At 43.8% G+C, this 208,269-nt stretch overlaps 5 protein-coding genes across 17 annotated transcripts; 4 read left to right on the forward strand and 1 right to left on the reverse strand.

Annotated features, from left to right (window-relative positions):
• The first annotated feature begins 13,886 nt into the window (after nucleotides 1-13,886).
• On the forward strand, nucleotides 13,887-43,599 carry FYTTD1 (forty-two-three domain containing 1). 2 transcript variants are annotated; one of them, XM_078389733.1, is made up of 10 exons: nucleotides 13,887-14,102; nucleotides 28,172-28,306; nucleotides 28,410-28,555; nucleotides 31,034-31,069; nucleotides 33,761-33,873; nucleotides 36,506-36,602; nucleotides 37,533-37,594; nucleotides 38,993-39,067; nucleotides 39,340-39,466; nucleotides 41,760-43,599. In XM_078389733.1, the coding sequence occupies exons 1-10, from the start codon at nucleotides 14,024-14,026 to the stop codon at nucleotides 41,853-41,855; spliced, it is 966 nt and encodes a 321-aa protein (XP_078245859.1). In that variant the 5' UTR covers nucleotides 13,887-14,023; the 3' UTR covers nucleotides 41,856-43,599. The 2 variants fall into 2 exon arrangements, with proteins under 2 accessions (XP_078245859.1, XP_020666904.3); XM_020811245.3 differs by lacking the exon at nucleotides 31,034-31,069 and having other exon boundaries at nucleotides 13,895-14,102.
• A 6,236-nt stretch (nucleotides 43,600-49,835) lies between these two features.
• Nucleotides 49,836-161,894, forward strand: LRCH3 (leucine rich repeats and calponin homology domain containing 3). Of its 11 annotated transcripts, none has more exons than XM_072996342.2 (22): nucleotides 49,836-50,156; nucleotides 90,435-90,579; nucleotides 93,510-93,636; nucleotides 97,010-97,115; nucleotides 97,258-97,394; nucleotides 101,813-101,922; nucleotides 108,885-108,978; nucleotides 109,694-109,814; nucleotides 111,952-112,100; nucleotides 117,673-117,749; nucleotides 120,448-120,555; nucleotides 122,245-122,296; nucleotides 122,401-122,550; nucleotides 124,828-124,875; nucleotides 125,870-125,923; nucleotides 132,051-132,131; nucleotides 137,076-137,124; nucleotides 138,090-138,218; nucleotides 140,270-140,388; nucleotides 142,366-142,503; nucleotides 146,469-146,546; nucleotides 161,524-161,894. In XM_072996342.2, exons 1-22 carry the CDS (start codon nucleotides 49,868-49,870, stop codon nucleotides 161,677-161,679), a joined length of 2,517 nt encoding a protein of 838 aa, XP_072852443.2. In that variant the 5' UTR covers nucleotides 49,836-49,867; the 3' UTR covers nucleotides 161,680-161,894. The 11 variants fall into 11 exon arrangements, with proteins under 11 accessions (XP_072852443.2, XP_072852441.2, XP_072852442.2 ...); XM_072996340.2 differs by lacking the exon at nucleotides 161,524-161,894 and adding an exon at nucleotides 151,340-155,046; XM_072996341.2 differs by lacking the exon at nucleotides 161,524-161,894 and adding an exon at nucleotides 151,340-155,046 and having other exon boundaries at nucleotides 120,460-120,555.
• Nucleotides 161,895-167,209: 5,315 nt separating this feature from the next.
• On the reverse strand, nucleotides 167,210-184,501 carry DRC9 (dynein regulatory complex subunit 9). Its single transcript, XM_020811247.3, has 11 exons — nucleotides 184,332-184,501; nucleotides 178,168-178,315; nucleotides 177,612-177,859; nucleotides 176,602-176,730; nucleotides 174,648-174,729; nucleotides 173,680-173,841; nucleotides 172,423-172,497; nucleotides 170,558-170,689; nucleotides 170,306-170,407; nucleotides 168,592-168,748; nucleotides 167,210-167,510 (listed from the first exon to the last, which is right to left on the reverse strand). Exons 1-10 carry the CDS (start codon nucleotides 184,364-184,366, stop codon nucleotides 168,602-168,604), a joined length of 1,260 nt encoding a protein of 419 aa, XP_020666906.3. The 5' UTR covers nucleotides 184,367-184,501; the 3' UTR covers nucleotides 167,210-167,510; nucleotides 168,592-168,601.
• Nucleotides 184,502-184,583: 82 nt separating this feature from the next.
• On the forward strand, nucleotides 184,584-190,567 carry RPL35A (ribosomal protein L35a). The gene is made up of 5 exons (XM_020811246.3): nucleotides 184,584-184,701; nucleotides 187,063-187,105; nucleotides 187,376-187,528; nucleotides 189,083-189,227; nucleotides 190,508-190,567. The coding sequence occupies exons 2-5, from the start codon at nucleotides 187,095-187,097 to the stop codon at nucleotides 190,529-190,531; spliced, it is 333 nt and encodes a 110-aa protein (XP_020666905.1). The 5' UTR covers nucleotides 184,584-184,701; nucleotides 187,063-187,094; the 3' UTR covers nucleotides 190,532-190,567.
• Nucleotides 190,568-198,132: 7,565 nt separating this feature from the next.
• Nucleotides 198,133-207,736, forward strand: C3H2orf72 (chromosome 3 C2orf72 homolog). 2 transcript variants are annotated; one of them, XM_072996337.2, is made up of 3 exons: nucleotides 198,133-198,868; nucleotides 202,352-202,468; nucleotides 203,936-207,736. In XM_072996337.2, exons 1-3 carry the CDS (start codon nucleotides 198,217-198,219, stop codon nucleotides 204,025-204,027), a joined length of 861 nt encoding a protein of 286 aa, XP_072852438.2. In that variant the 5' UTR covers nucleotides 198,133-198,216; the 3' UTR covers nucleotides 204,028-207,736. The 2 variants fall into 2 exon arrangements, with proteins under 2 accessions (XP_072852438.2, XP_072852440.2); XM_072996339.2 differs by having other exon boundaries at nucleotides 203,830-203,972.
• Nucleotides 207,737-208,269: the final 533 nt, after the last annotated feature.

The following is a 208,269-nucleotide window of genomic DNA, read 5'->3' on the forward strand; positions in this document are numbered from 1 at the left end:
GATTGATAACCATCCTTCAATGAATAGAACAGAAACTTGTCCAGAAACTAGCTGTGCAATTTCTGCTGTCATGCAAGAATCTGCCGTAGCAGTTCCTGTTGAATCTGAACTGCCCCCATCTCAAGGCATTCGCAAAATGCAACTCAGTCTTAAAGACACAGAGACAGAGGCTCTCCCAGACTTCTCATCCGTCCAATGGCTTGTCTCTAACGACTGCAAGGCCTTGATAAAAGATTTTTTTCCACCAGCAGAAGGACTCATTTGCCCTAAGCAAGTGGAAATTAATGCTGGTGCATCCCCTGATGGTCCTCTAATGTTTATGAGAGGAGCTGCATTTGCTACTGCTGTTCAGCAAAGCTTCATGACAACAGCTTTAACTCAAGCAGCAGAAGTATCTATAAACGCATTCCAATCAGCAAATCAAACTGCATGCCTGACTCCCTTCCTTGCTGGTCTGAAAGAATCAGCAGCTACCTCAGTATCTCCGCCGGTTCAGCCAAAGTTGCATTATGTCCCAGCAAATTGGGACCCAGGCCCAGATTTCTTTGATATCATAGACTGGGGGTACAAAAGCAGCTTTACAAGCATTAGATGCATCATATAAGGAAGGGGAGGAAGAAGAGAATCTAAGGGGGGTAACTGTTACACACCAACATGAAGCTTGTTTTGAACTGCTTTTTCCATGTGCTAATCCTGTTTGAATGAAAAGTCCTACTCAGCCGGACATGGCAATTATATAGATCACCAAAGAATGCCTCCCACCTGGACAGTAGAGAGACTAATGCTGCATATTGGGGTGGGAGGAGGCGAACCAGAAAGTTTTCCCCCATCACCTTCCAATTTGAAGAAAGCATTGTTTACACTCAAGCCACTTGTAAGGATCCAAATGATGTCCTGCACACTCTAGGTTCCATGTTCTTAGAACTACAAATCCTATCACATCTTGCTTTGCTGGGTTTCCTGGGTAACTGAGCATATGGGACTTCATACAAGCCTGCATTCCTGTCTCTGCCTTCCAGGAGTAACAGTGTCACATCCCTGAGACAATGTTTGTTCCAAATGCTGTAAATTGTCAAAAATGTTTGTTTTTCTTTCTGCAGGATAAGAGTGCATGACATGTGTTTCCTCTGTTAGCCAGATCTTAAAGTATTGAATTTTAGAGAAGCAATTCTTAGTTTTATACTCAGAATTAACTGCAGTTTTAGCCTTTGAGCTTTTCTCTAATGCTGAATTTAATTTTGTTGTAGACACTGTATGTTTATTCTTTTACATGTCACAGTTTTCCTTGAAAATTATTTTCTAATGTAATATGAAAACTTTGTCTGTTTATCCCTGAGACAGAGAAACATATTATTCCCTACAAGTAGGCCCCACAGTAGGCAATTTTGTACACTGTGATGCTAATCCATCTAACATGCTTGTAGAAACATATTTTTAGTCCAGGGGAAATTTAAGGGCACTAGCAGGCAACTTTTTTAATTCAGTCAGTTGTACAGTTTAAGAACTTTGCCCCAGAGCAAGGCAGATGCATACCAGCATCATTCTTTACTACTCATCCCTCAAAATAAGTTGCTGTTCTTTTGCCAAGCTCTATATGTATCTCTCCAGTCAAGTGTCATACAAGAAATCCATGGTGTGTGTGTCTTCAGTGGGGAAGTTGTCTGTGTCACATATTTCTATGCAAAAGTTCTGTATACCTTAAAGTTTTTTGCTTTTGCCTCTTAGCAATATGTTGTGTTTATATATCTGAATAATATGTTTTCAATATGTTTTCTTTTCCTGAAAATTAAGTACTCTTATTATGCAAACATTATTGTAATTGTAATTTTAGTTATCCAATATTGTGTTTTCTTTAATCTACACTGTAATGTTGATGTCATCAGAATATGCCATCTAATTCTCTTGCCAAGATTCCAGGTTTATTCCATCTGAACAATGTTTTAAAGTTGTAAAGAATGAATTTTGCCTCTCAGTGCAACAAGGAAGCAGGTTTGGCTATTTGAATGCTTATTGCAGTGGCCTGGAACATTCCACCTCTTGATACTATTTCGCCCTCTGCTGAAGATGAGCCTGACTTCATACCATCATACCTGGATTCAGAATTTTCAAGAGTTTACAACAGCCATTGTCTTCAACAAAATAAATAAAAAACGGTTGGGATGTGGGGAAAATTTATGCTGTTATGCTGTTACAATGTATATGTCTGTGGCAGTAGGAAATGTATATCTATGACAATGGCAGGCCTCATGCTAAAACTGCAAGTCACTAGTTTCCAGTAAGGATGATCATTAACCTGCTGTCTATTGTCTCTGGGTAATGTAGTTAAAGTGTCTACCTGAGGAATGTTTACATTGGCTGTGTATTTGAAGTTAGCTGTGTCTGTTTACTATTAACTGTCTGTTTACCAGCCTGTCTGTTTACCAACCACTCTGTTTACTGATGCCTGTGTATTCAAGGAAATTAGCTGTCTCTAACTCTGGTTATTCTGTTGTGTATTCAAGAAATTAGTTACCTCTGTATTGATTAACTTGTTCAAAGGTAGGGGATACAATAAACTGAGGGGAGGCCGGATCAGGAGAGGAGAACTCCCACTGAACAGGTGCCTCACGGCAGGCTGTTCTGTATTCATCCGGATCCCATCCTGAAACATACCCCTGAGCGCTCGTCTCCTTTCTCCTTGCTGGTCAAGAGGGGAGGGAGGTTTCATCTGCAGATCCCGAGACTGGCTTCATCTGCAAGACCCCTACTTCCCCTCATCTTGCAGATCCCGACACTTATGCCCTATTACCCAATAATGGGAACAAAAGTAAAGAGATAGGTATATCTCTCTTTTTACACTGGCCAAATGTCATACTATTGACTAATTACTAAGCACCCAACATCTTACTTGCTTGTCGTTAGTTTTGGGCACGTTCTTAACCAAGTTTTGCCGATTCCGATGTAATACTTGGTTAATTGTTAAATATAATAGTGGTTGCTTATCAAATATTGTAGGTGTGGAGGCTATAAAGACAATACTAAAGAAATGTAATCTGTTTTATTATATATATAATAATAAATATATATTTATTATATATACAGTTTATATTTCTTTAGTATTGTCTTAATAGTCTCCGCACCTACATTTGATAAACAACTACTGCTATGTTATATTATATATAAAACAGTCACTGCTCCTGTGAAGCACTGAAATGAATTGTATAAACACACTGTAAGGAATGACTGATTCTTTTAAGAATGATTAGATAAAAATTCTGTAAAGAAGAAATGTTTGAGGTTGATGTTTAATATAAACCTAACCTAACCTGAATTCTCAAAGAAATATGCAGAAGAGAAGGCAATATGCATTCAAGTGTTCTTATTTTTCTGAATGCATTTGTCTGACAAAAGTTGAGCATCGGAATGCACGCCTTAAGGAAAAATTTCACACAAAGATGTATACCATGAAGAAACAGGCAAAAAGCACACACCATTAGCAGAAATTCATTGGGGAAAAAAAAACACATGGGATCTGAAGTGTTGACCAATTTTCATAGACTGAAGCCCCTTGAACAACTTGCTCATTGGTTAGTTAACACCCAAGGAAATCCCACTGCATCAGTTGTTGTTGTTGTTGTTGTTGTTGTTGTTGTTGTTGTTGTTGTTTAGTCATTAAGTCGTGTCCAACTCTTGGTGACCCCATGGACCAGAGCACGCCAGGCCCTCCTGTCTTCCACTGCCTCTTGGAGTTTGGTCAAATTCATGTTGGTCGCTTTGATGACACTGTCCAACCATCTCGTCCTCTGTCGTCCCCTTCTCCTCTTGCCCTCACATTTTCCCAACATCAAGGTCTTTTCCAAGGAGTCTTCTCTTCTCATGAGATGGCCAAAGTCTTGGAGCCTCAGCTTCAGGATCTGTCCTTCCAGGGAGCGCTCAGGCTTGATTTCCCTGAGTTCTGCATCAGTGGGTCAACTCTTGTTGAAATGAGTTATCATATTTGATCATTTTGGCCCAACTCTCAGGAATCACGAAATATTGGGAGAATCTCTGATTAAGCTCCCCAAAGTGAAGGAAAGCTGTAAGAGCATAAAGCAGGAGAGACCTTCCCGGGGCATCCATTTTGCTCTTTTCAACCTGGTGCACCAAGCATCTGGAACATGGGTGGCACTTTGGAGAGAGGACTGGAGAAGTAGTTTTATCCTGACCCCCCCCCCAAGCTTGTTTTAGGGTTGGGAGGAATTCCATTGAGAGATACACAAACACAAATACAGTTTCCCAAACCCAGGGGGCCCACCTTCTCTTCCTGAAGGGGAGTATTTCACAACCAGGGAGCAGCCACCGAAAAGGCTCTGCCTCATGTCTCTGTTAAACATGTCGGGGATGGCCTTGGGACCGGGAGCAGGGCGTCCTCGGAAAGTCTTACAAGCCACGAAGACTCCTATAGGGCCTCTGGCCACCCCTCAACCAACCTGCACAAAAACATACCGTACTAATGACACATCTTCCTTTTTTTGGGTTTATTTGGACAGTCATCTTCTCAGCTGCCCAGTTAAATCCAGCCGTGGGGGGAAACGCGGTGTTCACCTGCAACGTATCCAACATGCGTACTTCAAAATACTCCATTTTCTGGTACAAGATGGGTGAGGACAACCAGCCGAAGAAACTGGACAGCAGCAATGGGAAGAAATATCTCCAAACTGAAGTCGACCCAAAGACGTTCAAGATGAACATTCTAGATTTAAAGAAGAATGATAGTGGGGTTTATTACTGTGGATTGATATCCTTCTCGTCCAATCAGACCCTGATAGAAAGCAAGAAGATTAACCTCACAGTGTCAGGTTTGGTGTAAATCTCTCCTGATTTGTGTTTCTCTCCAAAGGATTTTGTATGTGGCTGCTAAGTCTGTCCCTGGTCGCTTTCTTGCTAGGCATGTTCGCTTTGGAAAGAATGCGTCTGATTTAACACATTAACATCAAAACCATTATTTTTGAGTGAAACAGGAGGAATGCATGCAATTAAAAAAAAATGGGTCAAACGTAGTATAAAAATGTTTTAAAACTTTTGAGATCTTTCTAAGCTGCCTCTGTTGCAGCAACAATTGAACGAAATATGTCTCAAGGAAGTGGCCTTGATCCATGAAACCTCACTTTAAAGTAGAATAGTCTTTAAGGTTCCAGATTAATTTTTTGTAATTTATTTTTGTCCAGGTTTGTTTCAAACATTTTGCCTGATATTGTGAAATCTAACTTGTTCTTTCCAAGCCCTACCAGTTCCCCCAGTTTTAAAAATCTCATTTTCTGCCCTTTTATGTATGACTCAGGCTTGGAAAAGCTGTTGTACTTCTGCAGAAAGGAAATGCTCCTTCTCTTTTGGACTGCAGCGCCCAGAATCCACCAGCTGGGGGGGTCACTGGCCCCCTTGTTTTGGTAGATGCTGGAGGTTGTGGTCCAAAAGAGGATCATTTCAAACCTCTGAGCTCCATCTTCTGGCTTCTGCTGATGCTCATGTGCTTGGCGGGAAGGTTAAAGAGACGGAAAAAGAAGGAGGAGACTCAAATCTCACCGGCAGGACAGTGATCTATGAGTTGAATGATGGGGCCTCCAGATGAGTTTATGGGCTTCGACTGGTACCCAAGAGGGCCAAACCTTGGCACCAGTTCTGACGGTCAGAGGTAGAAGTGGCTTCCTGCTTGTGAGACGGAGTCTCGTTAGACTCCCAGGGTTGAAACACAGAACGCAAGTGGAAAGAAAGGAAAAATAAGTGTTACCCAACCCAACCTTTTTTTCCTCTTCCTGCTGGGAACAGATCGAACCCATTCTCAATGATTCAGACTTTCTTGTTTTTGAGAAAGCAAAACAGGAAAGGAAAGAAATATCAGGTCTTGAGGGAAAATACCTGCCTGACATACGTAACTGAGTTAGATCATTTCTAGACTGCCCTGGCAGTTACGCCGGGTATTTCTTGATGTTTAGTGGTTTGAAAATGTTATTCGTGTAGACAGCATGAGAAAATTGGCAGAGCTGAATAGTCGAGAGATGAAAAATCTGTCCGATTAACAGGAAAAACAAGAATGTATGTATGCATTGTTATTTTTTTAACTGATGCGGACTCATCCCTGTTGTGTCATATTTATGAAGGCAGGTGACATATTTGACGAGTAACTATCCAGAGACAGAATGACAAGTTTCAGTAGCTTTGCTGTGGTCCAGAGCTTAGACTTTTCCCCTCTTTTGGACTACAATACCCATCATTCCCCAGCCAGCAACCTGGGAAATTGTTTAATGTTTCTGAACTCTGTTCTGACCCAGCTTGAGATCTCTCAGTATGACAAAGCTCAGCCTCCGTGTCACATCTGCCAAGAACAAGACGGACCCACTAGTTCCTTTTTATTTAATTAACTTATTTTCATGACACTTTTCTCCTTAAAGAAGGACCCAGGGCAGCTTACATCATTAAAAAGGCAATATTTTTAAAAATAAAACAGGAGGTATACGAATATTTAAAAAGGATTAAACAAATATTATATTAAAGATGGTAAATGAAATCAATACTAAAAAAAACACATTTCACAGCAGTAAGGCACAACTATTTAAGCACGCTTCTGAGATAGCCAGTCTCTGAGAGAAAGCCTTGCTTGAAGGTTTTTCGTCTGCTTGCAGAAGGATGTCAAAGATGTGGCCAGCCTGACCTTCGGTGGGAGGGAGTTCCAGAATTCTGTTGATCTGTTTATTGATGTCGGCCGCACTTCTCTTAACAGTTGTAGAGCAGGCAGAAATCAATGAGCAAAATCCAGTTCTGTAACTTTTTACCTGGAGCAACTTGGATCAGTCAATAGAAACATTAATGTTTCCTACCCCCCCGCCCCCGTTTTAAGTTCCGAAGCTCCCCCAGGTTGCATTTTGTCCCGAAGAAGCCTTTGCGAGTCTCGGGATGACCGGAGGGGAAGCCTTTAGAAGTCAAAAATAGTTGCCAGATCAGTGATGGTGATCTTGACGTGTCTAGCAGTGGCAATTTGACTTGTGTTGAGTGCAAGGTTATGCAATAGAATTTGTACAATATGGGAAATATATGCCAGCATTAGCTTTTATATGGATTTCTGCCTGTCACATAGATTTTTAAAGCCTTGTTCCCATTGAGGCGGCCACCCTGTCTCTCAACAGGCCATTTCTGACTGTTGCTGTGAGTGTTTCAAATACTTCTCTGGAAAGTAGCTCTGTTCAGATTTCATGATAGCCTTGTTCTACTGACCCTGGTCAGTAGAGCAAAAATAAAAACAAGGGCACCATAGGAAGAAAGGGCAACATGTAAGCAAAAGTATAAAGTGGGCCCATTTCTGTCATGGTAAGCCATTGCTGTTTTTTTTTTTGCATGTTCTCGATATAGAGAAAATTAGCATAATAAGGAAAAGGCTAGGCTAGCACTCTTCTTCTTGATGTCTAGTGTTTAGTGTGATGTACCGGTAGGTTCGTATTCTAGAAGGCTTTCACGGCTGGGATTTGATGGTTGTGGGTTTTTCAGAATCTTTGGTCGTGTTCTGAAGGTTGTTCTTCCTGATGGTTCGCCAGTCTCTGTGGCCGGCCTCTTCAGATGACTGGAGTAGGAACTCTGTCCATGCTCTGTAGCTCCATACTCCAGTCCTCTGACGATGCCGGCCACAGAGACTGGCGAAACGTCAGGAAGAACAACCTTCAGAACGCGGCCAAAGAGCCCGAAAAACCCACAATAACCATGAGGTAGGTTTGTTTCCCTGTTTGGTGCAGCTTCTTGTTGTTTGAAAACAGTTAAGGTATAACACCTGGATATGAATAAATAGAAATGGGTCAGTCCCTACTAGTCACATGTTATTGTGAACTTCAGGGCGCAAGCAAAGAACATCCTTGCTTCATAAGCGTTTTGATATCTTTATCTACTTCAAACATTAGTTGGCACAGCTGTGTACTTGCAAGCCTTGTTTCCCTCTTTTCAGTGTTTGCTTCCCGTAAGAATTCTCCTTTGTTAAAGTGGCAGACATGCATATTGCAACACAGCTATCTAAGAGACTATAACTATTACTTTCTTTCTCCTTGTGCGAGTTCTGCCTTCTTTGTGCATGTGTGCTGGACTAACATCAAGTGCCAAGTTGCCTACTCCTTTTCTGTACAGCCGAACCTAGAATTTTTGTTTCAGCTCCTGTTGCACCATATGCCTTGTGAACGGTATCATTGAACTTGTTCTGTATGGCTCGTTTTAAGAAGCTTCGTGGTGGCTGACAAAATAAAGCCTTCTTTTCATGACAAATGATCTAGGACAGGTGTCTACAAAACCATTTGTTTGGTAACCTGCAGATTGGTAATGCCGATTGCTTCTTGGCAACCAGGGAAGCTTGACAGGAGCTTGACAGATGTCCCCACGACTCATGTTAGTACTCGCAGGGAGACAAATTGATAAGGGTAGGGGCTAGTAACACCTTTTGGCTTGCTGCGTATGTAATACCTTGTCTATGAGCAAGGTCGTAGCAGGAGGTGGGAATCCCCAGTTACTTGGAAGCAACATAAACCATTATTGACCTTCGTTTATAGAGAAGTTGGGGAAAGCCATGACTGGATTGAACCAAGGGTCTATTTAAGTCTCGTATTCTCTTCCCATAGTGGCCTACCAGACAGCTATGGAAAACCAATAACAGATTCCACATACCCCTTCATTTTTAATGAATACTAATTCCTACTGACAGAAGTGTGTTTGTGTATATTTTTTCAATTATATGCATTTTAGTCATTTCTATTTTTAAAACATACACAGTCTTATTCCCTAAAGCACACCACTCTTATAAATAGCAAGGTGTCCTTTGTCCTACAGTGAATCTGAAGAAGTGTGAAATTTATGCTTTCATGAAGAGCTTTGAATCAAATGAAATGCTTCTCCGTCCCTTTTTGTTACATGTCATCAATTCACTTCTTACAGTAATAGGGGTTTCAAGGTATGTGACATGTTCAAGGACCGCTTTACCATTGCTACCTCTCCCTGCTGTGATTTTTCATGCCTGAGTGGGGCTTTGAACTCAGGTTGCCTATGTTCTAGTCTGAAGCTATCCACTGTGCTCTATTGGCTCTCTTTCCACCACTCTTTAGGCCTTAATAATTATGCTATGGTGTTGCAGTTCCTCTAAATCCTTAATTTCACAGCTTCTGTACACTTAACTCAGTCCTATGCCAATATGCCTTGGTTTCATTAGCAGTTGTCAGTGTATTTTCATAGTAGAATGCCGGCTATGCCCATTCCCCAAGATGTCTGATCTGGCCAAGGTCACAAATGCCTTTATTACATCTTGCTGGATTAATGTAAAACAGTCTATAATGGTGGTTGTTCTGGGTTTTCCAGGCTCTGTGGCCGGCATCTTCAGAGGACAGCAAACTGATACCGGCCACAGAGACTGGCGAAACGTCAGGAAGAACAACCTTCAGAACACGGCCAAAGAGCCTGGAAAACCCACAACAACCATTAGATCCCAGTCGTGAAAGCTTTCGCGAATATAGTCTATAATGGTGCTGCCTTTGGCAGAATATGTTATATGAAAAGCCGGACTAGAATCAGATGAAGTTCATTTCTTTCTCCACTTAATTTTGACCCCAATTGCTGACTCGTTCCGTGGAGTCAGAGAGACAGCCCTCATACTGACTCCTAAGGCCATCTCTGCAAACAAAGGATGGTGAAATCACCCACCCCAAAATGTGTCACACATGTTTGTAGAGAAAGTGATAGCAAAATATAATCAATGGCACTGGAAACCTGGGTGGCTATATGTGTCTATTCCCCTTGCATCTGGGAAACCAACATAGTATATGTTGTGAGCCACCCAGAGTAGACTTATGTCTAGATGGGCGGCATATAAATGCAATAAATGAAATAAATAAATAAATTCTGCTAAACCGTTTAGCCAAATTAAATTGAATTGGATGCACAGGTTTGCTAAGGACACTCCCACTGTATTACAGACATGCTCCTTGGGCTGTCTCCTGAAGGTGCCAAATGTGGGAAGGGTAGTATTCCAGTCCACATCTAATGGGTTTCAGAAATATCCAATCATCTTTAGGGAGGTGGCAGTCTGATCAAGCTGACCCCCATAAAGCAAACTGAGATAGATTGTACATGGCCCTGGGCCACAATTTTTCTATTCCTGCTTTAGGTCCTGGTCACTCATTGCCACTCATTCCAAACTGGCATCAGTGTTCAGTGTGAAGTCATTTCCATGTGTGCAGGGACACAGGAGGGATCCTGGTAGAGAGTTGTGGATCCAGGCACTTGGATCCATTGTGCCATTTGGTGCAAATTAAGGAATTGGGCACCATTGTTGTGACTCATTGTTGCATGAGCTGCAACAAGCAGTGGTACAGTCTTGGGCAGTAAAACAAACACGATCTTGGGGAGGTTGAACCTTCCAAATACCCTAGCAGTAGCACGGAGCTCAAGAAAACTCTCCATATTTCAAAGCCTAGCAAAAATGTTGGAAACGTCTGCAGCTGTTGAGCAAATTCTCCCATTCTTCTGATTACAAACCAACATAGTTTTTACACGCACACCATTTTGATCATCATACCACTTAGTTACTCATATTTTATCTGAATATTAGATTTTACTTACCAGATCATTGTCATACTAATTTTCCATAAGCATCTGCCTTGCTCCCAACTCTTGTTTGCCACAGCTATGTGACATCACAAACATCTACCTCTGGATCACCAGTTCTGACCCTAAGGGAGTGAGATGGTTTGACCTAGTATTGCTAGCTCAGAGCCAGCTAGTGATTCACAGTATCATTCTACCATTGTGACAATCTGTTTCACATAAGAAACATAAGGCGGGTAAAGCTTGTCTTTGAGGAAGCATGATTATGATAGAAGACTCTGTCTCTAATGTACAGATCTTTCAAGGTTTGTTTTATGCACAGAGACAACCTGAAAGCACAGTCATGCCTGTTAGATCTGATTCCTTGTCAGTTCATTCCAACCTGGTCCTATGCCATTTAATTCGAATTAATTTTCACATGTATTTTCTAATGTACATGTTAATGTATGCATTAGGGTGTGTATTGTCCCTAAGATTCACATTTTTACAAGGATTTTCCTGTCATTCAATCCATGCCATAGAATCACAGAATAATGTAAGAATCCAAGTCAAAGTATTGAGGGTTGCCTACCTTTCTTTTGAATGCCGCCAGTGAGGTAATTAGTCCCACTGTCATATAGCTATCCAGTTAGGAAGTCTTTTTCCTGATATTCAACCAAAAATTTGCTTCCAATAACTTAAATCCATTATTCTGTGTCCTGCATACTGGCATGACTGAGAACAGATACTGTCCTTCCTTTGTATGACAACCTTTCAAATATTTGAAGAGTGCTATTATATCTCTCCTCAGTCATCTTTTCCTAAGGCTAATCATGCCCAATTATTTCAGTCTTTCCTCACAGGGCTTGGTTTACAATCCCCTGATTATCCTTGCTGCCCTTCTCTGAACTTGTTCCAGTTTGTCTGCATCTTTCTTAAAGTGTGGTGTCTAAAACTGGGCAGGGTATGCCTAACCAGTCTGAATAGAGGGAGGCTAGTACCTCATGGAATTTGGAGAGTGTACTTCTTTTAATGCAGCCTAAAATCACATTTGTGTTTTTTTTGTAGCAGCATCATATTATAGGTTCATATTCATCTTGCGATGTACAATTCCAATTTACTTCTTGGATCTAGTATTGAGGCAAGTGTCTCTCATTTTGTAACTGTGCATTTCGTTTATTTTTCCTAGGTGTAGAACTTTGCACTTATCCCAGTTACCATATATTTCATTTTGTGGTCTTTAGCTCAGTGCTTGAGGCTATCAAAATCTTGGTCTTTCAGGATATTTGCTATTCCTCCCAGTTTTGTGTCATCTGCAAATTTGATGTGCATTCCCTTCGCCTCTTCATCCAAGTCATCCAAAGCAATGTTCAAGAGCACAGGGCTAAGCCTTGTGGTTCTTCACTTATAACTTCCTCTCAATTTCAGATGGAGCCCTTCATAAGCAGACTTTGAATACAGATCTATAACCAACAATGTATCTGCCTGATAGTTGTTCTATCCAACTCATACTTAGCTTGCTAATGAGTATAGCATGCACACTTTGTCAAAGGATTTGCTGGAGTCAAGATATATTACATCTACAGCATACCCACCCTCTGCCTGAGATATTACCCAATCAGAAAATAAGATAGGATTACTCAGGCAAGATATGTTCTTCACATATCTGTGTTGGCTTCTAGTTGTTACTGTATTATTTTCAAGTTGCTTATGAAGTAACACTTTATAATCTGTTACGTTTTTGGCTGGCGCAGAGTAATTGAAGACACTTTACCAGTTCTTCTGTGTTGCAAGACGGTTATATTTACATATATGTACATTTATATACAGGCAGGTCTCTTTACAGCACGTCTAGAAGTCTTTGTACAGTTCGACAGCATGACTGGCAGAAAATCACAACAGAGGAAGAGAGAGAAGACACAAACACAGTCCACATTTATACATATTCCTGGCTCTGTCCAGTCCAATCAGGTTCCAGGTGACTTCATCTCTGCACCTGGTCTTCTGATTTCATGTCATTGCATCAGCTTAGGATGATTCATCTTTCTCTCATCTGCACATAATGGCAGCTCGTTAACGAAACATATATGGGTTCAGGCCTATAAAATTCTATACCCTGACACCCCTCCTAATTTTTTCATGCCTGAACACAACATAATCCCAACACATTTACACATTTCTCATGCTTCTGTGCATGACTCTTTCTGTTTTAGCCATGCACTGTCATCTTGCATTACCTTTTATTACATCACTTGTTTCATTCAAAAACCATATATTCTTAGCTTTCATTTAACACACATTTGTTACCTGTGACCTCTGTGTTCTGTATGCAGCTTTGCTTCTGTGAACACCTTATGCTCCTCCATGGATTTCATTTCCTTTAACCATTTTTTCTTTTCAAACCCAGGAAGTTCTAAAACCTCTTTATAATTTCTGGGTTCTACATAAACATGACATACTCTCACACCACCCACTCCAAATCTTTTGGGTGGCACACCCTTGTTTGTCCTTTGGGACCTCCTAGGACCTTGTGTTTCTGTCTGTGTCTCTGACTCACTAATCTCGCTAATGTGTTTTTCTTCGTGTTCTTCGTGTCCTTCATCATCTTCATCATCTTCATCAGCAGAGGACTTTGTGTCTTGCTCACGTGTTTCTCTCTGTCTAAACTGACTCCTTCTTCTTTCACTCAGTGGGATGTATATTTGTGAATTTGCGTGTACCTTGTCCCAGTTCTCTCCCTCATTGAAACTGGCAGACCTGGAAATTACAACGTCTCTGTCACCATCTAGAAATCTGTACGCTTTTAAGTTAGGCTCATAACCCAGGAACCTCGTTTTCTTTGTTTTCGCTTTACCTTTTCTTCTGAGCTGCTTTGGCACATGTACCCAAGCGGTACATCCAAACACTCTTAAAATACTTTAAAGAAGGTTCCTTCCCAAACAAAAATAATATGGGGTTTGATCTATGGTGGATGACCAAATTCTGTTAATTAAAAAATTGACAGGGCCAGGGATTGTGCTGGGTGCCCAGGAAGATCTTTTTGGCAGAATGTACTGTATTTTACCCTTAGTTTTCATTCCTTCCCACTCTGGAAGAGCCCTCCCCTTCCTTCCTTCCCTCCCCTCCATTTCGAGCGAAGTCGAGCGGCTCCTCCTCGCCGACAGAGGGCGCGATAGGTTCAGCCTCCACGAGGGAGCACGCGCAGTAGCCCAACCGATCTTTGCCGTTTCCCCCCCCATCTCCATCCACGCACGCGCCGAAGGAGGGTGGGAAGGGGCAGCGGGGATTGTTTTATTTTTTCCCCGCCCCCTTCCTCCGGCACGAGGGGAGGAGCGCAGGCGCCGTGCGCCCTCCGCGCAGGCGCAGAAGCCAAAAGGCGAGACGAGCTGCCCGCCGAGCGGGGCTGGTTCTCTCTTGTCTTCGTGAGGGGAGGCGGCGGCGGCCGGAAAGGGATTCGGCGGCCATGAACGGCTTCGGCGCCGCGGCCCGGAGCACCAGCACCGCCGGCAGCGACACCCTGGAGAAAATCGACATGTCGTTGGGTGAGGCTGCGCGAGGAGGGCTTGGGACTTGGGCCGAACCACGGCGGGGTTCGTATGTGGGTGTGCGTTGCGGGCTGGACCCCAGGAAGCCGCCGGGGTGGGGTGTGTGTGTGTATGTTGTGAGGGGGGGGTCAGAAAAGAAGAAGGGCTAGCTTGGGGAGGGCCCCCAGCAGGAGAGCCGGGGTCAGGGTGATGGGCTGACGGGGTAGAACCTCCCGCTGCAGGCGCAGTCACTCTGGGTAGAAATCACCTGGTATCCCTGGTCCGAGCTCTCACTGGAAGGTTACGAATAATTGTATCATGTGACTCAGTAGAGCCTCCCGCCTCAGGTGCAGTCTCTCTGGGTTGGGTAGAGTGTCCTGAACTTAAAAAACAAAAAACACCTGGGACCCGTAGCCCGAGCCCAATTCCATACTAAGGATCATTTTAAAAGAGGATGGAAAATAAAACAGCCAACATTATCATGCCATTGTACAAGACGATGGTCAGGCCACACTTGGAGTATTGCGTACCTTTTGGGGGGCAGCACCTCAGAGAAAACATGGTGAAACTGGAAAAGGTGCAGAAGAGAGCGACTCAAAGGAAGAATGGGGCTGGGGCACCTCCCTGCTGAGGAAAGGCAACAGCGTTTGGGGCTCTTGAGTCTAGAGAAAAGGCGCCTGGGGGGGGAACATATGACTGAGACGCATAAAATGATACAGGGGAAGGATAGAAAGTGGAGAGAGGAAAGCTCTTTTCTTTCTCATGCAAGACCAAAACCAGGGGTTATCCACTCCAATGGAGGGTTGGGAAACTGAGAACAGAAAAAAAGAAAATATTTATTCACCCAGAGTATTGTTAGTCTGTGGAACTCCTTGCCCCATGATGTGGGGATGGCCTCTGGCATCTAGATGCCTTGAAAAGGGGAAAGGACAGATTCCGGGAGGAAAAGTCCATTGCAGGTGACAAGCCATGATGGGGATGTACTATATAATCTCCAGGCTTAGAAGGGAGGGACCTCCAAAGGCCACATGCCGGGGAGGGGGATCAGGAGACAAAGGATCTCGTGGGGTATCAAGAGACATCTGGTGGTGCCACTGTGAGATATAGAAAGCTGATCAGGCAGGGCTCTTCTTAGGTTCTTATATTTGCTCAGTAGAACCTCCAGCTGCATATGCAGTGGCTCTGGGTTTTGTCCAAAACTAAACAAGCAGGGTAGCCATTCTCAACTTTTTTTATTTTGGTTTAGGGCCATAAAGACAGTATGAAAGAATTAGAGGACAAATCAAGATTGTATGGGTTGCCTAACAAACCTTATAAGGCGATATGTGAAGAATGGTTTCCAGTCTGTGGGCCCCCCTTCACATGGTCCGAGGGGGCTGTAAGCGGTCATATGGCCCAGTTGAGAATAGCTGATCTAGACTGCCCCTCGTCCAAGCTCTCACTGAAAGATTACAATAATTAAAGCAGACACTCTTATACCTTGGGCATATCATAAAAAGACAAGATTGTCTGGAAAGGCCAATAATGATAGAAGTGGAAGGCAATGGAAAAAGAAAGAGGATCTAAGGTGAGCTGGATTGACTAAGAAAGGAAGCCACAATCTGTAATGTTTAATTCCAAACGGGGCTTTTAACAGCAGGTTATTTTGGAAATAATTAATGCACCCTAAGTAAAAAATGATGTTGCGCGCACACACACACACCAGTAGGTAGGACTATGTGAGAAGGAGGAGTGTACAGAACAGTTGCTCTGGAGCTTTACTGAGATGTGCCCCATCTACAGCAGCTGTAGGGGTGGGATAGAACTGAGGCGCTGTAAAAGCACATATAAATAAAAATCAGATAAACTCTCTGATACGTAGAGGACTTAGAGGCATTAATTTATATTCTTTGGGACCATTATATCCCTGATCTTGGACTGATTGCTTTCTGGAACCACAGCTCCCAGGATGCATGGCTGGGAGCTATCGTCCCAAAAAAGGGTGGTGGCCTGGCTGCAGCTGCTGCTGCTTTTATTATTCTTGTTCCGTGTGCATGGCCATTTAAAAAGTGTGAGGAGACAGGCCTTTACTGTCAGAAGCTTTCAGCGTATAAATAGTTGCTAAGGAAAATCTAGGAGTTAAAAAAAAAAGAAGTAGCTTTTGTACCTTTGGGTGCATTTGGTGGGCAGGGGGGAGGCAGCCGTGCTGCTTTTAGGCTTTCCTAGAAGCATTTTCTTGGTGGTTGTCAGAAACAGTGTACTGGACTAAATTTAATTTATTATTATTATTATTTTTTTGCTCTCCCGATCTGTGGAGACAAAAGATGGCTTATAGCAGTGGTCCCCAACCTTGGGCCTCCAGATGTTTTTGGACTACAACTCCCAGAAGCTTTCACCACCATTTCATGCTGGCCAGGATTTCTGGGATTTGAAGTCCAAGAACATCTGGAGGCCCAAGGTTGGGGACCACTGGCTTATAGGATTGAAAAAAATGGATGCCTAAGTAGCAAACAATTGTCATTAAAAATAAGAGAAAAGAAAGCCAACCTGAGAAACCTGGCGTAGATGGACTCACTAAGTAGTTAAGGGAGTGGCCTGCTCTTCATGCTTGTTTCTGATCTTAAGGAGGATACTTTTGGGGGAAGACAAGAAATGGCAGAAGGTGTCGTCTCCTGCTCCATAAAACAGGCTTGATATCTTTTCAGCAGGAATGCTTTAGCATGAGTGAAGTTTGCAATATTTTCTTCATATCAAAGACCGCATTCCTTTATTCATTCATTATATATCCCAGCAATGACCTTGTATGTGACTCTTCCATTTTACTCTCACAGCACCCTTGTGAAATGGGTCAGAATGGGGGACAGTTACTGGCCTAAGGCAGTCCAGAAGCCATCATGGCTGAGTGGATATAAGTATGATGGTCTCCCAAGCCTGAAATGTCCTCAGTCTGCTGTGCTGCATTTTTCCTCTCAAAAGATGATCAACTTTATGTCGACAAGATCTCACCTTTGTAGTTCATATTAGTTAATATACAGTTACAAACATATTCCGGCTTCTACTTCCCATATGCAGTGTATTTTTAATTTGTTCTTAATTTTTCAGGTGGCTAGTCTACTGTAATTTACATGGTGACAAATCTTGGATGTCTTCTTGTTCATTTGTTCTATAAATCATTTGTCACCCTGCTAGAGCTACTCATGTTCTCTCCTGTCTGATAGCTTTCTCTACTGCTCCATTTGACAATCTTCAAAGTCAAGTCACCTCTGAATTTTTTTGTGAGATCTGTAGTAACTTGGCTTGTGGGACTTAGGCTGAATTTTGCATTCAGTTGAGCATACTGTAGATGAATATAATTATTACAGAATCATAGAATAATGGAGTTGGAAAGGGCCTATCAGGCCATCAAGTCCAACTGGTGGCACAATCCAGACATCCAAATCAAAGTACAGTGGTGCCCCGCATAGCGACGATAATCTGTTCCAAAAAAATCATTGCTATACGGATTTGTCGCTATGCGGGGCAAAAAAGCCCATAGGAATGCATTAAAACACGTTTAATGCATTCCTATGGGCAAAAAACTCACCATTATGCGAAGATCCTCCATGCGGCCGCCATTTTCGCTGCCCGGTAAGCAAGGAAAGGGCGCAAAAACACAGCGGGTGGCCATTTTTTTTAACCCAGCGGCCATTTTGGAACCACCGATCAGCTGTTAGAAAAAACATCGCAATGCAAAAATCGGTAAGCGAAACACTTGCGATCGCACAAAACACATTGCTATGCGGATTCGTCGTTAAACGAATCGCTCGTTATGCGGGGCACCACTGTATATCTGACAGATGATTGACTTTTTTGGTTAACTCCAGCACTGGAGCGCTCACCACTTGCTGAGGTAATTGGTTCTTGTTTTGTACTGCTTAAACAGTTAAGTTCCTGATATTCAAACAAAATCTGGCTTCTTGTAACTTGAGCTGATTATGATGTGTCCTGTACTCTAGGAGTACCGAGAACAGATCTTGCCCTTCCTCTGTAGGACAACTTTTTATGTACAGTGGTGCCCCGCATGATGGCGATAATTCGTTCCAGGAAAATCGCTGTTAAGCGCAATTGTCGTCATGCGAAAAACAATTCCCCATTGGAATGCATTGAAACCCATTTAATGTGTTCCAATGTGGAAATTACCTCATCGTCCAGCGAAGCTCGCCCATAGGGGAAGCCATTTACCGAGCGTCGATCAGCTGTTAAAATGGCTGCCCTGTGAAGCATGGCTCCGGAAAACACAGGGCAGCAATTTTGCGGAGCCGGAAAAATCGTAGTTTTGCGAACAAACAGTTTGTGAAGCAAGGACCTAATCCTTGTCAAACGAAAATCCCCCATAGGAAACATCATTTTGCGATCGCTATAACAATCGCAAAAAAGTCATCGTCATGCAATTTTGTTGTTTTGCGGGGTCGTCATGTGGGGCACCACTGTATTTGAAAAGTGTGATCACATTTCTCCTCAGTCTTCTTTTCTCAAGGCTAAACAAGCCCAGTTCTTTCCGTATTTTCTCTAAGGGCTTGGTTTCCAGTCCTCTGATTCTCTTTGTTGCCTTCCTTTGAACTTGTTCCAGTTTGCCCTTCTTAAAGCATCCTTTTTAAAGTGTACTCAAGATGAGGCTTAACCAGTGCCAAACACGGGGGAAATAGTACTGCATGGGATTTGGAGAATATTTCTATTAATGTGTCTTAAAATAGCATTTGCCTCTTTTGCAGTCACATTGCACTGTTGGCTTATATTCAAGTTGCAGCCTACAATTCCAAGATCCTTCTTGCTCATAGTATAACTGAGTCAAATATAGTGGTGCCTCACTTAACGATTACCTCGTTAAACGGCGAATCCGCTTGACAATGAGGTTTTTGCTATCGCAAAACAATGTTTTCATGGGTAAAATTCGCTTAACGATGATCGATTTCCTGCTTCGGGAACCGATTTTTCGTTTAATGATGGTCTGAGAACAGCTGATCGATGGCTCTCAAAATGGCTGCCTGCTGTGCAAAATGGCTCCCCGCTGTTTTCAGAACGGATTTTTCACAAGAGAGGCACTGGAAAATGGCCACTTTACAATGAAGTATTTTGCCCATTAGAACGCATTAACCGGTTTCTAATGCATTTTAATGGGCTTTTTACTTTTGCTTGACGACGATTTCGCTCTACAGCGATTTCGCTGGAACGGATTAACGTCGTCAAGCGAGGCACCACTGTATTAAGTGGTTGTCATGAGTCCCAGCATTCAGTAATAACATTCCTTAATTTACCGTATTTTTCGCTCCATAAGACGCACCTTTCCATAAGACGCACCAATTTTTTAGGAGAAGAAAACAGGAAAATATAATCTGTTTTCTTCGCTCCATAAGACGCACAGACTTTCCACCCCTCTGTTTTGTGGGGGGAAAGTGCGTCTTATGGTGCGAAAAATACGGTATATGCCAGCAAGAAGGTACTGCTGCATTTACAGATGGAAGTTGTGGTTTGCTAAAGGTCACCCAATAAGTTTCTTCCAGAATATTTGCAAATACTACGGCATCTCAAAAACTTTGACTAAAATAATGTTGACCCTATTCCGATGTGGAATTGTGCATTAGCCCACGAAACCTACAAAACGGCTTTGGTTTGGTAGTATCTGATAAAGAAATACAGTAATGCTTCGTCTATGTAAAGACCGGTTTGAATACTGCCGGTAGAACACATACTAAACTGTATTATTGCCTTACATTGAGGAGGCCTCTAGGTTGCCTCATTTCTCACATCCGTGGTTTCCCGTCCCTTACTTCTCTTTGTTGCCTTCCTTTGAAGGTGGAAAATTGATTCAGATCTACTGATCGGTGTCGATGTTTTTTGATAAATCTGAAAAGTTTTTGAAATTGCAATGGCTAAACAATAATGGTTTAAAAAAGTGTTTTTCTCAACCAAACTAGGCAGTTGAAGCCTGGGGAAGTGGATTGCGTTGAATCATAGAACTATAGAACTTGAGGGAGCCCCAAGGATCATTGAGTCCAATCTCCTGACAAAGGAGGAAATCCCAAGGTAACACATCCCTAACAGGTCGCCCTCTAACTTCTTTTAAAAACCTACTATTGAGGAGAGACCACGATCTTTGAAGGCAATCTGTTTCACTGTCAAAACGTTCTCCTAATGTTTAGGAACCTTTTTGTAGTTTCAATCATTACTTTGGGTTCTACCCTTTGGGAGCTATGGAAACCAAACATCCGTTTGAAAGCCCTTCAGGTTTTTGCAGATTGTCTACATGTCAGTCTTCTGTTCTCCAGACTAAACATACGTAGCTTTCTCAGTCATTCTTCATAGGGCTTGGCTTCCAGATTTTTCACCATCCTGGTCATTGTCCTCTGCAAATGTTCCTGATGGAAGAAGACCAGTTTAATACCTTTATACTGTGGTGCCCAAAACTGGGGACAGTATTCCAGGAGAGATGTCTGACGCAAGCAGAATAGAGTGGTACTGTTACTTCCCTTGATCTGGACACTAGACGTCTGTTGATACCACCGAGTGTCACCTTTGCTTCTTTCGTTGCCTCGTCACACTGTTTACTCATGTTAAGCTTGAGATCCACTAAGACTCGTAGGTCCTTGTACTACTGCTGAGCCAACTATCACTTAAGGTTTTTCTTTCTGCCTCTGATTTCCCCTGCCTAAATAGTGCAGTGGTCCCTGCCCCCCGTTTTGGCCCAGTTCTCCAATCTGCTTGCTTCATCTTGAATTGTGACACTTTCTTCTGGAATATAAATCCCTCTTCCTAGATTTGCATTATCTGCAGATGTGATCTGCATTGTCTCCACATCTTCATCCAAGTCATTTATGAAGGCATTGGACAGCACTGTACCTAGAACAACAACAAAAAAAAAAAACCTGTGGAGCGATCCCCCCTTGTCCTTTCTGCCCTGGATGTTGAGGAATTGTTTGGTACATCTGTTCAGCTAGCTACAAATTCTCGTAACAACTGCATTATCTAACCCTGTCTCGTCCACTTCTATATCAGCTTGGTCACTAGAGTATCGTGTATGTCCCGAAATTTGTGTTCAAGCTGGAGCTGTGGGGTTAGGCCTCCGTTCCATAACAGCTTGTGCTCAAAGGCATCTGGTTCTGCAGTTTTCTGTCTGCCTCTCCTGAGTTTCTGTTTTGGTCCATGAAGGAGAGACCTCAAGGTTTGACAAAGACAAACAGTTGTGCCTAAGAAAGTCTGTCCTCTGGCCTAGTAGCGATCCTGGATTTTAAGGCAGTTCACCTTCAACTCAAAGTGCAGGATCTCTTTAATAACTGCAGTGATCCTAAAAGGCTTCCTGTTGTCCAGGAAGTTCCTGGTGTGTGTTTCAGTTCCACCACCATGTGGTCTCCTTTTGTACAGTAACAAACCCCTTTGTTTGTATATATAAAAAAAGGTTTGTTACTGCACAAAAGGAGACCACATTGTGGTAGAACAGAAACATACAATATATTTCATATACTGTATATATAAATAAATACAAAAATAGCGACAACCTCCAATATGCAGATGATACCACTCTGATGGCAGAAAGTGAGGAGGAATTAAAGAACCTCTTAATGAGGGTGAAAGGGGAGAGCGCCAAAAATGGTCTGAAGCTCAACATCAAAAAAATTAAGATCATGGCCACTGGTCCCATCACATCCTGGCAAATAGAAGGGGAAGAGATGGAGGCAGTGACAGATTTTACTTACTTGGGATCCATGATCACTGCACATGGTGACAGTAGCCACGAAATTAAAAGATGCCTGCTTCTTGGGAGGAAAGTGATGACAAACCTCGACAGCATCTTCAAAAGCAGAGACATCACCTTGCCAACAAAAGTCCGAATAGTCAAAGCTATGGTTTTTCCAATAGCGATGTATGGAAGTGAGAGCTGGACCATAAAGAAGGCTGACCGCTGAAGAATGGATGCTTTTGAACTGTGGTGCTGGAGGAGACTCTTGGGAGTCCCCTGGACTGCAAGGAGAACAAACCCGTCCATTCTGAAGGAAATCAACCCTGAGTGCTCACTGGAAGGACAGATCCTGAAGCTGAGACCCCTGCTCTAGATTGTTGCTATGTGAAAATAAATCTGAGTGAGCCTTACTTTTATGTCATGGGTGGGAGAAAAGCAGCCCAGGAATCGCAGGCATGCTCAGGGGCATTTTTTACTTCTACTAAATATATAAACATATGCATTTCTATATGAAAGAGTAAGATATCTGCTTCCCCCCAGATTTTTTTTTGTATTTTCAGGCACAGTGGAGGTTGTGATGGGGCAGACCTTGCTCATTTATGCTCTCCATCCACACAATGAGAGTCCATCTGTGAGCATCTGTGATTCTGAATAGGTCTTTGATTGTGCGGAAATTGTGACTGTGTGTATCTTTTTCGGTTAATTGAAACTGGTGTTATCTTGCGGTCTTCGAAGCAAGGCAACTTACGGTAGCTTTCGTTCAGAATAATAGTGCATGGCAACTTTGTAGCCATGGAGTATCCTTCTAATGAGCCAAGCTGTATAGCAGTTGAATCAATGCTGATCTGCTGAATAGAAGCCATGAAGAAAATATACAAGAGTGGCCTCAAAAATGGCAGTTCTTTAGTGCATCCTCCCATGTTCTTCCACCTCATTAGTCATGAAACTTATGCCGTTAGCTCAGCCTATGTCTTCCTTCTTTCTTCTGTGCTTCCCAACAATTGTTTAGAAGGAGCAGTGATTTCATCATCACATGATGAAATCAGCTGTTCCTGTTACTACCTCTTATAGGGAGACAGTGACAAGGTTGATGTGAATTACCCTTTCTTTTGCCTCATGTTTTGAAATCATGTCTGGTTCTCACAAAACAGAAATTGTGGGACACTGGCTTTGCTTGTTTGTTTGTTTGCTTATCCATTTTTAGCTTTTGTAGTAACCTGAGTGCTCCAAGCAGCGCATAATACATTAGAAACAGGAAGTACAGACAATGAAGCACTGAGAAAAACAGCTCCTAAAGAAACTAAGATAAAATGAGCAACCGTTAGTAAAAGCACTGCAGCACACACTCAAAAAAAAAAAAACCACCTACAGATGGTTGTTGTGGGTTTTTTGGGCTCTTTGGCCGTGTTCTGTTGTTCTTCCGGACGTTTCGCCAGTCTCTGTGGCCGGCATCTTCAGAGGACTGGAGTAGAAACTCAGTCCATGCTCTTCCAAAGAGCCCGAAAAACCCACAACAACCATCAGATCCCGGCCGTGAAAGCCTTCGAGAAAACATAAAACTACAGATGTTTGATCCTTCTTTCAAACTCTGTTTTGCTATCACCTAACAGCTCTGTGTCACAGAGTTCCACAGTTTACTTAAATGTTCTGTGAAGCAATGCGCTAACAGTTCAAGCATGCAGTACTTTCCCAAGTTCTCTTTTATCTGGGCTCCTTTTCATAGATTTCAGTGCTCTCTGAAATATTCAGTATTCTGTCTAAAATGAAGAACACTTGCTAAATACCTTGTGCTCATCAATTTAAGTTATTTGAACTCAACAAGATATCAACATATGGATTTAAAAAAAACCCTAAGATTCCTCTCCATCGGAAAGCAAGGTGGTTTTTTGACCCGTGGTTTGTGTGTGTGTGTGTGTGTGTGTGTGTGTGTGTGTGTGTGTGTGTGTGTGTGTGTGTGTGTGTGTGTGTGTGTGTGTGTGTGTGTGTGTGTGTGTGTGTGTGTGTTAAGGACTCCATTGAATGTGTAAAACATACACAAAACAATTATTTTCTTCTTAAGAAGCAAAATGCACAGAAAGCAAGCACAGAAGGATTTATTAAGAAAAGCAAGCAACCTATCCATGGCTTTTGAGCAGTCTTTCCATTTTGTGTGAAGGTTGCACTAATTTTACTCTCAAAATCTTCCTTGCAAATGAGGGGAGCGGTGGGGGAAAAAATCACCTAGTCCTCACAGGCAAGAGGAGAATACGGTGATTGCCTGACCACTCTTACAAGGATTTATGTTCCTGCTTCTTAACTGTGGACCAAACAACCTTACCTTACATTGTGTTGGCTAAATATGTCCTTCCTGTTTGGTTGTGAACCTCGAGGTGTGGTGGTGCTGGAAGTGAGCCAACGAGGAAGGAACATCTTCAACTAAAGAGCCATTGAAGGTGACATTGGGTGGAGGAGGTAAGATCTGCTCTGACCCATACGTTCCATTGACTGATCAAAGTGCCCCCCTCTGTTATAGCCAAACAAGCCAAAGCGTATGTTTAGGATATGCTCATATGCTTGGTGTGATCCTGAATCTCTGGGATTGCAATGAATAAGCCTGTATAGCATTGCCCTCCCTTTGTGATTTTGGCATGGCATTCGATGAAGACAGAGACTTTTCATTAGCTGATCACCAGACAGGCAGCCTCTTCACTCATTGCTATAAATAGCTATCTTGCTGCAGTATTTATGATTCCCCATAGTCAGAAGCATTGTTCTTATGTCTCCTGTCAAGAATTTTCCCTGCTTTCTAAGACAAGCGTACAATGGCCCGGATGGTAGATAGAGGTTTCCCCTTGAATTGAGATGTGGCTGGTCAGATTAAGGTTTAGAAGACGAGAGAGTATCTGAGGCATCTGCCTGAATATATTTGGGGTAGCCCTGCACAGGGCTGCGGGTTTTAGCAGGTTTTGTGGAGAATCGATTCCCATTTTGATGAGAACTTACTGAATTTACCCTTTGTATATCAGTGAGTGAAAAAATAAATTAGCCTTTGGTGTTCACACTTCCTCAAATTTTAGATGGAGTTTTCTAAACAAATGCGCTTTTAGGAAAATATGTATAAAGTACAGTACGTGTATGAGTAGGAGGGGCTGACGAAATAGGATGGAACAGAGCTGAAGACATTGGCAAATGGGAGACTGATAGAAACCCAAGTTGACAGAATCATCCGTCTATAGTTGAGTACAAATTTTGTTTCACCCTAAGTGTCTGGAAGGAGACAGACATTTGACTGGCATGGAAATTTGCTAAGGGCTTCCCCCCTTAGGCAGGTTCACGGCCTCATTTTCAAAGGCCAATAAAATTGTTGCCAACGTGCTCTTCTTAGCAGGGTTGTTGTGAGGATGATCGTAATATGGCTTAGAAAGCAGTGTACGAGAGTGGAGTTCTATACAACAGAGTTTCAAGATGCCTCCCGTAAAATGTCTGCTGGCATCGGCTTCTTATTTTATGGCCATTGTGGGCCAATCTAAAGATGTTGGTAGCGATGCAAGAAGAGTGCTATGCAAACCACAGTGTGTTTTGTCAGAGAAAATTGGGGCACTCAAAATTACTGGCAGTCCCTACATCCTTGTAGATGCTTTTCACAATTTCCGAGATGTGGAGGTAGCTCTAGTTCTCTTTATTTAAATGTTAGTTTCCTTCCTTGTGCCAGGAATGTTATTTATTCATTTGATTTCTGCCCTGTAGTGTTCAGTGCTGTCAGGATAGCAGAGGATTCAGGGGCTGTGGAATGGAAGAAAGAAAGAAAACAGTTTTGTCAGATTGCTTACGTAGGCCTTTGTGATCCTTTGTGCAAGCCCAGTGTGCACAAATGATGATAGGAGACAGATTTCTAAATGGAGCTTCATCTTTCTTCTGTATTGTTTGTAAGTAAGGACGAGAGCTGCTTTAGATGGAAAAGACTTTCCAGATTCTTACCAGGCTGTGTGAGGTGCTGTGCTGCCAAAACTAGCACTAGAGTTTCGTAACCCTGTTCTGTTTTTTATATTATTATTATTATTGTTGTTGTTTTGTTGTTGTTGTTGTTGTTGTTGTTACTACTACTACTACTACTACTACTACTACTACTACTGCTACTACTACTACTACTTGGAGAAGAGGGTGGACTAGGAAGGATACAAAGCTGCTGTTATATGGTCAGGCTCTTGTTAGTCCCTCCCAAAGTTCCTGTCAACAGCTCTTTGATGACTCCAGGTTAGGTCTACTCCCACCTCTGTTCTGAGAGATGCTAAAATTTAACTCAGAGGGGCGCAGATGCATTGCCGCACAACCGAAGACCGAAATATTTTTGAAGAAAAAATGTGTCCATAAGGCCATCACACAAACTGTTTCCCCTCTTGCTCATGGTCTGTTGTGTGACCAAGTTCGTGTTTGTTTTTTTCTGGACAAATCGATGCAGACTCACCCAGTGGACTGCTAGCTGTGGGTAGGATTGTTTGCCCCATTGCAGTGCAGAGGCCCCTTAGGATTCTGGCCAAAGAATCTTCCAGCATTTTAATTGCTGTAATGATAAACATATGCCATCAAGTAAATTTTGACTTATAGCAACCCTTTTCAGGGTTTTTTATGCAGAAAAAAAATCAGAAGTGGTTTACCATTCCTTCTTCGGGGGTTCCCTAGAACCGTGCAGCTTGCTGAAGGCCACAGAAGCTGGCTCTTCTTGAACTCGCAACCTCTGACTCCAGATACTTAATTTACTGAGCTATCTGGAGAGCATTTTAAGAACTGTTTTTATTTGGTTCAAGCTTTTGTGGACTGTAGCCAGCTTTTTCAGATGCAGGTAAAAATGTAAGTGGCAATTGAAACTAGACTTTTTCCATGCAGCCTATGTACATCTTTGCTATATTGTGTTGTTGTTGTTTAGTTGTTTAGTCTTGTCCGACTCTTCATGACCCCATGGACCAGCGCACACGAGGCCCTCCTGTCCTCCACTGCCTCCCGGAGTTGGGTCAAATTCATGTTGGTCGCTTCAATGACACTGTCCAGCCATCTCCTCCTCTGTCGTCCCCTTCTTCTCTCGCTTTCATACTTTCCCAAAATCAGGGTCTTTTCCAGGGAGTCTTCTCTTCTCATGAGGTGGCCAAAGTCTTGGAGCCTCAGCTTCAAGATCTGTCCTTCCAGGGAGCACTCATGGTTGATTTCCATCAAAATTGATAGGTTTGCAGTCCAGGGGACTCTCAAGAGTCTTCTCCAGCACCACAGTTCAAAAGCATCAATTCTTCAGCGGTTAGCCTTCTATATGGTCCAGCTTTCACTTTCATACAGTGGACCCTCTACTTACGGAATTAATCCGTATTGGAACGGTGGCTGCAAGTCAAAGTCTGTAGGTCGAATCTCCATTGACCCACAATGCATTGAAAACCGATTAATCCCATAACTGGCACTTTTTATTCTATTTATGTTCCATTTTGGTTTTTTTCTGGTCTGTAAATCGATTCTCCGTCTGCAAGTCGAATCTAAATTTTGCGGCCAGAGAAGTCTGTAACTCGAAAAGTCTGTAAGTCGAGCCATCTGTAAGTCAAGGGTCCACTGTATATCACTACAGGAAAAACTATTGCTTTGATTATTCGGACTCTTGTTGGCAAGGTGACGTCTCTGCTTTTTAAGATGCTGTCAAAGTTTGTCATTGTTTTCCTCCCAATAAGCAGTTATCTTTTAATTCCGTGGCTGCTGTCACCCTCTGCAGTGATTATTGAGCCCAAGAGCCTATCCTCTTCCCCCTTCCCTTTAAAGTGGCCACCAGATTAGCTGCAGTCCAGTAGCCTGAGAATAAAATCTTAGTGTGCAATGGGGTCGGCAGTGCTGTATTTCCCACCTTGCATAGATGGGGCTCATGGTGGGGAGGGGGAGAGTACCCCTCCCCTCCCCTATCACTCACCCACACATTCATAGACCACTACCGTGTACCACCCCAGCGACCTCTTTTCTCTCCCATTTTTACATCAAGACCTCACTATAGAAACTATAGAGTATGGGAGCTAGAGAGGCAAAAGATCTGTGTGCAGTCTCTCCCTGCAGCTCAGGAAGAAATCAGAGATGGGCGTGTACGTGCGTATTTAAGAAGATTGAGGGGAACACAGGACAAGGTTTGCTCACTGCTGGCTTATCGTCTGGAAAGGCTGAGAAGAGTTGACAAGTTTCATACATACAGATTTTGAGAACTAATTGAAATTATCAGTGCCGATTTTACTGATCGCTAGTGATCACTGGCAGATGGCTTTCAGAAAAGGCGATTGATTCAGTAGATTTGCTTCAGCGAAAACAAGAGAGGTTTTAAATGTCCATCGTGCAAGGGATGGGGGTTGTTCCCCTTGAGTGGAATATTTGAGGCTGAAGTAGCCTCTTTATTTTTCAGATGATATAATTAAATTGAACAAGAAAGAAGAGCGGAAACAGTATTCCTCCAGACCGAAGAGAGGAGGAGTTAAGCAGAATGGTGCTTGGCAGTTCAGGATGAGGAGAACCAAGTGGGGAGTTCAGGACTACACAGGTAAACTCTTTGGTTTTGGAGCACTGGATGGCTGTTCTCATCCCTGAGCGATCACGTCCTTGCCTTGGTGCTGCTTGTTGCAACTTCGTTTTCTCTCTTTCAGGTTTTGGCAAGAACCGCTTGGGGCGGAGGAAGCGGATGGCGGGGAAGAGGCGTCCCTATGCCGTTAAAACTGGGTTGGCCGCAAGGAAAGCATTAGGAGCTCACAAAGGCATCAGCCCCCTCAACCGATCGCCTCTCAGTGAAAAGGTGGACATGCGGCATTTATAACATCCCTTTGTCGGGGGTGGGGGGTGGGGTTGGCCAGTGTTTAGGTCAAGTGGGGAAGAATTGCCCTCTCTTTTTTTCATGACTTGTGTGTCAGGAATTGCTGTGATCTAGTTACCTTTGATGGGATCCACTCACAAAAAGGACCCCTTCTGGAAGCGGAGGTTGTCCTCCATGTCTGGAATCTTGTTGCTTAGCATGAGAAAATGTGTAACTTTCAGTCTGTTTCTAACCAGTGGATAAGAGGTCCCTGCCATGATTCTCAAGATGAACGCACACTCCCATACACAGCCAGTGTGAGCCCATGCCCCCTCCTCCAGTTGTTGTGCAGACCCTGTGTTTTGCCAGTTAGGAATGGACTGAAGGCCGTGAATTTTCTCATGCTAAACAACAGAATTTCAGCCTGTAAGTGTAATTGGCTATGTTGTATTGATATTTGAGTCTGTTGTCCAGTGCTCAGAAAACACTACAGTCTACCTATCCATCTTCTGCGACAGTTACTGTTTCCAGCGGGAGCAGACGGAAGGATGGTGCAAATCCACATGGCCGAGTAGGGGCCGGGGGAGGTTGTGAATGAGCTAGAATTTGAACGCCATACTGTGAGGTCTCAGATAGTTTGACTATCTGTATACATTTATGTGCACACCACTTATCATGCTGGAAGTGAGAATAGCTGTTATATGTTCAGTTCATAACTGACAGGTATTAAGGGGATGCTTCCCGGATTTATAAAAATAGGTGCACACAAAATCTCATTTAAACCCACTGATTTCATTCTTATATCTCAAACACTCAGATAAAATTGCTTTCATTTTCTCCTGTCTCCCCCTTCCTAAGATCAGCCTGTGAATCTGTTTTCATCTCCTCCTTAGCTTTGCCACTCTAACCAGTTCTTTGCAATTTTTTCTTGGGAGTAAATGGCTTTTCTGCTTCTCCTGCCTTACACTGATCCAATACCAATACATTTATTGTCATTGTAAGTCTATACTTAGTATACACATACAACGAAATTCACACAGACACCCAGAGACCCACATGCACACACATAAAAAATCCCCAAACACTTCACCCCACTAAAAAATAGAAACATCTACACCGCAGGCTAAGTAACACTGTCAAACTGTTCACTACTGGTGGTCTTTAAGTTCATTATTAAGTGCAATTATAGCTCTGGGATAAAAACTATTCAGAAAAATGTGTGGTCCAAGTCTTAATTGTTCTCTATCTTCTGCCAGACGGCAACAGTTCAAAGAAGTTATAAGCAGGATGGGAAAAGTCTCTAAGGATGTTCTGTGACGTCCTCAGACAGAGGGATGTGAATATGTCATCCAGGGTTGGTAGCTGGAGCCCGATGATACTCTGGGCAATTTTAATGGTTCTCTGTCCGCTACAGAGCTACTTCCAAACCATACCAGAATGCCATAGGTTAGGACACTTTCAATGGTGCTACGATAGTAGGACAGAAGTAAATGCTGAGATAAATTTAAGTTCCCGAACATTCTCAGGAAATACAGCCTCTTCTGTGCCTTCTTCACTAGCATGTTAGCGTTTATAGTCCATGAGAGATCCTCTGAGATGTAAGTGCCCAGAAATTTAAAGCTACCAACCCTCTCCACTTCCTCGCCATTTATGGACAGTGGTAAATGTACATTTCTCTTCCTCCTAAAATCAATTATGAGTTCTTTAGTTTTTTTGATATTAAGTGCAAGATTATTTTCTTTACATCAGAGTATCAACCCTTAAACTTCCTGTCTGTAAGCAGACTCATTGTTCTTATTTATGAGCCCCACCACTGTCTAGTGTAAACACTGAGGCTGGGCTGAAGAGGGAAAGTGCATTTAGGACACAACTGTTCTCTGAGGGAGTGGAAGTCTGGTCCGAGAGATGGGAAGTAGCTGTCTTCTGCCAGAACCCTCTCTCAAAACAAGGGTGTGAAACTACTGGCATGACACGGCGGCTTTAATCACTCATCCAAGGCACACACTAGCCTCCTGTGACTAAAGGCCTCTCAGCAGTGTATGGGGAGAGCGAGAGGAGTCGGGTTTAGAAAGTCATCTTCAAAGACAGAAAAGGGAGAGGACAGGAAGGAATGGTCTCCAGACCTGTTTTTTTTTCTTTTCCCCCCAGTCCTGGAATGCAGTATCTCGAGTAACGGCAGGTGTGAGAGCCAGAGCTTAGAAAAGTGGCTTCGGCCTCAGCTCCCCAGGGTCAATGCTGGCTGGAGCTTTCTGTGAGTTTGTTTTTCTGAACCAAAAATCATGCTTCCATGCTCTGATAAGAACCAGCTCCCTTTCCTTTTTTTTGAGGCCACGGGAAGTGGTTTAGGAGGACAAGGGGGAAAAAAGTCCTCAGAAGGCCACTGATCTCGGGGGCATTGACTCCCAAGTAAATGTGTATAGGATTGCAGGCTCAATTTCTTTTTTGTTTCCTAAGACCTTTCTCGTATGCTTTTGGTTCTAGGTGGAGCCCCTGCAAGAGGCCTTAGAACCAGTCCATGTAAGAGAGTGTCAAAATCAGTCAGATAAAAATCTAGTCAAGAAGACATGTGAGCCAAAAAAAAAACCCCAAACAAAGAGGAAGAATCAAATTAAAAGCAGGAGCAGAATTAGAGTTAAAAAAAACTGGGCATAACCAGAAAGGCTTTGACGCACTGCCCCCAACAACAACAACAACAACAACAAACTTTTGAGTCTTGTACTAAACTAGGAGGTCATTGTCCAAGTGGGTAGATTTGTGAAAACTGGCATCCAGGAAACATCATAGAATTTTGTCCTCTTTTCAGTTTTATGCAAGTATGATTGATTTAGGTGTGCATGAGCAGATGGACTTTCAAAATGGGGTGGGGGTGACTAATGCTTGTATGAACTGGTTTGCAAAGATGTCTTTCATGATTTCCAGTGTACAGCTTTTGACCAAGGATATTGAAGAGTCCATTCAATTTTATGTGGTTTTGTAGCATTAAATGATTGTTTAGTTTCAGATTTTGGCACACCACATTGTATTGCTCAGAGAAGCTGATCAAGCATGTAAAGGTAAAGTTCCCCTTGACATTGAGTCAAGTCGTGTCCGACTTGAGGGCGCGGTGCTCATCCCCGTTTCCAAGCCATAGAGCCAGCATTTGTCCGTAGACAGTTTCCCTAGTGACGTGGCCAGCGCAGCTAGACACAGAACGCCGTGACCTTCCCACCGAGGCGGTCCCTATTTATCAACTCGCATTTTTACATGCTTTCAAACAGCTAGGTTGGCAGGAGCTTGGACAAGCAACGGGAGCTCACTCCGTCGCGTGGATTCGATCTTGCGATGGCTTGTCTTCTGACCTTGCAGCACAGAGGCTTCTGTGGTTTAGCCCGCAGTGCCACCACATCCCTGTTGATCAAGCATACAGAAAAATAAATGTGATACAGAAAAAGCATACAGAAAAATAAATCTGGCTTAAACCTCCCAATGAAAGGAGCATACAGAGCAGGAGATTAACAGGAGATGATCAGCTTGAAAGTTTAAAGCAGCTCTACTTGCCAGAAGCTGATTTTATGAAAAGACAGGCTAAACAGCTTAATTTCCATACTGTGCATACCGTATAAGCATGGAAAAACATAGCATTGCAGGACTAAACCAAAAGGCACCAGGATTCAGAGAAGGTATTCAAAGCATAAGAGACTTCCTGTGAAATCCTTGGTCCAAAGATTTCTTCCTTGCTTGTGCAAAGGTAGCCAAGTAAAGCAGGTCTTCAGTGGCCTAAAGTCAAACAGCTGGGGCATGTGTTACTCAGTGTAATTGGAGCAATTCATTCTAACAGACCTTGTACAATGTATATACACATACTGTATATGGCCAAAGAAATCTATTGCCACAAACATGGAGCGCGACTCAGGTTGCTACTCCTGTGCATATAGGTTTGTGTACTGTCAAGTGGTATAATACTTATGGTAACCCTTTGGGGTATTTCAAGGTACTCTGTTTCCCCAAAAATAAGACCTAACTTGAAAAAAAGCCGTAGTATGATTTTTCTGCCATAGCATGATTTTCTCATAATGTAAGCCCTACCCCAAAAATAAGCCCTAGTTAAGTGAAACCCCGCCCTCCACCCTTGTGCAGCAACCAGAAGAAGATGACAGGACTGTCTTTGAATAAATGTAGATAGATGTACATGAAAAATAAAACATGTCCTGAAAATAAGCCCTAATGCATTTTTGGAACAAAAATTAATATAAGACTTCTATTAATAAGTCTTATATTAAGACTGTTTTATTTTTGGGGAAACATGGTAGGTGAGATACCAAAGGGGTGATTTTATCCTTGCCACACACATCCCTGTGAATTTTCATGGCAGAGCAAGGGATTTGAGCCCAGGTCTTATGAGTTCTGTCCGCTACATCACACACCCTAAGAGTGGATAGAGGGAGTTGTTCCCCCCCGTTTTCACTTTATCTCCCCTTTATTACTTGAGAAGGAGAGGTCTGCTTTAGAGGCAGAACCAAGCAGTCCAAAGGTACCTATTTCACAGCTGGGGGTCACCATTATATAATCAGATATAATGTTGATACTATACTCCAAACGTATTAAACAGCAGAAGAAATTCTCCTGAAGTTACCGTTGGGATTTGCTTGGGGGGGGGGAGGTGGAGAAGCGAGCCACCTAAAGGCAGTTCTGCTAAAAGTCCCCAACAAAGGAAAAATCAAGTGCTGAGACCATGGAAGTCTACGTAGACCTGTCCTTATGGGGATTTTGCTGTGGTGGTATAAGATTTTGGTTTAGAAATACCTTTAGTTTTTAAGGCCTGACTTTTACCAACCGATCTCCATTACTCGGCATGTGTGGATTGTGGGTTTTTACATTTCACATTGTGTTTCTTTGCCTAATGCGCTGTTTGTCAAACGCACACACACATACACACACACACACTGTCAAGCGCGTGCGCACACACGCACACAAAACATGCTGTGGCATCTTGAATCAAATCCATCCTGCTTGAAAGCTAACTGCATTATGGTAGCAGATGCTTTTGTTAATTTCAGCAGATTAAATGGCCTCTAGTCCACAAAACTATTACAATAAATCTGTTAGTCTTTAATGTGCCACAGCTTTCAAGGATGGAGGATGGGTTTTTGGGGAAATGAGCCAGCCCAGTAGTTCTCTAGAAGTATATTAGGCCTCACCTGCTATCTGTTTTTTTCTATTTCCTTTAAGAACGTACAGAGAAAATACTCAGTTTTAAAAAGAAAGGCAACTCTTCAGAGGCCATCCGAATTACAGAGCAAGCAGGGACCCATCCTCAGAAGACCCACCTTGTTAAACAGAAGGTAAGCCCTACGTGCCCTTTGTGAGTGTCTCGAGCTACTTAAAGAGGTCAAGTTTATTATATCTAAATGCAATAAATAAATAAATAAATAAATTTATTTATTTATTTATTTATTTATTTATTTATTTATTTATTTATTTATTCTGTATCATATTCTGCTTTGACAGCTGGGGTGGTGTTATGCCAGGCCTCTGGAAATCAATAATTTGGTCAAGGTAATGTCATCTTGACCAAACTCTGGGAGACAATGGAAAACAGGACGGCCTGGCGTGCCCTGGTCCATGGGGTCACAAAGAGTCAGACACGACTTAACGACTAAACAACAACAACGATGTCATCTTAGAAATTTTTAAAAATGCAAACGATTCTCACATATTGAATTGTACGGCCTTCCTCTTCTGTGCTGTTTGAATAAATATGTGCTGAACTTTATATAAAAGTAGTAAAGAAGTAGATTTTGAAAGTCGTTAATATGTGGCCAGCGGTCACTACGGGTCTCTGATGCCGAAGAGCTACTGTCTTCCAAGGCCTCACTAGTTGTCTGTTTTTATGTGTATCTATTAGCAATCGCTTTTAGTTATGATGGAGTCATTGGGCACAAGGCATAACTAAAAAGGGGCTGAATCTGTTAGCTTCTGCAGTACACAAGCACTGCAGTTGCTGCTAAAGTTATCTGGCCAGGTCACTTTGTCTTGATGAATGGCCATCTTTGTACCTAGAATGGGTTGCGCATTTCCAAGAGTTAGAGAAGACAACAGAACACATTGGGGAGATGCATCCTGAGTAGGGTCCAGTAACCTTTCAGAAAGAGGGTTTTAGGCTGTGATCCCACAGTTATTTACCTGGTTGGCTAATGTTCCCGTACTTCAGAGTTAGCCATGCACAGAATTGTACTGCTGGTCATTCTCCTCTCTTGATGCCTACTGGTTCTGATCTGTTGCATGGTTTAGTGTGAGTAAAACACTATCTACATTGTATGTTAACATGGTGGATCCCAGTCTCCTTTCACTGTCATCCGTCCAGCACATGGGGCCTTTGTTTTGAACCGGGTTTCTCAGCCAGATGCTCAACATCACATCCCTCCTCCAATATCACATCCCTCCTCCCCTTCCCCACATCTTAGCTAGCCTGTCTGTCATCTCAGGTTTTTCTCAGAGAAGAGCAGAACATGCACCACAAATTCCTCTTTTTCACTTGGAGGAAGAAAATCATCATGTGGAACATTTTCAGCTAAGTTGATGTGCTGATCCTTTATATGGGGACGTTTAGGGACAGCCGTCATGTAGCTGCACCCAAGTGGTTTCTGAGAGGTTCATCTCCCAGAATCCTTCATCCAGTAACCTTTCGACATATTTTGCTATAGGTCTGTATTGATTTTATATTTGGCCCTTGCAAGTAGAAACTGAGACTTGGGGGATGGAAGTGAATACTTCATAGAATAATGAAGTTGGAAGGGGCCATTGAAGCCAATCCCCTGCTCAAGGCTGGAATACAAATCCATGAAGACCTGACAGATGGCTGTCTAGTTTCCTCTTGAATGCCTCCAGCATTGGAGCAATCACCACCTCCTGAGGTCATTTGTTCCATTGTCGTACTGCTCTAACAGTTAAGATGTTTTTTTCCTGATATTCATTGGATATCTGGCTTCATGTAACTTGAGCCCATTGTTGTGTGTCCTGCACTCAGGGATGACCAAGAACGGATCCTCCCCCTCCTCTGTAGGACTACCTTTCATGTCTTGGAAAAGTGCCATCATTCCCCCCCCCCCCCAGGTCTTATTTTCTCTGAGCTAAACATTCTCAGTTCTTTCAGTCTTTCCTCCTAGGGCTTGGTTTCCAGTCCCCTGGTCATCCTTGTTGCTTTCCTCTGAATTTGTTCCCATTTGTCAGCATCTTTCTTGAACTCCTGTGTCCAGAATTGGACACAATACTCAAGGTGAGGCCTAACCAGTGCCGAATAGAGGGGGGCTAGTACCTCATGGGATTTGGAGACTCTACTTCTGTTAATGCAGCTTAAAATAGTATTTGCCTTTTATTTGCAACCACATCACACGGTTGGCTCCTGTTCAGCTTGTGATCAATGACAATTCCACGATCTTTGCAGAAGGTGTGACTGGATCCTTATTAGGCCAATATCGATGCAGATTTCAGCTGTAGTGGTGGATGGGATCATAACATTGAATTTGGCAGCAGTTACATTTTGCATTGTATTGTTCGTGAGCCAGAACTGGGGCTACCTTGCTCTAGCATGCGCCATCTCCAACCGGACATAGGTTCTACATGAAAAAGGGCCTTTACACAGAAAACATGGAGCCTGCCTTCTTAACTCCAGATCAGTGACTTGTCCTCTTAGACGTCTTTTTAGGATTGTTACTGCATTTGCTTGATCCTCTTGTTATCTTGTGTACGTTGTTACCAGTGCCGTTAACGAGAAGCCACGGTGTGTTCTGCCACTAAGTGTTCTTACTAATATTCCTTTTGTCGCCACTACCTTTTGCCTTTATTTCTTTTACTGGCAAAAATTCTGTCTGTCATTTCCTTGGGAGCAAGAGAACTTGTCTGTTCATTGTGCTGCACTGTAAGAGTGACTGAGGCTTTATAGAAATGACGATCATTCTTTATAAATTTTTACAGAAATAATATACAGTCCCCTTCTGCCAGAATTGGAAGTAAGTTATACCAGCAGAAAGACACACGCCAAGCAACATTCCTCTTCCGGAGAGGCCTGAAGGTACTGTAGAAGACATAGAAATTATGCTATCAATTATTCTTCCATTCTTCCCTTTGGTCTAAATAGTTAGTAATCTAGATAACGTTGGTTAACATCACCTTTTGCTGTGTTTTGCTTCAGACACCGGCATATCTTAAGGTTTTCTCAATGTTGCTGAAAGAGTTAGGTCAGTGTGCAGTTTTTAATAAGCTATCAACAGCTGTTATTAGGTATGTTGTATGTTTAAGATACAACACAAGGATGTGGGAAAGCTGTATTAAAAATTGCAAGTTTTCTGTGGATACAGAGTTGATAGACGGGATTTGCATAGACTTGGTTCATGGGTTTACAAGACTTTGAGACAAAAATGTAAGAGCTGGAGGACTGGCTTACAGTGAGTGAGCCATGCACGCTCTTCTGAATGGTACAGAAGTTGCTACAGCTCTGATTTTACTTAGCTGATGTGAACATGAGAGGTTCGAACTGTCCCTGCTTGAAACAAAGGCACAGACAGTTCTAAAACGAGGCAGGGAGCCCTGTGCAGAAAAACAAGGGTGGGTGGGAGCAACAGCTTTCTCAGTCTCTTTACTCCTTGAGATTATTGTGATATTTTTTGACTCTGCTTTTGTATTACTTATGTTCACAGCAGTGAGGATTCAGAAGAAAGGGACTGTCAGAAAATGTGTATCTCCCCCATATATCTTAAGACTAATTGGTTGCCTGGACTCTAGTCTGTCAGGCAGGGAGTTCTGTGCATACTTGTAGAAACTTATTGGAAGGTCTTGGCTGTTTTGGCGATCTCGACGACCGCCGTAGTGGACTGCTGAGTGGTGGCAATCCCCTCCTCTGCTCTCTCTCTCTCTCTCTCTGTGTCTTAACATTCCCACCAACATAATTCTGGTTGCTTGTTTTTGATGTCAGTATGGCTGAATTTGTCTTTTTCACCTCTAGGTGCAAGCGCAAGTCCTTCCAGAAGATGACGTGAATGACCAGAGCGCTAAAAGAACCCGCCCGTAGGTGTTCAGTTGAATTGACCCGAACAATCGCTAAGACCTTACAAACGCATGTTCTCACTGCTGCTTTAGTTTACTCTGCTTTGTCCAGATGGTGGACGTGTGACTCATTCTGGCAACTGGAAACCTCTGGTCCTCTTTGGGTGGTGGCCTTTTTTTAAATCATGTTAGAAAGCAGGAGGCAGGGGTGCTGCAGCAGGAGCGAGAGTGTCCGAAAACAGTCCTGTCCTGGTGTTAATTCAGAGTGCCTTGTGATCTCCTAATCTTCAGATGTGGTTGCTAAATGTCTTGCTACTTCCGGAGCTGAATCCGTCATTTGCTTGCAGCTTGCTTGCTGCAAGTAGTTAAAGAATTTGGCTCGTAGGAGAGCCTGTAGTCCTGGGCATGTTTCTTTGAGAGCGAGTCCCATTGAATTTCATGGATATGCCTTCTGAAACATGCAGAGGTGTAAGTCACCGTTTCTTGCTTGGTGGAAGGCTGTGGAGAACCTTACTTGGGAGTGGGTGGCTCTGAGCTTCTGGCCGTGAGCTACCGTGTGACAAGTTTGAGCTATTAGGAAGAATGGGAGGGGTCTCAGTGCTCCTGACATTTTTCTGCCCTTCCTCTTTCCTAAGCTAAAAGGCAGGAATGGCTTGCTCACTACAGGATTTAACTGTTACTTTGACTGGGAATGTGCACAGTAAAAATGTTTTCTTTGTGGGTGGCGGGCACCTCTTTCATTTTCATGTCTTTCGTGTTCTGGTCCTTTCATTAAACCACTCATCCACAAGCCCTAAAGACTGCTTTAAAACCTCTCCAGAAAAGCTGGACAAAGTCAGACGATCCACAGTAAATCAACCAAATAATATTTTTTTAAAAAAAATCAGTCTAACAGGGAAAGCACCTCCCCACCACCGCATAGTCATGAGGAAAAAGCAAAATAAAATGCAGTTTTCCTGTGGGTGAGAACAGGAAAACGGTGGCCCTCCATGTGTTGTCAAACTACAACTCTCATCTGGCTAACACAACATAGTAGGGATTTCGAACTAGTTGTTTGCACAGCTCTATTGTTTGGGCCAGTTGTTTGGTGCTTTGGAGCTTTTTGGCTAGAATCCCATTTGTTTTTATCCAAGGTTTCCATAACTTGCCGTAACTGCTTTCAGCTAGGTGACAAGATGCCGGGGTGCATCCTGGTAGTGAAATCTGGTACATGACCGGGCGCCCAACCCAGGCATTTCCCGACATGTCTTATTATTTGCAGTGAGCCACAGCAGATTGTGCAAACTTAATGCAAACGCCAACAAGATTCTGATCGCTTTAATCTAAAAGTCTCAGCAAAGGAGAAATCTGTGTTATGGAATGTCAGAGGGGTTCATGTCCAGATAGTGTTAATAAAGGGTTCTTCTGCTCCCCAACCAGGTGGCGGACATCCACAACAAATGGAGGAATCCTGACAGTATCGATTGACAATCCTGGTGCAGTCCCACAACCCATGTGAGTAAAATGGCTTCATTATATATTACAAAAAACCTCTTCCCAAACTTTGTTGGTGAGAATCGTTGGGGGATCAGAAGGAGATACTGTTCATACGGCATAGAAGTGGAGCCTCCCAATTGTGCCCTAATAATTTGGACCCCCACCCCACCCACCCCTCTTCGTTATTGCTGTGGCTTGCATCTTTGGTCTCTTATGTTTTAATTTCTGGGGAAATGCGCATTTCTGCTGAAAGCCATTCAAAGTGCCATTACGTTTTTTCTGCCCAACAGTTCTTTGAAGCCAAGGCTAACCAGTACTCCTATCCCTCCGTTTCTCATGAAGAGGGACCAGTCGGAAGAGAAAAAGATTCCTAAAGGAGTTCCATTGCAGTTTGACATCAACAGTGTCGGGAAACAGGTGGGCTATTCTGAGCCAGTCCACATACACGACAAAACAGTTCTGGTGTTGACAGTTAACACGGGCCTCCAACCTGAAGCCTAGGCTTCTTTATTGCCCTTCACAACTTGCTATCAAACTGCTAGGTGGTGGGTTTTCTTTCTGAAATGGCTCTCAACTATGTGCACATTCCAAATGGATGTTCGGTCCCCGAGACAGCGTTCATTTCAAAGTGTTGCTGTTTCTCTATCCTCATTCACTTGCTATATTCCCTAAACCTAGCGTATTCCTCTCTTTTAAACAAAGGAAACCTTCCTGTATTGCTCCTTTTTCTCTCCTGTACATTTTTTTTTTGCAACACCCTTCCCTTTGTTTCACCTCTCTTCTGATTTTTTCCAATGTTTGCTTAACTTGTCTAGTGTGGTGAAAACCCTCTTGCCAAGTTTCTTCTTCGAATTACAGTGGTGCCCCGGATAGCAACGATAATCCATTCCAGATTAATCGTCGCTATCTGGAAACATCGCTAAACGGAATTAAAAAATCCATAGGAACGCATTAAACTTCGTTTAATGCGTTCCTATGGGGCCCAAACTCACCGCTATGCGGAGATCCTCCATTGTGCCGCCATTTTCGCCACCTCAGTAAGCGAGGAATCTGCGCAAAAAAACTTGCGGTGGCCATTTTGGAACCGCCGATCAGCTGTTTTAGAAACATCGAAACGCTTACCGATCATCACAATGCGATGTTTTGCCTATTAAAACATCGCAATGCGATCGCATTAGCGATCTAAAAAAATAGATCGCTATGTGAATTTGTCAAACGGTGCGCTCGTTAAGCGAGGCACCACTGTACTTTCCAGGTTTTCTCAGTTAGCCACCCTTTTTTTGCTCAACCCTTTTGAACTGGGTCCTCCTTTCTATTCCTCCCCAATCACGTTCCACAGAAGCAATTATCTTCCCTTTGTTCCTGCTTGGCCGCCAGAAAACGGTGGCACATAGTTGCATACCCTTTGAGCCTTACTGATGTGGTCTTGAGATCCCTATCAGGCCATTACAGTTTGTCCCAGCTCCTGTTTCAATCATATGAACCCTCCAACTGATACTTCAACAGATACAGCAGGATCCCCTTATCGGCAGGATCAGTATCCGCTGATTCACTTATCCATGGTCTAAAAATATTAGAACAAAAGGCCAGGAAATACATCTTTCTAAAGATGAAGTTACCAGAATTGGTAACTAGAGAGAGTCGGAAACCCTGTTACATATAGTGTTGGCTATGAAAATGATGTCCACTATTATCTGCATTTTTCAACCTCCGTGGGGGGCTTGGAACTGATCCCACATGAATAAGGGTGCCCTACTATATGATTTCTGCACTATTTTGGCTGGAGTTTTAGAAGAGGTAGCCATGTTAGTCTACGCTAGCATGTCAGGCAAAATCAAATGATTTTTTAAAAAAAAAAAGGAAGAGAAAAATGTTGTGGCACCTTAAAGACTAACTGCTGTATTTTAAAGTGAACGTTCATGGACAAGTCCCTCTGCCTATCTGAAGAAGCAGAGTTGTCCATGAAAGCTCACAGTAAAATACAGTGGTGCCTCACTTAACGGCAATAATCTGTTCCAGGAAAATCACCGTTAAGCGGAAACATCGTAAAGCGAAAATAAAAAGCCCATTGAAACGCATTGAAAACCTTTCAATGCGTTCCAATGGGCTTAAAACTCACCGTCCAGCGAAGATCCTCCATACAGCGGCCATTTTCGCTGCCTGTATAGCGAGGAATCCGTCCCTAAACACAGCAGGGAGCCATTTTATTTATCCAGCGGCCATTTTGAAACCGCAGATCAGCTGTTTAAAAAACATCGTTTTGTGAAGAATCGGTTCCCGAAGCAGGGAACCGATCATTGCAAAGCGAAAGTCCCCCATTTAAACCATCGTTTTGCGATTGCAAAAAGATTGTCATAAAGCGGTTTCGTCATAATGCAGGGCAATCGTAAAGCGAGGCACCACTGTTGGTCTTTAAGATGCCACAGCATTTTTCTATTCTTTAATTTTTTTAAATGTTGTTTTATTTTGGCTGGGTTATTTGTTATTAATACAATGTGGGGTTTTATCTATTGTTTATTTCTGTGGATTTTGAAACTGTGCTGCAGGGATTGGCTACTGGATAGTAGACAAATACTGTATTTTAAATAAATAGAAATAAAGGCAAGGAGGGTAGATGAAATACTAGCAAAATATCATTTTTGCTCTTTGTGGTTTTCTAATCTCTTTCTAATGAGGAAATGTAGTAATCTATAGCCTTTTCTGCTTACAGACAAACATGACCCTCAATGAGCGTTTTGGGATCCTGAAGGAACAAAGGACGGCCCTCTCTCAGAACAAAGGCAGCCGTTTTGTAACTGTGGGCTAGGGTTTGTTCAAGAGACCCCATCTTTCTAAGGAACTGAATTCTCAGTGAACCGAAAAGTATGGGATATGTTGGACCTTGTGTCAAGATGTTGATGAAGCTGAATATTTTTTTTAAAACTCGTTTTACTTTAAATAGTTAAAAAGAAACACAACCCTCCCATGACAGTGGAACGTAAAAAAGAGAAAATGCAGTATAGGTAATAAGTAGTGTCATGTTACCTGGATGGAAACTAAACTCCATGCAGTCCCAGGAAGAAGAGAAAAAACCAATAGAATCACCTTGGTTTCTTAAGGCCCAGTGGATGTTGGAATTAATGTGGCAGCTGTTCATTGCGCCACCCACCACTGCAAAGCAGCCACTTGTGCGTTATTTGATTGCCGGTTGCTGCCCATGACTTCATTACTATAAATCTGGTGAGGAGCACAGCCCTTCTTCCAGTTGCACTTCTGCTACTTAAGCTGCAAGGTCCTTGATACTCTGAAACGCTGCAGTTCACCTGACACTGGAGTGCAAAATGTTCGGAAACTGGGGCAGTAAAAGAACAGTGCAGAGTCACATAGCTGTAACAGGCTGTTGTCACGTACTTTCAAGTGACAGCATGCAGGCTTGAGGCCTCTCGTAGGACCATAGCGTGAATCTGGTCCCTGCACGTAAGAAATGAACACATTGGTCTCTGTGGGGTAAAAATTTAAGCCAATGCAAGTTAGGTTACCTGCTGCTTCCTTTGTTCCTTTGTTTTTAAGCTGCCAGTTTGCTTCCTGTCTTCATTAGAGGAAACTATGCTTTAGTGACCATTTAATGTTGCCAGATAAATTATTTTGGATGTTACTCTGTTGTGTTGTAAAGATGTGCACTTTGTGACCCCTATACTTAGCGGTAGTTTCAACAGGTGAGCATCACAAGGATTCAAGGGACTTTCCTGTTGTTTCAAGGGATCAGAAGTGGTGGAGTTGACATATCAGCACACCCCCTACATTTAACGTGCACTGGATTTTTTAAATTCAAAACTTGTGTCAAGGTTTTCAGGATGGCCGCAAGGGTCAGGCAGCCCCAAGCTTCCCCTTCGGACTTCACTGAGATTAGCTATGTTCAGAGCGCGAGCAAAAGCAGTGGGATTGCCTGTCGCCTACTTTGTGGACTAAATCGGTCTATAGCGTTGATGCTCAGATAGATAAATGGATACTAGACGATTTGCTGCATCTCAGAAACCTAGTGCGTTTAACACAGTATCTTTTTTTCCTATTAAAAAAAAAATCCCAAGCAATTAGTTTATTGTAGCATTCAAGATAAAGATCTCTTTGACAGTAGTGGGCCTTCCTCAGAGCAGTTTAAAACAGTCATGTATCCATGACAATTTATTGTTCAGGTTCTTGTTTTTAATTCTTCAGTAACTTTGCAATAGAATAACATTTGGAATATAAAGTTTTTTTTTACTATGTTAGTTGATGTTCTGTTGAAGAAATCCATTAGAATTGAAGTAGGCAGAATGCTGATCGTCATCCTGTATTAGATTTCCACCAGGATGCAACTAAAAATAAATAAAAAATAAAAAAAGAATAAAATCCTTTTGCATCAACATGGATGCAAAACATTGATGCAATGCATCTCAAGAGAGCTAGTTTGTATTTAAGGAGAATATGCTTTAAAACTGTACCTTTTGGTATTTTCTTTTTGAGAAGTTAATACAGTTTGATCTATTCTAAAGCTGTCAAAACTTTTTTAAAAATAAAAATGTTACAAGTTTGCGGCTGTGTGTATCTGGAACTGAATTTTATAACTCTTTGTATTCCACATAGAATGAATTAGTAATTCTTTTTCATCCATGTCAGAAGCAATCTGGAATAGAAGGATCAGTTGTCAGGACGCTATTGTTCCCCAAGGCGTGCTTTTTGAAAATATGCTGAACTCACATTCAGAGAACATTATTGGAAAATTCACTGGCTTAAAAATGACTCCTTAATAGATGTGCCGTATGCATAGATGGGTGAGCGAGTGTGGTGTAGTGGAACAGAGTGACAAACTAGGACTCGGGAGACCTGGGTTCAAATCCTGCTCAGCCATGTAAGCTGACTGTGGGTTTGGCAGTGGTAAAACCACTAAAAATACCTCCCCTATGCTGAAAACCCTATTGAGTTCACCCAAATTTGGGTGCAACTTCACAGCACATAATAAAAAGCACAGATGATCATTTTAATAAAATAGAGCTTTTTAAATGAAAGAAAGCAGTCACTGCTTCTGAAGAAGATACTTTTCTTCAGTTCTTTTTTTTTTTTAATGTCTTGTTGTTTAGTCATTAAGTCGTGTCTGACTCTTTGTGGCCCCATGGACCAGAGCACGCCAGGCCCTCCTGTCTTCCACTGCCTCCCGGAGTTTGGTCAAATTCATGTGGGTCGCTTCAATGACACTGTCCAACCATCTCATCCTGTCGTCCCCTTCTCCTCTTGCCCTCACACTTTCCCAACCTCAGGGTCTTTTCCAGGGAGTCTTCTCTTCTCATGAGATGGCCAAAGGATTGGAGCCTCAGCTTCAAGATCTGCCCTTCCAGGGAACACTCAGGGTTGGTTTCCTTCAGAACGGATAGGTTTCTTCTCCTTGCAGTCCAGGGGACTCTCAAGAGCCTCCTCCAGCACCACAGTTCAAAAGCATCAATTCTTCGGCGGTCAGCTTTCTTTATGGTCCAGCTCTCACTTCCATACATCACTACTGGAAAAACCATAGCTTTGACTTTGCGGACAGTAAAATCTGTCACTGCCTCCATATCTTCTCCTTCTATTTGCCAGGAAGTGATGGGACCAGTGGCCAGGATCTTAGTTTTTTTGATGTTGTGCCTAATTATTGATTAAATAGGAGAGGTCCTAGAAATCTCACTGAAGATACTTCCAAGCTTCTTTATTGTCAGCTTGCTGTGTTGTCTGAGATCTGATCACGACTAATCTATATCCCACTTAAAGCAGCTCAAAGACTAACGGGAAATGTCATTCTTTTATCTCCGAGGCTTTACGAGCCCAGTTCTTCCACTCATAGCTTTGCCTGGGATAGATTAGATACAGAGCTACTCGCCCATGTATTTTGGACCTTTCTAGGTCCACTGTCATCCACTCCAGAAGTGAAAGACAAATTCTATGACGATCTGGCAGCTGCTATCAAAAAAGTCCCTGAAAGAGAGGCACTGTTCATTCTTGGAGACTTTAACGCTAGAGTTGGTGCTGATCATAATTCTTGGCCCACTTGTCTAGGTCGCTTTGGCATTGGAAAGATGAATGAAAATGGCCAGCGCTTGCTGGAGCTTTGCTGCCATTATGGTCTTTGCGTCAGCAACACATTCTTTAACACGAAGCTGCAACACAGAGTTTCCTGGAGACATCCAAGATCCAAGCATTGGCATCAGCTCGATCTAATCCTCACTAGACGTTCCAGCCTTCCTAGTATTACGATCACACGCAGTTACCAGAGTGCTGATTGTGATACTGATCACTCCCTGGTGTGTAGTAGAGTAAAACTGCGAACAAAGAGAGTATATCACACGAAAAAGGAAGGAAGACCACGTATTGACATCAGCAAGACTCGCGATCAAAGAAAAGTGAAAGAATTTGCCCAAGCACTTGAGGAAGCCCTTCCAGGTCCGGCTACTGCAAATGCACCTGAACGATGGGAACACTTCAAGAACACTGTCTATAACACCGCCTTGTCCACCTTTGGCAAGAAGACCCAAAAGGTGGCTGACTGGTTCGAAGCCCATTCAGAGGAGTTAATGCCAGCCATCGAGGTTAAGAGAAGAGCACTAGCAGCATACAAAGCCTGTCCTAGCGAGTACAACTTGCAAGCTCTTCGAGCTGCCCGCAGCCAAGTCCAACAGGCTGCCAGGAGATGCTCCAACGACTATTGGCTCCAGCTCAGCTCTCATATACAGTTAGCAGCGGACACAGGTAACATCAAAGGAATGTATGACGGTATCAAGCAGGCCTTAGGTCCAATACAGAAGAAATCTGCTCCCTTGAAGTCTGCTACAGGTGTGCTCATCCAGGACCGAGCACAGCAGATGGAACGCTGGGTACAGCACTACTCTGAGCTATATTCCAGAGAGAATGTAGTAACCGAAGAAGCATTAAATAACATTGAGTGCCTACCTGTCTTGGAAGAGCTGGACAGCGAACCAACCCTAGCAGAAATAAAAGCGGCCTTGGACTCCCTCGCCTCCGGCAAGGCACCTGGAAAGGATAACATCCCTGCTGAAGTGCTGAAATGCTGTAAGGAGATCATCACCACTGAACTGTACGAAATCTTTTGTCTCTGCTGGAGGGAAGGTGGAGTACCACAGGACATGAAGGATGCAAACATTGTCACATTGTACAAGAACAAAGGAGACAGGGGTGACTGCAATAACTACCGTGGCATCTCTCTTCTTAGCGTTGTAGGGAAGCTGCTTGCCCGTGTTGTTCTGAAGAGGCTCCAGGTGCTTGCAGACAGAGTCTATCCAGAATCACAGTGCGGATTTCGAGCTAATAGATCCACCACTGACATGGTATTCTCCCTCCGACAGCTGCAGGAGAAATGCAGGGAACAACAACAGCCGCTCTTAGTGGCCTTCATAGACCTTACAAAAGCATTTGATCTGGTTAGCAGGGATGGCCTTTTTAAAATACTTCCCAAGATTGGATGTCCACCTCGTCTCCTTAACATCATCAGATCTTTCCATGAGGGAATGAAAGGCACTGTAGTTTTTGACAGCTCAACATCAGACCCCTTCGACATCCGAAGCGGAGTGAAACAGGGCTGTGTCCTCGCACCAACACTTTTTGGGATCTTTTTTGCTGTCATGCTGAAGCATGCCTTTGGAACTGCAACCGAGGGTGTCTATCTCCGGACTAGATCAGACGGAAAGCTCTTTAATCTCTCCAGATTGAGAGCGAAGACCAAAGTCCAACTGAAATGCATGCGGGACTTCCTCTTCGCAGATGATGCAGCCATCGTTGCCCACTCTGCTGAAGACCTCCAACAACTCATGAATCGTTTCAGCAAGGCCTGCCAAGACTTTGGACTAACAATCAGCCTGAAGAAAACACAAGTCATGGGCCAGGGCGTGGACTCACCTCCTTCCATTACCATCTCTACACAAGAATTGGAGGTTGTTCATGACTTTGTGTACCTTGGCTCAACCATCTCTGACACCCTCTCTCTGGATGTCGAGCTGGATAAACGCATTGGCAAAGCAGCCACCATGTTCTCTAGACTCACAAAGAGAGTATGGCTCAATAAGAAGCTGACGACACATACAAAGATCCAAGTCTATAGAGCCTGTGTCCTAAGCACACTCCTGTACTGCAGCGAGTCCTGGACCCTTTGTGCACGGCAGGAGAGGAAGCTGAACACGTTCCATATGCGTTGCCTCCGACGGATTTTTGGCATCACCTGGCAGGACAAAGTCCCAAACAGAGTAGTCCTAGAACGAGCTGGAATTTTCAGCATGAATACATTGCTGAAGCAGCGACGTCTACGTTGGCTTGGGCACGTCGTGAGAATGGCTGATGGTCGGATTCCAAAGGACCTCCTGTATGGAGAATTAGTGCAGGGAAATCGCCCCAGAGGGAGACCACAGCTGCGATACAAGGACGTCTGCAAGCGAGATCTGAAGGCCTTAGGAATAGACCTCAACAGATGGGAAACCCTGACATCTGAGCGTTCAGCCTGGAGGCAGGCACTGCATCGTGGCCTCTCCCAATTTGAAGCGACCCTTGCCCAGCAGGCCGAGGCAAACAGGAAATCACAAAAGCAGCAAAACCAGGGAGCTGGACAGGGGACAGATTGGATCTGTCTTCAGTGTGGAAGGGATTGTCACTCTCGAATTGGCCTCCTCAGCCACACTAGACGCTGTTCCAAGTCCTCCACACAGAGCACGCTACCATAGTCTTTCGAGACTGAAGGATGCCTAACCAAGGTGTAAATTATGAGGGTTAGATGGTAGTGGTCACAAAAGCAGATTAACTGTTATCTGAATTTACTTTTCCTGTATCTTTGCCCGGCCTACATCTGGTACCCCTCTCCTTAAAAGTTGCCACAAACAAACAAACAGAGACTGTCCCTTGTATTTTCCTGCATCTGGAAAACGTGTAAAGCAGATAAGAATGGTATGCCTGTGTTGTATAAGACTGCTTTTTGGTATGCGGCTGGCAGAGAAAAAGAAAGCTGCGCCCTCTTTGATTCCAGCACATGGCAGGAAAATAAGTAAGTTTGTAAAGGAGATGGTGGTGGATGGAGGCTTTGTGTTATAAACAAAATAAATGGGAGATTTCCATAGCATGAAGCCAATATGCGGTGACATTTTAAAAAAAAAGTTATGTCTGTTATTCTTCAAGCCTGTTTCCACACTTTGATCTTGAAAAGGGCTGTTATCAGAATTCGTAGCAGTCCATACCTGGCAGATCAAAGCGGGCCCAGACAATGCAGTATGTTGCAGACATCACGCAAGTCAGATGAACGCAGGCGGAGTGAGGAAAGTGGTAGATGGAATCCACAAAGACCCGTGTTCTAGAAGGCTTTGTTGGTGATTTAATAACACAGAACGCTAATTTTGTCCAAGGCTGTAACAAAAATGTGACATATAGGAACTTTTGCAGTGAATATTTTGCTTACACAGGCTGAAAAAGGGGCCCTGTGTCTCTGCCATATCCTGTTCACAGTTTTGGTGACTCCTCACAATCACAAACGGATGGGTGAACAAGTAGTCAATCAGGCAGTGTCATTCATTCTGCACGTGGCATAGGGCAAGCAAAGTACTGTATGTACAGCCTAGGCTTTTCTTTGTGTGCAGCTTCCAACTCTGTGTCAGGCCCCTCTATTTTTCCCAACCCAAAAAGTGAATGAATGATCCTGGAAGCCTCCAGGGATTTCAATTCATCCTTGAAACAGATCACAGCCCCCCCCCCCCCATGATTCAATACCAAAAAAAGTTTCTGAAACCTAAAAGTGGACTTCTAGACACTTCTGATTTGTTTTGTTAATGTCTGTGTGGCCTTTGAAGGACCCCGGGGGGGGGGGGGGTAAGAATCAAGCTCTGGATCTGGATCTGTTGCATACCTTGATAGGAGATATTCACAGGTGTTAATTCTGGAACAATGGTTCCCAACCTTCAGTTCCCAGATATTCTTGGACTAAAACTCCCCAAAGCCTTCACCACCAGCTGTGCTGTCCGGCGGTTTCTGGGAGTGGTAGCCCGAGAACATCCCGGGTGACCCTTGGCTGGGAACCCCTGCTTTGGCACAACCTCCTTGCTCCTGTAGGTGAAAAGGAGGGGGAACTGCTTTCGTCACTACCCCATCATCTGCCTCGTTTGGAAAGTTTCTTAAACTCCCAAATTGGACAGCAAAGGAAATGCATGCTGACCTTCCAGCATTCTTGACTATTTTTTTGAACAGAATCCTAGCTATTAGAAGTCTGCCCCACCTACGTTTGGCAGCTTGCCATCACAACTCCCCAGCTTGCTACTCTGACAGCTCAATGCAGAGGCTGGAAAAGACATGTTGATATTCTGACTGGTGTCTGAGGAATCCCTGAGAGTACATAGGACTCACCCCCTCCTCTGGTGGAATGTCACCGAGCTACCTAGGCAACCATTAATTTGCTGGCTTCCAGTTGTAAATTAGGTTAATCTAACGTTGGTCTGGATTCCCAGTGTGGGGGGTGTAGTGGACAGAATAGGACTCGGGAGGAGGTCTGGGTTCGAATCCCCGCTCAGCCACGGACACTCAATTGGGGGGGGGCTGGCACTTGGTAAAGCTGCAAGAGACTATTTTTGAAAAAATCCCTTAATTTCTCCCGCTCTAGCTCCCGCCCCCTTGCGTGTCCTCCTGCTCCTTCTGCGCGCAAGCGCATTCCTCCCCCGAATCGCCCTAGGACGGGGCACTTCCGCCCTTATCCTCCAGCGCAGGCGCTCTCCCGCTCCGCCGCTCTTGGGCCGGCGGCGCCTGCGCAGTGGCGGCGAGGCCGCTGAGGGAGGCGAGGGGGGCGGCGGGGAAATGGCGGCGGTGGCGCTGGCGGCCGCGGCGTCTGAGGGCGGCGGCGGCGGTTGCTCCGTCGGGGGCTCGTCGTCGGCGCTGATGTCCGGCGGCGTTGGCGGCCCTGGCCCCGGCCCTAGCTTGGCGGCCGGCGGCGCGGCGGCGGGCCCGTCGTCGTGGACGCGCTCGTTGGAGCGGGCGCTGGAAGAGGCGGCGGCCAGCGGCAGCCTCAACCTGAGCGGCAGGAAGCTGAGGGACTACCCGCGGGGCAGCGCCGCCGGCCACGACCTCAGCGACACCACGCAGGCCGGTGAGAAAGAGCCCCCCTCAGGCAGGCAGGACGGTGGGTCGGTGGGTGAGGAGAGCGGAGGTCTCCCTGAGAGGAGGGCAAAGCAAGCTCTCCCCCAGCGCTCCTTGAGGGGAGAGGGCTGGCGAGCCCCGAGGACCTCCTTTTACTCGCGAGGAAGCAGGGAGAGAGAGAGAGCGCGCGCACAGGGAGGGCGGCATCCCGCTTCCTCCCCGTGGGAGGTTTTGGCTGCCGGCCGCCCTGAGGAGCCGGGCCCGCGGTGGGGGGGGGCCCAGGCGGGGGCGGCGGCGACGATCATAATAATAAATAACAATATTTAAAATAACAGCCCCCCCCACCTTTGAACGGCGGCAGGTGAACTGCCAGGGTGTGCCCGGCCCTCTTCTGCTTGGGAGGAAAAGGTTTCGGGGAGGCTCGGAGGAAGCCCCACCACCGGCTTCCTTGCCAGGAGGATTTCCTGACCTTTTTGTAAAAAAAAAAAGCCTGCCCTCTTGGATTCAGGAGCCACAGGTTTAAGAAATATTTCAATATTCAACAGGTCGATCGTAGTCGGCGTTTTGTACGCGTTCCCTGTTTGTTCGAGTGCAAATAAAAGAGTAAAATAAGAAAAATGGCTTTGCAAAACTAGAAGGCGAGGGGGACTAAATCTGGGTGTGCCCAAGGTTTGCACAAGCAGGGCATCAGGCTTCCTCCCTTGGAGGTTTTGCTGTGGGCCACCCTGGGGTGCAGTGTAGCCAGGTGTTGGGCTACACACCCAGCCCAGGAATGGTCCAGGGTATCAGGATCGAGGCTTGAAACGGTCCTGAAGAAGAGGTTGACAGGGGAGGAAGTCCTTCTGGAGTCATTTTTGAAAAAGCCTGCCCTCAAATCTTTGGTGGGTTGGAAGGCAGGGGCCACAAGGAAACAGTTTTGTGTGAGAAGTAAGAGGATTCAACAGGTTGCCCATCATGTGTTTAGAAGGCATTCCTTGTTTGTGCAAGTAAAGAATGAAATAAGAAAAAGATTTGCAGAAGTTGAAGGAGAGGGGCCAAATCTTGTCTACGCAAGGTTTAGGTAGGCTTGTTAAATGAAAACAATTCCAACATGACTTTCTGCTCGAAGATACTCCCAGTGTGACAGACCATAGTCGTTCCTGACTACATATATTGAGAGAGAAAAGTGAAAGGTTCCTATGCCAGGAATCTTACTGTTTGTTTGACTAAAGCAAGAAAGAAGGAAAGGTGGAAGTTAAAAAGGTAATAATTAGCAAAATGCACTTTGTTGCTTTGTGTTGTGAAGTCACTTCCATGGTGATGCAATACACGTGCTAAAGTTTTATTTTCTTTTTGTTACAACTGTAATACTTAGTCTGCTTTTCTTGAATGCCAAACTTGGTGTACAGTTGGCTGCCTGCAAATTAAAATGATGTAAAATAGCTGGATTCGATGATCCATAGGGTCACTTTCCAGCTCTGCAATTTTTAAAAGGTGATGATGTTCAAAACACAAAGGGCTGTGTGGTGTGTGGACTTGCTTTGGCAGAATAAGATTCTTCTTCATTGGATGATGGGAGTTCCCAAGTTCTTGTTTTTAGTCACCCCTGTAAGAGTGGTACCACTTTCTGGCAAGCCTAAAGAGTAAAGAGGATTCACTTCCCCCAAATGATTTAATAGGAATTTCACAGACACACAGGGGCTGGGAAAAATCCATAGAGAGAAAAAGAGGCAACAGTTGAGGACTGGCCATGTGTACGTACAAAATCAGATTTAGAGCTGGAGATATGAGGAGAATGATTGAAGAAGCCACTTTAATCAAAAAGTGGAGATGACTTGGAGGCTGGATAGGAACCCTGTTGTCCTGAATGCAAGAAAATAAAGAAGAAAAGGACCCCCAAACTCCTGCTGTCAATGTGAAATTATAGATGTTTCTTGCATAGCTGAGCATTCTACCTAATTGTGGCCTTAGGAGACTGGTAACTGTGAGCTTCATAGTGTGCATACACAGGCAAGTAGAGTCTGAGCATGGCAGTCAGTATTTAAAATAATGCAAAATAGATTTAAGCATTTAGAGGTCATTCTCAGTGAGAACAGCTTGTCAAACTGGACTACGTGGAATGAATAGAATGCAGATGGGTGAAGTTGAATAATCAAAAAGGAAGGAATATAATTTGTGACCGGAAGTACATTGTTTATTTCATAGGATTTGACATGTAATTATGACTCGAAGTGCTGATTATGAACAAGGTGGATAAAAATCAATGATATTTTTGATTTAAGTTGTCAACAATCCAATTTTTAAAATTTCAATCATGTTTTAAATCAGATCCCCCTGATTTGTGAATGTTATGAATTCTTTTCAGAATCTCCATTGTCAGATTCAGATGGTACCATACATATATTCAAACTTTTGAAACTGACAATATTATTGAAAAAAAATGTAAAAATAATGTTTTTAAAACGGCACCCTGCTGCAAGAAGATCCATCTTGAAAATATCTAGGTTACAAATCTGAGGGACCTGGGTTCATAACCAGTTCAGTTGTGTGTAATCTTCCTGAATCACTTTCAGCAGGACAATTTGGTAATAATAGTGGATAAAGATTGTTCAACATGGATACTGGAACACATTTTTCACGTTCAGATGACTGGTGTAAACATTGTGATTGTTGAATAATGAATCATAAGCTTGTTCTGGTATAATTACAGTCGATTACTATTGGAGCCTCCTGCAAGAAAACTGAGAAATCTAGTAAAATACCCAAAGCCACATGCCTTTGAATAAAGCTAGCATTAGCATTTTTCTTCCAGTCAGTACTCAAGGCATTGAAGATTTATTCTTGGTAATCTAAGCACCGCCCTGACAGGCAGGGAGGGGCTGGACCTGATGGGGAGGGGCTTGCCTGAGATCCCTAGTGAGTGGAGCTGCCTGAGCTGAGATTTGATCTGGGGAGGTTTCTGGTTCATAGCTCACACCCTTAATGACTGCAGCCATTCTGAACTGTTACTTAAATATCTAATATAAATCATAAAAAATGGGTGAAATGTGTCTCCATTGTAATTTTGAATGCACTTAGCATTCCTGTTAAATATATTTAAGGTTGGCACTACAGATAATCAGGCTTCACTGCTTGGCTCATAAATTAGATCACTTCTGGCTAGATTTGCAGCATAATGTAGTATGGTTAAAAAAATCTGTTCTTGTCTGCTGTAACCCTTTAAAATCAACCAGTGCTTATGTGTTTGTTTGTTTGTTTTTTTTTTCATTTACTATGCTGTTTGGAATAAAATATAATGTATTTAACCCATTATGACCTCATCCCCAATTTTAAAATGTCAGATATTATCAGTGCACAAAAGGAAATTTGAGGTGAATGGGCATTGCTCTTACATAACACCTTTGTGGAAAAGGGTGGTGACAGGCTCTGTTCCTCCTGCTGTGTTGTTGTAAGCCAGAATTGTGGACAAATTCCATACGAATTGAAATACAAAGTTTCAGGCAAAATGTTTTGTAAATTTAAGTAGTGTATGCTCCTGTGGAGCTGAATTATAAAATGCAGTCTTTTTTCTACAGGAAGAGATTATTGGACGCAGAGATATTAGTTGACCGGCTACACAATTTTGTACCAGCCGTTTCCTTTTTGTGGGTTTTCCGATGTCGGGCACTTGGAAATAAGAATACTAGCAATAGGAAGAATACTTAGATAATACATTTTATGGAATCTTTCCTGAGCAGAAATATAAAAACAAAACAGCTTAATGAAGCACTACTGTACAAGGCAGTGAACAATAGTTAGCTGTGATTCCTCTAGTCCTATATGGAGATGCTGATGAGGGAAATTCAGTGAGGTCTGAGTAAATAAATGGAAGATAGCAGTATAAGCAGCACTTGCGTAAAACTGCTTAATGCTTTCTGATGCATAACATGTCAATTAAATGTGAACTGACAAGGAAGAGAATTAAGCTTCTTACTCTAACCCCATTTTTACTATTGCTTTATCAAGCTTTGGCCTCAATCTTTATTGCTGTCCTCCTGCCCTTTCAAAAAACTAGATAATCACGTTTTCTCAAAGGCTTTCACAGCCGATATCCAATGGTTCTTGTAGGTTTTTTGGGCTGTTCAGCCGTTTTCTGGAGGTTTTTCTTGCTAATGTTTCGCCAGTCTCTGTGGTCGGCATCTTCAGAGGACAGGAGTTAGAACATGGAGTGGTGATAATGTAGAACTCTTTTCTTAACTCCTGTCCTCTGAAGATGCCGGCCACATAGACTGTCGAAACGTTAGGAAGAAAAACCTCCAGGACACAGCCAAACAGCCCGAAAAACCTACAACAGCCAATCACGTGTTTGCTTCGTTACATAGACCTTGCAGTAACATGGAGTGGTGATAATAATAATAATAATAATAATAATAATAATAATAATAATAATAATAATAATAATAATAATAATAATAATAATAATAATAATAATAATAATATAATTTATTGTCATTGTAAGTATAAACACAGTATACCATACAACGAAATTCACAATAATGTAGAATACTAGTAGCACATAGTGGTGAATGAAATAGTTGTAGCTGGCACTAGGTGAAGACATGGTCCATGCAGAATACCTTCATTAGAGACCTGCGTAACCATTAGTACAATTCAGAAGAGTTGTACTGGGCAGTCAGACTTGCTGATACTTGCTTATGTGGTTATCTGTAATAACTAAGAACTGCGTTTCAGTGACAAGGTAGAGAAGGATGTACCCCACCCACCCACCCACCTTGCCTCTTCTTTAAATTAGCTACATGTGGTCTAATTAAAAAATGTAGGCTAGTAACTCTTGGGAACTTACTACAGTAACAAGGTTACTGTTAGTCTACAGATCAGGCTTAGTAGAACTATTTAAAGTAGTACAACGTTTCTTTGGGACTTGGAGAACAAAGTCTTTTGGATACAAAAGATTTCATGCAGGGGGGGGAATTGATTTAAATCAGGTCAGTTTAAATTCCGATTTAAATTGCTCGTCAGTAAGACTCGATTTAAATCATGATTTTTAAATGTAAAGAGTCATTCTTGCTGGTAATTTTAATGTTTAATCTTTGGAGTCGGACAGGGTCTCTTTTACGGCCTGCTGCCATTTGCTCCTCAAAGGAGGGAATAAAGAACTTCAAGCTATGTACACAAAGATCCCAAGATTTGTAAGCTGTTCAGAAGGTTTCACTTTCATTTTTACTGCTTGCCCCTCCCTCCTCACACTTATAGCCTGGTACAGATGTAGTTCACTCCAAACAATCTTCAAACCCAGCATTTAAGGTAATGTGTTCATTGTTTATACATGGATTTGCAGAACAACAATGGGATTAAAGTCTTTTTCTTTAACTTTCGTTTATTCCATTTTTGCTGTGAAAAAGTGGATGTTATCTCAGCTTGGATAACACGGATTAACTGAATTAGTTTACCAAAAATGTAAAAATTGCATGAATATACAGCTTCATGCTGCATAACTTAAGTTCCATTTCATGCTGAAAGCCCTTTGAATTATCATGTATTTTAAGTGGAAAACTATCTTTAGATAAATTTTTCCTCCAACAGCATTTCATTAAAATAAAGATTTGATTTTAAATTTAAAAATCCAATTTTTAGTTTTTTTTTAAAATATACCATTTTAATCCTCCCAGATTTCATGGAAGCTATATTTGTGGTAGAGGCTTTCTGATCCCATTTTAAATTATAATAAAGGTGAAACTGTGAAAAGGCTTTTCTTTGTTTCTGTCTCTAATGTACTATTGAGGTCTCTGTCTGGTTGACCATCTTTTCTTTCCCTGACTACTAAAAAGAGCTTGTGTGCACTGCTTCCTTTAGTAACTTTTTAATAACTGCTTTTTCTTCAACTAAAAAATACACACAAAGAAAGCTGGATGGTCCTTACACAATACAAATGCAGGATAAGGTGGTAACTGTAATTAGACCACAAAAAATATGAAATGATCAGCAAGCTTTCATGGGTCAAGTCCATTTCTTCAGACCATGCACCAGTATCTTGAGGATAGTGCCGCAGAATTATAAATGACAGTCCGGAAAATTCTGACTCACCTCTTAGAATCAAGTCTGGCACAGCCACCACCATTTTTCTGCAGTATCTACAAGATATTAATGCATGACCTGAGGAAGGTCTGCACACTGGTAATCTCAAAAATTGACTGCTGCACTGCACTCTATGTGGGGCTTCCCTTGAAACTGCTATGGAAGCTTCAGGGGATCAAGAATACAGCAGCCAGACTGATTGTTGGGGTGAGGATATTTAAGCATATCATGCCAACTTTGGTTTGCCTGCGCTGGCTGCCGGTCCATTTCCATGCCATGCCAGGTTCAAGGTCATAGTACTGACCTATAAAGCCCTAAACAGTTTGGGACCTTGCTGCTTGTCTGAATGTCTCCTTCCAAGTTCTGCTCCCTGTATTACCTGGTCCTCACATATCTCACTCATGTGGATGTTGATGCCTAGAGAAACCTGTAAGTGAGCCTTCTCAGCCGAGGCACCTTGTGTGTAAAATGTCCTCACACAGGAAATACATGGGGTGCCCTCACTCCGTCCTTTAAAAGCTCCTGAAAACGGAGCTTTTTAGGGTAGCCTTTGAGGGATCCTCGTAATTTAATAGGACAGTGGAGAAAAGAAGAATGCGAAATAAGGGAAACTGTTACTTCTTTTTCTCTGCTTATTCTTCTGTGTGTTATTATAGCTAGTTTAGTCTTTTTCGATATTTGATTTTATATGTCCCTTGTATTTTGTTGTAGTCCACCTAGAGTACCGAATTTGCTAGATAGGCGGTAGAAAAAAAATCTAATATTATATAAATATCAGTGGGTATAGTCTGATATTTGGCTCAAAAGCTGATTTATGTATCAGACAAAAAGCCTTTAGGCTGCAGTAGTTCTCATTGTGCAAGGATGGAAAGCTTGTATGTGAGTAGCATTTGTACAAAATTGTCATTAGAAAGAATGATTAGTTGGGTAGAAACATAAACAATACTCCATTTGTTCTCTTTTCCATCTGTATTGTCACTCATTTATTCTACTTCTTGAGTGGTTTGTGGGAAAACTCAGTTGTCAGTTGGGCTTCCATCTGCTATAATTAATATTTTCATTGTAATTGTTCAAGAATCGTTAAGTGCTCATAAACAGCACCATTTGTTCCATGTATTACCATAATAATGAAAGAAGGGATAAATTTATAAGTTGAGAACATGGAAGATTAATTTATTTAAAATATTTATACAGTATTCTATTTTCCTGCCAGAGGCTACATCCTCAAGGCAATGTACAAGGAAATTAACACACCGTAAAGGTAACATTTTTTTAAAAAAAGAAAGTGCAGTGGTAATTAAAAAAAGCATGCTCCCAAAGCTGATTTTTCAAGATGATGCTGCGAAATGGGAGAAAATCATCCCTTCCTCATGATTTCTAACACAGAACTCCAGGCAACCTCTTTGAAAGGTGAATATCCTGAAGCTTCTGGCTCTTCCTGGCGGTAGGTCGGCTGCATTGGAAGGACCATGGTGTTGATCACCAGCTCCCTAGTCTTTAGAATATACATAAAGTTAGTTTTTGTTTGCTCCTCTAAATAGATGAAGAGATGGCTCTCTTCCCCTTTCTCTGGGGAAACAACTAAGGGGGTGTCTACAGGAACTGGGGGGGGGGCTGTATTGAGGAGGATGCAAATTTTGGTAATTAAAAAGATTTCCATCCTACAGCTCCAAGGGGTTCTTGATGATGGAGGAGATTCCCTGGGACCTATGGAGGCCTTGGAATGGGAAGAAAACATGTTTAGTTTTTAAAAAAGAGCTCTGACTAATAATGTAGTTAACTTTACATCATGGAACTTACATAGACAGGATTTCAGGCAGTGTCTCTTGTATATGTTTACAAAATGAATGTGGGGATTCCAGGGGACATGTGTAGTCTCTAATTACAAAGAATCATAATGGCACAAGACCAGCAGTTGTATTTAGCAAGAGGCCTTGTGGATTTTGGCCTATTTAATTAGAAGCTGCATCAGAATAGGCTCGATGTAGTCCACAAAAACTTAGAATTAATAAAACTGTTAGTTTTTCTGGTTGAACTATTCTTTTTTTCAGTGTTTTTGAAACTGGACTCCTGGACTGCAAGGGGAATAAACCTATCCATTTTGAAGGAAATCAACCCTTAGTGCTCACTGGAAGGACAGATCCTGAAGCTGAGGCTCCAATCCTTTGGCCATCTCATGAGAAGAGAAGCCTCCCTGGAAAAGACCCTGATGTTGGGAAAGTGTGAAGGCAAGAGTTCTTGCCTTCACACAGAGGACAACAGAGGATGAGATGGTTGGATAGTGTCATTGAAGCTACCAACACAAATTTGACAAAACTCTGGGAGGCAGTGAGTCGGACATGACTTAACGACTAACAACAACAACAAATATAAAAGTTATACAATGAATTCACTGTGGTCTTATCTACAGAATTCCTTCATTTAATTCAAGTGAAATGTAATCTCAAGATTTGTAAATTACTGAAGGAAACTTTAAACAGGGCCAGCTGTACTCCAGTCACACTGCAGCCTTTTCTTCAGAACAGTAGTTAGAAACATGGATCATCCTTCAGGGATTCCCGAAAGATAAAGCTGGGCTGGCTATATGCTGTAACTCTTCAAGGTGAACTGCCCCACTGATTTCTTGGGAGTATTCATTCTTCACTAAATCAAGGCAGAATACGGAGTTCAGGTCTAGATTAGAGGTGCAAAACCACAGGGCAGCAAAATAAGAGACTCTTATTGATTCCAGATATGATTGTCAGGTGGACCCTAAGGACAAGTAAAAGTCCAATTTTGGAAAGAGTTTTTATGCTGCTATAGCAACTCTTTCTGTTCCTGTTTTCCTTTATTAAATTTATAATCTATGCCTCAGGGAAGCATTCATAACCCAGAGGTTGTGTTAAGGTGTGAAGTGGATCTTAACAGCTGAGTGATCATTTGTACTTGGGTCCTGCTTTTTTTATGACAGTACTGATGTTGTAGCACAGTAGTTCTCAACCTTGGGTCTTCAGAGGTTCTTGGACTGAAACTCCCAGAAGCCTTCACTACTAGCTGTGCTGGCCAAGATTTCTGGAAGCTGTAGTCCTACAACATCTGGGGACCCAAGGTTGGGAACCATTCCTGTAGGGGAAGGGAACACAAAAGATTTTGGATTAGAGCTTTTCTTGTTCCTAATGGAATGAGACAGAAGCGCACAGCTCTATAAATTCCCTTGTCTGGTCAGTAATGGTCCTTCATCATAAATTGTAGAAGATTGAGAAGGAATTTGTCTTCCACTGCAAAAGTTTTTTTTCTGTTTTCTGCAGAATCCCTCTATTGGCATATGGGTTTGGTAAGAGAGCCAGGTTTCATTTCCAACTTGCATGGGGCTTAAGTAAAAGAAAGACTAAGGTTTTGAATAATGTCTTTATGGAGACACTGATGCTTTTATGTATTCAACCATTATAGCATTGCTTGAAGATCCATTTAGCCTCTAGCCCTCACCATATTGGCTCAGCTAACTTGTGTTCTTGACTTGGGCAGAATCTGCACAGATGGTTAAAGAGTAACAAGGAAGGGTGCCAGTAGATAAAGCTGTAATCATTTAATGATAGAAGGTTGGTAAAGGGGATTTCACAAGGAGATTTGTAAAAGGAAAGATTTTGGCATATGGTAGGCTCCCTTTTAAGCATAGTAATCAACATTGTTTCATGCCAAAGTAGGACACATTGTTTATAGTTTTGTGACCACGGTTAAAAAGTGTCTGTGTCACCCATCTGAAGTGCCGCATTGCACTAGACAGGAAGGTCAGCTAACCATTGACTGTAAACATTAGGTCTGACACAGTCCAAAACTGATCGCTTAAAAATAGTTTTCAAATACTGCAGGAGAGCTTTTGAGTGAAACATCCCTCTCTTCTTCAAGGTTCTTATTTTTGAGAACATGTAATGCAAGTCAACAATGAACTTGCACGATTTCTTGTAACTGTAGTGTAGCCTTAACGCTTGTGGAAACTTACAAGATGGGAAGCGATTTCCATGTTATCAGAATCTTTGGAATAAAGTTAGCTGCAAATATTTCAAGACAGATTGAAGATACTACCAGTGATATGAAGTGGAAATTTTTCATTCTTGCTGTATTTTCAGAAAACTTTCCAGAGTTACAAACCTGTTATTCACAAAAATTAACAGTACTGTAGTGAATGAATACAGTACAGGTCACATCAAGCCACTATATTAGGAATAATATTAACCTAATATAAAATTAAGGCTGCTATTAATGTTTTCATATGACTGTCCCTAGGTTAAAATTTGTACATTAACATTTTTGCTACCATAAAGTTTTGTTTCTTAAAATCTAAATAAATCTTAAGACTGCTGATCGGCAGTTTCAAAATGGCCGCTGGGTGAAAAACATGGCCGCCCGCTGTTTTCTAGCACGGATTCCTCGCTGCACAGGCAGCGAAAATGGCCGCACTATGGAGAATCTTTGCTGGACGGTGAGTTTTAAGCCCATAGGAACGCATTGATTGGGTTTTGATGCGTTTCTATGGGCTTTTTAAAATCGCATGACGACATTTTTGTTCGACAGCGATTTTTGCTGAACGAATTAACGTCATGCGAGGCACCACTGTATTGTGATTTCTGATATCTGATTTATGTTACAGGATAATGCACATATAAATGGATTAAATATCAGTCAAGGTTTATTTAGTCATCACAAAATCTAATAATTATGCTGCTATCTACTGTTACCAGACCCATATTTTTAAATTAAAACAAAAATCAAATGCACCCTGCATTAAATTGATTTAAATGCATTTACAGAAATAGAGGGATTCATGAATGTGTTTGTTTCTAAGGAGGACTTCACCTCTTTCAAGTTGTTTGAAAGTTCATTATTCAGAAAATAACCATGTTTAGAGAATTCTAATGGCTAGAATAATAGCTACAATAGATTGAGCTCAATATTATTTCAATCATTGAGTCTTAGTATAGATTTTCTGTATTTTACTTTTCATAGAATTAATTTACAACAAGTTTATTTGAAGAATTTTTTGAACACCAGCAATGTTAACTCAGTATCTGTCTTAATATCATGTGGCTCCTGTTTGTTGTTGTCTTGAGCTCTCAGGTTACTTTGGGATTATGGTGACCCTATGAATTAATGACCTTGAAAAGACTGTATCATTAACTCCCCTGTTCATGTTTGGTTTTCCTCTCTTCATGTTTTGTCTTGTTCTTTTCCTGCTACCCTCAACATCTCCGTGGATTTTTGCCTTTTCCAGAAAATCTTGTCTTCTCACTCTATATTTGAAATAAGGTAGCCATCACCTTGCCTTCAAAGGTCTGCATAGTCAAAGCTAGGGGTTTTCCAGTAGCGATGTATGGAAGCGAGAGCTGGACCATAAAGAAAGCTGACCGCCGAAGAATTGATGCTTTTGAATTGTGGTGCTGGAGGAGACTCTTGAGAAGTCCCTTGGACTGCAAAGAGAACAAACCTCTCCATTTTGAAGGAAATCAACCCTGAGTGCTCACTGGAAGGACAGATCCTGAAACTGAGGCTCCAATCCTTTGGCCATCTCATGAGAAGAGAGGACTCCCTGGAAAGGACCCTGATGTTGGGAAAGTGTTAATTCAAGAGGAGAAGGAGACGACAGAGGATGAGATGGTTGGACAGTGTCACTAAAGCTACCAACATGAATTTGACCAAACTCTGCTCGGCAGTGGAAGACAGGAGGACCTGGTGTGCTCTGGTCCAACAACTAAACAACAAGCCTTAGGTTAGTTATTCTAGTTGCTAGTAAATGGATGGGCTTGAATTGATCTAAAACCCATTTATTTATATTTCTGGTGCTCTGTATTACCATATAGTCCTCTTCCAAGATAATTTTTCAAACAAGTTGATTTTTTCTCCTTTCAGCTTTCTTTACTGTCTAGTCTAGCCTTTACTTTCATAGATAGTGATTGTAAATACAGATTATCTTTTTCGTGGTCTTCAACAACACATCCTTAGATTTTAGATCTTTTTAGTTCCTTCGTAACTGCTCTTCCAAGTTTCAGTTTTCTTCTGATTTCTTGGCTGTAGTGTCCAACCACTGTATAGAAAATCCTGTGATGTAATTGCAAATAATAAAGTTTTGCAGTCCTTCTATAGTCATCATTTTTCTTTTCATAATTTGCAGTTTTTTCACTTTCTCCATTAACTGTTCCAAATTATTGCAGTTTGTGCTAGTAATAGGTGCCTTGTATATCTTAAATAATCTATATTACTTCCACCAGTTTTCACATGAATCTAAGCCAGCTTTTCATACGATGGCTGTAAATCAGTTGGAGTAACTGCATGCTTCTCAATAAGCATATTATTACCCAGTGACAGAAATCATTTATTTAAAACGTCTTGTTCCCAGCTTCAGGTTCTGAGGCCCCTCTTGTCCTGGAAAAGTGTTTGGGAGTCTTGGGATTAGGGATGGATCACTGCCAGTAGTCCTGCTCAAGAGGTGATATGCATTGAATATGTTCTGGGTAAAGGCTGATCAAATAGGAAGGTAAAATACACCTTTGCCTGGAGCGGGGGGAGGAGGCGGTAACTGTTTTCTTAATTTTCATTCTATACTAACAGTTGCCTCTTGTCCAAAGTATAGGTTATGTGCATCAGGGCAATAAATGTTGCAGCACACCCACTTCTTTGACAGTTAGCATTTCATAATCGACCCTCATCAAAAACAAAGTGTTTTTTGCATAGATATAAAAAAGGTTGATTATGTAGCATGTGGTTTTGACATACTTCCCCTAGAACACAATAAATAAAACTCCTTGAGAGTTACAATAACTCCTTGACATCATTAATAAAACTCCCTAGAGCATAATAAATAAAAGTCCATAATAAATAAAAGCTGAAAAAGATAGCGCATAATTTCAAGCACAGTACCATAGTCTTTCGAGACTGAAGGATGCCTAACTAAAAAAATTTCAAATGGCTATCTTTAAAAACTTACCAGTTTTTTAAAACGTAAAAAAAAGAGAACTCTGTCACCTGTGTTATCTTAGATATTCTGGCTGAAATCTTGTTGTTTAGCCTTGTTGTTGTTGTTTAGTTGTTAAGTCGTGTCCGACCCTTTGTGACCCCATGGACCAGAGCACACCAGGCCCTCCTGTCTTCCACTGCCTCCCAGAGTTTGGTCAAAGTCATGTTGGTCGCTTCGATGACCCTGTCCAACCATATTGTTCTATGTCAACCCCTTCTTCTCTTGCCTTCACACTTTCCCAACATCAGGGTGTTTTCCAGGGAGTCTTCTCTTCTCATGAGATGGCCAAAGTCTTGGAGCCTCAGCTTCAGGATCTGTCCTTCCAGTGAGCACTCAGGGATGTTGTTTAGCCTGTTGCAACTAGAAAAGGCCCATTGAATCACTGGGCTTTAGTGACTCTGTAAATTCCATTGATTCGATGGACCTACTTTAGTTGTGACTATGCTAAACAGCAAGATTTCAGCCACTGTACTTGAAGTAAGTTGCTCATTTCTTTATATTTTTCCTTGTACTCACAGAACTGACTTTTAAACATTTTAATGCCTTCTCTTAATGCCCCCCCCCTTAAAAGAGAGAGAGAGTGTGTGTGTGTGTTGCTTTTCCTGTTTCTTGCTATATTCTTCCTTTTCGGTGTTGATAGGTACATCCTGCTTCCTGCCTGCTGATGCTTCACAATTGGCCCACGTATTAAATTTTCAGAAGAAGCAGCGTCTGTGTGTAAGGGGGTGCTTTTTTGTTTTTGAAACTGAAATTCGTACTTTAGATTCATAATTTTTGCAGTAAGAGGAAGGTGATTTTAATTAGCAGTTTTTGTTTAAGAGAGTGTCAGATTATTTCGGGCCCATACATTCTGCAAAGAAGCCCAAGCCAAGTTATTTACAGATTGTCTTTTCACCCATAAAGCAGTTGATATTCTGTTTATTGGAGGTCCTTTTTCTACTTTGTCCCTTATTTGACCAGAGATGGAATATCTTTTGACACAAACCTTGTCTTTGAAATGTCTGCCAAATCAGGTCTGCCATCTATTTTGTTGCTATATTTAGGCGCTTGACAAGATTTATTTATAGTTTATTTAATCAACTTTGTCTAGCCTAGTCTGCCGTGGTTTTCTTGTTGTTAATGGCATATTCTTTTATATGTATAGATCGAAAGCATTTTAGCCATTTTCCAGGCAAAAACATGACCTTAGTGACTTAATTATGACCAAAAACAGCAAAAAGATCCCTGTCAACAGGTTTACAATGTAAATTGTATGCATCGTTGTAATGGTTATTTACAAGCTCTTTAGCACATTTATGAATGGGATAAAGTACAGTGGTGCCTCGCTTAACGAGCGCCCCGTTGAATGATGAATCCGCAGAGCGATTTGTTTTTTGCGATCACAAAAGCGATCACATTGCGATGTTTTTAATGGCTAAAAATTGCTTTGCAATGATCAGTAAGCTGTATTTTCGCGCTCTTTCCTCATTTACCGGGCAGCAAAAATGGCGGCCGGATGGAGGATTTTCGCATAACAGTGAGTTTTAAGTCCATAGGAACGCATTTAACGCGGTTTGATGCGTTCCTGTGGGCTTTTTCGTTCCGTATAGCGACAATTCCACGTAGCGACTATTTTTCCGGGACGGATTATCACCGCTATGCAGAGCACCATTGTATTTTGATTCATAATCCTGCTTTCCCCAAGAATGGGGACTCACAACTTATGGTCAAGTATGACTCAAGTTGCACCAGCGACTTGACTCAAAATTGAGGTTTTTTTTTAAGACTTAGACTCATTAAGTCCAAGTCACATTGTTTAAGCCCCTGTGATTCTAACGGATACATGCAGGTCTCCGTTAAAATAATAGGGACTCAAGTCTGAGTCCTTTAAAAGGAGGGGCAGGGAAGCCTCCACTTACCTTGGAGAAGGCAACCATTTTCTGGGTGAGCCAAAGGGGCCAGTGGAGTCTTTATGTAAGTCTCCACTCCTCTACTGTTGACTCTCCCTTACAGGATGTCCTCACCCTCTTGTGAGAGTGCTATGAAAGGGTGAAGGGCCCACCCCTTCCACCTCCTCTTCCTTGGGCCTCTCAGGGTAAGGAGGAGGAGAAGACAGCTCTGGTATAGGTAAGAAAAGGTGTATTGTGAGGAGGTGATGGTGGTGGTATCTGGCCACGGCAGTGGGGGTGCACCTGCAAGGCCAGTGTGCATGATGTGCACCCTGTCACCTTATCCTTGGCAGTGGTGGCCATCTTCAGAGGTAGCAAGCCTGACTTCCTTTCCTTGCCCAGGCCCCTGCCGCCCTGTTGATAGGCGAGCATGCACAGGGACGGGTCAGTTTGGGGAAAGAAAGACCGCCCGCTGTCTCTGTGCGTGTGCCCACCTATCAGATGGGTGGCCTGCAGTCCAAGTCTTTGGGTCCACTCCCCAGTCCCCAGCCTCAAGGGGTGGGGCAGACAACTCGTGACTCAGGTTTGAGGCTTGGGATTCAGGACTTGGACCTGGGGCTCAAGCCAGACGATTTGCCGGCATCCCTGGCTTTCTCCAACTAGATCTTTTATTTCTGGTGGAAAGCTTGTGATCATCATGAGTTAAGATTGCATGTGTGGCCTTTTTTGGGAATATTTGACCGAGGAAACAGAAGAAAAATCTAATGCTTCTTTTTGTCTTTGGTGAACAGGCTGTGTTTTCCTCTTTTCCTTGTGTTTACTTATCCTTATTGCCTAGAGGGGCTCACTGAATAATCTTTGCTATCTGGCGTCCATGAGTGGACACCGTTTTAAATTGCTTTCTATATAATTTCCTTGCACAGATATTGAAATCTGGCCTTACTACATTCCACCTCAGATTATTGCTTTCTCCCGTTGGGCACCATGAGCCTCAAACTCAGTAAGATTTGGTGTTTCTCACTTCCTGTTCGGTGGATTTTAAATAATGCTTTTGTGCTCTGTCTGCTTTTTAAAAAGTTGTTTTCACTCTGCATGTGGCTGCAGTAAAGACAAAAAGAGTGGAGTTATTTCTCCAGAGTTTGGAAGTTTACCAAATGGTTACTCATGTCAGAATTGTCCAGCAGATGGTTACGCCCGTGTTTGGTTTACGCTTTGATAAAAAAAGCTTTGTCTTAGTAGTACTTAAGCCTATCTCTTGTAAACAACATATGTGGCAGCAACACTATTTCTGGGCTATATCATTTCAGCTTGCAGGTGTGCGTTTACACAAGTCACAGGCTGTCCACAGAGAAAAAAGAATCTCAGTGTGTATAACATTATTATGTTGATGGAAGACCCTGAAGCTAACCTACTCCATCATATGGTCTTTTTTAATGTGCATATCATGTTTTTGCTCTAGTAAATGTTGACATACATAAAGTCACCAAACACGGGCGTAACCATCTGCTGGCATGTAACAGCCAACATTATCAACTCTGGCTTTCAATGTGCAGTGAGATCCAGACATGATTTGCCTTCTTATTGGCTGTTGGTGAGATCTAGGTTTATGGGATTCAGAAAGTGGAAATTTAAATACTGTAGTTTTCTTTGGTTTATGTTTGTTTTGCTGCTTTGCGATAATACGTTTGTCTAGTTAGCTATAGAAACTAAAAGATGGCTGCTATGTTTTGATTAAGCGCAGCAATTTTGATTGAGCTAAGGGATAAGTTAAGGACAGCGAACATTCTTTTAAATTGGAATGGGCAATGTGTGGTCTTCCAGATATTATTTGACTGTAATTCTTTGCATTCTTTATTATTGGCTGAGTTTGGTAATGCCAGTGGTGTGGGATGGAAATTTTCCCAATTGCTTAATTGTTGGCCAAAACATTTCATTCTCTAAAAGAAAAGCGGAAAAAAACCCAGAAACCAGTGTTCCGTAAATTCACTAGCAATAGAGAAGGGAGGCTAACTCATTCTTAAGTAAGATTGGCAGTTTCAAAGTTTTTTGAGTCAACAAAGTCATTCTTGTATCCTTCATCAAGGCACAAATGAGAATCCAGAGAGCTTGTGCTGTAGTTGTTAAACCTAGTTAACACCTGTAGTTTTTCAGGCGGTTACCCTTTATCTTTTGGTTGTACAGTTCAAACCGAAACTAAATCTGTAATTAATTTTTATTGTGCTTTCAACAAATACACAAAGCAATAACTAATTTTTTTCCTCTGGATAATTCTTGCAACAACTTTGAGAGTTTCTAACCACTGCACCACATCAAGCCTCCACTTTAATTATGCATTGTAGCATAAATTGACATGGTAAGGCTGCAGATAATGCTGAGGGTCCCTGGGGTGGAAACGTTGGGTGGGGATCATTCAGAATATGAGGCCCCACATCTGAAAGGTCACCACTTGCCTAGCCTGGATTGTAGCTGTTTCTGAAGAATGGTCTGTGATCGAAATTGTAATATATAGGCAGGGCATGTTTGGGAAAAGACCAAGTGCTTTCAGATGGGTTTTGGAGGATGGACTCTGATCAGAGTTCTAATATTTAGGTAGGCTTGTGTAGTAAAAAGCAATGCCTTCAGACCACTAGATTTCAAGCTGTTAAATGGCTTCATAAGTGACTGCCAGCACTCTTAATTATGCCCAGAAGAGGATCAATAATTACAGCATTATAATTGCTTTAGAGCAGGGTGGCCTTCCAGAAGTTGTTGGACTGCAACATAGCTTGAGCCATTGCTGCCTTTGGTAGGGAGAGTTGAAATCCATCAACTTTTGGAAGTCTATAGCTTTCCCAATTTGGGAACTGGTGAAATCCTGTTTTCATAGCACAGTAGCTCAGAATTGTGCCTTGACCTCTGACTTGGGACAGATTAAGCCTGGTATAGAGGCGACTGGGATGAACAATTCATGGCATTGGAGTCTCAATTCCCATGCATGGTTGCTTTCAAAATCTTGGCATGGCTTACTGCTGTGGAAAGGGCTCCAAGAATTGAATGGACCAAAAGAATACATAGATAAGCTTCCGAAAATGCTTGATGGTAGTTTGCAGAATTGGCACAACTTACCATGCAGACTGCTGTTGGCAGATACTGTACGCTTATTCTGCACAAGGTCTGCTTAATGTACTAGGGTAAGCAAAGCTAGACAAGAAAAAGCTAGGCAAAGGTTCCATACCCAGTACATTATATTTAATAACAATATTTAGTAACCATAACAAAGCCCCTGAACGCTTGTTTTTAGCTAAGTTTTTTTAAAATTCAAATATTATAATCATTCAGTGTACTTTAATTATTATTATTATTATAGTTTAATTGCTTTTTAATGTATACATTTTATGTTTTTTTTAAAAAAAATACTGTGGGATGCTTTGAGTCCTCTCACTGGGGGGAAATGCAGCCCGTGAGACAAATGAATAAATAAATACTGTATGGAATATCTGCGGAGAGGAATATTTTCTGTTTCCAAAATGCCGTAGGACCTTATTAGTAAACAAATAAGAACAAATGGGCAAGTAGGAGCCTTGATTACAAAATTACAGTGAGTGCCTGAATCTTAAAAAGTGGTGTGTAAAGTAGTCTTAAATTTAAAAAGTAGGATGTGTGCACAGGTGTGCAAATAGCATTCTGTTGTCTGAACAGTTGTATTATATGGGAATATTCTTTCTAGTTTGTTTGAGGATAAGTTCTTCCTGCGGTTGAGAGCTGAATATACTTACTGCATGCCTATTGTGACTCCAACAATATTGTAGAAATAAAATTTTGCTGTAATCTGATATTTTTATACAGAAGAGAGGAAGTAAGCTCTTGTGTTTGTAAGGAACATTTGTTTGTTTCTCTCAACGTTGTTGATTGCACCATTTTTTCTTTAATTTTTTGCTAGTTCTTCCTGGGTTTTGTTCAATATTCGCTATGAGCAAAAACTACTTAAATATATGTATAAAGTTGTTTAAATAAATATTTTATTACCGAAAAGCAGGTGGATGTGATATAAATAATGGTTTAAATTAAAAAAATAGGATTTTTTGATCATTTAAATAAAAAATGTCATTTAAATCAATTTAATTTAATTTTTAAAAATCATAGATTTTATCCACCCTTGTGAAAAGTGTTGGGAGTAAAGAATGAAAAGAACAAAAAGGGGAAAGGCAAAAGTACATAGTGTATCTGAGTATGAGAGAATCTGGTGCTGCAAACCTAATTGTATTATTCAGAGATTCAGCAGCCACAGACTGCTAGATAGTTTGTGGGCATCTGGCTGCAGAGCCAGAGGTTGAGAGTTTGATTCCCTGCTGGGGCCCCCATAGGGTCCCTTCCAGCTCTGCAGTTCTGAGATTATTATTAAGATTTCCTGTGTGAACTGCAACGCTCCTGGTCTCATATCCTTTCTGAAACCTATACCAAGCATGTTTGCTAGTTATGTTCTGCAGACTCTTTAAGTTCCAGTCCACAACATAGAAGTTTGTACTGACCTTGGCATGTTGTAACACACCACAAAATAACATTGTCAAATCCCTTCAAGACCTGTGTAGTACATTCTAGTTATGTGTCATCAAGTTCTGCAACTCCCAGCTGTAGATTGAACTCCATAGGCAAGAAGAATCAACCCCTGCAGGCTGTCCTGCCTACAAGCTGTGCATGTTTTGTTTTGTTTTTCCATTACAGTGGGGTCTTGACTTAAGAATGGCTTGAGTTAAGAACATTTTGACTTAAGAACCACTCTCATAGGAAAATATTGACTTGACTTACATACTTAGATTTGAGTTAAGAACTGAAAAAAAAACCACGTGGGAGGCAGGGAAAGTGCAAAATGTGAACTTTCAGTTAACTGTTGGCCAGTGAAAAGGGTGCCTGTCTGCTTCCTCACTCCTCCCAGCGTTCAGAGAGTGGATTGGGAGACAGTCTTCAGACTGCCTGGTCCTGGACTGCCTGGACTGTATTTTCCCTGCCTTCCCTGAACCTTTCTTGACCTAAGAAAAAAAGAAACAAAATATCCCCCTCTAGTGGTCGAAGACGGAATAGCAGCTTCCCATTAGTTTCTATGGACGGAAAAGAGCAGATACGGATCAAATGGTTTTCAATGCATTCCTATGGGAAATGCAGATTTGACCTGAGAACTTTTTGACTTGAGAACCGCCTTCCAATACGGATTAAGTTCTCAAGTCAAGACCCCACTGTATCTGTATCCTCACCTGGTCCTATAAATATAACGGTCGTACTGTATAGTCTTACTCTTATGTCTGAGGAAGTGGATGTGATCCAAGAAAGCTCACATTAAGATACAGTATAGCCATTAGTCTTTAAGATGCCACAACTTTTTTGTCTCTTGTTTTTTTGTTTTGTCTCTTGTTTGTTTTGTTTTGTCTGACATGAAACTTTGCCAGCTAACCAAAGGATTGCTGGCTTAGCACTTAAAGATTTACTTTGAGAGAGTGAGTGTCAGTCTACTTAATTCACATTTTCATACGCATCATTTTTTGTCACTGAAAATCTCTGATTTCAGTCATGGCATTTTCAAAGCAAGCCCAGTTTTGAAATTGATGCAGAATCATGTTTAATTATGTAATGGTCCATAGTCCTTAGTTGTGCTTCAGCATAGTTGTATTCTTCATTACTGAAGTGACCTTTCTGACATAATTGTCTAAATTTAAACTTCAATTTGAAATGCATCTTTCACTTTATTCTGTGGGTTGTCTGTTGGGCATGATTTTCTGAATGCTTGTTCTGTCTTGTCAATTCAGACTCGATGTTGATTAATCCTTGTACAGTACCAGTAAATTGGCATCATTCCAATTTTTTTTTTCTGGAAGCCTAATTGTTCTATAGAAGTGGTGTTTGTGAGCGAGGTGATGGTGGGGAAGGATGGGGCAGGGTGGAGAGAGGGAACTACTATATAATGAACTCTGTTTGATTAAGGGTGATGTAAGCGATATGGATGGAGTCCTTAAAAGAACACTAGACTTCAGACCAGTAATGTTTCTCTTCAGTGGCTACTGTTCAGCTGAAGACATTACGTAGGGTCTACAGTGGAGCAGGACAATTAGGTGACCTTGCTGTGTCACCACATAGTTCTATATGGGACCATTGTGTAATGTTGGGGAATGAAATTCCAGTGTTACGTGCTGTCAGCCTGTTTATTTGACATTGTCACACAGTGTTGCTCCTTAAGTAAGGAGAGAGGAGTGTGAAAAATTAGAGCCATGCTTCACTTAAAGCAGCAGCAACACACACACAGAGAGAAATGTGTTCAATCATCCGTCAGCATAGTGGTCATATGACATAACTGAAACACAGAATAAGTCTGCTGATGTTGTCTCCTGTTGTCCACAGTGCTTTGTTTGCCTAAGGATTGTGCTTACTGTACTGTACTACATCAGAGAATCTAGGGTGCACCCCATACTTCTTCTCTTGGAGTTATGTCGTCTCCCATATGTTAATGGATGAGGTAGAGATGATGAGTGGTGGAATTAATTTTTGTATTCCAGATAAAGTAGTGGGTGCATTTTGGTAGTACCTTGATTTTTCAAGGTTTCATTCGGTTTTTCTTAAAGCATAAAGTTGTTCACCTAGACACAGTTATCACTGCTGTAAAGTGGTGGCCCTTTGTATGTTTTGTATAAATAGTAGTTAAAGTTAACCACATCTTAATGTTTCAATGTGACATGAAAATACAGTTAATCAAAAAAACAGAAAAGATTTTAATATTGTTCTCTCAGCTGCATTTGCAGGAGGAAAAGGGAAAGCACACAGTAGAGTTTATTGTCACACCCAGATTTTCCCAATGTGTTGGTAGTGCCTGTTGGATTGCTGTCCACAGTATGTATAGAATACTGTAGTTCACAGGTTTTAATGAAAAACATCACAAAAGTCCACAAGAACTTGGTGCACAGCCAGAAGAAGATGAATTATCATTGAAAGATAGCTGTTTCTTGTTTATTTGATTTTTTAAAATAGCGGTCTAATAAAGGTCACCTCTTCCTGCATTTGTAGTTTCAGTTAATAAATGTTTTACATAATGTTGTAATGAATTGCAAATCAGTGATGTATTGATGAAACCTGGTAAATAGCTGTTTCCCAATAATAACCTGAAAGTCTTTTTCAAAGTCTGTGGGTTTATTATATCATAGGCATCCTTCAGTCTCAAGAGACTATGGTAACATGCTCTGAATCGAGGCGTGTCCTCTCCAGAGCATGAAGCCCGGGTAAGATAATATGGAGGATAGGCTGTTACCCAAGCAGCAGATCCCCCCTCTCCACGTTGCTGAAATGGTCCAATGGAAAGGCAAGAGCCAATACGACTGGTTCCAGCAACGTCGCAGGAGTTGGCAGAACGACACGAGCTGCCTTCGGGACTCCAGCTCCGGATTTTGCCTCGAGGTTAACTCCTGAAGCCTTTTTCATTGGTGGATATAGCCACAAGGCAGTGGAGGTTTGAAATCGGAGTTTTCCTTCTCCTAGATGGGCTGCCTTCCATGGCTGACGAGCCCCACCTACCCGGCCTGCTCTTTAATACTGCAAAAGTATGATCTGATCCTTAAAACTTTCCTAACTCCCTGGCTTATGCAAATCTAATTGGCTTTTCTATTTACCATATTAAGGCCAGGTACAAAATTCCTGGGACATGCTCTTTTACAGCAGAAAGTCCCACCCCTAGGCCCCACCCCCAGGCTATGTGGTCAGGAGACAAAAGGAAAGCCCAGGAAAAAAGAAACTCAGCATGGCATCCATGCAAACAGACCTGGCCTTCGCCCTCAGCCCAGCTTCCTAGGGAAAAGAGTCCAGGGTCCTGGGACATGCTCTTTTACAGCAGGAAGTCCCACCCCTAGGCCCCACCCCCAGGCCATGTGGTCAGGAGACAAAAGGAAAGCCCAGGAAAAAAAAACTCAGCATGGCATCCATGCAAACAGACCTGGCCTTCGCCCTCAGCCCAGCTTCCTAGGGAAAAGAGTCCAGGGTCCTGGGACATGCTCTTTTACAGCAGGAAGTCCCACCCCTAGGCCCCACCCCCAGGCCATGTGGTCAGGAGACAAAAGGAAAGCCCAGGAAAGAAAAAACTCAGCATGGCATCCATGCAAACAGACCTGGCCTTCGCCCTCAGCCCAGCTTCCTAGGGAAAAGAGTCCAGGGTCCTGGGACATACTCTTTTACAGCAGGAAGTCCCACCCCTAGGCCCCACCCCCAGGCCATGTGGTCAGGAGACAAAAGGAAAGCCCAGGAAAGAAAAAACTCAGCATGGCATCCATGCAAACAGACCTGGCCTTCGCCCTCAGCCCAGCTTCCTAGGGAAAAGAGTCCAGGGTCCTGGGACATGCTCTTTTACAGCAGGAAGTCCCACCCCTAGGCCCCACCCCCAGGCCATGTGGTCAGGAGACAAAAGGAAAGCCCAGGAAAAAAAAACTCAGCATGGCATCCATGCAAACAGACCTGGCCTTCGCCCTCAGCCCAGCTTCCTAGGGAAAAGAGTCCAGGGTCCTGGGACATGCTCTTTTACAGCAGGAAGTCCCACCCCTAGGCCCCACCCCCAGGCCATGTGGTCAGGAGACAAAAGGAAAGCCCAGGAAAGAAAAAACTCAGCATGGCATCCATGCAAACAGACCTGGCCTTCGCCCTCAGCCCAGCTTCCTAGGGAAAAGAGTCCAGGGTCCTGGGACATGCTCTTTTACAGCAGGAAGTCCCACCCCTAGGCCCCACCCCCAGGCCATGTGGTCAGGAGACAAAAGGAAAGCCCAGGAAAGAAAAAACTCAGCATGGCATCCATGCAAACAGACCTGGCCTTCGCCCTCAGCCCAGCTTCCTAGGGAAAAGAGTCCAGGGTCCTGGGACATGCTCTTTTACAGCAGGAAGTCCCACCCCTAGGCCCCACCCCAGGCCATGTGGTCAGGAGACAAAAGGAAAGCCCAGGAAAAAAAAACTCAGCATGACATCCATGCAAACAGACCTGGCCTTCGCCCTCAGCCCAGCTTCCTAGGGAAAAGAGTCCAGGGTCCTGGGACATGCTCTTTTACAGCAGGAAGTCCCACTCCTAGGCCCCACCCCAGGCCATGTGGTCAGGAGACAAAAGGAAAGCCCAGGAAAAAAAAACTCAGCATGGCATCCATGCAAACAGACCTGGCCTTCGCCCTCAGCCCAGCTTCCTAGGGAAAAGAGTCCAGGGTCCTGGGACATGCTCTTTTACAGCAGGAAGTCCCACCCCTAGGCCCCACCCCAGGCCATGTGGTCAGGAGACAAAAGGAAAGCCCAGGAAAAAAAAACTCAGCATGGCATCCATGCAAACAGACCTGGCCTTCGCCCTCAGCCCAGCTTCCTAGGGAAAAAGGGGGTTTATTATACTTACTAAAGATCTTATGACTTCCATTTTCACTCCTCCTGTCTTGGAAAATCCAGCTGTCTTGGATAAATCTGTATGCACATTCTTGCATGTTTGGTAAATGGCTGCCAGATGGAGCAGCTTCGAGGTATTACCATATTAATTTCATATGATGGGAGTTGCGGATACATTCATGTACAGGAAACGTGGTGTGTACTGGGCTTGTGGCAGATACTAGTACTGTAGTAGCAGGAATATGATCAATCTGAATGGAGTTTGATGATTGGAGATGACCTGCCCAGCAATTGGATTAGTAACATAGTCCTATGTATGAAGTGTGCATAGCCCAAGAAAGTGGGTTTCATCAATGAAAGTGTGCCTGCTTATTTACTTTTTAAGTTGGCCAGTAAAAGGCATCATCCACTCCTGCAGTTGTCCTATGAGTTTGTATAGATGTACCCTGAATGCAATGCTTTTGCCCCATTTTCTTGATATGGTGATTTGATTTAGTTTTTGGTGCAGTGCTGCACAGTAGCAGAGACTGACGTTTCTTAAACCTTGAGCCGATTCACTTACATCGGGTCTTGTAAGCCATCTGAGACATCCAGTTCACTCAGCGTAAAGATCTTACAGCATTTATTTATTTAGTTCAGCTTATTTTAGCCAGCCTGGCTCAGTGTTTTCTCTTTGCCTGAAAAATAAGCTTACTTAAGATGTTGGCTGGGAGCCTGAACTGAAGGGTGGAAAGGAAGGCTGACTCAGTTGCTACTTAGGGAGATAATTTTGCTGGAGTTTGTCAAGGGTGAGTAAATCTGTGGGGAAAGTGCACGGCATTGTGATTTAGAAAGCAAGAACAAGGTCATACTGTACTTTTTACCTCTGACACATGTTTGTTATGGAAATGTTCATGGAAGGTCTGGGAAATTGTTCCTTAGGTGTTCTCTTATGTCTTTTCAATTAATTCATTGTATTTTAGCTCTTACAGATTCTTAGGATTATTTTGCCCCAGCCCTACTTGAAAGTAATTTATATACTGTATTGTAGTACAGTCTATTGCTGCCACATTTCAAATATATAATCTACTTCTCTCTTTAAGTTAAGAGGTGATGACAACATAGATATTGAAGTGCCATTATTCCTATTCGTGTTCCCCATCTTCTAGTGGGGGAGTAACTTACTGTATTGACCTTGCTTAAGAAACAGGGGAACCATGGACCAGATGGGAAGGAGCTGAAGTTCAAAATAAATTGGGCAACATCCAATTGAGAAAAACCGTGCATATGACAGCAATCACACAGCAGTTTCTCTTCTCTGATGAGCTATTGCAACCTGTTTGCCACCTGATTTCTGAATCTAATATCTCAACGAGACTTGGACAAGAAAGTGCTGGAAGGTGGGGGATGCTTATGCAGCTGACCTTATGCAGTAGGTTTGTAGCCGTTTTATGTTTTAAATAGCCAAAAGCACAAATGTGCAATGTACACTTCTGTAGTGAGTGAATAGGAGAGTTCGAACTTGAATCCAAAATTGTTTTTTTATTAGAAAAATAAAGATGACCAGGAGCACCTTAGCACAGTTAAAGTTAGTGCACCAGCTGTACCCATTCCAGTAGGGGTCTGATTTGGCTACATTGGCACACACCTTTGTTACATCTCAGCTGGATTACTATAACACTCTCTGTGTGGGGCTGCCTTTGGAAAGTATCTGGAAACTTCAGTGGGTCCAAAATGCAGCTGCCAGATTACGGATTGCGGCTGGTTAAGAATCACATAACCCCAGTGTTAAAGCAGCTCCACAGGCTACCAATCGATTTCTAGGCTAAATTCAAGCTATTGGTTCTGACCTATAAAGCCCTAAATGCAACATTACCTCTAATCTGCATGTGCACAGAGCTCCATTAGGGCTGTGCACCGGCAGCCGTGTTTAGTTCCAGTTTTAGATAAAGCTCCATGAGTGCACATGGGGCAAGGCTCCCATGCAGCTTGGCCAAAAATTAGAGGGAATGTTGTCTAAATGGCTTGGGTCCAGTCTGTCCGCATCTCCCTTTGAGAGCCTGCTCAAGTGTCAATATGAAAGGCTTTTCTTTCGGTCTCGCTACCTTCACAAGTGTGCTTGATGGGGACACAGACTTTGGAACTGCTTCCTGTAGGAGGCCAGGCTGGCCCCATCTTTGATGTCGTTCAGCAAGCAGACATAGACCTTTCTCTTCAGGCAAGCTTTCCCTTGATGACTAGCTGCCCAAGTGGGTTTTTTTTAAATGTGCTTTGAATGTGTTTTTGGTGTTGCTTATGTTTTGGTTTTTGGTATGGTATTTGTTTGATCCTTTTTAGTATTTGTATATTCACTGTTGTTAGCTTTTATGTTGTATTTTCATGATGTAAACCTTGGGTCCTTGTAAAGAGGAAAAGTGGGCTTAGGTAGATAGGTAGGATGGATGGACAGGCACTGTCCCTTTACCTAATCCCCATGTTTTGGCATTCATGTGGAAATTAATATTATTACAGCAACAAGATTTAAGAAGGTGTGCCAAATCTCTTACTTAGCAAGATCATAGAATCATAGAATAATGAAGTTGGAAGGGGCCTATAAAGCCATGAAGTCCAACCCCCTACTTCAGTGGAGGACTACAAATCAAAGGATATCTGTTGGGTAGTTGTCTAATATTTTTTAATGCCTCCGGTATTGGAAAACTCAGCACCTCTTGGGGTAATCGGTTCTGTTGCCATACTGCTCTAACAGTTAGGACATTTTTTCTGATATTCAACTGAAGTCTGGATTGCTGTACCCTGAGCCCATTGTTGCATGTCCTGCACTGTGGGATGATCAAGAACAAATCCTGCCCCTCCTCTGTATGACTACCTTTCAAGTATTTAAAAAGATATGTCATATCTCCCCTCATGCCCAGTTCTTTCAGTCTTTCCTCATAGGGCTTGGTTTCCAGTCCCCTAATCATCCTTGTTGCCCTTGTCTGAACTTGTTCTAATTTGTCAGCATCCTTCTTGAAGTGTAGCATCCAAAACTGGACAAGATGAGGCTTAACCATTGCAAAATAGAGGGGACCGAGTACCTCGTAGGATTTGGGGACTATACTTGTATAGTCTCCAAGGATATTGGAGATGGGCCAGAGGAAACAAGACAATCAGTGAAACTCAAGTTGGGAGTCAAATAGAACAAAATAGAATCTCAGGTTTGGAAGTATGGCCATCTGACCCACCACACTATTATTGGTAATTATTTGCTGTCATATATAACTAATTGAGTTTTTGAAGTTTATGAGACGTTCATGGAGTAACTTATTGCTTCCACACATACCCATGGCCAAGCAGTGATATGAATCTGAGTTACCTGTCTCCTAGTCAGTGGGACACTATCTACTACACCACTCTAGCTGTCATATCACACTATTGTACATCTGCTATCTGTAGACCCACACATTCCACATTTTTATTCTTTTTTTCTCTAATCTCCAAAATCATTACAAATTAGGAACAGGTGGATCTTTGCAGGGTTGAAGTGTACATATTTTTCACATTGCATAGTCAGTTCTTTACATTAAAGCATGCTTGGATTTAGAGGATTAAAATTGTAGGATTAAACATGCAGTGTTAATTGTGTCGCTGTCTGGGAAGAAGCTTGCAAATGAAGAACTGCCAAGGATTTGTAAAATCTGACTTGCTTTCTACTGGAGCAGAGGAAACTGGAAGCCTGTTAGAAAGTCTTTTCCTTATAAGGACCACTGTTCATGCATCCCTGCCCATATGACAGCCGTCAGAGCGATCACACAGCTTTGTAGGGTCACTGATATTGTGTATTTTAAACAAGGGCCCTGTTTTTTCTGTTAAAAGGAATAGTATTTCCAGTATTCATTTGGGAGTCCTTCCCTTTCTAATTGTGGTATTCATACAGGATGTATGGCATGCTATGCTTACACCGTATTAGAGTTTTAAAAGATTTTTGTTTTGTTTTGTTTTGCATTGCATGCAGTGTGTGTTCTAAAAATATTTCATGACCACTTACAGTGGGTAGTCAGTCTTTCAGTGTACAATTCTTGCAGATTGCATTAGTAAATGAGAATATGAGCCTGTAGACATTCTGTCAAGATAACTAAACAAAGGTGTTGTAGTACAGTATTGTCCCTGTATTGTCCCTGTGTTGCTGGCACTTCAAAATTAGGTCACTTCTAATTGCCTTGTAATGACTGCATTATCAAAGTTACGATCCTAGATATCCTTGCTAGGGCGTAAATCTCATTTAACTTTGCATCAGTGTGAAAATCACGTCACAGTTCATTGTTGTTTTTGCACAGAGCTGTAAAATGGAGCACAGAGAGAGAAGTATGACGTCTGATAGGTTACCGGCATGCCTAAAGAGCAGTGTAAAGAAAGACATTATAGATTGAAAGTCTCTCTATAGAAATTGGAGGTCTCAAATAAGGCAAACTTCAAAGAACACAAACTTGCAAAGAGGTGGAAGCACACTATTAAGGATGCAGAAAGGGGACATGTTCAACAGTCTACATTTATTCAGACACGGTCATGTCATCTTCTGGTTGCTGCACAGTGGTAGACGCTGTCTAGGTTTCTCATCACTTTCTTCCCAAGAATCAGGTACCTTTTAATTTTGTGGCTGCTATCACCCTCTGCAGTGATCATGGAGCCCAGGAAAATAAAATTTGTCACTGCCCCCATTTCTTCCCCTTCTATTTGTGGTGATGGGACCAGTGGCCATCATCTTAGGTGGGTTTTTTTTTTTTTTGATGTTGAGCTTCAGACCATTTTTATTTATTATTTATTATTTATTTATTTTATTTATATCCCGCCTATCTGGTCGGTTAAGACCACTCTAGGCGGCTAACAGCATAAAATAGTACAGTATAAAAAAATTTAAATAGAAGAAACCTTAGGAGGGAGGAAACAATAGGAGAGGGGGAGGAGAGGGCATCAGGAATTGTCTGGAGGGAAGGCCTGCCGAAACATTCATGTTTTTAGTTGATTTTTAAAGATACCCATACTCAGGAGGTAGGTTGTTCCAAAGGCGAGGAGCCACCGCCGAGAAGGCCCGATTTCTTGTCTTTACCTTCTGGGCCTCCCTCGGCGTTAGGCTCCTCAGCCTCACCTCCTGGCTCGCACGAGTGACACGAGTAGATCTTGGTGGAGTAGGCGTTCCGCCAAGTATTTTGGTTCTCTCCTCTTTCACCCTCATTAAGAGGTTCTTTAATTCCTCCCCACTTTTTACCATCAGAGTGGTATCATCTGCATATATTTTTTAATATTACGACTTAGGAAAATAAGACCTTTCCCTGAAAATAAGACCTAACCTGATAATAAGCCCTAGTATGATTTTTCAGGATGCTTTTGTGTGTGTGTGTGTGTGTGTGTGTGTGTGTGTGTGTATAGTAAAAAAAAACATATAAAGGTTGTATTTAAGGGGGAAATTACATGATTATAAATATATGTATCTCTGTCACCCAATTTGGTTCCACCTCAGTAAACGTTTAATTCTTTGACATTTCCAGTGTCTGAAAAGGGCTTGACTTTGGTTACCCAGAATTGCAGAGGAAGAAGACTGGTTGAGTTGTGAAGGGATTGAGGGTGAAATTTATGTTCAAGTTACCTCCACTGGTCAAAGTGAACCTTGAAATGGCCTTTTTTGGGAAAACAGAGTGAGTATTCAGGATTGATTTTGAAAGATTAGAGGCCCGTAGGAAACCTTATCAGGGAAATGTGCTGCTCGCACAACCCTCTAGGAGCAGAAATATCCCACTCTTTCTTTTAAAAAGAGCCCATCTGCGCTCTAAAGGAATATACATGATAGCAAATAGTCCTGGAAATTTTAATATGTTTTCCCAGAATTTCCAAGACTGAATGACATCCTACTGTACACCTGGTGTACATCTCCATGTGCGCAGAAGGAATGACATCAAAAGCAATGGCAAATTGCTACTGACTAAAGGCTTAATTTGGCAAATTCAGGGGCCACGTGACTTGTGCACATTCAGTTGCACAATGCAATGAATTCATGTACATTCCGAAATTGCCAAAGAAGCTTTTAGTTAGTAATGATTTGCTGCTGCTGTCACTTCCAGTGTGCCTGCTCAGCGGTGCAACAGGATTTCAGCCATTGTAATATACTTAGTGGGGAATAAGAACCAGGAATCACTTCAGTCAGGATTGGCAAATAGGAGCAGTTGTGTTTGCTATTCTCTATATATTGCACTCCTTTGAACACTAGTGCCACTAATCCAGTTTGAAAACAATGTATTTTTCCGATGGTATCTACTAGCCGATACCCAGTGTGGTGTTGTGGATAGACTCCGTCTGAATCTGTGCTTGGCCATAGGAACTCACAGGGTGGCATTGGTATAACCACTCCTTAAATAACTCCTTTACCTTGAAAGCCCTATGAGGGCTGCTATATGTAGGTTCAGACTCGACAGCGCAGAACTCATGCATGTATGCTAAATGGAATGTTAGGAGGGAAAGAGAGATTCAGCTAAATGATCTATACAGATGCTTATAGAACCTAATGAAACTGAGGCTCCAGTCAAAGAACTGCTGAGTATGCCTCTGGGTATCATTTGCTGAGCAATGTAAGATGGGGAATATGGTGTGAACAGGATTTGCACCAGATGGGGATTTGCTCTTATCCAACATGGTTCTTCTTATAAGAAGAAGACTTCTTACATGTTTGTTTCTCAAAATATTTGTGTACTGTATATTGTAGGTTCATGGACATGTTGGTTTAAATTAAACTTACACAGCCAAAGTCCAGTTTGATGTTTTCAAACCTGTTGTTTTCAAAATCATCAACACATATATTCTCTTACTTTAAAAAAATGGTGGGATCTTCATTTATTACAAATTTTGACAGTGAAAGAAACGTTTGTCTAAACATAAATTTGTAATTGTAAGGTTATAACAATACTGAATCCTAACTTGCATTATTTTTTCATTATGGAGTTGACTTTTAGCTTTTGCCATTTTTTGCAATTAAAATCTAGTTCCTTTTTCCATGAGGTAATTAGATTTATTTGCAACGATTTTAAATGTTCAGGACTAGTCTTGTTCATCCTTGCAGAAAGTGTGTGTAAAGGGTTATTTCCTCATTTTGTTCATGAGAAACTAATAAGAAGTGGAGAGGAGTTAATGAAAGCAGTCAGTAAGTCTGAGACTTGTTCTGTAAGTCGTGGTGGCCTAAAGCACATTCAGCATCTCAGCATCTAAATAGAGCAAGATTGAATTTTCATCTTACAGGCATCTTCAGTTACCATTTTCTTTCATTTCAAGAGTAAGGTTGTTTAATTCAGCCCAGGCTGGATAAAAATCAAACTGACCTATATCATGATTTAAATTTTTTACTGTAATTGTTTTTATTTAAATCATCAAAAATCCATTAAAATTGTAATCATGATTTCAATCAAATTGAATTAAATCAAATCCACTCTTGTTTGCCAGACACTGGTCTGAGGCAAGAAATAAATTTTATTGTATTTTGATTGAGATCAGGAGAGAGACCACCCACAGTAAAAAGTTCTACATAGTCCCTAATGTATGTGCACTAGTATTACCAGGGGATAACATAACAAGTGTAATAGCCTCGTTATGTCAGTGGTAATAATTTTCTTTCTCATTTAAGTAAAGTGTAAAGTTTTTAAAAAATCACCACATTGGCAGATTAGCATCTACAGTTATTTCGTTGTCTGTCTCTCCACAGACTCATCATAGTGGCCACCCTTGGGGTTGGTGAAACTGAACTTTTTGCCCCTTTGACATATTTGCACCCAAGAAAACAGGCTGGTTCTATCTTACACGTGAGGTGTGGCTTTTATTTCCAGTTCAGTCATGGTACTTCATGGCCTTTTCTTGAGCTTACAGTCTTACCATGGTGAATCCCAAGATCATGGTGGGAACATTTTTGACCTCCAGAGGTTTTGCCACCATCCAGCCACGCCCAATAAGTGGTAAAGAATTGTGTTATAAAAATAGGAAGCTCTGACGGTTCTCTAGCTGTTCTGATGGTTGACGGACTTCTGTTAGCACTTGGAGTAATATCTACAGCAGGATAAATGGACACTGAGAAAGAAAAGTTCCTGTTTAAGAAAGATTTATGGACAGGAGAATTTGCATTGTTTTGCAGGAGTTAAATCTTGTGGTTTTAAAATAAACTTAGGTCAAAGAATATTTCTGCCATATCAGCAAGGAGGAAGGCATGAGATCATGATATCCTCCTGTTTCAGGATATCCTCCAAGCATGGAATCAAGTCGTGTTTATTGCAAGGGACCTTGTTTCAGTGTTTGTGACAACAAACAGGACAAGCCAGTTAAAAACTTGGTTATTCAAGAAGGCCTTCCCTCCAGTCAATTAAGTCTTTCTCTCTTTTTTTTTCTTTGCTATTCCATCTTGGTAATCCTCTCTTTAAATTAATTGTTTTAAATTGAAATTTGTAATTTTATGATTTTATATATTTTTATACTGTTTTGTTTTATTTTGTAAGCCGCCCCGAGTAGACATGGTCTAGAGGGGCGGGGTAAAAAAATCAAATAAATAAACAAACAAACAAACAAACAAACAAACAGGCAGACACTTGCTAAAATCCCAGACACTTGCTAAAATCATAGTGGGAATGTAGATTTTTCTTCCTATTTTTATTGACCCAGAATATTATGTGCCTGTGCTCCATAATCAGAGTTCCTTCAGGAGTTTAAAAAGTTTAAAAATTTACGGACAGGATCCTAATAAGTGCTGCTGCATAGCTTAGTTTTAAGGTGGTCTTGAAAGGCTTCCAGAGTTCTGGAGGCTGCCCATGTCCATCTCCAGATTTTGGAGTCTTGCCATTGCTGTCCTGACCCTACTGCCTGCAGATTCTGTCTCGACCAAGAAAAATGTTTTCAACTGGAAGAACCCTCTTGTACTCTCTAGTGCAGTGGTCCCCAACCTTGGGCCTCCAGATGTTCTTGGACTGCAGCTCCCAGAAGCCCTCACCACCACCTCTGCTGGCCAGGATTTCTAGGAGTTGAAGTCCAAGAACATTTGGAGGCCCAGTGTTGGGGACCACTGCTCTAGTGGACAAAAAAGTTTACAAAAAATTAAATATGTGAGGGGAACCTCAGGGTGCTTGGGGACCCCCAAAACATGGCAAAATCCCCCCATCTCCTGGAAAGCAGAAGATAACATTTTGAGCAAAAAAAATCTGTTTTTGTTTTTTGTTTTTGTTTGTGTGTTTGTATGCTCGAAGGCTTTCACGGCCGGGATCCAATTATTGTTGTAGGTTTTTCAGGCTGTCTGGCCGTGTTCTTGAGGTTGTTCTTCCTTACGTTTTGCCAGTCCCTGTGGCTAGCATCTTCAGAGGACAGGAGTCAGAACTCTGTCTGTGCTCTGGTACATTTTGTGGGATAGTTGAGTATTTATAGCTGTGGGATCAGCTTTTTGTTCTTTTCAGAAGACTGGGTGATTGTGGTGATCAGTGTTTTTTTTTTGTTGTGGGTGTATTCTTGTGATAAGGGGGATAGATGATCTGTCACTGTAATTGATGGGTGTAGTTAGCTGGTCTTTTGTGTGTGTTTTTTTTTTAAAGAGTGGGATCTCAGGTTCCCCATCAGAGTCCAAGGGCTCATACTCTCTGAACAAGCTTATTACTGTTTTTCTTTTGAGCATAGGATCCCTTTTATATACTGTACTTCAGACACCTTTGTCAGCTTCTATGATTTTTGGAAAGGATTTCCCATGTAGCACAGCTTTTTAAGGAAATGAAAAAAGAAGAATTGACAAAATTCCAGTATTTTGGGTCCTTTATGGCAGTGTTCCCCAACCTTTTTAATACTAGGGACTAGTTTTCTTGAAGACCATTCTTCCAAGGACCGGTAGGGGGGGTGGGGGGTGGGCTGCCGCCACCAGCGTCTGTGAATGGGGGCGTCCGTGCGTGGGGGTACTTGTTATGCAGTACTGTAGTATGTTATGCATTAAGCACCATTTCCCATTGAAATGCATGGGAACAGGATTAATCCGTTCCAGCATTTAAAAAAAAAAATTACACAAAATAAATAAAATAAAAATAAACAGAGCAAGTCCCATGCTGGGACTGAGAAAAAAAACACCACAAATCCAAAAACAAAAAAGCACAGAAAAATAACCCCCAGTCCAAACCCCACCCAGAAGAGTTTTTAAAAAGGAAAAAGGCAGCATTTTACCAGTCCAAAGCCTCCTCAACCTCGTGGACTTCCATAGCTGCTGCTGGGAGGCCTCCGGCAGGCCTCCGGCACTTCCACCACCGCCTGGAAAGTGAGCAGCGTTGACGGGCCCAGCGGCGGAACGTAAGAGCCCGGGAAATTCAAATGGCCTCCCCACTTGGCTCTGTCTCCAACTGCTGGGTCCGTCCGCGGGGGTGGTGGAAATAGTAACCTTCCCCTGGTATGACTGCACTGCAAACATGCAGTTCCTGATAGACGCACATTTAGACTGGCTTTTCGGGGGTGTTGGTGGAGGTGGGGGGCGGAGGCTGTAATATCCTTCCTTCCCGCCTCTCCCTGGAGAAAAGGAGCTTTCCGGGAGGGGATGGTGAACAGGAAAAGGGTTCGGGAGGGAAGAGCTCAGCCAGCACCCCCCCTGTCTGCCTTCCTCGCCTCGAAAATACACAGCCACCCCCTGAAGGCTTCCTATGTATGCATTTAGGCTTCACCGGTTTTTGCCAATGCCCAAGGAAAGTCCGCGCAGCTGCGCCTCCGATCCTGGACAAGGCGCGTTTCCAAGGCAGTAACTTTTGTGAAGACCAAACTAGCCCAGCTAGCCACCCCAGTCCTCAAACGGCAAGCTTCCCCGCCTGGCGAAAAAATCAGATCTGTTTCCGAGACAGGGGCTCTCCTTCCTTGCCACGAGAAAGGGACCCGGACCCCCCCAACCAGGACTTCGGTTTTGGAAATGTGGAAAGAAAGGCTAGGCATTCCAGGCTTGCGCCCCACGCAAGTTTGAGGTGCTTTCTCCAAACTCCCACTAATCGTAGGAGAGACCCTTTCCTTCTCGTCCCCCCACCCACAAACACGGCCAAAGAGAGAGAGAGAGATTGAGCCCTGACAGGGCAGACGAGGACAAAGCGGCCGCCCCGAGGGGAAAAGGTGGCACGAGCTCTCTCCCTCTGGGTGGTGGTTTTGGCGGGACAATGTGCAGCCGACGGGGACTGAGGAACTGAGACCAGGAGACAGGGAGGAGGGCGGGGGGGTGCACCGGCAAGACGCAGGAAAGGCTGAGAAAGCGGGACAAGGAGGCTGTCCGGGCGGTCCTGCTGCACTGGAGGAAATGGCTTCCCAGCCACCTCCATGCCCTCTCATGCAGCGCGATGAGTCCTTGCTGAACGGCAAGTGCAGCCAGGCAGGTGGGCAGCCCTGGGCGAGGATTGACCGCCATCCCCCCATCTCCAGGCAAAGGCAACCCTCAGCTGGGGCCAGCCTTGCCCAGGGCTGCCCACCCTCCCTTGCTCTCTATCCCTCTTCTTCACTTATCCGGGAAAGAGAAGAGCAGCAAGGATGGCAGCGGCGGCACCCCGCTGTCCTCTCCAGCTGGCTCCTCTGCTCTTCTCTTTCCCGGCTAAGTGAAGAAGAGGGACAGAGAGCAAGGGAGGGTGGGCAGCCGATGGAAGGTGCTCAGCAGGGAGGGAGGGGGCCGCCCAGGCTGCATCTTGGAGCTAAGGCCAGCGCGTCCCCCTCCCTCCCTGCTGAGCACTTTCAATCGGCGAGTCAAGCCGGGCTCCGGTGGCAGGGGATGTTTCCCCTGCCGGAGAAGGAGGAGGCGAGGGCTCCCGGGCAGGGCAGCCAGGAGCAATGGAGCCGCTGCTGCAAGGGCAGGAGCGAGGCTCCGATGGAGGCTCCAGAAGGCCAGCCCCACTCGGGGGCAGCAGCGGAGGGGAAGCCGCCCTCCTGGATCCTCTTCCACAGAGGAGGAGCAGCGCCCCTTGCAGCCCAGCCCAGCCCACCTTTCCCGCCCAGGAAGAGGCGACCGCAGCTGGGCAGGAAGCAGCAGGATTGGCCGCTCGCCCTGGGTGGGATGGCGCCGAGCACAGTGACCAGCCATTGGCGCTTCCTGGGTGGGCTGCCCACAACAGCTTCCCTGCAGCAAAGGAGTGCTGGGGGACCCATTAGGATGGAAACACACCCCTCAGCCAGTTCGACACACCCCGTGGGGGAGGCGGGGGGGCAGAGACTTGTCTCCGTGGCCCAGTTCCGGTAAGCCCGGGGACCGGCACTGGGCCATGGTCCGGGGGTTGATGACCCCTGCTTTATGGAGAAAGATGGGGTAACATATTTTAAATAGATCAGTATATTTCCTTTTCTCAGTATCAGACTTTATTCTTATTCCATCAGTATACTTAATAAAGTTTCATAATCAGAAGTAGGTGTCTGTATAGATAGAGTCTAAGGTGTGGAATATGGAATAGACGGTGGGGGAGATAGCAGAAAAAGAAGCATTCAGAGAGTTTGAGGAGGCAGGGGTCAGAGGAAGAATTGAGTATCCTCAGTCTAATACTTTACTTGTTTTAGGATGCTTTTGTAGAAGTTTCGTCAGAGAGTAAGGTGTTCCCAAAGAAATGCAAACTGAACAAGTGCATCTTATCCCAGCCATTAAACAAGGTAGTATTTATTAATGTCTACTACCTGAAAAACGCTTTCCTTCTATTTTAAAAAATGGGATTTTAGATTTAAAAACCAATTTGCTTTAAATCAGAGGATGTTAAATTCTCCTTTAATAATTGCTTTACAGTGGTATCTGAACAATGTAAATATTGAACCTTGTGCCTTCAACACCTTTTGTAAGACACATTCAGAGCAAGTTTTATTTTCCGTGTTTAGGGACAAATGGAGACAAAAATACAGTATGTGGCTTTAGAGGTCAGTCATTTTACAGTCTGTAGCTTGTTATTATGCAAGTTTTGAATATTTGGAGTCTTGTCAACTGAAGGGCATGAACATTTACATTCCATGTGGTGGAAAAATATTCATCTTGGTAATTACCAAGCTTTTCCTTCTGGAAAGTTGTGGACATTTAGTCTTCCAGGAAGAGATCTTTTTAATCTTATTACATAAGTGTAGAATCAACCAAACATAAATTCTTCATTTTGAATTACTTTCCTATACTGTTATATATTCCTTTTTAGAAAAGTCATGAGAGCATCTTGACTAGAGATACATGCGTCTCTTTTAATTGTAATATGATGTGTCTGTGTGTATAAATGAATACATTTTAAAAATTGGCGTATCATCTTTTTAGAACTTAGATCCTCCCTTATTATTTAAATCAGTGGTTGAAATATCCTTAAATTAAATCATTTCACCCATGGCATGTTGGTTGCTTGGCTGTTCCCAAGCCTATAATTGCCTCCAGAACAGATGTGTTGTGTGTTTTTCCTTCAAGGAAAGGAGAGGGAACTGGGTTCATTCTGCCCACCAGCTCCCACGCGCCACAGTTACTTCTTTCTTAAATGTTGGCTGATTTCTCCATTTTGGGAAAGTATATGTTATACATTATGTTAAAAGAATATGCTTGCACCTTAGTAATTTGCTGATATGGTTGCTAGACTGAAAACCAAAAATCTGGTCCCTGTTGTATGCGACTATGGGTTATTATTGCCTAGTAGCAAAGCCTGGAGTTTTGCTGTAAATGTGTCTAGTAGTTGTATGTGCTTTTGTGATCCTTGTTACCAGGCAGTACATCTGTATATGATATTCAGCCAATGCTGATCAGCTAAGTTGCATTGAGCCTCCCGCTGTGCCACAAGCACGAGGCAAGAATTACAATCAGATGAGCCAAGTTGCTCTTTGCCCATAAAGCAACCTCATAAGAAAGAGACTGAATTCCTCTGTGTCTTCACGTAATGTAAAGTTACGCCATCTTGAGTGTGCCAGGCCTCAGGCTCAGGCAACAAGGATTGCACAGTGCAACCACACAATTAACTGCACAGTTCCTGCTGTGACCTTTGGCTAGAACACATGCTTTGGGAATAGCACTTCTGCTGTGCTGCAAACTTCAGATTTGATTCTGTAGCTTTGTATTGTGAATGCAGAGTTGGCTGCATAACAAGATTTGGCCAGTGGCATATTACTGCATATTCTTAAGGAACTAAACATTAAAATATTTCCCATTTTCTCGCATCAAAACTTAGGAATCTGTGGTTCAAAGGACACTGTTGCATAGGACTCAAAGCCCACGTATTTCTGGGTTATGAAACCTATGTGTTTCTACAAATTATAATTAAGATCAGCCTTAGTTAAGGGTTCATATGTAATGTTAGAATTGCGGACTTCTTGTTTTTCTCCTTTTGGCTGTGCCACAGAGGATGTAGATTCTGTGAATGTCTTGCTGTAGATCCCTCCCCATGATATCTGAAGTGCTCATTCTCATTAATACATCGGTTTGCTGTCTTGCACACATATATATGCAGAGAGACATATCCAGCCATCTGCCACATCTCTGGGATGTGCAACAGTGGAACCGTCAGCTGGTGCACATGCAAATGTACTGCTTGCCTCCCTTGTCTCTTGGGGGTTGTAGAGCAGTGGGATCATTACCTATATTGGTTGTTGTATGTTTTTAAGGCTGTTTGGCCATGTTCTAGAGGTTTTTCTTCCTAACCTTTTGCCAGTCTCTGTGGCTGGCATCTTCAGAGGACAGGAGCTAAAACTCTGTGTTCTGGTGTAGTGTGTGGGATCGTTGAGTATTTGTAGCTGTGGGATCAGCTTTTTGTCCTTTTCAGGAGAATGGGTGAATATTGTGATCAGGGTGTTTTTTGTTATGGGTGTATTGTTGTGATAAGGGGGAGATGATCTGTCACAGTGATTGATTGGTGTAGTTAGCTAGTCCATCAGCTACATTGCCTGATGCAAGGAGTCTTGGTAGGGAGCAGGCTTAGGATAATGGGCTGAACTGCCACACTAGTATAGCTTTGATAGCTGCTGTCATGGCCTCCACAGTGTTACCAAACGCTAGGGTTTCTTCAGACAAGTTGATTGGGTTCTGGTGCTATGGCTAGGCAACTGCCACCACTTCTGCTCTTCTAAGGTAGCCGTTTTGGCTTTAGATGACTACACCTGTTGAGCCTTACTGCTGCTACGTCCTCGCTCCAGTCTGTCTGATGTCTTGCTCATGCAGTTTACACAGTCTTTCTGGCTACTAATACATGCATGCAGAACATCATGAGAATTGAGAGGAAATTCTTCATAAAACTGGAAGGCCAGAAGCTGTTAACATCAGTCAGTAACCTTTGGAGTCACTTTTTATTATAAAGCTAAGCCTCTGTGTTTTGGGATCCAGATTCCATTCCAAATCGTAATCCTTGCATTTCAGCACCTATGTCACTTCTTATTAGAGAGTGGCTATCCTCTCACCTTTTTACAGATGAATGGATGAGGTATAGAGCGCCAACAAATTATTTATATTGTATTTATACTGTATTTTAATAAGTAGCCGAGGCACGCCAGAAAACCTGTACAGATGAAACGTATAAGAAAACATAATCCCAGCTTCCTTTTACAAGGCATTTTGTTTTGTTAATTGGCAAATCCCTTTTTAAATTCATGTCCTTGTTTTTACTGCCATGCTGGTCACTGTGATTGAAAGCCTCTTCATCACAGTCAGTTCTCATCACTGTGTTCAGTGTACGGAAGAATGTACTTCCCATCTTCTCACTGTTCTCCTTTAGCTAGGAAGACTGACAGACAGATATGGGCAGCTACAGAGGTTGTGTGCAATGATGCATGTATAAAGGTAGTGCATGCAAGAGCTGCCTCATTCCTTTTTGTTCTTGTACATAGTTCTCTAAAATTCCTCTTCCTCCAGTCTTCCGCACAAGGCAGAATTTACCTGTTGACAATCTGCAACAGGTGAATTACTGCTACACGCACTGTAAACTAAGGGATTTATGAATTACGGAATTTACAGGTGATTGAGTTATGAGCCACCCAGATCCTGTTTGTGCCCTGTTATATAGTGTATTGGTGCATTGTGCTCTACCCGTTTCCACTGATTTACATTGTTTATTTGTTTTTCTTTCAGATTTATCGCGGAACAGACTCTCGGAGTTGCCTGCAGAAGTTTGTCTCTTCGTGTCTCTTGAGAGCCTTAATTTGTACCAGAACTGCATTCGCTATATTCCAGAAGCCACTGTGAATTTACAGTCATTAACATTTCTGAATATCAGGTAAATATGACATAGTAGTAATAACCTCTTAGTATTAGTACTCAATAACTGCATTGATGCTGTAAAGGAATCCGCAGTCTTTCTTTCGCAACACATGAGCAATAATGATCTTTAAAAGGTCATTATTAGAGATGGGAGTATTCGTATATGAATATCCTCGCAGAGGTAGAAATAACGAGGGTTATTTTATAATAACCTCATAAAATAATGACTAGAGATGGAGGTATTTGTATTTGTACATTCCTGCACAGGTGGAAATAATGAGGGTTATTTCGCCGCTGCCACCGGCTCTGTGGAAGCTCCCTATCGTGCTGTTCTCCGCAATCAATTACCCAGTCCTGTCAGGAGGCGGGATGAATTTCACCACTGCCGCCAGCTCCCAGATTCCGCTGTTCTCCACAATTAGCCACTTTCCAACCTAGCAGAGAGGCTTGTCATCCCGCCTCCTGCCAGGACTGGGTAATCAATTGCAGACAGCAGCATGATAGGAAGCTTTCGCAGAGCTGGCAGCACCGGCGAAATAACCCTCATTATTTCCACCTGTGCAGGGATATACAAATACGAATACCTCCATCTCCGGTCACTATTTTATAAAGTTATCATAAATTGGAAATGATAGTTGGCCCATTTCAGCAAAATTCTGTCCTATGGAATTTTTGACTCATCAGCTTGAGAGGTTTGTCCAGGCAAGAATGAAAGTAATGTGTTGTCTGAGAAAGGCACAGGGTACTTCACATTTCCAACCTTCAGTGCTGCTTTGAAGGGGCTGTGTCCCCATGAAAATACTGGCTGTAATTGAAGGACTTCCGCAAGTGTAACAGGGCTCTCTGGGTTTCCTTTCCTAACAGCACTTTTTGTACTCTACTGGAAATCCTGTCCAGGGGATCCGTTGATTTTTCAGGTCATCGTATGTGATTGTGAAGGACTGCAGCTGGGCGGATATGATGGGATGGCAGTGGAGCTAGAAAATTTCCTTTTAGGTTCCCTTCAGTACTAGTTTTGTTCCAAAGGTTTCTTAGCATGTCCTCTTGTGAAAACCTAAATCTGTACTGACTTGCTTGCCATGTGTTATATCTTCTTATATCTGTGCTCTATAGTGCATGACAGTTTTTCCAGAAGTTCTTTTAAGCAGTTTCTGTAGCACACCTAATGAAAACAATGTAAAAATAGGCCGTCGTTTGCTTTGGCACTGTCTTCCAGGCCAATTCAGTTGTGCTTGGCTTCCTTTGTGTTTTTTTACGTTGAGTTTTTAAAAAGAAAAGGATGTGAGTCAGAGGACAACTTCCTCTGGTTGTGCGTTTCAAAATATTTATTATATGCTGCTATTTGACTCTGGGCAATGCTTGATGAGAGGAGTTTGCAACGCAAAGATTGAATTTCTTTCTTTTAAAGAAGAACATTATTAGACAGAATTGAGAATTTGTATGCAGCCCCAATGATTTCAGACTTCAGATTCTGAATTCCTTGATTCCTGTCAGTAGCTGGTTTTCACTGACCTAAATTCAGCTGCAGATTATGTCGGTCTGAGTTCATGTGAACACGTGGTGGTTTCTCAGCTCCAGGAGTTTCTGGATGAAGCGGATTAATTAGATCCATTTCAATCTGGCTTCAGGCCTGGTGATGGGAGGGTGACCGCCTTGGTCACCCTGGTGGATGATTGAACGGGGAACCTGGAGAAGAGAAGGCTGTCCCTGTTGGTTGTGTCAAACCTTTTGGATGCTTTTTTTATTACCAGTTTCATTTCTTTTACCAGTTTCATTCTATTGCCTTACTAGGATGGGACTTTAAGGCATCTTCCATTTAGATTACTGTCACACACTCTCAATGGGGCTGCCCTTAGAAACTTCAGTAGGTCCAAAATGCTATAGACAGATTGTCAATGGACTTGTTTACCTGGATCCCGTAATCCCATCATTGCAACGTCTCAGCTGACTGCCAGTTCATTTCCAGACTCAACTCAAAGTGCTTAGTTTTGGCCTATGAAGCCCTAAACAACTTTGGGTCCAAGCTGTCTGAAGGACTGCATCTCTCCCTATAGCAGCCTGCCTGGATTTTAAGTTCATCAAGGGAGACTTTTCCCCTCAATCCTTTGTCCATTTGGTGAGGATGCAATAGAGACTCTTGTCTGTTGCTGTTCTCAAGGTGTGTCCCTCCCACGGGAGCTCAGGCTGGTCCCCTCTTTACTGCCCTTCCATTGGCAGGCAAAAACATCTCTCTTTGGGTTGGTCTTTCTGCCAAAGCGCTTTGGGTTTTCTTGAGGGGGGCTCTTGTGTTTGCATTATTTTTAATGTTTTTTTAGAACTATTCGAAGCCTTTTTTTACCCACTGGTTTTAATATGATAATTTTAAATTGGTTTTAAACATTGTAATAGTTTTTTTTAACCTTTTAATCATACTGTATGTTTGAACATTGTAAACCCCTTTTGGACCTTCTTGTGGAGAAAGGCAGGTTATAAATATTTCAAATATATAATAAATACACTAAAATTAGTAGGTTAAGGTTTTCCAAGTTCATGTATTTAGCGAGTATTCTTATTGAGGATGGCATCTGTCTTCTTACACTCTAGCAAGAAAACATTAAGAAAACTTCCCGTGAGTTTTGAGAATGGCTAGAATTAATTATTTAAAGAATAACCTCTCTGACTTTCTGCATCACAGCTGATGTAGAGAATATGTCTTCTTAAAGTATTATATGAATCAAGAAGGAAACTCCTTAGAATTGCCAGTAATTAATCGGTTTTATTTTCTTATTTGGATAAAGCCTGGCTCATTTTGCCCCTGTATTCTTCTCAGGGCCTCCTTTAGGGGATTTCCAATGAAATAGAATTGTTTTGTTGTAGTTTGGTGTTCTGATGCTATGCATGAACTGGCAGTGTTTCAAGTTCTGTTCTGACTGTTGGTTTTTTTCTTTCCCCCTTCTTTCTAAAAAGCCGGAATCAGCTCTCCACTTTGCCAGTTCACTTGTGCAGCCTGCCCCTGAGAGTCTTGATAGCAAGCAATAATAAGCTGGTCTCCCTACCTGAAGAAATCGGACAGCTCAGGCACCTCATGGAGCTTGTAAGTGTATCAGTGTATTATTAGTTCAGCATCTGACTCCTTAATTCTGTCAATCCTTATCTATAGCATAGATGATACATACACTTTTTGCCCAGTTTGATTAATTCTGTCCTTTACGATTCAGTGATGCACCAGCATTGCAGCTGGGGATGGCTGCCATATGTTCAGTCATCACAGTAAGAATTCCACCCTACACATCTTAATATGACAGAAGGTTATCTGCATTCTCCTGTCAGAACCCATTTTTTCACACAGTAGTGGTGACTGCCAAGGGATTAGGCTGAACACCCTTCGTGTGGCCTAGTTTTAGGGCCTGACATGCAGCCTTTTCCAGCCCTCTTAGAAATCAGTGGGAGGGCTGCCAAATTCTTGTCATCTCTGTTTAGCTTTATGATCAGATGCTACAGTGACTGTTGAATTTATTTAAACAATGAGATGTTTGACAGGCTGAAGAGAGAGAGAAATGAATTACGGCCCTAATTGCATACCTCATTTTTTAAAATAGCATCATTAGAATTTCACTTGATTGGCAATTTCTTGTTCAGCACACAAAGGGGGAAGCAAAAATCAGCCTAACTATCAGTGTTGAACAAGTCAGGTAAGGGGTGGGAGTTTCCTGGAGCAGAATGTTACCTTATTGAATTCCGCTTGAATTCAGTTATTTGAAGATACTTGGTTTTGTCTTGAAAAACAGACCTGAATGGTTGCTGTCTTTCTCCCATCTATCCATCCATCCATCCATCCATCCATCCATCCATCCATCCATCCATCCATCCATCCATCCATCCATCCATCACCTGCTCCTTCCTTCCTTCCTTCCTTCCCTCCCTCCCTCCCTCCCTCCCTCTCTGTCCATCTATCTAATTAATGTTCTAGCTGCCTAGAGTGGTTGTATTCTAAAATATTTTAACCCATCTATCTAAAATATTTTAACCCATCTTAAAAAGGACTCAATGTAGCTTACAACAATTAAAAGATAGTATTTAAGATTAGTAGCAATGAGTATACAATACTAAATGGATCAAAAAACATATGCAACACCAGAACACATTCAATGAATTTTAAAAAATTCCACTTGACAACCATTCACTCAGGGAAATTTTGCCTGAAGGGAAAGATCTTTGCCTGCTTGCAGAAAGGCATCAAATATGGGCCTAGCCTGGCCTCTTGTGGGAGAGAGTTCCAAAGTCTGGGAGCAGCCACACAGAAGGCCCTCTTTTGTATCCCCACCAAATGCACTGGTGAACGTCGTGGGACTGAGAGAAAGACTTCTCCTGATTATCTTAACACCCGGGCAGGCCTTCATAAAGGGAGACACAGTCCTTGAGATAGCTTGGACCAAGCCATTTAGGACTTTAGAAGTTAGAACCATCATTTTGGATGCTACCTGGAAATGGATTGATAGCCACCAGAGCTGCAAGGAACCGTTCTCTGGTATCTGTTGAAGCTTCCATAGCTTCCATAGCTTTTGGGTTAATTCTGCTTTTAAAAAAAGATGCACTTTACGTATTGTTTTAGATCAGTTTCTAATCTTAATGTTACCAGTAATCCATAAATTCGGTGTGCGCTTGTGAGTAAGTGAGCATTTTCCAATCATGTACTTTTGCTGACTGTATAGAGCTTCTGCATCTTTGGCTGCAGAGAATATAATATATAATCAATCTGATTTCGGTACTGCCCATCTGTTGATTTCCATGTGTAGAGTCGTCCCTTGTGTTGTTGGAAAAGAGTGTTTGTGATGACCAAACACTCTATTACCCTTTGCCCTGCTTCGTTTTGAACTCCAAGGCCAAACTTTCCTGTTGTTGCTTTTATTTCTTGACTCCCTACTTTAGCATTCCAGTCCCCTAGAATGAGAAGAACATCTTTCTTTGGTGTCAGTTCTAGAAGGTGTTGTAAATCTTCATAAAATTGGTCACTTTCAGCCTCTTCAGCATTGGTGGTTGGTGCATAAACATGGATAATTGTGATGTTGAAAGGTCTGTCTTGTATTTGTATTGAAATCATTCTATCATTTTTGAGATTGTATCCCAGTACAGCTTTTCCCACTCTTTCTTCTACAGGATTCTTGCCCAAAGTACTAGATATGGTAATCGTCTGAATTGAATTTGCCCATTCCCATCCATTTTAGTTCACTGATGCCCAGGATATCAGTGTTTATTCTTGCCATTTCTTGTTTGACCACATCTAGCTTCCCAAGGTTCATAGATCTTACATTCCAGGTTCCAATGCAGCATCGGACTTTCCTTTCACTTCCAGGCGGATCTGCAGCTGAGTGTCCTTTCAGCTGTGGCCAACCACTTCATTAGCTCTGGAGCTATTTGTCCTTGTCCTCCACTCTTCCTCAGTAGCATGTTGGGCGCCTTCTGACCTGAGGGTCCCATCTTCCAGCATCATATCTTTTAGCCTTTTGTTTCTGTTCATGGGGTTTTCTTGGCGAAGATCCTTGAGTGGCTTGCCAGTTCCTCCTTCAGGTGGATCGCGTTTAGTCAGAACTCTCCACTATGACCTGTCCATCTTTGGTGTCCCTGCACGGCATAGCCCATAGTTTCTCTGAATTACTCAAGCCCCTTCGCCACGACAAGGTAGCAATCCATGAAGGGGGTATATATATCCCCAATTTGGCTAAGCTGAACTTTTTCCTTTCAGTCTCCCCATAGCAAGATTCTCTAGTCTTTTGAGTAGTGGGGACTGCTGTGCAGAGCAGAGTACAGAGAAGTCTGTGTTTATCATATCTGTTGCTCTCAAGTAGACCTGGATCCTTCCTAGAAAATACAAACTTTAAAAAGATAGTAGAAATGAAAAGGGAAAAAAGCAGCTCACTAAGACAATACAACTCCAAAGAGCTGTAGGAGTGTTTTAGTAACTGCTGGGATGAATAGAACCCATTCCCAGAACTATGGCCACTTTCCTTACTAAAAAAAGTCTCCTTGAAGTCAACTTTATGGTAATCTGGTCGTTCTAAGTCATCTTGGTGTTGAATTGTGAACTTGTTGACAGCCAGATCAGTGAACCAAGTATTTTTGTCACACACTAGTCAGACCAATATACATCTTGTTCTGAGTGCACCCCTAAGTCTTCCTAGTTTAGCAGTGTGTTGCCCCCACAGGCACCAGTTACAAGACTCTCAGGCCTTGTTCCGTTACCTGGCAAGCTTTAACTGGAGTTGGAATATGATAGGTTATTGGGCTGTTAACTGGAAGAGGGATGAGCTGAACTATTAAGAATGGGCTTAAGACTCGTTACTTTCCATTTACAAAACAAGGCTCTGGCTGAGCTTACTGACACGCTGTTCTCACACCAAGTCACACCATAAGAAACAAAGTGAAATACATGAAGATGACTATTTGCTGGTCTTTTTCTGTCTCCCAAGGATGTAAGCTGTAATGAAATACAGACAGTTCCATCGCAAATTGGCAATTTGGAATCTCTGCGGGATCTGAATCTCCGAAGAAATCACTTGGTACATTTACCTGAAGGTAAGACATGGAGATAAGTAGTTTTATGTAACTGCTGATATTTTTAGATCCGTGTCAAAATCCACTGGCTGATATATGTGGGTGCCTATTTCTTCTGCTGCTTCTTAACTCCAGCATTTTTTATGTATGTTTACTCCTTCAGAGCTTGCAGAGCTGCCTTTGATTCGTTTAGATTTTTCTTGCAATAAAATCACAACAATTCCAGTTTGCTACCGGAACCTCAGGCATTTACAGACAATCACTTTAGATAACAACCCCCTGCAGTCGCCCCCTGCACAGGTAATGTATAATCAAAGGTTAAAACAATAATCTCAGTTTGAATATGTTTTCTACTAATGTAATAAATGCATTCTGAAGAGTAAGAATTGAAGAAATATCTGCTTTTTAGCATAATGCAAAAGTGTTGATGTTTCTGGAATATTTGACTGTTATAAGGAGGCAGTCTTTAATGCATTCTTTGTGGACAGGTGACTAACAAGAGAATACACTCTGGGGAATGGAAGATCTGTGAAAAATACTTATGTGTTACACTTTTAAAAACTTGGAACTGGGAAGGTTAAAATTGGGATGTGTTATGTCTATGTGGATGTTGATAAGAGTCACTCAGCTGATCATGTTTTTCACAAAGGCAATCAGATCTTTATTTCAACTTTTAGGATTTGGCTTTGGGAATCAGGCTGCAATTGAGTTAAGGGCCAGACTGTCATGTGCATGCAAAATTGTCTATTGGCAAATGGGTTGGTTGGCAAATGAAAATTTAAAAACCCCAAAGGGTAGGGAGTCATGTGATCATTGTACATGATACAAAGGCAAGAGTAGCTTATAACTTCTGTTAGACCAGTATAAAATCACAAATGTTAGTTTTCAGCTCGTATCGGCCTTCATCTGGTGGGGCATCACTCATCTATGGACGATGCAGAAAAAAAAATACAAGAGATCCGAAAATTATGGCTAGATGTCTAGGCCAGTTTAAAAACGAGGGCTGCAAAGTTAAACCAGGATTGTTGGATTTAATTTGCGTCTCTGGCAATGTTGATTGAATGGTCCCAAACTTACCAAAAGATGCCAGAAAAAACCAGAGTAACTCACATCTGGGTAATGTATTTGGTGAACAATGTTTGCAAACCATTACTGACAACGGACAGCTATTCGTGTGCACATGTGCTTTACACTTGCCATCTGTGAGGTGCTGAACAGAAAGAATGTGCCTGGGAAGAAAGTTGGGAAGCTGAGAAAGTTATCACAGAGCCAGCTGCAAAGGAGAGGCAGATGGCAGCGGTTGGGCAGAGGGTACGGTCATAAGGAGCAAAGAACTGGGGATATGCTTGGAGACCGGAATAGAAGAACCTATTACAATCTAGGAGGGGCTCTGCAGAAAAATCAGGTTCATGGACTTGGACAAGCTATTTAAAGAATAGAGTGTAGCACTTTGTGAGGCGGAGGGATTGACATGCCAGCAAATTTAGAATGCCTTCCACCAGTGTGGCTGTCACTAGTCACATCGTACTAGTAGTAGTAATAGTAGTAGTCGTAGTAGTAGACTCATTGGCACACAGCTGGATTAAGACCTTCCTAAAAATATTAGGATTAGTAAAAATATTCAGAAGTTCCTCAAGAAAAACATGGAAGAATGGAAAACTGACTTAACAGTCTATGGTGAAGAAATTGGTGAACCTAGCATCAAAAGACGTATATTTCAAGTGGACTCTTTGCCACCTCTGCTGTTCAACATCTAATTAATCCCCATGTCAATAATTTTAAATAAAACTGGATTGGGCTACTATTTTTCAGAACAAGCAGGAAAGTCAATCATCTGTTATACATGGATGACCTAAAACTATATGCAAAAAATTCCACGGAGATAGAATCTCTGCTAAATACAGTGCAAATATTTAGTGAAGCTAACCAAATGAAATTTGGAATTTACAAATGTGCAGCTCTGTCTGTACGTTGTGGCAAGATCTAAAATCTTCTGTTATACATGGATGACCTAAAACAATATGCAGAAACATCCATTGAGAAGTGAGACTATTTAGTGACGATATTCAGATGCGATTTGGAATTGACAAATGTGGATCTATATAATGCAGTGGAGGCAAACCTTTTTCGGCCCGAGTGCCCAAAATGAGGGTGTGGGGAAGAAACCAGTGGCTGCCATGCTGCCCGGAAGACCAGAATCGGAACAGGAAGTGGCAGTTTCAGGGGGAATCATGGGGACGGACAGGAAGTTAAAGGGGGAATCATGGGGACAGACAGGAAGTTAAAGGGGGAATCATGGGGACATACAGGAAGTTAAAGGACCCAGAACAGGAAGAGAAAGGGGGAATCCCAGCTGCAGCCACTTCAAAAGATTTGTTGCGTGCCAGAAGGGCTTCGCGTGCCAGCTGTGGCACGTGTGCCATAGGTTCGCCATCACTGAATGTGTCGAGATCCCAAAACTACAATGGTGCCCCACATGGCGATGATAATCAGTCCCATTGAAATCGCTGTTTAGTGAAATCGTCATCATGCGAAAACCCTTTCCCCATTGGAATGCATTGGAACCTGGTTTAATGCATTACAATGGGGAAAATGCCTCGTCATCCAGCGAAGATCGCCCATAGGGAAGCCATTTTGCGAGCGCCGATCAGCTGTAAAAATGTCTACCTGCGAAGCATGGGTTCGGAAAACACAGGGCAGCCATTTTGCGAAGCCGATGATCACCGGAAAATATCGTCGTCTTGCGAATAAACGGTTTGCGAAGCACGGACCTAATCGACGTCCAGCGAAAATCGCCCATAGGATCGCAAAAAGTCATCTTTATGCAGATTTTTCGTTTAGCGGGGTCATCATCTTGCGAGGTACCACTGTACATGGAATCTAGTTTTTAAGATGGCAATATTATGAAATCACTCTCAAATAATGAAAATTATAAATACAGTGGTGCCTCGCTTTATGATTACCTCGCAAAATGGTTTATTCACAAGATGATGGGTTTTTGCGATCACTATAGCGCTTTGCAAAATGGTTTTCCCTATGGGCGATTTTTGCTAGATGATGTTTCGGTCCGTGCTTCACAAGACGGGGGTTTTTTTAGGACCGTTTTTCACAAGACGACAATTTTGACAGCTGAGTCCGCGCTTCGCAAAACGGGTTTTTTACGGACGGTTTTTCGCAAGACAACGATTTTGACAGCTTCGCAAAACAGTTTCTCTATGACCGATTTTCGCAAGACGACGATTTTTCCCCCCATTGGAACACATTAAATAGATTTCAATGCATTCCAATGGGGAACCGCATTTTGCAAGACAATGTTTTCACAAGACAGCGATTTTGGCGGAACGAATTAACATTGTCTTGCGAGGCACCACTGTACCTTAGAATACTAGAAGCAGATAACATCTGCTAAAAAAAGTTAAAGAACTGACAGAAAGGGAATACATCAAAATGTATTGGTAGAAAATGAAATGAAATGGTAGAAATACAAACACACAAACACATGGGCAGTTCCAATAATTAGATACCCAGCTGGAATAATAGATTTGACTCAAAATGAATTAGAAGAATTGGATCCAAAAACACAGAAATTAATAAACGTGCACCATACACTGCATCCAAAAAGTGATGTGGATGGATTTTATCTACCATGAAAAATTGGAGGCCATGGATTACAGCAAATACAGCAGGTAGTACAGGAGAAAAAAAGAAGACTAAATATCAGTACAAGTAGAGAAAAATTACTTAAGGTGGTAAAAATGGATAATATTTTGAAAACAACAGAAACAAAGGCTCAATATAAGAAACAACAATTTGAAAATAAATTAAACAGCTGGAAAAATAAACCACTATATGGACAACACCTGAGAAATATTGATGGAAAGCATGATCATAATTCAACATGGGCATTCGTAAAACTGAGGACCATTAAGAAAGAAACTGAAGGTTTGATTTTTGTTGCACAAGAACAAGCGCTCCAAACCAATGTGATGAAAGCTAAGATCTAAGAAATCAGTGCTAACAGCAAGTGTTGACTCTGCCAAGAAAATGACGAAATTGTGTCACACCTCATCTGTGAACTTACGTGTACAATGTTCCCTTTAAAGAATTTACTTTAACTGTGATCCCCAGACAAAAGTAGTAATAGTAATTATAGTGATAATTAGAGATAGAGGTATTTTTATTCGTATATGAATATCCCCGCACAGGTGGCGATAACGAGGGTCCAGCCCCATGGTGCCGGACGGTCCACTCACCGATCCGCCGCTTTCATGGATCCCACAATTCTTCTAGTGGCTATGCAGATAATGATCTGCGAGCCACTCTTCAACCTTTCAGTGAGGCTTGTCCTCCCACCTCCTGCCAGGAATGGCTTGCAGATCACAATCCGTGAAGCCATCGGAAAAATCATGGCGTCCGCGGCAGTGGCAGATTGCTGAGTAGACTGTCTGGCCCCATGGGGCTGGACCCTCATTATCACCACCTGTGCGGTGATACTCATATACGAATACTCCCATCTCTAGTGACAATAGTAACGGTAATATAATGATGCTGGTGTAATTTAACAAAAATTAAAAATATTTGGTAGTACTGTATTACTTTTGTCGGTCGGTTGGTTGGTTGGCTGGTTGGCTGGTTGGCTGGTTGGCAGGCAGGCATGAAAACTGGGAATTGTTCCTTTACCTTCAGTCGTTTTCCATAGATTTCCTCTTTTATTTCAGATATGCATAAAAGGAAAAGTCCACATATTTAAGTATCTGAATATGGAAGCATGCAAGGTTGTGCCAGATCTTCCAGATTACGGTAGACAACCAATGGGGTTTGGTTCTTGGTAAGTGTGGTGGATTTCACATTCACTGGTTTGAAGAAGTGCCCGGAGAGATCCCAACTCCATTTTGCGTGTTAACACATCAGTTGTCTTGTTCTTTTTCTTTTTTTGGTGTTGTGAGAAGAAATAAGGTGTTAACATGTCACGGTGCACTTTTTAAAAAATTTATTGTGCTTTTAACCTTTTGTACAGTGTCATATAACTTCCCTTGTCCAGCCGCAGGTGTAAATGCTGATCTTATTTCTCATTATCAAGCTGTGTTGTTCTTGGCAGGCTCTCATTTTGGCTTAGTCTGGTAACAGACATCTCTGAGCAGTCAGCCACGTTATCATGACTTGCTAAATTAAAATGATGGAGTGTGACTTTTATTTTTATTATACTGTGCCAAGTGATGTAAGGTCTGAACAAAAAGAGGAACTTAACTGACAGGCTCGAGAGTTCCTCGTCTAGTCCGCTTGCCCCAGGGTAGGACGCATTACAGGAAGCTTCTCATGGAGTGATTTTTTTTTCTGAATCCTGAGTGAGTGAGTGTGTGTGTGTGTGTGTGTGTGTGTGTGTGTGTGTGTGTGTGTGTGTGTGTGTGTTAGAGAGAGAGAAAGAAGGAGAGAGGATAGATGGGTGGGGAGTATTTGTGCAGTGGTGTTGCCATTACAGCTTTATGGACTAGGTGTCCACCCTTGCTCTGACTTATTTTTCTTCCCTCCCATGTCATCGCTTAATGGTTAATGCAACATGGGGAGCGGCTCCGTCAACCATTGCTAACAGGTGTGGTGCAGGAGAGTTTTCGATCTTAGCCTGCATGAATGTTGAAAGACTGAACGTTCTAAACTGGGATAACGGATAAAAATGGGATAGCGTTTTGGGAAACAATCTGTGTTGTCTAGTTCTGATCTTTCCCTTCCCTGGTGGATACTGTGTACAGTCGTGCCTCGCTTTACTATTGCCCCGCATTATGACGAAACCGCATTACGGCGATCTTTTTGTGATTGCAATTGCGATCGCAAAACGGTGGTCTAAATGTTTTTTTTTTTTTCGCTTTGCGATGATCGGTTCCCTGCTTCAGGAACATATCCTTCTTCACAAAATGATGGTTTCAAAATGGTGGCCGGGTAAACTCTCCCCGCTGTTTTTTGGGACGGATTCCTCACAAGACAGGCAGCGAAAACGGCTGCCCTATGGAGGATCTTCTCTGGACGGTGAGTTTTGACCCCATTGGAATGCATTGAACGGGTTTCAATGCGTTTCAATGGGTTTTTTCCGCTTTATGGTGTTTTCGCTTAACAGCGATTTTCCTGGAACGGATTATCGCCGTTAAGCGAGACACCACTGTATCTAGCAGGGAAAGGGGAATATAGTTGCACCATTTTTTGTGGCTTTGCTTGGTTTGTAACTTTTTCTTTCTCCATCTGCAAAGATGCTTCTCCTACACAGTCTGTTTTGTTTTCCTTTCCCACCCCTATCCTGGAACAAACATCAGCCAAAGAACCTTTGAAATCCCAAACTGTCTTGTCCCCAAATATGTTTGTTCAGTATTGTTTGGCTGGCAAATTCATCTGCAAGAAGGCACTCTGAGTCACCAGAGTCACCACTTTGAATTGAACCTAAAAATTAAATTGTAAGCTTATGCAATTGTTTTAGTAATGGATATACTCACAATATATTCGCAAAGGTTTTCACGGCCAGGATCTAATGGTTGTTGTGGCTTTTTCGGGCTCTTTGGCCTTGTTCTGAAGGTTGTTCTTCCTGACGTTTCGTCAGTCTCTCAGACTGGCAAAACGTTAGGAAGAACAACCTTCAGAACATGGCGAAAGAGCCCGAAAAACCCACAACAATCGATATACTCATAGTTTGTCATCTCCTAATAACATTGCAGTCACCATATTCTAGTCTGTCGTTTCTGAACACATTTTGTAGACAGTCCCACACAGAACCCCTGGGGGTAGTTCAAAATGATGTAACAAAGGCAGATGTTCTCATGACCAGATCAGTAACCTCTTACATTGGATGTAAGTAAGCATAGTGGCCTAAACTGATCAAAGGACACAACTGGCTATAGCTGACACTTGATTGGGTTTGGAAAAATCCCAGTCTCTAAATCAGCCTTTTAAAATTAGGTTGCTCTCCCAGGTTTACATAGTAAAATCAAACTTCCCACGATATATCTCTCAGTATATTGTGAAGACAGCACACTTCAAGAAGGATGCTTACAAATTGGACCAAGTTCAGAGGAGGGTGACGAGGATCAGGGAACTGGAAACCACGCCTTATGAGGAAAGGCTGAAAGAACTGGGCATGTTTAGTCTTGAGAAGCAGTGACAGATTTTACTTTCTTGGGCTCCATGATCACTGTAGATGGTGACAGCAGCCACGAAATTAAAAGACGCCTGCTTCTTGGGAGGAAAGCGATGACAAATCTCGACAGCATTTTAAAAAGCAGAGACATCACCTTGCCAACAAAAGTCCACATAGTCAAAGCTATGGTTTTTCCTGTAGCGATGTATGGAAGTGAGAGCTGGACCATAAAGAAAGCTGACCGCCAAAGAATTGATGCTTTTGAACTGTGGTGCTGGAGGAGACTCTTGAGAATCCCCTGGACTGCAAGGAGAACAAACCTATCCATTCTGAAGGAAATCAACCCTGAGTGCTCACTGGAAGGACAGATCCTGAAGCTGAGGCTCCAGTACTTTGGCCATCTCATGAGAAGAGAAGACTCCCTGGAATAGACCCTAATGTTAGGAAAGTGTGACGGCAGGAAGAGAAGGGGATGACAGAGGACGAGATGGTTGGACAGGGTCATCGAAGCGACCAACATGAATTTGACCATACTTCGGGAGGCAGTGGAAGACAGGCGTGCTCTGATCCATGGGGTCTCGAAGAGTCGGACATGACTAAACGACTAAACAACAACAACAACAACAACAAGTCTTGAGAAAAGAAGACTGAGGGGTGATAGGATAGCACTTTTCAAATATTTGAAAGGCTGTGCTATAGAAGAGGGACAAGATCTGTTCTCGATCACCCGAATTGCAGGGCTCAAGTCAACAGGAAGCCGGATTTCAGTTGAATATCTGGAAAAACTTTCTAACTGTTAGAGCAGTATGACAGTGGAACCAGTGACCTCAGGAGTTGGTGAGTGCTGCAGCACTGGAGGCATCCAAGAAAAACGTAGACAATCACCTGGCAGCTATGCTTCGATTGTGTTCCTGCATTGAGCAGGGGGTTGGACTAGATGGCCTTGTAGGCCACTTTGAACTTAATTTTTCTGTGATTCTATGACAGACAGCATGTAGGATATCTATGCTAGGAAAACGATGGTTATTTAATTCCATGAAATACTATAAATCAAAACCCCAAAGTCACTGAGCACTATATTTGTTGTGTATTGTCTATGGCTTTCATTATTATTTATTTATGATGGGCCTGAAGATAGATGCTTAGGTAAAGGTAAAGGTTCCCCTTGACAATTTTTGTCCAGTCGTGTTCAACTCTACGGGCGGTGCTCATCCCCATTTAGATGCTTAACCAAGATTAAATGGAAGGTACACCCTGCCGGAAATCTTACACCCACAGTCTAATAAGTACAAAATAAGTGAGCTAAGCAGAACTTGTAAGCAAGAACCTTTCTCAACCATAACACATAAGGCTAATAATACACAGTTCCAGTTTTTGCTCTTAGGTTCTGAGACTGCTTCAGTGGTGGAAGATGAAGTCAGGGTATCTAACACAGGAAAGAACCACATGTAGGGATGAGTGCCTGCGAATTGCACATAGGAGAGAATAGGAAGCTCATCTACTAAAAGCTGAGCCGAGTCTAAGAAATGACAATCTTCTTACATCTTGATAAACCAGTCCAGAAACAAAATATTTTTCATGAATGCTGCGCTACTCTCCAGTCACTGTTGCTGCTGCAAACCGAAGCAGCTAAATAAACTTTTAGTCCTTCCAGTCAGGCTTTGTTTAGTACGAGCTCTGCACCTGAGGGCAGGTGGATGCTTTGGCCCATGCAGAGCAATGAGAGGATCTGCATAGCTGGCCGCAGGAGCAACCACTGGTTGCATGCATCAGATGGCTAACTGGTTCCCAGTGAACCAGGTTTCCTTAGCATGTTGTCACATGTGAATGAAGGATAAGCAAAACAATGGAAATGCATCCTATGCCTCTTTCTCCTCCAGTTCCTTCCCATGGCAGTTTCGTGCAGGTTTCCGCTTGTTTATTGCCCCTTGTGCAGATGTCCACAGCATGATATCCGATTAAATGCTAAAATTGATAAAAAGCCTAAAACAATTAAGATATTCGTCAACATAATTAAGCAAAACAGGACTACTTTTCTTGAAATTTCTAAAATGCTCTTTGCTCTTCCTCTGTATGCATGAAGGACTGCCTGCCTCATGTATTGAAAAAGTTAATAATAATAATGCAGATTTATGAAATCTGCTTATATGAGCAGTACCTACCTTATATGTACCTACCTGATTCATTCTTCAGCTGGTCATGGGAAAGGGTGAGGAGGTGTGCAGCAAAACCTTCCCATTACTTGCTAGAGAAATCATGTTCCAGGATATCATCCACCCACCATAGAGATCAGGAATTTTGGCCTCCAAGTCTTCCCTTGGTTTTGCAGACTTCCTTTCAAACCCAGCCTTGCAGCTATTTTGAAACCGCCCATAAAAGAAAAAAAAGTGGAGTCTCTCTAGATAATGAACCCTGTGCCCTTTAGCATTTGTGTGGAGAAATACTCGTATTTATGCAGTCAGTCACATACCATACTGTTGGTCTAGTAACAGTTGCCCTCACTGAGCACTTCTATCCTCAGCAGCATTACAAACACGAGTACATGTATGCAGAGGAGGGCTAAGGTGTGCCAGAAGAGAAATTGATTGAAACCTTGCTCATTTCATGCCACTTACCCCATGCCCACAGCAGCATGTCTGCTACCTGCCTACTTTCTGTAATGTGTTCTTTGTGGAGAATTGCTCCCTTTTTACTGCAGCTCTCTTTGAGAGCACAGGCTTGCATCTTGGGGCAGCTCCTTATAAATAATAATAGATACAGACTGTTTCTGAAGCAGGCGATTTTTAAAGCAAGGGGCCACTTGCCATGGAATGACCTTCACTTAGCAGCGCCTGCCTGTAGGGCCCATCGGTCTGCTGTATTTTCTACTTGCCCGTATTTGCTGTCTTGCTGCAGATTTCCCCAGGGCATCAGATGCCATCTGGACAGTTGATTCTTTGTTCAGTGACCATCCCCAGTAGGCCAGATGAGACCCATTCTTACAATGTTTCTATCTGTGGCCATTTTCAAATGCGCAGTGTCTAGGATAGGCACAGTATTGAGCTGTCTAGTCTGTACACCTAGCATAGCAGAGGGGTTTTTGCCTGCATATACTCTCTGTTCCGTATTCTTTTCCTGGGGGGTACCTCTGTGATGATGTTGAAGTTGTCAGTTTCAATGGATAGGAGCTGTGCTCAGTCTCCTGGGGGGCATATATTAGGAACAATGTTTGAAGTCTTGTATTGATTATTAATACATTACTGAACCAGTGTCAGGCATCTGTTTTCCATACTGAATGAAAGCATGCTCTTGTTTGTTTGCATGAGTGTGTGTTTGTGTGTGAGTGTATTTTATAAACCACCCTTTTAAGTCGAAAGGCAATGTGGACATTATATGAGGAAATAAATAATCTCACTGCCCAAAGCAGGACTTATTCATTAGTTGCTGCTGTAGATGGTGGCTACTCTCCTGAAAATGATGGTACCAGAAAACTCTAGCTACCTTCAACACAAATGGTGTATTATTATACTCTGGCTCTAGATTAAAATGCCAGGGATATGAAATGCAGAAGTTCCTCTTCTGAAAGTAGAGCGAAAGGAGCTCTTCTATCCTAGGGAGAGGAGACAAAGCATTTAGAGATTCTCTTCATACATTTTCATTTAAAATATAGCACCTGTGTTTTGCTAAAGTAAGTCGCAGTTAGAATCGGCCAATTTGGCTTAATGGAATTTATGAAGGAGTTGACTCACCAAATCTCCATTGATTCAGTGGGCTTACTCTAGTGTGATGTAATACACTTAAGCGGCAGGATTTGGGCCAATGTTAAAATCTTAGAATAGGAGTAAGTTATATTAAAAACAAATTAAAACAAGCTGTGCATGAGTGTTTTCAGAGGGAGTGTAACTCCCATCTAGCACAGGCTGGATTTCTCACAAGGGGCTACTCTTGAAATCATTTCTGGAATAGCCACTTGAAGAGACTTCGTGTGTTTCTTCATGATTCCCCCTCCAACTTTGAAGAAACCGTAATTACTTGGCTTTCAAATAGCATTTCCGTCATGCCAAATACAGTGCAAATTAATACAAATACTGGACATTTTCACACGCTCCAGAAATTGAGAGCTCTTACCTTTTAATATAAAGAGATGTTTCTGGGAGAAGGACAGCAAGTTTAGGATAAAAGTGCTTGGGTTTCCAAAACATTTTATTTCACACATAGTTTTTTTTCTTCTTCTGTCTTTTCCAAGAAGTCCACAATAGCTGATAAAGGGCTGCTTTTTTAAAAAAAAATCCCAAATCTTTGCAAATAACAGACATAACAAAGCATATTTTCATCTGTCCTTTTTGGATAGCCACGGATGATGTAAAGTATGGTAGGATCAAGTAGAGCTAAAGATTGTGGCAGTGACTGGAAGGACTTGTTTTCTGAAGAGGTGGATTCACTGAGATGGAACTGTTGTACTGTTGTGCAGTGTTTCCGTGCCTTCCTCTGACCAAACACTTTGCAGGCCTCCTGGGCAAATGGCCGGAGGCACAAACATTTGGCCAACAGAAAGGAACATCTCTAAAGGGAAACTGCGTGTGACTTACAAATTGAAGGTGTGCCTGGGTGTTGTTGTCTGGCATCTAGTGGTTCCTAAAGAATTTCTTGGTTAATCCGACAGTACAATAACCAGCGTTTTATGTGCTTAACAGCCACGAGGAACTGTATTCCAGCCGGCCATATGGTGCACTGGATTCTGGCTTCAATAGTGTGGATAGCGGAGACAAAAGGTGGTCAGGAAATGAAGTAAGTACACATGGTTTGCTTTTTGTTTGGGGGATAATTGTAGCATATACGGGAAGGAGAAAAAAACAAGTCAGAGCAACAGTAGAAGGCTTAGTTGCCAAAGCCCAGAGGGCTATAATCTTGAAACCACTTATTTTGCAGTGGCTGAAGGATTGAGGCCAACCTGTCATTTCCTCATCTCAGATAGCAGATAGAAAATGATCTGATCAAATAGAGGCAGAAGGAACTTGCAAGCAATGTTGTTTGTACCATTTCTTATTTTACGGCACTTTAAGCTTAAAAAAGAGGTGGGGGTGGGAACCAGCAGAGAAGATGTTTTGCTTGAAACTGAACAGTGGACATTCATAGAAAGGAGTGACATGCTATGTTAACATAAGTATTTTTCAACCACCTGTGTCCAACCTGTTTCACAACTGGTCATTTGAAAGTCGAATGTGCAAGCCAGTGGTTTAATGGTGCTGTAAAGATTTTCTTTCTGAGTGCCTTATCCTAAGCTATGGCCAAATAAAACGGATTTTAAACCTTCAGTTTTGTAGGAAGGAAACATTATAAATTCAGCCAGCCCTCATGTATGCTTTAAGCCTCTTTAATGACCTGAGGAGGGAGCTCTTTATTGGAATGTTTTAGAGTCCTGAATATCCTATTTTAAGAAGCTTGATAAATACCGTCTGGGTCAGGGTGTGTTTGTTGATTGTCTCCTTGACTTTTAATGAAGCCTACAGATGAGTTTTCTGATCTTCCTCTGCGAGTGGCAGAGATCACAAAAGAACAGCGACTAAGAAGAGAAAGTCAGTACCAGGACCACAGAGGGAGCGCAGTGGTCACCAATGGTGGAGGTAAATGGTCCTACCTTATTTGGGCAGGGTTATTCTCATTACATATTTAGTTACTCCCTTGGGGCTTAATGATTGGGAAAGACTCTGATGCACATTATGGATTGCTTACTATAATGAAACCGTTACACTTATCTCATTGCATATGTTAATCAGCTCATCTATGCAGGTTGGTCCATGTCACTGTAGTTACTGCATGCTGTCAAGTTGCTTCTAACTTATGGCAATCCTATAAGCTGAAACGCTGTTGCTTACTGTATTTTTCCGTGTATAAGACTGTACTTTTGTCTAAAATCTTTAGACTAAAAATTGAGGGTCATCTTATAAATGGAAGTAAGCTGAGGAGAGAACCAAAACAAGTGAAGGGGAAAGCAGGGATCAAAGCGATCCTGCAGCGCTTTGATCCCTTTCCCCCTACACTTGCTAAACTTCACTTAGATTTCTTAATTCTGGATTAGAAAAATGGGGGCGTCTTATACACGAAAAATATGGTAATTACACACGCGAAAGGCAAATGGTGTAACATCTAGACACTTCTAGTTGGCAGTTAAAAAGACCGCAGTAGGATTCTCAAGCATGTGCTAAGCCAGTGTGCGGGTGCAGCCCTGAGATTTCTAGCAGCGACTCATTAATTGCCAGCTAGAATTGAACTGAGTCATTTGCCTTCAAATATTAGTAATTGAAGGACAGGACTTAGGTATACAAAATAGCACCCTCTGCCGAGTAGGTCCTTATCAGTAGGAGACCTCAGCTCTTGTGAATTCAAGGCCCCAGCTTCCGTTGAGTCCGTCTGTCTTATATTTGACTTTCTCAGCATTACTGTCTTTTTCAGTTTTCTTCTCATAATGTGCCCAAAGTATGAGAACTACAGTTTCGTTATTTTTGCTCCTTGAGAGATTATAGGCTTGATTTCAGTGTGGTTTAATTGTTTTCCTGGTAGTCCATGGTATCTGTAAAGTTTTCCTCCAACACATTTCAAATGAATCAAAAAATAATTTTTTGATGACTGCTTTCTTTGCTGTCCATTTCACTGGCTTGTTGTTCCTAGCATAGATTATCTTTCTAAGGGACGTATGAGGCAAAACAGGCCTCATTTAAAACCTCAGCATTGAACACTCTGCTCAGTGCGTCTGAAAAAGTGGTCTGTGTCCATGAAAGTTTATGACAAATAAAACTTCTTAGTCTTAAAAATGCAACAAAACTTGATTTTGTCTCTTTATGAAACTACCACAGAAGATTCTGAATTCACAGATAAATTTAGAATTTACAGAATTGTGACTCAATTTACACTTTTGTACATACACAAAAAGGTCTGATTAATTTGTCAATACAAAATATAATGTTGGAAGAGATCTCAGGGGGCCAGTTCAAAGCAGGCAATCCAAACTGTAGGCAGAATGCTGAATTTCAGAATTATGTATTTGTTTAATGTATTGGTTGATTTCATTTATATACTTGCCCATTTAAACAGAGGCCATTCTGGGCGGTTTACGGCATAAGGCAATAAACAAGAAGCAAAACTTCAAGCCTACAAAATAAACCAAACCATCAGTATTAATGTAAAAAACAAATCCTAGCATAATAGAACATAATAATGTGCATAAAACAACATTTAGAATGGCTGCATTGTGAATAATGGGCTCTATTTAAGGGAACTGTTGTAAACCGCTTCTGTTTACATGAGTGGCTAGCAAAAAACCCTATCACCATACAGTTGGATTATTCTTTCTCTGTATTGTATATCCAAAGTATGAAATTGTTCCCTTTTAAAAGATGAAACCAGAGCTTGGAAAGGTTCCTGCTTCTATTTATAACTCCCAGAATTCCCCAGCCAGCATGGCCAGTGGCTACGTTGACTGGTATTCCCCAGAGCTGTCCAAAAATGGAACTTTTCTAGGCCCTGGCTTTAATAGTTGGAAGCTTTCTCAGGCCAGCACCTCTTATAAAGAGCCTGGTGCACCTTTTACTCACTGATAGTACACGAGCCTGCAGGCAAAAGGATTTCTCAATCAGCTGTGGAAACAACATTATTAAACCTGGTGTAGCTCCTGCGAGAGAAATCGTGCTTGCTCAGTCGTCATGACAGTTTGCCTTCTGTTATTTCCCTCTAACTGTAAGCCTTTTCTTTGCGTATGTCAAGTGGAACATGATCTGGATCAGATCGACTTTATTGACAGCTGTGTCACAGAAGAGGAGGAAGAAGAGGTGAGGCAAGCCAAGTGCATGGAATCAGACAGCCTCAGCTCACAGTTCATGGCATATATTGAACAACGGCGAATATCGCATGAGGTGCTGCTTCTTTTTACATCGGTTTGCATGTGTGTGTATTATGCTTCTGTAAAAGTCCTTTTGTTTGTATCGCTTCCTAGCCCGTGGGCCTCACTTTAACCACTGTTAAGACTCCCACCTGACTTCAGTACCCTTCCTCTTCTGTGGGCACCCCTTCTTTCTTTGGCCTTCACCTCTCTCAATCTTGCTCTGCCTTTGCGCTGGCACCCACCCATTCAGCTTGTATGGGGAGTGTAACTCCCAGGATCCCTCAGCTGGCATGGCTCACAATGAATGAAGATTTGGACCCCTCTCCTCATAAAAAATTACAGCATAAGTCAGAATATGTCAGTTTCTGAACACTCAACCAGGATCCTTACAATGATGTGCCACATGACTCTGTAAGCACAAAAAATAATTGAGGATGTGCCCCAAGACACCAGCCCCCAAAAGAGAATTTATTTACACCACATAGTTCTTACTGTTCACTGCAGACAGCTCCAAACGTATCTTCCAAATTTGAAGAAAAATCTGCTGAGCTCTTTTGACATAATGAGGTGACCAACAGACAAGGGGACTGAAACTTACTTTTATGTATAGAGATTCTTATATCTTCAACTTCACCCAGCCGAGTAGTTCTTTTGAGTAGACCCAGTGCTATACTTGGAGGAACAGACACCAGGCATTCTTTCCTGTGCCCTGACCTCTTGTGGTCTTGCAAGCCTCATTGTTTTTGACTGCAGTGGAGCCTCGAGTGATAACTGGCTCTGAGAGACCACATTCTTCTGTATTTTCCTAATGCTGCGTCCAATAGTCTCCAGTTAATAAGCAAAGTGGGAAGAGAATCCAGGAATGGAAAGGCTTCAGGAGCAGAGCAACGTTTGATTACTGCCATTATTATTATTTTTTAATGCTTTCTTTTTCTTGGAAAAATCTTAAAAATTGGAGATAGTATGACAGATACTAAAAAAAATTGTGCTCTTTGCTTTTGTGTTTTCCTTGATTATTGTTTTGAGTTGCCCTTTAGTGTTGCTGTACCTGGGATTGCTTCAGATGTAGCATCCCCAATTTTTTCTCAGAGCCGAAAGGATTGCAGACTGCAATGAGTCTTTCATGCGACATTCCTTTGGCCCATCTGTCACCAGAATAAGGATTATGCATGCACCATTGTTCACCAGAGTAGGTTGCTAAATGGGAGTTTCAGTGGTTTTAGTTCCATTGGAGTTTCCCACATGGCACAGCCTCCATTCCAAATTTGTTTGCCAGAGATGTGGAAAGGAAGTGGGCAAGATGTCTTTTTCGGAAGAGCTTAAGTAATGGAGTCACCTACCATTCGTTTGGAGGGATGTGGTGGCACTGCGGGTTAAACCGCAGAAGCCTCTGTGCTGCAAGGTCGGAAGACCAGCCGTTGTAAGTTTGAATCCACGCGATGGAGTGTGCACCCCTCGCTTATCGCAGCTCCTGCCAACCTAGCAGTTCGAAAGCATGTAAAAATGTGAGTAAATAGGTACCACCTCGATGAGAAGGTCACGGCGTTCCGTGTGTAGTCGTGCTGGCCACGTGACCATGGAAGCTGTCTATGGACAAACGCTGACTCTATGGCTTGGAGATGGGGATGAGCACCGCCCCCTAGAGTCGGAAACGACTGGACATTTGTCAAGGGGAACCTTTACCTTTTACCATTTGTTTAATATGGTGTTTCAGCATCATATATCGATTTTGCCATATTATTGTGTGTCAGACTACTCCATTCCAGTTTATGGTTACCGTTTCTATCAATCTGGTCTGCCACCCCATTTGAGTGGTTGTACCTTCATCGGTTAATGGCCGAAGTCCTGTTGCTTAGTGTAGTGAGTTGAACTAGAGTATATCCAGTGGGGTTTGGGTGAGTCAGTTCTTCCATAAGTTCCATTGATTCAAATGGGGCTAATCTATTTCAAACCTACTTTAGCACAGTAGGTCACAATTAGAGTAGGCCCATTTGAATAAGAGGAAGATACGCTGATTCAGTGGGCCTAGTCAAGTTGCAACTTACTGTGCTAAGCAACAGGATTTCAGCCAGTGTGTCATAAGCAGCTGGACACACTGGCTGAAATCCTGTCGCTTAGCAGGATAAAGTCAAATCCACCCGCAAAGCCTCAGTGGGGGAGCAATTTCTTATCCTTTAGCATATGTCTGCCCCACCCAGTATACATCCATGGCAATTTCTGATGCCCAAGGGAAGGCAAAAGTAAAGGTCACGCATCTGTAAAACATGGCTTTTCTTTCTTTCAAAGAAATACAGACATTGAAGCCAGTTTTGGGATTTTTTCTTGGAACACAAGCTTGAACAATATACTGCTTGTGTTCTTTAGAACTGTACTGTTTAAAATCTGCCCTGTGGTATTCGAATGGAAAGCTTACAATTTATAGACATCCAAGCAAATTTGAATGTAACAGCTTTTCCCTTCTAAATTCTCCTATTACTTTGTGGCTCAGACGGAATAAAGCATTCCTTTCCAGGAATGAGAAGAGGAAGAAGTATTTGTCCGACTTTCATATACTGTAATTTGTTCTGTGATATTACAGGGACAGGATACATACTCACTTTGATCTCTTGATAGTGTCTAAAAACCTTGTGGTATTTTAAACTCAGACTCGGAGTGAAGAACCTGTGTCTAGCCAGATGTTATCGGACTCCAGCTTTTGTCAGCTTCAGCCAGAGTGGCCCTTGATTAAGTCTAATGGTGTTGAGAGTCCAGCAATATTAGGGAAAGCACCTTCTTCCCATTGCATTAATTCAGTACTTTGTTCATTCACTGCGACCATACTATGTTCTTCAGCCAAAAAGGCTTCCACAGCAGCTTACGAAAATAGGTAGTGTATCTTAAGTTTATGTTGTAGCTTTAAAGCATGACCCATAAGGAATAGGACGGCAAATTTAAAAACAAGTTTAGATTGCAGTTCTTAGGATGCCCAGCTAAAATGGAAACCATTCAGGTAGCCTGCTGCCAGACGACAAGGTAGACCAAGATAACTTTTATGACTGAAATCCTCTTGGTGCTTGTGGAGGAATGATGGCGTGACTTGCTGCTGCTAGTTGTCAGGTCACCAGGGTGTTGTACAGGTATACTATGAGACACAGGACCACACATGCAGCAACAAGCCTAGCATCTGGTCAGTCAGCTGGAGGGAGGCACATGATCTCTCTCTGAATGCCAGTAGGGTTGTTGCGTATGACACAAAAGGGAGCACGTTTTGGCCTTCTTGTGTGAGCTTAACCATTTTGGAAAGGCCAGATTCTTTAAATATCCAGTGGCCTTGGGGTCTCCTCGTGAACGAGGGCATGTCAACCCGCTGTAACATGCATATTGGGTAGTAAACTCCCATCTTTGAGAGATACTTGAGGACTCATTCTATCATTTTCCACATCAATACAAAAAAACAGAATCAGTGAGTGGCCAATACAAGTGAATAGCCCTTACGGGCCACCCCCGTCTGTATTCAAGTAACTATGGAGAGGCTGCTTGAATTTTTTTCTGGAGGAGCTAACTAAAGTCAGTGTAAATGTTGGCTGGCAGCCCAGGGCCTTGTGTTTGTAACAGAGTGTGCACCTCACTGTAGCTTCCAAGACACAAAAAGGATGTTTCTTGACTGTGCCTTGTACATGGAAACAGGAATAGCACATAAAAAGCCATTTGGCCAATCCTGAAAATCCACTGAGCGAGACACGTGCTTTAAAAAACTTCCATTGGATGGTTCTTGCTTTCTAAAGGAGGCAGCTAAGCTGGTACAGGAAAAGTTTAGGTGTTTGATACATTTTTGTGTGTGTGTGCAAACTCATGCCAACATACAATTCACTACTTGTTTCTAACCTTGTGGTTACTCGTCCTAATCTGTTAAGAACAGTAGGGGATGGAGAGACAGAGAGAGCTATCAACATACTGGATTGGGTGTGCAATGTTTACAGCCCCTGTGCTTAATGACACGTTGACTGATTTGGTGCGAATTTCCAAACTTTGGGAAAGGACTTAATGACATTGTACAATGTCAGTGTAATATTGATTCTTTTCTTCTTTTTAATGCACTCCAAACATTTCCTCTGCATCTAATTGGGACATGTGTTTGTGATGGGGTAGGGAGACTTAACCTTGGTGTCAACCTCTTAAATGTAGCAGACATACTGGGGGCGGGGGAACGAGCCCCTGCTGTGACCGTCTGGACAATAGGAAATGGAAGAGCTCTTAATAAGCTTGAAATCCAATTCAGGGAAACATTAAAGTAATATGTGCCCTCCTCTGTGGACTCTCATCTAAACTCTTCTGCATAAAGGTAATGACAGGGTTGAAACAGTGGGTCACATCCCTTGTGTTGGAGGAACTCTGCATGGAATAATCTTCTGCTTTGCTTAAAAAGCGGCATGTCCTACAATCTGTGCCTGAATATAGATAGATTATAATGTGAAGCGGGGCTAAAGCTAATTTTGATTGGCTCGTTGTTTCCTTCTGGTGGGCCTTTCAGGGTCTCCGCGGTCTCTTCCACTTTCTGTCCCGCAGATACCCCCAAGATCCAACATAGGCACCATTATTCTTTTAAAGCTACACACAAGGGACCTAGCTGCTCCTTAATTACCCAGATGATCTTCCGGTTGAGTGCATTATTCAGGTTCCCCCTGGGGCTATAATGGGACTTTTGTGCACTGTGGGATAGTATCACCATGTCTTTGGGCCAGCTTAATTACAGCTTGTTCAGTGGTGGACTAAAAAGGTCTTTTATATTTCCCCTAATTTCCATTCTTGAAATTGCGATGGATCACATTTCATCTGACTGTATATTAGTTTTGCAAACCCAGTAATGAGTCCAGAGGATGGCATTGCCATTCAGCGCATACTTCAAGAGCAGACCTATAGGCAGCTGGGAAGTAGAATTCCTTGTTAGAATTCAGATTTAGTTAGAAAGGGGCCATTTTCTTAATGCCATATGTCAGTGTCTGTGAAATTAAACAATTTTAAACTGCAGCTCTACTTTTAAATGTGGTAGTTCAGAACATACCAGTAAGTTACAACATTTGGTTAGGAGTTCTAAAAGAGATTTGATTCACAATGGGTTATATCTCAGTGACAATGGCACTGGAATTATAGAATTCAGCAGGGTGTGAAGGTCAGCAATAGTTAGGATGTGTAGTTTTTGACCTGAAATCTGGCAAAGCAAAAGCATACAGTAAAACCATACGCCTTCCTTGCTCCATGCAGCTAACACTAGATAATGTCGATGCAGAAAGCATTATTATGCACTCCTATGCTTAACATATATTTGTATGTCCAGATACTCTACATAATTCACATAGCTGCATCTATAAATTTACTTCTTAAGAATTGTAGGCAGTACAAGAGAGCTGGCTGTCTAGTTGTTCTTTTTCAGTTCTTTTTCATAAATATTTCAGTTTTTTGCTGACCAATCTTGCAAATCTGTGTTCTTAGTCAGACATTTGTTTAAACGTTATAATTTGTTGCATCATAGTGGGTGGCTTTATTTGGAGAAGAGTGTTGATCTTAACAACATTCACAGCACACTAGAAATACTGACCTTGGCACTCGTTGTTTCTTTTTCTAAGGGCTCACCAGTTAAACTAATACCAACACGAGAACTTCATAGGTCAGAAGATGCAAGAAGGTGCTTTCATCATAATAGGTAAGTACTGTCATTTCATATATTCAGAGTTCTAGGATAAACCATGCTTCAGAGTATAGAAGACATTCTTAGTAATCTGGCCTCCTATTCCTATTTTGCTCATAAAGAATTTCATTTTTAATCCAGATTCCTCAAGTTTTTGTCCAGAATATATTGTATTACTTTCACAGCTGGATTCAGTACTTGCATAGTCCATAGTCCAGTTGCTAGTTCCAAGCAGGGTGCATTCATTAGAGCAGGGGGATTGATTTTAACTGTGAGGATTGGGGGTTTTGAAGACGGTATGTAGCCCCCTTGATACAGTTTACTACTGAAGTAACAGTTATACCAAGAGGACACACAAACCAGCACAAAAAACACGCTACTTTATACCTATTTCAGAATCCCCAGTCCAGCTCCCGATTCATTTCAACAGTGTCCCACACCCCTTAATTTACCTTTTGTTAGCTGATTCAGTTAATCTAGTCTAGTTGGGATTAGCAGATAGATTTAGGCCATAATGTTCCTGAAATTGTAACCACGGTTAGATCAAGAGAAGTACAGTGGGATTCCCACCCCCCATGTTTCCTGCACAGGAATGTCCTTTTGGCATGAAGATTTTGGATCCCCCCCCCCCCCGCTACCTCCAGCAAGCATAGTTCAGTGGGAATTGCTACAGCTAGAATTCTGGTAATTTTAGCAAACAAACAAACAAACCCAAGTTGTCAGAGGACTTTTCAAGTGCGGACATGGATGGAACTTTCTAAGCTCCATGGGAACCTCAAAGCTTTAGGGGACAGTAGTCTCTCTGTTCCTTAGGTAGCAAGTACCTCTCCCAAAAATATTCCTTTCCTAATGCATTACTTTTCCATAACTTCTGCGCCACCCACCGCAGGTCTGTAGAATTCAGCCTAATGATGGAAAGCCAGCTTCTGTTTCTCAGATTTTAATGGCCGAATTCAGGGTTATCACTCACCCTTGTCTTCTGATTTTATACAAAGGACCATGTTGTTGTTTTTCTTTTGCATGGCTAGGAAGGAATTTGAAAAGTGTGATTTGGTTAGTATTGATATTCAGGACGTCCACAACACTGGATCATTGCTAACTTTGAAAATGTGGCTTGCTAAGCAGGGTCAATGAGTTGCACTCAAGAGGGGTAGAGGTAAAAAAAACCTTCCTATGTCATGGAGATATTTTCGCCATGGTCATGAGATGGAAAACATTCTGTTTTCATCAGCATATGGTGTGTTACTGGCACAAAATAAAAAAACATATCAAATCCTTTGATGCAAAATAATTTTGTCTCTTATAATAAATTATCTGTACCTGTAGTGCATTTTCTTTGTTCACTCTATATAGTAAATTTCTGTAGGTTTCCCAGCTCCCAGTTTTTTTTGACTGGGAACAAGCAGCATTACCTTGTACATGGGATTTTGTAACAGATACCGAAAAAAAAATTTTACAGCAGAAAATGATTTCTCATAGAACATTCCTTGAAATTTGAGTCTTAAGGGAGTATTTGTCCCAGTGTAATACCTGGTGGAAATGGATAAGACATTATTAAATTAAATGCACTTCTAAAGAGGCTTTGCAATGGTTTTAGCATTTTAATTACCTAGCCAGAAATGGGCATCATGGTGATGATGATGATTCTGACCCAAGATCTTAGAAGCTTAAATTAGAACAAGGCATGAGAGCAGGATGCGGCCTGCGATTGGCTTGTGCTAATGAAATCTGTGTTGGCCATAATTTTAAAAAAAGAGAGAGAAAGAGAGATCCTCTTGAATTCATGCCAACTTTAGAAGCTGTTTCTTGAACATTGTAGGGCACAATATGATTCAAACCAGGTGAACGTTTCATTGGATCCACATTAGCATGGAGTTGGAAAGAGAAAGACTTCCGGAATTAGTAGCAAGATTGATCCTGCATGCTTTTTGCTTTCTGGAAAGCCAGTCCAACTGTCTGTCACTGTCTCTTTGGATGCTTCTCTCTTGTATGGTCACTAGCCCCTGCCCAGCCCGTTCACTTTTAACTAAGAAAATATTTCTAAAACTGCAATTTCTCCAGCAGAGTCTCCTCTTGTGAAGACTAAACAGGTGGAAATCTGCCCCTGAAACTGCTTAGTGAAGCGGAGAGCACAGAATAATATGCTTCACTTGCTCATAATGCTCCTTGTTGCGATATTGTTAAAGAACTGTCAACCATTAATATATATGAGCTTCTTCATTTTGCCTTGGATGTGACGCTTGTTCTGCAGGCCTAACAGAAGAGTTCATTTACTTCAGAACAGGAAAAACATTTTTAAAAGAGCATATAAAAAGAGGTCAGCATTTGGAATTTTAAATGTAAGATTTTTTTAATGCTTTGCCTCTTCCATTTCATGTTTAATTAATTTTTTTAAACAAGAGCTTGATCCTATCATTTTTCTTTCTCACCCTCCACCAGCCCCCAGTCACGCAATTGCAGTAAAGAATGATTAGTTATTAGTTTTACTTGGGGTGAAGGTCGTTACTTCAGTGGAAATCACATCCTTGTTCATATCAGCTGATTCTGCATTCCTGTTTTGAATTTAGATATTGGCTGAGCCCCAAAACATACCTGCTTTAGAATCAGTTTTCATTATGTTACTATTCTCTAAGGGGATTTTATCTAGTAGTAAGCTATAGCATTTCATCAGTATTCTTTCAGTCATTTTTTCTTGAACACACTGACTAAATAGCTTTGTTTACAGAGATGCGGATGAATTAAAACGACCTGAAAGCCTGAGCTTATCACATGATAGAGACCGACAACAACTGATAAGATGCTACTTAGATCGTGCAGAGAGGTAAGGAAGTGATGGGGAGCATGCCTCCTGGCACAGTGGTTATACTGCAGCACTGCAGCCAAAACTCTGCTCACGACCCAGGTTCAATCCCAAGTAGCCAGCTTGAGGTTCATTCAGCCTTCCATCTTTCCAAGGTCGATAAACTGAGTACCCAGCTTGCTGGGGTGGGGGAGCAAGGTCTCGCCTGCACAGTTAAATTGTAAACCATCCAGAGAGTGTTTTAGGTGCTGTGGGATGGTATATAAGCATCATGGTTTGCTTTGCTTTACAAAAATAACCTGTGAGTCTGGGCTTCCATACTTGTACTGCATAAAATACTTTCTTTAGCGGCTGTCTGCATCCATACAGTTTCTATGACATTCTTTATTGTGAGACAGGTTGTATATTGGTCATGTGCATGAGTACATGCATGGATGCATGCAGCTGTTTGACATATACGTCAAGGTTCTTGGGCCTAGAATTATGTTACACTGCTAGTGGATTACCCTCCAAAGCAGAGCTCCCCAGTCCGTGGCCTGAGCTGGACCGGGCCGCAAAGACAGACCTCCCCACCCCTGCATGCACTCCCCCCTACACTGCTCCTTTGTGCCTGTGCCCCCCTTCGCACATGCCCCCGAGTGCCATGCTGCTATTTGCGCATGTGCACGAGCCCCCACACAGGCGCCCTCCCACTCCTTTGCACATATGCAGGAGTGTGCGAGTGAGAGCATGCATGCTCCTTCGCACGTGCACACAAGCACAGGGGTGCCCCGCTTTCCCCAACTGGTCCACAGGGTTAAAAAGGTTGGGGACCACCACTCTAAGGCAAGAAGTGGCGTTCTTGCGGATGCCAGTAAATCTATGAGAGCTTGCTGGGTTGTGATAAACGGCCTGGGGGATCTCGTTGCCACAGGGCAGGTTTGCAAAGTGGGTGGAAGGGGGCAGGATCTAGCTAGATGCTTGAGCTGGCAAAAAGGTCTCCACCAGCAAGTCTTGAGAAGACCATGGCCTCCCTCCAAACCCCTCAATCGGACACAGCTCCCCCTCCGATCCCAGCTCGCGAGCACTGGGAAACATTTCCGAACAGCCGGTGAGCAGGGAATGCCTGACAAGAGATGGGGCACAGAAGCTGACAAATGGGTGTGGGGTTAGCATAGGTATATTCTCTGCAGTTGTCACCACTCATGAATTCTTCACTATGTCATTTCATTTGCTACACATTATACTGGCCAAAATTACATGTTCTGCTAGAAAAATGTAAGTTATACCCAATGTTAGCCTTTATTTTAATGGTTTGATGCGTGTAGGTAGGGAAAACGTAGCCTATTTCATTGTGCATGGGACTCTGTGAAGTATCAGGGCCTTAGTCAAGTGTCAGAGGGAAGAAAAGCTGACTATGTGCTTTCAAGATCATGGAACGATGCTGAGCATTGCATTGCTATTTGAGAACACCTCCTGGTTTCTTTGTCTTTGACAAAAACTGTCCCAAGCTTGCAAGACTACAGATTTTTCTCTGGAATTCTCCAGGCGTAAAAACTATTTTGTTGGAATTATAACTGAAAGGGTTGAAGCTTGGTGCAACTCTCCCGGTATAGACAACCTAGGGGGGAAAAGCTTTATTTTGCAATCTGCATGAACAGTGTTTTATATATTGAAAAGTTGAGCAGAAATGCACGGATTGTTTTCTATAAAGATCTCTTTTCCCCTCAGAGGCTCTGGCGACTCGTCGTGCATTCTGTCCTTGTCCAACAGCCATCATCAGGTAATAGACCCTCTGCATTGATATGGCACGTTTAGAAATGCTCTGCCTTCCATTTAGCATGTAAATGACCTTTTGAGGCTCACCTTGAAACAATTTGGTTCCAGGTCTCCCACTCAGAGGCAGAACCGCACAAGAGACGTGAACATTTGGTTGAGAAAACCCGGAGAGAAGCACAGCTTGCTGCGTTACAGTATGAGGAGGAGAAGATGAGGACCAAGCAGATCCAGAGGGAGGCGGTCCTTGATTTTGTCAAGGTGAGGCCCTTCCAAGAGGAGGTCCTTCTTTGCCTTTTATAACAGGGGGTTTGCATTCCCCCTCTTGGGTCTCCCTATTAAATCATTTTCCATTCCAGAACCACGAGAGCTTTTATGACAGCATTATAGTAAAACATCAGTTGTCTTAATGGACACAACTAAAAACCAAAGTCAGCACTCTAAAACAGGAGGGGAAAAAAAACAGTTTGGATTCATCAACACTGAATTGTAGGAACCAGGAAGCACCTGAGAGAGTGATGGAAACCTCTCCCAAACTCCAGGCGGTGGCCCAGTGAGGAAAAGACCTCCCACTGGAGGCTGCACGTGATTCAAGCAGGGCCTTGCTCACACGCGGGTGTTCACAGACGAAGACTTTAGCAGCTTTGCATAGAAGGTAGCCTGCATGCAGAGGTCTTCAAGGGCACAAGGTGCTTTTTCTAAGAGGTCTCTGCCCTTGTATTGAGGAGCTATACATCATGGTAGTGGTAAAGAAGTGTCTTTGGTATCGTGGCCTGCTGCCCCATCTCTTTATCCACTCATAAACCACCCCTTCTAGGGTTTAGCTCATACCTCAGTCTTTTTTAAATCCAGGAGCGTTTGTCATTGTAGGTTCTTCGTTTGCTTTGTGTCTGTTATTTGGTAATGACTTCCTGCCACTTTCAGTGTCTTTGTTATTTGTGGCTTTTCACCATCCTGTGAGCTTTGCCAGGGGTGGCTCTGCAGCGCATAGCATGGACCTATCAAATTACCTCTTGCCCTACATAGAAGAAGAAATAAAACAGGAGTTAGTCAAGTTCAGGAATTATATATGAAATAGTTTTTCTGTAATTGAAAAGCTCTGCCAACTTCATTGTTTGGGATATTATACTAGGATAGAAAAGCCCCAGCTGCCTTCACAAGAGAAGAGGAAAAACATTGATATGCTTTGTTCCGAAACCAATAAAAGCTATTTCAGAATTTGAATCACAGCTCCATTCCTTAATATTTCATGGTATTTTAATACATTATTTTGATAATGCATTTTGCAAGTGGAACAAAACTGGAAATGCTAATTTTACAAAGTTTTCCAAACCACCCTCAACCCCACAGAAAAGGGTTCATTACATTTATATTTTTTAAAGAATTTCCATGTTGTTATCGCTCTGGTTGCCGTGTATATACAGTGGTGCCTCGCTTAACAATGTTAATTCGTTAAAAAAAACCATTGCTATGGGAAAGCATCGCTAAGCGAAACACCATTTCCCATAGGAATGCATTGAAAACTGGATAATCTGTTCCAATGGGAACGGATTAACGTTCTTAAGCGAAAAACACCATAGGAAACATCGCTAAGCGAAACAATGTATCCCCCATTGGAATGCATTGAAGCCTATTCAGTGCATTCCAATGGTTTTGCGATGTCCGTTTTTGCAATTTTAAGTGTGTCTTAAAAGGTTCAAAAACTGTTTTAAATGCTTGGGATCATTAGTGCACCTTCTAAAACGTGTGCAAACTTAATTTGGCGTTGTACTGACTCTTCATTAATTTTTGCTGAATTTTTCCCCTCATTGAAATGCATTGAACCCGATTTTGACAGCTGTCAAACCTGCAGTTCAGTGCTTTCCAATGGGGGGGGAATTCACCAAAAATTAACAAAGACTCAGAACAAAGCCAAATTAAGTTTGCACGTGTTTTACAAGGTGCTCTAACAATCCCAAGCATTTAAAACCGTTTTTGAACCTTTTAAGACACTTTAAAAATAGCAAAAACGGAACATCACTAAGCGAAACAGGGGACCTAAAACTGTCATTGCTAAGCGAGGCAAGGTCCCGAACATCGCTATGCGAATTTTCCCCATAGGGAACATCGCTAAACGGAGCGCAAAATCGCTCCAGAAACCTCATCGCTAAACGAATACATCGTTAAACGAGGCAACCGCTAAGCGAGGCACCACTGTATGTACTTTGAACAAGCTTCTTTTACATAACACCAACTCTAGTTTCTTTCTCTCAGGCAGCTAGCTTACTTTTACAGGGAACTAAAGTGATTTAGCTCAGGAATTGAATATGTTTGTGAAACAGCATTTATTATAGTGTTTTCATTCAGAAAGAAAGGTGGCTTCTTTAGATCAGAGTAGCCACTAAAATTTCTTCACAGTGGCACCAACTCTGGAACTTAAAGCAATTATTCTAATGTCTCTTTTTCATCATCAGGAATACTAGTTACTTTCCATATAATACAAGACTGTATACGTACCTTTTTCCCCCTTCTAAATTATTCTTTTCCCCCTTTCTAAAGCAAAAGGCATCCCAGACTCCTCAGAAGCAACATCTTCTGGATAGCGAGGTAAGAATTGAAAGAATAATTTCCTACACATTTTGTGGGTGATACTGGTGGTTCACAAGCACATCAGTGAAGAGTAAACTGTTTCGAGTCCCTGGAACTGACTTAGAAATAAAAATATTGAAAGTTAAAGAGTGAGCGCAGGGTTCGAACTATCTTTGTTTATATTTGGCTCAGAAACCTTTTTATTCATACCAGTTTCCACTAAAGACTACTTGAAAGCTGTTTACAGATATGTTTCTTGATGCCACTTGAACAGCCAGGCTCTGCCTTTTTGTGTTTTCACATCCATGACAAAAACACTTGCTTCAGAGTATAACTATTTGGCTTTGGAGCAAGCTGTGATTCTTGACTTCTGCAACCCCATGAGCCTTTACTACCTGCAAATAGTCAAGTCTGGTATTGATCTGTTGAAACAGACAGTTGGTTGATTCTCTTTCCTGCCCCTGCTCCTTCATGTTTATTGTTTCCAGCAAAACTGTTTGTACACCACTATGCCAGACTTTCTTGTTTTGCTAGTGGAAAACTATTTTTACAACTCAGAAAAGATGGCATAATATGCCATGGGTAAATTGGAAGGTGTTTTCCCATAGTCTGCTCTCTTAGTCTCTGGAGTGGTCTTAGATAGTTCTGTTCTTTGTATTTGATCTTTGGTTTCGTTCATGCCATACTATGTCTGAGTGTGTGTGTGTTCCTTGCTGAATACCGCCTTGCTCTCTACAGAACATATTTGGATACTCTATTTTGTGCTCTATTTTTGAGAAGTTAGAGAGCAAAATAGTTCATAAATCAGTTGCAGATGTGTTTAACGCTGAAATTACTAAGAAACTAACAGGGTTCTTTCCTTTCTTCTGTGCTGTTTCAGTTCTAGTGTACTGATTAGTGCCATGTGCCTTCAAAGTAAAGAACCTTGCCAAAATGGGATGTCTGTGTTTGTCTGAATATTATGTCGTGATGTTTTCTCTTTCTGACATTACTATCTCTCCCACGTTCCCAGTGTCCCTTTCCATCCAGAAGGTCTCAGCACACTGATGATAGTGCCTTGCTGGTGGTAAGAATTCTGCACGCAGTGGCCTCTTTATGTGCCCTTTTCCTAGATCGTAGTCAGCATGTCTTTCTGATGTGTGCAGGTTAGGCCATTTTGCACAACTCTAAATAGCATAAAACATGGCTTGTCTTTGTTGGGCTAAAGCAGTTTTGCTCAAGCCGTGGAATGGCAGTGAGTGTTCACCACAATATTTGCCTGAACTTCCAGTTTTGGTGCAATGCATAAAACTCTCAAGATCTTTGGTTGAAATAATACTGTGAACCCATAGTCATGAAGGCATGATGAATAAATAAGCTCTAAGAGGGAGGATCTTAGGTTCCTCTTTGCCTTCTTCATGGATTTTCTGAGGGTTAAGATATGTAGATGGCCATTCCTAGTAACAACTTCCAGAACCATCAAAAGATGACCCTCGTTTGAGCCATTGGCATTTCCTTGTCACAGTACAGAATCATGATGTGGCAAGAACTGGGAAGATATTACGAGCCCTAATGTGTTCACCTGAACCTATGTAGGGCTCGATGGGTAGTGGGGATGTGGATGCATGCCTAACCCCTTAGCCATGCATCCTGTGGCACCATAGGCATGTGAAAATCTGTGGAGGGCTCTGTAGCTGCATTTCAGCATGGCTACAGGCCACCAATTCTATGATCAGGAAGTCTGAAAAGGTAGTAATGAGAACTCTGTAGCCACAGTGAGCAGAAAGAGATTATAAAGTCTTCTGCAGATCTTCATTCTCAATGTGTGATGGTCTAATGCAGTGGTTCTTAACCTTTTTGAAAGAAACGCCCCCTTGAGCTATTGAGGAAGTTATCATCGCCCCCCTCCCTTAGGTGATGATATCCTACCTACCTACCTACCTACCTACCTACCTACCTACCTACCTACCTACCTACCTACCTACCTACCTACCTACCTACCTACCTAGTCTCCCTCCCCACCCGGGTGCAAGGCAGCGCTTCATGGGGTGAGGATGAGGACCCAAGAGACCCTTTCCTTCCACCCGATCCACACACAGTGCTCCCCTAAAAGAGAAAGGCGAGACGTGGCAGGTAGAAAGAGCTGGATCATCTGGCGGCAGCAGCACCGGATCTACTGCCAGCATTGCAGCTGCAGTCGCCTTCACAGGTTTGGCTCGCTCCAGCGCCCCCCTACCGCCCCCCTTCTGTTCTTTCGCCCCCACACTGCCCCTTTTCGTTCTACCGTCCCCCTGAAAAATGAAATCGCCCCCTGGGGGGCATTACTGCCCACGTTAAGAACCACTGGTCTAATGTACTTTCTGATGTATAGGGATGTTCAGGGCAGGACATACATGCCTAGTTGCCTGCCTGTGTTCACACTGCCCTTTCAGTCCTTCTCACAGGCCGGCAAATGCTTCCTTAGGACCCTTTAATAGGTCATCTCATATAATCTTCTACATCCAGGTGTTCCATTGCCTAAATCACACATGATGAATAGTTATCCAGTAGTTAGCCTTGAAGTTACGGAAGAGTTTTCTTAATGTTTTGCAGTTGTTTTTAAAGCTAGCCCTCTGAGGGACTGGTGGTGATCCACTTGAGTGTGTTGTTAAACACTAACCAAGACTAAACACTGTATATCCCCCTCACAATTTGAATCAGTGAAGGCACTCTACCTTTCTGCAATGTGAGTTCTACTTTTTCCAGATATCAACATTCCACATAACACTTCCATGTTTTATGCTCTTTTCTTCCTTTAAAATAGCTATTGAAATCTAGTTTCTTGTCTTATCTTGTCTGTAGAAAACATCTGTGCTCTTGCTCTTTTTTTCTTCTTTTTTTTGCATGATTTGCATGCTTCCAGTTTACTCATTGATTTATGTTCTCTGTAGTTTGGTGCATAAGGTTTCTTGCAGGTAGCTGGATTGTCAGCTTAGGAGCACTGTGAAATCTTCAGAAGAAGATTGGTCTTTTTATCTAAGTTATTACATTCAGGCAAATATTTCTCCTTTACCATGTGAAACCTGCCCAGAAGGAAGAGGTGGAAAATAGGTTCTGAAGTTTGGGGGAGGGACGGTTAAGCTAGATGTCAGCATAAACCTTAACCTTAAAGGCATTTGGAGCAGTCTGTGGAGAGGAGGGCACTGTGAGATTGCAAAAACTTCAGAGAATTTGAATTTCATGCCTGCTGTAAGTCCTGTTGTGTTCAAATTTCTGGTTCTGGAAACAAACTCAGAAGTACTATGTACTTTCAGTGTCAGCTAATTGCTTGCTATTCCTAAATTCTACAGATTAAGGCATTAGCATTATTAGTGTCTGCTCAATATTAATAGTTTGCTTGCCCTAGTGCATGCATGTGTGAAGGAACTAGCAAAAAAGAGGTTAATGAGTTCCAGTTGCTCTGTAAAAACTTAGGCCTGTTGCCTTGTGCCAGAGAGAAGTGGAAGAGAAGGGGGGGGAACAACTGCCCATTAATTAGGAGACAACTGGCAGATGGATGTTATTTGGTGGGAACCAGCATCAACAAGCTTGTTCTTTGCCTGGTACCATAATTAAGAGAGACTGATTTCAGCTGAACCACAGGAAGGAAGAAGGAGCCAAGTTGCTTTGAAGAAAAGTTATTCCTTTCTAGAAAACTCAGGGGTCTCACTGGTGGGATTGCATCAAAAGATCAAGAAAGGTGGATAATGGGTATAAAAATAGCTCAGATAATGGAGTAATTCAGCTTAATCTCTCTCAAGGGAATGCTACACTTGTTCTGCTGCACTCTGTTTGTTGTCTAGAATTATGGTTCAACCTGACTGTATTGTAAATATTAATGTAGGGTAGTTAGGTTTGGGGACGGGGGGGTTGGCTTGCTTGATAGCTCGGTGGTTTAGGTATTTGCCAGAGACTGGGAGTTCAATTCCCCACTGTGCCTTCTGCAAGATGAGCCAGCCTGTGTGGCCTTGGGCAAGCTGCACAGACCTGGGGTGCCCCCACATGAAGGGAATGGGGGACCACCTCTGAGTATTCTTTACCTGGAAAATCTTGGGAAAGGGTCACCAGAAGTCAGAATTGACTTTGACAGCACATGATTATTATTCGTGGCTTTGTTGTGGGGTGGTTTATTTGTTTGTTTGTCTTCTGTGGTGGCTATTCTAGAATTGCCTAGCCTCTTAAATTTTGGATATGGATTTGCTTCACATCATTTTGATTTTCCCATGAAGTTTTGAATCTGTTTTTGAACTTTTCTTTTCAAACACCTTTAATACAATAAAACAATTTCCCCAGCTGTTTGGTCAGAGAAAGGGGTTGGTTTTGCTAAAGAAGGTTGCTTATCTTGGGATCCTTTACATTCTGTGTGTGTATTTTGGTATTCCTATCTGTCATGGTTAGCTTTTGGTCTCAAGTAAGCAGCTTTGTGGTTCTTGGTAATTCCCTGGAGCACTGTGGGGTCCGGGTGGATTATGGTGTTGGGAAGTGACCAGACAGAAGATTTTCTCTAGCCCATTTGGCCCTCCTGGAAACCACCCACACCAGGAAAGCCCGGGCATCATGCCTAAGTGGCTTGTGTGGATCTCTCTGTCCTGGCCAGAATCAGCATGTTGCTGAAGGAGAGAATATTAGAGGGAGACTTGAGAGAAGTATCACATTCAGCTTTTTAGTCTGATCCGTGTGAAGCCAATGTGTGTACATGAATATTCAGCAATGGAGTGCTGCCATTTCAGTGCAACTCATAGAGAGAACTTAAGGCCCTCCCTTGGTCTAAAAAGGGGACGATGCTGGAGGGGATGCTGGCACCTGACTGACAGGAAGCACAAAGAGGCCATGGAAGCACTTGCTCTTAGTCCTAAAGTGATAACGGGTCATGTGAATGGGTCCGGCCCCTCAAAATCATCAAGTAGACTTGGAAATAAGTTTAATGGTGCTTGGAACTGTAATATATTTAACATTGATTTCTTATTCATTTATTACTTCACCCATCAGGATTGAAATTGACCATGTTTTGATTGATGTGCATGGCACTTCAGGAGGGCAAGAAAGACAGGACTCACTAGTTCTACAGAACAGGGGGAGCAGAAGGGAACAAGCAGGAAGAGAAGGCCGATGGTAGCAGTAACTATAAACAAACGCCATTTCAAGTTGTTGGGGTTCATAGAGTGGCAGCTGAAGGAATAAGGGTCATCAGAGGTTTTAGAGGCAAACAGTAAGCTTTTTGATGAAGTTGGAAGGAAGATGCCTTCCTTGAGGAACTTGCAGCCATGATGTTTCAGATTAGAGATGGACATGAAGTGCTTTGTTGCACTTTGTACGAATCTCTCCGCACAGGAACACTGGACTTTGCCTGTCCACAACCCCTAGCCTGGCTGGCCCATTCACCGGTGTTCATGTGCCACCAGAGTCCTTCTTCTCTGGTGGTCTGCCAATCTGGGCAGGAGCTCAGCTGACCCATCCCCACCTCCTCAGCTAGCTGACCACTCCAACGAAGAGGGAGGACGGGGATTCTCCCTGTACAGGCAGTGAGTGGTCAGCTGGCTGACGAGGCAGGAGCGGGCCAGCCTAGCTCCTGCCCGGATTGGTGTGCCACTGGGGAAGAAGGACTCTGGCGGTGGTGTGGGAAGACTGGTGAGTGGGCTAGCTGCCCCGGGGGAGGCCAAGCACTGCACCTGTGGTGCTGTGTGCAGAGATTTGCATGAAGCACAATGAAGGGCTTCCTGCCCATCTCTATTTCAGATTTTCACGAGAGACACAAAATAATCTATCCAGTGACGCATGCTGATGGACCAGCTCATGGGTTCATTGAGTGTCTTTGAAATTCACTAGGATAATTTGTGGGCAAGGTAGTTCAGAATACCAGTGAGAATGTGTTTAGTCATTTAGATTTCCAGCTAAATAGCTTGTGAGTCCTGTCCTTCTTGGCTGTCGAGGTGGATAATACATGATGCTCATACGGAGGCATTTTCTCATAATATATGTTACGTTGCTGCACACTGGACATACTGCAGCTATTCTTGTTTACTTTCTTGGAAGTTTAATAAATTGAACTTCCAAAAATGCTTCTCAAAAATGCTTCTGTCTGTATGGAACCATGCTAGCTGGGCAGCTCAGTGTCGTAGGTACGTGGAGGCAGAGGTTGGACGTTCAGTTCCCCACTGTGCCTCCCAGGAGAAAAGCCAGCCCGGGTGGCCTTGGGCAAGCTGCCCAGTGGTCCCAGGGTGCCCCCAGAAGAAGGGAAGGGTCAACCACTTCTGAGGACTTTCTGCCTAGAAAACCTTGAAGGGAAAGGGGTCACTTATAAGTCAGAATGGACTTGACAACATGATATGGAACTGGGTGTATATCCGCATGTGGGGGAGGGAGAAAGGGAGAGGGAAGAGGCTATGGTTGTTCATGGGTTGCCAGTAGTTTCTTTATTTTGTTTTATATCCTGCTTTTCTTCTAAGGAGCTCAGAATAGTGTACATGGTTCCCCCTTGGAATTCTTTCAACTGCTGTATAACATTGGTTAGGCTGGTCATTGAGGATAGGCTTAAACCCATGGGTGAGGTTTGATAGCTAAGGAGAGATTTGAACCAGGTCACCTTAGTCCTGGGTGAACATTATAACCATCATAGCTCACCAGCATGAAAGCAGTCTTATGGGAAAGTAATTCGAATGATTATTCCAAGGACAGCCATCATGTGCAGTGTTGCAGGCAGCCCTTAATCCAGATATTGAGAAAGGAGTGTTGCTACAACGTGCTTTTCATGTAGAAGATCCCTTCAGCCCTTGCTTTGGTGAAATGGCTCCTTAGCAGGCTTGTAAGGCCTTTTTTCTTGACACCCTGGAAAGTTGCTTTCAGAATAATAATCATTGGGCTTAAAGACCAATGGTTCCCAAACTTGGGTAACTTGAAGGTGTCCTTAGACTGCCACTTCCAGAAACCCCGGCCAGCACATCTAGGGATGAAGGAAGGCTCTTAGGAACTGCCCGCCGAGAACACTTGGGTTACACAAGGTTAGGAACCACTGGCTTAGACAGACCAGTGCCTTGATTCGGTGTAAGGCAGCTTCATTTATTTGTGTGCCGTGCTGCCTTGTTGCTAAGCGTCGTCTGTTGGTCTCCACTGTTTTGCACCTTCCGTCTTCTCTTGGTGATCCTTTGCCTTATTCCCTCTCTTCTCCCCCTTCTCTCTTTCCCCGGCACCCCTGACAGAATGGCTTAGAGCCTCTCTTAGTGTTTGAGATTGACAGTAACACCAACACCATTAAAAGGAGGCCGGTGACACTCCATCAGGTGACGAGCATGCAGTGTGTGTGAGTGTTTGGGCTGGAATTCCCTTTGGTGTTCCCGTGCTGTCCGATGCCGGGGACATCAGCTGATCCCTCTGCTTGGCTTGACTCTGCCTGACTTGCTTTGAAACGAAGCTGATGAGATGTTGTCTCTCTTAGGCGGGCATGGGGAGCCTCTGGCCTTCCAGCGGCAGCCAAACTGTATGAGCACGAGCAAGCTTCCGGTTTCTGCTGTTTCTGCTGTTTCAGTTCTTGCTCACGGTTTCCCAGTCTGGCAGGAGCTGGTGAGAACTGGAGTCTGCGGAAGGGCCCAGAGGTTCCCTTGTCCCAACCTGAAGGAACCAAGAACCATGTTTAATTTCTTGAGTAAAACAACAGGGACAAAATAGGAGGAAGGAAAGAAAGTATTTAAGAATATCACCATGGGAGCTTTTGTTGATATAATCCATTTCTTCAGTGCCTTTGAAAGAGCAGGATGTGTCCACAGAAGCTCACACTGAAATCAGTGGGTTAGTCTTAAAGGTGCCACAATTTTTGTCATTTTTTGTTGTTGCTTGAAACAGAATGTATTTAAAATATTTTTACCCCACCTTTCTCTTTAAAAAGTACCCTAGGTGGCTGAAATCCTTGAAAGACAGTACAGTAGAACCTCGACTTACAAACTTAATCCGTATTGGAATGGTGTTTGTACGTCAAAACATTTGTTAAGTCAAAGCAAAATATCCAATAGGAATGCATAGAAAACCATTTAATACGTATCTGCTGCTTTTCGTTCTTAAGTCAAGGCGCTGTTCTTAAGTCGAAACATTAGTTCCCATAGGAACTAATGCAAAACCGGTTAATCCGTCCTCCAACACTGGGGGAGAATTTTTCTTCTTTTGACCTAAGATGAACGTAGGTCAAAAAAGTGCAGGAAAGGAGGGAGGGGGGAGGGAACACCTTCTAAACAGAACACCTTTTAACCCAAGCACCTTTTAAACCAAACCAAGCACTTTTTAGCTTTAAAAAAGGGCAGGAGAACACCTTTTAAACAGAACACGTTTTTTCCGTTTGTAAGTTGGAGCTCCGTTTGCAAGTCGAAGCAAAATTTAGCGAATGGAGTGGTTTGTAAGTCGAAATGTTTGTAGGTAGGGATGTTCGCAAGTCGAGGTTCCACTGTATTTAAAGCTGAAAACAATGAGTATAAAGAGGCAGCTTACATCATTAGAAGACAAAGCTAAAAACAATTAGTGTGCAAATATTAAAAGGAAATATAAATGTTACTCTGAGAGATGGTAGATACAAGTACAGTGGTGCCTCGCATAGCGATGTTAATTGGTTCCAAAAAAACATCGCTATGTGAAACCATCGCTATGCGAAACACCATTTCTCATAGGAATGCATTGGAAACTGGTTAATCCGTTCCAATTGGAACAGATTGCCGTCGTTAAGCGAAAAAACCCATAGGAAACATCGCTAAGCGAAACAATGTATCCTCCATTGGAATGTATTGAAGCTGACTCAATACATTGTAATGGCTTTACGAAGTCAATTTTTGCAATTTTAAATGTGTCATACAAGGGTCAAAAATGGTTTTAAATGCTTGGATTAGCTTCTGCACCCTCTAAAACGGATGCAAAAGTTAATTTGGCTTTGATCTGACTTTTCATTAATTTATGGTGAATTTTTTCCCCCCAACTTTTGACAGCTGTCAAAATCTGACAGCTCCATTATTTCCTATGGGGGAAGAAAAAATTAACAAAAAATTAATGAAGACTCAGCAACTGTTCTAAATTCTTGGGTTCGTTAGAGGACCCCCTACGTTGTGTGCAAACCTGATTTGGCTTTGATCTGAACTTTAGTTAATTTTTTGTAAATTGTTTTCTCCCCCATAGGAAAGCATGGAGCTGTCAGATTTTGACAGGTCCATTGGTTCCTATGGGCCAAAAAAAAATTCACAAAAAATTAACGAAAAGTCAGATCAAAGCCAAATCAGGTTTGCACATGACTTAAGGGGTCCTCTAACGAATCCAAGCATTTAGAACCGTTTTTGACCCTTCTAAGACACTTTTTTAATTGAAAAAAAAACATCATTAAGTGAAGCAGGGGACCTAAAATCGCATTTGTTATGCGAAGCATGGTCCCAAACTTCGCTAAGCGAAAATCGCCCATAGGAAACATCGTTATGCGATGCATATTATTTTCTAAAAAAACACATCGTTATGCGAATTCATCGCTAAACGAGGCAATCGTTAAGTGAGGCACCACTGTACTATACAAGGACCCAGTCAGAGCAGTAATGTATAACAATCCATATTAAAGTCACTCGTGTAGGCAGTCACTAAGAGAAAGCTTGAGAAAGGTCTTTGCCTGATTGTGGAGGGACAGCCAACACGGGGCCAACCTGGCCTCCAGTGGGAGGGAGTTCCACAGTCTCTGGGAGCAGACACAGATAAGGCCCTCTCCTGTGCCCCCATCCAGGGGTACCTGTGAAGGTGGTGGAACTGAGAGTGAAACCTCTCCTGATTATTTTAACCATAATGGGAGAGATGGTATTTGCAGTAGCTTGAGCCCAGGCTACTTATGGCATTATAGGTTAATATCAGCACTTTCAATTTTGCCCAGAAACTGATTGGCCACCAGTGGAGCTGCTATAACAGGAGGGTTCTGTGATCCTTGTAACCAGCCCCATTCAGCCACCTGGCTGCTGCATTTTGGACCCACTGAAGTTCCCTGACACTTTGCATTGGCAGACCCACATAGAGTGCATTACAGTAATCTAGCCTGGAAATAATGAGAGCATGTGTCACAGTGGCTAGATCAGATATCTCCAGAAACGGATGTAGCTGACATGCTAGTTTTAATTGTACAAATGCACTCCTGGCCGCTGCCAAAACCTGGGCACCCAGGTTGAGAGATGCACCCCCAAGCGGCGCACCTGTGTTTTCAGGGGGAGCGTCACCCCATCCGGTACAGGTCGCATCCCTATTCTTTGATCTGATTGACCAGAAACATCTCTGTCTTGTCTGGGTTAAGTTTCAGTTTATTCACCCTCAGCCGGTCCATTTCTGATACCAAACACTGAGAGCCGAAACAGCTTCCTCGGATTTAGATGGGAAGCAAAGGTAGTCCAAAACTCTGGACAATCTCTTCCAGTGGTTTCACGTGGATGTTAAATAACATAGGAGACAAAACAGAACCCTGAAGGGACCCCACAGGTCATCGACCAGGGGGTCAAGTAGGAATACCCCCCAGGACGATGTTCTGAGTTCTCTCCTCCAGGAAGGACTTGAGCCACCATAAAACAGTGCCCCCAGGTCCCATTCCAGAGAGACAGGCCAGGAGGATACTGTGGTCAAGTAGTTTTGAAAGCCACTGAGAGGTCCAGCAAAACCAGCAGGAACACAGATCCCTTATCCTGATGTTGATCATCCACCAAGGTGACCAGAGCAGTTTCTCTTCCGTAAACAGGCCTGAAGCCAGATTGAAATTGATCTGAGATAACATGGTTACCTCTGAAAAATAGTTATAAACAATTATTTTAAGATGGAACAATGGCTGTTAAGATTTGGCACCTGTCACAATGTGTATGAAGCAGAGATATGTACATGTAGACTTCCTTCAGTTTCCCAAAACAAGCAGGCCTGATCTAGAGACCATTATAAAGGTTTGGGGACATAAGCTGGTCCGCCCTAGGTGGTTGTTGAGGCTTCCTTTTGGCCCCATGGACTCCCCTCTGTTTCCCTTTTTGGGGGTGGGGTACAGCACCAGCTGAATCTATGGGTGACATCTCTCAGACTAATTCCCTGGCTGACTTGGGGGCTGGTTCAGAATTGGTTTCTCGCTGGTGACTTTGAACATGTTAGAAAGTGTGTGTGGTTGACTATTAATACATGCATGTAACCGTTCCAAAAGCTGATCGTAGGTTTGGAGCCCTGTGTGTCCTTCTCCAGCTAACTATATGAAAAGTAACAAGTAGAAGAAATTTTAATTGATGAGTCTAAAGTTAAATGGGGCCTCTTGTGCACAAGATGCACGGCAGCCTCGCACACCCTTGAAGCTTTTGACTGAGAAAAATCCCTTTGTGTCTTCCATTCAGCTCCCACGGGCTACAACAGAGGGGTACTTTGTGTAAGGGGGGAAAAAAGAGTGCTGCAAGGCCAGGAATGAGCATGTGTGGCCCCCAGACATCTGGAGATCCCTGCTCCTACCAATACTCTTCTTTCCTGCTGCATATTTGCTATACAGAGTGAATGTTGACTATCTTTGTAGGCTGGGCAGAGCATTTCCGTTTATGTAGGTGCATGCTGTTGAGAGGTTCACTCCCTTTGACGAATGTGATTATCTTGGACATACCTGATGGGGTCGGGAATAAAATGTCCTCCAGAAAGGGCTAAGTAAGAATCAAGAGAGACCTCTGGATTTTCGGTTTTGCATTCATTTGGTGAAGGTCTTGTGTATAATCAAAGATGCCCCGTTCTGCCTTTCCCAGGTTTCATAATTTGCTTCTTGAAGGTTGGCCATAGAGTGAAAGCTATTTTCTGTTGTGGTTTGTGTCTCAGATACATTCAGTTTTAGACACCCCCCCCCAAAAAATTAAATTAGAACTGGTCTCTGTTATTGTGTTTTTACATAACAGAGTTCTGTTAATTCTGTTTGAAATCTTTCTGCATCATCCCCCACATGCACACTTTTTGAGAACATGCATGAGGAAAACATTGCCAATCAATGCTGCTGGACAGGAGCTCCCGTTGTCCCCTGACCATTGGGTGCAGTGGCTAAAACCGATGGATGTTTCAGTCCAGCAACCTCTGCAGACTCTCCCATTTCTGAATCACCTCTTCCTTTACCCCTATGACTGATGCCTGCTTTTCTTCTCCTAAAAATTATATTCTGTGTTCTTTACTGTGTTTGAATAAAACTTCTTCGTCCCGTTTCCCTCTGTTTCACCTCTTCCTTTTATTTACAGAGTGATGAGAGATCCACCATCTCACCAAATTCGCCTGCTTCTCAAACAGGTAACTGGGAGGTTGGGGGGGAGCAGAATCAGATACCGAGACCTTCAGAAGGCAGTCAGTTTTGGCATCTTGTTGAGGCCCTGCTGTAGATCTTGGCAAGATGCTACAGATCAATGTAGCAACGTAGCCATCCTGGCATTGCTATGCTTTTGCATCAAGGAGAGAGCCGGTGCGGCTGTTTTTACAACAACTGGTAATACTAGGTCACTTTGTGAATACTTTCTATGTATTTGCATGGCGATCTGGAATGTTCAGAGGGCTTGTCATGCCCTAGCTCAGTCCTTTTTACTGCACAAAAAGGGTGGACCAGGATTGGTCTCCTCAAGCAGTAAACAGGCTTGGTCAACCAGGCTCTGCTTAAAGGTTTCAGTACATAAGTGGCAGAACCAATACTTGAATCTGGGTCTTTCAGATTCATAGCTCTGTTTATTGACCACCATGTTAGACCAGTTTTCTTTCTTTCTTTCTTTTTTACAGGAGTAGCAGAAGAATGCTGTGTAGTCACATACAATGTTTTCCAGACGGGAAAAAAGTTGTTCTCCAAATATAATAGAATTTAGATCAGTGGTTCTTAACCTTGGGTTACTCAGGTGTTTTTGAACTGCCACTCCCAGAAACCCCAGCCAGCACGGCTGGTGGTGAAGGCTTCTGGGAATTGCAGTTCAAAAACACCTGAGTAACCCAAGGTTAAGAACCACTCGCATAGATAACTCTATAATCGGTTGACATGATGATTAAATTATGGCAGGCAAGCTCACCTAGATTGGCCAGGGCCAAGAAAGAGGTCTTATTTTCAGAGAGTTATGAGAAAAATATACCACCCAAGGCCTGCCAGGGTGAGCTCTTTTTCCAACCTTTATAACACTTAGCTGTATATTGTTGTTACAATTAAAAAAGAAGAAAAAATCAGAATTTCCACCATATTATATACATTTTCTCATCTGTGGTTGCATATCTGCATTTAGTTCACCTTTCTGCTCCATATCCTGGCCCTCCGGCTGCTGCTGCTGCTGCTCCCTCTTCTTACCGGCATCCTCCTCAGCGTCCTGACAGCTTCCTTTTTCGAAATGCTGCAAGGGATGATGTGAACAAAGGTGAGTGGTGCAGCTGAGTAGGTGATGGTCAGCTTGCGACGTCAGCGTCTCAGTTGGGGCCTGGCTGGGTTGCTTTAGCAAGGGATCTTTTGTAAATTTTTGCCTGGTTTCTCAGAAACCTCAGATAAAAGTGGACACCCTGTGTATAGGCTGAAATAGCTCAAAGACCAGATGGGGGCTTAACTTGGCGGATCCTTCCTCCATATCTGTCAACCAACCAACCTTGTTCGGTTGGGAAAGGGACATGTTATTATTTATTTTATTTATATATTGCCCATCTAATCGAAGGCCACTCTGGACTGTTTGCAACATAATACAAAGCGATAAAAACATCGCTACTAATTGGAAAACAAGCGCAACATAATAGAACACAAAAAATAGTGCAAAATTTAGACATTTATGCATTTGAAATGGTTGTATAATGATTTGAAAAGAACTAAGATTGGTCCTCTATTACATATATAATGTTTTGTATGGAGGAGCGTTTGCTGATGTGGACCCCAGCCTTCACTCTGGGTGATAGTACCCTGTATTATCTCTTCATCTCCTGTGTAGAAGAATTAGATGTGTCTTAGAGATTACCACATGAGTGTTTGGTTGGACATCATCCCCTATTTCTCCTTTAAAGAACTCTTGATTCCTTCAACGTTGTGGGTTTTAAAGGATGGGGAACACTTCTTACTCAAATTCATCAGAAGCTGTCATGTTTAACTTGTAACTTGATGCTGTTCCTGGAAGTGATTTAACACTTGCTCATATTCTTTGTCCCTGTGAGAAACACATAAAGTTGCACCATGCTGATGTTCATCTATGTTCAATTCTATTACTGTCCAACTTTAAAAAGAGGTTTAGAAATATGCATTATAGCAGGAGTAGAGATTGTTTACAAGATTAAAACGCAGATAGGAACACAACAAAGCCATAAAATTGCAGCTGAAATTGAAGTAAAAGAAGAGGGGGCCTAAATTCAAGGTGTTGGTTCTAACCTATAAAGCCCTACATGGCTTGCACCCAAGCTATCTCAAGAACTGCATTCCCCTTTATGAGCCTGCTCAGGTGTTAAGATCACCAGGGGAAGCTTTTCTCTCCGTCCCACCACCTTCACAGATGTGTTTGGTGGGTACACAGGAAAGAACTTTCTCTGTGGCTGTTCCCAGACTTTGGAACTCCCTCCCATTGGAGGCCAGACTGGCCCCATCTTTGCTGTCCTTCCACAAGCAGGCGAAGACCCTTTTCAGGCAAGTTGTTCCTGAAAGAAGGGTTTAAATGGGTTGTTGTGTCTTCCTGCTTTGAATGTGTTTTGATGTTGTTTATAGGGGTTTTTTGTACGGTATTTGTTTAATCCTTTTTAGTGTTTGTATATTTACTGTTAACGTAAATATTGTCTTTTAATGATATATGCCACCTCGGGTCCTTTTAAGGAGAAAGGTGGGGTAAAAATATTTTAAATAAATAAAGAATAAATGCAATTTCAAATATAAGTGAACAAAATGGAGTAATACCTTAAAGGCAACAACAAAGGTGGTTGATAAATATGTGTACACAGGAAGTTCTGCATTTTAGATATCACCACAGAAATCTCCCATTTTGTAGCAGCTGCCTGGCTGACCTCAAAAGAGTGACAGACACAGAGAAAGAGACTTTCAAAATGATTAATGAGCTGTGATCTCGAATGGTTCTGAAGAAAGATGTGCTTGGCTTGGAATATGCAAAAACCAGTTGAGTTTCATCTGCCAGCTTGGAAGTGGTTCAAAATCTGGAGAAACTGGATGTTCTGGGTGGATGTTACCATATAATGTGGCGAACCCAGTGTGTGAATGTCTGCACTTGGCCAAGTAATAAAGGCAAAGAGCTGCCTGCAAGGGCTGCTTGTGGTACTTTTTTGTGAGAAAGGTGGCATAAAAATGAGGTGAATTAATAAATAGGTTACTTGCCTAGAGTAATCATAAGGCTGCCCAAACTTCACCAGACTGCATGAAATGGAAATGCATAATTCAAGATGTGGTTCTCACTCGGTGCTTCCATTTTCACAAATTTCTTTCCTTTTCCAGCTGTTGCGTCTCTGCCGGCTGCTGCACCAGCACCTGCTAACAGCACTGACGACCACAGCAAAAACCATAGTTCCGAGCTGCAGGAGGAAGACGTGGCGCTGATAGAACAGCTGCGGAAAGTATGTAGGAAAGGTTTCTATACTCTGTTGAAGAAGGTGATCATCCCCGTGCTATGAAGGCCCCGGAGTTCATTTAGACCTGTCCTGTGGTCCGTTCCCAATAGCACCTACCTAGCCAGATGCCTCTGGGAAGCGGCCAAGCTGGACAGGAAGGCGGTGACCCTGCACTGTAAGTGCACGAGCTGCCCACCTGCTGGGCTCTGTGTGTGTCCTGTCAGATGTACAACGCGCAGATGCTCGCTGCCAGGCAAGATTTGACACTCCTCTTTTTGCAGTGAAGAGTTTACGGGCAGGTTGGCATAAATTGCTGTGTATAAGTTGTTGTTTTTATTCAGTAAAGAAAGGGCTTTAGGAAAATTGCCGGTGACTGAGGTGCAAGAAAATTATGGTTTTGATCCTACTATTCCTGACCATCCCCATGGACTGGTCCTGTGGCTTCTATTCATCTAATCTTCTGTGTCGTTTAAAATGATATGAACCTTTTCAGAACTAGAGATTCAAACGTTCTTTTCCTTGATCTGCAAGAGTTGTAAAGTTGGATCCAGAGTCTTGGAAAGAGAAGGTGAAATATAGACCCAGTAAGCTTTTTGCTGAATTAGCCCTGAGGAGTTCTGTAGATTTTGCTGGCATTCTGGATTAAAACGTTTTGCATGCTTACAGCATAAGCCATTCATTGGGCCAAGCCTCAGCGTTCTGTGACTGCTGCGTGGGCTGCAGCTTGTGTGACGTATTTTGTCAATGTGAGTTCTCTTGCAGTTTCTTCTCATGTCCAAAAATTAATGTGGAAACAGTTTGTCGACATGTTTACTCCTGTAGCTCCACACCTATTTTCCCAGCACATCTGCCTCTCATCCGTGGCACCTCATCATATTTGCATGTTCTGCTTGTATTGTTTTTATTTTATTTTGCTTTATTTCATTTTAGCAGATATTTGCAATTTGTGTTTTTAGACACTTGTAATTAGTGGTTCTAATTGTGATTTTTACGTGGATTTTTAGCTACCATTTGCTCTTAAGAAAAAGTGCTGAAAATAGATACGTGAAACACAGACACACACACCCTACATATGCCAGTCAGCATGACTGGACTATAGCCTTGCAATTTATTGGGATTGGGAATCACTGATTTATACTCTCAGACTTGGGTCACTTTCTTACCTGCGTGCCTGTGGGGTCATGAAGCTTATAGTTTGAATGCCTTTTGAATGTCTCCAGCAAAAATAAAACCGAAAGCAAAAGCGCCCGGCCTCTTAAGGAGCCACGGTTCCCTCCCACCCCAGGATGTGTCCTCGTTCGATTAAAATTGGGAGCAGGGAATCTCCATATTTTCCAGCATGGGACTATACATTCTCCTGCAGAGCTATATGTATGGCTCGAACTCTCTTTTTGCGAGAAGAGGGCAGTTTTCCTTTTTCAGTGGGAGGGGGGAGGGGAGGACTGCAAGATTAGAGAGAGAGAGACTGGCAGAGGGGAAGGAGGCAGGCAGGTAGGGAGCTGTGACTTATAGAGCAGCATTTTTCACTCGTCACAGATGAGTGGACGAGTGCAGTTTTCAAGCCCTGTGCATATGTGTATACACACACACATACATATATATACATACATACACACACACACACACACACACACACACACACACACACACACATACATACATACATACATACATACAGAGAGAGAGAGAGAGAGATGGTATATATATAGTTGATAGTAATAGGCTTTGAGGCAAAAATGTGTGAAAGGACCAGACAGTGTGGCATACACATTGCAGAACATATTTGTTGAGACCTGGAGCTTACCAGGCACATATCAGGGTTTAAAAACAAGCAGTCACCCTCTGTGCATTCCAGTGATACCTGTAGGAAGCATTCATTAGAACCTTTGATTTGTGGTCTTTGCCATCATTTCTAGTTGCATTCTTTTCCGTGGTAATGTAATCAAACACCTGCCTTGTCTGTTATTCCTTTTCCTTTTTTAGAACATTGAATCACGGTTGAAGGTGTCTCTCCCCAGTGATCTTGGGGCAGCCCTGACTGATGGCGTAGTCCTCTGCCATTTAGCAAATCATGTTCGCCCTCGTTCGGTTCCTAGTATTCACGTCCCCTCACCAGCTGTTGTAAGTATCATTTTGTCAGCATTTGATCGAATTAGCACCTATTTAATCATCTTTATGTTCCTTTGTAAGCCTCCCAGAGTAGTGGTTTGCCACTAGATGGTTGGGATAGAAGTCAAGTAACAACAACAACGTTGATATTTAACAGATTCTTAGGTTTTTGGTTAAGACTTCTATCTGTTTTACAATATCAGTCAGTGTTTTATAATATTGATTATACCTCGATGACGATGATGAACGTATCAATAGAGGAACAACTTATGGAAGAATCTGGAAATTATGAGTTGACAAGAACAGCAGATATCACTGAGAGAAAAAAATAGTAGCCCATATTAGCCAGAACGCAGAAGGACAAAGGCTCACCAATTTGCACCAATTACAAAGTAAACCAGTAAAAGACCTACTGAATGAAGCAAATGTTGTCATCAGAACAATCTCAACCAACCAAAGGAAACAAACCAGCTCGTGTACAGCACAGCTACCATAATAACAATGGAACTCGGTTACAAGCTGCAAAAACGTCAGAAAACTCGTGGCACCCCAAATTCCAGAAAATTCAGCTGGAAAGAAAAGTAAACAAATTACATGCAGACATTAGCCACTTAAAATACTTGAAAGATTTAAAAAAACTTAAAAATGAAAAAGTTAAAGCCAGACTATGCAAAATATATGACCCAGAAAGGAAAACAATTGTTGAAACTGTGGAAGAATTAAAACAGCGGGTAACAGCTACAGCAAAGAAAATTGAAAGATATGATGGACAAGTGAAACAATATAGAGAAAATAGTCAATTTTGAAATAACCAACAATTCTATAAATCACTAGGAGGAAAAGTAAGAAGAAAAGAGATTAGGCCCATGCAAAGATGATGCTCTAAAATTTTGGAAAGAAATTGGGAAAGCCCAACCAGATGTAACAAAAATGCCTCATGGATTAAAGACATTTGTAAAGAAATTCAAAGAAAACAAATGGATGATATTGTAATAACAAGGAGCCTCGTGGTGCAGTGGTTAAACTGCTGTACTGCAGCCAAAACTGCTCCCAAGCGGCTCAAGGTTGACTCGGCCTTCTATCCTTCCGAGGTCGGTAAAATGAGTACCCAGCTTGCTGGGGGGGGGGGGGGCAATGTGTAGCCTGCATAACTAATTTGTAAACCGCCCAGAGAGTGCTTGAAGCACTATGGGGCGGTATATAAGCAGCAGCACACTTTAATAACAACTGAAATGATTAAGAGGCAAGTAAAGACTGAAAAATTGAAGAGCATCGGGTCCAGTTGAGCTGCACTGTTAAAGCATCTAACAAGTCCCAATTAACATATAGCAGTGCAATTTAACTCTTACTTTAGAATTCTACAACTGAAGATTGGATGACAACAGGCTGCACATTTCGGATAATAAAAGATCATCCAAAGGGCAATGAACCTGGTAATTATTGACCAATTACATGCCTTCTAGCAATGTTCAGGCTCCTCACAGGAGTACTTGCAAGATGTATACAGTGGTTAATTCATTCCAGCGAAATCACTGTAGAATGAAAACGTCGTAAAGCAAAAATAAAAAAGCCATTGAAAAGCATTAAAACCTGGTTAATGTGTTCCAATCGGCTAAGAACTCCCCGTCCAGCGAAGATCCTCCATAGGGGCAGCCATTTTCGGGTGCCTGTGCAGCAAAAAATGGCTCCTAAACACAGCAGGGAGCCATTTTGAGCACCCAGCGGCCATTTTGAAAACCCGACTATCTGCTGTTTTGATCGTCGGGAAGCGAAAATCGGTTCCCGAAACGGAACCAATCATTGCGCAGCGAAATTCCCCCATTCAAAACATCGTTTTGCAATCGCTTTTGCAATCGCAAAAACCTCGTCGTAATGCAGATTCGTCGTTAAACGGAGCGCCCGTCTTGCAAGGCACCACTGTATATAAATACTTAACTGAAAACTCCCCATACCCAACTGAACAGAATACTTTAAAAAGTCAAGAGCCACAGTAAATCAGCTGCTTCTTGATAAAATGATCCTGAAGAATGCAAAAAAGTGAAAAATAAACCTTAACATGGCCTGGAGAGACTATAAAAAGGCATTTGACATTGCCACACAGCTGGATTAACACCTGCCTAAAATGTTTGGGATTAGTAAAAACATTCAGAGGTTCCTCAAGAAAAACATGGAAAAATGGAAAACCATCTTAATAGCTCATGGTGAAGAAATTGGGGAAGTTAAAACCAAAAGAGGGATATTTCAGGGGGATTCTTTGTCACCATTGCTGTTCCACTAATCTCCATGTCAATAATTCTAAATAAAACTGGATTGGCCTATCATATTTCAGAGCAAGCAGGAAAAATCAATAATCTGTTACAGATTGATGATCTGAAACTATATGCAAAAAGTTCCACAGAGACAGGATCACTGCTAAACATAGTGCAAATATTTAGTGAAGCTAACCAAATGAAATTTGGAATTGACGAATGCGCAGCTCTATCTGTACACTGTGGCAAGATCCAAAAACTGTATGGAATAGAGTTTTAAAATGGTGATACTATAAAATATCAAGTGATAAAAATTATAAATGTAATGGAATACTAGAAGCAGATAACAATCTGCAAACAAAAGTTAAAGAACTGTCAGAAAGGGAATATATCAAAGGACTGCAGAAAATCTTAAAATCAAAATTAAATGGGGAAATACGATCAAAGCCATAAACACATGAACCGTTCCAGTAATTAGATTCCGAGCTGGACTCAAAATGAATAAGAGGAATTCGATCCAAAAACACGGAAACTAATGAACATGCATCACACACTACATCCAAAAAGTGATGTGGACAAATTATATTTACCATGAATAATTTGAGACCGTGGATTACTGCAAATATAGCAGGTAGTAGAGGAGGGAGGAAAAAAGAAGCTGAGAGTCATAAGAATGAAACCAGATAGTAGAAATAGAAATAATTCACTACTGGAAAAAAGTTGTGTGGGTGAGAATATGGCTGAATATGCCTCCTAGATATTATGAATTACTCTGCTAAGTTGTAAATTTACAGATTTTGGTGATCAACTTTGTACCCTAGTTCAAGAAATCTCTGGAGGTGTTTTGTGGAAAACCTCATTTAAACCAATGTCCCAAATCTTGTTGCATAGTTATACTTGTGTAACGTACAGTTGGCAAGCCATTGCAAAATTTGCACCATAGTAGAAAGCATGTCTAGGAAACAGTTGCACTGGCATAAGGTGCCCAACTATTTATTTATTTATTTTATTTTATTTATACCCTACCTATCTGGTCATTGCGACCAATCTAGGCGGCTAGCTGTGCTATCAGACATATGGACTGCCTGAGCAAAACTCTGCCTAAACTTCTTCAGGTATAAGGTTATGCTATGCCAAGGGCCATAGGATTTTGGTCATTGATTTAAATTGGGAGCATCTTTTTTGGCAATTTAAATCAGTCCACCCTGGATTGGATGTGAGAGGGCACTGAACCATGAGCCAGTTCTCCAGTCATCTTGGAAAGATCAAATATCAATGTACCTAGAGATCCATGTCTTCAGATATCTTCTAAACATTGCAGCAAACTGTTGATGAACTGATCTGTGAACAATATTCCGCAAGAAGTGCAAACAGTATTGTAATGCCTTATAATAAAGGGGCGTGTGGACCTTGAGTCTAGAACCTCTGCTTTCTAGGGTGAGCGATGCCATTCTGCTTTACAAGAACCCTGACTCTTGCCACAGCGTGTTTCCAGATCTCCAGTTTTCCTGGCCACCTGGGCATTTGCCTCATCTTGGAAGATGATGTTATGAATTGTGGGTAGTGAGGAGGGTATTTGGACAACAAGGAGTAAAAAGTCTAGAATTGGAGAGAGCCGTTGTAGGTGTAGCGGGCACGTGGCAAGAAAGAATGGAGCTGATGAAGTGGGAGAGATCTCAGTCAAGACACTGCTGATGAAAAATACTCTTCTTTTCCTCTTTTACGCAGCCTAAATTAACCATGGCCAAGTGTAGACGAAATGTGGAAAATTTCCTAGAAGCTTGCCGAAAGATTGGTGTGCCTCAGGTAAGAGAAATAATTCCAGTTTTTCATTTGCACAGCATTGGACCCTTATGATGCCAGTCCCTCATAAGGCTAGATCAGAGTTGTCAGTAATAAAGAATGCCTAAAGCTTTTCTCAGGGTTGAGCTACCAAAACAGATAAAGATCATCCATTCGTGCTTATTCCAACACCTCTGTGTGACCTGGAAGAATTGCCCGCTCCAGCACGATACGTTGGTAGTCAGGCATGACAGAGACATTCAGACCTGGTTCTCCTGTCGTCTTTTAACTTTTGAAGAAGGCACCTAACTGACAATAGGATACAAAATAAAGCAGGGCACTATTAGCATTATCATGGAAGCATATGTTATCTGTTATTAGCACACTTAAAATGTCTGGTTTCATACCTTATGATACTTGCTTAGAGGAGACTGTGTCCATGATGAAAATTCTGGTGTTTGTAAGCTTTGTTCTTTTTCTGCTTGCACCATGCGCGATGCAGTGAATCATTTCCAGGTCCCCAGCAATACGTATATCTAAGGAGGTGGACACCAGGGTGCCAGGGAATCCAGATGTGGTTTAGCATACGGGTTTGGGGGGAGCACTCATAATAATAATTAAAAAAAAACATTTGCCCTTGTGCTGAAGGCCAAACCAGTACATTGCGGATAACCTGTCATTAGATGAAGAAATCTCCTAAGTGCCAAGAGTTTTTTTTATCATAGCAGGAGGTTTTGACATCTTCCATAGGGTGCAAATTAGCTTATTTTATGAAAGGTCCTTGGGAGCAAAGCAGACCCTTGGTTTGCAAGTCTCTTTGCTCAGATGTAAACGTCTGCCTGGAACTAGAATGCTATCAGAACCCATCTTCTAATGATGCAGTATCTGTAACAAACTGTTTGGCCCTGAGGGAAATCGGACAACAATTACGTTCTTGTATTTCACACGTGTCTCCCTCAGAGTCCAAGATTTCTGTTCTCATTGACCTAAGCTCTTACAGCGATTAGTCTAGTTTTCGATGAGTGACAGTAACTTTTAACCTGGTCTCTGATTGTAGGTATCCAGGCGTGAATTCTTACGTAGTAGCTGGCATTCTAATTTGCTGTGCAGACCATTTCTGGGCTTGACACTTTGTCTTCCAAAATCACTGTCCTGCTGACTTCAAAGAGAGATTCCTTCAAGGTGGCATTAAGGCTGTTCAGCATTTCCCGTCCCAGTTGTCAGTTTTTATTTTGCTTGAGTTCTTGCTCAAAGCAGCCCAGTTGATTATATTTTTTGAATCTGGCACTGCCTGCCCCCACTTTTTTTAGCTTGGATATTTTTCTGTTGTGTGGTTTTATTATGTTACACAGACAGCATGTTAGCCTTTTCTGTGAATAGACTAATTTCCTCTTTTGTTTCTACTTCTAAATCATCACTAAAGTCATAATAGCTATTATTTATTCATTCATTCATCCATTCACTCATTCATTCATTCGTTTGATTTGATTTGATTTGATTTGATACGTATACCATCCTAGTCTAAGGCCACTCTGGGCAGTTCATAGTATAATCAAACAGTAAAACAATACTACAAATATAAAATAAAATCAACATATAAACATCATAAAATTAAACCATAATTGAACAATTACATAATTAACAATCAGACATTAAATATTTAAAAGGCGGTAGGATTGATTCTGTGGCTGAAGTTTTCAACGGGTTTCCATTGATGGAAATGCCTGTCTAAACAACCAAGTTTTTATAAATTTTTTGAAAGGTGGAGTTGACCAGAGATCTCTGGTTGTTAAATACAAAGAACGTAACGTTACTCTGTTGGGTCACAAAAAGTGTGTCACATGACTACGTTTAGATGACTGCCAACTCGGTAGTGTAAGATAACAAGTCGCATTTATCCTTTCTCAAAATGGTGTACAAAAATCAGAGGGGCCCTTGACCCCTCATTTGCCATTCAGCTGCCTTGCCTTTCTGTCAGTTGTGGCCATCATCTGAAGATAGAAGAGGTGGCCTGGATTTTGGGCGAATGGAAAAAGGTGCTACATTTGAATGAACCAGAGTAGATTTAGGAGCTACATTTGAACACCCCAGGAGATCCAAGAAAACCTAAAGCGACAGATTGCTTGGTCCCGCTTGTATGGTATTGGAACATGGCAGAAGCAACTGAGTTGTCTGCTGTTGTCTTCCAGATGTCTTCCCCAATGTCATGTTTTAACAAAAACAAACAAACTTCATTCTCTCATCTTCCTTCCTTTTTATTTTCGAAGTAACTGCCATGGCCTTTGGCCTTAACTAAAGGCCTTAAGAAGTAGTTTAGATCAAGCCACCGATGCTCCAACTTCTGACAGACTCTCTGCAATATGAAACTGTTTATAAGACTTACGGAGAATAATGGTGAATCTGGCAAGGCTAAAACTATTTGCTTTGCTAGGTTTGTTAGCTTACCTGCTTCTCTCAAGCAGAGAGGTGCAGACAGGACAGAAGTAGTGGTTGCAAATAGTCTGGCCCTTGTCAGATAAGGTTATTGCTTCGTGTTGTGGTTGGACATCAGTACAGAAGCTGTGGCGGTTTGGTGGTAGGGCTGGACGTGGCTCCCTCGGAAGAGCCATACTGAATCTCAGGGCCATTGAGTCTGTTCGCAGGGGTGTGTCAGGTGGGATATACAGAAAAAGGAGCCACAGCATGATTCCAGAGAGATAGATGTCAGACATTTGCTTCATTGCTGTGATGTTGATCCAGAAACTTGTAAGTGGCATTGACCATTGAGTTCAACCCAACCAGAGGTACTGAAGGCCGGTCAAACCAACCATTCAGCTCTTTTTTTGGGAACAGTGTTCCCAGAAACCTTTGAAGAATCTTAAGTGACTGGATTTCCTAAACATTGTGCACAAGGAAAAGTAAACCCAGATTCCAGATCTTTGGAGACGTGTGTGGTTTATCCTATTATACCGTAAAAATTTTAAAAAAGAATCTGTTGGTGGCTGTTCTCTATCTCATATATATGCACTCTGGAGAGTATGCAGATACTTTTGCAATAAAGATAGGTGCCATTCGCTTCACTGTTAGGGATTCTTACTGCCCACATCAATCTATATACAGTATGAGTGCATTCAGACACTCACACATGAACGGAAATGGATGTAGACCTCTTCTTGTCAAAGTTTTGTGTATTAGCAATGTACAGGAATTTCTGCATATGGCCCAGAATGGAAAAACTTACCCTTTTAAGAGGGCAGATCAGGCATCTTTTAAAAACTGTGGTTGTCTAGAGGTAGTATCTTGCAGCAAGCCATACCCCTTTCCCACTCTCCCACCCAGCTGTTTAACCCCACATGATTTGGTGGTCCCTGCTTGGTACAGAACAGCCTTGGGCTGCGGTTGTGCTGTGCGCCTTTCCTTTACGCCCAACGGCATAGAAGTGAAAAGTCCAAAAAGGTCAATCTTTATAAAGCACCTGCTGCTGATGGCACACATGGGACCAGTGCAGGATACTACTACACTCAGAGACCAGCTTTGTATTGCAGAACAAACATAAATGCCATATTGGTGCATCTTCAATTCCATCCATGGGATGTTCCTCAAGAAGGACATCTACATGGAATCTCAGTTATTTCCAACAGCACAAGGGGCCATCTGGTGCAAGCTTGTTCTTAAACTTATTTATTTGCTTGTGGGTGAATACATGTGTGTGTGTGTTTATATATGCTCTCCCTCCTTCCCTCCCTCTCCCTTTCTCTCTCTCTCTTTCTGTTTGTGTGTGTGTTACTCTCAGTGTGGTGTAGTGGATAAAGTGATAGACTAGGACTCTGGAGAAGAGGATTCAAATCTCCCCCTTGGCCATAGAAATTCACTGGGGGAGTGGGACTGGTAAAATCCACTCCTTAAGTGTCTCATTTACTTTGAAAAAGGCTACCTTTGAGATTAATGCGGAAGCTTCAAATGGTGCAGATTGCGGCAGCCAGATTACTTAGTGGAGCGAGGAAATTCCAGCATATCTCTCCCATTCTGGCTGCTTTGCATTGGCTGCCCATTCGTTTCTGCATTGTCTTCAAAGTGTTAATGATTACTTATAAAACCCTAAACGGTTTAGGACCTCGATATCTGGCAGAATGCCTTCTCCCACCTAGATCTACTCGAGTCACTTGCCAGAGCCAGGAAAGACGGCTGAGGAGCCTGATGCCGAGAGAGGCCCGAAAAGAAAGAACAAGTGGTGGCCCCTCGACTTTGGAACAGCTTGCCACCAGAGCCTGGCACCCTCATTGGGGGTCTTTAAGAGTCAATTAAAAACTTGGCTCTTTAGGCAGGCCTTCCCTCCCGCCAATTCTTGATTATATTTTCTTGCTTTTGTTGTTTATTCTCCCATCTTGATCATATTATTATTATTATTTTTAATTGTTGTTTTTATTTGTTTGATGTTGTGAGCCGCCCTGAGTAGACTTTTGTCTAGAAGGGTGGGATATAAATCCAATAATAAATAAAATAAATAAATAAAACCCTATTAGGGTCTTTATAAGTCAGTTCCGACTTGATGACCCAGAACAAACACACATATATATGTGTGTACTGTATGTACACGCACAAACACCTGTACAGTATATGTAGATGTGTGTGTGCATACGTATGCACAAGTATTCACTCACAAGCAAATTAATAACATTTGAAGAACAAACGTGTTTGTGTAAGAGAATTGAAAGTTCCGGTGTGAAAAATGGATGACACTGCATTTTCTTGACTACTTCATGGATGCTTGCATGGCTAATAAGACTGACGCTAATTTTTCTCTGTCTGTTTTCCCTTCCTGCTCACACTTTGGACAGGACAAACTCTGTTCCCCTTCTGACATTCTCCAGCTAAACCTCAGCATTAAAAGGACAGTAGAATCTCTTCTTTCTCTGGGGACAGATTCAGAAGAACCCAGTCTTGTCTCTCTTTCCACCCAGCTTTGTGGCTTTGCAGCATTTTACTGTGCTCTGATGCTTACGCTCTGTGCTCTCTACCGTTGGGTCTTTTTCCTCTAACTAAAGCTCAAGGGTCCCATGGACTTAACTCCAGCTCTTCCCAGCGGTTGGTAAACAGTCTGTGTTTTAGCTCAGAATTGTTTGTGTGTGTGTTTGTGTTCTTTCTGATCCACCAGCAACCTGCTCTCTGCTTGATATGGGGGGAAAAGTTTAAGATCTAGCCAGTCAGAGTTAGCTGTTAGCAGAATAATCCAAGCGTGTAAAGGGCGTGCGTGTGGTTAAACACGACCACCCGTACGACGAGATTGGCATTGTCAGTAGAAATCAGAAAGAAATGTTGTATGCACTTGTTTTAATTGCATAGTTCTGGATATTTTTGTAAAACAGGATGGTTACTTCTCTCTCCAGTTTTGGGAGGGGGTGGATGGGTGAAAAGTGAATGGGTAGTTGACGGTCAGAACTCACAGGATTTTGGGAAACAGGTCGGAGAGAGCTGGGCCGTCCTCTTGATGGAAGAGGCCCCTGTCTTCCTCACCCTAAGGGCTGCTTTTATTCTCTTAAGAATTATTCTACCTATGGATTCTAATTTTTCTCCAAATGTTAGAAATATAACTGCTTTTTAAAGAAAAGAAAAAAAACATGGAAATTGCTCAGGATTCTTCAGAAGCCTATGCATCAGAGGTCTGGTATTTTTTTTTTTGCATCATCCAGGCTGTGTTGAGTGACAAAACTGCTTCCCATTTCTAGGCCACTGTTGGATTTGTGAAGCAACCTGTTTTCTTTAGTAGAAAATAAGATTGGGGACTTTTTAGAGCCAGTGCAGAAATGATTCAAAGCAACTGGCTGCCTGAATGATCAACACTGAAGAAAGGGACTCGAGAAAGACTGCTTCTTCTCTTTTTTAGATTGAAAGGGGGGGAGAACGCACTCTGCACATTTTTCTAAGCACAAAGGAGTGATCTTTATGAGTTCCCTCTATCATTTTTCCTTTGATGGCCTGACTGGGTGACTGGTGCGAGCAAATATATTTACCAGTCAGGCTGTATTTACAGTAGCATCTGTCCCAGCGCCTGGTATATTTGCCTTCAGCTGCCCGTCATAGGAAACCCTGGGAAGACACGCTTTCCCCCACTGTAACCTGGGCTTCTGCTCAGCTTTGCACAGGTATTTTAGTGTGGCATGGTTTGTTTTTTATAAGAAAAACTGGAAGTTTTTCTCCATAAATCTCTCAAATAAAGATGTTTTTTAGGCAGCATCCCTAGAACAAACCTCAGTGTATTTCATGTGCTTTCTAGAGTGAAGAGTTCTTTCTTTATGATTAGTATTATTATTTTAGGGACAGTAGGTGAATAGTTGTGAAAACTCTTTGCTTGGATCTCGGTCTCTTCTTAGCTTCCCACTGTAGTAGCAGCACTGTTAATGTTACTCACATTGTGGCTGAAATCCTGTTGCTTAGTGTAGTCCATTGCTCTAGAGTAGGGCCACTGAATCAGTGTGGAAGCCACCGCTTCTTTAGGTGTCGTCGATTCAAATGAGCCTATCTGCAGTTGCCACGTGCTATGCTAAGTGACAGCATTTCAGCCTGTGTGTTTATCTCTAAATAAATTCGCTGCTATCAGAAAGATAGACAGACAGGCCATAAAGCAAGCTGAACCCTTGCACTAGGGGTCCTGTTATATGTCATTTTCAGGTTAGGGGTGGACTAATTTCAAAATTCTTAATTCAAGGTGCTCATCTTGAAAAGGAGAGCAAAAATTAAAGGGAGTGATGGGGAAAATAAGTTAACCTACCTGATAATCACTCTAAATCTAGCTCAGCCCTGCCCTTGGCCTCTAGGATTTTACCAGAAAATACCTCACATATTTCCAGGCCATTTCTGCTGCTCCTGAGCTCAGAACAGATTTTTTAAAAAATTCCTTAAATTGAACACCGGCTTCCAGGATGCAAAATTCTTGTGAAATCAGGTATCTTGCTTATTCATTGTGGTCCCATGTGTAGAATAGCACTGTCATGCATGTCTCTTTCCTCTGAAGGCCACTTAATAATAACCCTTTTTTGGGGGGGAAGAGCATCAAGACCCCAGCCAGCCTTGCTGTGCAGCTTTTGGACTCTGCACACTTTATATGGCTCAGGGATCCGTCCAGATTGATGTTTCTGCCTGTTTTGTCTGTCCACAGGACATGCTCTGACCTTTCTCAGGAATCCCTTTACAGTATTCTTAAAATGAACCTCAAAGCACAAATGTTGGCCCGCTTGCCTTGAGGAGGCCAGGTTCAAAGGGCAGCCCTGTTAGAATTGCCTTAGCCTCATGGCCTTCTGTCAATAACGAAGGTTTTAGCTTTTCACGCTCCTTTGCACTGGTCTGTAGGGCACACATGAAACGAAACAACGAATAAGCCGTCGGTTCCTTATATTTTTTGCATGTTTGTGGATGTGCTTGTTTAGGCACCCTTTCAAACACAAATTGGATGCAGGAATATCTGGTGTGTTTTCTCTCGTTTATAAACACATGAATATGAACGGTGAATGCAGACAATTAGGGTGGTGGAAATCACAGGGGTATCTTGCTGTAACCTTGTCGCATTTAGTTTTAGTTCCCAAAGTACGTTCTGTGGCAGGCAGAAAGCAAGCCAGTGTGATTGACGGCTGTTCTTTCTTACAAGGAAGGCTTGTAATCAGCAGCAACTCTACCACTGTGAATTACGTAGGCTACCTTACAGTGTCAGACAACATAGCTTTCTGCACTTACGATGAGTAAGTACTGTATCTTTCGGTGCTGGGCTGCTTCAAATACCAATTCTGACAGTCTTGGATTGAAGCAGCCAACATTTGCTCTCCTGTAGGCTAGGCTAGGCTAGGCCAGCCTGTTTTTTCTGCCTTATTTCTCTCTGTTTTAAGGGCAACCCTTTCAGCAGTACTTTACTGAATTCATGTCGTGTCTGAGCTCATTTTCCTTTTCTCCTCCCTGACTCTGCTCTGCAACGGAGAAACCACGGGTTTCTTGTACATGTCTCTGCATGTGAAAAAGTAACTCCATAGTCAGGACATCGATGCTGAGAGGTGTTAATACGGCACAGTTCAAAGGGTATTGTCACCGGACCTGAAATATACCTTCATAGCTTTAAGGGCTGGCAGCTCCTTCTCTTTTGTTTTGTTTTTTTAATGACATTTTTTCCCAGGAAGCTGAAATAATACGCACAGTATCTCTTTTTTGCATCTTTTCTGTCCTCCCTTGGAGCTAGTCAATTAGTATTTACAGTCCTGGTCATAAGAAGGATTCAGGCAGAGAAAAGCCAACACAGTGTGCCATTTATATACCTCCACAGCACTCTCTCGGCGGTTTATAATTTTAATTATGCAGGTTGCAAGCTGAGGACTCACTTTACCTACCTCAGAAACTTGAAAGGCTGAGTCAGCCTTGAGTCAGCTGCCCAGGTCGTGAGCAGAGTTTCGACTGCAGTACTGCAATTTAGCCCCTGCACCACGAGCATGGATATAGTGAGTGCCTATGGAGCTACTTCTTCTGTTTCTTACAAGCCTCATAGCTGTTGTGCTGATTGCCAAAATAATAATAATAATAATGCTGGTCCAGTGGCAGATCAAGGTGATTTGCAGGTCATTGTGAGTGGTCAGTCCTCGTAGAAGAGTCGGTCTTGGTTCCCAGCTACAAACGCTGGGCAGGCTTTAGATGAGGTTGCAACTGACTGGTAGCCCCTTGGGAGTACCAGGTCAAATCAGGACTAAGCAAAGTTGTGTCCAGAAATTCAAGCCAGCCTCAAGCACAGGCGGAATCAGCCAAATGGATAGACAATGAAAGTGGAGTTCCAAAAACAACCTCAAGGTCATAGCAGAGCAGTGATCATGGATCAATCATGGGAAAGCCAGAGATACACTTATCAGCAGAGCCAAGGGCAGAGACTAGGAATTTATGAAAGGCTGTAAGTATTTGTTGAATGTTGTGGGTTGTGCAGGCAGGACCAGGCAGGGATTGGTAAAGTCATGCCCATGAAAGAACAGTCTAAAGTCTGCATAGATCAGCTGAGCTCTTTTCCACTGCAGCTTAGCACCGTATCTGCAGAGGACTTGCATGAGATCCTTCCTCAGCAAAAGATGAATAATGTGTATTTTGCCAGAGGGCAAATAACACCTTTCTTCTCAGGAAAGTTATGTTACTTTGGGCAGGGAAAACCCGCAGCCCCTTGTGCATTGTTTACACATAATATGGTTAAAACTTAGCTGTTGCCCTAGTACCCCTTATGTTCTGAGTTGTAGGTGCAGGGTTTGTACAAACGGCCCACCACTCTTTCCTCTTGGGGCAAGATCGGGCATTCAGTATGCCTTGAAGCAACAAGGGTTCCCCACTGGGAACAGTCCAATGTGTCCCTGCCTGCTTGAAATTGGTTACAAATATTTAGTGGTTTATGTGAGATATATGGACTGTCGCCTTGCTTTCATTTCCAGAAAGAGAGCTGGATGGCTATTCAGGATTTTCTCACTGAGTTTCAGCCTGATTCTGGAGGATGTCAGGATAGCAAGCAGGCTTCAGTGGGTTGGACAGGGACTGACAGGGTCTTGCTAGCACACGCGTCGCCCTGCCCATTTCTGAGATTGCTATGTAATTGTGGGTTTGTTTGTTTTTTGGTCACTTTCCCTGTTGAACTTTTCCCAAAGTAATTAACATTCTTAAAAAACTCTACCAATGCACAGATGTCCCTCTTTGGTCTTAAACTGGGTAAGGATAGCTCTTGTAAACACACTTTTGGTGTCTCTGGGGCAATTTCCTTTAAAAACCCCAGTTTAAACTCTGAATTTTGGGAGTGCTAATATCGGCTCCCAAGAGCAGCTTGCCATCCCATCCCTTTGTATGTGTTTCGTAACCTTGAAGGCGATGCTACTTAGAGGCACCTTTCCTTCAGGCCAGAGTAGAACCCACTGATCCATAAAGATGGAGGCAGTATTCTCTGTTCATTTAGAATCGTAGAATCATAGAGTTGGAAGGGGCCTTATGGGCCTCAAATCCAACCCCCTGCTCAGTGCAGGAATCAGATTTCTTATTGTAATGTATTCGCGAAGGCTTTCGCGGCTGGGAAAACCCACAACAACCATTTCTTATTATACTTGTATTTCTCCAAGGAGCAGTCTGTAACAATAATTAAGAAGCAGAAATAGTACAAATAGAATTACTAATCATAATACCAAAGCCGAAGTAAAGTATCACATTAAAATAATGGTGGGGTGAAAAGCAGTTTTTGAAACCTGTCCATTTCAGAATGCCCTCCTCCCAGTTCACAGGACTTTTTCTCCCTAGCCTCCTCTGTTCAAAGAGGATCTGAAGGAAATAGGATATGATTCTGGCCCCTTTTTAACCATCTGAAAAGGTTGGTTTTGTCTAAGAAGTCAAAACATCTTTCTGTATCCTGCTGGTGCTGGGGACTTGGAATTTTCTGCCGTCCTTCATTGCACGTGCACTAACGATGGCAGGTCGGGGTCCCAGGGCAAGACTTCCTTTCCATGCTTAGTTTTATCCTCGTTCTTACGTGGGGTGTTGTTGTTTTTTCCACTCATTTCTCTTTCTGGGAAAGAATGGGGAAAAACCCTGACGGGTCATCCAGTGGTCTGCTTACTATGAACCATACTTTGTAGTTTTCACAGGTGGGAGGGTTCCTGTTTCTTTCCAGGACCAATACTGTGCCGGAATGGGGAGGAGACTTAAAAGAATTGGCCTCTGAGGAAGGGAGGTTATCCGGAAGGATAACCAAATCAAGGTGCCCCCACCACCACCACCAGCAGGACTGGAAGACCCGGAGGCTCAGTAAGAATTTCTTTTTCTGAGCAAATGCAGAATGCTGGGGTGCTACAGCTTCTGGCTCGGGGTCGGCCGAGTCAGTGGGTTCAACCTCATTGTGACACTGCATTAGCTCTCGGTGGGTCTCCTTGGTATGATTGTGACCAAGAACAGAATCCCTCTGACTTGCAGGCCATGGGCTCCAGGACGGCTGTGGAAGGCAGTTTCTTTGTTGAAGTGGAAAAGGGCAGTGTTCCCCCAGGGATGGAAAGCAAGTCTTACCCTTTGCAGCATTTTTAGCCTCAGTAACTTTTTTTTTAAGGTTTTGTGCAGGAACAAGTTAGAAGCCACTTCCAGAAAGTTCTCTTGTCTTCCATGGCTGCTTGGCCAGGTCATCTCTGTCTCCAATGTTGTGCTGGACACAGGGGGGGGGGGCTGGAAGTGAGTGTCAGTGGTCCAGGCGATGGTCAGTTGGGCCAAGAACCAGCCCTCGGCCCTTCTGGAGTCTAGAGGAAGTTCTCAGCGTAGCTTGAGAGGTTTTTTTTGTTCCTTATAAAGCAGGCCGTGGCCCGCAAAAGCACATCCCTCAAAAACAGTTTGTCTCCGAGGTGCCCTTACCCTTCCTGCTGCTAGAGACGGACTCTGCTGCTCTTCTGGGATCTCTGCGTGCACTGGGGGAAAACGGTGGGAAGCCCTAGACGTCAAGTATGGAGGGAGGTCCATCCTCCTCAGAGGAAATCCCATGGCTGATGCCCTCTTGCCCCCTTTGGAAATTGGCAGAGTTTTAGATCGGGGTGAGGCTTGGCCCTTCGCCCGCTCCGTTGGGCAGAGCGGATCCCGAATTAGTCAAGAAAACAGAACACCTCATTGATGTGAATAAACGTTTACTAAAACACTGTACTTTGAATATTTTTACAAAGCTGTTTCTACATGGGGGTCTTTTAGGGATATTTTATAAGAAATCTGAGTGCCTGAGTGAAACAATTTGTCTGTCTTGTTAAAACATGAATTTCTTAGCTGTGTATCCACTGAAGGGAGACAAGAGGGTTGTGTTTGTGTGAAACAGGAAAAGCAAAGTGTACTGTATTCTTTTATTCCCCTGTATTTTCTGCTCACCCAATTGGAAGCAGATCATTCATAGACGTTAAGTCGTGTTTATTCATAAATGTGTTAAATGTGTATTATGACCTCAGTTACACCTTCTTGTTCATAGAAATGTGTGCTTTTTGCAATATCCTCCTTTCCTTATTCATGTCTTATGCTTTTACTCTTTGTAGCTCATTTTCCACATGAAGTATCCTTTTCAATACCAGTTAGGTTTAATTTACACTTACGACAAAAATTTCCCACCCCACCTACTCCTTAAAACTTATCCATTGACCTGTCTGTGTGTGTGTGTGTATGTATGTGTGGTTTTGTCTTGGGGGTTTATTTGTTTTTTAAATGCTGATTCAATAAACGTCCTGTCACAGAGTCTGATTGGCTTGTTATTGTTCCCGGTAGGATCTTACGGGCTCCTGGTAGCTCAGCCGAGAGCTGGACAGAAGAGAACGTGGTGGGGAAGGTCCCCTCCAAAGGGAGGTCGTAGCTACTCTGCAGGTCGCCTCCCTCGTGTGCCTGCGTAGCTCCTAAATCTAAAACAACAAGGGACACATTTCATTTCCTTTGCAAGACTTGCCGCGAGACGCCAAGGGTGCTCTTCAGCTGTTGAAACAGTGAGACGTTCAAGGCAGGAAAGGGAACGTTTTGTTCCCATTCAGAAATGAGTATACCGAGGATACTTCTTTTTTTCTTCACTTGTTTTCCAACATTTGGGGCCACTGCATGGTTTGAGTTTCTCTTTGTAAACCAAGAGGCCCACTCAAAGCCAAACGTTGGATTCCTGGGTTGGTCTAAGGAGGTGTTTATTCCCTGCAGATACAGTCTCCCTGCTCTTCAGGAAAGGCAGAGATTGTGAAATAATAATAATAGTAATAATAATCTTTGAAAACAGGGTTAGTGACCAGAGGTTCCTCCTCTCTTGACTTCCTTGCTTTACTTTTGGGATTAAGCTCTTTGCTCTCCTTTTCTTATCTTTCATCCTCTTCTGCTACGCTAGGTTTTCGGTTTCTCCAGGGCTTCCCAGTTGTCTTCCAAACCTTCTCATTTTCCTCAGGCAAAACAAAATGAGCCTTCTCGTATCTTCCCACTCCGTTTTCACAGTGCTTTCCAATGGGACAAGGGAGAGGTGGGCGCGGGCCGCTAGTTTTTAGAAGAGAAACCACTGAGTAGGAGTGGACACGTTGGGGTGAAGCAGAGTTGAGCCCCCTTCCAGACTCTCTCAAAGGAACGGAGCCCGGAGTTTCATTGAAGACACCAAAGCCCATGGGGAGAGGGTATCCCGCAAAGATGCTGCCAGCAAACTTCAGCACCACCGGCCCTTGCACCGCAAGCTGCCCTCTCTGTTGGCGTGAGTCTTGTCATGCTGTCTCGTCCATAACAGCCCAGCACATTTAGGGAAGTCAACGGCAGACCTTCTCAACTGCCAACCACTAGACCCTGCTGACCGGCCCTCCGCCTTTCTGTCCCTTCAGTGGCCTTGCAGACTTCCACAAACAGACAGATTCACCTTCATGGTCAATCACAAACGTACACAGATCTCCACCGACCACAGTATCCATGGTTTTCAGAAATCCGCGAACGCTACCTGTCGTTTCCACCGGAGACTTGAGTGCTTACTTTCTCCAAATCCCTACATCCACCTGACGTAAGACGGGCTCTGCCTAGCTCCCAGATTTTTTTTTTTAAAGCCATCTCTTTAGTTTTAGGCCCCCTGTACCAGATTTCAGCAGCTTTCTCTCTTCCAGGAAAGGTTCCACGGTGCACTTCTGTGAGGCTGTCTAGTTGCTGAGCAACACAAACTTCATCCAAGGCTAGTTTTGAGAATTGTCACCCACTCGGTCTTGTTAGCCTGCATAAAGCCTGTATCTTTATTTTGTTTACAAGATGTTTAGCTGCGCCATTACCAGTGGTCTCTGAGTGGCGTACAATGATATTAAAAACTTTGAAACCATTAAAAATAGGCACTATAATAATAATAATAATCCTATATTAAAAACAGTCATTAAAACATTAATATTAATAAATCCTGCTGCTCACATGGCCGTCTTCCTTACTCCTTAGACCCAGCATCTCTTAAAGCCACCCAGCAATCATCGCTCCATCCAGAAGTGCTACCACAGTTTTGGCTGCACTCAGTATTTTAAGTTCTGGGGGGTCACCCACGGGCAGAGCAGCTCCCTGATTCCGTCCGAGTTCGTTCATTACAGTTAAAGGTACACTGCGTGCCTCCTCCATCAGAAGGTCCCACATTCGATTTTTTTTCTCTCTTGATTTGGGCTGAGCATATTGATTGCTCCCTGGTGAACTGTTTTAATTGATCACAGCCCATTATGAGATGCTTCTTCATACCAAGTTGAGAGTGGGACATAGTCTGCTTACGGCGAAGGTTTCCCGCTGGGTAGGCGTGATGGAGGCAGCCAAGCCACAGCCCTTCCTGTGTGCTGCAGAATCACCACCGGTATCTCATTGGCATCCATGGAGACCAAACTCTGCATTGAATGCTGCTACAGATCCTTCTGAGAGGAAGGTTGCTTTCTGCTTGAAGCTTCTTCTTTTATTCCGCCCTTCCTCCTTTTTTGGGTCCCGTCAGTATACGGCTTGCCTCAAGTGACAAGCTGGACTCTATCTTAAGCCTAGCCACGGAAGGAAGAGGGGGGGACCTTGGGTCACTCTCCATGGCTCACCAGCTTTCCACCCAGTTCCCTGTCTTTCCTTAACAGTGGTGAGACTTCCACCATTCGTGGATGCATCTTTTACACTAGCCCAGAAAGAGCCTTCCTGGTGAAGTGGCCAGTGTCACCTGAAAGCTCACACTGAGAGCCACCACTGATTTAGGTTTGCAAGCGGAGACTGTTAAACCCAGCACTGACTGGATACAACCAGTTCAGGATCTCGGGATCACAGAAGGGCCTTTTCTGTCTCTTCCAACCGAGATCCTTTTCAGAGGGAAGGGTGACATAACATGGAAAACAGGGCATTCTGCTTCCAAGCACCGCAGAGCTGTGTCCTCCCCCCACCCCTGATTGCATTCCATGTCAGCATGCACAAAACCACAGTGTTCATTTGATGTTTTGAGTTTCCTTTTTTTTCCTCTTTTCAGTTTTCATCCCTTTATTTTTCTTTTATGTCTTTTATGTGTGTATGTTTTCCCATGTAGGAGCGATTATGTTTGCCTCCGCATATTTTAGAAGAGACAGGGTTGACCCGGGTGGCAGAGACTGTACAGGCACTTCTGGAGCGGGCCCCCCCAAAACAGCACCACCACCACCATCACCACCAGCAGCAGCAGCAGCAGCACACGGCTGCCGTGTAATGACCCTCGAAACGGTGCTGCTTTTCCCTTGGCCGAGCCGAAGAACTCCCGGATGTGGCTGCTGGTGCGCGGTGTCCAGGCGCGTGGGCCACATGACATTCGAAGGAGGAAATAAATGTGTCCAGGATTCCTGACGGGAATGGGTTTGCTTCATTTCTCCACTTTTTTTGGAGGTCACGAAAAGTTTCCATGGAACTTTTTTAGGAAAAGAAAAATACCTTTGTAAAGTGAGTTTTGTTGGGGGGGGCGGGCGGGATGGGAGGATACAATTTTGCTGGCGGTTGGCTTTGTTTTTAAATGTGATTATTGTGAAATGAGGGCAGTGGTGGAGTTAGAGAAGGGAGGGTGTCCTCTTACGCCAGAAACATGTTGGAAAACGGCAAGGTGCCCGATTACGTTGAATTCAGAGAGCAAGCATCTTTTTGCAGTGCCTTCCTTTCCTTCTTCGAGGTCTGCACATGAGAACTTTCTGTGGTGGACTGGACTTGTGTGAACCACTACTCCCCCCCCTTCACCTCGCAAACCTACACACTCCTCAGCGAGTAGTTGTTAAGTATCCATCTAATAGTTAGATGGTTTTCTGTTTTCCCATTCACTCCCATTGGGTTTTGTACAGTCGGACTGTTTTTTTTCAAGGGGTCTTCCAGTGGCACCCTTTGTCTTGAGAAATTAAGCATGACACGGCTCTGCTACGAATGAAGTCGGGTTCCGGGAGAGGTACCTTCCTGGTAGGATGAATTTCGTTTGCATGGTTGACTCAACCCACAAATCCTTCACAAGCAAACGGAGCCTTTGACCTGTACGTATCAAGCCCTGGGATTATCAAGAGACCGTGGAGGCCAGTTGATACTGCAGGGAAAAATAGGTGCTCTACATTATACATTTTTTTCATGTATAATGCTTTTAATGCTGTTTTAACACTTCCGCACCCTCCCTCCACATGTTTTTAAATAACTTTTCAGAATATGCAGATGAGGCTGAAAATAATATTAGCACTTGTTTTAAAAAGAGATTGCCCAGTAAATCTATACGTGAGATGCAATATGTTTGGATCTAATGTTGAATCTGCCACATAACGCATTGGCTCTACGTGTACCGGATTTCACCTGTTGGCAAAAGGACAGGCTTGGGGCATTTCCATCACGTTCCTGCTCTAGGACAAATTCTGGAGCATGTGCAGTTCAGGAATCCTGTTTGGAGTTCAGGCACGTTCTCATCTCCGCACACGTATTAGGAATCAGTTTGCCAGTTGGAGTCACTTGCAGGTACTGGGGCTCATGAGTGAAGTCGATGCTAATCCCATGACAAAGAAGCAAAGTAGGCCATTAAGAGGCTGCTCCTACAGGCAAATCACGCAGCCATTTCAGGAGTATTTTCTCCTGAATGTACGAGAGTCAGTGTAGCATAACGGGTAGGATGTTGGACTAGAGGGCTCTGGACGTTCAGGTTCAAATCCCTCCTCGGCCATGGAATGCCACTAAGAGGTGGCAATGGTAAAACCACTCAGCTAACTCTCATATCTTGGAAACTCTTATTAGGTTTGCCATTAAGGAAGTTGGCGGCACATGCCACCTGCCCCATTTTTAGGGTAATGCAATCCTTCAGTCATTACCGGGAATGTGAAATCTCTTGCTGGCTCTCTGCATTCCGCTTCTTCATCAAGGTGCTCAGGTGAGGCACTGCTATAAATAAATACTGTTTCTTGGTAGCATAAAAATGCAGATGAAATGGAAAAAAGCAGATGTGTTCAGTATATGAAGTGTTTGTAGAAAGTGGAAGATACAGCAGTTTTATGATAGATGGGAGAAGGAGGAGGAGGTAACAGAATAGTTTGTCTATGGCAACTGATGGGAAAAAATCTAGAAACAGAACTGAAGACTTAGCCGTGTTTTTCCCCTCTGGGGATGCAGCTCTCCTCCCTAAATACATCAATAATGTCCCATTGAAATGAAGTGTGAATGCAGTAGGACTCTTGTATCCAAAGGATCAGTATCCACGATGTCACTTATCCATGTCTGAAAATATAAAAAATATTGAAAGAAAATCCCCAAAAAACTATTTTCACATGTATTACTACAACTGGCCACTAGAGGGAACTGGAGACCATGCTATGAATACTTGTTGGTGAAGAATACCCTAGTTAGTGGCACTCTGCAGTGGCCATTTCTGGTACTGCATGTCAAAATATTTTTTTTCCTTTGTGGCCCTGACTTTGGCTGAGAGATTATCCTCAAACATCCTGATTACTTTCTTATACTTCCTCTTCCTCTCCACAGCCACCCATTCTTTAATTTTCATTTTCATAGCCTTTGTACTGAGTTCTAACCTGCCAGTTTCTTGTTTTTTAATCCTTATGTTTATGATGTTTGTCCCTTTGCTCTTCTAAAATAGACGAAGAATATTTTTAATGAAATCGTTGTTTGTGGCTTAAACAATGGTTTTCTCTTAGCCACGGCCACCTCAGGTTGTCCGTGGCCAGTGTTGCCTCAAGACTCTTTGGTCCTCTTGCAAATATTGACCTCGGTGTCATGCGTGCGGTTTTGCAGAGAAGAAACCTGGCACCAGAGACAATAGAAACGTTGGGAGTTTTCTCCCTCTTCTCATTGAAAGGTTTGTGGTATTGTGGACCTTTGACCAGGGTAGCAAGATCCAGTCCTTTCACAGGTTTCTGGAACGGTATCATGAACTTCTTCCAAATTCTCATTTCCATCTTTGGGGCTGCCCCTTTGAATCACTGTGTAGCTTCTCTTTCCATCCCCAGGGTTTAGCAGCCTGTGGAGTCCATGTCTGTGATCTGGTTTCATGTATAAAACCAAGCTCTGCTCAAAATGCGAGGAAGGAAACTTAGATGAGCGGGATTGGTACAAGATGGACATTTCATGAAGGTTGATATTGTATTCCCACACTCTTGCACTTTTTTCCCCCAACACGAAACCATCTTGGATCTTCATTCAGGTTGCCAAAAACTGCAAAAACCACTTGACCGTTTCCTTAAGAATATTTGCTCGCCCATTCTGCTGGTTTGAAAAAGAGAATCGATCCCTTACGTGGACCAGCCATGTGGCCGAAATCCGGTCCAGTTCTTACCAAGGCAGAAAGAAAACACGCACACCTTTTAAACTCAGATGATTAACGGGGGGGGGGGGCTCATCCGCCTCTCTACCTTAAAATAACAGAAACCCTCCTCCACTATGATGTGCGAGAAGACTACCAGAGATGGGCAGGCGGTCTTGTGCACAGCTGCAGGGCCCCCTCCTGCTAGAGGCTGAGCCCGGCTGCCCCTGCAAGGGGAACGGGCCACGCCACAGAGATGAAATTGGGGCTCTTTGGTGCTCAGGCACTCAGTTAATGACCGGGATTTAACTGCCAAGAAACAAAAGATGCTGTTCAGGAGTTGTGGCTCTCGTGCAAATGAGTACGCGGGCCTTCATCACCTTTCTTGGAGGTGCTGAGTTTTTGTGTCACTGTGTCAGTTTGACTTTTTAGTTTTAGGGTCCTGTGAGGACAAAAGCTCCTCGTTAAATACATATTAATGTCATTTAAAAAAAAAAACAACCAGATCTTTTCATTTACAAATGTATTATACCAAAACAGACAACAAATCCACAACCACTTGAGTTTTCCATTGCAAGTTTTAAACGACTTGGGGATTTTCGTGTTTTGTTATATTTATGTGTAATTTTTCTTATATTCAGTGAGAATGTTTTTTTAAAGAAAAGTGTATAAAATTCTATTTTGTGTGTTTGAAGCAACGATAGAGGATTGTCTTTCTCTTCTGGGAATTATCATGGGGCTAGGCATCCCATTCTGGGCCTAGCGCTTGCTGCGAGGTTTGGGTCCACGCTCACCATCCGCCGTCCATGCTGGCTGGCAGTGACAGGGAGCAGTTGTCCGGCCCATTAGTGTCAGACAACTATAAATACCACTAATTGTAGCATCATGAAGTTGGAAGGGGGGGCTATAAGGCCATTGAATCCAGCCGCCCCTTGGTCCGTTGTCTTCAACCAGATGGTTCTTTCTCCTAGAAATTGATTCTCCTAGTTTTATCGTGCAAGAGATTGGTTCACTCAAGGCCCCTCCAGCAGATAACTTGGCCATCTTGATGGCTCTGGCTCCTTTCTCTCCATTAGAGTGAAGAACATGGTGCTTGTTGTTTTGGAAAAACTGTACATATCCTTACAGGCTGCTGTCTGGAGAGCAATAAAAACAGAGTAGACCCTTGCTCTAGATGGGCGGGGTATAAATCTAAATAAATAAATAAAAATTTAAAAATCCCTTGATTGCATGCATGGCCATTTTGTCTCGCATGAGGGGGTTTACTCCTGCAGCAAACATTCAGTAGGCAAGTTCAGTCTCCCTTGCTTCTCCACTGAAGACTGGCTGTGGAGTCATGCATTCATCAGACTTCATGGTACCTTTAATTCCCCCCCCATAGAAAACAAGGAAGCTGCATTCAAGGCAGACATGCAGGGCTGCTCTCAGCAACCCTGACATCAGGTGTACAGGAGCCCCCCCTCCCAATATCTGCAGGATCAGTATTTGTTGATTCACTTATTCACTGTCTGAAAATATAAAAAATATGAAAAGAAAAATCCTACAAATAATATATATATTTCTAAAGGTGAAGTTACCAGGGCTGGCCACTAGAGGGAACCAGAGACCAGGCTGTGTCTACCATTCCTTATTCAAATAGTGTTCACTTGAATCCACATTTTTCAACATTCGGGGTTGGAACCGATTCCCCATGGCTACGGGGGTCCTACTGTATTTGTACAACTGAGGAAAAAAATGAGTTTCTCCCCCACTCCTCACTGCCTTGTAGCAGACTTGAGAGCATTGCACTCCTTTGTCATCAGAGAAAAAACAAACGCCCAACACGCTCAGTCTCGCAGGAACCACCTCTGTGCAAACCTCGACAGAAGTTCCTTTAAAAGGTGTCCAGAGAAGGCATTCTCTTGAAAAGCCGGCCTCTGCTTCGAGTGGCGCTTTGGGCAGGAGCTATTTTTCAACCGAGCGGCTGCAAAACATCTTAGGGAGCCTTTCTGTGGCCATTCAGTAATAACTGGTGCTATTGTGTCTCAGAATCCTTTTTAAAATTCTGCTTTTGAAGCGGTTGAATTTTCCAAGTTCACAGTTTTGATGGTGGTGTGTTTTTTGTTCTGTTTTGTTTTGAAGTATGTTTTGCAGAGCTTTGGAAATCTCCAGCTCACCTACTTTTTCTCTTGGGTTGGTACCTGGCAGAATGCCTAGAGGAGGAAGACTTTCACTCTTGTTGTTTCTGCAAACTGTACACGTGTAATTAGTAGTATAGATAAAAGGATTTTTTTAAAAAACAACAACGTTCTTTCTTGTATTTGTATGTCTGTAAATACATTCCATAGTTTTCAAAGGCTGTCAAGTATCAACATCATAATATCCTATACTTTTATTTTAAATTGCCTGTATATTCCTGGTCAGTTTCTAGCACACATGATATAAATTCCAAACCTGGGTGATTTGAAATAAAGGCTAAAGCTTTAAAAAACCACACTTGCGAACAGAAGCATTTATTTTGAAGCAGGTTTGTCCACTCAGGTCTCCTTGGGGGAGGGGGTTGAATCCTGAGCACAGAGGAAGGAGGTAGTTTTGCTCCCGTTTTTACTTCATTACAGTAGCTTGTTATCATATTTTCTAATCTGTGTTGCTGCTCTGGATGATTAGGATGTCACTTTACAGCGAAGTTTCCCCATCCTGTGTGTTCATGTATTTCTTCTCGTATTAAGTTGGCCAGATAATAAGGCCCTGTCTTAATAAGACCACTGACCACCAAGGATCTTTCTTGGAGCAAGTCTCTGTGAAATGAAAGTTACAATGGTAATGTTGAGCATACAACCGTATTTTTCCATGTATAGGACTATACTTTTCTCTGAAATCTTTAGACTAAAAATTGAGGGCCGCCTTATACACAGACATAAGCTGAGGAGAGAACAAAAAAAAGTGGCAGGGAAAGCAGGGATCAAAGTGATCCTGCAGGGCTTTGATCCCTGCTTTCCCCTCCACTTGCTAAACCTTAGCAAAAGGAAAGCAGGGATCGAAGTGCTGCAGGATTGCTTTCATCACTGTTTTCCCCTCTGCTTGCTAAGTCCCATGGGGCTTAGCAAAAGGAGGGGGGAAACGATCAAAGCAATACCATGGCTGTATAAGGGGGAAAGGGATCAAAATGATTGTGCAGTTGTGGAATTGCTTTGATCCCTTTCCCCCTTCTTTTGCTAAGCCCCACAGGGCTTAGCACAAAGGGAGAAAGCTGGGATCAAAGTGATCCTGCAGCACTTTGATCCCTTTCCCCCTACATTTGCTAAGCCCCACTTAGATTTCTTGATTTGGGGTTAGAAAAGTAGGTGGGTCTCTTATACAAGGGGCATCTTATACACAGAAAAATATGGTAATTTAATATGGTTGCATCCATAAATAGGAACTTACTTGTGAGATATACTAAAAGGAAAAAAAAAACAACTCTCAGGGTGACATTTGCCTGTACACTGGTTTGCTCAACAAAGCCTCGTCCAGGTCTTGGGAGAAGAGCACAGCACTTCAGAAATCTGGATTGTTTTCAGCTTCTTCAATATTAGGGTGGGAGTGAAGGCAGAGCACACCTAAATGGCACCCGACTCTGGAGGACTTGATATAAAATGTTGGTGTCTGCCTTCTCACTCCCACAAGAGGAAGTAACCTGCAAGCTTTGGGGCTGTTTTGCTGTCTGGAATCCAAGCAGCAGCAGCAGCAGATCTAAAACCAGGCCACCTCAATAGGGCAACATTGAGTTCTAAGTGCTTGCTTTCAATTCTCTCGGCACATTCATAGATTTGGCCTGTTCCCCTTTCCCACTGGACCCTCTTGCCAAAAACCAGAAAGCAAGGGTTGCTGGAAGCAGACCTTGGGCCCATCACTTCTTCTTCTTTTTGGCTCCGGGCTTTCCTTTGCCCTTCTTCCCTTTTTCTTTGGTTGTGGGCTCCTCTTCCCAGAGTTTCTTGAGGAGCTTGTACGGCCCAAGGAACCGGCGGACCATCATGCCTCTCCACCAGGCCTGCAGCTGAAAGCAAAAGAAGAGGGAAGAGTGGTGTGAGAGCAGTTTTTGGCACCTGTGTTTCCTTTCCCGCCACTCAGCAAGCTTTGCTAAAATGATGCGCTGCCAAGAATAACAGTTGCACAGAAGCCCGGCTTTCCTTGATTTCCCCACACCCCCCCTCCAGCTAATGAAGTAATCTGGCTTGAATCCAGCACTCCATCAGCTGCCTGTCTGCTCTGTGCCAGCTACAGCATCCGAGACCTAATTTTATCCGACGGCCGACGGCTCGTGTCTACAGAAAAGCCCTGCCTTGGATGCACTCCAGAGAAGCATCTTAGTGGGGAAATCCTGGCATCTGTTGACAGAAAACCCTTCAAGGTGTCCTTGGACAACCCAGGTCGGAAGACCAGCGACACTGCCTGGGAGAGTAAACGAGCAGGTGAAGGTGGCTAGGATGGGTCTCGGGTCTTGACAAGGTCAAAGAAAGAGCCAGTGGAGATTGCTGCTTGGTTGCCTACCTTTCCCCATGTCCGTGAACATTAAGGTGACCCCAGTTCAATATAAAGCAGATCTGGCCTGTCCTTCCCTTGTTGGAAAGGTATGCAAATATATAAGCTTATGTGGGCACCGCTGGGACTGAAGCGCTCTAGCTAGGAGGGGTTATGGAGGAGGTGGTCATGGCATGGTCTCCGCAGCAACATGTTCAGGACTCACGCCTGCTCTTTCCTTCTGTGGTTCTCGCTTTCCCATCCTGCAGCAGATGGGGTCCAGTGCCCTGGCCACTCGCTGGATAGCAGCATTATTTTTCACGGGGTAACCTGTCCTAGTGCCTCTTGTATCGCACGAGGGTAGCTCAGGGATTATCCTGGAGGAGGTTGTTTAGGAGGAGATTCTAAAATGTCTGATTTGGAGGATGGAGTTGGAGAGAGACCCAGACGGCTGCCCAAAAATTGCGATGACCCAAGGTTTTGGAGTGGAGTGCGATAAGTGATAAGCAAGGTAAGTCTTGCCTTAAGGCAACCCAGCAAGGAAAGTGTCTAAAGAAAAGAGGCTGTTCTGGACTTGAAAGTGGAAGTTCTCTGTTGGGAGTCTGAAGAGCAGACGTACGGCTTTTGGGTAGCAAGCTGCCCTCGGCCTGACTGCCGCAAAGGAACATTTCAGGTCTCTGGTTGAGAGCATCTCTCTCTCTCTCTCTCTCTGCTGGTTCCCAAATGGATTGAGAGGAAGGAAGAAAAAGAGCCACAGAGGGAAGGAAGAAGAGTGGGCGGTTCATGATGGGAAAAAAGTTCCTCCAGAACCAAAAAGAAACAAGGAGACACAATATCCTTTCCCAGTTTCCTCCTGATTCCCATTTGGAGAGCCGTGGCAGGGTAGTGGGTAGAGTACTCCTATTTCAACTCGGGGACCCCTGGGTTCATCTCCCTGCTTAGCGCTGGGGAGCAGCAATGGTAAAACCACTCGACATCTTGCATACGTTGAAACCCCTATTAAGATAGCGTAAGACAGGATAACGTGACAACATACTATCCCTATTGGAGCTTTGGCTCTCCCAAGGTCAGGGTGCCTCTCAGTCCCTCTCACCTTCAGGATGCTCTTCATCTCCAGAGCATCCTGTTCGACTTTCTTCCGTGCTTGCTCCTTTTCCTTCCGGTCCTCAATGATTGCCTGCTCACATATAAGGCACTGCAAAAAAAATAATAAAGCAAAGGCGCAAGGAACGTAGGGATCGGGCATCAAATGCTTCTTGAAAAACAAGAAGCTTTTCGGAAAAGCCAGGGGCTTCGTTGACCTTCCTTGTGGACTTCTGTCCTTGAGAGGCTTCCTCTTCCTTACCTGCTTGGCCAGTTCCTGCAGGGCTGCTTGGTCAGCGGCTCGGGAGGATTTCAGGGCATTCAGGGCTTGTTGCTTGGCTTCCGTGTCCTTCTCATACTTCTCCATCCAGTATTCCAGCTTCTCTTCAATGCTCTGTTTGCAACAGGTGCAAATGGGTCAATATTTAGGCCCCTGATGGTTCCAACACATGCTTTTGCTGTATTGTGGGAGGACATGATCCTTGAGGACTTGAAGAATGTGCTCGTTATGTATTCCTACCTTTCCCCATGTCCGTGAACGTTAAGGTGACCCCAATTCAATATATAGCAGATCTGGCCTGTCCTTCCCTCATTGGAAAGGTATGCAAATATATAAGCTTCACTATTTCAGCCCCAAGAGGAGTGTCCTTTCCAGCAGGCACTTGGGAGTTGTTGCCGGTGGCTTCTCCGTCTATGTCAACAGTGAGAAAAACTTCACACGTGCAGGCAGGACTGCTGCTACCCCCTCCCCGCTCTGTCCAGCCACTAAGGCAAACGGAGAAGATTTCTGCATGAAAGTGCTGACCTAGCAGGCCCTTCTGTGCCTAAGGATCTCACGCACGGAGCTGTAGCACTACGAGTGTTTTTCGCCCAGTGCAGTTGGGTTTTCATTTTAGCAAGGAGAGTTCAGCTTTGGCTATTTGGCTAATACTTAATTTCAAGGGCCGAAGGGGTCCTTTTGGAAAGCGGCCTGGGCCGTCACATTAAAAAGCCACAGTAACCCCTGGTTAAGAAACATAAATGGGAAAGACCGGAAGGAGGAACGGGTTGAGAGCTTTCCAGACGGGACATCCTGGACGATGCCCTGCACCCCATCTTCTTCTCAAATGAATGACTTGCTGTCTTGAGACCTAATTTTCATTGAAAACAGTCCACCTGCCTCTGGGCTTGTGCCTACGAGCAGCCTGGCTCCGGAGGGACCAGGTAGGCACCTCAGACAGGAAAAGGTGGGAGGGGAAAGCTTTGAAAGCAGTGGCAAAGTGTTAAAAACAGGTTTGTGGGGCAGAAAATCTCCCCTGCCTGTTTAGCCAGGTGTGATGATTCCTGTATCCACTGCCAGCATTTGTGCAAGTTTCAGCTTCTGCCCGTGGAAGGCAGAAGGCCATCTTCTTCCACTTCAAGCAGCGAAAGGTCTTGGAACATTTTCGTAGCTTTTATGTCTGCACACAGGCACACCTTCAGAGCCCAGCATTCCTAGGGCTAGAAAAGTAGGTGGCCAAGAGGGCCAGCCTTCTCTTCCTGGGCTGCTGGTTTTGTACGGCTTCCTGTAGTCGTAACAGGCAGACTTGTAAGGGTTTGCCGCAGAGCTCGCACCGCAGCCCAGGCAGCTGCCACACACTCTCCTGCAGCGGCAAATGAAAATAAGCTTTTCCTTTACAGCAAGACGTTCCCCACGTTTATGGTTTATAAGGGGAACCGTGCTCCTAGAAGTGACCAGCACGTGTGCAGGCAAAGGAGGTGCGTATTCCTTGTTTTAAAGGAGGGGCCACAAAGAACAGCTGCTGTTGCTGCTCCAGTAAATGAGCAGGCAGAAGGTGGGATGTAACCAAGGGGTGGAGGTGTGGAGGGGGGATGATTTGGGGCTTGTGTACCTTCGGCCCCCTAGTGCTTGTCTACCTCTGCCCTTTGAGGCTCGCCATGCAGGAAGTGTTTTAATCAACACAAAAATCTCATGAAAACAGGAAGATGCAAAAATGAAGAAAGCTTTAAACCAGATTAGTAAATGTTGTCAGAGTCACATGAGCACTGAATAGTTTGGAGAAGAAAAATAAAGTTTTGGGGTACCGTTTAAGGAGGGGGAGGCACAGTGAGCAGAAGAGAGTCTTCTATAAGAACAAGTTAACCCACCACTTGCTGCTGCTTAAGGAAATTCTCAATGTCCATGTGGACTCTGATCTCCTGCTCAGCTTGGTTCCTCAGCTTCTGCAAGAGAGAGAGAGAGAGACTCAAACGTTCTTTGACACAGATGGATCTTAAGCATGGCGTAGTGCTGGAATCGCCCTTCTAAGAAACCCAAGTATATGTCATTCTGCACCAACGCTGAAGGCTGAGATTCTAAGCCAGAGAGAACACATTTGTAGCAGTGTTGTCTGGAGATGGCATCTTGAAACAGCATCTTCAAATCCACCCCTTCGCAGCTTACTGCTCTTGCAGGAACAGAAGAGGTTGCTGGAAGCAACCTTGCTTGGTCATAAGTGAGAATGTCATGCAAGTACAGCAAACCAGGTCTGTGAAGGGCCACAGAACTGACATGGTGGTTACGGCCTTGCTGTCATCAGGTACCACACAAAACCTTCCGAGCAACTGCAGAATATTTATTAGCCATGAGATCTAAACAGGGCCTCTGTTTTCCAGGGGAATAATGGAGCCCTAAATACTGAATGCTGGCAGAATCCTACTGCAAAATACTGTGTGTGCGTAAGGGAGAAAACACAAGCCATTTTCTTAGTTTTCTGGCTACCAGTCACATACCTGAACACGCAGTGCAGCGCACAACCCGGATGCATCTACACATGCAACAGGTATTTAGAATCATGGTGCATGCCAGTTAAATCAGTTTTTGTTCATGCTGCAAAATCTCAGAAGAGTTTTCTGCCGGCTGCGCACGGTACAGGGGAAGCCGGCTGTTCTCGTCTCCTACCTGTGAGCATCCCAGAACAATCTCGCTGGCCAGTGGGAGGGAACGGTTACGTGTGAAGCTCCCAAGGGTAGCTCTTCGGCTTGCGACTGGCTAGTTTGAGCCTTGAAGGCCCAATGTCCCGGCACCCTCAACTCTCATTTTGCCCTGAATGTTCTCCGCCTGGGCCGATTTTGGCTGCAAAGCCGGGTCAGGTCCGCTGATCTCCTGGTCAGGCTGGGAAAGGATTCTTCCTGAAATGCTTGCGCACCGGCGCTGCCAGTTGGGACAGGCCAAATGGACCAAAGGATGGACACTGTATGAGGTGGCCTCCTTTCCTGTGCCTCTTGGTTGCTGCAAGAAGTGGCTGTGCAGACGGCCGGACCATGCAATTGGTGAAAGTCTGTCCTGTCCCTGTCTTTCTCTCTCCCCCACCCCACGCTGCCCAGACTGGCATATTTTAAAAGCCACAGGTCAAGAGTGCTCACCTCAATCTCATTCTGCAAATCATTTTCAGCCTCGGCGCATTTCTTCTGCACTTGAGCCACCTGGAGCTCCGTGTCTTTCTTGACAAAGCGATTCTCCATGTCCGTTTTGGCCTTCATTTCTTGCAGCTGGTCCTTGAGGTAGGCGATCAACTCATTCCGGTTCTGCAGAAGGAAAGAAGAGGAGTCGGTGGAGGAAGGCTGGAAACCGGCAGGGCTCTGTGGGCTGGTCCTTTATTAGGACAACGTTCAGAACATGGCCAAAGAGCCCGAAAAACCCACAACAACCCTCAGATCCCAGCTGTGAAAGCCTTCGAGAATACAGAGCTAAGCTTCCCTTCTGCCTTCCTTGGCAGGGCATGAATAGACCCACGACCCAGATGTTTCCCTAAGGGAGACCCGGGCCTTGTTCTCACTGACAACAAACGGGCATCTGTCTGGAATACGCCACTGAAGACTGGAGCCAGGGGCTGCTGTCACTGAACAGCCATCCCTCCCGTTTTCCTTTTTTTTGGGGGGGGAGCCCTTTTCCAGATGTGCGGTGGGTATTGTTAGGTGCGAAGGGGTTAACGAAGGAAGAAGCTTTCACAGTCAGGGACCACGCCCCCAGCAACCTGAACACGGACTCAGACTGGCTGTCTTGGGGATCGCTCTCCTGATGCCAGTGGGCCTGGCTCGGCCATTTAGGTCTAAGCAGGTGGTCACTGGGCTTGTGATGGAGAAAACGGCTTAAACATTCCATTATGACATTTCTCAGTTTTAAAAAATGGTGTGCCTGCTTTAGGAGGCAGAAGAGGACGGGCTGCTCCAAGAGTTGAGGACAGAGTACTGCATAGCCTGGGTTGCAACGTGAGGGCAACGGGACCTCGAGGACCAGTCCACAGCCTCCCGTGGCAGGCTTCAAGGACCAGCCGTCTCGCTCCCTTTTAGTTCAGTACGAAATCAAGGAGGGCCGGTGGCCTGAAGCTCACCTCCACCTCGTAATCCTTTTCTTTCTTGACATCGCTGATCTGCTTCTGGAGACACTTCACCTTCTTCCTTCCCATCTCTTCCCTAGAATTTGGGGAAGGGAAAGCGGGACAGAAAGAAAAATTCTCAGGTTTTTTTGGATCCCATCAAGGCAAGAAGTTACCTTTAAGTTTCTTTTTTAAAAGTGGGAGTGGGGGGCATTCTGGAGGTGTTCCAGAGTTCAGAAAAGCCTCTTCCTCCTCTTTGTCAGCTGGTACCCTGTTTCCCCGAAAATAAGACAGGGTCTTATATTAATTTTGGCTCCAGAAAACGCATTAGGGCTTATTTTCAGAGCATGTTTTATTTCTTTCTTGTACCAGCATCTACATTTATTCAAATACAGTCATGTTCCCATCTTCTGGTTGCTGTACAAGGGTGGAGGGCAGGATTTCACTGAACTGGGGCTTATTTTTGGGGTAGGGTTTATATTATGAGCATCCTGAAAAATACTAGGGCTTATTTTCAGGTTTGGTCTTATTTTTAGGGAAACAGGGTAGCAAATTGGCAGTTATTTTATCCCTCTTAAATATCAGGAAAGTTCTTGTCACGTGCTCCATAGCACTGAGATAGTCTCCTTAAAAAAACTGGCTGCCTTCGTAAAAAGATCACAGAGGTAACAAAGGTGGAAATCTGTAATGTTTCCCATTTGCAGATCATAAACGAGGTGAAGAGGTGCTCCTGCAATACAGAATGGGCAAAGACATCTGTGTGCAAGAGACCAAGCCTAACACATTTCAGCTACAACGTCCATTGGCCACTCCTGTCCTCATATTTCAGATTCCTTTTTTCCCCTTGTGACAGAACATCCATTCATATTCTGATAAGACAAACCCTTCCAAAAATCTGATGAGCCATTTCCAGGTGTCAGGAAAGCCTCTCCTGTCAGTCTCTCCTTTGGAAGGACTTCTCAGCAAGAAGATACAGATAAAGCAGGAAGCGGGGGGGGGGGGAGGAGAGGATCTGGATCCGGGGTCTTGCATTATTTTTACAGCTTACTTAGGAAGATTAGATTTACACATACACCCCTTGAGGTTCCAAATAATCCACAAATCAGAACACTAAGGAGTGATCTTCTGGGAGAGGACAAAGGGAGAGGTGTGACTTGTACTGAAGCCGTGTGCTTCTGTCACTAACAGACTGCACGAATGAGCTGAGAGGAGGGAGAGGACCCCTTCCTCTTGTCTCCATCAGGAGCCGTGTGCCAGATGCCCCTTATTCTAAACGGATGCTCCTTTTTTCAACAGACCCAACCACCACCAAATGCCACTGAAGCCCCATGTCATAAATTTTCCAGGACGAACTAGTCTGTCCCCCACCAACGTTGTGTGTTTCTGAATTAAATTCTTACATTTTGTTGAGATCAAAACTTTTCTCCACATTATGTGTGTTAGGAGCCTCGTAGCGTGGTGGTTAAACTGGGGTACTGCAGTCAAGACTCTGCTCATGACCTGAGTTCAATCCCAGGTATCTGGCTCAAGGTTCACTCAGCCTTCCATCCTTCTATGGTTGCTAAATTGAGTACCCAGTTCGAGGGGGGGGAGAGATGTGTAATTAAATTTTAAACTGACCAGACAGTGCTTTAAGCAACACGGGGCAGTCTATAAGCATCACTCTGCTGATCAGTGCTTCAATGTATTCAGCATGGAACCCCTCTCTCACCTGTTTGTTCCACTTTTACTCCCTGGAAGCCATGACAATGCAGTTGTTGTCTAAAGCAGGATCCTGTCTGGAGCGAAGGGGGGCAGGTGCTGAGGTCTGGGCCTCTCCTCCCAGTTTAAAAAAAGGAAAAGCGGAGACAGTTCCCTGGCCGGAGTTCTGGAGAGCCATAGGAAGCTGGCTGAAGCAAGCCTAGCCTAGCTGACCTGGCCCAGGAGGTGGCCGGCCAGCCGGCCGCTGCGCCCGGCATAAAACTCTCACCTGAGAACTAGGCTTTGGGCATTGGCCTTTTTCGCCTTTTCCAGATCCATTGCAAGCTGCAGAGTGTGAAAGGTTCCCAGCGTCAGCAGTTCGTCTGTTGTGTCCTCAATGATGTCACATGCCTGCTGCCTGTTTTGAGGAGGAGGAGGAGGAGGAGGAGGAGAGGTCAGCTGAGGAGAAAGAAGCGGGTCCCCATTGAACAGCCCTGGCTCACCTCTTCCGCTGTGCCCAGAGTGGCCTGGCCAGAGACTCCCCAAGGAGCTCGTGGCCCCCCCCAAAGGCAAAAGGGGCTGTCTTGGATCTCCTTGCTGCCCAGGATGAGAAGCACAGTTGAAATGGAAAGTGTCGGAGAGGTGCTCTGGGTGTAGGGTTCATGTTTTGAGGGAACTCTCAACCCTCCGAATGGCAGGACCCCTCAGCCAGCTCGACCGCCAGGCATAGCCAAGCAACAGCGAAAGCTGTCGATTAGAGCACCGTAGGTCTGGTTAGGGGGTGTCTAGACCAGGAAACAGATGGGGAGGCACAGGGCACCATCCACAAGAATGAGATAAAGGACCTTGTTTGAGAAGCACCACTCCTGTTCACTGAAAGGAAAGCAACCCGCAACACTGGACTTGTCTGTGTGGTGGATTCAGAGCATTATTTAAAAAGTTCTGCAGACCTCCAAATGCTGTCTCCTGCTGTCTTCCTCTTCTAGGGCTTATCTGCCTGTTCCACACACACACACCCCCCTGCTGCGGGAGGGGGAGGGGGAATGGGGGGGCTAGAAAGGGTGTTCAGTCCCTGTTGTAGAACCCCCAGTGTTCAGTGGCTCTAAGCTGCCCCATGCCTTCCAGCTTCCATCAGAATCAGCAGGCCCCTGCACCCCCAGACCAGGAGGAATGCCTACAGAGTTCCCCTCTGGCTGTCCCACAGGTTTTCTTTTGGAGTCTCTCTGGTGTTGGGCCCCAACATGTCCCTCACCCCGCTCTCCAGCTTTCTGGAAGGACCTTAAGGCTCGCCGGCCTCACCTGTCAGCTTGAACCTTCTTGAGGCTCTCTGTGGACAGAGCGCTCTGTTTTGTCGCCCTGGTGAAAAGGTGGTTGGTCCTCTTCAGCTCGCTGCTGGTGTCCTCCAACTGCTGGCCCAGTTCCGTGATCCGGCCAAGCTCCATCGGGGCCCTGGCTTGGCTCTCGGCCCTGGCATCCATCAGGCTCTTGTACGTGGTGGTCAGTTGCTTCTGGGTCTCAAGAACAGCCTGGATCTCCAGGTCATTGAGCTGCAGACAAGCAGAAAAGAACAAAGGAGACAAACTTGGCAGAAGGGAAGGGTTTGATGCGGCCGGAACGAAGCACCAGGGGAAACGTCTCTTGGGCCACAGGCTTCCTTCAGTTGGTGCTCGAAGATGCCCCCAAGGCCCTCCTTGCAGAGGGCCATCATCACTGCCCAGCCACCGCTAGGAGGAGCCACCGGGACTGGACAGCAGCACCAGCGGTGGTAGAAGGAGAGGCTGGCAGGGAATCTGCCATACACAACAGCGAAGGTGTCTAGGACAACACCTTTCCCAAAGGTGTGAGAGATACTTACATCACTGACATCTTTCCTTCCTTCGTATGAAAGGGGCATTATGTAGCCAAGGATGGCCAGCTGGTCGGTGCAATCCTCCAGGAGAGCAGAATGTCTAACGGCATCCAGAATGGGGAGCCTGGGTGGCTTATTCCTTATCTCAGACTCTCTAGACAAAAGGAAAGAGCGCATTGCATTCATAACTCCTACAAAACCAACCACCATCCAAAATTGGATGCCACCTGAGGAAGGAAAGCCGTTCAGTGTCTCCGCAAGTCCAGCTGTCATGGCCCACGGCAGGAACCATTCTGAAAGGCAGTAGATGGGGGAAGGATGGAGCAAGAGGTCTTTGGTATCTCTTGCGTTCCCGGACCAGCTGACAAAACTTCGCTTCAAACATTTTCAGAAGCAGAGATGACCTTCTTAATTATCTACATTTATAGTCCCATCTTCCATCCAACGAGGTCAGGATAGCAGACATGATTCTGCCCCTCTACGTGGTCTTCAAACTAACCCCATAAGCAAAAAAGCAAAGTGTGCTGCTTATATACTGCCCCACTGCGCTTAAACCACTCTCTGGGCAGTTTACAAGTTAATTATGCAAGCTACACATTGCTCTCACTCCCAGCCAGCTGGGTTTACTGATCTTGGAAGGATGGAAGGCTGAGTGAACCTTGAGTTGGCTACCTGGGATTGAACCCTGGGTCACAAGCAGTTTTGGCTGCCATGCTGCAGTTTAACCACTGGGCCATGAGGTGTTTCTTATAAGGTAGGTGAAGCGGGGAGAAAGAGATACCGGCCCAAAGTCACTCGCTGAGTTTCATTGCTCTTATCACAGTCCAACACTAACATTACCGCACAACCTTGGCTCTTAATCCAGTTTGGGCAGAGTGAGCTCCTTAAAAATCAGAAGGGGCTCCTGGGCAGAACGTCACAGCCCCCCTCCTACATTCAGACCACTGCTCCTTAGCTGTCTCTGGCTCGCGAAGAAGCTGTCGCTCAATGACAAAGAACGAGTATCACTGCTCAGGCAGGAGATCTTAAGAGGCGTTAACAACAGGCAGCTGGTTCATAAAGTAATTTCTGAAAATGAATCAGGCAATGCCTGTCAACAGGAATAATCAGGATCCATCCACCCAGATGGAAAAGGAAGAGACAGAGACCCCAAGGCGTGTCCTTTCCACTACAGAAAGATAGAATTGTCCCCTTTTACACCGGCAGTCCCCGGCTGGAGGAGGCAGGGCAAACGGAGCCGCCTAAAGAAGCAGAAAATCAATTTGGAGAAGTTTGTAGACTTTGCCAGCAAGTGCTCTTTGAGTGGGGGGAAAAAAACCAAGGCAGCCGGTGTATGGCTGATCTCTCTCTTGCTCGCTCTCTCTCTTCCACTTTGGAATGAGATCTTCTCACCGTTTCCCTAAGTGTCAGGGGCCACAGAGGCTCCTCCAGCAACTCCATGCTTACTAGTGATGGTGAACTGGCCAAACACTGAACTGTGCTTGCTTGCGGGGTAGGAGGGGGGGAGAAGGAAAGCAGTTACTTACTCCAAGATGGCTCTCCCTCCGAGTTCTGTATCTTGCCTGCACATGTCATTTCAAAAAACTCAAGAGGGACCCTTTTAGCAGAGCTGACCTTCGTGTCTGGCAAGACCAGTTCTCTGACCGGGGAGCCCCCATCTTGGAAAAACAGCTGGGGTGCCAGGCCTGCTTTTACCTGGAGCCTCAGCCTGAATGGGTGCACAACCCAGGAAGAAAAAGGACCCAGCCCGCGGCTGCTCCCACTCCGTAGGGCCAACTTTTCTTTCCCGTCTTGTGTCCAGCCACGAGAAGAACTTGATCTCCAGAGAGTTAGGGGCCCAGCTGCACCCTGCAGGCAACCCATCCTTAGAACTGGCATCATGGCTTGTGTTCCAGACATATAAATTCAGCAGACTTGAAAATCCAACTTCCAAACTGAACAGCAAAGAACAAACTCCCTTTGCAAACTACAGGAGGTGAGAAAAGTCCCCATTGTGGGAATTGGGTGTCAAAGAATAAGGAATTTCCTCTTCTAATGGTGGCTTATCTGTAACACATAACGGAGCGTAGCCCTTAGGCCAGAGAGAAGGGAGGATGGAAAGGAGGAGCTGACACAGCCAGAGGGACCATGTGAGAAATATCGTTTAACACATGGCTGCTATTGGGAGTAGGGCTCTAATATTGGGGAGCCTCCTTGGGAAGGGAGACTTGGGAATGAAGAAAACCGCCAAAGATGGCAAGTCAGGCCCTTTACTCTGAGGCTCCCCTTGGGGCAAACCCCCGAAGGCCATGGGGCTCCCTTGAGAAGACCCATCAATTATGCTACAGTTCTACTCCAAGAGGATCGAAGCCATCCCATCATGCATGTGATTTATTAACAGCTTTATTATTGAGGTTATTCATTACAAATAACTTGTGGGACTTTGCGATTTGTAGCTGGTAACCTCCGTGATCTCCTCAAACCATATTCCTCCCTGTGAAGACATGAGTCTTAAAAACCACACATGTACGAGGCTCCTTCTCCTCCTCCTCGCTAAGAGTGGAGATGGGCTGACATCCAGGACTAAATAAATGCTGGGTCCTTTAAGTTTAACGGGGTGTTTTGTTTTCATTACTTGTGTTATTTTTAACTTTTGCTACCTAGCCAAAACCTTCGGGAAACATGAGATAACACTTGGATTAATTAAGTCGCTAAACACAGGTAAGCAGAACTTGGGCTGTTCTAATGATTTCTGCTGGATAAACAGACAGAGTTCCGACTCCAGTCCTCTGAAGATGCCCATGGCTACAGAGACTGGCGAAACGTCAGGAAGAACAACCTTCAGAACACGGCCAAAGAGCCCAAAAAACCCACAACCATTAAATCCCGGCTGTGAAAGCCTTCGCAAATACATCGACCAACATGAATTTAACCCGACTCCGGGAGGCCGTGGAAGACAGGAGGGCCTGGCATGCTCTCTGGTCCATGGGGTCACGAAGAGTCAGACACGACTTAACAGCTAAACAACGATATAGGAACCAACTAATAAGGCTACCCCTTCAAAAATAAATAAATAAATAAATAAAAGACATTTAAACTGTAGTGACCTCTTCTGGTCAGAGGTGATGTGAACATTTAAAGGAAAAAGGCTCGATTTACAGGACTACATCAGTGCCTGGTTTACCTGGAAGGAAGTGCTGGTGCAGTCAATGGGGTTGCACCCTAGGAAACATATTAAAGACTGCAGCTTGAACTCTCATATCCAAATAGCCAGGAATTATAAAACAGATTCACATGCTTGGGTTTCAGGCAGGACAGACTCTCTCACACACACCCCTGTTGAAATTGCCCTACTGTCCTTCCTAACAGTCTGTGGAATATTAGAAATATCTAATGTGCAAGTAACACTGGCCCACAGCCAAAATGTGTCTGAAATAAATGTAGTCAAACTTTACTAATTCTGGGTCACTGAGAACAAAAATGAGGTTTAGAATTGTTGATTGACTCTAGTTTTCAAGATAACTAGATTGGGTAAGTATGACTTGGGAATGGTGGAGGATAAGTGAGTTATAAAGGGAAGGGATAATTGAAGTTTAACCAGACCCACATAGTCAAAGCTATGGTTGCCATTATCATGCAGCCCTTCTGTGATACAAAGAGCCAAGGAAGGAATTCTGTTCTGCAGGTCAGCAAAGGGGGGGGGGGGCTTTAAATGCTCCTCCCTCTTACCATGGATGGCCTCTGTGCTAGTGTTTGGAAGGGCGAACCTAATGCAAGGAAGAAACGGATCTATTAAAAGCAAAGGTGAACAAAACACTTTCAGTGTAGGAGCAGGCAAGTTTAAGGGGGGGGGGGAAATCTGCTCAATTTAATTCATTATAATATATTCCCCCATTACCTTGCATATTAGGGGTTCCCAACAGAGACTGATAAAGACATGAGAGGACCTGATCCAAAGAAAAACTTCTAAACATGTACCTTAATCAACTCGACTCTCATATGCTCCCATGCCGCCTCTTTCTCCTCCTTTCATTCTTTTTCTGGGGGAAATATCCAGGGACCGTGCAGCTGGCCCAAGGCCACACAGGCTGGCTCTACTCCCAGGAGGCCCCGTGGGGGGGGGGGGGACTGAATTCGCAGCCAGAGACCTAAACCACTGAGCTATCCAGCCATGCACCCATTCATAGCAGGCAATTAAAAGAGATTCAAGACAGGTTGGAACAGAAAAGTATCTGCTGCCCTCGGAAAGAGGCCAACCTGAACCTCTTTCAGGAGGGTCTCCATCCATTTGTGGGTGCAGATCCTACACCCATGGATCTTGGGAAAAGGAGTTGCTGAAGGTTATGAAGGAGGACATTCACTGGGAAAGAGGCAGGTCCCCTGGTCCAACCCTTTCCAGCAGGATCTACAGCAGGAGTGGGAAGTGGGCACAAACTACGTGTAGCTGCCCCTCAACAGACTCAGCCAACTTATAAAAATAGCCAGTGGTGTTTCCAGAAGCTGCAAGGAAGCTTACTGGCTATTTAAAGGACCAGTTTTTGAACTTTTGTGCTTTGGGGAAAGAGGGGAGGCATGCATGGCCCATCAAAGTCTGGGAATAGCCACCTCCAGATCCTCACTTGGCTACTCACCCTGGGATAGAGGGAACTCCAGCACTTTGAACTGAGCCTGGAAAGACACTGGGAAAACGTTCCAAAGGAGCGGTGGGAGAACGGGTGCAATGCCGTCACCTCTCTGAAGGAATCCCACGTGACCGCATTTCACCCGAGCAGCTGGACTCTCTAATCCCTCTGCATGTGTGGCTCTCCCACAGAGCACCGTGCAGCCATCCAGTCTGAATGGGACCAGGGAGCAAATGAGAGCCGCCAGACCAACATGATCTTAAAAAGGGTGCTTGTCGGCACAAAAGTGGAATCCAAGCAATGGCAAACTGTCGCCAGGCTAAGCGGTGGGCCCGATCCTTCACAGGAATGCAGCCCCATCCAGAACAGGCAGTTCTCTCCAAGCACAGACCCCTTCTGTCCTCTGGGCTGGGATTTAGAGTCTCGCCTTCCCTCTTGCCCAATGCTCTTATTTGCTTCCTTAGATCAACAGATAGATCAACTGAGTGACAAGCCCTGTTTTTTATCTAATAAGAGCACCTCCCCTTCTCCGTTCTGGATCTTTGCCGAACATCTTTCTGTTTGGTCACATCTCATGACGTCCCAGGCAGTTTTATGCATTTATTCATTCCCCCCCATAACTATTTCCCATTTTCATTTTGTGTCCTTCATGGTACACTATTGAGTACCACAGGGGAATTTTAAATACCGCCGAACCCCTGTACCAGCAGGATCCGTATCCGCTGATTCACTTATCCACGGTCTGAAAATATTAGATATTAAAAGAGAAAAATCCTAGAACTACTGTGTTTCCCCAAAAATAAGACAGGGTTTTATATTAATTTTTGCTCCAAAAACGCATTAGGGCTTATTTTCAGGGCATGTTTTACTTCTTTCTTGTACCACCATCTACATTTATTCAAATACAGTCATGTTCTCTTCTTCTGGTTGCTGCACAAGGGTGGAGGGTAGGGTTTTACTGAACTGGGGCTTATTTTTGGGGCAGGGCTTATATGACAAGCATCCTGGAAAATCCTACTAGGGCTTATTTTCAGGTTAGGGCTTATTTTCGGGGAACGGTAGCAAATTGGCAGCTATTTTGTCCCTCTTTAATGGGTCTTATTTTCAGGGAAACAGTGTATCTTATCTATTTCTAAAGAGAAGGTTATTTATTTCTAAAGAGGTTACCAGAACTGGCCACCAGAGGGAGCCACAGACCATACTATGTATAAAGCAACTCCACTAAAGCAGCGTTCGCTGCCATCCGCGTTTTTCAGCATCCGCGGCTACAAAGGACCCGCTCAGGGGCTGAGGAGAGCCGGGAGGACAACCACCTCGATTCTGCGCCTCTCCTTAAGAGCAAAGGAAAGGGTTTTCAAACAAATGCCCTTTTTTTCTCCTCGCTCCCGGCATCCTCCTTCCTTCCCCGTGTCCTGGCTGAGCTGCCCATTCAACCTAACGAAGAATTCTGTGAAACGCCAAAGCTTGCACAACCTATCGCCGGGGGGGGGGGGGGAAGTGAGAGAGAAAAGGGTTCGGCCCTTGTCGTCGTTGTGGCGGCTTTTGGGACCCTCTCCTTTCCAGACTCACCCGCGAACCAGGCGATGAGGGGCCGTGGTCGCCATGGTGACCGCCCAAGCGCGGCGGCGGGGGCCTTCGAGGGAGAGGGTTGGGCTTAGCCGAGGCCTGTCGCTCCGACGCCTCGGTCCGGCCCCTTAAAAATTACAGCCCCCCCCCGTTTCCTCTCGGGAACAGGGGGGAAAAACTCTCGGGTCACAAGGAAGTGAACCGTCCGCCCAAAGGCCGGTTTCAGGCAGGCGAACGCGGAGGCCACCCCGGCCGGGGGGACAGGGGTCCTCGCGATCTCCTCTCCCAGCGTGCCTCGCGGCTGCCTCTCTATCTCCCATCTCTCTCTTCCTCTCGCTCTTTCTCGCCGCCATCTTGGGCCGGTGGAGCTGAGGTGAGAAGCCGGTGCGGGCGTTGGGGGATCCGAGGGGAGGCCCGGGCGGGCGCCAAGCGGCTTCCGAGCCCGGCGGGCAGGCGAAGGAAAGGCCGAGGGCTGCGACGGGCCCGGTCCGGAGGCCGGCGCCGGCGGGATGGCTGGGATGCGGGGCGGATGCTGCGGGAGGCTGGGCTCGGGAGAGGACGGGACGGTCCTTGGAGGCCTTTCGGGGAAAGGAAGGGAAGAGAAGACGGGGCGGCCCCGAAGGAGAAGGAAGGCGGCTTCTCTTCGGAGTCCCCGGAGCTCGCAAGCGGCCGAGGGGGGCGAGGAGGGGCGGTAAAAGCCGGCGCGGTTTTAGGAGGGAAGGGAGAGAAAGGATCGCCTCCAAACCCCGCGAGGCCCCTTAGAGTAGCAACTGTATTTTAATGTGGGTTTTCATGGGTTAAGTCCCCTTTCGCAAGCACAGTGAAAGCTCACGCGAATACACAGCATTTCGTCTTTAAGGTGCCACACTGTTTGTGTCGTCTTTATTGTTTTCCCCCCTCCTTTGTTTTTGCCTGGCATAGACTAACAGAGCTGCCTTCCATTATCTACTGTCCTTGTTGGAAGCAACGTGTGTTGAACTCGTTGATCCCGCAGGGCTAGCCTAGCAAACATGGCAAGGACATTCTCTGTTCTCTTGTTGGTTTAGGGGAGGTAGTAACTTTTAGGCCTTATTTCCCTCCTGTGGGTTGGAGGGATGCTGCTGCCGTCTCTTGCAGGGTTATTTTAAGAGGTGGACATCAGTAAAGCATTACATCTGATTTCTTCCCTATGTATACAAATGATGGCATCAAGTGGCTGGATGGTCACTTTATTCTTCTATTGACCATTTGAGTTAGGTTTTGTGATAAGCTCTATTTCCATTCTCTTGGTTCGGTTTGACAGTCATTTTTATTTATTTATTAGATTTCTACCCCACCCCAGACAGCGTCTGCTCAGGCCAGCTTACAAATATCATAAAATATCATTAAAACATCGTGAACATTAAACAGTTGAATCAATAAAGTAGTGGATTCAAGGTGGGGAATGATAGAAAACAAGAAGATAGAATTCAAGAATGGACAGAAGGGAAGGCCTGCCTAAAGAGCCAAGTCTTTTAAATGGCTCTTAAAAACACCCAGCGAGGGAGCCAAGTGGATCTCTGTTGGAAGGCTGTTCCATAGATGAGGGTCCACTGCTGAGAAGGCCAGGTTTCTTCTTTCTTTCCTTCCGGGCCTCTCTCAGCGTTAGGCCCCTCACCCGTCCCTCCTGGCTGTGCCGAGTAATTTGGGTAGATCTAGGTGGGAGAAGGCGATCTGCCAAATATCAAGGTCCCAAACTGTTTAGGGCTTTATATGTCATCATTAACACTTTGAAGTCAATACGGAAACAAATGGGCAGCCAATGCAAGGCAGCCAGAGTGGGGGAGATATGCTGATATTTTCTCACCCCACTAAGGAATCTAGCCGCTGCATTCCGCACCATTTGGAGCTTCTGCATCAATCTCAAAGGTAGACCCACGCAGAGCGCATTACAGTGGTTCTCACTCATGCCCTAGTAAGAGTGAGGCTGAGCCTGGTTGCTCCACTCCTATGTCCACTCCCTGATATTCTCCAGGGCTCCACACGGATGCCAGTTGGTAGACATTGTTCCTCAGCAAAAGGAGGGAGATGAAAGTAGCCTCCGGGGGGAGGGGGGAGCGTTGGAAGTACAGCAGAACTGGCATGTTTGATCTTTGAGTGTTCATTAAATATTGAAGTGTAGCATGGTTTTATAGCATTTGTGTTGACTAGTCTGTTCAGCAGGACTCCATAACCCACTTCTGACACTGCAGCATCTCATGGACTGAGCCAGGCAGTCCTCTAGAAGTGCTAACTTGTGTTATCAGTTATTTATTGTAATATATTTCTAAATATCTTTTAGCTGGAATAGCTACATTTTTTCACAAAAGGTTTGTGTAACTTGTCTGGCTGATTGATTTAGAAATGCCACGGGACAGCTTGATTGCATTATTAGTTGTGATGTCATGCACATGACTGAGATGCACTCTGGCACACCATCCGCACCAGTTTATAAAGACTTTACTGAACACTGATCAGATTTGAACCACTGGATCTTGAATGTCAGTCCAGATTAAAAGTGTTTTACTTGGTAGAAAATGGTTTGGCTTTTGTCAAACATGCCTTACTTTGTGATTAGAAATGGGCGCAAACCAAACCATGAACCAGAAAAACCAACGAATCGGGTTCGCTTGTGGCTCATTTGGTAAAACAGTTTGGGGAGACTAGCTTATTACATTGATCCTGACCATTGCACATCACAGCTGATGGCTTCTATTTCCTTCCTTCCTTCCTTTAGGCCTGCTGGGGACAGGACTTCAAGGCGGTACCATGACTGGCAGGTAGGAAGCTGTGCTTCTTGGTAATACTTACGTTTTCTTCCAAGCTTTTCTTTCACGTGCACTTATTTAGTACCACAATATATATAAACTGTGGAAGGATTATTATGTGGTAAATATTCTAGCACATTAGAAGCATCTGTAGTTCTCCCAGAAAACGAGAGCTGTGCAGGCTTTCTGCTCATCTGAAATGTGAAGTGTTCTACAATTCTGTGTTGTAATGCAGCTTGTGGAAAGGCAGGGATTTAATTACCTGTCCACTTAATTCCCTAGGTTGTGGTCCAAGGCCACTTTTGCTGGCTACAAACGAGGCCTCCGAAACCAGAGGGAGCATACTGCACTTCTGAAGATTGAAGGAGTGTATTCCCGTAACGAGACAGAATTCTACTTGGGCAAGAAATGTGCCTATGTCTACAAAGCAAAAAAGTGAGTTATCGGGACCAATCAGTAGGGCTTCATCCATAGTCTTTTAAAAAGTTTCATAATCATGTTCAGAGGTCTCACTTGAAGCACACATTACACCATCTCAAAAGGCACGCTCCAGTGTGGAGTAAAATTCTGTCAGTAAACACATTTTCAATGCAGTTAAGCAGTGGTAAGTGTAGAGGAGATGTGAACGTAGAGAAAAAAATTATTTGTATATTTCCCGTGTAATATTGCTCACAATCAGAGGAATATGCCTCTAAATGATCTTATGTAAATGATTTATCCAAGACACTTGTAGAACGTTGAAGAGATTTACAGCTGAACCAGGAAAAGCTTAGGTAGGAATTCCTGCTAAACTCTGGTTCTTACCATGTGGTTTTGTAGACATTGTTTTGTTTCAACGTAAAACACCTGGCGTGGTTGGGACTGCAAGGTGGTACACCATACTTTGCATGCTGAGGATTCCATCTTCCATCTTTTATATTTTCAGTTAAAAGGGGCTGATGGCAACTGCAAGGAGCAAACATCTCTGTCTGGAACTATGCACCGGATTCCACTTGGTAATCCCAGATAGAGTAGACCCACTGAATCAGTGGCATTTACACAGATGTTAACTTGCCACTTCGTGGATCTTCTCAGTCGGGAGAAGACATAGCAGCACCAAGGTTTAAGGGGGGAAAATACAGTTAAAGGCTTTTTGGAAAAGAGAGAGATACAAATAAGAAAATCCCAGACTGTGGCTAAAATAATTTACATTTATTTCTGTCCCAATGCTAAAATGTTGTTCTGGCATCAAATCCTTGGAGAATTTTCCAAATCTGAAGCAGCCCATTGCTGCCTACTTCGTGTCAATGCAGAAAAAGAGGTCTCTATGCTACTGTTTGATCTGGTAATTCAGTTTCAAGGAAGACCGGCATGTTGAGTTGCATACATAAGGAACTGTGTGTCTATTTTATCCCTGTTGGTACAGTTGATGTAGTTTTTAGCAGACTGTGACATTTGCTGTGCAATTCATTTAGTTAATTAGTGGGGCACTCTATAGACAATGTGATTGGTGCTTGTTCCTGCTAAGGACCCCTAATTGATTTATGCCTGACAGAATGGTAGAAATTATCCAGGGACAGAACAGCCTTTCTTCTGTGCTTCTGCGGGACTAACAGAGCAATCCCAGCCTGAGCCCATATTTGGAATTATTAAAGTATTGCTACAAGAATTTCTCAAAAGGAAAAAACTTATTTTCCGTCTGTGGTTCTCCTGCCTTGAGCAAAATAAGCTAGGTGTTGGGATAAAACGCAGTTAATTACACACTTCTTGCTCTGAAGGGATTTACCAGCGGGTTCCTGCGCTTGGGTGTGCGAACGATCATCACAAAGGGAACTTCCTTATTACCTAATGTCAACTCCAGCCTGTAGTGCTTTTCACTAGAAGCAAGCTCCGTTTTTTAAAAATCTCCACACATCAGTAGAAACATAGTTCTGAAAGCTGAGATTCTCCTATGAGAGTCTTAGGTGAAAAAGGCGTGGGGCTTAACGGTTTGTTTGTTTCTCTTTTCAGCAACACGGTGACTCCTGGTGGCAAACCCAACAGGACCCGAGTAATCTGGGGGAAGGTGACGCGCGCCCACGGGAACAGCGGCATGGTGCGAGCCAAGTTCCGCTCTAACCTGCCTGCCAAAGCCATTGGACACAGGATCCGAGTGGTAAGGAGACGCGCCCACCTGTAGCCTTGGCAAGCTTGAGCCATGGGGGGGAGGGGTGTTCTTATTTATTTATTATTTTTAAAACTATGTGAATAAACAGCTATAAACACAGCAAGTGCTGAAGGCTTCTGGGAATTGCAGTCCAAGAACATCTGGGAACCCTAGTTTGAGAACCTACTATAAATCAGGGGTCATCAACCCTCGGTCTGCGGCCCAATGCTGGTCCGTGGGTTTGCCAGAACTGGGCCATGGATGCAGATCTGTGCACACGTGCACGGTGGGTGTGTCATGCAGGTGTATCTGCCTCCGTCGCCCACGCATTGAGCTCGCTCCCCCCTCCAGCCAGTCCGCGGCCCCAAAAAGGTTGGGGCCCGCTGCTATAAATGATTTCAAATACTTTGCACACTTTTATGGGGCAGCAGCTAGTGTAAGCTTTGGTTAAGTATCTGATAAGAGTCTGACTACTGTAACTCCGTGTAACCCCGGGGTGAGCAATTAATTTCTATAAGGGGCCACATGAAAAATCTGAACTGTGTTCGGGGGCTGAACCAACTTAAAAATAAAATGAAACAGTGATGTTATGATTGTTTTTATTTTAAACTTGTTAATCTTTACAAGTACTAAAGAGGTTTTTTGCGGTATGTTAAAGATAAGCAACTAATCAACTTTAGACAAATAGCTGCAAATGGTTTTGATGTTAAGCTTGTTCAGTGAGAGAAATCCAGTCTGTCTTGGGCTTGAACAAGTGTTTGAACACCAGACTGGAGCGATGACTGGTGGGCCAGACAGGAGTGGCTTGCAGGCCATATGTGGCCCTTGGGCCACACTTTGTCCAGGTCTGGCATAGCCGGTGCTCAGAGATTATTACAGAGTTGGCTTAGAAAATGTCGGGAATACTTGGGTTCGAACCTTGAACTTTTTCCCATCAAGACTGTGAACTTGCAGACTCCTCTACTAGCCTTATTGATGGATGTTACTGCACTTAACAGCCTTGGGAGAGCCCCCATCCATGCTCTGATAACCCCAGAGCCCTCTTGCAGGGGGAGAGTTTTAGTGCTTCTTGGGAATGTGGCTGGGTTCTTAGGCCAGTTCTGAAAAGGCAATAGCTTTGCTCTCCAGGATAACTAAGTAACTTATGAGATGTTCAGAATATTCAGCAAGACAAATTTGATTAAATGTCTGAAAAACCACAGGGACGTCTAAGGATCCCTTCATGACATTTCTGTAACTTTGCTGTATCTATTCTAACTTTTTCTTTTTCTTCTTCTTTTTTCTGGCAGATGCTGTATCCATCTAGAGTCTAAATTTCTACTGAAAAATAAAATTCAGAATATATTCCACTATTGTATATTTGGTCTTATTGTTATGTTTTCCTTTTGTTCAGATGAATCAAAAATGGGAAAAGATCTGTTGTTGCTAACAAAGGCATCAAAGTGACAGGTTCTATTTTGTTGCTTTTTAAAAAAAAATAAAGCTTTGAAATTTTTCACTGCCGTTTCTGCCACTAGCGTTCTTGCTTTTGGAAGCTGTTGGACTGAAGATGCTGGATCACTCCGTATCTGTTTACTGCATTCTGAAGCCAGCTCAGTCATATCTCTAATGTATTTTGTAGTAAGAAGGAAGATTCTGGGCCTTTTGGCATCTTTGTTTTTATTGCAGCCTTAAGATATACCAGGTGCTCTACCAGAAGGCAAGAGATATACCCTGTTCTTTAATTTAAGAGTATCTTGCAACACATTGCAAGCCCACTTGGTGTTAAATATTACAACTAAACTAAATGTAGAGTCTGTTCGCATAAAAGTCTGCTCCTCCTTACTCCGAAGTTTCTGATAACATTTTGAACAGCCTGACTGAAATGGGAACACTTCTTCTCTTTTGCTGTTGGTAGCCAGTTTGACATCAGCCACTTGCTCGTTCTTGGTTCGTTTCATTTGCAGTCCAGTCATGTTTCCAGAGTGGAAGGATCAGGCTGACTGTCCTGCCGTTGCCCAGAAGATGCCCAGATGTATTCATAGCCCTCACATTCCTTTGGGGGGGGGGAGGATGCTTTCTGTGTCTCTTACTTCAGTACAAATCATCAAGAGATCCGCAAGATGGGCCCTGATCTGTCTTCACCCTTTTCCCCAGCCATGATGTGACTTCATAGTTTAGGTGTCTTTGGCTTTAGTGGACACGGAGATGCTTTCTCCACCTACATGAACCATTTGCATCCAAATATATAGAATATACGCCTAAACATGCACATTTGGAGCATAAAACTAGATGAATTCCTATTTGTATTCTGTACACAAGTTCATCAGGTGAAGGTTCCCTTTGACATTTAAGTCCAGTCATGTCCGACTAGGGCGCGGTGCTCATCCTCGTTTCCAAGCCGTAGAGCCAGCGTTTGTCTGTAGACAGTTTCCATGGTCACGTGGCCAGCGTGACTAGACACAGAATGCCGTGACCTTCCTACCGAGGTGGTCCCTATATCTACTCACATTTGCATGCTTTCGAACTGCTAGGTTGGTGGGAGCTGGGACAAGCGACCCCTCCACCATTTGGTTTTGATCTTATGACATCTGATCTTCCGACCTTGCAGCACAGAGGCTTCTGTGGTTTAACCCGCAGTGCCACCACGTCATCAGGTATATCCATTAGTAATCTATTTTACCTCTTTGATTCACTGGCCACTGAAGTCACTTTAGCCTTACATCCTGCCAAAAGTAGAATCATTCAGTCTTCGATTTAGATGCCACATTTGTCCCTTCTCAATCAATCCATTAAACTGGCTGTGATTCTACCTTAAACTGCCTCATAATTATCCTAGCCCTTTCAACTTTTCTGTCTTTCCACCCCCAGAGTCCTGGATTCAAATCCCTGCTCAGCCATGCAAGTTTACAGGGGGGCCGTGTAAGCCACTCCTTTAATATCTCACATACCTTAAAGCCTTTTAAGGGTTGCCATCAGTTGTAAGTGTCTTGATAGCCCATAAGGCTGTAGCAGAGCTATTAAAACCTACATGATCTCTAAGCTGAAATCTACTTGAGAATTGCTGTGAATGAAGAGCTGATATAATTAATTCTCTTCCGACCAGTTTAAATATCTTCTCAGAAACAAAGTGCTGAGGAACAGATAATGGACAACGTAACTCATGGTTCTCGGTCGGTAAGATTCCCTTGACTACGGGAGATCCCAATAGAGGATAAGATATAATAATCAAAACATGAAAGATTTTATTTACATATTTAAAATGGTTTTATTCTGCTTTTCTCTTTAAAAGGTGCAGGCTTTCTACCAGGATAAACTACAGTTGACTCCCAAATGATCCTTGTAGGTCTGTTGCCATCCAGCACCGTTCCTTCTCTTGAACTGTATGTGTTTCTCTACTGCTGGGGGGCAGTAAAACCACAGTGGAGGCACAAGTACGTGTTAAGGGAAGTCAAGCTTGGCCGCTCCATTCAAAGCCTGGAAGTTTTAAATGCCTTTTGTAGATGCCTCAAGGACTAATGTTTAGTGGCTTACCTTGGCCCAAATCCTGTTACGTAACTAATTCGTACGTTTTGGTCCGCTACTCCCTAGGAAATAAGGAGCCCTAACGAGATTCCTGGGGGCCCGTGAACACACAGCAAATGTGCTTGTGTGATGCAACAAGACTTTGGCCATTGTTTAGTAGCCATCTGTCTCCGTGTCGGTCTTTTATTTATTTATTTATTGGATTTCTATCCCGCCCATTTAGACCAAAGGTTTACTCTGGATGGTTAAGGACAGATGTTAAGGTTCAGGTCATGGACAGAAGTTAAGGTCCAATTCCTGCAAAGCTATGATTCTGTAGTAGAAGAAACCGCCTGGAAGTGTGCAAAATGAAGTGTGCAAAGGCCCTGACAGGAGAAGGGCCACCAGGACAAGAAAATATTCATCACACATTCAGCTTTTTATGGTGTAAAGCATCTTTACAGTGGCTTCAGCAGGCCTACAAGCAAGTGCTACCAGTTTCACAAAGGGAAAAGATGGTGTGGCCTTCATACACAGTCCAGAGGCAAGACTGGGGGACACCACTGAAAAAACACAAGTTGGCTTGGGACCCGTATCAGTCTTCCTCGGGCTGCGAAGGGTGCACTCAAAACTTTAAACGTTCCCCCCCCCAAAAAAATCATGGACAGATGCGTCAGGATCAGGTTCCTTGGTGAAAAAAATAAGTTCCAAAACGGGGGCTACGGACACCCCATCAGAGCTGTAGGTTTTTGTCTTCCATTACCACTGTCTGTGTCATTTTGAACGATGCAGCAGAAGGACAAAGACTCGCAGAGGAGAATAGCTTCAAGTTCCCCAGATAGACCACACCTTTCTCATGGCCTGGCACTTACGTAGTTTCAACTCATTTTGAGACCTGGGTAGGAGAAAGAATAAAAGTGTTTCATTACTCGCAGTTGTGAACCGTTGGAAACTGACAATGTTTCTAACCGTTTAAGAGAGAGAAAACACTCAGCAGAGATGAAGGGGCTCTCTCTCTCTTGATGTCAGAGGTGGCAGGAAATGACTGGTTAGTGCTGAACAGATTGACAGTCCCCCGTCCAAAAACGTCCCTCCCAGCCACTCAAACCACAGGCAGCATGTGAGGTTGTAAATACTCCAGCGTTCTCTTGGTCTTCTCCCACCACCTCACCCACGTTCTACTCCCATCGTTTTACTTCCACCCAGGTGGAATCTTTCCTGTCAATACGGCATGTTCCTCACTCACCCCTCTGATCACATACATACTACTGTAAACCAACACTTTTCAAAACAATACATATAAAATAACTAGGCACCACAGGATCCCTGGTGATAAGTGTCTTGAGTCCAAGCGTCTTGTTGTTTCCAAACGAAACCATGAACACCTCCGTCATTCAGTGCTGTCCAGTGGTTCTTAACCTTTGTTATTCAGGTGTTTTTGAACTGCAACTCCCAGAAACCTCAGCCACCAGAGCTGATAGTAAAGGCTTATGGGAGTTGCAGTCCAAAAACATCTGAGTAACAAAGGTTAAGAACCAGTGCTGTAAACCTCTGATGGAAATCGCTCAAAGCAGAGAACCACACAGCCATTTTCTGAACAGCTTTTCTAGCGCCGGCGCTCCTCTGACGAATTCATCTACTGGCCTTCTCAGAGGCTCCAGTAGTGGACACATAGGGATTGCCCCATAGGGATTGCCCCCTGTATAGGAGCCACCCATCCCACCAGCCAAAAAAGAGCGTTCTCTTCTGCGGTCTTTGTTTTTCCCACAAAGCTAGGGCGCAGTGACGAAGCACTTAGGATGCCTTAGATGGGTTGATGTGTCCAGGTCGATTTTAAAATACTTTAGCGAGACTCCTGTAAAGTCTGCCAAGTTTACTCTGTGGACAGAGGGCTGCTCGGAGGTCTCAATGCAAGAAGAAAGTAGACTTTGCCTTGTTTTTTCCAGTAAACATTGGCCGGATCGATAAAGCCGTGGTGGAGACTGACCGATTTACACGGTTTGGCCGGCCACTGCAGTACTAGAGCTTGCCCGCATGCCCGAAACAAGTGTTTTATGAATAGAACTGCAATATTGCAGGTTCTCTCTCTCACCCCCTCCCATCTCATGCTCCCGAAACCAGCCCCTTTCGAAACAGTATGCTTAGCATGAACGTATACACAACACGTGTAAAAATAACGGGGGGGCCACAGAATCCCTGGCAATAAGATGATCAAGGGATTGCTTGCAGGGGGCTTTTGAAACCAAGTCCACGCTTGCAGGTCATCCACTCGGGCCTCAAAGAATTCCCGGCATCAGAAAACCTAGCGACTGTCCTGCTCCAGGAGCTTGGGAAAGCGCAGAATGGGGAAGGGCAACTTCCATTCTCTCCAGCCGGCTGCTTGTCACTGCAATGAACACACGTCACTCCCGCCCTGCCTTTCCCTCGGCCTGGGAGTCCTGTGGGCTACCAAAGGAGCCGGGTGGCTGCATGACCGAGGATGGGGATCCAAAGGGCAGTGGCCGTCTCCTCTCCAGTTGCCTTGAAAACAACGACAACCGTGATTTGGACCTTTTTTTTTTCTCAAACCACTGTGAAGGCTGAAAAAAGGGCCTCCCTTGGTCATCTGGATTCTCATGCATACGGTTTTGTGGTGTACCTACACGGCTCTGTTTGACAGGCCGGCCTGGCTCCAGGAAAAGTTAATCTGGACAAAGTCCCCCAGGAAACAGCACATGCAACAAGCTGAAAGCTGCAGAGCGTTGCCTGTTCTACCATGAGGCTTAACTAGCTAAGTCTTTTTCTTTTTCTTTCTTTCTTTCTTTCTTTCTTTCTTTCTTTCTTTCTTTCTTTCTTTCTTTTTCTCCTCCTTCCTTCCTTCCCTTTCGATCAGAGTGTTGCACAATGTAACATTATGTACATATATGATGTGGTGGCGCTGGAGGTTAAACCGCAGAACCCTCTGTGCTGCAAGGTCAGAAGACCAGCCGTGACCACAGAAACTGTCTTCAGACAAATGCTGCCTCTACGGCTTGGAGATGGGGATGAGCACCGTGCCCTAGAGTCGGACACGACTGGACTAAATGTCAAGGGGAACCTTTTACCTTTACCTTACATATATGATATATAGGTAATATTAAAACCAAAGTAAAATGTCTAAGATAATTAGACAATTTTGGCTTAAATACTTCCAACAGCCTTCTCTTGGCCATTGTCTAGATCTTCTTTTGTTCCTGTGGTGGGACATAAATGACATGCACGTGAGTGCTGCACGGATTGAATTTCTCCACAGTCACAGAAAAATTGTCCTGTACGCTGGGTGAAAAACAGCGCCCACTGAACGGCAGTTTGGTTCCACTGTGCAGAGCAGCGAAACTGGAGAAGCTTCCAGCTTGCTCCTGTTTCCAAAGGTGACCCAATCCTTCGCCCGGACGCATCCATACTGAAGACACTGTATTCTAGTCCTCTGGCTAGCTAGGTAGGCCACCTCCTTTTCTGCTGCCAACAGCTTTCTGGCAGCAAACAGGAAGGCAAGAAGACCTTGGAAGCCGTTAATCAATAAAGAAGGGTAAACACCCTCTTTCGTGTGTACACTGTGGATTGCGTTCACATCCCCAGCCAGGCCTCCCTTGTCATCAAGGGTTAAGTCAGAGGTCACCAGGAACAGGGAAGAAGAGGCAAGCGGAAATTAAATGCCAGGGCAAAGTTTTTAACTTGCTATCAGAGATGCACAAAAGGCCACCCTTTCATGAAGGGTGGGGCGGGAATGTCGTCCTTCCTCTCCCCAGAGTTTGGAACAAACACATCAAGAATAATAACACGGCCTGTTACATGTTTGTCCTTAAATGACAATAGCCCATTTCTTTACTATCACGCAAGCATAGTAACAAACAGGGTCAAGGTTTGGAACAATGCATAAAGCTTACTTGTTGTGACTTTGAAACGTCATTTCGGGGACCTTACCGAAAATGTTTGCCGTGCTTTTGGAAAGGGGGAAAAAAGAGATAAAATAATGAAAAAAATCCAATACTTTCCTATGAATTAGGGCAGAGTGGCATTTTTGTAAAAAGCAACTTCTGGGTTAGATTTTGAAGCCCTGTTTCTGAAGACTGCTTAAGCCCCCGAGAAATCTGAACACAATCGCTGTCCGATTCTCGGTACTATTTCCAACTTCAGTGCCAGCATATATAACAATATAAAGCAAACACCCGAGGAGGCGATGCATGAAGGAGGGGTTGGTTTTGGCAACATGAGCTAACAAAAATCGAATGGGGTTTACTCGGAAGTAAATGCAGATGGGGCTGCAGGGTTAACCCCTCAGTTGCATTTCTTGCAGCAGTGAAGACCTCGGCCCCAGAACGTGCCGGTTACCAAGGTAGGATGATGAACAAATGTGTTTCTTTAAAGCAAATCATGCCAGATACTGTAGTAACATTCCAGGTTAGTTACATTTTGTATAATGGCGTGGAAATCCAAAGTTACAAGAGGTTGAAAAGAAAACGTAAGGCAACGCGGAGGCTCTCCAGTGAGCAGAGACGCAGGACGTCTTCCCCAACCTCCTGTCCTCCAGATAGGTTGGACTACAACTCCCATGTTTAATAGCCGGCTGAGAACATTTATTTACTTATTTAAAGTATTTCTATTCCACCTTTCTCCCTACAAGGAACAATGGGTGGTTAGCCTTTTGGAGGCCATCATGTTTTGCTATCTGGATTCAAATTTGGCTGCAAGAAATGTTCTTAGGAGTTTGGAATAGCCCTCAGTGTCCCCTGACATTCTGGGGGGGGGACTCATACTTTTCAGCCAAGATTTCTTTCCTCTTCCTCCCCCCCCCCCAAAGACAGTTTCTGGGCCTGCTGGAAAACCTTCTGAAGACATCATAGAAGTTGGAAGGGGCCCTCTAAAGGCCATCCAGTCCAACCCCTAGCTTGAGGCAAGAACCCAAGTCAAAGGAGATTGGCGGGGGTGGGTGGGCAGTCGGAATTTTTTCCGGAAGGCCTCCCGCCTTGGAGTGCTCCCCACCTCTCGAGATCACGGTTTCCCCTGGGGGACTGGTTCGACAAAATTTATTTATTTATTTAAAACATGTTAACCCGTCTTTCTCCTTAAAAAAGAACCCGAGGCGGCTCACCCCATTAAAAAGCCAACATTGGGGGAAAAAACCTAGTCCTATGGGAAAAGACCCTAAAACTTGGGAGAGGCGGGAGGCCGCAGGGAAAGAGGGGTCCCGATGGAACGTGCGATGGACGGACTCCAGAAGGGGAGAGCGGGGCTTCCTTGAATGGGAGCCGGGCTGCGAAAGGCCAGGAGGGCTGTCTTTTTTTTGGGAGGGGGTGAAAGGGGTGCCTGGTCACTGGATCGCGCTTGCGGGGGTGGTGGGGGTGGTCCCGGGGCGAGGCGCCTGGGGGGAGGGAGAGAGGGAGGGAGGGGGGCGGCGCTAGGCGCGCTCCCTCCTTCCTTCCCGGTGCCTGCGGTGCGTCGGGCGGGCCAGCGGCCGGGAAGGGGAGGCGAGGGGAGGCGCGCGCCTGGCCGCGCAATGGCGCTGCGCGAGTTCCAAGGGCTGGTGGATCGGGCGGGCGGGCGCGAGCGGCTGCTGCTGGTGGGCGAGGTGCGCGAGGGCGAGCGGGCGGCGGCGGCCCCCCGGGCCCTGCTGGAGACCTTCGCCCGCGACCTCTTCGGCGACCCCCCGCCGGCGGCCGGGAAGGAGGAGGAGGCGGAGGAGGCGCCGGCGGAGGGGGTCCCCGGGGGGCGCCGGGTGCACCGGGTGCGGGGCGGCGGGGGCGGGGGCGTCCGGGCGGGGGCGGGCTGGGCGCCGCCGGGCTGCCCTTTGCTCTTCGTCCTGGTGCGCGCCGCCTCGCTGCCCGAGCGCCGCCGCCTGCGCGAGATCCTGCGCGACGTGCGCGGCCAGCTGGGCGCTCCTCGCCCGGCCGTGGTCGGCGTGGCCGTCCTGCCCGGCGAGGAGGAGGATAGGGATGGCGAGGCGGCCCGGGCGCAGCTGGAGGCGCTGCTCCGGCGGGTCTTCGGCGCCCGGAGACCCTCGGAGACCCTCCAGGCCGCCACTTACCGCCCCCTCGGAGGAGGAGACGGAGACCATCCGCGGAGCGAGCCGGGACCCCCAGCCGCCGCCGCCGAGGAGGTCCGCCAGGCCGCCTGCCGAGCCCTGCGAGCCGCCCTCCAGCTCCGCGCAGGTGAGCCAGGCCGGGCGGGCAGCAAGGACCCGTTGGTTCCCCCCCCCCAAAAAAAAGAGAAACCTTCCCCCAAAGAAAAAAAGCTTCCAAAAGACCAGGCGCGGCCCGTCAGAAGGAGGAAAGGCAGGGACCAGAAACTTGAGTCTTTTGTTAAAAGATGGGCGCAGAATGTAGGCTGTTCCTCATATTGCCCTGTTTTGGAGCTCTGCGGGTGGTGTGATTTCTTTTTTATGATTATTATTTGGGGGGGGGGTTTTAAAAAAAAGGTGGTGTGATATCAACAGCAGCCAGAGGACTGGGTGGAATTTCTTGATATCGTTCCCAATGTTGTTCTTAGTAGCATGATGGATGACCTGCATAGCCCTACCTGTGTTGGCCAAAACTTTTTGCAGGTGATTTTCCTTCAGTTATTTTCCTTCTCAAACACATTCCCTATGCATTGTCTCCAACACATTATTGGCATCACTTGGCAGGACAAAGTTCCAAAGAGAGTAGTCCTAGATTGAGCTGGAATATTCAGCATGTATACATTACTGAAACAGCAACATCTACGTTGCTTTGGGCATGTCGTGAAAATGGCTGATGGTCGGATTCCAAAAGATCTCCTGTCTGGAGAATGAGTGCAGGGAAATTGCCGCAGAGGGAGACCCCAGCTGCGATACAAGGAGATCAGCAAGCGGGATCTGAAGGCCTTAGGAATGGACCTCCACAGATGGGAAACCCTGACCTCTGAGCATTCAGCCTGGAGGCGGGCGGTGCATCATGGCCTCTCCCAATTCGAAGAGATCCTTGTCCAGCAGGCCGAGGCCAAGAGGCCATCCCAAAACCAGCAAAATCGGGGAGCTGGACAGGGGACACATTGTATTTGTCTTCCATGTGGAAGGGACGGTCACTCTCAAATTGGCCTTCTCAGCCACACCAGACACTGTTCCAAGACCCCTATTCACAGCACGTTACCATCGTCTCTCAAAACTGAAGGCTGCCTACATTTTCCTTCCAGATGCTCCACTTTGTCCACTTTGTTTCTCTGTCTTTAAGGGCAGGGTTTTTCTTTTACATGCAGTCCGACATCAGATGCACAGCTGGGGGAGGGAAATGGTGCAGCTGGAAATGGAAAAATTAAACCCGAATGCCTCTCCATCAGAGACACCTCTCTCTTCTGCGCTGGTGGTCCCTGACCAATTTCCAGCTGTGCGGTTCTGCACCGAACAGCATGTTAAAAAAAATATCCACTGTTTGAGAGTAGCTTGATGGGTTTTGTTTTTCCTTCTCCTGATGTTAGATAAGAAGTGACAGAAATGTATTTGCTGAGTGTCTGGATCTTATAGAAGAGAGAGGAGCTGGCCCAAGGTTGAGGCAGAGGGCGGAGCGGCCACCTAGCAAAACATAATTCTGAGAAAATGTCGGCTGCAAGTTTGGAGTAGAAAGAACTGCTGGATAACCCAGCAGTTTAGGTAGAGCCAGAGGTTGGGAGTTTGATTCCTCCACTAAGCCTCCTTGACGGGGTTGGACTCAGTGATCCAGAGGGTCCCTTCCAACTGTGCAGTTATAAGATTATTATTTTATTAGAAAGCTGAACACAAGATTTCCTAAGTGAAGTCCGACACTAAGCAAGGAGAAATTGGAATTTTAAAAAAAATCGCAACCCTTATGATTTCCCTGAATTCCTGTGCTGGTTCGGGATTCTGGAAGTTGTAATCCCAAAAAGTAGCTTTTGCAGACTCTGTAAACAAATAGCTTTAGAGGTGTTCCCAGCGTGGACCCCTGACTTGATCGCCAGGAGCTTGCTCTCTTACTTGGTTGCCAGCTCTTCTGAATCTCCCGGTTGGAAATCATGAATCCTTCAGGCTTCTTCCTGATAACATTGGCTGGGTGGAGAAAATGAAAGATTGCCCTCCCACCCCGAGTGTCCAAGAACCAAGCCTTGTGTATATTTACTTAAATCTGCTGGCTGGGACTCTGTTTGGAATCACAGAGTGTCACGCTCCAGAATCTGCCGTTGCGCTGGCTGGAGAGACTGGCTCGTTGGTAGCCGTAGGTGGCTCCCTTGTCCAAGGGGACAGTGAGTCACAAAGAGGGTTCTGCAGCACATTTCATAGAATTATTATGACTTATTCTGTGATTCTATAAAACCAGATAACCCTCTGTCCGATCTGCTTTGATTTGGATTCCTGCCTGGAGCAGGGGGTCAGGCTGGATGGCCTTACGGGCCCCTTCCAACTTCATGGTTCTAGGATTTGCTCTCAAGCACATCCGCATTCAATGACAATCTGGAGATCGTTGGAAGTTCTGCTAAGCTCTGGTCCCTGAGAGAAAACCTTAGTTTTAAGTTTGTAGGTGCAAATGCAATTTCGGTGGGGTATTTTCATTTTTTTCCCTTTTAATGAAAAGCAACCTTCAGAGGCTAATATTTTGTGCAGGGGCAGTCAGAAGAGAGGTTTTTCCTTGGGGGAGGTGAGAGAGCGAGTGTGAGCAAGTGGCACAAGAGCATCCAGTGAATTTCATGGCTTGAGGGGACATGAACTGGGCTGTGGGGACTGCGAGGGGCGGGCAGCTTGGTTCTGGACGTCCGGAAAGGACAACGTGACCCACCTCTAACTGCTTCACCACCCTAGTTCTCATAACATGCTCTCTTTTCAGTCCAGTATTCAAGGTTACCTCTCCATTTTGCTACTGGAAATGCATTGGTGGTTTCCTGGGTTTCTGCAGATTAATGATCTGGGCTGACTTCCTGAGACAGGAGCCCAGGACTAGGACTCACGCAGGGATGCGCTGAATCCTCTCTCTTCTGAGAGCCAGCCATTCTCTGGGATGTCTGTATTGAGTGTTTCAGTCCGTCCTGCTGGCTAGATGCAGAATGACCTCTCAACCGATAGAAGCTGACGGTGCTAAGTGGGCATCTTCTCAGGGACTCTTACAGAGATGCAGCGGGCAGCCTCTTCTCTGGACGGGTAAACTTTGGGCCCGAGAATTATTGATTTATTTAAAATATTTCTATGCTGCTTTTCTCCCCAAAAAGAACCCTCTGTTCTTTTTCTGCCTTATAGCCAGATGGTGGCACAATTGACCGTTTTTGAAATTCCCCCCTTTGGAAATCTGGAAAGCTTTCAGGGCGCGTTAGACTGACCGGCTGATCTATTTTTGGAAGGAGCCCCCCCAATAGTTTCCTTTTTTTGATGGGATGGGTTGGAGCGGCTTGCCGTAGAGCCCGTGCGGTCGAGAGTTCAAATCCCCACTGCATCCCCCCCCCGGGGAGAGGTAGTCCAGGTGAGATCACCTGCGGCCTGTGCGGCTGATGGGATCACGTGCCTTGCTGGCGGTGTGGCCTTGGGCCAGCGGTCCCCGAGCGCCACTGGACAGAGCCACTGGGAAGCGATGTCTGAGCATGTGTAGACCTGTGTGGACTTGAGGGTACATGTGATGATCAGCTGCTTTGCATTGTGTGCCTCTCTGAGGACAGCTGGCTCTCTTTCTGTTTCATAGATGAGGTGGCGACGGAGAAGCAGAGGCTCCCTTTCTTCCTGCAGTGCCTCCCCTGGGTCAGGCCAAGACAACAGAGCGACGGACCTTTGGATACAGCGGCCGATGAGTTAAGAGAAGGCAAGTCTGTCGCCAGAGCGGAAACCTCTTCCTATGTCTTGGAAACAGAGCAGTTCTGCATTGCAACCTCTGCTGGGGTTCTTAGAGACGGGCCATTCAGATTTTGTGGTTGTTGTGGGTTTTTCGGGCTTCTTGGCCGTGTTCTGAAAGTGGTTCTTCCTAACGTTTCGCCAGTCTCTGTGGCTGGCATCTTCAGAGGACAGTTTGCTGTCCTCTGAAGATGCCAGCCACAGAGACACAGTTTGCTGTCCTCTGAAGATGCCGGCCACAGAGACTGGCGAAACGTTGGGAAGAACCACTTTCAGAACACGGCCAAGAAGCCCGAAAAACCCACAACAACCATTAGATCCCGGCCGTGAAAGCCTTCGCGAATACATTCAGATTTTATTCGGACTACAGATCCCACCATTCTTATTTTGATGAATTCTGCCTTGATAAACTCACAGTTAACTTCTGTGAAGCCTCTCTTTTAGGCCCTTGAAGCTTTCCCAGCTGGGCTTTTTCTCCTGGTGAGCAAAACTGAGGTGTCTCTAGATGTGAGGGTCTCTCAAGTAAAATTCCCAGAATGGAGAATTACAGGATTTTTAACCTACAAATTACAAATGGGACATTCCTGCTGGAAGAATCTTGGAAATGGGAGTAACGAGAGGGCTGGGGGAAGCCATAGGAAGAGCAGTACGAGAACAGAATCCATGACGTTGGGGACTGCTCCAGTACAGGAGGCCTTCAAGAGATACTTAGACAACCCCCTGGCATCAAGATATCCTTTGATTTGGGTTCCTGCCTCGAGCAGGGGGCTGGACTCGATGGCCTTTAGAGGTCCCTTCCAAATTCATAATTCTAGGATTCTACATTTTTTTCCATGCCAGCGCTAAGCTTCGAAGTTTCTACACTTGGTGAACTTTTTACTCCCTCTTCCTTAATGGAGTTTATATATTGACTGGGAACTGTAGGGTCTGCCTTTACCAAACTGGCATCATCTGGTTGAGTTAGACTACAAACCTTACGTCTATGCACTGGGATGGCAAATTGGTTAGGGAAGGCGATCATAACGATTAAATATGTCTGAAACTTGGTACAGTAGGACCTCTGTGTCCGCAGAGGGATCAGTTCCAAGTCTTCCCGCGGATGCTGAAACACGTGGATTAGAGCTCACACTATTATAATAGTACAGTAAATGCTATGCATAGCATAGTCTCTGGCTCCCTCTTGTGGCCAGGTATGGTTATGACAACATGGAAATATGTTCCTCTAGCAAATGCTGTACATAGCATGGTCTGTGACTCCCTCTTGAGGCCAGTTCTGGTAACTTCATAGCTAGAAATACATATTTCCTGAATTTTTTCTTTTAATATTTTCAGACTGTGGATAAGAGAACCAGCAGATACTGATCTTGTAGATATGGAGGTCCTACTGTGTATTGTTGAACAGATATGTCCTCAGCCAGGTTTCCTTTTCCCAACACAGATACCCTGCAAGATGCGGACGAAGGCATGGCTTTGACCAACCTGACGCCCAACGGGAAATGTGAAGAAATGCACGGAAAGGCCGGCTCGTAGGAGGCTGCTGGAATCCCTTCTAGTGCTGCCCTCTGGGGTGAAAGGGGGGAACCACCCTTTTCTATCCTTCGCCAAGAAGCAGGACCAAGGGAGAGGATCTCCCTGTTATGCTCCTGGTAGAAATCTCTGTGAAACCTCTGCCGGTCCTTCAGAAGAAGCTGCTTTCCCTTCCTTTGATTGCAAGGGTCTTGCAGCATCAACGGTCCGGAGCCTTTCCTTCTCTTCCTCTTTTTCCAGCCCCCGGCCAGGAAAGCCGTTCTTTTGACTTTCAGCCAGCTAAAAGTGGGCAAAAGCTGTTGGCATCAAGAACGGTTCTCAACCGACGGCAAGAAGGAGTGGGCTTGTACTGGAAGAGGTGCAGACGGTTGGACCTGGCATTCCAGTCGCCTTCCGAATGTCTGTCTTGCAGTGGACCTAAGATTACGATATTTAATTCCCTGACTTCTGGGGATGTGTCCCTGCCTTCAGATGTGAAGTAAGCAGTCAGAACGGGGCTTAATCATTGTCCTTTGGAAGGACTGAGAGGAACAGTTAGACTTCAAGCAGCAAAACAACTGCCTGTCTTTGTTCCTTGACTTCTTTGCCACCATGAGGAGATGCCGTCCAGATTTGCATCCGTGTAAATCTGTGCTGGAAACAAAGCATGACATCACTAGCCTCTTCCCAATGGATAGTCTGTACTTCCACTGAATTGTGTGCTTTCTAGCAGTTCTGCTGTAGCCTGAAAAGGCACGTCCTGCAAGCAGCAGGACCCAGGTGTACCTTGTGCATCTCCTGCCAACCCTGGGAGGAGATTTGTTTTGGAATCTTGCTTTATAGAAACATCCTTGTTTATAAGTGCCGTTTCTGTCTTGGCCTTTTCAGAGAGGCGACAGACAGAGAAGAAGGGGCTGGATCCTTAATCTTTTCACGCAGCCTCAAAAAGTGGAAATCTACAGGCTGGTCTTTAGATCATCTTGTTGCCTGGCCTTCTGAAAGAACACTCTTTTGAAAGAAAGGGGGAAAAGCAATTCCACTGCAAGAGCCCCTCCCGTCTCTGCCCGGCAAGCCTCCCCGGCTTGGTGCTTTCCAGATGTTTTCGACCGTGGTTCTAATCCGCCCTGGCTCACACGGTCAGCGGGAGGGGATCGTAGGAGATGAATTCCAGAAGGTGGCCAGCTTGGAGAAGGCTAGCTTCTGAGTCACAGCGTTTGTTGTCTTCAGTCAGGGCCGATGGGTCATGTTGGTTCATGTGTTTCATGACATGTTGGCTAAAGCAGAGGAGGGATTGAACCGAAGCAGAAATAATCATTTTGGAAGCCACAGAGCTGTGTGTCGTACCTTCTAGGGATCCTGGCTGGGCGGGGGCAGTTACCTGGGACAGAATTTTTGAGTTTTCATGGTGTAATTGCTGGGGGAGGAAACTTGCAGCCCTCCAGATGTTGTGAGGCTACAGCCCCCCCTCCCCGTGAGTTGTCACCACTAGGTCTTCTGGCTGGTGGTGATGGGGCTGATGAGAAATTGCAAGCCAACAACCTCTGGATGACCATAGGTTGCCCAATCCTGATCTACTACTTCTAACTTTAATTCTAGGGCTAGTATTCTGTTCCTCTTTGGGGAGGGAAGTGATCAAGCAGGAGTAACCTGCTTGATCCCAGTTTGCAGTTATTCAAGCTGGAAGCAGTCCCTCTGTTTCAAAGGGGCGTTCCCATTGTACGAGGGGTTGCTGGCTTTCCCGCTGCGTAACTGGATGAGGGAAGGAGGAATCGCACACGGAACAGGCTGTGGTGCTGCTCATTTGTGAGCAGCCGGATACTAGTGGAGGCCACGATGTGACAGAAAGAGTTTTGATGTCTTCCCTTTCCAAGGACTGGGCATTTCTGCCTTGTACAGGGGCCTTTGGCAGAACAAACCACGGGTGAAGTTTCCCTTTGTGCTTTCATGCTGGGGGAAAAAATGTGCCTTTTAGATTTCTGCAGGTGTCAACGGTGGAAGAGTCTTAACAGCAGAGAAAAAGTGACCCTTGTAAAACAGCTGCCATCTCGTCCCACACCCAAAAGGGCATCAAGCCATCTCGGCCAATTCCCTGTATTTTCCAGAGGAACAACCGTTTGCTGGGAAATAATAATAATTTTTGGCTGTCTTTTGGAAGCTCATTGGTTGTGTCACCAACTCTCTGGACCACAAAAAAAAATTGCAAAGCAAAGAGGCGTAGAAATCCTGGCAGAAAATACAGTGTCTGCAGAGTTTTGCTGGTTGTTGAATTGAAAATGTTGTGGTGGCAGCAAAACAGGTCATTTTCCTGCATGTTCCGCCGTGTAGGAAGCGATGTAGCCAAAGAACGCAGGATCAAAGCTCACTGACCTCCCGATGAACATGGGCCATGACTTCACTTAATCTTATGCCCCCCCCCAAAGGCTTCTCTGAACTTCACTGCAGGCCTGATGGTAGCTTGGGATAAATGGATTTTCCCAAGAACAGGGTGTTGATCCGAGCTGTCCTTGTTGTGATGCAATGCATTTGACGGTGGCTTGGTCTTCGATGGGAAACCAAGTGCCATTAACTTTGCAAAAGACATGCTCCTGAAGGAAACAAAAGCTGCTAGAGCTCATTTGCAGATCTAGATCAACCCTGACACCTCCTTTCTGGGAGGACTATCGCCATCGGCCTCTGCGCTTCCTCATTTGCGGTGACGCTGCACAGAATATGCACGGTTATCTGTCCAGGGGGGTTGTTTGGCTGGCATCAAAGTAGGGGGAAAAAGACCACTGGCTTCTCCCGTCGAGAAAAATCATTCGGAACATTTTAAACTTAATTACAATAATAAAAAAGCCATTATTTAAACCCTACCTTCTCGAGACTTATGATTTTGTTTCCACCTGGCAGTTCCTGCTTCAGAAAACTGAATGGACTGAAAAGGTGAGTCATATGACACCAGCCCAGGATCTATTTAATGTGGATTTTTTTTAAAAAATTCTTCACGGGATAAATCGGTAGATTTGATCAAGCTAGCACGGACCAATATAGATGATGAAACTGGAGTTTGCCACTGTCATTCATGTTTTAGTGACCTCGAGTGCAGATTGCACACTGTAGGCAGGCTTTCCCTTAAGAAACATTCATGTTCAACTGTCCAGTTCATTGGGAAGAGGTCAGAAATGGGAAATGTTACTTTTTTATATGACTTCTCTTAGGAACCCTCATTCTTTAAAAAAAAAACCCAACTTTTCAATGCTCTGCACAAGATACAGAAAATGCATTTATGTATTTGATTTGCACTGCCTACCATGCTGAATCCCTTCAAGGAGATGAGTTTATAGCCCTAAATGGCTTGAGGCTTGCATACCTTAAGAACCGCCGTCTCTGATCTGTTCCCTTCAGCACGGAAGGCCTTGCTCTGGATTCCTCTGTCATGACGTTCAAGAGGTTATGACCAGGAGGACGGCCGATGCAGTGGTGGCTCCCTCTTGGAGAGATATATATAATGTTCGGATGCATCCCCTCCACACCACCAACAAATTGTGTTAACTTTGCTGTACAGCTGCTGGTGGATTGTGAGTGGGTTCTGATCAGGTCAAAGGAGTAGATGATTTTATGGGGGCATTCTGTGATTAGCTGCGAGAAATAAAAGATCAAAACTCAATGCTTGTTCAGATCACCCTCTGCTTTTAATAACAGGCAATATTTTGTGTATCAAATAAATAAAGTATATTTTAAAATACATCCTTAATCAAGAGTGTTGCAAGTGTTTGTTGACTTCCAAAAATATTGCTGGTTTTGTATAGGGAAAAAAAAAAAAAAAAAAAAACAATCCGTCCACAATAGTGAATATTATCAGTTGTGGCCTGGCATAAACTTTTAACCAGGACAGAATAAACTCATGAGTAAAACTGGCCATGAAATGAGCTGACGTACCATAAATTTTTTGTTCATGCATGCAAACACAGCATAACTTAGTAGATTCGCTGGTAAGATTTGGGGATGAATTCTTAATTTCCAATCCGTATTAAAATAGTTCCCATTTAATCAAAGGGACATTGGTATGTAACTCCCATTGATTCAGTGGATCTGCTCTTAGTTGGCATTGACTATTACATTTAACTAGCTGATTAATTGAAGAGGGACAGTTTTAATCAATAAAGAAATGTTTTAAGTGGCAGAGCTGCAGATTGAGACATGCTCCCCCCCCTTTCATTTCTGTTCTGTTTTGGTGACAGGAGTGTATTTTCATTCAGATGCATTCATAATAATGTGGAATTATAG

This window comes from Pogona vitticeps, chromosome 3 (genome assembly GCF_051106095.1).
Source record: "Pogona vitticeps strain Pit_001003342236 chromosome 3, PviZW2.1, whole genome shotgun sequence".
NCBI lineage: Eukaryota > Metazoa > Chordata > Lepidosauria > Squamata > Agamidae > Pogona > Pogona vitticeps.

What these genes read in the sequence shown, in the direction of transcription:
- FYTTD1 (XM_078389733.1), top strand. Translation starts at nt 14,024, where the DNA reads ATGAACGGCTTCGGCGCCGCGGCCCGGAGCACCAGCACCGCCGGCAGC. An exon ending in GAAAATCGACATGTCGTTGG is followed by an intron (nt 14,103 to 28,171) that starts GTGAGGCTGCGC and finishes TTTATTTTTCAG; the next exon opens with ATGATATAATTAAATTGAAC. An exon ending in GATCGCCTCTCAGTGAAAAG is followed by an intron (nt 28,556 to 31,033) that starts GTGGACATGCGG and finishes TTTTGGTTCTAG; the next exon opens with GTGGAGCCCCTGCAAGAGGC.
- LRCH3 (XM_072996340.2), top strand. Translation starts at nt 49,868, where the DNA reads ATGGCGGCGGTGGCGCTGGCGGCCGCGGCGTCTGAGGGCGGCGGCGGC. An exon ending in ACGTCCCCTCACCAGCTGTT is followed by an intron (nt 142,504 to 146,468) that starts GTAAGTATCATT and finishes TCTTTTACGCAG; the next exon opens with CCTAAATTAACCATGGCCAA. An exon ending in GAAAGATTGGTGTGCCTCAG is followed by an intron (nt 146,547 to 151,339) that starts GTAAGAGAAATA and finishes CACTTTGGACAG; the next exon opens with GACAAACTCTGTTCCCCTTC.
- DRC9 (XM_020811247.3), bottom strand. Translation starts at nt 184,366, where the DNA reads ATGGCGACCACGGCCCCTCATCGCCTGGTTCGCGG. An exon ending in AAAAGGATTACGAGGTGGAG is followed by an intron (nt 173,842 to 174,647) that starts GTGAGCTTCAGG and finishes TTCCTTCTGCAG; the next exon opens with AACCGGAATGAGTTGATCGC. An exon ending in TGCAGGAACTGGCCAAGCAG is followed by an intron (nt 170,408 to 170,557) that starts GTAAGGAAGAGG and finishes TTTTTTTTGCAG; the next exon opens with TGCCTTATATGTGAGCAGGC.
- RPL35A (XM_020811246.3), top strand. An exon ending in TATGTCTACAAAGCAAAAAA is followed by an intron (nt 187,529 to 189,082) that starts GTGAGTTATCGG and finishes TTCTCTTTTCAG; the next exon opens with CAACACGGTGACTCCTGGTG. An exon ending in TTGGACACAGGATCCGAGTG is followed by an intron (nt 189,228 to 190,507) that starts GTAAGGAGACGC and finishes TTTTTCTGGCAG; the next exon opens with ATGCTGTATCCATCTAGAGT.
- C3H2orf72 (XM_072996337.2), top strand. Translation starts at nt 198,217, where the DNA reads ATGGCGCTGCGCGAGTTCCAAGGGCTGGTGGATCGGGCGGGCGGGCGC. An exon ending in CGCCCTCCAGCTCCGCGCAG is followed by an intron (nt 198,869 to 202,351) that starts GTGAGCCAGGCC and finishes TCTGTTTCATAG; the next exon opens with ATGAGGTGGCGACGGAGAAG. An exon ending in GGCCGATGAGTTAAGAGAAG is followed by an intron (nt 202,469 to 203,935) that starts GCAAGTCTGTCG and finishes TTCCCAACACAG; the next exon opens with ATACCCTGCAAGATGCGGAC.